General features: G+C 39.5%; 3 protein-coding genes across 5 annotated transcripts; 1 reads left to right on the forward strand and 2 right to left on the reverse strand.

Moving 5' to 3' along the window:
* Window positions 1-167: 167 nt before the first annotated feature.
* bicc2 (bicaudal C homolog 2) lies at window positions 168-15,717 on the forward strand. Its single transcript, XM_042493753.1, has 19 exons — window positions 168-438; window positions 2,446-2,492; window positions 2,848-2,917; window positions 3,059-3,138; window positions 3,383-3,544; window positions 4,615-4,668; window positions 4,912-5,127; window positions 5,231-5,482; window positions 5,661-5,792; window positions 6,074-6,263; window positions 7,603-7,730; window positions 7,832-8,037; window positions 8,945-9,050; window positions 9,574-9,613; window positions 12,198-12,361; window positions 13,382-13,601; window positions 14,574-14,740; window positions 14,996-15,095; window positions 15,204-15,717. Exons 1-19 carry the CDS (start codon window positions 168-170, stop codon window positions 15,332-15,334), a joined length of 2,736 nt encoding a protein of 911 aa, XP_042349687.1. The 3' UTR covers window positions 15,335-15,717.
* Window positions 15,718-21,487: 5,770 nt separating this feature from the next.
* On the reverse strand, window positions 21,488-154,359 carry spock1 (SPARC (osteonectin), cwcv and kazal like domains proteoglycan 1). 3 transcript variants are annotated; one of them, XM_042493319.1, is made up of 13 exons: window positions 154,249-154,359; window positions 153,527-153,664; window positions 90,240-90,248; window positions 86,944-86,989; window positions 70,434-70,514; window positions 54,536-54,650; window positions 51,544-51,676; window positions 46,693-46,813; window positions 28,734-28,853; window positions 28,097-28,318; window positions 27,043-27,105; window positions 25,731-25,868; window positions 21,488-22,870 (listed from the first exon to the last, which is right to left on the reverse strand). In XM_042493319.1, exons 2-13 carry the CDS (start codon window positions 153,659-153,661, stop codon window positions 22,674-22,676), a joined length of 1,380 nt encoding a protein of 459 aa, XP_042349253.1. In that variant the 5' UTR covers window positions 153,662-153,664; window positions 154,249-154,359; the 3' UTR covers window positions 21,488-22,673. The 3 variants fall into 3 exon arrangements, with proteins under 3 accessions (XP_042349253.1, XP_042349251.1, XP_042349252.1); XM_042493317.1 differs by having other exon boundaries at window positions 153,527-153,661; window positions 154,249-154,306; XM_042493318.1 differs by lacking the exon at window positions 90,240-90,248 and having other exon boundaries at window positions 153,527-153,661; window positions 154,249-154,306.
* A 39,586-nt stretch (window positions 154,360-193,945) lies between these two features.
* LOC121948481 lies at window positions 193,946-205,319 on the reverse strand. The gene is made up of 9 exons (XM_042493879.1): window positions 205,310-205,319; window positions 204,802-204,933; window positions 200,793-200,883; window positions 199,702-199,802; window positions 199,530-199,613; window positions 199,316-199,377; window positions 199,162-199,226; window positions 195,634-195,715; window positions 193,946-194,747 (listed from the first exon to the last, which is right to left on the reverse strand). Exons 2-9 carry the CDS (start codon window positions 204,922-204,924, stop codon window positions 193,946-193,948), a joined length of 1,410 nt encoding a protein of 469 aa, XP_042349813.1. The 5' UTR covers window positions 204,925-204,933; window positions 205,310-205,319.
* Between the last annotated feature and the right edge of the window lie 83,039 nt (window positions 205,320-288,358).

The raw sequence follows: 288,358 nt of genomic DNA on the forward strand, positions 1-288,358 counted from the left end.
AGATTTGTGTACTAAATTAAGTGAAGGGGGCGGGGGATTTAAAGAAAAGGCACAGGGGGTGTTTCTTGCCCCTCTGTCCCCCTTTTTTCTCTCTCCCTGCTGGTCTCCTTGGTCACACACACATGCACACATCCTCAAACAAACACTGACGAGGGCTCAGTCCTGCTATGGCCACCACCACCACCGAGGAGAGCTCTCCGGTCACGGCCACTACAGCACTACAGCAGCCTGACTTGGAAACTAGCATAGAACCCGGCTCAGCAGTAAAGCCTGAGTCCAGCAAGGCCCAAGTTGAGGAAAAGGAGGATGAGGAAGAGGAGGAAGGAGGTGGAAGCTCTATGCAGGGGCAGGAAAAAGCAAGAGGGCAAAGTTTGGACCCAGAGTGGGTGGAAGAGAGGTTCAGGATTGACAGGAAGAAGCTGGAGAACATGTTGTATGGTGAGTCAAATGTCATAATCTATATTTCATTCACAAAACAAAACAAAAAAACACAGTTAATTGTGATGTACAGTGAATTTTCAGCACTTAACTTTTATTTTGAAGTGCTTCATTCTATCAATGTGTTTTATTTCTTTGTGTGCTAAGCCGAAGTGTTATTTATATTTTGCAAAATCAAATTGATTATGTGGTAATTTATCTAATGTATGGACCTTAAACTAATGACTAAGGAAGAATCTGGACCTCTGTGCTGGACCAGTTGGGAACCACTGCTTTATACGATGTTTTTTTCCTAGTTTCATGGATGTTAAATGTCCATATCACTGTCAACACTATGCACCTGGACTTCACCGTTTTCCACCGGCACCGTTATCAGCTTCATTTCTCTTTATAAGCTGTGAGATTTTCTGTTTCTGATGTCTATCATTGCTTCCCTGTGTGCCCTTCCTGCTCACCTCTGTTATCTACCTGACCCTGTGTGCCTGTCAGGGCCTCCAGCTGGCTGTGTCCTTGTTGTCACCATCAGTTTAACTAAACTCCTGTTGCTGTATCACCGTGATTTATGACCCGCAATGACTTATGCATTCAGAAGTCTTTTTTGCTATTATCATTCCTGTCTGGGAGGCAGAGGTAACTGCCTGCGTTAGTTATCGCTGCTTGGCAGGTTTATGACAAATGCCTCCCCTGTGTTACTGGGGAAACTCTTTCAGTGTGTGCTGCAGTCAGATATTTGTCTGTTTGTCCTCATGCAGACTCTTGATGGGAGAGCTGGAGTGAATTCCGATTACTGTTGGCTGTGTGACTGTGTGTGCATGCGGGGCTTTTGCGGCTGTTTGAGCAACGTCAGTCAGGCAGTAAATAGTGTATCTCATCCCTGTAGGTGATAACTTGTCAGACTGCACTTGAGACTTCACTCTGATAGGCTGAGGAGCACTTTCTTTTTTTTTCTCTTTCTTGTTTTTTTCACACATTCCTTCTTGATCTTGCAGTTGTTATTTAATTTTTTGGTCAAGTGGGAGGTCTTTGCGTCAGCAGATGCCATTGATGTGATTAGCTGTCTCTAGGCTAATTTGTGGTCAACCACCCCCCTCCTCGCACACAACCACCACCTTCTCCCTCCACCCCACACTGTTCTCTTCCCATTCCTCAGCTCCGGCCAGCGTAACCCATAGTGATGAGGGCGTTCCTGCCCCCCCACTCTGTACCCTGTAAATGTCACCGTGGAGCGATGGCCTTTTAAAATTGTTTATGTTCCCGGCAACCTCTTGTTCCAGTCACTTGGCAAATTTCAGACAAGTCAACATTTGAATGTTGACTTTACACACATGCTTGATATTGAACACTTGTGCTGTAAACAGAGGAATGTTGTGCTGCTGACCAACACGACGTGATAAATTACACTGCTGGAATTTTGAAACGTGTTTATCTTTAAGCTTGTTCACAGAATATATATTTAGGCTGAGTCTGTTCTCCACTTTTGGAATGTATTTTAAGGGGAAAGTCCTTAAAATTACTTCCACAAAAGTGTTGCTCTGTAAAGAGCAAAAACTTCACACTTTGCACAGTAAAAGCATGTATCAAGCTTCCAGAGGATGTAGTGCAGGCTCCCTCAGTTATCTCTTTCAAAAATAGATTGTAAAAATTCTCGTCAGCAAAGTATCTATAAGACAATTTTAAAACTGATTTGTGACTATTTCCTTTGAACATGTTTGTTGTAATATTTGTTTGACCATTTAAACTCAATCTAATTTAATTTAATTTTCATTATTTCCATTTATTTATTTTCATTTTCTAGTTAATGGCTTTGGTTTGTGCCTGAAACTTGTACCTCATACTTTGTACAGCATGTTGTGTTTCCACCTGCTGAAGTTTTGCTTGCTTTGTTTTAGTTGATGAATCTGGTGAGGAGGACTTATATCCTGTAGCAGAACATTTTCATTAAATTTCATTTAATAAATCTGACTAAATATATATCTGTCTTATCTTTGCTTTCTGCGTGTCTTACAGCTCCAAAGCAGAGAGATGGAGAGACAGGAGAAGAATTTTTTGAGAGAGTAAGTTGAACTTCACACCTAAAAACATGTTATATAATAAACCAAAAGAAAATCTATCTGCTCTCCTCAGTGAAAGCCACCTATAATTATCAGCGCATAGAACCTCCCCGGTTAAATGTAGCTTACAAATCAGTGAAAGCATCCCTGTCACCATTTGAACATTTGTTCCATACTCTGCATCCAGTGATTGCTGGTTTTATGGAGGTGATAATTGCAGTCTTTGAAACGCAAAAAAGGCTTTGTATTCTGAGGTTGAAACAGATCTGCTGTGTGTCTGGATGTGCTTATGTGACATACAATGAGTGCTCCATCTCTTTCTTTTTCACACTTTCTCCTATTGTTTGTGCCTCCTCAGGTGATGAGAGAAACTGACACTCAGGTGAAATGGCCATCCAAGCTGAAGATTGGAGCCAAGTCAAAGAAAGGTGAAACCACACTACATCAGCGCTCTTTGTTTCATCTGCCTCCTGTTTTGCAGATTTTTCTATGTTTCCACAGATTTTTTTCCTGATTACTGTAACATACTCAGATATATACAAGATAAACTGACCTCTTATTTCATCTAGATCCACATGTGAAGGTGGAGGGGAAGAGAGCCAATGTTTTGGAAGCCAAAAAGAAGATACTAGAAGTCTTAGAAACCAGGGTGAGGGCTGTGGTGCTTGAGTCACACTAGTTTTAAACAATTATGTCAACAATATACAGATGATAAAGTGCTTTTACATGTTTTCAACTTTGCAATCACCTCCTTATTTAATAAGTTATTTGTACCTGAAGGAAGAAGACACTTTGCAGCTGCTGTGTGTATAAATACTGGATGTTTTTCATGTTGAATCAAAGAATTTAAAAGTCACATGTACAAATGATATGACTGTTTACATGAAATCCAGGTAAACAAGGTGACTCTAAAGATGGACGTGGCCTACACAGAGCACTCCCACGTTATTGGGAAAGGCGGTGGAAACATCAAAAAGGTGATGGAGGTTACATCTTGTCATATCCATTTCCCCGACTCCAACAGACACATCGGTACAGGAGAAAAAAGCAACCAGGTAAGAATCTGTCATGCTTGAGACACTAAAGCAGATATTTTAATGAGCCAAAAATGGCTGCTTTGACAGTAAAACTGAAAATAATTTATTTAAATATTAGGGCTGTGAAGAGGTGTTGTTGTGAGGGAAAAGTGGAACTGATTACCCAGGACTCCAATGGGAGCGGGGCCCGTGAAAAGCCTGGGATGAAACTTTGGTTTTGTTTGCAAAAGTGCCAAAATGAAATTACATTGACTAAATGAATCAGCTAAAAGATTAAACCTTGTCTAAAAAGAATAGAGGAATAGAGGATGCTCGCTGTGGCTCATCTCACCTCTTAAAGGCACAAAATGGTTTGATCTGCTCCTGCACTAAATGCAGCAAGAGCCGAGTGAATTAGTCCTCATGCTGCCGGAGCACCAATGTCTTTGCTGAAGAACGGGAAATTAGGTTTCCAGAAAAGAAAAGCAAGAAAGAAAGGAAGAGAAAGCAAGCAAGCTGCCTTTGTATTTTTTTTGTCAAGATGCCCACAGACACTACTTATGCATAGAGTCCAAAATTTGGTATACATGCCTGTGACTGTGTATCAGCAGCAATCTAGTGATATGATAAGTATCATGATACAGGGGTTACAATTCTAAATGTTACAATAAATTGCACACTGAAAGCAAGGTGATATATTGCGACTTTTTTAAATCTAATTTTAGGAAAACTCTCATAGTATAAGGCACACACCATAATATGCATAAAAAGGTTTACTTTTTTATACAGTCAGAACGGTAGGATCTGCAGTTGTGTTAATCACAGTCTCTGCAACAGCCAGCAAATATTGTTATTTTTTTGCAATATCAAAAAAGAAATTATAATTTGCCCTTATAGGTAAAACAATAGATAAATTAGTATAAGTGCTTGTAGGATTATTTAGGTAAACAAATTAAAAAAATAAAAAATGTAAACTATTAAAAATCAAAAGTCAAAAGTCATTTTAAGAAGCAACACAGTATCACAAAGCATTATATCGCAATACTCAAGTGTATTGATGTTTTCTCGTGCACCTTTTTAATATTCATTTGTTTTTCAACTTTTGGCAGGTCTCCATCGCTGGGCCCATAGAGGGAGTGGAGGAAGCAAGGAGGAGGATAAGAGTGAGTAGTCAATGTACAGTCAGAGCAGAAACTATTCAAGATAGATTTTTTTATTTGTCTCAAAACTCAATTTCTTCACTCCAGTCAAGATGCAGTGATCAATAATATGATTAATAGTTTTGCTGGCACAAAGAAGACAGGTATATTTGTCAAAAAGCTGCTGTCTGTCTCACATCTCTTTATTTTCCCCTCTTCTCCATCATGCTCTTTCCCTTGTTTTCTACCCAATCCTCCCTGTCCTAGGACCTGCAGCCACTGTCCTTGACCTTTGACCTCCCAGTCAGCCTGGTGCCCCAGGCTCTGCCAGATGCAGGCTCCCCTCTCATCCAGCAGGTAGTGCAGACTCTGGGGGTCAGTGTGAGCTTCAGGGCTATGCCACCACATCCTCAGGCACAACCCAACTTCTACGAAAGCTGCTGCACCGTCTGGGGCCTACAGGGCAACGCAGCTGCTGTCAAAGTTAGTGTCGAATATTTTCATCCAGTTCACCCTTTATACACATTATAATAGGTTCAAAATACTGTATAATATCATATCATATGTATATTTCGTCATCGGACAGAAGGCAACTTGCATCCTAATGGATCTACTGCTGGGGTCAGAGGTCACAGGCGGTATAGTGAGTAGCCAGATGGATGTCACCTCCCAGCAGCATCTCTTCCTGTTGGGGCAGAATGGAGCCCACTTCCTGAGCGTCATGCACCAGACCCAGACCCAGATCATCCTACCAGACCTCAGCGCTCCTCAGAGCCCTTCCTCACTGCTCATCCAGGGAAGCCCTGACGGAGTGTGTCTGGCTCGGCAGCAGCTCATGGTACAGCAACGCATTTTGTTTTTGTTTTGTAGGGACTTCTCAAAAGATTAAATCCTGAGAGGTAGCAAGTTGATGTGTTTGTTTTTTTTGTTTGCTTACATATGCCAAAATGTATTTTTTTAGTTTTGTGTATCTGTTGTTTTTTTTACAATCTTTGTGTCTCTATGTGCAAATCTAGGACTGTCTGCCTGTGTGTTTGATGTTTGACATGCGTGAAGATGGGGAGGCAGATCCTTGTAAGCTGGCTCAGATGATGCAAAACCTGGGAGTCTTCATTAGTGTCAAGCCCAAAGTAAAGCAGACCAGCAAGGTACAACTTTATCAGTGTAGCTTTGCTGCTCTGTCCTTGTTAGAATCCCCTGTTTTGTTGGCTACCACTCTCATCTTTTTGAATTCACTTTCAATCTAGGTCAACACTATACCTTGTGATGGCTTACATCATACACATTGGATTAAATAACAAACGTCTATTGAAATATTTCTTGAACATTCACTTTCATTTTGAATGCAAAACTACTCTCCCCTGTAGTGTGACATGCTGTGGTGTTTTGAATACTGATGTCAAATTCTGTATTGGTGTATGTTTATCAGTCAGTGGTCGTGAAAGGTCTGGAAAGAAACATCTCCTGTCTTTATGAGGCCCGCCGTCTGCTCCTTGGGTTGGATTCCTGTGAGACTGCCAAGGTAACTGGAATGACCCCTGACCCTGTGCTAGGCAGCAGTGGACTGACCCACTATTGGCTCAACATGTTGTTGCAGCAGCTTCGTCTCTCTGAGCAGGGTAAGCATGGACACATGTCTGTATCTGTCTGACCGCCCTCCACATTGGAACACCACTGAGTGTAGAATTTAAAAATTGACAAAATTTGCCAACTGTGGCAGACAGCAGTGTGTACTGCCACTCTGTCCCTCCCTCCCACAGATCAAGTCTGGGGACACTGAGATGAATGTGATGAAAGCATCCAATAGATTGCACCAATTTTCAAGCAAAAACATAAACAATCAGAATAATTTGAAATATGTTATACTGTCAGAATATGACTTCTATTGGTTTGGGATAAAAGGAAGAGGAAAATGCAAACACCTTTAAGTACACTTATGTGAACACTGAAAATGGAAACCAAAAATATGTAACAATAAGAGCAATTGTAACTCTTCTGTAAGGGTAGACAGAAACTAAAGGTGGAAACATGCACTGCTCAATTTTGGGATTTTGGGCTATTTTGCTTTCATGAAATGTCTTCTTTGATAAGATAGACTGGAAATAAAACAATGGATGTAGCTATCGCAATGTCACCCGCTGGTTTGTGGACTAGCATTTTGAGGCCTTAAGTTCAGCTATTTGGCTGTCACCATCTTGCTTTTTGGAGCCAGAAGTGACTTTATTTAGATGAGAAATTGGAGCCGTGGAGGGGGACCCGATTCATAGACTGTGTTTATGCCTCAAAGCCTTCATGCCCTAAATTATATGTAACGTTAAGCCTTCATAATTATAAATGTTGTACCAGGCTGTAAACATGTTTATTTCTGCTGTAAAGTTGGGCATTTTAACATAGGGGTCTTTGGGGACTGACTCGCTTCTGGTGCCAGCATCAAGTAGCCATCAGAGGATATGCAGTTTTTGGCTTCATTTTTCAGCCCTGGAGGTTCCCGCTTGTCTGAGGCTATTGGAAAGAAAACATCCCAAACCCACATTTCAGTGTTTACTCAGTTCAGATTTCTGCAATGGAAATTTTATGCAAAGCACTCATATTTAATTAGGTAAAACCTAATTTACATATTTTAACATTGAATTTCAGAAAACTTGTTATTTAAAAAAAAACCTAATACTAGTAATCAACTAAGGAAGTTTCATGGTGATATCTATTAGTTTTAGGTTATACCCTATACATCTATAAAGTCTAAATGAATGAAATTTTCAATTACATATCTCCACATATCTCTATACCACTCCAGTAGCGCATACATAAACCAAACTTGATAAGTTTTGTTATGGCATGTTACTTCTGGTTCACACCTAATGCTGCATTTGCAGTACTTTTACCCTTTTTTCCATTACCATTTTTGGCTGCCCTGAGTCAACTCTTTTACTCACTATCATGTCCCCTGTTGTTGATCAGGCTCTTTGGCAGCTCCATCTCCAGAGGTGGTGACTAAGCTTCGCCCCTCACCCCCACCAGGTCTCACCCCTCACGCTGATGAGGGAAGGACAGGACTGAAGGGAGCAGACAGCCGGCCACTAGAGAAGGTTTGCCATAGTTTATGGTGAAACTTTTATCAGCAAAAAAAACAATACTTAGTGATGGATACAAATCAACACCAAGCACTGAATTATTCTTTCTCGTTCAGATCTTAGAAAATGAGGACCAGTCTGGCCAATCAGAGGATGAGAGCTCTAAGGTCACGGAGGTGACATCATCTGAGGCATGTGATGCAGTGAGCAGCGTCAGCAGGGTGGCGTCAATGGGACGGAGGGGGAGTCTCCAGGGTCCTGAAATTACCAAGGTTTTCGTCCAGGGCAGACGCCATTCAACAGGGCAGGCACTGACATACAGGTGAGTATTCACTGAAAAATAAAACTTGTTTTTGTGGTTTATGAGGTCATTGTGTTGTCTTACATTACAAATCTAGTGTGTAAGATTTAGGGGTACATATTAACAGTAATGGAGAGTAAAATTCTTAACTATGTTTTCATGAGTACATAATCATCTGAAACTAAGAACTGTTGTATTTTCGTTAACGTTAGAATGAGCTGTTTATATCTACGTAAGGGAGCATTTCCTCTTGCATGGAGTCTGTCACATTGTTCTACAGTAGCCCAGAACAAAAAAAAACAAACCACTGGCTCTTGATAAGGCCATTCACATTTTTACGTTGGCTACCGTGGTTGTCCCACATGCCTGACACACAGGATAAGTTACAGTGGGATGCAATGTGCAACCTTGCCTCTAGATGGCACTAAATCATTAACACCTTAAATTTGTTGATGACTTACTGTGCTGTTAATTCAAGTATAATCCAAACAAAATCCAAAATCAAGCCATAGCCTAAAAATTAGTGATTGACCTTTTGGGGACCAAAGTTTTGCCCTCAGATGAAACATGGGTCCCCACAATGACTGTAAACAGATTTTTACCACACACACAAGTACACCTGCATGCTCCTGTTACCTAAACTGAATCAGAGAAAATAAACCATGTTGACCTGATCTATATTTTTCTTTTTTGATGTGTCTCTGTCCTTCCTTTTTCTTTGTTGTGCAGTTTTAATGGAACTGCTCTCCTTTGATAACATTCATAATGACGAAGCATCATGAACCTTTCTTTAAAACCCTCCCATAGTATTGCCACTTTTTCTCTCAGGAAATGACATGTTGATAACCTCTCAAATGTTGGACAGAGCCATCACAGCTTAACCTAACCTTGTCTTTCCATCTGTGCGTGTGTCTCCTGAATGTGCCAGATTGTTGAACGCAGAGACAGAGGGAAGCAGGAGTGAACGGAGGAACAGCCTGAGGAGAGATGTGGCATTGGCTCAGGATGTTGGCGCTGACTCATCCAAGGCTGAGGTGAGGAAAAACAGGAATTGCAGATCTCTCAAGGGATGATGCACTGCATCTATGGAAAAATTTATTTGGCTAAAACTAAATCTCAGTCGAAATACAATAAAGTCTTGAACCACTGAAAGATTTGGGACACTGAAGATGTTTAATGACTTGTGGAGGAGAAGTGTGCATGAGAGAAAGAGGAGAAATGATTTAATGCCATACACTTCTGTACATAAAATTGTAGATGACAAGTTAGACTGAAAACAGAAACATTGTATTTGTGATGTTATGTAACCTATTGATTTGCACATCCCTGACCCTGGTGCAATCTGATTTTGAGAATAGATTTCTGAGTTTGTTTGCTTCCTTTCTTATTTGTCATCTCTCACTCTCAAAGGTTACTGGCAGAGGATTAACAAGTTTACTGCCACAGCAGCAGGAAGTGTTAGCATCCCCCCTTCCTGCCTGTGCTCAGTAACCTGAGAAAATATAATTCAATTTCATGCATTATTTACCCACTCTATTTCCTGTTGGTACTTTGCAGGATTATGACTATGAGAGGAAGAAACTGCTGGCAACCAGAGGTTAGTGCTCCTAAATGTTTAATATTTCTTTCCTGCCTTGTGGTTTCAAGAGCTCTGCACAGGCTTCTGCAGCAACAATTAGGGCACTGCTAAACAAACATTTCTTTTCTTTTATTGATCTATAGTTGCTGTGTACTGCAGATAGATATATTAGAAAAGCTGGGCATACACAAATACTTCCTGTATATTGTTGTTTTGCTCATCAAACAGCTGCCTATACACCACCAAGCTGTTGTTTTTGGAGCTGAACCGGACGCAGATTGGAAAAGCACTTTAAACTCAGCTCCTCAAACAACACTAAATCAAGTGGACCATTTTGTTTGCTGTAAAAGCCCACAAGTTTTGGTCATATTGTTGAGAAAAGATGATTTAATGTCATATGATTATCCAGGATGAAGTATCCCATTTAGACTATTCAAGTATGTTATGGAGGCAAAGCATTAATATCGCGAGCAGAGGCAGGCTTTTGATAGAGGGGGCCTATTTCAGTGCTGCTCACTGCCAAGACAACTGATGAAGGGGGCCTGTTTATGGGCTGCACAGTGCCAAAGTTATAATAGAGTAGCACTGGCACTCCTACTTAATTCACATGGGGTAGATACACAGTGCAGACAACACACACATGCATGAAGTCACAATTGTGTTTGCGCACTCACACACACGCGCACACACACACACACACACACACACGGGAAACAGTACCTCATCCATCATGCAGAATGAGAGATACTGGGAAGATCTGCAGCCAAATGGTACTAAATTCCCTTAGTGTTGCTTTATGGGATTATGAATTAGCAGTTTGAATGGGCCATCTGCCTCGCAGTCATTAAGACACCCATATGCCAGTATATGAATGGGACATTTACTCACACAAACAGACACATAGCACACAAATGACAGCCCACCAGTTATAATCCTATTGATATCACACCCTTTGAGTACTGTTGTTCTTTTCATTTTTTTTTATCACACATTCACACATGGATCCTGTTCTGCTGCCAGAAGAGGCCCAGGGTCACTTGCTTGTCATTCGAAAGTGTGTATCTGTCTTAGTTTCAGCAGTATGAGTTCTGTTAAGTATGCCACATGCTGGCGAGGCACTATTTGTGATTTATTATTTAACACCTGAACCCAGCTTGTCCAATTCAGACTATCAGACTCAAATGTGGAAAACCTGCAATGCATTTTCATGATTGGCGGACTGAAGCTGTATGCATTGTTGTGTGCTACAAAAAGTATCAGTGGGAATTCGAATCTTTTTTGTGCACAGTGCAGCTTGTGAGGATAGCTTTCTGAAATCTTTCTCTTTTCTCCTTCCCTTTTGAAATTCAAGCAGGTTTTTCCTATAGTGTAAGACAGTCCACAAATATCAGTAAGAACATTGGTCAACATGAACAAATCTCTCCAAACCCAAGAGTGCTAAAGCTGAAATTTGTGATGTCATAAGTATAAAGGCTACAGATACTCTATAGATAATGACTCGGGAAAGATGTAGCTGACATTGAGAGCACCCAAGGGAATGTTCTAAGTAAATGGGTACACATTTTCTTTCAAAATCAAGAACACTACAAGAGAGCAAAGCTCTATTGGGTATAAAAGATGAAAATATCATTCTGTGAGTCCACAAAATCAGACTCTGATTTGTTATTTAGGGAGCAGCTTTTGGGCTATGGAAATACCATATTGAAATTCTTAATTTAGGTGGGATTCCTCTTAAAACTGCTATCCATAGTTCAGCGCGGTTAATGGATCAAATTGTTCCATTTAATGTGTTAGGTGTCACTAGTAGTGACAAATCCATATAATTATCACTTGACTTGGCCCCTTCTCGCAACACTTCAGAGCATTTTAGCATCTTTCAGCTTATTGTTTTGGTTTTAAGTGTCTTTTATTGGTGTTGTCTTAAGATGCAACAGGCAGCTGTTTTTAGCAAAAGGCTCTGAAAAAAACTATTATATGCTTTCTTCACAGCAACTTACTGCAGACAAAGTCAGCAACTAATGGTAAACTTAGTGGAATATTTAATAGCTAAAGAGCTGGATATTTTTGTTAGGAGTTGGGTGAAGCAAAACAGCTGGAAGACTCAAAAGAAAGGAAAAATTCAAAATAAGATCTCTTCTTTGTCCCACCAGATCAATATGAGATTGTGACTGTTTTCTTATATTTCTTTAATTCAGCTCCTGAGATATAGCCTTCCTCTTGTCTCAATCCCATCCTAACTCAAGATCTTAAAATGCTTTTTTCCCCTCTCTCGCTGCACTGATCTTTATTTGTCTGAAATTTTACTCTTGAGATGACAGTAAGATCCAATAGAAAACTTGACTGGCTCATAAATTAGCCTGCACAGTTTTAGAATTTTTGTCTCAGTGATCAAATTCAAGTCTCAACTTTGTGTATTTCATCACGACTCCAAAACAAATGCAAATATCTACCCAAATCTATGTAAATCAGCAAATACTAGCTAACACACAAGGTGATGAGCTTGTCTCAGCTGCTCTCAAGTGCCCTGGAAATTAGAAATTAGTAAAGGCAGGTTTTAAGTCTCTGTTTCCTTTTGTGTGTGTTTGTGTATGCGTTATGTAAGCTATGCAGAGGAAGCCTGTGGTCACAGAGGTCCAGACACCCACAGACACCTGGAGTGGCCTTGGCTTCTCCAAGTCCATGCCAGCTGAGGCCGTCAAGGAGCTACGCAACATCAGCCGACGCAGCTACAAACCCTACCTGAGCATCAGCAATAACCAACAACAGGTACAAATGAGCATCATGCTAACTTAAAGGGACAGTTCACCCCAAGATCAAACATACATATTTTTCCTCTTACCTGCAGTGCTATTTATCGGTCTGGATTTTTTTGGTGTGAGTTGAGGAGTGTTGGAGATATTAGCCATCTAAACCATCTAGATTTATAAATAGCACTTACAGGTAAGAGGAAAATATGTAATGCTGAGTTAGGTGTGAACTTTCCCTTTAATATTTGGTTTAACAAACAGATAAAAAATAGACCTCCAACTCATCCTAATTGTTAATTTTAGCTTGAGGCTAAACTTCTTCACTTTTGCTGAACTTGCTCAATACTTTTGAGCTAACCAAAGCAGTTTTTTGTTGCAGTGCAGTAAAACAAGCACCCCCTATTGTGGCCCACTAGCATAGTCTCATTTATTGGTATTGCTCTCCAGCAGTTGGAGCATTTATCTCACTGTGTGGTAAGCACTGCCAATTTGTATGCCCAATTACCTGGGGTCTGATACTATCGCCTCAGTCAACACAGCCACTCCTCAGCAACCTGTTCACCTGAGCGGTTTCGGCTCATCTCTCTGGCTCTTTAAAAGCCTCCTAAACAGCCGCTCTCTGACTGCTCTGTGGCCAGTGATGGAGAATCTGACTCACTTAGGTTAATAAGAGCAAGAGGCATTCCTCCAATGAGTTCAATTTTCTTCTGAGACCCAGGCAGCTGGGAGGAAGCATTGGTTATGCCTGCTGCATTGATAATTTCCAGTAAGAGAGTGCTACGATCAGGTCAGCCATTAGGGGCAAATGAGCCTTCTTATTAAATCTTTGGATCTAAGGATGTCTTATATCTTCTGAAACCCTCCCATGCAAGAGAATATGTGATCACTTGTAACCATTTGTCTTATGACCTCTAGCACTGACAAAGAGAAGAAAGATGAAAGAATGGGACAGAAGTACAAGGTGCTTCTGTGAAATGCTCACAGATGAAAGTAACAGTATTTAATATTTAATGTCGTTACAATTTCTGTTTCCTTATAGTCATGGGCAACTCAAATGGGAAAAGTGTGTAATGGGAGCGACTGTGAGAACTGGAGGGACAGACGTGGATCTACAACTTCATCCCTGCCTGGCTCTTCTTCTTCCTCCTCCTCCTCTTCTTCCTCCTCCCCCTCTTCCCCCCCATCTTCTTTCTCCTCATCCACCAGCTCCTTCCCTGCATTTGCATCCTCAGGGAATAAAAGCAGAAATGACAAACACTGTAAGTGATTTAATGCTTTTCCTTTTTTTTCTGTCAAATATATAATTTTACAGGGATGGGTGTTTATATTTAAAATGATCAAAGTTTCATATAATGAGAAAGCATATATAAACCTCAGGCTTCAGAACGTTCTAAATATTATTTCCAATGTTTTTCCTACTTTCACAACAAGCTGATGTCAGCTTGTAATTGAATTCTTTATACAGTCATCTGCTCCAGGCACGCCGCTGCAAATGTTTACATCACATACACTGCTACATGTAGCTACATGCTAACGCCAGGCAAAAATGTAGTCTTGAGCGCCAATGTATTTAATTTCTTCCTGATTTTGTGTCAGATTCCTATTGGAACAATGTCTGGTTGAGAAGATTTTGGTTTTGAAGCTTATACTGGTGATTTTCAATGGGAGAAAGTGCTGCTATTCTCTGTTACAGTCATTTCCCAGCTGCAATTACACTGCTACATGTAGTTGCATGCTAACGTCAAGAAAACATGTATATTGGCAGATGATGTGGTTAATTTCTACCTAATTTTAGATAACATTCCTGTTGGAACATGTTAGCTGTGTTTAGTAGCGTTAATTGATGTTTTTTGTCTGGATAACGTGCAGCTATTCTCTGTTACAGTCATACCCCTAGCTGCAATGGTAGTTGAGAGACACCAACATGCGGCAGATATACTAGAAATACAGAGCAGACTTGGCCTTTTTTGGAAGGTGGCCTTCAAGACACATGCACTTAAATGGAGTGCTTCAAACAGACGTTATTTCAGCAGAGTTATTTTCAGACAGTATGAGAAAGATTTATTTTTAACATTTAATTCCTGTAAACATTTTCTAATAGAAACCCCAAATACAAGTCTGAACATGAAAATGAGCATAATAGGTCTCTTTGAGCTTGACGAAACAAAGTAGGTCACTTTCTCTCTGCCACTTTTAACCTTCTCCTCTGAACTCTGACCTCTGATGTCTAGCGGAGAGCTTCCCGAGCAGCAGCAGCTACTTTGAAAGTGTGTGCTCATCAAGGAGGGCATCAACCTGTAGTCAGCGGAGCCCCTCCCCCCAAACAATAGATGACCTGCCCGAGCTGCTCAGCCAACTTGGCTTAATCAAATACATTGATGTGTTTGAACAACAAGAGGTAAACATATGTAGAGACTTGCTATGAATCATTTACCAAGACAAACTAAAAATGAAACTGTTATTAGTGTGTGAAGATATATTTTCATCATCACTCAAACATGCAACACACTGCTGGGCTGGCTGCGTAGGCGAACTTGCCGCAGAGCCTGAAACACACACAAACAAACAAGTACACGCACTCATGTCCCCCAGCCTAAAGCCTTATGCAGCATTAATGAGCACTATGATGCAACTGCTATCTGTACTCATCTAGATTGACTACCAGACATTCCTCACGCTGTCTGATGAAGACCTGAAGGAAGTGGGCATCTCCACCTTTGGAGCCAGACGCAAGATGTTATTGGCAATCTCAGGTGAGAATCTGATGCTTGGATTCAGATCTGCTTCTCCATGTGCTAACGCTGTTGGTGGTTCCCGCCCCCTCTTATGAAAATGATTAAGTTATTCATCTTCCCTTCCAGACCTGAACAAGAGCAAGAGGAGGCTCTCAGATACACCTGCAGTGAAGCCTGGCTACCTGGAGGGTGGTGCTAGTGGGCGACTACCACGAATCATGGATCTAGATGTTGCTGCTCAGAGTAATCGCTGGTAAGACGAGACGCCAACCAGCTCTTAGCTCCATCTGACCCATATGGAGCTATTCAGCCTCAAAAAAACATACAGTGATGCTGCTGCGAGCGTAGAGGTCAAATCTGCTCTTTATTCACCATAAACGGATAACCATGAAATTGCCTGAGGAGCAGCAAACATTATGTAAACATTTGACTCCAGTGCCTTTAATCTACAGCCATATCCCAAAGCTTTTTATACAAAATTGAGACAAGGAGGTCTTCACTTCCAACCTCTGATTCTACAAGAAACAAACTGTATGAAACAAAAACGAACGTCTGTGTCGATTCTTTGTGGTGTCTTTTATCATCATAAAGTGCCTTTCTTATGCAAATTTTAACTCCTATGCTTTGACTATGTGTTTAAGTCCATGTTAACCACTACATTTATGCAATTGTAAATAGGTATTTACAAAAATAAATGAGATTGTACAATGACAGTGATGATAAATAAAATGTTGCTGTCCTAGACTGTATTTTTTGGGGCGTGTTATACTTTCATTGGAGAGTTCACAGGAAATGAGGGGAGAAGAGAGAGAAAAATGGTGAATGAAATGCAAAAAAGGTCCACAGCCAGACTCATACCAGGGGCATTACAATTATATGGTCTGTGCCTTAAACCTCTAAGCCACCAGGACACCCCTCTGAGCAGTATTTTTGATTAAAAAGCTTATGTAACCAACTGTGGCGTGAACTTGCTCTCTACTCAAAGCCAGGCGCAGACCACCAGAGGGCACTGGTGTCACACAGTGTATTTATAAATTCAAGTCACACCTGTGTTTCATGAAAAATAATGACTTGTTTCAGGAAGAAACACAGTGACAACAGCATTAGAGTTCATAGTGGACAAGGTGGAGTAGCAGCAATCAGATATGGTAAAAAAATGAATTAGAAAACCCAAATAGGTAAATGCATTTATTTGTGTAAGGGTAATGTGACACTCGTTTTAATGTGGTTTGGTCTCGCCTGACTGCTTACCTGAAAGTTCCAATTTAATTTATCACTGTTGCCAGGAGTGAAGCCACTGGAACCGCTTATGAGTTGTTTCCGGTTTAATTTATTTAGCAGAGGGCTACACCCAGTAATTTAGTGCTATCAGAGGGACCTCACTGGCAGAGTATTAACAAGAGCAGTACGATCTCTCTCTAAATTAGCAAATTTGGAATAGTGTTGTTGGTTACCACATCAAAGCGAATGATCCAGGAAACCTCCACCGGGGGGCATGAGGGGGTCTGTTCTGTTCAGACGCTCACCAGGCTGACTGGTGCAGCAGCAGCCAAGCATGAAAGAGAGTGTGAGTGGAAGTGGTGGGCTGTGACAGATTAGTGAGAGATGATCCCTACTTATTACAATGTCTCTGCCAATTACATAGGCAGGCTTTAGACCAGTGATCCTCAAATCTGGTCCTCAGGCTCTGGAGCACTGCTGGATTTCTTTTCTGTCAGGTAGTTAATTGCACTCCCCTGTGGTTGAGGGTCTAAATCGGTCCTTGATCATACAGCTAGAACGAAACTACCTGGAAAAGCCAGCAGCACTCTGGACCCTGAGGACTACGAAGAGCCACTTTTTACCTGCTAAAGTGGCAATCTTGGAACGTGGCTGAGTTATACTGGGCAGGCATGCAAAATGAAACTGTGAGCAGACTCCTTTTGCAGGTCTAAACTTGGTAAAGTGGTCTAAACTAATCAATATTAAGGAGATACAATTGGTAAGTTAGTAAGTTAAAGCTTTGTGTTGTAGGAGATGGATTTGCAGTGAAGACTGTTTAAAAGCTGCAAGAATAAATGTAATTAATAATTAATATTAATTATGGATCAAATGACTCACACTAACAAACCAACAGTTTATTATCTCCACTCTCTGCACATTCCTTCAGCATGAAGAAGCGTTTCAATATCTTTTTGTTTGTTTGGGTTTTATGGTCCGCAACCTTGCTGTTTTGCTTCATCCTCAATGCTCTCACCAGTGTAGTTTTCAGCAATAGCTGCATACTACCCAGCCAGCACCAAACGATAGGCAGAAACAGTTTGTGACTTGTATAGGGCGGCACCGAGCAGTCAAAGAACCAGATTTCTTGGGTTGCCAGAAACACAACTTAAAAGAACTTATAATGCTTTTCTTTCTTCTGTCAACTTCTAAAGTGATGATATAGCTTAATGCTATATACTGCTTGTTTCCACCAATGCAATGGCACTCCCAAATTGTCAAATACTCAAATTTGGTCAGTGGCTCGTCATGTCAAAATATGGCATGCCAAGTACCCTCTCTGTGTCAGTTTTGAACGTTCAGGGACGGCGAATCATTAGGTGTTAGGGCTTAGTCTTCTTTTGGACCCCAAAGCAGACTCCAACACAGATGGGTAAATGATGATGGTGAGTTTATTTGGGAAGATAGCTGGGGGAATGTGGGAAGCTAGAGATGACAGGGGTAGGCAGGTCTGACAGGAAGATGAGAAGTTGGGATGGGCTGGGGCTGTGAAAAGCAGGAAGATGACTGGATGGGCTTGCTTGGCAAGATATGGTGGTTCAGATGGAGGTGGTGAGATGGTATGGAGGCAGAAGCTGGAGATCTACGGCAAAGGAGAAAATGGTCATAAACAGACTCCAAACCACAAGGAAAATACTACAAGCTACAGAGCGGCCGAGACATTAAGACCATTGAATCTGGGGAAACAATCTGGCATTGAGTGAGCGATGCCCCTGGGTTCTTATACTGCATGGTAATGAGATGATTGATGACAGGAGTGTAGGCTGAATCAGGAGCCAAGTGAGGGAAAGCCACGCCCACAACACACAGGCACACAGGGGAGGTGGAAACAAGGAAAGGAAACACAAAAGACAGGAAAGGACCACAAGGAAAACTGTCTGGAGCCATGGCATCAGGTTTAGGGCAACAAAAGCACATGGTTAGGTTTGCTAAAGAAACATCATGGTCTGGCTTTAAATAAGCCTGTTTGTTAGTATCAAAATTAATGTCACGTGACATACTTCACATCACATCCATCACTAGCATAGTATGCCACACACTTGCAAACTACATCATTAAAATGTCCTTATTGACTTTTGGAGATTGAGCAGCGAGCTCCAGGTGATAGTCTGCAGTTTGGTTGACCCATCCACCTTCACTCCCACCCGCTCTATGCAGACTTTCTCTCGCTCTTTATACTATAGTTTTTGCCAGAATGTCAACAAATGCCGCTCCCCAGGGCATGTCATACCGCCGCTAAAGAGTGCCGCTGTGGGTTGATATCTGACACCGTTGGGCATCTGACCAAGCACCAGTATTTGACAAGGTAGGGTTGACACCAGGAGCTGCCTCTGATTCACCCCAATGAAAGCAGGATAGAGAAAGGTGTACTGGAGAGGACTAGTGCAATGTGTTTTAATTTTTACTTACATATATATCAAAGCTCACATTGTTCTGGACCTCATCATGTGTGCGTTCTGAAAGTTAAAAATTGTTAGATACAATGATTTACCAGAGACTAAAATTAAAGGTAAAACTGCCTTCTAATAGCCCACTATTAACTCAGAGCAAGCAGCATCATCTCACATTAAAATGGCAAACTTCATCAAGCTGCTGCATTTTGTTCCAAAAAAGGACCACCAATTGCGTAAACCCCCCACTCGCAGCCAATCATCGGCCTCCATGGAGACCCCGGGCCGATGGGAGGATCCACCTGACAGGGAAGCCATCTGTGGATAATAAAAAAGCAGCCAATAGAGAAATGAAACAGAGGAACTAAGTGCCCTGAGGATAAAACACAACCACGCATCTCCCTTACTGAGATGAAGATGGAACTCTCTCCAGGAGAGTGAGTGGGAGAGCGGAAAGAAATAGAAACAATAATGAGTGTGTGTGTGTGTCTGTGTGTGTCTGTGTGTGTGTGTGTGTGTGTGTGTGTGAGAGAGAGAGAGAGAGAGAGAGGACACTGATGTTGTGGGTAAGAACTGCTGTACAATAGATGTGTGTTGCAGTGGCTGGTAATGTGGAAAAACAAACTGCCATCAAATTGTGAGTACTTTGGGATTTTGAATACATTAACCTTATTCCTAGCCTCATGTTACCTTTTTTGAATTATGGGAGCAACTTCCATTATTCCTTTAAATGAACTGACATCTGAGAGAGTTTGCAGAACATAATCATGACATATTCAGGCCCTCAAGAAAGTTGACCAGCTTTGCGTCCAATTTTTCCCAGTAGCCAACCGCAGTACTGCAGCAAAAAAATCCCCTGTGACCCAAAAGGCATTTCCCTCATAGAGATATATTGAAACTGTTGACAGGACACTGATTTAAAGTGATTTAAAATTCTGTGAGGCCATCACAATGTAAAGTGTATAAGCTATGTGGGAACTTGCGGCTGGGGCTGGCAAGCAAAATACAACTGTGTGTATTCAGATGCACGGATATCATGGAAGTAAATCTGGAAACTTTTTTGGCACATGCATCAGGCAAGCAAACCCACAGAACATCTTAGTGCTAGGTATCTAGTTATTGTCATACATCCACGGAAATATAAGGCTACAGGCCAACTTAGCAAAGCATAAATTTGGGAAACAGCTAGCCTGTCTAAATAAAGAAAATGTAATAATTTAGAGAGATTTAGAGGTTCAGGCTGATTTTGCGACCTTTGGACAGAGCCAGGCTCACCGTCTTCTCATTTCATGTCTTTGTGCTAATCTAATTGAATCAGATGGTGCAGGTGGCTTCAAATTTAATGAACAAACATGAGAATGGATCTTAAATTACTCCCAATAGGCAAGACATTCCAAAATGGTCCAACTTTTCCTTAGAGGCGGGATAGCCATTATTCTCACTTTTTCTTTTTGAAAAGGGAAAAGGAAAAGGAAAAACATCCTGAAACACACTGCTAGCAGTCAAACCTCAGTTCCTGCTCCTTCTGTATCACAGCATTATTGAACCCATCCTCCTGTACCGCGCCACCTGCTATTTCACCGTGCTCACCCTTAGCAATAGAAACAAGATCCTAAAAAATCACCAACATATCTCCTGAAATAATTGGACTCCCCACTCCCAACCTGCCAACCCTATTGACACTGCAACCACTTGTAGAGCACTGACCATAGCACACAAATCCTGCCAGCCCCTAAACCCACGTTTCACCCTCCTCCCTGCGGACTGCAGATACAGATACAGTACTCTGAAAAAAACTTTCTTTGGGAGGAGTTTTGAGCTCAGCCATCACTGCCTTAAATAGCTTGGGCACACTGTTACAGACTTGTGTTGTTTTGATGTTCTAGTTTGTCTATAATAATAATGAATAAAACAAAAATAATTTTAAAGGAATCTGAATCCAACTCTCAAAGAAGCAGCTGCTGAAAATCAAGCCTATTTTTCATGCAAGGTAAAGAGTAAGGTTGAAACAATACAGCAGACACTGCATGTGATGATGGATGGACAAATGAGACATTTTTTTCCTGCTTTTGTCATGTAGCCTGATGACAGAGGAAAATGCTGCACTAGCCAGGGTCCCAGAATTGGGCGATTATACAACCTCCACAGCTCCTGGCATAATTTGATGCACATAGTTAAGCCCATTGTCTATTGTATCTGACAGAGTGTGTTGTGAACTGCTGAATAGGCTATTTCAAGCTAGAAGATTTGGTCGTCCTTTTAGCCTCCGATTGTTGGTACAATGTGTTTTCAAAGTGCTGAGCGGGCTGTTTCAAGCCAGTGGGGTCAGCTGTCCCATTAACCAGTGATATTACAAAAACACTCATTAAGCTTTTATGTTCTTTTGGGCACTGCTGGCTATGTGATTCTCCTCTCTCAAAGGCAAGTGATAAGAGTATTTTCTGCTGCTACCATTTATGTCTGCTTCTAAGAGGAGAGGCTGCTTTCTCAAGGTTGGGAAAGGTCAGGATTGATGGAGGGCTTTGATTGTTCTACTGCAGAGAAACCTGAGCTTCGGAGAAAATAAAAACCAAAAAGCATGAGAAACTCATATAAATGTGTTTGTGGTTTCACAGTGAGGAAAGAGATGTGTTTTTATTTCATCATGATTTGGTGAAATAAGATGAAATGTGAGGTGTGTGCGGAGAATGGTACATTCAGAGAACAACAGACACATGGACACAGACCTGTAAGGTTCAAAAGACACCCAAAGTGCCACTTTACTTAAATTTTCAAAGTTACAAATAAAAATTCACTTAGTTGACATGGTGAGGATTTTCAATTTTAAATCACGAACATATCCAGTGTTGGGAGGCAGAACAGAGCCTCTTCTCTGCTCGCCTGACTTCATGTGTCCTCCCAGCTCAGGAGCAGCTTCTTCCTCTAGTGTCTATGCACAGGCAAACAGCCTCAGAAGCCCTACTGACCAACTACTAAAAGAATAGCTGGCTGAAACGCCGCAGATTTGGACTGTAGGCCTTGCAGTTCGCTTTTCTACAACTGCTATCGCTCTGCAATGCAACTTCCTACCTCCTGAGATTGGGAGAAGAACCAAAAAGACACTAGACAGCATCAACATAGCAACAAAGTATTGTAGCAGCCAAATAGGCATCACTTTCTGTTTGAGATGCATAGAGCTAGACCTGGCCAGGTAAATCTCTCTTTTACAGAAACACGATGAGAAACATGCAACAACAACGACAATACATCATTAATCTCATTGCTTCCTGGGCTTTCTGGGACATTCAAGATCAACAATTAAATAATTTACAATCCTCCATGAAATAACAGAGAGAGAGAGAGGGAGCATCTCAGAGCCTGGGAACGTGTTGTGGGAACATCTTTGAACACTGGAAGGAGCCCGACGGTGGAACACAGAACATGAGAATGAAATCGCTGATAGAAGCACAGGGAGGGTTTAATCCACAATCTGCCCTTCCTGGAGGAAACATATTTACATCCAGTACATCAGCTAATGTATCTGGGCTCACAGACTGACCAGAGGCTCTGACACGGACATACAGAGATAGGCGAGAGAGACAGAATAGGAGGAAGATAGAGGGAGTTATAGAGAAGTGAGTTCATGTTAGAAGAGGTTAAAGATTAGCGGCAGAAAGTGGACAGCTTGAGCAGAATTCTGACAGGGTCTTGACAGTTGTTGTTGAAATCTAATAGTTTTTCCGTCTGAGGAAAGAGCGAAACACTTGAAAAGGAACAGGTCAGATGAGGTTCACTGAAGAGAGAGATGTGGATAAGGGACAGGGATCACAAGAGCAAGTTCAGGAGCCAAAAGATGGGACTGCTGCCAAAGTAACTGGAGGAGGAGACATTGGAATGGCTTCAGATCTGTGCTGAGTTAACGGAGTTTCCTGGTCGGCTGATGGCAGAAAAAAAAAATGGAGCGGAGCTACCAAACGTAACCGATCTCGTCATCCTTATCATCTTCCTCGTCCTCGTCGTCCTCAATGGCTCCTCGGGGGTGAATCCGGCCCCGTCTCTTCTTCTGCCGGCTCCGCCCGCTCTGTGATGGCTCCTCCTCCTGGTCGTCGAGGAGAATGACTGCACCACCACTGCCAAAATCCCCCGATGTCTCCTGGTCCTCATCTGTAGGGAGGTGCAAAACACAAATGAGCGTGTTAGAAACACGGAAAGATCCATGTGTAACAGCGTGGGTTTAGTGGCTCATGGTCAACCTGCAGTGTTGTAGTACTCAAGATCAGCCTTGGTTTCGAGACCGGTCTTGTGAACACTTTTTGGTTTTGTCTCAGACTCAACAGTATTTTCAATCAGTCTTGTCTCAGTCTCAGACAAAGAATTTTATTTCAAGACCAGATAGAATCACGACTGCAGTGACATAACTACATTTCCTATGTGAAAAAGGAGGGAGATTAGATGGTTAACTTGATTTCAGATCTAGAGTGTTTGCTTATCCAGAGTGATGCATTTGTTTGCTCATAGAAAACAAAGGCACTGCTCTTGGTTTTGTCTCAGTCTTGATACACTCAGGTCTTGGTCATTACTTGGTCTTGGTTTAGGTGCCTCAACACTGCCCTCTTTGTAGGCAAATGCTATAGTGTTAGCAGTTCACGAGAAACATGCTCAAGGTTGTTATCTCAGTACTCTGCACAAACTAAATAAATTTATATTAATAGCTCCTGTTTGGCAAAAATTTGTGTTCTGATAAAGAATCCTACAGACTTTGACAATGCCCTGACTTTTTGTCTAGCACTGCCAAGAGACAGACAGTTGTGGCTTTCAATGAAATGTCACAAGAACAGTTGGATGGATTACCATGAAATTTGGCATGTGGGAACTTAACTTTTCATTAGGAAAAAAAGAAAATAAGTTAGAAAACGTAGTGATACTCCCTTCTGTCTCAGCTGTGCTTTGTGTTTAGTCCTAATAAACAAGTTAGCATGCCAACATACATATGCTTTTAGCATGGATGTATAAAGACAACAGGATACAGCATTCAAGGCTGGGCCTTATTTATTCCTATGACAGTTTTTCAATGGTGCAAATAATATTCGACTTTCCAGGTATAAAATTTTTATGATCTTCTAGCCCACAGAGCAGGCGCACTAAAGACTTTTGAAAAAGCTTATGGATTAACCGTCTGCTGACTTGAATGGGGATGAAATGTTTTCATCATATGGCTCTTCAAGACTTTCGTAATGTTATTGTGCTGAATGGATGAAATGCAGATAGTAAAACAAGTCTTTTTACAGGGGTTGTGGCAGCCAAAGAATGTGTCCACTGATTAACAGATGTCCCTTTCCCAATGTAAGTCCAAAGTAAAATGTATTTTGGGGCCCACTGGCATCAGGTAACCTACCTAGATGTTTTGATCCCACTGTTTGGCCACTACAAAAATTGGCTTCAAAGCTCATTGCACTTCCTGGGGAACTATTTTTTCATTGCGAGTCAACTACAGCTTGTATTTTCATATAGCCATGACTGGACAGTATATTCTGTTCTCCTATGTAGACAGTAAGTCAGCACAGGAGAGGAGAAAAGGAAGTAGACACAAGCCCTCCATCCATCATTCCTTCACTTCACACAACACAGTGCACAGTCAAGGGGATGCCTAACTAACCAGCCTCAGTGGTGTCTGGCTAAGCTTGGTTTGATAAAGTTACCAAGTAAACAATTTGTTGTTAAAATGTTTTTTGGCACTAATGTTGAACTCTCTGTAGCTACAGTGCGAAACAGGAGTCATTATCTCAGCTGCTGCCTCCAGCATTTTGTGAAATTGGGACCTTAAAATCCTTCTGAGTTCAGTTCAAAACAGCCTATTTACACCTGGGTACAAGTGTACTCTGGCTGAGTGGCACTCACAGTGTTAAAATCAGTTGGTTGTCCTTGTGTTTAGGCTATTGAGCAGAGAGCTGCTGCATTGCTACCTGTTTGTTTTATGCAAGGCCGAATGGGAGAACTCCAGTCTGCTCCAGCCTGAGGCCACTCAGCCAGAGTTAGATGAGCTTGTTAGACCGGAGACAAAGGACTGCTGCTGTCAGTGTGTGTGTGTGTGTGTGTGTGTGTGTGTGTGTGTGTGTGTGTGTGCACGCGTGTGCGGGCACCAGAGAGACACCTCATCAATATTGGAAGCTGCAATTACTGGCTTTGGACTAGACTGGCATTCGAGTGAGCTGTAATCTGTGACTGTGAGTTGGCTGTTTGATTGGTAATCAGTATATCTGCCTGGATTCTTTCTTCCTAATTATTATTCTTTTTTCCACAAAGAAATCCCTCAACCATTGATTTGCAGCAAAGTGCTTCTATTGGCTTTTTGACCATTCCTTTTGAATTTCCAACACTGGCTTATTAGTTATGACTTTGACATATATAAGCACTTAATTATGCACATTATTTGTCTAAACACATCTTCTTGGATGCCGACATCAGCCTGCAGTTTAAATGTTTATTCTCCTCTAAAAGGTGCAACTCAGTCACTGCTACAAATTCATGTATTATAACAAATCTTTTGACACTGCTCTCTGCTGACAACTGTGACGGATCTTCCTACTTGACTTGCAAGATGCTGGTGTTTTATCAAAGCTACACAAGCAGAATATCAGAAGCAGATAGAATCAGACATTTGACTGATAGTAAACCAGCCAGACTGGCTCCAGAGGCATGCCTAATGTTATCTATTTCCTAAATGATCACTGATGCGTAAATACTGGTAGAGATAAAGAGAGACCGGGAGAGATACTGAGCAAAAAAATAGAACAAAGTTGGAATTGTGGAGCTGTTCGTGTTTCAGTGGTAAGTTATGTTTTAAAGAGAAGCTCTCATATTACAAAGGAAGATAAAAGACAAACGCACAGCAGTCCACCTGCATCAGAGCATTACCTCTGAAAGGCAGCCAGACAGTTGGGAGCGAATTAGGGCAACACAACACAACCAAAGTCCTTTTTTAGCAATGAGTGAACATGTTAGTGTGTGCATGTTGTTGTCTTACCGCAGTTGGGGTTGCCTTGTTTTCTGGAGCCAGCAATCTCGTTGCCATATTTGTCCACACACCAACACTGGCCGGTGCTGCCGTGACACTGGGTTGGTTTGAAGTAGCCTTCGTCAGTACAACGGGGAATATAAGACCCTAAAGATGGAAAGGAAAAAAAGGATGGGGGAAAGGTTGGAGAAAGAAGGTAAACAGTGATATGAAAAAAGGGGAGAGGGTGGAAAACACCTAACTGACAGCAATAGAGGCGTAAATCTGATCCCACCTCAGCAGAGGTTGCATGTCTTGTAGTTGTGACCAAAGTTCTTGTGTATTCACAGAGGGAGATCAACAATCAATTACTGCTGTGAAGGTTGCAGGACAACAGGCATACATCCTCTTTAAAGGGAGGCAATCACTCTCAATAACACACACACGCACACACACGCACACGCACACACACACACACACACACACACACCCACACACACACACACACACACACACACACACACACACACACACACACACACACACACACACACACACACACACACACACACACCTCTAGTTCCGTTACCTTCATTTGACCCAGTCATTTTTCAAGCTGTTTTGTTGTGATCTGAAACACTGAACGATCTGCCCGGAGGGGACAGATGACATGTGTACAAAATATCAGGATGAGCTTCATAGAGAGTGTGTGTATGTGTGTGTCTGTACACTTGGAGTGTTTAATGCAACCGATTTATGTTCTCTGCTGGAAACTATTGTAAAAAGAGCTACAATTTTTCATGCAAGTGTGTGTGTTTGTTCCATAGATGCATTAAGATAACTGGATACATTGGAGACACTGTGCCATTCATTCTTATGAAAATTGCCTAACGAGAATGTATAAAGTTTGACTTCACCGGTGTAAAATAACTCAAATCTTTTGCATCATTTGGCCCATAGAGGAAGCGCATCAGAGACTTTCACTCTCAACCTACAGTTGGCCAAGTAGCCAACTGTAGGTTCAGCTCTCTGCTAACTTAAATGGAGATAAAATTATTTAATTATGCGGTTCAAAATGTTATCAGAAAGAATTGATCAAATTCCGATCTACTCATTTACACATCTGTTTCCCAATATCAGTGTGCAGAAAAAAGTCCTTGTGGGCCCAATGGCATCACGTTACATGCCCTGAAGTTGTAATTACACGATTTGGCCACTATGACAAATTGGCTTCAAAGACTGCCGTATTTCCTCAGGGCTTGGTTTGTTCGTATATATGTAGCCATCTTAGTTTCCTCAGAGAAGAGTCTGTGACTGACAGCTATCGATCATCCAGACTAACCTATGAGGGTCTTCCTTCGACTCTGATTCTGGATCCTGCTCTTCTCAGCTTGGCAGGGCAGTCCTGCAACCAAGCAACAAACAAAACAGTTTCATTAATACAGTTTGTTTTTCTACCAGCATAATTTGACTAAACAGCTCTTTCTCTGTCTCTACTCTTAACATCTCATTGATTTCTTATTTTGGTCACCCTTTCATTCCTCAATGCATCTACCTAAATTGCCTCGGTTCTCACATCGACTACTGATTTTCAGTGTCTGCCTGACTTAATTCTGTATCCTTCTCTATCCATTATGCTCTCGAAGGACCACGTTTTTAGTACAAATAGCACATTTTACAGACAATTGGTACTTGTAATTGTAATAATTATTTTGTTGGTTTTAGTGTTACATTTTTATTAAATTCCCATCAACTTTATTTCTTGTGTGAATTAGTCCTACGTTGTTTAACTATTCACATCTCATTGTTTCATTATGACTTTTTCAGTCATAATGAATTGCACTAGCAAACATTAAAGGTGCTAATCATCTTGAAAAATGTTTGATTGGTAAGCTATATCAAGAAAATAATTGGGGACATGATGGGTATACTAATTAAATAGAGGTGAAACTGAAAATCAATGTATCCAACATATCAAAGTTATTCTTCACTGAACAGAAAAATGGGATGTTGGGAATTATGCTAGCTCAGTGTTATACCAGTAAGTCATCTGCAAAACATGTTGAACCATCCCAACAAAAAGACACTGGACTAAAACCTTTCGTTGCTTGTCCTCCTGTTACATATTGTGTTGTAGAAAAAAACACTCCTGAGGCATGATTTGCTGCTTTTGAGGTGGTTTTGATTCATTTTAGTACCAAATAATTACCCCCTTAGTGTGACCTTTGGTTTTATGTTTTAAATTACGTTATTATTATGTGATAATTGGTATGCTGTACACCACATTTAGTACCACTTGTATTTTTAAACTGTATTTCCTCGCTGCTTTTGTCCTTCTTATTTAAACATTTAATTACCACAATCAGTTCTTTATTCCACCCTCTCTCCCTCCTCACCCTCAGGTTTCTGAAAGCAGTAGCACCACTCATTGTTCGACAGCTTGCCGTCCTTGAAGGAGTCACACGAGTTGAAGAGCGGCTTCATGCACAGCTCATACTTGTCCAGGTAGATGGCACTCAGCTCTGATTGGTCCAGCAGGAGGTCAAAGTTCATGTCAAGCTTGTTGAACATCCAGCCCAGTGAGTCCTTACAGATGGGCAAGATGCTGGTGTCAAAGTCTGGAGGAGAAAATAGACAGAGAGGGGAAAAAAAGGTAATGGAATTGTTGAAGTTGAACATTTTTGAAACAGCAGAACATGTCCAGGTCACTTAGATTTTCATCTTTTTCAAGTATCACACTGAGATCTGAGTGTGTGTGTGTGTATGCAGTGGCAGAGCTGACATGTGTTCAGACATGTTGACATTACAGAGAACAGAGCGGGGTCGCTGTCAACATCGCCGCCGGCCCTCATGAGGACTGAAAAGCATGGCTGTTGTGAAAAGGGCCGCGCACGCGCACGCACGCACACGCACACACACACACACACACACACACACACACACACACACACACACACAACACACACACACACACACACACACACACACACACACACACACACACAGGGACATATTGTAGGGGGATGTACTCACGTCCAGTGGCGGAGTCAAAGCTGTCAGAGGATTTGAGGTCTCTGTTGGCGTCGAGGTGGAGAACTCCGAACCAGTCCTTTAGTCTTGCAGCCAGACTGTGGAGCTCTGTGTCAGTGCAAGCTACACACACACACACACACACACACACACACACACACACACACACACAAACACAAAATAATGAGGAGAAGGGAAACTGTCAATCTACTGCTGTCATCAGAGGAAAAAAAACAATTCTTTTCTTGCTCCTTATCAAATTTTCATTTCATTTCTGCTGTGTACTTTCCCTTTTTCCTCATCCAGCTCTTCTCCTTGAGTAAACACAATGGAGTGATAACACATACGGAACAGCTGCTATCTCCTGACAGTTACCATAGGAACCCAATCTAACATAAACACACAAATACAGTACACATACTGAGTTTCCTTATCTGCTGTCATCTCTATCTGTTTACCAGTTAGTGTTCTTGTTCTGGTGATTGATTTTATCACTACATACTCTCAGTCACAGTGGACAAAGGTCTGTTAGAAATCCCTAAAGTCATCTTGCAGCGAGAGGCCACTTTATTGATGCATTTTATCCGCGCTGGAGATAAATCTGTTTGTGTTTTTATGCACGATCATAGTCTCGGGGCTGCGTAACTTAAAAGAAAGCGGATCGCATACCGTCAAGCATGTTGATGCTTCTCTCTGTGCTACTACCTAAAAAAAACACAAAGTGAACTATATGATACCCCTAATTAAAAGTATAAACCAGCCTCTGTCGCTGCCTAACAATTCCCTCATCCCGTCAGCCCCGTGGGACTGACAGGGTCTGCCTGCAATCCAAACAGACCTCTGCCTCCGCCTGTCTCCTTCTGCCTCTCTGTCTGTCAATCTTCATCTTCCTTTCTCTTTCTCTCCTGCGAATATTTTTCCCCTTTCTGTTTCTTTTGAGTGCTTGATAAATGTGCCTGAAGGACAAAAGCCATTCTCCACCTCGTGCCAAGCCTTCCAATCCAAAAGCTCTCCTGTTTTGCTGATAGAAATTGCAGAGGGAGATTGTTAAGATTCCCGTGGCACTCTGATTTCAGAATTGAGGCAGTTTGCTATGAAACATGCAAAGGGTTTGAGTGTTAAAAGAGACACTTTTAAATACAAATCACAGTGCATTTATCTTGAGAATGACTTCTAATTCTTGGATGTAGTGTAAAAAATCACAAAAGGAGAAAAAAAAACCCTCTGCAAGTACACTGGATTCTACAGACATAACAGCGAGAAAGACAATATCATCTAAAATCTCACTGTCTCATTCTCACTCCCAACTCATCAAAATCACTGCTTTGTCACTGAAGTTGGCATAGGACAAAGATGCAAAGAGGCACCTTTCGTGGAAATATGACACACACTGGGTGGTGGCAGTTTGTAATGTTGAAAGCAGCAACCTCAATACTAAGAGGTAGGATGTCCTTATTGGACGGGAGGGAGTGGAGGCTGATGGGTCAAATAAACCCTGGACTTTTACCTGGAAGTTTGCTGTTTGCTTTCCATGTAAATGTTGAGCGAAACTATGATGTTTTTCTCAAAATCCCTCCACGTGTTCGTTTCACAAGAAAATTTATTTCAAAAAGTTTATCTTGAAAAAGACTGTATGCATGTAATGAGCAGAAAGAGTACACATCCTATAAAAATGTAAGTGTACGCAATACATATAACAAGCGTAAATCGACAACATGTTCTCATCCCAAGTCATCACATACTGAGGCTTTGCAGTGGACTTCTGTGTCTACATATTTAGCTCTAGGTATCCTTCTGAGTCTACTATTTACGTTCTGGGATGCTGCTATCGTGATGTCAACACAATTACATGGTGGGATGACGCTGCATGTGGTTATGTTTAGGCAACAACAGCACATGGCAACCAGCGCTGCAACATCAGCAAACACACATACTGGCATGGATGGTTAGGATATGGGGAAGGAGATTCATGGTAGGATGTAGAAAAAAAACATGACATTCAGATGGGTAGCGAACACTGGACTCCTGCATAAAAGTCAAGGGTTTGTTGGACCTATCCAGCACCCCTCCAGCCCACTTCATAGGTGCCCTCTCTCTCTTAATATTACGTCATTACGGACAGTGTTGCAACCTGATGCCATCCTGCTGTTTCTTATGCATGTGACAGATTCTGTCTGGCTGCACTCTCAAATGATGTCACTTGTGCACGAATCATGCGGACATGGCAGGTGCCATCCAGCCATCTGCTGGCATATAATAACTTTGACTGGTTCTGTCCTGCCGCGTTCTCACCTGATGCCTTCCAGCAATGTTTCATGCAGACGCAAAAGGTGGCGTTTGGTGTTGTGATCTTATGCCAAAGGCATTGTCAAAACAACAGTATTTTATGAGTTCATAATGACAACGGGCTGAAAATGACATGTCATCCAGGAACACCGGCAACAGATGGAGGAAGGCGCTGATCGCATTGCATTTAGACTATGAAGGTCCACAGACAAAGTGGCAGTATTTGATGAGCTGGGATGAGAATGTCTTGTTCTCTTTCTCTCGCTCTCTTTCTCACACACACACACACACGCACGCACGCACGCACGCACGCACACACACACACACACACACACACACACACACACACACACACACACACACACACACACACACACACACACACACACCCCACACGCACACACACATTCTTGTGTTTTTATCTTTGTGTGGGCCCTCATTTACATAATGCATTTCCTAGCCTCCTTACCCTAACCTTAACCATCACAAATAAATGCCTAACCACAACCATTATCACAACTATCCTAACCTTTTTTTAATTAGGTGATGCAGGTACAAAACAAGTGAATAACATTACAGAGACAACATTATATATAGAAGAAAATACAGGTGTAAAAATAAAACAATTGACACAACAGACAAACAAAAAGGCTTATTGGCATATTGTTACAATGCATGTTGAGTGAGTTCAGTTTGTGTTTGTGTGTGTGTGTGTGTGTGTGTGTGTGTGTGCATGCACCTAATGCTAACCTGAACCCTAAAACCAAGTCTTAACCCTTGAACAGGCCTTTGAAGAAGACCTTTCGAAATTGTCCTCAGTTTGTTGTGTAAAACTGTGGAGTGTGTGTATGCACAAGTACACACACACACACACACACACACACACTTAATCTAATAGAGAGAACAGAGCAGATTGTTCCCTGTGTGAAGACCTGGGTCACACTTTGCTGTCAGTGGATTAAGACGTCTGAAGGTGCAAGTACGTCACACACATGAGCACACACATTCTACATTCTACAGAGCCAATGGGAGTTTTTTAAGGCTGAGAGAGGTTTCTGTTTTTGTCACGTCACGCTCCTCATTCTCTTTCCAAAACCATGTCCTGCATCTTAACATGAATGCAAACATGTGCATACACACACTGAAGGACACACACATTTTCAAGTAATAGCTTTGAAATGTGCTATTATTGCAGGTGCTATAAAACAGAGGACACCCCCAGGTAACAGACTGGAGCTGAGGAGAGGACTGATAACATTTATCTGGCTGGATATCCATGTGACATTACCTCTGGAATCCCAAGGTGGTCTGTGTTTGTGTGTGTGTGATATAACCCTTCAGGACCAGACGGATAACATTTGAAAGTGCTCTTTATTTCCATGGATTGGAACGGAGAAAGAGAGAGCAAAATACCAACAGCCACAACATTATCCGTCTTCGCCTCCTAATTAAAATTCTTCCTCTGGCAGAAGCAGACTTTGCAGCATATTGCTCTTGCTTTATCCCCCTGTTCATTCATATGGCCGCTCTCATCCCCGCACTAAGTTTTCCCCGTATTGTGTTCCTCTGTTCTCACTCACTGCCATTTGAATCACTCTCTGTCTTTGTGCTGTCTCTGTTGCCTTTGAGGACTTCTTGCTCATTTCCCTGTATTGCCTATTCATTTCCAATCTCTCTGTCTCCTCTATCTCTGTCAATTTTCCGAGATTCAATAGAAGCCACTTATCACACCTGGCTGTACCTAACTCAGTTTCTCTTAGACTTAGAGGACCACTTTGATATGCCTGGCTCTTCTATTTCTTTCTCTCACTCTCTCACTTAAATTGCTTTGAGTGCTTCATTTCCCATCTCTCCCCTCGCACATCCCCCTATAGAGTCCAAAGATTTAGTGTTTCTGTTTTTCTCTTTGATATCCGCTCCTTCAGTCCCTCTCCGCCTTCCTCCACTTTCTTTACTTTTGTCTCCACCGCTCTTTCCTTCTTTTCCTCTTGAGTCTCTTGGACTTTGCACCACGCCCCACAATGAGTCTCGATGGACCCCTCTTATCTCTCTCTCTCAGTGTGACCCAAATTGTTTCGGACGGGCCCGACATTGCTGCCTGCGTAGGGACTCCTTTTGTTGGGCAATGAGTTTGAAAGCTGCAGCTGAAAACATTCACACACTGAAGAACACAACACACAGAGATAAAATGGCCTGTAAACTATTTCTCTGTCTCTTTCCAAGCCACAACAGGGTCAGACACAACAAACATCAAAGCACGTCCACAGGCGGTTACAAAGATTACACTGTTACAGCAGAGCTGGATTTGATGTTGGACTCACAAGTGATGTTACTGCTGTCAGTAGAAACCCTGATCAAGTGTCTCAGAATCACTTTACAGAACAACACTTCAAAGATTGACTAGAAGAAAAAATGGGTCATGGCTGGAGCCAAGATTGTTTTTACTCCAAAGCCAGAAATTAGAGCCACATTTGCTCACGATTTTAATGCCGTTTGACTGATTTTCTACCTAAAGAAACAAAGGTATACTTCTCTCCCAAGTGATCCTTTGTATGTCACTTACTCACGTTACGCTGATGGACAGCTCTTGATTTACCAGTCCATCTATGTTCCAGCACTCAGGTATGGTCTCTTTGTAGTGACCGAAAGAATGAGATTGCGGATACAAGCGGCTGAAATGAGTTTTCTCCGCAGGGTGGCTGGGCTCAGCCTTAGAGATAGGGCGAGGAGCTCAGTCATCTGGAAGGAGCTTGGAGCAGAGCTGATGCTGCTTCATGTCAAAAGGGGCCAGCTGAGGTGGTTTGGGCATCTGATCAGGATGCCTCCTGCTAGAGGTGTTCCGGGCACGTCCAACTGGTAGGAGGCCCCGAGGCAGACCCAGAACACGTCTGAGGGATTACATATCTCGACTGGCCTGGGAACGCTTTGAGGTCCCCCAGGAGGAGCTGGAGAGCGTTGCTGCGGAGAGGGACATCTGGAGTGCTTTGTTTAGCCTGCTGCTCCCGTGACCCGGCCTCAGATAAGCAGACGACAATGGATGGATGGATGGACGGACGTCAAGCTGCATTCAGAGGAAAACTTTTTCTCGTATGCCTTTATGGTGAAGAAAGAATCCAAAAAGGCAACCATTCGTGTTGAACTGAATTTCATGGGGAGCAACACTTAGCGACAGCAAAACTATATCAGTTAGTCAGTTAACAAACTCTCACACAACTTGTGCAGTATAATCCAAGTCTCATTCATGCAGTCATATGCTCAAGACTTACAACCATCATGCATTTTCTGCAAAAACCTTACGATTTGAAAAATCTCTACATGAATATTGCAGGCACACTTCTTGTCTGTAGGTGAGACTGTTTTTGTGAAGGAGTTTTCATTGGTAAAAATTTTAGTGATGTGTTTGGTAAGTACTGAGCATATGACTTGATAAATGAGACATGTAATTTACTGCAGGAGTTATGTGAGAGTTTGTAAACATGTTTTTTCTATAGTTTTGCTGTTAAACATGGTCCCCTATGACTTCACATTACAATTTTTCTCAGTTTTTGGAATTTTTGTTCACCATGGAGGCAGGCAAGTAAAACAAAATTCTTTTTACAAATACAGTGTGACACGGCGTGAGTGACTGATATCATCTGGAGGATGAAGTATTCTTTTAAAGCACAAGTCCTGGCATATTCATATGCATATTAAACTACTTGACAGTTAGCTTTATTTTCAATTTGAAAGTCATGTTATTTTGGTCATGTTGTCCATGTTGGTTCCAGACAGGTTGTACAGAGTAAAGGAAACAGATATAAAGTGTATGCCTGCAGTGTACAGGCATAAGACTATCCAAATCTGCTTTTCAAGTACTCTACACTGCATCAGTGTTTCCCCGCCTGAGGGATGGTATTCTTGCAAAGAGTCATAAAATTAATCTTGAGTGTTGTGAGATGATGAGCATGAAAGCAGTAAAAGAAGAGTTGCTTTCATTGCTGTAATGCTGATAGTTTAAAATTTAATTCAAATAAAACAACCAAAAACCTGAGAAAATCCCTCTTTTTTAGACCTGCTACAACTAACAGTACATATTATGCAACATATGATATGGGGGGATTCATTAGATATTGCTTATTTTAAGGGCTAATATTGCGAAAAGCTTGGAAACAACGGCATTAAATGAACAATATGTGTGGCTGATTATGCAAAGCTTCTACCATTATTCACTTGACAAAACATGTTTCCATTATTAATTAACTTTTTGTACACATATCTCGCGTTATGCTCAATGAAGCAGATTTTAATTTTGTAAAATTTTTAATTAATTTGGCTATTGTTCAGTTCATAGTTATGATGCGATGCATTCTCAAAAAGCCCATTCTTTTTTTTTTTCATGCAATATTGCAAAACAGACTATTACCAAGCAGTGATATAACAAGGCTCTGGTGCAACCATTGAGTAAAATAAAGAGTAAACCTATTTTCTTCGCCATGGCAGCCACCTGTAACTATAACTCAGTCTTTTGTGTTACAGAAAAAGCTAAAGAAAAAAAAAAGTCAGACGAGGCAACAAGAGAGAGACAGATGATTAAAGAACTGGAGGATCTCTTAATTTAGAGTCTGTGATTTTTCTGTGTTTTAACAGCAACTATAACTGTTGAATTAACGCTTCACAAGATGGTGATTTAAAACTGGCAGTAGTGAAAACAGCCTTTGGCTGAGAAGTTGCCATTTTTAAGATCTCAAAAAAAAAAAAAAAAAAAATCCCTCCCCTTCAAATGTGAAAAGTGATGTATCCTTGAGCCAAACAGCTACTCTCTAATTGTGCCAGTGAAGATGTTCATATGTACGGAGAAAGATATATCGTGTTAAAGTAGCCAGATCTGATGGTATTGGCTCCACTTCCAACCATCATAGATTGGGAATTTTTACCAAAGATAAAGTGGTGGTAGACAGCCAGACACACTGGCTGCTTTCACTCAGGAGGAGAAGAAGAATCGATCAGAGCTGCAGGTCAAATATCAAACACTGAATCATGGCTGGGAATTACCTTCTTATCCATCTTCCTTCCTTCCTCCTTCACTCTCAACCAGCACTTCCTCCCTTCTACTTTCTTTCATGTCTGCAAACTCAGAACAGTAGAAACTGGCAGCCAAAGAAACCCACAAGCCATCAGTTTTGCACAGACTGACTGACGTACACATAAACTACCAGCTGAAGTAAAGCTAAACTGCAAGCCAGCACACAAGTTATAATGTCAAGTTTTCCTCTAACTTTTTGGCGAAAAAGAAACAAAATACAATACAATAAATTCTGTTGTATATGGTACGCTTCTACTAACAGACTTACAGAGACTAATCTGATAATTTCAGGCCACAGAGCTGTAATACAGGCTAGAGGAGGGCTTTTTTGTTGAGTTGATGAGAAAGGGTAATATGACATGGGCATGGGTGTATTACCAAACGGGCCTCTCAGGCCCAGCGGGCCAAGGGCTCTTAAGCCAGAGCCTTTGTGTAATGTTGTTGTTACCAACTGTGCATTTCTTGTCAAAGAGCTAAGTCATCTTGTCAGTAGCAGAGCCCAAAAAGTCCATAAAAACAAACAAGAAGAGAAAGCCTAAATATTCACTTTAGAAATGTTACAAGAAAGAAACTATCATGACACATTTTAAGAGAGTGTTACTGTCCCCATAGTTTATCTTAAGAACCTCAGATTGGCTAAGTATCCTATATGCAATATCAGCCCTTCAACTCTGCGGGGAGAAACAACAGCATACCTGCGATAATACAGTCTGCTCATAAGATGTAGTGGGTTTAAGCCTGTCATTGGCTGTCTATTTCAAACAGAATTCACCTCCCCATCTTCCTCTCCCTGCGTATGACTGTTTTTAGAATCTCCTTTGCTATGTGTCTTACATAGCCAGACCTTTCTCCACATTCAATTTTAACGCTGTGCACAAAACAACAACCTCCGACTATGCAACCTTCAACTTCTTTAAGTTTTATGTCACATTTTCTCTTACAGGGATTTAGCCATTTTAACACCATGGCTTGGCCCCCCATGTGCAAATGTTCCACTAAAACAGACTCCCTCCTGACACTATTTTGCTAAGGGTGCATACCGCACTTATTCCAAACCAAAACTATTGTGACTGGTTTAAAGAAATGTAAACAAGTCATGCTTTTTTATTTTTTTATTTTCCCCTGTAGTGCAGCATTATGATGGGTTCAGCCAGCACTCTCTCCAGTGAGACAGGTCTGGCTATGCGAGACAAGGGATAATGATATTCTTGGAAGGTGTGAGTCATAACAAACATAATGTGTATATCATGTGAAATATATACAAAGTCTGTGTGTTCAGATTTGACTGGGTTTTGACTCTGAGATGAGTGTCGTCCTTGATGCAAATTGCAGCAATCGTTCTCTACGGGTTTTAGAGAGCCTCCATGAGCTGACCGCTGCTGCAGCTCCTATAGCTGACTTGTTGGTAGGCGAGTGGAACTGCAAGCCAAGCTAAATGAACTAACTTTCACTTATTTCTCTTTCACCTCATGCAGTATCTTTGCCTCATGTCTGTCCCTCCACACCTCCCCTTCAACTTTGCAGTGCTTGCCTGGCAAGATGCGCCTCACAGATTAAAAACCTATGTTACAGGGCAAGGGAAAGCTGCTGTTGATTTGATTAATGATGAGCTATAAAGAGCTGAAGCTATGTATATTTGTATTACAACTAGAAGTTTTCTTGCTGAATCTTATGAAAATGTAACTTCTGTAATCTTTTTTTCATCATAGTGCTACTTAAAATCTATCTTATGTAATGAAAACACCCAGTTTAACGAGGCATAAAATCTCCAAACCAAAAATGCGACATATCAATTAATCATTTATTAATTGTCAAAACTGTTTGACAGACAGAAATTCAATTTACAATCAGTGTCCATTTTGATGATTGGAGATCCTCTTTGTTTCCTATAAGTTTGGCACAAATATGCAGCAGTCTAGCTCCATCATCAGATGGTGTGGTTGTGTGAGGAGGTGATTGAGTGCAACATTGCCAAATTACATACAGTGGCAGTTCCTCCAGGCCGGTTTAGGTCGTGAGATAAATGAGTCCTCCAGACTACCTGATACATAACTCCAAACATCAGGAAAAGTGAGACTTTGTATCCCGACATGAGCCTCCTTTATCATTTATATATGATTAACTGAGTTTGTCATATAAAAGAGAAGAAATGGCTCTTAATCCAGACAGAGGAAAAGCATGCGGTGATCACCTTGAGACATCAGGAGCATGGTCTGATCAGATCAAGATGAAAGGCAGATGGCAAGGGAGAGAGGAACGATAGGAAGCGGCGGAGAAAGGTGACACTTTTTTAACAAGGTAACAGAGGGAGAAAGAAATGGACTGAGACAGTCGGATAGGAGATATGAGGAAGATAGAAGGTCAGATTCATTAAAAAGATACAAGGGTATGTTTGATTTTCTTTGCCTCAAGCTATCAGCTCTCCAGAACAATCTCTCTGGCAGTGAGTTAAGGTTAGCTCAGATAATGATCAGTAATACACTGTCTGCACGGACAGCGAGACAGGTAGAGATAGAGGTGAGACATCAGCAAAGAAGAGAGTCAGAAACAGAAGTTTTAAACTTAGAAGTGAAACTATTTTTGGAAGTGAGCTCATTTTACTAAATATTTGCTTCCTCAACAATTTATGAAGGTTAAGCTCAGTTAGTGTTGATTATGAAGTAGTTATGCCCAACCACAGACAATTTCCAAACAATAATTAAAAAAAGGAATTTGTTTTTGCTTCCAAAACATAGTTATGACTAATGTCATTAACTAGAGCTCTGTTCAGTTTAAGTGTCCAGTAAGCCATGAAGGTATGACAGTGAGTCAACACACACAATACCAGGAGCCTAAAACTTAAACAGCTGATGCTTACCATACACTGAAGACTTTGGGAACACTATTAAAATCAATCACGTTCTTGCGGCTCACCGGAAACCCAGTCATGTTTACTGTCTACCTGGTTTGCTGCTTCTTGTTTTGTGGTGGAGAGAACGCAGCTATTGGTTGTAAACAATATTCTCGTGCTTGAACTTTACTATTAGCATGAGCCAAACACTTATAATAGACGAAGACTGACTCAAGACAGTTCCAACTGAGTTTTATGACCTCTGAGGTAAAACTCTCATGATATTATTTTGTATGTTATTCATCAATCATTCATGTATTTTTTTACACCAGTGTTTTTCCTATTGTCTCATGTCAAAATGTCTCCTTTGAAAAAAGCCTGTTACATGAGTCCACTCTAGTGGTGTCAGTCAAGATAGTCTTCAAAGTCTCAATAAGCCCTGTGCAGATGGCTAATGAGGCAACCTAAGCGGCAACAACTGTGCAAGTGAACAAGGGCTGTAAAGGAAAGTCTCCTGTCATTGTGACTTGGGCATTGTTCTGAAGAGGATAACTCCATTTCTATCTTTGCAGTCGTACCAGATAAACAGCTTACATTAGCATCTTTTTTTTTTATTGGTGTATCACTTATTTAGTGTTTGAAGCACTTTACAAACAAGTGAAACCAGATGAAGATGGACAGTGCAAACTTCTTTTAAAGTAGTTGAGTTGGCTGCTTTGGTGTTACTTACTTTTTTACATCATAGTCTAGATAAAGAACAGGATGCAGCACTGTGACGTCACCCTTTTTTTTTTCTTTTGGATTACCGCTTTGAAGTATGGCATTTTTGGCTGTCATCTTGGATTTTTGGAACAAGAAGGGACCATCTTTGGACAAGACAGTAAAGCTGTAGGGAAGCGAGGAGTGGATCTGACTGAGAACCTGAAGAAACTACACGCCCAACTTGTCAATGACAAGGTAACCACGCCCTAACGCACACCCTGCTTTATGGTCTGTTTTACTCTAAATGGGATCATATTTGCAGGCTGTATTAAGACCTGCAACTATTGATTTGGGCTGACCAAAATGCTTCAAAGCTTCAATGTTGCCATGGTAGTCAATGTCCAAATAAGTATTTAATGCTCCATTTTCTGCAACATTATGCCAAAATCCCAACTAGCCCATAAATTATGAAATGCTAATCCAGCATAATTCATTATACACCAAATTAATTATTGGTTATTTGCAGATAAACATTTTTAAACTTAATGATTGGCCTAGTTTTGTGAATATGACAGTTTTGTATTGGCAGACTTGTACTAAAAAGATGTTGAAAATGTTAAGCATGTTAAGTAGTTTTAAAATACAAAGATGACCTCCAAAAAGTTAAGTGCCAGATATAACAAACTGGCATACTGCAAATCTACAGCCAGCGTGGAAAATTACCTGAAAAGTTATAGCTTTTTTAGTTATATGCTGTCTGTCTATAGCTTATGTTGCTGCCTGTTTTACCCAAGACACTCCTGAAAAAGAGATTTTTAATCTTAAAACATTTTCCTCAATTAATTAAGAAAAAAAAACACATCTTGCAAGGCATACTTTTTGTGACCTGCACAGTAACAGAGAGCCCCTCCCCTGGAAGCTATGATTTCTCAATGAAGCTTAGATGCCCCAACTGGTTTTTGGGAGAGCCCTAGGAATATGTTTACTGAGGTAATAAATCAAGCGAGAAGTAGGGTAATTTTCTTATAGACACAATCAGACTACTTTTTACAACCAGTGATGTCAGCCTTTGCTGGCCATTGGAGAGAATGCAGGTTTAAGACACTTCTGCATTGGCTTCATTTTTCAGACCTGGAGGCTATATCCATTTTCTTTATACCGTCTATAATTTAGATGGCTTTTAAGACATTTTACTGGCGACTTGTTGACACCTTTGTTGAAACCATTTTCCACACTCAGCTGGTCATCATTATGGCCTAAATTATATGATGCGAATGTGCCATGGCTAAAAACATTGACTGTTGGTGGGAGAAAAGAGGCAAGCAGTTGTCTTCAGTGCCAAAGTTGTATGTTCAGCCATCCACCTGACATCCTCTCTGAGAGATTTTGCATCACCATAACAACGCCCTGGCCACACGAGGTAGCTTGTCAGAAAGCTGTAAACATGGTTTGTTTTGGGCGTTTGAACAAATGACCAATGCAGTTCTTTTTCCCTCAAGTCTCAAGAGGACATACTAAAAATGCTCCACAGACACTTCACACTAGTCAGCACTCCCTAAGCTATTGGCATGTGTTAGGAGAGGATAGGAAGTGTGGAGGCAGAAAAGAGGAGAGCACAATCTGTCCTCCTATGCGCTCTCTGTGGAGCTGCGAGACAGAATTGCCAGGAAAAATTTAATTTAGCGAGGGGATTTAGCCCATTCAGCCTCTAACAGTTCTCTCTGTTTTGTCAATGTCTTTGTTCAGCAGTGGCTGAGAGGAAATTATTGTTTAAAAAAAATCTCTTTGACCACAAACAGTACGGACTGAGGCCTTTACACATGATCACCAGTCGAATTGCTTTGTGTCAGCTCGAGGCATTGTTTTATGTGAGAGAGTGATGATGTTCGGCGTCACAGCGGTGCTCCCTCAGGGGTGAATGACAGATCAAATTAAATCTCTGTGTCAATGTGTTAACCTTCACTGACAAACAGGCAAACAGCAGCAATTGATTTTTCTGAGCAAATCAGGTTTATGTGATCATTAAGAAGGATCTTAATTAGTCATTAAAATAAAGATTAGATCAAATTTAGCAATTAACATATAAAATTAACGTGTCATTATGGCCCAGTCTTTGACATTTTTTTCTAATTTCTCTCAGCTCCAGACAGTTTCTTCCTTGTGACGTCGCAGCATCTATTTGTGCCAATTTGACCCAATTTGAATAGCAACGATAAGGTTTAAAATAAACATGCATCTCTCATGGTTCTCTGTGTGATGAATGAAAGGGCAGAAAAATGTGACAAAGAACTAAAACCCAACACTGCAAAATGATGGATTGGAGGCATGAGACAGAAAATAAATGAACAACAGACAGAGGTGGAGACACGTTCCCTACACACTCACTAACACTGTGAAAAATAAAGGTTATTAGTGTGGTTGAGGCAAAGGTGCTCCAAAGATGGGTTATTTGAAGCCTTCCACTCTTACCCGTCAAATAAAAAACAATATTCACCCCACACTCCAAATAAACAGCATTGCAGCACACACTTACTGTAGCATCTACAACTATCAATCAGAACGGAGGAAATGAGTGTGAGCGAGAGAGAAGAAGGGAAGACAGACATTCACCTAAATGTTGTCTGAATTCTTCCTCTCTTCCTCTTCTTCATTTCTTTTAAAAGCTCTTTTCAGGGTGCCTCATTGCTTTCTACTGTCAGTTGAATCTGAGGACGCTGCTTTCTTTGACACGGACCATATTACAGTACATACTCGCTAACTGTTCCAGTTGAGTTGACATTCATGGCAGAGACTGGTTATCTTCCTCCTAGTAGCAATAATAATGACAAAACTAATTTCTTCGGGAAATACACTATAAACAATGGACATAGCTACTGTGATGCCAGTATCAGAGATCAGAGATTCTTTTAATCATACAAAAATGATAAATATACATTTGAACTATTCTACATAAGAATAAAGCATGTTGTATGATTGGGCTTCGTCTAAAATCACTTCCTATTTATTATATAGTTCTTACATTTACCCTATGCCATTTTATTTGTGTATGAATTTGATGCGCAATATAATGCTGTCAAAAAAAGATCAATATTAATTTAAGTGTAAGTTATGTTTGGAAGTGTAGGCCATATTTGGAATATTTCACCACTTTACACAACTACTAATTGAGACACTGGTAGACCAGCAACTCCCATGTTCTGCGAAGTATAATTATTGTTTTTGTCAATGCAGTTTGAGGTAACAGCTTCAGTTCCCCATCTGCAAGGGTTGTCTGACAGCAAAGTAAAGTGGTTACATTTTTTAAATGGGTATAACACACACTCAGTCTTTTTTAAATGAACTTTTGTTATTGTAAACAAAACATGTCATAAAGTCTAATTATTTCTGTAGAACCTGCTGATTTTATGACTTGTCTGTTTTATTTTGCTGCCTCTCTGGAGCACTTTGCAAAATAAATCTCAAAAAGTGCTTTTTAAATGAAGTTATTATTAAATTAAGATTATTATTTTACTATTATTTTAGTATTTAACAGTTGTGTGACAACACATCTGTGGGGAAAAAATATGTTGGAATTGGTACTTTCCTGTTTTCTCTGACTAGAGTGAACTGTGAGGATCTGTTACATAAGTGAGTGGTGAGTCAATGAAGGTGGGACTGATTTCTAACACACACTTCACTTCACCCTGCAGTGAAGTCAAATCAGGTGTTTTCAATCAGGCTAACACTAACACACACACACACACACACACACACACACACACACACATTACACTGAATATTTCCTTTTTCATACTACTTCAGTACATACAGTAAATATAAATGAATTTCATCATCATTATGCTTTATCTGGGTGACATTTTATGAGGTTACTGGGAATGTCTCAAAACCAAACCAAAATATACTTTAAAATATGTCATAAAACTGTTTGATGAAAATGACCAATGTATATCATTAAACATCATTTTCTCTTATTGCAGCCATGTGCATTTACCAGTATACCCAATTGTGCTTTGGAACAGTTATTGTGACATTAAAGATAATACAACCCAAAAATGATAAACAGTTTGTATTTATTTGTAGGAGCCAGGATGTGTATTTAGCCTGTGTTGCTAATTATTTGTTTAAGCTGCAGACGTTTTTTGGTTAGTTTCACCTCCTGTATTCTTAATGAGCACATGGATGTGGTTTCACATTACTTTATCTGTTTACTTGTGTGGTGGCACTTAGGAAAAATGGAAATCCTCACTCTGAGTGCCGGACTGCTCTCTGGCTGTTTGTAAATTCAGAGCGCTGCTGGAATTTACCGTTCAGTCATTCAGAGCCTCACACTCTTGGGGCAGAAGGCCATGCTATGGGCACTCAGGGGAGTGGAATCAGCAGAGCGCCGAGTGGAGTAAGTGTGTGGTAAACCTAACTGTTTTAATTCATGTAGAAATAGAACGCTCTGTTTCTTTGAACAGCAGCGATCAAATTTTAGTGTAGAGCATCAGATAGGATTTAGGAACGAACCTCTAAGAAAGAGTGTAAGTTTTGCATCCGAAATTTTCCATTGACCTTCTTGTAACATTTGCTTTGTCTCATCACATCTTGTCTTGCTAAAGCTACTCCAGTTGTAAGTTGACTTCAGCATGGATTTGTTGGAATGCGTCACAGTTTAGAGCCTATTAGCCTCCTAGTGGGTCTTTTATTGATAGTTGCTGCTATATTATTTTCAAGACATAAAGTTAGTTTGCCATAGTCCAATCCATAATGACTCAGTATTACCCCTTTCCTACTAAATTAGCACATGCACGCTTTTTTTTTTATAAACACAGATGTTTCTGTTTTATATGTTTTTTACACTTGCTGCAACACGAATTAAAGTGACCAACCGCTGCAGCACACAGGTCTGCCTTTCTGTCAGCTGGGGTGTGTGTGTGTGTGTGTGTGTGTGTGTGTGTGCGGGGGGGGTTCAGAGGGGGGGGGGTTGTTCTGATCTTCAGATCTTCAAAAACAGTGGTTTTAGTGGTTTCTTCTCTTTATATATCTCTTACTTATTCAGTCCCCCTTTTTTTTAAAGTCGATGCTGACTAACTTGGATCCATGTTTAGCGCTGCTTAGGAGGAGATGGAGAGTAATTAGTGACAGCGCTGTCAGCTCGTCATTGCATCTTGCCAGTTAAGGAGCTTAAATTACTGCGCTCACCCGGGTTTTGTGTTTTCACTAATGCTGATTGTACACATTTTCATTGCATTAAAAAGCCAATGTTTGCGAGTGTTAGCTGTTTTTTTGTGCATTGGAAATGAGGCTTACATTTTCATGCTGTCCACACCATCTGACATTCTGAATCTTCAGTGTGAAAGCAACATAGCAACAAACCACTCCTGTGGTGTGAAAAATATAGCCACCCTGTCTGCTGTCAAAGTGGAGTGGAGTTTATGAACCTAGAAGAAGATGCAGGTGTTGTGTCAAGACAGATATTTACCAGTCTGGTATAAATGTGCAGAATATGCAGTTTGAACTTGTGGCTATCAGTAAATATAGGGGAGTGATCGTAGATACCGAACTGTTGCAATCTTTTGGCTGTTACCATAGGAACACAATCTGACATGCACATGCACGCACGTGCGCGCACACACACACACATACACACACAGTGTCTTCCTCACCTACTGCCATCTGTTTACCATTTTGTGTTGCTGATCTAATGAGAGATTCTATCATCTCTGCTACCTCTGAATGCACAAACATTTGGACCTGCTATCTCACTGATGGTCTGAGGACAGACTGTGCTGAAAACTTCTGTGACATTCATGAGAAGGAGATCAAGCCAGAGGGAAAGAGGGGAAACAGGAAAATAACGTAGGTCTAAATAGAAAACTTTGAGAAAAGAGTCAAAGTAGAAAGTAAAACTAAGTGTGGTACTGAACACTGACATTGTCCAAGATCTGAAAATAGATTATCTTTCTCTTCACACAAACTCATCCAGGCTGTTCACTCCCAGAGTCAAGCTCTCAGCAAACCAAACACATAATTATAGTTTCTGTATAGCAAAGATGGAGGGGAATTAATTAGGCAGCAGTCAAGTTGGTAAAACACTTCTCCGTTACAAAATCACTCTCTGTTCTCTCCATCACTCAGCCTAAAACTAATGAAGGAGAGTGTAAGATAAAGAGGGAGCCGTCATTAATTATCAGACACATTTCGTTTGTATGAAATGTGCCTGATGAACCTCGGGATTCCTCTAAATGCCTCCTAATCAAAGAGTGATTAGAAAGACCTGTGTGGGTAGAATATGTGTGTATTTGTGTATGATGAGTTTTAGCACATCCAAATATTCAATATCGCAACTAGATAGATAGATCGGTAGAAAGACTTTCAGCACACACGCACACACACACACACACACACACACACACACACACACACACACACACACACACACACACACACACACACACACACACACACACACACACTGCAGCCTAAGTAAAAACCATCCCAAAACTCCCCATCTGGGAGAGAGGACGCCTGTAACGATGACAATCCATTCTTTTCTGTGCTGCTTTCCTTTAGATTGTATTTCTGCTCTAGAATCTCTCCATTCATCTACTGAAATCCTATTTTCATGACAAACAATAAGATACACACACTCACTCCATCACTGCTCCCTGTAGCTGTCAGAAAACTGGTGGGGTAGGGGGTGTGTGGCTGATGGGATGGGAGGGGAAGAATATAACATGAGTAAGGGGAGAGGTGACAGGAGAGGAATGGAAACACCGTGAATCGCTGGAGAATTTGAGGGATTACCAGTGAAAGAGAGTGTGTGTGTGTGTGTGTGTGTGTGTGTGTGTATGAATGTGTGTGGTGTAGTCATGTTTTCTGAAACATCCACCTGAACCAAAAGTGCCTCACGACAGAGGAAATGGACATAGACATAAGAAAGACTAACTCCGTAGCAATCTAAATGAGAAGTCATTTGACTTAAATCCACAGATGTTGCTGTGTGTGTTGTCAAAAGGAAACGAAAGAGATAGCTGTTTGTTAAAAAACAAAAACAAAAAAAAACAGGTGCTTATCAGAGAGGAAGCTGCAGTACTCACCAGCCTTTTCGTTCTTATGTGATGGTTTGCTGAGATCCAGACCAGGCAAACAGGGACACAATCCATCACATTTAACTGAGATGGTTTTACCCGACAGGCAGTTCTGGAACTCCAATTTACACTGTAAGACAAAAATACAAAAACATAAGTAATGGAGGCGTTATTTCATATAATCAAAGACTGGGAACTCCACATAAGGATCCGTATACTTGTCACGGGGAATACTTGGTCAGTAAAAACTGTTGTATAACCTCTTCTGTGGCTCTGGAGGTGCTCTCTGAAGTCTAAGAAAACAATCCAGCTGCTGTCATCACTGTTATTTTGCCTTGGGCTTGGAGATGAATAAAATTGAGTGTGTGGAATACTTTACTAGAGTTGAAAAAAAAGGCAATATTTCGACCCTGCAAGGTACTCAAGATCAAAATCTGTTATCTTAAACCAGGCGAAACACGGCTACCTTTCTGCAGACTACAAATAGACATTAAAAGACCTAGGAAATGACCAGGCATTGTAGATCTAATTTCCTGGTTGTACTGAGTTTCATTATGGGAAGCCCCCTCACTGTCTGATATCGATGCTCAAGGCATCCTTTGGTGTCGTAAGCAGACCACAACTGTCTCATGGGAAAAACACATAACTTATGTTGTAAAATGGTCACAGTAATACTTAGGCAAAATAACTTCTTAGGTTTAAAAAAAACACGGTTTGGGTTAAAATAATTATATTTGTTTCGGCTGTTCTTAATGCTGTTTGTGCATTTTCCTTCAAAAAATATTGCACCAAAATGTGTACATATCCTCGGTAATCATGAGACAGTAATTTGTGCATTACCCACGTAATTTGGAAGGCTGCACCAATGTACCGATGGGAGTAAGAAGGAAGCAGTTCCATGTGGTCAAGTTAGGAGGCAGATTGGGGCAGTGGACTGGTCACAAAAGAAGACCAGTGTTGGGAACTGTGTAAACTTATAGTGAGCTCTGAGTCATTTTAAGGTATGGCATCACCATGATTCTTCTCCTAAACCTAATCACCGTAACTTTACCTTCATGAAATAACGTTATGTTAAGGATGTAACATAATCCATAGGTTATACAAACTGTTGTGTGTGCATTTTTCTTACAATATTATACGGACTGTTGTATGAGGATACGTTGATTTGTTAAGGGAATATGGTTAGACGCATCTATTAATGTTACATTAAAATAAGTCAACTTCAACTGTTGGTTTTACACAGGAAACAAACAGCGGTTTCCTGCGTGAAAGTCCTGTCTTTTCCTATCTTCCTCGCTCTTTATACTACATCAGTTGTCTAATATTGGCACACATGGGTTAACATTGAGAGATAGTTGAAAAAAGTGCTTCTCACGCAGATGCTAGAGGCAGTCTCCGTGTGTCCGTGTGAGACGACAAGGAGCATAAGTGTTGTTATGTGATGACCTCATCAGTTGGCCACAGGACTAAAGTCAGGATGATTTGAGGCTAATGCTGCATCAAGTATGACTGCTCATATTTAGATCTGCTATACTTCATGACAGTGCAGAACAGCTTTATATGAGATAAATTTACAGCACAGATAAGGAAGAATCATGAATTCTTGACACTTACTGTATTCTACAGGATGTGTCAGCATGTTATAACAGAGCCCCAAGTATGTGACTACAACCAAACTAAAAACTTTGAATTTCAAACTTTTTTGTGTCGAGCTGATTAGGGGAAAGATTTGCTGAGACAGGATTGGTCATTTATCTTCGATGAACAGATGTGTCCATTAGGCAGCCATGTAGACACACCATTAGACACAGAGATGCCCAGTGACATTCTATTATTCACTGCAGTACAAACCGAATGCAATGAAAAAAAGCAAGATGGACTACTTTGGAATGTAATTTAACAGCATAAATCTCATTTCAGGTAAGTGAGGGGTAAGAAATTGTTTGGACTAGTTGGGGGAAAAAAATCCAATTACAAGATCCTTCCAAGAGGAATAATGAAATCTGAAATGAGTTATGTAAATTCTGTTTGCGAAATGATGACGACAGGATTTGTCAGGGTGAGACCATGACTGTGCATAAACATCTGCACACGTATCATGCACAGATCATCACACACAGGCTTAGCCTCCTCCTGCCAGCAGTTTCATTTCCCATGTTGTAATTCAAATCCATCATTTCCTCCCTGTCACCTCTTTGGTAGCGCTGCTAATGTTGCTTAATGAAATTTGTTGACAAAAGAACAGCGCTCTGTCCTGTTCTCAACATATTGAATTTGCCGTCTGGGGAGAGAGACAGAGAGCGAGAGCGAGAGACACAAGGAAATGGATGACCTCCCCCAGTCACTGTCAGCACACTGAGAGGCCCCATGAATCTTTATGTTTGTCTCTCTCCAGGGGTTAATGTGGTTTTGATGAAACAGTGTTTTAACACCTGACTCAGTGGAGTAAAAATAGAGAAGAGGAGAGGAGAGGAGAGGAGAGGAGAGGAGAGGAGAGGAGAGGAGAGAGGAGGGATGATTTAAGAGGAGGGAAGTAATGGACTAAACTTAGTGGGCTGAAGCCTCTCAGGAGATAAGAGCACTGTCCTCTTAATAGGATATTGAGTGTGTGTGTGCGGTCACGATGAGGGAGGCATGTAATGTAATAATAAAACATGAATAAGCTTGAGACCAGCAGCTCACTGGTGAGCAGAGTTTAAGTTGGGCCACAGGGACCCATCACTCCACCAGCTAACTGAACCCCTCCAACTAAATTACCGCAGCGACCACAGGGACCGCCCAGCCCTCCCCTTCCTTTTGTTCTTCCTCTTGTTTCTTCTTCAATACTTCTCCTCAGCAAAGCCTCAGGCAGGTAGGTCATTAGGAAAGCCTTTGTCCTGACTTCTTCACACAAGGGGTTGAAACTCCCAATCGCTGTAGCAAAAACTACAGTTCAATTGTTCCCAAACTAGAGACCTTGGATTACCACAATCATGTGGGATGCAATAAAAACACACACACACACACACACACACACACACACACACACACTGCAGCCTACAAATTAAGGCTGCAGTCTGGAAGCATGGACAGTTATAAAGCGGCAGCCTGAAGTGTAAAAAGAGCAATGACGGATGCAAAAATGATCAAATAATTGTAATTAAATTTCAGTGCACAAAGCGTAGGAACTGATAGGATTACATTTCACTGGAATTGCACCTTACTTGATTTTATGTGTTGCCCCGTTGGCAGACAATGTTGGCATTGTAAACCACAGATATGTTACATTTGTACGCTCCACATGCATCACATCAACATTTCCAAAGTGACATAGGTCTTACTACATGCATGTGAGCTGACTTAGTTTTTGGAGGGTGGAGGGCATCATGGATGGCGTGACACTCAGGCAAGACAGCTGCCAAGCAGCAGACCAACAAGTGTCTCCCCAGTTTTTGGGGAGACACTGGCAGCATTTCCAGCTGTGATTATGTCACCCAACTGAGTTTTTTAACCCAAAACTTTTCCAAACCATAACCAAGTATTTTTTGTGCCTAAACATAACCACATGTTATCCAACATTGCTGAAATGCAAAGAAACATAAAGTTTCAACACTTCTGCTACATGATAACATACAGATGTTAAATATCTGTGGTTTGCATAAATGTACAATGCCATCTGATATTGGCTTGTCATGTGACAATAAATTGATTGTTATACTATACTTCTGATTTGAAACTTCTGAATTTGATCTGAAACAACCACTAAATGTCTGTCTTTTCTGCAGAGCTGAGCTGAAAAACACAGATGATATGTGGATGTACAAGAAGCCTCCCAGCATAGTAAACATGACCTCAGTTCAACTCCTTCGCTCAAAGGTTTGCTTTTTATTGATCCTGTCTCCTCTGACACAACTATGCTACAATTAATAAATGACACTGAGTAAGTGACAGCAATGCGCAGGTGTCCTGAAAGCTCATAGCTCGCTCTACTTTGCCAATATTGCTGTCACAATAACTTTGATTCAGCTCAAGAGATGTCGTATATTGTCCATTTGTTTGAGGTTCATGTGTATCGGATTGTGCTTCACCCCTTGCAACTAAAATAATATAAATGTAGATGTCAATAAGAATCAGCAGTGTGTTATACCAAGGACAGACCCACAATGCTTCACTTCTGTCTTTGTCAGTCACCTGATTTCTCTGCTCAACTCGGTCTGAACTTCATCTGCTCATTTCCTTCTTTCCTTTGTTTTCTCTTCCATAATGACATTGTGAGTTTGTGGCAATGCTTAATTTAATGTAGCACAGAATGAGATTATGGGCAGAGCTTATTGGCTGGAAATGGGCCTAGAGTTAGATGAGAGGATGGAGGTTGGAGAGGTTTTCCAAATTGTCCAGAGATGTTTTTTAGCTGCTAGAAAGACCTCTGATGGCTGACCCTGTTCTTGGTCATTTGCATAACTGACAATGAAATGTACTGCCAAATTCAACACAGTGGAGGTGGACAGGATTTAATACATAGATGGTAAAACGGGACAGCAGGGTGAGAAGAGGAGGCAGGAGAAAGACAGGGGAGCAGCGTGAAAAGGTGACAATATATGACTACAATTAAAATACCATTAAAAAGAAAAATTAAAAAATCGAAGTACACATAATTTCAAATATTTCTAACATATAATTCAGCAACTCTTCAAGTGCTGTTGCATGTTTTGAAGCAATCTTGTCCTTGCTTTTATGGTTGAAAACAAAATGAATTTTTGATAAATAATTCTAACTGAAAAAAAAGAGGAAAGGGAAAATGGCGGACTTAAAGTAAGAGAAAAGTAGACGGAGGACGATGAGTGTGATACTTAAAAAGAGATGAATGAAAAAACAACTCACCTTGGAGGAGTATGTGTGTCCATCAGATCCACACACAGGACTTGATTGGAGTCCTGAGCAGAGCCTACATTTCCCATGAGCACCAGCTTCAAGCCTGTGCTTGTGACCTGCACTGCCTTTCCTTGGTTTCACACTGAGAGAGAGAGAGAGAGCGAGAGGGTAAACAATCCTTCGGTTAAGATAAGTGTAGTCGGTGAAACAAAGACACCATCCCATGCATATAGTTTATACTGAAACATTAACATTACTCTCACAAATGTATGTATGAGAGACTGAAGTGCAGTAATAACTTTACAGGCAGGAAAATTATCCAAACTCGCAGAATCAGTTTTCTACTAAGCAGAAAGTTTTAAAAGTGTTTCTGGTTGTCAGGGTCAGCTGAAGCAGAGCGAATCCTGATTGGTCCATCGGGGCCTTTTCAATAACGAGCATAATTGCATTTGATCCAAATCTCGTAGCAATTTTCTATCTAAGTGCTCTCACGGACACCCCGGTGCCTCCTGATCCATTGAGCAGAGATGGAATTAGAGCCAGACAGACTCTTTACAGAGAAACTAATGTCACGACAACAAATGATGCAAAATGAACATCAGCTCCAGAAGTGACCAGGCGGAGGTTCCAAAGTCATTCAACCTCTTTCACAGCTATGCTCTAAAATCTAAAAACTCCCGCACACAGTCTCGCTTACAACTGGAATGTTTATTTACAACATTTCTATCTGCTCTATTCGCGAATTAAATACCTTGAGCAAACACATACATTTATATATGTATAAGAGTGGACTATTACTCTGGATTGACCAAGTGGAACCACTGTTACTGGTCATTTAAAAAAAAACAAGAAGGAATACAAAATGTTCTTTTAAGTCTTTTTTTCTGTAATATAAATGCTTTTTTCAATTAAAAAAAAAAGAAAAAGGTTTGAGTAAGCGCTTATCATTCAGTCTCTTGTGAGACATCAACGCTCTGTATAACTACAACACTTAAATCCCAGGCAGTGTGTCAGCCGCTTTCTTATTTCTTCAGAAGTGTCACACTCATGGGCCGAGTCATAATCATTGCCACGGCAGATTAGGCATGCACACTGCGTTTATAAATAAAACAGTGCTGGCAGATAAGTTGCGATGAAGGCACAATGAAAATTTTAGGTTGATGTCTGAGATGTTTCCCTTCATTTACCTCCCCATCAAATACCACACTTCTCCTCCTCTCCTCCTAAGTACTCTTTGCATAAATGCAGTGAAGTACACAGAAGTGTTCAAGTTATTAGATTGATTTGAAAGACAGGACTGGCTTGGCTGGGGAATTTGCGCATGCACGACAATTATTCACTGAGAAGGACAGCTACCGAGAGAAGAGTGGGCAAACGATTTATAGATAAATTAGCCTCACACAGAAACTAGGAAGTGATCTCTCTGTCTCTCTCAGTCATATACCACTGTACTTCAACCTCCTGCTGAGAGTTTCCATGTTACTCTAATCTTCAGAGGCTCTAATTTGACAGTACTACAGCCCCCTCACAGTAGGACAGGGGTGCACACCAATTAACACTGCAAGACTCCATAATATCTTTGAATTATAGCTTGCTGCTAATGTAGATGTCCAAGCCGGCAGCCAAACATTATCGCCCAATAGGGGATGTCAAGGAGTCTGTGCTGAGTTAAATTCAAGTAGAAGTATATGTTACGCTTGGGACTTTTGTTATGACAGCTTCTTATGAAATTAATTTTCTTCTGGATCTTAGTAAACGCAACAGTAATACCAAAGTGTGTCCAGGGCGTCTTTAGTTTTTGTTTTTCAATTTTGTTAGCAGTGAGTAACAATGATGAATCACCTCCTAGATAAAAATGCTGCAACGTAGTGCACATTAACTGCATTTCTCAACATCTGTTTACAAATATCTCGAAAGCAACAAAGTTTGGATTTTCCCTTGGAGAGGACACTTAATCCGTGTTATGCTAATTACTGCAACTAATTTAACCCGTAGATAATATAATATTATGGTCCAAAGCTTCAGTGAGTGATGCTGTTGGGGAAATGTAGATTTTAGGTGAATAATTTGACATATTAAGTGAATAATTTGACATATTAAGCAGAAAATGGGACTTGTAATTAATGCAATGCAAAGAAAGGCATTCAAACTATCTTAGGAGCTAATGACTTGAGGAAATCAATTACACCCAAGAAAGAGACAAAAAAAAACATTCAAATGTCTTTTGGGGGAAATGGTTGCTGAACTGAAAAATTGAAAAACCTTAAAAATGGCAACATGACAAGGTTGGAAACACAAACAAATTGGGTGCTGCCAGAGTCCAGAGAGCAAACAGATAGTTTGATTAAAATTAATTGATGTTAAGAATGAGTCTGTATGTCTGTCACTGAGGCAGACTGGATTCTTAGACAGTACTAACAGAAAAATACAAAATGCTACTTTATTGCACGCTGGGTGTAATTTGTCTAGCATGCCCTGAGGGTGTAGCATATTGAAGTTCAACTTTGCATAGTAATTTTGAGTTACAGGCATTTACTTCAATTTAATAATAATTCCATGTTTAAGGAGAGAGAAACTCTCGCATCAAAGCAACCACAGTTTGGTTTTTCTTTTGTAGATAACACTGATGCTGAATTGACCCTAATGTTGCATTTGAGGTCATCTTTAACCACTCAAATATATAATGAACATCATATTTTACATCATCTTGATACTTTATGACCTTTTCTAAGTTTGTGAGCTTGCTATTCGAGTGTTCCGAGAACTAAGCTGTAAAACATGGTGAGATACAATAAATTTTAGTATGCTTTTTATCTGTGTTTGTTGTTGATGATATCTTTTACACAGTGCTGCCACTTTGACATGTGGGCTATGGATCAATTACTAAGTCGTGTTGGTGGATGACAAGCTCTTCCTGCTGAGCCACAGTTACAACTCCAACAGGTAAGACTAATGATCACATAACCAGGAGTCAATAAAATGTCACATTACTGGCTCTTACCTGTGAGCTGGCTGCTTGTGATTGGTGCAAATGGCTGTCTGGTAGTCATGACTGACACAAATCTTGTGAGGAGGGCAGCGCACCTTCAGACAGGGGTCCTTGGTAGCATCTGGACCTATTGGGAGAGATCAGGGATAAACTTTGTCTCAGAGGTGCAAAAAAAGTTAGAGGAAACATGCAAAGCAGGAGAATCAGCACAATGTGGTGCTGAAGTTGAAAGTTGATGCAGCAAAACATCAAGCTGTTCTTTTGGTTTTCCAGCTGGCAGGTTGTTATGTTCTACTAACTGAAGCAGGAAGAAAAATAATGAGTTGGAGAAAAAGACGGAGAAGAAGAATGGTAAAAGGTATGAAGTAAACGTTGATTTTTCCGCGGTGTGAGCTGCTTAATGAGGACTATTTTCTCTGGGCACCGACCCCATCTTCTTCCAAATCAATCTCCACAGTGACATTATCGCTGTGGCAGCCAGGCACAGCTGGCTGGTGTCCAGGGTGACAAAAGATCAAAGCAGCTCATTGACTCTGAGCATTGTGTCATTTCACACTAGGCTAACAGCACAAACCCACTTTCATTTGACAGACAGAAGAAAAGACAAAAAACAGGAGGCAGAGGAGGTGAAAAAGACACAGTGGCAGTAAAATAGAGTGATGAGAGCTTTTCTCCAGCAGAGATCACACCACAACAATGTGAGTTTAAAGGTTTAATGAAAAGAGGAAGTATTGGATGTTGAGAATGGATGAATGAATGTGACAAGAGAGATGCATGTGGAGAAATAAGTCATCCATTTAGGTCAGTCAGGGATGGCTAGTTTAGTTGCCCGAGTCAATTTCGGGCCATCAAAAAGTGTCAACATAATTAAATGGAGCTGGGGTGAGCATAGTTTTTGTAAATGTAGAAGCGGCATGTCTGTGGTGACCAGTGCCGAGGGCTTTAATTATTTGCTTTAACCGGTCTGGCTGCTGTGGACCGGCTGCACCAGTGCCAAAGGAATGGCTGTAATAGTGTCCTGAAGGTTAACCAGACATTTTAGGGAGCTGGTGAAAATGCTTGAGAAACCAGAGTCAAGTGTTTATACTCTGTCTCAGTAAAAAAAAGACTGGGTCTTGAGGTTAGGCCTTGGCAGCATACCTGGAACCGATGTATTTAATCCAAGCAACCTCTGCTGTGTAAAAAAGAAGTCAACGTGGAAGTGCCAAAAACTGCAGTTTCTCAAACGGTCACTTGAGGCTGGATCAAAAGCGAGTAAATCCCCATGGGTACACATGTTGAAATGCCGAACTTTTCAGCAGAAACATGTTTACAGCATGGTACAGAATACAAGTTTTGGGGAGATACAGGGGCCATGTTGCTGTGTACGACTGAAGGAAAGGTAGAGGAAGGGATTGGGTGATAAAGGATGTGTGTGCATGGGGATTTTGTGAAGCCTGTGAGTGCAGGGATGAAAGAATGATGAAATAAGTTGAGAAAGGTCAGCTGTGCCTGCTCCAAAGAGGAATAAAGAGTGAGCAGGAAAAGGGGAAATACGACCACTGCTATGAGGTCAATGCTGGCTGTGACACTGAAGGGGGTGGAGGCACCGTGACGTCACAAAACATGATCCTGGACTGGTATGGCTCCGGTGCAAATGCCTGAAGCATATCAAGGCTCTGTGATTTTGGCGATGGGCCATGGTCCAATTGAGTTGGATTCAGATTGCGATTATGTGTCTAACTCATGCAATCAAGTGCAAAGTATTGTCAGTCACTGAGGCGACGAAGGCAGGTATCATGGGCTCATTAATGCTCAATGTTAGATATGTGTACCGAATATGGACGGAGCCTTCTGTCCTCATTATTAATTTCATCCATATTTGTACATTTTTTCCGAAAGCATAGGAATAGGAATAAAATGAAGCAATACCACCGCAGATTCTGGAGGCAGTTTAGCGTAGTTCAAGCGGGACACAACAAAAACACACATAAAAAAATGTGAAAGGAATTGTCAGTCTGAATGTTGCAATGTATTCAATGGCCTCAAAGACCACCGCTGCTTACAACACTAAACAGAGCGTTATTATGACCTCCGCCACCATTGCCTTGTTAGTTGTCAGTGACTTTTGATTCTCCTTCTAGTGCATGTAGTGGATGTGTCTATGTCAACATAAAGGATGCATGAAGCATGTGGGCAGTGATGTTTACAATGTTTGACACGGACCAATCTATTCACGTACGTAAAGGGAGTTTAAATGAGCTAGACTTGACAGGTGATCAGACATGTGAGGTGGGGCCCTGCTCCTGAACACTAACAAGTTAACTTTATTAGTACAAATGAAGTGAGAGACAAGACAGTATCAAGCAGTGGATTCTGGACTGGTGGACACGGTGACGCTGTACCAGATTTGTATTAAACAAAGATAAAAGCCCTTATAAGAAACAAAACCATCAACCATGAGCTGAGATCAAAGACAAAGTGGGTTTTAAACCACATACAGAGACCTCATCCCTCACCCTGGCGAACAAACTAAAAATGATTTCAAATCCAAAGTTAATTAAAACTGAGCACAGAGTGTTTAGATCAAAGTTGTGCGTTATGTACAAGTCATTAGCATGTGGCTTCTAACATCATAAAACAAGAGTGGCCTTGTCTCCATTAGGGGCCTAATGGGTTGTGTTTGAGGCACAGCTGGTGTCTGCTGTGAACATCAACTAGTTTCTGACCTGATCACACACTGCGCTGCAGTTCACATGCTGGTTTATCAGCGTTAAATCAGCCAGCGAGTCAGACACGATGGAGCATTTCTTTTCTCTGCTCTCAGTAACGCTGTAATATCAACAACCATCTATAAAAATGAATGTACACCCACACATATCAACTCTTAACATACATAATTCTGAACATATCTGGGGCTGTCAAAGCATATAGGAGAGCTTTCTTTATCTTTGGAAGTGAACACACACAATAAAGATGGTGAGGCTTCGATAGTCTCATGAGAAGAGATAGTACGCTGCGCGCATCTCTCATAACCGAGCAACACATTTGTTTCCTTACGATCTGTAAAACACATACACAGATACAAAAGCACATTACAAGCCCGTGTGCCCTCTCATATTCTCCAGAATGCAGAGAGATGAAATGTCCACCTCCCTTCTGATAGCTGTCTGATCTGCTGTGTTTCTATCGCCTGCTTATTTGGGCCTGTCCTCACCTCCATCTATCAGCGCTGGAGGAAACCCATCTTATTTCACTTCGCTGCAAAATGACTTTATCACCGCGAGGAAATGAGAGATGAAGGGAGAGAAGGATAGAAGGGATCGGGGAAAAAGGAGGCTCGTATCTGGTTAACAGGATTGGAGGACAATTTAGGATTAGTGCGTGACCTCCACTCACAGACAAATTGGAAATCAGACAGACACACACATACAAATGAGTAAATGAGTTTATGGTCGTACACACACAAGTACAGAAAGCATCACATGTGGATGATTATACAGATAACACTTTCTCATAAACAGTAAAAATGTTAATTTGGGGAGACAATGATGCTCTAAATGTGAAATCGTTTTTAGCTGACGTGATTCAAATATTCATGAGATCCATAGGCGGAGAGGAGAAAAGACGGAAGGAGAGGAGAAGCAAAAAGTGAATAAATGAGGAGAGGAGAAAGTGACAGGATGGAGAGGGTGAGGAGGAGCAGGCTGGGAGAAGCGAATGAAAGAGTGTAGGGAAAGAGAGAGTTTTATCCATCTATTTAAAGCTAGAGTGAGCAGCATTGGCAGTTAAACCAGCCAATCAATTGTAATGCAGGAGCACTGCAGCACACTCTCGCCACCTCTCTTTTACTTTGCTCAATACGAGTCTCTCATCTCCTTTTATTCCCCTCTTTTCTTTCTAATCTTAAGTATGACTTTATTCTCATTCGTGTGTCTGTGAATAAGTCAATATGCATGAGCAATATAACTTGACATGCCTTATTGCATATCCATTCATTCCAAAGTGCCAAGTAAAATTCATTTTCACACTCTGCATTTTTACCTCGAAAAGGTTATTGATTTATGTAAATGAACAAGGTTGTCTGCTGCTGATAAGACATTGCCAAATGTACAAGTGTAAAGGATTTGTGTGTGTGTGTGTGTTCGTGAAGTAAATATTATGATTCTTCATCAGACACTGCTTGATGAAGAAACTGTGGAGCTGCAGCGCTTTGAAATTGGTAGCTGATAAGGGAGGGAAAAAACAGGGCGAAGCAAGTCACGTGTGAATTCTCTGTAATGTTAGAGCTATGTTAGTGTGTGAGCGAGAGCAACAGTTCTGCACACACACACCCCTACCAATTTGTGGAGCCATTGTCCTTGGCCATATGTAAGGTTGACTGGTGACCCCTGGGTGCTGGGTTACCAGTCTGTAGTTGTGAGACAGATGGAAGAGTTGGCAGAGCTGTAGCTGAGGGTGGCGGGGGCACAAGACAACAGCAGATCATTAACAAATGACCGGTCCTCAGTTTGAATTCAAGTCGGGCGCTACACTTCTCTATGTGACACAGTTTGGTGCTGGTTGACTTTTTACCAACATTTGTTTGGATATTAGCATCATTTTGTGGTGAAATATCTTCATATTAATGTGTTTCAGTGAAAGAAACCACATAGAAAAAGTACCTTTGGGCAACTGACCTTAATCTATCAAGCCGCATAAACCTGGAACACTATACTGTACTCACATGCAGAACCAACGAGCAGAACATCTCTCAACTCTTTATACAAATCTTTAAAACAGTACTTACCAGACAATCAAAAGGATGACTATAATGTGGAGTAGTAGTTAGATTATTGTTTATTTTGTTTAGTTTTTACTTGACTGCAGATGAAAAATGGCAAAATATGGTTAAATCAGACACTTTTACAAGATAGATTCAAGTGCTGATGTTAAACAATGTGCATTGTCCCTTTTTAAACAAAATAAATAAATAGAAATAGACATAGGCCATTCCTACCAAACGCTTACAGCAGCAACGACTAGACTTGGATAACTAAATCCCCTAACACATCTTTATTCATTCAAGTTTGTGGCCACGTATCCTTCATTCAGGGTCTTAGGGGAACTGGAGTCTATCCCAGCTGGCCTTGTGTGAGTGTCAGGGTACACCCTGGACAGGCTGACAAACTATCACGAGACTGACACAAAGAGACAGACAACCATTTACACTCACTGTCACACCTATGGGCAATTTAAAGTCACCATTTAACCTAAACAGTATGTCATTGGACTATGAGGGGAAGCCAGAGAACCTGGAGTAAACCCATACGGGCATGGGGAGAACATGCAAACTCCAAACACAAGGGCCCCAGCCGGCTAGAAGCTTCAAGCCCAGAACTCTCTTGCTGTGAGGCAACAGTGCTAAACACTGCACCCCCATGCCGTCCACTTTTAATTCAACAATATTGAAACATGTACATACACAAGTACCAATAGAATCTGTAATAAGGGCAATCAAAGTGATTGCAGAGCCCAATTGTTAGAGAAAAGTGTTGGCATTATGTCTTTGCAAACCTTGGATATGTAAAACCTGTATATTAGTATGAAGCAGATATGTTGAGACTATGTTTCTTTATGTTTCAACAACACTGTGGTTAATTTCTGGTTTTGTTAAGGCACAAAAAACACTTCAAATAGCTGATTTTGGTGGTGCAATTATGGCTGACAGTGCTGCCAATGTGTCTCTAAAAAACAACCAGTTGTGTTGTTATTTGGCCATGGTCTGCAGCTTGGCAGACGTCTCACCGAGATGTCAAGCCATCCACTACCCACCATTACCAACACTTTGGAGATGTTCATATGATAAATATGAAATGAACATATTAAACGCGTTTGTGGTTTGCAGAAATGTATTATGCCAACATTTTCTTCAAGCGACTGGGCTGTGATTGCATAGTGTCAAACGTGAGTCTAATAATGGAACAATTTAACTTTATCACATTGAAAACTTATGCAACAGCTGATGCCAATCAGCTAATGCAAGCATGACACTTCAGTGCTCTGCTTGATCTACAGCTAGTAGAAGTGAAAGGATTAATACTGGAAAGGTAAAGTTGTAACCATCTGACAGCTGTCTCTTAGGACTGAAGTGCCCTTGTACTATGCAGAGTTGTTAGACTCTCATAATCAGATTCTCAAAATCTGTTGACATGGAGGCCTAGTGGCTGTTGTACATTTCACTGCTGTGCTGCAGCATGCTTTGAAAGTGCGGCTGTTGCTGCAAACCCAGCATCATCCCAGCTAGCATCTGGTCAGATCTGCTTTTATATACTGGGGGGAATCAATACACTATGGTTGGTAGCTCATGCTCAGTGAGCACAGCAAGTACATAAAAGAAAATACATTCCCAGCTGAAATCAAAACTTGTGTTGCATCTTATGAAAATATTTTGACAAAAAAGCCTCATCTGGCTACTCATAAAGATCACTTTCACAAAACTCATGTCCATACATATATTTATGTCTATACATATCATCCATAGGATCCAGAAGCTCTCAAAGGGATATGTGAAGGTATATGGTTTAAATAACTTTCTTACAAGTCTCAAGCTCTCCTCACCATGGAAGTTATGTTTCAGCAATCATAGCTTTGTTCCTCTGTGAGTGTAGGTGTGGCAGTGTTACAATAAACCCATCATTCTGCCCTCGCTCTGCCTTCCTGCCATTACGACAGTTACAGTCCTCTCTTGTGCACAATGTGCCTCCATTTCCCCAACTGTGGATGAAAAGGGTTCATATATTGACTTCCATCACCTCCCTCCATCCCTCTATCTCTCCAAGTCCACAGCTCGGAGCCCACAGGGAGCCAGAGGGCAAACACAGCCAGCCAGAGCAGAGCTAGAAACATACTGTTGGCGTAAGGGACCCATTCTTATTCAGCCTTCTGCTTCTGTATATAATAACGTTCTGTAAAAAATATGAAAATCAAGCTGTCAAACAATGGATATTTGATTTGGGAGTGAGAACTCTTCTTCATGACAGATTAACTGTTCACGCTTGACCTGTCAGCCTCATAAAATACCCATGTATAGTTTTTTTGGCTGGACCTCAGCGTTCAGGGTCAGCTCTACAAATGTGAAAGTCTATCAATGAGTGAGTGAGCAGTGAAGTTACACCATTGGTCAGAGTGAGTAATGATTTAAGTGTTGGTATTTACCCATTGGCTGTTGGGCTTTTGCAACCGATAGGCACTGACAGTCCTGTAATACTGAATTCCACATTTTCTGTAACTAGCGTTGAATTTCAGCATGGTGGAATTGGCAGACTAGCTAGCTGATGAGCCACCTCATGAGTAAAACGTAATGACTTAATGCTTCATCCATCGCTTTTGCCATGGTGTAGAAAAGCACGTTGCTATCGTCAGATTTTCTTGGGCTGTTTATTTTGTAACCACTGTGACATTAGAATAAAAGCTTGGTGGAATTAACAAGCTACCAAACCAACTAGCCAGTAAAAGGTTGAAATAACAGTTTTGGAGCATCCCCTCATCTTTTGGCTTTAAAAACAGCATTGATACACAAGCCTGAAATTTAGGAAAAATGCCATTGAATATTGCAGGTTAAAATGTTGGAATGAGTGCCGCTATCATCATGAGGAGAAAGTGGAAATAAGACATTGGAACATGTGCTGCCACCTTAGCTACAACCCATAACTAGACAGATAGTTGCGTTCCTCACAGACCAAACAGCTGTGTTTAAAGTTGCTAAGTCTAATAAAACATCTCTCTATTAGCATGCTATTGGTCTGACTGATATAGTACCACCGTGTTTGCCTGTTAATTTAACAAACTTGATAATACGATAGTGGAATAATGAGCAAGAATTTTAAGTAGATTCTGATTAAGAAAAAAATAATCTTCAAAACTTTAGAAATGCAGGTCCTCCCTCATTTGGAGTCATTCATTTCTAAAAAATAAAGTGTATATGTGCCCGCCCACTGCATAGGAGGTTGACCAATTTATCAGTTTGGCCATTTAATTAGTGTTCACTGGACATTTTTTTCTTTTTTTTCTTTTTTTTTTTTTTTTACAAACGGTTGATCTTTTTGGTGTCTTTTGGTCTCATTGGTATTTTTTTTTTCACAAATGTCGTGTTCTGTGTAACTTGGCCATATAGTGGCTGATGTCTGCGCAGCCTGCACCAGTCATGTCGGCACATACTGTCGACGTGACTGGTCATGGGTAGAGCTCTAGAGAAGCCACGTCAGTTCTGCTGTGTGTGAGTGTTTGTCTTCGTTTTAACATGCATTTACTTCCTTTTTTGGGCCAGACCACAACAGTCTGTGACTGAGTAAATGCTGCTTCTTCCTGTTTCAAATTAAGAACCCCTTAGCATTTTATACACAGTCCACATTAAAGGTTTTAAAGTTTTATAATCTTACAGCACCCACTTAGTCTAGTTTAACACGTAAGACTGCATTTCCAAAAATCTCATCCTTTCCACTAAAGATATAGTGAAGACTGTTGTATAACAGCAACACCAGTACCCTAAAAAATAATTATTATTAGTAATTGTTAAGTCATTATTCAGAGTAATGGTAGATAAGATGGACAGGCATTAAGTCACAATCCATACTTTTTAATTTCCTTTGTTTGGATGGATACTCTCAATGGGATTTCAAGGTGCAATATTTTCTGACAAACAAGGTCATGGTTTTGATTTATTCCTTCACATGGAAAAGGCAGAATCAGTATCCAGTAACTGAATCACAGTGAACTGCATTAGTGTGTCAGTGCTGCACATTGCACTATTATTCTTTAAGGCAAACTGCACATATGGCACTTTACTGTCCAAAAAAAAAAAATCCTTCTTTAAAAATCCCCTGGATGATCCAACCCTGAACAAAACTTCAAGCAATTTAATTGCTGCACAACTTCCAGGCTGATTCCTGGCAGAAAAGCACATTATACTCAAAGCTGCGAAATTTTATTACAATTAAAGCTGACAGAGAAATTGCCCTATTCATCCACTTTTGTCTCTTCAAGAATTGTTCCCCCTCTTTCTTTTACTGTTAATGTTCCTTAAGAGACAAGAAAAAGTGGCTGAAGAGGAGAAGGGTAAGATAAAACACTCTTCCTGTGTCCTCTAAGGCTGGACAGAGGCCAGAATTGAGTGCAGTGATTGGATAATAAAGATAGTCAGAGTCTAATAGAAGAGGCCACATCGCCAACAAGCCCTGTCAGAGAGTAGAGGGTGACCTCAAATTAATTGCTGCTGAGCTGGACATGGGTCAGCGGGGTGTTTTCGTAATCTGTGTGTATGGGTGTGTGCGCTTCTTTATCGGCACCGCGCTCCATTGCTCTCTATTGTTTGCTCTCCCCAGCCGCTGTTTCTAACAGCAAATAAACAAGTTTGAAATTAAATAAACAAGAGCTTCAACAACCATTCCCAGAGGACAGATTCCTGACTGTTATTAGAAAAATGAGCATCACTTTCAGGCTTTGATAAACTAATTAAAAAGGTGGTTCTTCTCCTTCACCTGGGGGGGCTACAGAGAAAAACAAGAGATGGAGTGAGAGAAAACAGAAAGACAAACAGATCAGCAGAAGATAAAACCTCCTTCTCTCCCTGCTTTGTGAACGCTCCTCAGGGTCTGACTGTTTGGCCTGTGAGAGCTACTGGAGCGATGGATGGCAGCGAGGAATGATGGAGGGATGAAAGCACAGGGAGGGCCTCGGGGAGGACGCAGTGATAGAACGGATTCACCATCCATAAAATTAATTATTGAAAACATGAGAAAATCATATTATTGTGGATGTAACTGGAATGGAGAAGATAAACAGACTGTGTCAGTTTGAATGTCAGAGAAGAAGCCACAGTGGCTTACGGGGAGAAAAATATCTGGCGAGAGAGAAACGCTATTGACTATCGCTTACAAACTGAATATTCATCACCGCCACACAACCACTGTGCACACACAACAGCGCGAGCACACTCACACTTTATTGTGAAAAGCCCTGATAGAGGATGTTTTGTGAAGCTATAGCTGGCAGCAAAGCATTTTTAAGGAACAGTGTGAAAGCAAATAATCAAACAGTCTTTGAAGACAGCTTCAAAGCAAAGGAGCAAAGATGCATTTAAGGACAACATGCGCACACAGGAGGACATTCACTGTAGGTGGAAGCTGCTAATTGTTATAGTTTAAATTAAGGTGTACATATAAACTGTTATGCTTGAAGTCTGTTTATCATTTTTATCATCATCGTGGAGAGCTGAGAGAGCAGAAATGAAACCGAAAATGCATTTAATTGGCTTGGTTGGAAGGATAATGCAAAAAACTCAGATAAAAAACAGAGATAATGGAGTCTAACTGTGTCCACACTTACAAAGACTTAACAAGAATGAGCCATGTAGTTAAACCAGTGTGTAAGGTCTTCACTGTGGCTAACAGATCATTGTATGTGGTATACGAGGGGTTTTATTTCAACATATGTTATCTATTGGGCAAACACTAACAGGCCTTCTTCTACAGGAATGCTCACTCAACTTTTGGCACATTTCATTGTTTGTATGGATAGCTTTAAGAGTCTATATTTGCACAAAACTGAAGGTGAGATTCACACCTCATTGGTGTAACAATGCTGCACCTTCTGTGTTTATTTGCCCCAAATAGTCAATGTACCAACTGTACAGAAGTTAGCTGTAAGCTAGCAAACAATGGACACACCGGCCGCATGTGTGGGAGTGTGTGTGTGTGTGTGTGTGTGTGTGTGTGTGTGTGTGTGTGTGTGTGTGTGTGTGTTTGCCACCCTCTGACTGAACCTCTTTCTGTTATCTTCACCGAGCCCCTCTCTTATATCCTGTATGCAGCTCAGTCGTCAGAGTAAATGGTGGCATTGTACATTTCTGCAAACTAAGATATGTTACATTTGTATTCAGTGTTATTATGTAGCAGACATGTTGAAACTTTTGAAAACTGTTGAAGCTTTACATTTCAACCATGTTATGGTTAACAGGTGACACAAAATCTCTTGGTCATGGTTAAAAAATGATAATGTTTTGGCTTGAAATACTGGTTTTGGGGTCACAATCATGCCATCAATGGCGCTAAACTGTGCTTTTGTTGTTTGTTGGTCTTGAACAGTGTCTGCAGCTTGGTAGGTGGCATGGCATCCTCAACCCCCTCTTTCCTCCAGTGCTTATGTACATGCAATCAGAGCTACTTTACTGAAGAAATGTTAACATGATATGTATGAAATGTACAAATGTTATGTATCTGAGGTTTAAAAAAACATACAATGGCAACATTTTTTTCAGGGAACTTGACTGTTGTTTGTTTATGCAGTAGCAGAAGGCAAATCTTTTACAAAAGTTGAGGCATTGTTCTTGCTGCCGGATTAAATGTGAGTCAAATCACTTTCTTTCCATTGACCTGATAGGCAAACCCTAAGATTCACTTTGCATTTTATCTGAAGACACAGTTAGAGTCTGAAGCCATGCGTAAGGTGCTGTGAGCTTGCACTTCTGCACAGCAGTGCTTTAAGCTGATTATTAGCATCATTGTTTACCATGTTCTCTTTGCTAGATTAGTGTTATAGCATGCTTACATTTTCTTATTGCATTAAGGACAAAGTAAAGCTGAGGCTGATGGGAATGTCATTGGTTCTGCAGGTGTTTGGTCAAAAACCAAAATACTGCACAAATGGAAATTTTGACGTGATGATGGAGCTCATTGCAAATTCAGATGATCACGCAAATCAGTTATCACAAATCATCCTCTAGAGACCATGACTGTCTGTACCAAACTGTACGCCAGTCTATCAAACAGATGATATATATGTCATAAAATAGAATAATAACAAAATTCTTCTTTTTTATGTTAGGATCCAGCTCACTGATGATGAGTTGTGGTATCCTTGGCGAGATGTTCATGGCAGGTTAGAAGTGAACAGCTTGCAGCTGTGCAGGAAGGGAAGTTTTTACTCGACTCATTCAAGATTTTATTTTGCACTTGTACAATGTCAAGTGGTCTCTTTTCTTTTGCTTTAAAAAAAAAAAAAAGATCCCAGAGGCTCTTAACTGACCATGTGTTGCTGCCAGACAAGGAGTTTCTGTCAGTTTGACCTTTAGTCAATTTCAGGAGAGGTCACAGTGAAAGACCACACGCTTGACTTACAGCCTGATTCTGTCTCATTGACACACCGTGATCTCTTCCTCTATTTCCTCTATCCACACATACACACACACACACACACACATGCACGCACTCGGAGGTGGATGACAGATCTGGCCTCTTGCCTCACCTTCAGTGTCAGGGATAATTAAATGTTTTTGCACTGTCCTAGACTGAGGCATTCATTAATCCGAAGCTGAAGGATGTGTGTGTGTGTGTGTGTGTGTGTGTGTGTGTGTGTGTGTGTGTGTGTGTGTGTGTGTGTGTGTGTGTGTGTGTGTGTGTGTGCGTGCGTGCGTGTGTGTGTGTGTTTGAGCACAAATGAGAAGAAGTATAAGAGCCCTGCATCTCCTCCACCTCTATCTACTCTCCTCTCCTTTTATTATCTACTCATATTCACTATTTTATTATAGTAACTGAAAGAAAGTAGAAACTTAACAAACACCAGTATCTGATGTGACATACCAAAGCTGTGTGTGTGTCCATTAGATCACCCTTTTACCTAAAGCATGTAGTACAGAGAGAAACAGGAGAAATACCAGACTGTACTCACTTTATCTCAATTTAAAAAACCTTTTCAATCTCCTCTTTCTTTATGTTTTCTAAAAGAGAAAGCCTGTGTGCTGATCTGAACACATTATCCCCCTGAGCGAGACAGCTACAATGCACAGTGAGTCAGACCACATCGGCACGGGAAGAATGGAGAGTGAAACTGCGTGTTATGTGATTCAAAATCTTTAGAGTTAGTGTTTTTGCTCATAAAGCACATGAACGGTCAACACCTGCATGAGCCACAGACATTTCTGGCTTTTACATTGCGCTGCCTGATGTTTGACGTGTCTTTTTCAAAACGACGCACTCAATCAAAAGCGTGTGCTTTAATTTAAATTAAAATTATAAATTGCAGCTTTTTACAATAGAGCGACATTTAAAACACAGCTCAAGACAAAGCAGTCATGTTTTTTACCAAGCGGTAGCATCCAAGGCTTAAAAATGAAGCAAACACGTGAAGTTCTTTCAACTGCCACTTGAGAGTGACGTAAGAAGTGAGTCAATCCCCACAGATTGACTGCCCAACTTTACATCAGAAATTAGCATGTTTACAGCGTGGTACAGAAATGGTTCAGGGCTCCATAGCTAATTTCCCTTTTCAACTTACCCAGTTACTTTTAATCAACATTTATCAAAAGTTATATTTAAGGGCAAGTTGAATGATGGGCTGTCTGCTGAAAGTGTCTTCAGCTTCTCAGTCACATCCAAACTCTCAAATATTATCAGTTTGGGCTGCAAAAAATTAAGATGTCAATGACCGTAATATCGAACTAAAAGCTTCAAAATGAGATTTTACAATCCAGTGGGTAACGTTTCAGTAGCTATGTCCATTATTTCTACAGTCTATGGTTATTATTGATCTAAACCTTTGCATAGAACAAACTGTAAGAGACTAACGTATATTCTGTATGTTTTATATGTGATGTACTGTTCGTACATTTTTCAAGCTGTTTGCTTTCAATCATTTGTATAGTACTGTCTGCTTTGTACTATATTTTATTCTTTTACATTTTCCTGCCCAGGGACCACTGATGCAATTTATAGCTAAATCTGGCTCAACAGTATTGTGCACGGCCTCTGTTAAATAAACCACTAATGCAAAGTAAACATCATTCCCTAAAAACTGAAAGAGATGTATTTATATAGTGTTGCAACTGTTTCATCAGAGCCGATAACAAGAACTGTAAATAACTAAAAATAACCAAACCTTCACAATAGACCCCAACAGCTGTGTTTGAATAGACTCAAGCACATAAAGATGCACTGGGAAAGCTGTGCTATTTATTCAAGCTGAATCTCACAGCAGCACAATATGGCTGCTGCTCATTTTGTAGATTTATCTAGGCTTTGATACTGTGGATTACTGTATGTTACCACGCAGCTTATCTCCCAATGAATTAAATCAAAACATGTGTAATTGGTTTTGTAATTACCTAACGAAGAGAACACAATGTGCACATCAGTTGCATTTCAATTTGCATTTGATTTAGCAATTGGTTCCCCATTTAGTTTTCCATTTGCCAACTCATCACATCATTTCAGCAGCCGCCTGGAGCTTTGTTGTGGCCTAAACCGGGTTTTATGGATGTGTCATGCCATCAAGTTCATGTAAGGGCACATAAGAGTATAGGAATTAATAATTTATTTTATTTATTAACCATTTGTGTATAATTGTATCTGGTTATTATATCAGTTCCTTTTATTAAAGTATCATAAAATTAAATAGCAGACATGGAAGGGACTGCTTCAGCAAAGAAGAAAATGAGTAAATAAATAAGAAGACAATTACTAAGGGAGCCCTTTATATCATTATAGGTCCCACACCACTTCTTTAACTTTTATATATGATTAATCATGCATGATAGATGGTAAATATGTGTCTTGGCGCCAATTAAATGTTTTATGTCTATGAATCTTCATTTTGTCAAGCTAAATGCTGATAAATATGCTGTACTGCAGATTTTAAAAAGTGATCCACGATTATTTATATTATTAAACGCCCAGTGTGTTAGGGGCATCTATTGGCAGAAATTTAATTAAATAGTCAGAAATATGTTTTTATCAGTTTATAATCATCTGAGAGTAATAATTGTTGTGTTTTCGATACCTTAGAATGAGACGTTTATATCTTAACAGGAAACGGGACCTTTTCTACGGAGTCTGCCATGTTGTTTCTACAGTAACCCAGAGTGGACAAACCAAACACTAGCTCTAGATAAGGTGCTTCATGTTTTCGCTTCAGCCGCTGAAGCTGTCCTGCAGAAATGGCACATGGGAGAAATTTCAGTTCTGCAACCTCAGTGTTAGATGGCATTAAATTTTAGATACTGAACCTTTAAGTCAGATCAAAATTATCAAGTAAAGAAAAAATCTGACACAAAGTAAATAAATTAAATAAATTTTCCATATGCTGCACAATAAAATTACATTTATTGGCTCTTTCTGGTTATTGACTATAAGCTACCTAACTGTAGCTATTTGATTTAGAGTTGGTAATCTCAAGCAAACAATATTACAGAGGAATTCACCCCACTACACCAACGCGAACATACATGAAGCTACAAGCACAAACACCAGATTATAGTATATCACAGCCCTCTTGCTAAATCTCAAATTACAGTTTCCGTGTTAGCTTGCACTAACAGACCGTGATGTTAGTACTGCAGCTAACCCTGGAAATAGCTCCATGTTACTGAGGGGGCTAGCTTTGATCATCCTGTGTGCATTCGCCATGCTCTATCTGGCTCAGACGACGAGCTGCGAGCTCGGTTATCTCTCCCCTCCATGCTGACATCTCTGCACACAACCTGAGACAGGGTGGAGAACTAATTGTGCTAAACACAGCTGTATAATACCAGCCGTTTTATGGCATGTGCAGCTGAGACAGCAGAGCAGATTAATTTAAACTCAGTGTAAGGAACATCAATGGCTGGCTATCAGAGCATTTATTTCACATTAAACCAGGTAATCTGTAATGATCTGACAGTGCAACTCACTATTATCAGACAAATAGATCAGGTCTGAGACCATTATAGCCCAACAACGTAGAGAGAATATTATAGTTAAATCAGAAAAGTCAATCAGCTGCAACAACAAAAACAAGATGGTTACAGACTTTTGGGTGCACGGTGGCTGAAGCTATTTCTTCCAGTCACAAGAAAATAAAATAAAATAAATCTCCCCATCCTGATGATGATGATGATGAAAATGATGTTGCCTGAACTCACCATCCTGTACTGTCTTCTTGGCTGTGCTTGAGTGAGCTTTAGTTCCTGGGTCTCCATATCTGCCAGGTTCTGCGTCTCGCTCTGAAGAAAAAAACATAAAATACTGAATATTTAGAATCATTTACACACAATAACAACAGTTAAACATTTCGTTAAAAATATGCCTATTTGCATTAGAAGAGAAGATTGAATGTTTATCTGTAAAATGAAAAAGTTTGTGAAAACAATGGATTTAAAACGTGGCACCGCCCATTAGCCAAAGCAAACTTTCTCACTTTACAGCTAAACGATACACAAAAATACATTTCTGAAAACATCTGAGGCGAAAAATAGGCAATGCAGCAACAGAATCTTGATTCATATTTAATGAGCGTTGCATATTTTGTACGCAGTTCACAAGCAGCGGTTGATACGATTGACAGCTGGGTTAGAGACTCCTCGACTCTGCTTGGTTATTTTCTTTCAGCAGCGTGGGATTCTTACCATGAGACCATGAGAAGGAAGGTGAAACAGTGAGCCTGGCTTTGTCCAAAGTTTAAAAAAGTCTTCATGAGCTCTATAATTAACATATTACATCTCTGTTGTCTAACCCGTAAACACTAACGTTAAAAAAACAAACAAAAAAAACACATAACTTCTCTGCTGGTTTCCTAGCTTGACTGCTTTTGGCTTCTATTGGCCAAGAAAAAGTGAAATCTTACAACTTTTTCTTAAACCTCAAGCTGTATTTCTGTTTTTGTACAGATTAAATGAAAGACGTAAAACATGTTGAACACCAACTGTTGGAGCTGCTGCTTTATATTTGAACTTTAGAGAGAGCTAGACTAGCTTTTTAAGCCTGCTTCCCGTTTTATTCTAAACTAAGCTAACCACCTCCCGGCTCCAGCTCTGTACTTGATGCACAGACATGTGGTGTGGTATCAATTTTCTCATCTAACTCAGGTCCCCAGATTCACAATCCAAAACAGGTATGTTCTGATATAATGCTTTTAATCTCCTGAAATACTTTCTGAAATCCTAAACCAGACACAAACAAGATTTTTCTCGTCTGAAAGGAATAATCATCACACCATCATTACCCAGCACGAAAACAAGTAGACTCAGCTGAGGGAAAGCAAAGCAATGCACCTATCCGTCTTGATACAAAACCACTAATCTGTCCTCCCTCTTACAAACACACGCACACCCACACACACACACACACACACACACACACTGCAGTACAGCATCCCATATGGAAGCAGGCCAGTGATGGCGGAGCCTCGAGGTGGGAGCTGAGCAGCCAAACGCTGAGTTACAGGAAGTTTGTCATGTCTGTCTGTAGGCTGTGACATTAACACCCTGAGATGATTAACTCCCAAAGTCATCCATCTCCTGTATTTATCAGCCAGCGAGGCTTTTGAGAAATGACTGAACATGGATTGTACATAATGACTGGGAAAAAGTAAAGAGATATGTGTGTGCGCAGAAGCAAAAGTTAACTTTGTTTTTTGTCAATACGCCCTCTATTCATTATTCTTCCACTCTTTCCTCTCGCTCCTCTTTGCCAGGCCTCTCTCCTCCTCATTATTGGATGACTTTCTTATCTCTGAGTTATCCTCTGTGCAGGCAATCTCTCTCAAGTGCTCTCTGTAGGCCTTGTGTCTGTATATCTTTGTATCTTCTCCCTCGGGACTCTCTGATGCCGCTGTCACTTTCACAAGCTGGCATTTAGCCTGAGGGCTTGTGCTATGATCGCGAGCAACAGCTGTCTGCTCACATCCTCTGAAGTTTATTTATCCTAATTTACGATGATCACTGGAGGTTCTGTTGTCTACGGGGCACAAAGGGCAGAAACAAAACACACAGTCAAACACACAGTCTTCCCTCTATGTGATCTACTGTTTGTGTATCTCCCCTTGAAAACAGCCTGTTCAGCAGCGTTCACACACTGCAGTCCATTGATTCACAGCTTCATTTCGCTTTGAGTTCGTTGTTGGTTTTGGCTCTGCCTTTCTAGACTGGAAGTGTAGGGCAGCAACAATTCACTCGACTCAGTGTGGCTCCGTCTGCCAGCATTTGCCCTTTCTTAATCACCATTTCTCTCAGCCACTAGTTTCTCTTTCTTCTTCTTCTGTGCCGTTTCTTCTTTTCCATCCTAAACAGAAAATTAACCGCTTTGCTGATATGATTGGTTTCATCTGTTCATTAAATTAACAATACCCTCAGCGTGACTGTGTGTATTTCCTTCCTCTGCGTCTCAGCAGGCTTCAGGTATCATTGATTACCACCCCTGAGTGTGTATGTGTGTGTGTGTGTGTGTGTGTGTGTGTGTGTGTGTGTGTGTGTGTGTGACTAGTTAATTTACTGCAAATCACTGTAGCATGTATGTGTGCGTCTCGGCTGATAGTCCCATTTATGTGTTAAGACGCAACACTGCGAGCACTCGCCCCTCTGAAAGTGCGAGATAAGAGCTGAGCCGAGGGTCATGGATATTGAGTCACTTTTTATGATGCGGCCAACAAGCCATTAAAATCAGAGCGGTAAACAATGTTTAAAGAACGCCTGGAGAGCGAGCTACAAACCCTTAGCACATTACAGTGAAATGAGATATTTGTTCTTGCTCCAGCTCACACTCCATTTAATACACAGACCTGAGGTGCTCGCTGTTGTTTGTTGTCCTATCTGTCTCTTTTCTTATCAGTTTCTCTCTTTCTAATTCTCTTAGCTCCTTCAGGCGTAGATCAAAGATGGTTATATGAGAATGTATTAAGAAGCAGTGACAGAGTTTGGGGAGATTAAAGATGGACTGATGAGGGATGGGAGCAGACAGACAGCATATCTTCAGAGAGACAGAGGCTTAGTGAGTTTGAGAAAATAGCTGATGAAATATATAACAACGGCGAACACTCTGCTGGGAAAACACAATGTCACGTCTAATCAGGCTGATTGGCAATTTGGAGGCTCCAGATTTTCGAGGCTTTGTTTGTGGCTGCTCCTGCCAAGCCAGAGTGCATCACAAATGGCTTCTGTCTCTGCTGCCAACACCGTTCCCATGGCAACCACTTATTCACTATGTAATCTAATTAGGCGAACGGACAGGAGTAGTTAACACCTGAAAATTGTGAACTTAACTTGTATTGTCTTTTCTCTGTCTTTGTCTGCATTGTGTCTTCCAGGCGTTGGATGCCAGTCTGACTCTCCTGTGCTCCTCTGGACGGGCTGTGATAATGGGGCCCCACCTGCCATTTGCAATCCTCCCGTTGACTCCCCCTTTGTGGGTAATGTATTGCAATCAGAGCCTCACAAATGTGTTGGGCATGCCCATACACCAGAACTGAGAATGAAATAATCAGAATACTGACTCTAACATTGGTCTTGCTGACAGTACAAGTGTTATCTGCTGCCAAGGACGCTTCCTCCCCTCTTGTCTCACTGTCTCTGTGCTCAAATTCAAAGGCCTTTTCAGGGCAGCTCTCCAACCATTACAGATGGGACCTAGCAGAAAGTAATGCAGATGCAGAAAACCAGCAATAAATAAAATTCAGAATTCGACTATTGAAGAAGACTTAGCTGACTTGGACCACACATGACTGGAACATTGTGCAGCGTTAAGCTTATCGCTATAAACTGAAATAACCCTGCATCAAGGAGTACAGACACTTCTCCAGTCAAACGAAACCTGCATTCGATCCTTTTTGTACCCAGATCTAGAGGAAAAAAACACTCTCTGTATGGATTTGCTCGCTGCCCATTGCCACAAACATTCTTTGATTTGATGCAAAGTGTGACTGGCCTACTACTGCATTAGCTGTAACCCATAAAGTCTGTGGCGTGGTGAAGCTGAGGGCGGTGTATTTGATGACATCTGCAGTTCAGCCTGCTGGGATGCCACCAAAATGTTCAAAAGTGCAGCTATGCTACACATTTGTGGCATCTTGTTTCATTTTATGACCCACTAAAGGTGAGTGGTGGTACATTTTTTCTGCAAAGATTCTGCCCTCTTCCTGTATTTTCTCATTTTCTTCTTATTTTCTGAGCTGGGAGCATTGATGGGTGTGTTAAAAAAAAAGACAGGGACGAGATGCCAGACTGAAAGCAGCAGGCATCAAACAGAGAAAGCCCTGAAAAACATACAGTGAGACAAAAGCCAAACGAGAGTCAATCTTCACTGACAAGCATTTTTACAAACAGTATGTGACAGCTGTACATAGTATAATGTTAAAGGTACAGGTATTGGTACTATCATAATTTACTAACGATACCCTGCCCTGACACCAGGTATTTCTGCGTAGCCTGACATCAACAGAAAATCACAAATGTGAGTTAATCTGGAATCTCTCAATTCATTTTTGATTTAATGGCTGTAGATGAGAATACCTCTGGAGGCAATTTGATAGACTGACAACCAATCAGAGCAGGGCCGGCTCTTGGCATAGGCGATATAGGCGGTCGCCTAGGGCACCATCTGCTGGAGGGGCGCCGCCACGCCGCCAGTCCCCCTTGGCCTCAAGGGAAAATAATAAAAAAATAATAATTTTCTATGCCCACTGGCGCCCTCACTTAGTGTTTTCTGTCTAGAAAAAAATATACATATTAACATTACAAATAAAATAAACAGTGACATGTTCCTAAATTATGTGTGAGCACGTAATGTGTCGTTATTGGGTGCGGAGGTGCAGGTTAGGGTTAGGGCGCCTAGGGCACCAAATTGGGTAGAGCCGGCCCTGAATCAGAGCAACAGAACATGTGACGTGCGCGCTGAGTCATGAACAAATGTATACAGGCTGCAACATGCAGAGATGAGCTCTGACGATGAAGCATCAGTATGTCAGGGATTGCAGATGATGCCATTACATTTTGAAATTCTTCAACAGGAAGTTCCACATCAGCTGTTGCAGCCTTCTTTGTTGTTTCTGAAAATGCCTAAGCAGCGTTGCTCTCTACTAAGCTAGGTTCTCAGGATAATATCTGCTTCCTTATAGATGGAGAAAGTCAAAAGTAAATGTCAGGTTGATATTTTAATGACTGGAAGGCAGCCGCTCTCACTCCAGATTGCTGTAGTCACAGGTGGGTGGAGAGCGGAATCAACAACCTGTGTGTGTGTGTGTGTGTGTGTGTGTGTGTGTGTGTGTGTGTTTATGAGCTCACTGTTTGTATCATTTGAACAAAAAAGAATAACGTGGGTGTATGTGCTCATATTTCTTTGCCTAGTTACACAAAAATATTGGATTTTGCCTCAACATTGAAACTAGTTTTAAAAGCTTCAAATACATTTCAAAACAGGTTCTCTGGTGGAAGTTTTCCACAAGCAGTTTACTGAAGTTTGACAGAGCAGGCAAGCTCATGAGTGAGTCAAGTTGTTTTGGATAGTTCAGACAAATCTACAAAAACAACTGGACAGAGAGGAACACAAAGTCTCTACATAGCAGAGACAATGACTGATTTTTTATTTTTTTTTTGGAAAGATAACATTATAAGAGTTTATTGCTGAATTTTATTTATGTGGAAAAAAACACACGTTAGGATGACTGAAGTAGCCATGCTCTGCTAAATATAAATGGGAGCTGACGTATTTTTGTGTGTGTAATCATTGTTTAATTTTGTTAAAATCACAATGGTCTAAAACTTTAATGGCAAGAGCTGTAGCCGTACTAATTTGTAGAATATGGATAGTAAAGCCGAGGAACATGCTGTTAAAAAATGGATTATTTCAGAAAGACTGGTGAAAGAAATGCTGCACAAAAGATCGCACTGAGTTACAGAAGCTTGTTAAATAGAGGCTGATGTTAGGACTTTGGCCCTCTATGGTAAAACCTTTATCACATCAGTCTTTGGTCCTGGGTCTTCTTTTGGAAGTGAGTTGGCTCAACATGTACATGAAGCCCTGATCTGAGTACAGCAGATGTCTATTTGAGACACTCACTACAGGACAAGCTGGGCTTTCTGGGACACAGCCCAATGTCACCCACACACACCTACCTGCTCACACAGCTATAGAGCATTCAGCATTCAGTGCGACATGTACAGAGGCCTAACAGGTTAACTATCCATGACAGGCAGAAAGACAGGTCAATGAGCAGTCACCATGGAAACCAGTTCATATGTTTAAGGATTCTTCAATCTGTCCTCATGCATGATGGAGACAAGAAGGGCTGTAACATTTAAATGTGGCGTGTAATTTATAAAACTCAGTTTAGTTTGATGATTTAATGTTTTCCTCTCCTCCAAAATCATGCTCTGCGCATTTTGACCAAAGGAGAAATGTTTGAAATACAAATTAATATTTGCATTTCTCATCTCACTTGGGAGCACTGTCTCAAGAAGTTTAATGAGCAGCCAAGATGAAGAAGAGGCAAACTTCACAGTGCTGCAGTATTATTACTGAAAGATCAATGTTGTTATAATTACTCTATATTATGCACTTATGTTGTCAAAAATATCAATTTATTGACAGATATCAATTCTGAATATTTGAAATTGTTTCTTTATTCATTTTCCTTAGTACTGATACGACTACTTTTTTCTCGCTCTTCTTTTCTCCAGCAGCGGGTGGACACACACTGCCGCAGTGCCTCCATAGTCCCGCCTCCTCTCTCTCAGTCACAGTGCTGTCTCGTCATGAACTCGTCCAATACCGTCGCATGGTCATTGATTTCGGCATCACACACCAAAGCACAAAGCCACCTTATGCAGAGGTATAATACGCCACTGTATGGCATCACTTTGATACTCGGTAGATAACAGAAATAGAGGAACGAGAACATCCCTGTGGGGCAGGTGGAAGGCGTGGTGGATGGGTCCATGGAGCCAAGCTGGGAACCCGTTGTTCATCTCTTGTATGAATGCTGAACCAAATCGTGATGTTTTTTCCTAAACCTAACCTAAAGCCGCAACATATTTTCTCAACCCATCCAAATACAAAAAACTTAAATTAAATACTTATATCACACATAAAACTTCCCATCTGACAAGCTCGAAACTTGAATGATGGCGACCACAGAGACTGTCAACTCTATAGATCTGAATGACCGTAATATGCGGAAAGGTCCCAAACTGAGTTGCTGTGACATGGTCGAATTGTACTTTCTGATGGAAGAAGAATGTGTGAGTGGAGCTAGAAGGGACAGCATGTTGGTGAGTGTTTCTACGAGAGATTTCCCGCAGGGCAAAAGAAGCTGATGAAAGAAACGAGAGAAGTGAAGAGAAGAGACTACAATTACACCAGGGAAATGTGTTAATAATAACCAAACCTCTTAAAATATTTATCAGTTATGTATGAAAATGACAACAAACAACTAATTCTCACAGGCTTTTCAGTGTGTGTGTGTGTGCGTGTGTGTCAGCGTGAGTGTGTGTGTGTGTGTTTACGTCACTGTGTTATGTTGATTCACAGTCGCCCATTGTTCATCATTATGTAATTTCCATCTGATGAACTCAATACGTCAGAAACAATAGAAAACTCTGGGGAAACAATGACGTGTGACGTGTAGGGGTGGTGAGAGATAGATGACCTGAAAATACGAAGAAGAAAAACTGATGAGAGAATTTAGAAAGAGTGAGGGTGATGTTGAAAGAATCGGCAGCGGGGAGAGAGAGAACTCTGAACGACTGCAGTGAGGGAGACACACATAAAGCAGGGTTGCAGGGCGAGCTGCATTGTTGCATGAATATATTTTGTGGGAAGCAGCACTTTATAGAAAATTCTGTCAGTTTAGTAAATTGCCTGCCAGCGAAAACTGACAGTAAAGCTCACCTCCACATGATGCTAAGTTTGTGACTTCTTCAGAATTCCAAAAAATTTGCATGTGAGGTTTTCTGTGCTCGATATGTGCTCAGAGTGATGCACCCAACCTGTTATATAAACAGTGGAGATATGGAGACAACAAAGAAAACTGAGTTGTTGCCATAAATGTTAACAAAACAAAATGTATTCACATATGTTGGCGTGAAAGCTTTTCTGCCCACACTGTACTATTTTAAAGCATTAAGAGACATCCTGCTGTGTTGGTATTTAAAATGCATTTACAGTATCACCTTCATCATACGCAGCTTTTTCTGCAGTATATGTGGCAGTGGAGCTTCTTTTAGAAAATCCATTTTAAGAACAACACAGGCTTCATAATCCCATTGTAATTATCAAACCTACTATCAAGTGCTAATTACAAAACTTCTATTTGATTAAAATACACATATACAACACACAAAGTTCATTATTCCACCCATGGAGGGATTACTTAATGGTCCTTAAGTGACACAAGCAAATCAACATGTAGTGGCCAGGAAGAGAAAAAATAACAACAAAGAGACACAAAAAAGACCACAGAGATGCAAAGGAACTGCAAATAGACGCAAGAACACTACAAAAATGGGCAAAATACGACAAACAGACTACAAAACAACCAAAATAGACATAATTACCTTAATAAGACACAAGAGTACATCAAAGAGACACAATATGACTTCAAAGAGACACAAACAACAACAAAAAGAAAACGATCACAAGGAGACACACACTCAATACACAAAGCAACCAAAAAAGACATAAAATTACCTCAAAGAGACACAAAGTGATACCAAACGAGGAAACACAAACCAATCAAAAAACACACAAAACTACCTTAGAGATTTAAAACAATCACAAAGAGATACCAGGTGACCACAGAGAGATACAAAACCACAAAACAACAAAGAGATGCAAAAACACCACAAAGTCTATGTGTTTTGCTCCTTTGCAGAAAAGGTGGTGGACTTCTGCAAATCTGTGCTCAAAAGCCACTTATGATTCACCAAAATCAGCTTCTACTCCGCAGAAACCCAGTGGAAAATAAGGCTCTAATGTTACACATTGTTTAGTCTCAGAAAAAGCAATTCGTACCAGCAAACACAGAGGCTGGGAAAATCATACGAGCTACAAACAAAAGACAGAAAACAGTCATTTGAAATCAGGCCTGCTGTCACCAAACAGATACGGGAAAACAGAGTCACACAGAAACCAACACTGCATTCAAAACTGAATCAACAGCACAATCCTGACATGCTGATATTATCAGTATACTGATGAGCTGGAGCATATGTTCATTTCAGCAAGGCTAAGCAGCCAACTGGCCCTACAGACTGTAGCTTGTTCTTAAGTTTTCTAAAATTCTGTAGGATTTGTGGGATTTAAATACATGTTTACCACAGCTCCACAATAAGCTACAAATCAACTGCTGGACCTCATTAAGCCACAAGACGTCTGGAAAACAGATTTACCACTGGTGGGTTTGATCGCTTGCTGTTCAGTATCACCAACAAGTAATTTGTGATGCCACTGATTTCATTCATTAGATGCTACAGAGGGAAGCATTAATCGCCAAGTGATTCATCAGGGGACTGGATTCTCCCCCATCAACCTTCCCGCTGCTGATTAGTCTCCAAGGGCGACCAGCGACTCATTAGTCAAACTGAGATCAGCAGGTGGTGACTGATGGCGCCATCATTTCTGCTGTATTGACCCCAAGTAAGAGCTGTGGTCACACCTGTCGTTTCAATATGATTTTTGTAGTCTGACAACAGATCTCAGATTTATTAACAAGTCGTTAAAATAAGCTGTTTGGTACTTGTGTCTAATACAACAAACAGGAGCACTCCATAAATTAGCACCCTGGACAGTTGCAAGGTTAGACATGTGGTTAAAATTTTAAAAATGTTAAAAGGTTAAGTTTGGTATGTTTGGTAATGTAAAGGCAACAAAACTAGATCTGTGTTTGAATTACAACAATTATGTTTGTCACATAAATAAGTTACATTTGGAAGTTGACTTATGTTATATGGGTGATGCAAGTTTACTTACAGGTGTATGATCATAAAGTAAAATAAGTCAACGTTGACTTTTGGTTTTACATGGGACATTTACAGCAGTCTCCTGGATCAAAGTCCTGTGTTTGTTTGAGCTATCCATCCACCGCAGTCTCCTTCCTATGCAGATTTTGTTGTATACTACATCACCTGACTAACTTTTTCCTCCCAATATAATTACTACAGCCACTAGAGTTTTCCTCCTTACAATAAACATAAATATGGGTCATAATAAGCTGCTTGTACAAACTACGGCAGGGGCTGGCAACTTTGTGCACGTGTGTCACCATGGACACAACATAGCTTAACCAATGGCAAACTACTAGTGAGTATGCTAAAGAGTTTTTGAAATGTTTAAGTTTAGGGTTTCCCCAAGATTCATTTATTTGTAGCAGCCCACCGTGACACACGTACTCTGGGCACAGACAGAACTGCAGAACATCAGGTACAGTGAAACTGAGACTTAATCATTACACTCTAAATGTTTTTGTTCACTTTCTCTGTAGCAGCTGCTCCTCTCAAACCATCCGACTGATCTGATCGGCACTGAAGGGATCGATTTATCATATGCCCACTCTGTGACCCAAACTCCTCAAATCGCTGCCAAGCAAAAACAAACAGCACTCTGGACAAAAAAAACTTGCAATTGCTTGCAAACATCCGAATTTAGAGAGGGGATACAGAATGGCACAAAGGGGCGGATTTACACACACATACACACACACACACACACACACACACACACACACACACACACACACACACACACACACACACACACACACACACACACACACACACACACACACACACACACCAAATTTGGCAGTCGCAGGATACTTTGATTTGACTGTAACTGCCTCAGACAACAACAGTTGAGGACATAGCCAAAGTTTTTATGGAGCATTTTGAGAAGTGAGAGATTGACATTATACCGATATGGCACATGGATTAACAAAGAAACAAAAAATTAAATATGGCATTTCATATCAAAAAGGTTGCCGACCCCTGACCAGTGGGATTGTTTTTCATAGGGAAGGACAGTGTCTGGGTTTTATGACATTACAACACAGCTTTGTTTAGAAAAGAGATTCAGGTGTCTCCCAAATCACCTATTTTAAAATACAGATGATTTGACGATATTTAAAAGTCTGTAATGCTGACACTTGCTGAAGTCAAAAGGTAAAAGCAAACACTTATGAGTGTGATGCCTATAGCACCAGCTGAAAATGGGACCCGCTTGAAGCAATTTAGACACATGAAAACAGCAAATGTTCCCAAAGCACGCCAGATTGTCTGATTGATTCCCATTATTTATTAACTAGTCTAATTGTTTTGCTGTCCATTACTCCCAGGTGTGCTGTTTGTGTGGGAGTAACTGCACTGTGCATAGCGGTGTTAGCAGCTCTGCAGCAGGGGAGCCCTCATATCGCAGCTGAAGTGTAATGCTGCAGCAGAACAAAGCAAAAAAAAAAAAAAAAAGATTGAGAAAAATACATTTTTATGCGATCCCATAAAAAGTGTAATTGGCACAAAGCTGCTCTATGCTTCAACTACATCAAATGTCTCTCTGGAGAAGTGCACAGATGTCACATTCTCAAGAGGACAAAGTCACCTCGCAATGTCCTGTCAAAATGTTGCAGTGACTCATGCTTTGAGTGTGCTGCGTGGTGCGGGCAGTGTGAGAGACGTTTCAGAGGAAAAGGTATTTCAGGAAGATTTTGAAACCTTTTTCTAAACGCTGAAAGAAGTGTATGAGATGGTTTTTATTGTTAGTTTCTAAAGACTGGGCTTTATTGTCTCCTGCCACAGTTACAGGAAAACTACGGTCAATTACATCATTTATTTTATTTTTGTAGCTCTGGCCATCAGTTCTATTGTACTCTCTAAAGTAATTACTGAAATCTCTTGCTAAAAAAAAAGTCCTTTTGGGCCAACAAAAGGAGTAGTCAGTCATGCACGCAGGTTGAAAACAAACCGCCAAAGCTATAGTTTAGGTTTGGGCACAAAAGTAACTCACTATGTGATGGTTAGGGGATTTTAGTCGCCATGCTTACAGTTATAACACAATCCTTGTGGTCTGCTTTAAAAAAAAAATCAACGTCAGTAGGAAACAGGAAACAAACTGTGGTCTCCTGAGTTTAAGTCTGACTCTGTGTCCTAACTGGATGCGAGTGTCGTGCTGCATCGCGATGCATCGCATGCTCTCTGTCCACACTGCATCCATTAAAATGGAGCTCTCCCACAACATGTAAACAAACCACTTACCTATCAGCTGTGCTCTCAGACACATAACCACTGGAAAGACGTGTGAGTGCTTACTTTCTTATTGTTCATATTCACATCAATAATATCCCTGGTAAATAACACATGCTCTTTAGAGGTTTGTATTGAAACGACTGATGCTGTTGTTTGTGTTGAAAGGACTGTCTCTAAAACCAATTTTGGAAACAGAAAATGAAGGTGACCTGCTAGAGTTGCAACAGTTGTTTTGTCTTGTGGTTTTATTATGTTACAGTTGCACTCACGTTTGGTTTGGCTTTTGACGACCTGTATGATGGTCCAACTGTTTGCTGTTTCACACTAAGCTCCATTTTTAACAATTACCTGATTTCAAAAATTAAGGCACTGCTATAATTTACCAGAACTGAATATTGGATGCTCTGAAAGTCTCCGTAACCCCTCCTCCCACACCTGTCCAACGGCAAAATTTAGGCGACTGTGTTTTTTCATCTTTGTAACTTTCCAACAATCCAACATTAACGCACACTTCACACAGGAATCAGCCTGCTGTGTGGAGGTGAGAAAGTATGAATTTCTGTCTCAAGCTCTTTTTTTTTCATTCTTTGCAGAACTATTTCTGTTACTTCTCACGCTTTCATGACGGCAACACTGAATTTTGTTTTCATCTCGCCTTCAATCGTGGCCATTTGGAAGAGCTATAAACAATTTTTCCTGTTCACTTCTATCATAACCTGACCTTTACTTTGGTGAGTAAATGTCACCTTTACCAGAGTTAAAAAAACACAACAAAACCAAAAACATTTCCTAAGTTGTAACAATCTGAAGTTTTCCTTTAAAAGACAAGATGTCACTACAGAGGAACAAAAAACTTGCAAGTGAATGGTGACCTCTTTTTGAGTGTGTGTCCAGTGAGTGTCATTTCCCAGTGGTAGGTTTCTGACACACTCTCCCTTTCAAAATTCCATACTTTTCCAAACTCAAAATTTTGAGACTTCTCTGTAAGTTTTTCAGATCATTTTGGACATCTGAGAACAAACAGCCAGCCCCGCTGTGGTCGTTCAGTCCACACTCCTATGTAGACAGATGGACGACGCTCCACTAGCCAGCGCCGCCCATAGTCATATTATTTTACATTAACAAAATGAATATTATTATGAATAAGAAACAAAATTAAGTAGTTTTATTAAAATTAAATCTTCACAGCATCTGTGCAGCCTTATTCATTCACTGTGAAACGATAACGTATGAATTTGTTACACAGGAGAGACAGTCTGTTTACATTTTAGATAACTACATGACTGTATAAATATTTAGCTATTTGTGATACAATCTTTCTATGCAAAGAAAATTTCAAAATAATGACCAGGTTTGAGTTCATTTATAAGGCACTAGAGGCAGGGAAGCTGCGTAGAAGCAGCTCTGCATTTGAGTGTGCGTTCAGTCACACGCCATAACTTCTTGCTTTGCTTTTGGTATCATCCAGCTCGCTTTGGCCTGCGCCTTCTCACACAATAGTGAATATCTTGGCTACGCTGACTCCAAACACCATGAAAAATACTGTGCTTGTATGAACACTTTATTTTTTAAAAAATTCTGAATTTTAGATTTCTGAAAATAGAATAAGGGCGATACTCTGGAAACATTTTTTCATACTTGTTTTCCATATTTCATCCAGATCTGTAAAGTACTAACACCAAATTCCATACTTTTCCATATTGTGTAAGAACCCTGATCTGATTATTATCTGTACCTTTCAAAAAGTTTTCTCTGGCCTAACTGAATGGAATATCTGTAAAGTAAGGCGTATACTTCAAAGATATAGTCAAGCTGCATACAACAAAAAATGTATCCTCATTAAGAAACAAAAAAGTTGTGTGTCATCCATACAGCAGCTCTAGAGTTACAGCTTTTTCTGTTAGTCCATAACTGTTTGAGCATCTAAATCAGGCCTCTGTGCTACAAATGGATTTTGGAAAAGAGGATTTCTCCTCAACATCTGACGTATTTAGTCCCTGGTTAAAAGAATGAAGCTCTGTTTACTTTTTGTCTTTAGTTCTCTCTCAGAAATTTGATGAACTGAGGCGAGGCTGTTCTCATTAGGCTGAGTATCCACGAGGAGCTGGCCCAGATAAACCTGCTCAGCAAGTCTTTCCCTGAAGAGTTACAGTTACTGTGCTACATATGCAAAACCAAGCCAGCACGGAACAGAACAAACTCGGTAGTAGAAAGATTTAAAGTCTGTTGTGCTGTTCAGAGAGTCGCAGTCCAATCAACCCCCCAAACTGTGTGTACATGTGTGTGAGTGTGTGAGACAATGTGGGTGTGAGCGAGGGTAAGCGAGTGTGTGCAATAATTGAGTTTAGTCGAGAGTTACTTGGGGTCTAAGAGCATTACACACTTGAGTGTGATTGATAAAGTGGACTTGGCGTTGTCGCCATAGTAAGTCCATAAGCAGCACATAAATGAAAAGTAGCCGCTTTTGGCCTCACGACAAACACACACACACACACACACACACACGCGCACACAGAGACCTATGTTTTAAGAGGTGACTTGATTTTTGGCAACAGCTTACTGAACAGCACAATGACTTCATGTGCAGTGCTCATAATTTACGTGCTGTAAACTGTATGATCAGAAGACTGCAGAGTGAAAGATGACTGATGTAAAGTAAAGAAAATAAATGTACCACACATGCAAGCTTCAGTATATTAACACTGGTGCAGTCTAATAGGTGCAAAGTTATTGGGTTTTTTTTGGCTGAACTTTACGTTTCTGCGTATTTTCTGAATTAACTTTCTGTTTTAAAACTCTGTACAATTGTTTATTTCAATTTAATACAATTATTTAATGAGATACAGTTTTCAGTGTGATTTTGTTTGTTTTAGAATATATTTTATACTACGTACATTCGATTTACTACCTCTAAAGCAGATGGAAAAACTTCTGCTAATACTATTATCAAGCAGATGGAAAATTTTAACTGAACCCTGAGGCATTTTGTCGGATAGTCTAGTTGGTTTGGGGTAGTGTGAAAACTCAGTTCACGAATTCTGGATCAAACAACAAAACACCGATCCACCTAAAATGTTTGGTCTCTGTTAGCTCCTGAGTGCACTAGAGTTCACTAGAGATCCAACCGAAATACGGGAAGTGAACCAAAAAAGATCATCACCGGTCTCTCTCTCGTCAGGGCCTTGTCTCATTCGAAGAATGAAAAGCTCGCTGTCTTGTCAGCAGCTCATAATGTTCTCCTTCTTCTGAAATATTTGATTGAAAGAAACAGCAAAGCCTGCTTAAATTTGGTTTTGCTTTGTTATTTCTGAGATCAAGAAGCGTCTGTAAATTTCACATGGGTATTCTGTCCAGTGGACGAGCAGCTGTTTCAATCACTTGGCAGTTGTTTATAATGTTTGATGTACTTGAAAAAGTGGGAAAAAAGTGAAAAAATGAAAAATGCAACAATAACCAATCAAGTGTGAAAGCGCCCTAAAATCCAGCCTTGTTTTCTGTTAAACATTATGTTTGAATCTTGCCTCAGTTGTTTGTTTGGGTTTTTTTTTTACAACTTTACTTATATTTAAAAAAAATAACCGTTTGACATGTGAATACATGTATATACATTTACACATTTACCCACCCACATCCTCCCATCTGGGTTTATACAAATAACCGAAAAAAAGGAAGAAAAAAGGCAATAGATTGCTCTAAATGGGCTGTGACTGCTTTAGCACTACTGTCGACTATGTAGGGTATTATTCTTTAAACTTGTCTTTTTAAAAAGGACAATAGAGGCAGTTTCCTTCTGCTTTGGAACATATTGTCACAAAAAAGGGAATCAAACTACCAAATAAAAACTTTTAGAGCCACATATTGGAAATCTCATTACAATGTATGATATTTGAAGGTAATGATGATGAATAGCCTTTATCTGATTTAGAAGTCTTCAAGGTCATTTCATGTTGTTTGAAACTGAATGGAAGTGAATGACCTGCCATGTTAAGCAAAACGAATTTAAAATACCTTTAGTGATGGCTTTAAAGGCAATTAACTTGAAAGGAACAGAAAATGTACGATCCTTTAAGGTCTTTGTCCTCTGGTAATGACAGTCACATTAGCTTCTATATGTGAAGTGTTTTTTCTTTCCTCTAGTAAAGAAAAGATCCTCTTGACTTAATTGAGGATAAGTGCCTTACAGGAAGCAACTAATTGTAGATTTGTTCTGACTCACCATACCTGCAGGTTGTCATCAACATCTGCCAGTACCTTACTTAGTCTGATTTACTCATTTAGATCAGGATACACCGTGTCTAATCACAGAAAACAACACTTCATAACCGACCAAACATTCATTGCGAGTATCGAGGCTGGATATCCTCACTCAGCCTCACACACACACAGTGCATTAATATAAACATTAGGACCACGCACGAACAGCAGGACTCACCTTGGTCCAGAGACTTGGCAGGAGCCCAGCTTTTGAAGTAGTCATCCTGAGCAGAAACACAACACAAGAAACTGGGTTAAGAAAAAATAACTCAAAGCCAAGTATATCATTGAATTATTTTGCAGACCAAAAAGAGAACAGCCCACATACTACACCAAAAATCCTGTCCTCATTCTTCTCTCCTTTTGTTCTTTCTTTTCATACTTGTGTTTTGTTAAAATAAATGATTGCAGCGGAGGAGAAATAGAAAGAGAGCTAAAAGCGTTCTTGTTCGGACATTTAAAAAAAAAGAGAAACCTGCAGTAGACACGCTGGAGAGTAAAGAACGTTACACGCTCCAGTAAATAATGGGTTTAACTAGGACACACACATTTAATGTCAAGGTCAAAATGGACTTTTGCTCAGAAAAAAAACAGTTCACAAAGAAGTGTTGTTGTTGTTAATAGGAAAAAAATGGCAGGAGGAGAGGTAATGTTACATTTTAGCTGCTGGGATGTTCCCAAAATCATGTTTGAAGGAGCACAAGTAGTCTATAGTCATGGAGGAAGCCTCTTCAACTGCAAATGCTAAAACAGCAAATAATTGCCTTGTCTCAGCTGAGAAGAGGTTTTGAATTTGTGAAGCCGAATACACTTTGATTCAATGGCTCTATTCAGAGTGGATTCCCTGCCCAGCTAGAGACATCTATTAGTGCGTAGAGCAATTAAAAATCCCATTATGAAAAGAACCACGGCTTGCACATTAGAGTTACATGCAAATCACACATATGAGTATAAGACAATAGTGATGAATAGCATGTTAATCAGCTTATAGGTTTGATACAGACTGTATTGTCAAAAATATTGATTTATCTATACATATCAGCTCTGAATATTTGGTGTTTCAATACTCATTTTCTGCTGTATCAACGCACCAGTACCACCTATGCTTTCTTACTCTCTCCCTCGCTGTTAATGTTTACTCCAGTCACTCTGCTGTGCTCTGATACTAACCAGAGCGCATTATTTTTCAAGGTATTATATTGATTTTTGAAATTCCAGTTTTGTGACAGAACCAATACAAAACCCAGGGTGGTACAGGTGGTATGTTTTCAACTTGCAGAGACGGAGCAGCCACTGGTGAGAATCGCAGTTGTGCATTTTATTAGACCTCACTGTTATATGACAGATTGATGCTCCGTCCCACCACCACCCTTTTACGCCTCCATAAAAATGCATTCAATCAATTGTGCTTGATCGAATTTCATAATCTTTGTTAAATAGATAAATAAATAACACCATGTGCACACGCACACACACACCCACACACACACACACACACAAACACACAGACAGTGGTGCTGCCTGCATGTAAAATAGTGCCCAGAGAGGCATATGTGTGTCAGCAGGGAGCGAGCCTGTGTCAGTGACACTATGAGAAGGAGGCAAAGAAAACCTGCTGGGCAGGATCTCTGCCTCCGTTATTATTGAATTAAAGAGTTGCCAGAGAGAGAAAGAGAGAAAGAGAGAGAGATAGAGAGACAGAGAGACTAAATTTATCAGTCTTAGGAAACGGTCCACATAAAACGGACAGTTGACCCACTCATCCAGCCCTTCTTCTATAATTGACAACTGTCCGCATTTAAGTCAATACAAAAGTTTGAAATGAGGAGATGAAACCTAATTAGCTTTTCCCTGAGGTCCTTACTTCACTCATGTCCTCACTTCCTTTTTTCTCTTATTTTAATGCCCCCCCCCCCCTCTCTATTGTCAAATTATCCTTTATGGCTGTGAAAGTGCAAAGTAAGATGTTACTGTGGCAAAAAGTCATTTCTGCAAAAGTTCTCACTGAGCGCTGCTCCATTTAGACAAATGTGAGACCATTACATTTTTATTTTATGCTTATACAGCGACAATGACTTCCCATGCTTTAAAAACTCCATTCTCTCTTGATTGCTTTATGTTCACTCCACTGTCAGCTGCAGAAAAAAATAAGATAACAGTTTGAAGCTGCAGAAAAAAAACACATCCATTAAAGTTATAGGATGCAGGAATTGCTGGCTACTGTTTGTTAACAGAATCACCAGCAAAGGTTAAAGCCAACCACAGATTCACTTTCACTGTGTAATAAGCTTTGTCCTCTTGCCAACTTGCTTTGCTATATTGGTGGTTTTTCGGTGCTGAGTCCACGATTTCTTAGCTTCCTGCGTGCTGCTTAGAGTCTGGCACGTGGTTGCCAAATTTTTATTAAGTCCCATCCTCATGCAAACTGTGTCCAGGAACATCCTGAACACATCAAAATAAAATTAAAATAAGAAAGTACAAGCAGAGAGCAGAGTCTCTGCAGATAAATACTGTGCTGCACACATCTAATGGGTCATAAGTGATGGGATTACTTTTGTTTGAGGCTTTACTTTTTTTTTTTAAGGAAAATTCTGCATAGCATACTTTTAAGGTAGGTAGTATATTAAGCCGTAACAGTTAATTAAATATTCAAGCCTATGTTCTGATCAGGGGATGTTTTTTATCCTTATCCTTATTTATGCTTCAAGGTAATGAATGCATATTTAGACTTATCAGGTAAGTAATCAAAAAGGCAAAAACATTAAATTGATGCTCCTAAAAAAAACACAATTACAGTGGAAATACTGAACTCAAGGCTTCAAAACAGCAGTCCACAAACCAGTGTGTGCGTTAGCCACATTCATTATTTATAAAGTATGTGGTTTTAACATTATGTCTTCATCAGGTAATATTCAACATGTGACCAAAAACTTCTGTAAAAAAGACTGATTCAACCCAGTTTTAAATCCCAGGTCCTTATTGTACTTAAATCATATTTTGGGAGCATCAAAACAAAGACTGCAGCAGCCATTTTCTCTTGTCTTAACACTTTACAGTGATTTTTTTTCTGACAGCAAATAAAAAATTGAAGACATAAAAAAACAAACAAACAAATTAGTCTTATGTGGTCACTATCCTTCAAGATAGGAGAATGGAGTTCATTATGCCCATGATTTTGAAATGAGATGATCAACAAACAATGAGGTTGTAATGTGCTAGTGTCTGCATACTTTTGGCCCTGTTTGCTTAAAAGTATGAAACCTACAAAACCACTACAGGAACATTTTAATATGCTGAACTGTACCACGCTATGGCTGACCAGCCGTCCAACCTGCTGTGCATTTAAATCAGCAACACCTCTCCAGCTCTGCAACAATGCCTTCAAGCAAGTGCCAGACAAACAGTACAACGGGAGGTACTGCAGTATGTTTCAGAATACTATTATCAAATCACAAACACAATGGATTTACTTACCTCCGCTTCCTTTAAATGATTGCAGAGGAGAGAGGCAGAGGAATAGAAGGGAGAGAGGAGAGAAAGAAAGAAAGGTCAGTGATAATGGCACCGTATGCTGTGTCTATCAGATCTATTACAACCCCGTCTTACTCGTTCTGAATACTGAGCTCAACTCCAGAGATTCATTTAATAGGAATCTGATTCCGAAGGTGGTAGAATACTAAAGGACTCACATATACACACAGTCATGCTGGCAGCCTTATGAGATAGTCTTATTTGATGTGGCATGTAATTTGAAACACATCGAGGGCAAATTGCGCAGGCTTCGAGTTGAGGTACGGCATAAAGGGGAAAAAGAGAGAAAGGTGAGGAAGAGTGAGGGAGAGGCAGGAGAGCTGTGCATAGGCAGAGGCGAGCCTTTTTATTGTGCTAAGATGTGATGGAGAGGAGAGGAGAGGGTTAAACATTTTTTTATGGAGGTCTTCCTTGTGTGAAAGAAGGTGTAGGATTGATGGTGATGTGTGTTGTGCCCTTACAAAGCTGAAACACAGAATATTTTAAAACTGAGATTTAATAGGAATCAAACTTTTTGGCAGGAGCTTACATTTTTTTTTACCAAATATCTCGATCATGACATTGTGAAATGTATAAATATTGGAGCTTTCATGGAATATTTACATTGAGACTTTTGATAAATAATCATCCGTAATGTGGATATAATGACTACGTGGATAGAACGGCTGGAACAGTAAGTTAAGAAAATTACATCAATTTACAGTAAAGCAGCCTTTAAACCTGGAAAAGACAACACTCTCATTTCTCAATTTCAATTTAATATCGACTTGTTGCCCGGTCCCGCTTTTTACAGAATGTTTTACTTTGAATGAATGGTTTCTGTGAAAACAGCATGTAAAGTAATACGAAAGAGAGACAGTCAGACAAGAGACACATAGGTAGAAAGTTAGCTTGAGCGATAGCCACTGCTCACTTAGGTTATGCTTCAACTACATCTACTCACTAAAACTGAATTAAAGTATTATTGATCTTTGAAGAATATGAATTTTCATGAACATCTTAGTAATTCATGTCTTTACTCCACGCCACTAAATGAGGCAGAATCTATGTCAATCATAATGGATGAATAACTCACCTGGAGTTAAGTCTCACAGTATTATTAACCTTTGACTCTACTTTAATTCATGCATTTTGGTTTGATTTAATACAGTGGTTCTCAAAGTGGGGAGCGCACCCCCCCGGGGCGGACAGACGGAGGGAGAAACAGGGTCGTGGACCTGTCACTGGTTAGTGAAAGCTCCCTCCGTGGCGAAAATGCAATGGGCTGGACTGACACAAAGAAACCAAAAAAGCGTACACATGTTGGTCTACTGATCCATCACTTAAAACAGGGCGTTATCATTTAACCCCCTGAGCCCAGCGTAGTCGACTAAAATGTGTTCCACTTATGTAAAGTGTCCTAACTCTGCGACCTTAAGTCGGATCGTCTTACTTTCTTCGGCAGTGTGAAGCTCCCGGCTGTGTCTTGCAGAGGGATGTCCGATGCATCGTAGCTCTTTTAGAAACCTCTCGATTCAGCCCTGGAAATTGGGTATTTTTACAGGACGTTGTTCAATAAATCCGTGATGATAGATCCGATATTGGGTGTCTTCCGTCCATATTTCATCCATATTTCGGTGATAAAAGTATAATAGCGTCGATGCCAAACGCCATATTGGTTTCCCATAGTTCCTTTGGAGAGAGGTCAGAGGTATGTTTTGGGCTTGTCCACCAATCGGAAGACTGTCCGACTCTTTGTATCCGCCTACAATGCTACACGTCATCTGAAGCATACTGCACTGTGATTGGTCCAGGGGCGACACTCTCCGGTGGGGCGCGATGTCACAGACGGAGGGAGAAACAGGGTCGTGGACGTGTCACTGGTTAATGAAAGCTCCCACTGTGGCAAAAATGCAAAGGGCTGGACTGACACAAACAAACCAAAAAAGCTTACACAGGTTCGTTCATTGATCCGTCAATTAAAACGGAGCGTTATCATTGAAACGGGAGTTGCACCTACGACTCTGACATGAAGGCACGTATCGCTCTGCAGTTACTGTCCTCAGCGGGTGCCGGTGCTGCCGTGAGCCCCTCCTCCGTCCCAAAGCACTCACATGCGAGTCCCACCGTAGGCTCGCGCCCTGCACGCGCCACAGTCCCAGCTGCAGTCAGAGGAGACCCACGCCACTCCGCGTCCACACTGAGAATGAATCGCGCGTGCGCAAAGCTTAAATTTGAATTCACAGACGCGCTAAAATAAATCACTGCGCTTAAATCCTTACCCTCACTGAGACGACTACACCTAACCAGCTTCGGGGGGCCGATTGCAAAAGTTTGAGAACCCCTGATTTAATACATAAAATCACATATTTAAATGTATGGAATTGTACATGTATGTATTGTTGGTTTGTATATACTGTAAATAATAGTAGACAGGTAGACAAGAGAAACAGAGGTTAAAGGTAGCTGATAATTTTTATAAACATTTTTCTTTCACATATTTGATTAAACTGTCTACATCCTGACAGAGGTATATGAGACAGATAATGTGTGAAGAAAATCGTGTTCTTCAGCCCCCTCATGGTATTTCAGTGTAGGCCTACTGTTTAGCTGTAAAATTATAAAGTTTGTGATTCTACCACTATTTTAAAAACAGTCCAAATGAAGCTCCGTCCACCAGCTGGAGCAAACATTCTAATTTTTCAGCTAAAATGTACCCTAAAATATATTTCTGAAAACATCAGAGGAGGAAAGTGTATTTGATCAGTGCTGCCTGGTTGACCGCAGTTCACGAGAAGTGATTGATGTGATTTACAGCTGCATTACCAACTCTGATTGGTTGTTGTTGATCAGCCAGAGTAGGGTCTAGCAGATTTCATTAATAGCTCTACAAGGAGGAGAACAGTTTTTTTTAGTAACATTTTCAGCTAAAGTGGCAAAAAAGGTAATTTTATAAGCTACCAACTATAGATTTAATCCTGAACTACTGACTAAGCAAATGTTAAAAATAAACCTTATGTCCTATTTTTCAGTTGTTGAGGTTTTTTTTTATATTTCATATGGACAAGAAGGGTGAGAGAACACATCTTGTTTGCAAATACTATCGTGTAAAACAGCCTATCTGAGGTCCTCTTTAGTATCATGTTCCAGCTAATGACTCTGTCTGTGCAACTATATCTGAACCAGCTCCTGTAGAATAAATACACTTGTTGTCTTGATGATTTCTGTTCCATCTGGACTATTTATGTCTTTTTTTTTTTTTTTTTGCTGAGTTCATTTTGACCTGCAGCTACAAACATGTTGTGTAAAGAAAAAGTGTTTCATCTGTTATCATCAGATAACAGCATTTACTGTGTCCTGCAGAGGACTGCAGCTGAGGTGCTGCCGCCTGAGATGTACTTTGCACTGTGTTTTACTCACTGGTGTTACTTCAGGTTCACAGCGGTTACTCCTAGCCCTCTTATTATTCAATATAAGTGTCAGGGATGACCTTTCCTTGCCCAAGACCCCCATTAATATTTTAGTGCTCTCATCTCAAAAGCATTAACTGGCTGTTTAGCTGGCTGCGACACTGCCCCAATGTCATTCAAACCCTTTAAAGTGATTAGAAGGAGATAAAACTGTCGTTATTATCATATCGTCTTTGTTGGAGGTGGTGCTGGAATTTCCAGCAATGAGTTTCACACAGTGAAAAGAGTCTTTCAACCGTGTCTATTTAAAGTTCCCAACACTCTGCAGGAGCTCATTGGCAAGCAAAAATTTGAACCATTTAATTAAGTTTTTTAACGGTTTAATTAAAATCTGTTTAAAATGTAGCACAACAGCTGTCAGTGAAAATGGGATTCCTTTATTATAAAACTGTACATGATGCACTTTATTTAGCAGTGCCACAATTTTAATTATGGTTAATTGAGTGCATGTCTGTGTTCCAACACCTTCATGTTGCAGTGGGTAAATTCTATTAGATGTTGCTGTTTAGTAGCAAGGCAATCGAGTTAAACTAGGCTGCAGTGTGCAGACAGTCTCCCCAGAGGAAGAGAAGGGTCAGACATGTCAATGAGGAAATGTAGAAGGAAAAGAGCAAAAAACAACTCGGTGAACACTAAAATGAGCATACATATGGTACACTTTGGAATATGGTTACTTGACTGTTTTGTGCTCATAGTTTACCTCAGTCAAAGTCGGACTTTTTGTCACAATTCCTGCTGCTTCTATATCACTCTGTTGTCTGCTCTGTTCTCCCCTGCCACTATACTAACTCAGCCCAGATCCAGCCACTCCCCCAAGCTCTGCAGTCACCTGACCCCTTTGTGGTTTTAATGTCGACCAGACTTTTCTGAGAATGTTTTCCTCTTGTTTTATTGAATCAGTGCTCACTTTTTCCTTTGTTTGTTGGTTTGGGTCACTGTCCCCTAAAAACAGGAACCGACTGCAGGGAATTGTTAAGGTGTGCAGTACGGTTGCTGAAGTGCCACTAAACAATCTTCTTCACCTTTATAAGGTGAGGTCTTTAAGGAAGGCCCAGTCAATCCTGGCCGACAAGAGCCATCCACTTTACAGTGAGTTTTCACTGCTTCCATCTGGCTGCAGATTTAGTAAGCCAAAACGCAGTAACTAATAGAGTGAAGAATTCATTTGTTCCTTCCATCATCAGTTTTTTTAAGTGATTAAATGTGATTTTAAATGTATTGTTTTATTGTATGTATTGTATGCACTTCTGCTGGCTGCACAAGAATTTGCCGCTTGGGGGACAAAAAAGATTTCTTGAACTTGATTTCATTTTATATCAAGACTAGGGATATCACAAAATTACACGTGCAAAAAAATTAGGAATAGAGATTAAGTTGATTTCAGCTCTTTAGTGTTTGTATTTGTCTACCTTTCGAAAACAAAAGAAAATTCACACACTTAAAATTCACTTCTGCAATGCCCTTTGATTATTTTATCAAGACATTTCTCATGATATACTGATACAAACACACATACATGGAATGTATGTATGTATGTTTTTGTCTGTATCCATAAGCTTTTAGCAAATGTGCACAAACATGGATAAAATGAACGCTCAGTAGGGACAAAAGGCTCCATCCGAGCCCTTAAGGTTACTAAATTTTTAGAATATGATGACAGAGTAAACACCAAACCTGCGTCAACAGAGACTACGAAGAAGTAAGATAATTTTATTATTGTGTAGACAAGGAAATTGGTACCTTTGGTCCTCCATGTTCAATGCGAACAATTCGATCAAATCTATGATAAGACTCAAAACAAGGAAACTAGCGTGAATTGCAGCAAGAGGTCAGTTTGTCAAAAGTGGGTTTTTAAAGCCATCTGAACAAACATTCGGAGATTTCATTTTACTTTTGAGGACATTTTCGAAAAATGATTCACTTCTGTGATGACCTCTTCACAGTCATTCTGTCTCCTGAGTCTCCAGCAGGTCTGCTCTTTTTTATTCCCTCTCTAGTTTAAAGTGATGGGCCGAAGATCTCATCTGATAGCAGATCCCAGAGGAAGTCCGTGACAGTAAAAGGTAGAGAAGGAACAGAATTGATTCACAGAGGAACCGGAGTGGGATTGGCTTCAGCCCGATTAGCCTCTCTCAGCAAAAGTAACCTTCACTGAGTGTGTGTGTGTGTGTGTGTGTTTGCACATATATATATTTGCGAGTTTGCACAAATACTCCCATTAACATTAAAATAGGCAAAGCCATGCCTGGAGTGCTGACTGAAGATGTCATAATCAGGGGATGAGGATGCAAATCTGGCCTCTCGCTGGAAACTAAACAGCCTTAAAAATTTACTGTGTACTTTATGCATTTTATTCATGGGTCTGGAACCTTGCCGAATTTCCTCCCTCATCTTTTTCCCCATAGTCTCTAATTCATTCCCCTCTCCTCCTCCTCCTCCTCCTCCTCCTCTCATTCCTTCCTTTCCACCAAGTCTCTGCTCTCCTCCTTAGGCTGCATCCTACTTATAGACAAACGCACGTCTGGGATCTGATCAGCATCATGTGAAGCTGATATATGAGCTTTGTGAACAGATAGCAGAACAGAGCAGGGAGTGGATTTTAAAGACACACTGCATTATATTACTGTTAGTCCCCAACAGAAGTGAGGAACGCTGAGTAGGAGCACTAGATGCTGTTTTGCATCAGTGACAATACTGAAGTGGAAGCATGCTCCCGTTTGGAAAAGTACACAAACAGAAAGAGAAATATGAGCCTGTTCTCACTACAAACTTTGTCCTAATTAGCTGGAAAAGAAACATCTGATTTGTGAAACACAACACTGTGCATGGCGTGAAGTGAACCAAGCCAGTCGTGTTCACAAAATTAATCAACAAACTTATAACAACCTTCACTAAAATTATTTGACCTAACCTAAGAAAATCTCTGAGCGTAGAACTGTCATATTTAAAAACATAATTTGTTTTTATTCTCTTGATTTATTCAACATGGTTTCAGCATTTTATTTCGACAGCTGGAATTTTTCTTTGTGACTGAGGGCATTACATGCCATTAACATTATGGCCTGCACTCATACCCACAGCAATGTGAGGTCATGTGGGTTGGCTTTAACTAACTAAATAATGTAAATATAAAGTAATCCATTAAAGCTGCCATCCCTGCTGACAGTCACACTGAACTCATGCACACCAACTGTAAATGTGAACAAACAACCGTTTGTTTATTTTTTTCCATACAGAGTGTGAGAGTTTAATTGAAGTTTGGTGGGACATTAAGGGTTACAGTACCATCCGCATAATAAAGTTTAAAAAAAAAAAAAATTTAGGCCTCAGAGGTAATGCGTGCTAACTACACCAACGATGGATCAGATATGTGAAACATTTCTTGCTGACAATAGATATCAAACAAAAGCATGACACCGTATTGTATTGTTCACTGTTAGCTGTAAATTTAGCACCTCTATGCAGAGGGGTAACATTATCTTGGGGCCTAACAGGGTTATGCCTCTCTTCGCAACAGTATGATACCTCGAAAGTCATCGTCAGTTGAGATTGCGTCTGGACGGAACTTGTGTCAGCATGGTACGCCGCTGGGCTGCGAGGTTGAAATGCTGCCTGTAATGACATAACATATGAAGCACGAAGCCCGGACTTTTATGTGGAAGTGTGATAAGTTTTTTTTTTCCTATATCTAACCATATGCCCTTTTCCCTAAACCCAACCATGCCCTTGTTGCCTAATCTTAACCATCAGTGCCAGCATGTGCTTTTATTAACGTTCTGGTATTGGTTGCCATTTGTCTAAACATATCCATGTGCAGCGTCATCCCACGTGCATTTGATGGCATTAGTGGCATCCTGTAACGCCGTCAACAGATGCAGAAAGATACCTGGAGTGTACTATGTAGACACCGGAGTCCACTGCAAAGCAGCAATATGTGACGACTTAGGATGAGAACGTGTTGGATATACACACCAACCGATATAAACAAAGAAACATACAGACAGTAACATGTACACAGCAGTGTCAGAGCGGCGAGAGGTGAGAGCTGCTACAGCAGAAAGAACAAATCTCCCGCTGAAGGGAGCTCTTCATCATTTAATAGTCCTGCATCTACGACCAGATGGGAGTAATGTGAAGTGTTGGTTTAGGGAGTGATCCGAGTCATTTAGAGGTCCCTTGCTGACCTGAATTGAAACGTGAGGATTTAATTGAGATGAATGAAGGTGAAAAAGATTTAATGGAGAGGATTATTTAAAATTTTCTCTTTTTTCCCCTTTTTTTTTTGGAGCAGCTGATAACAGAAAAGTCAGAGAGGTTTTGGAGAAATCTAATTAAAATATCTTAAAATCTTTAGCCACTTTAATCTTCAGCCATGAAGTAGACAGGGGAATGGGCTGAGCAAGAGAATAGAGGCATACATAAGGCAAAGGCAAGAAAAAGAAAGATTCAGTATTTTAAATGATTACATCACCTGAAAAATGACCTTTTGCATATTAATAATTCACCTTGTGTTACGCTGAATTCATAAAGAAAGTGTAGGACATTCTTTTCTTTAATTGAACTAAACAGGGACTGCAGTTCTCAACAGTAAGACTACAACAAAACATTTCCAAACTCTCGCCCAGTTCGAGTGGCATAATTCAAGTCTCATTTATCCAGTCGTATGCTCAGTACTTCCCAAACATGCATTTTTACCAAAACAGTGTAACTTAAAACACTTCCTCCTACAAATAGCATGCCCTGAGTGTGCATGAGCAGGTTTGAAATTACAGTGTTAAGGCAAATATGCATACGTTTTGGGAAGCACTGAGCATACAACTGGATAAAGGGGGCTCGGATTACACTGCATGAGTTGTGTGAGATCTTGTAAACAGATGTTTGATATTGTTTTTCTGTTGTGAAACAAAAAAAGAATATTTGCCTTTTTTGGATTCTGGGCCACTGTGGAGGCATGCAATAAAGACAGTTTTCTTCACAAATTCAATTTAAAACATGATGTGTCATTATATATACAAATAGTCATTTTGCAAGTGAAATATTCCTTTAAGAGCAAGAGGCAAAATAACAAGGAAACATTGAAAGAGTGTGTGTGTGTGTGTGTGTGTGTGTGTGTGTGTGTGTGTGCGTGTGTGTGAGTGTAAGAAGACAGATAGAGAGAGAGAGGAAGAACAGAGATGGTAGTTAGCTTTCCTGTTGGGAAGCTCCACTGGAGTCTATCCAGTATTCGTGTCTACAACCTCAAGATTGACAGGCAGCATCTCATTCACATGAACAGACAGGTAACACTGAATATTACATGCAGTGCTGAGGAGATGAAGCCACACGCTACCGCTCACATGCATATTGTACACACACACAAAAGTTTGCAGTGTTTGGGGATAGCTACACAAAGTCAAATTAATAGTTTATTGTAGTGTTCTCAAGACTTTCTTGCCTGCTCTCTGTCTCTCTCACTCACACACACACACACGCACACACAATTAGGCTGAAAACAAACTATCATATTATAACACTAAACTCTTTCCAGATTGTAATGTTTTAAAGGTTTGCTGAACCAATGACAACATTTGTATTCACAGCCAATCCAGTTTCTCTAAACTGAGACAAACGACTTCTTTTCTTCCAGCTTACTTCCCCCCCTTCTCCTCTTGGCTTTCTATTTTTATAGCCTCCCTCATTCATCAACTCTCTTCCTCTCTCCTCTACTCCTCTTTTTCACACTGCTGAAAACATCCCCCAACTGATCCACAATCTGAACAATGTGGCTAAAAGCTGATCATCAAAAACATGCTTCCTCTTCATTTCTGTCCTTTCTTTTCACATTAATGAGGGAAAAACCTTCACTGAGAAGCCTGTTATTCAGAATATCTTTGCCATCTTCACACTCTTTAGAGATTTATTCCTCATTTCTAATACCCTCTCCAAACTGGCTTCCTTTCCTTTCTCCCCAATTTCCTCTCAGTTTCAGGATATTGAACTTGGAAATCAATCGATTACAAGAGACGAGGAGTTGGTGGAAAGAGGAGAAGGAAAGAGATGGTTTAACAAAAAGTGTAGTGTGGTAGAGAGAGGGGGAATCAGGAAGAAAACTAAAGTTTGAAGAAACAAAGAAAAAGGATAAGACAAAGGAGGAGACTGATGGAGCTCTGAGAAACAGCAATCTTTGCACATTCCCTGGTGAGAGGAAATACAGAAGAAACAGAGTGAGAGACACATAGAGCACAAGTGACAGAAGGAATTGTTGTAGAGAGAAAGAGAGTAATTGTAGATGAATGACACTTTGGACTTAAGAAAATGACTGGTTGTCAAGGCATCCGCAGTTATATTTCCATTCAAATGTCATGTGATTTTTTTTTAAGCAACCTCTTGAAAAGATGCAAAAAATCAAATGAATGAAGAGAATTTCTATTTGCTGATGAAGAAAAGGCACTCTTAAAAGCAAATGGGGAATTGAAAAGTATTATATGAGCTACAGAATGTGCCTCAGATTATTTCTGTGGACTTATTTGACAACAAAATCATTTTTTGTCTAATAGCGACTGCAACCAACTGAGTGTCGTTTTGTTTTTTCTTTGCAAAACAAGTAGTGTTGCACTTACAGGGCATTTAAGAGAGAAGTTCAAACTCAGAAATTGCTGAGCGCTAACCCATACCTGACAAGTCCTTCGGCTGGCGTATACTGATACTTTACCCGGGGTTTCCCACATATTTATTTATTCATGGCAGCCTGCCACAATTAAAACATCTGCTGCCACAAATAGATTGTATATTCTTGATGCGGGACCATTTATTAGGTGCCCTGTTGAACTATATATGCCTCTTCATTTTGCCTTTTGGCATGCATTGAGCACTCTGGGCACAGATGGAGCAGCAGAACGTCAGGCACATTGAAAGTGAAATCTAACAGTTCATTCTACTGGGTCTAGCAGTTTGCAATCACTTGCAGAAAATGCTGTTCTCATCATCGATATGATCTGATCAGCTCTGAATGGATCGATTAAAGGAAGATATTACAGATGAGGGAGACATACCAGTATTGTTAGCATCAAAGGAGCTGGCAAAAGCATTAGGGTTCGCATCAGGTGAGGTAGAGCTGTTGACACCTTGCTGGGTTGTAACAGTCTTGTGCGTTTAAGTATTTCCAACCCAGCTGTTGTACATGGATTGAAAACACACTTCAATATAATTTACAATGATACAAATTCCATTCCACAAACTACAGATTCTGCAAACAGCAAATGTTTGCAAATTGTTTTTCAAAAATGACATTTTTTCCCCCCGACATGACTCAAACAATATTCGCTTCATTTCTGCCATTTATACTCTAATCACTTCAGCACAAGCTTGAAGGTTGAGTAAGTAAATGGATGAACAACTGACTGACTGACTGCCCGAAAGAGTGACAGAGTCAGTAAGTGAGAAGGAAATAAGGGAAAAAAGAAAATCTCAGCAACACATCCCAGTTAAACAGCGAGAGAACTGAGGAGAACGAGATCAAGGCAGCATGCTGAAGCAAACTGACAAGAAAGAAATAGAAAGTCTGAAACATTTTGTGATTCACACACACCTAGCTAAGTCTCATGTTTGTAACTGTTCCCAAGTCACTTCTGGCTGTCAGATCAGCGTTTCTTCACCATGTAAGCCTTCCAGCAGCTCGCAGGCATGTCGGGGTCAACCAAGATCCAAGGCTGGGGGAAAGTGAGGCTGTTGGACACAGTGCAGTAAATAATAGATAAGACAGCGTGTCACTAGATTAGCTTGACACAGCTACAGGTCTGCTGCCCCTGGCTATTTGATTAGCTGAGGAAACGGGTTGCAAAGAAACCTAATAGGAAGTTCTTTTTCCCGTCTTTTTGTCTACTTGACTGCAGGTCTGTCAGACTACAGTATACTGCGAGTGTGGGTCCTTGATCTGAGGTGAGCTCCACCAGCGAGTGTGCAGCCATAAGCCAGATGATGATGAATAGACTCTGCCGGCTGGCTAACAGTCTCAGCTCTCACACAGTGCTTTCCTGTGGCTGCCATGCTTCCATAACCTCTCCTTGGTGTGAAAAACAAAGCCGTAGCTGTCTCTTTTCTCCTGCTCCTGGAAAAAATACTCAACAGCTTGCTTTGAACATTTCAGTTTCCTTCTCACTCTCTCTCCTCTCGAGCTGACGGATGCAGTGACATTGGCACTGTGGAGCATCATGCATCTTTAGGATAGGGGCGGTCTTATTGACTAATGGCCAATTCATGGTTTTAGTGACCACATATCCATGAGGGTCCACTTTGGTCCATGTTGCATGAATGTCATTGTCTGCGAGGGTATCACTGACTCCTACTCGGACGTCCGTGTGCAGCCAAATTTTTGTGACCGCTTGGAATGAACTCATAACAAACACACCCCAGACCTTGTGGTGTAGTCCTCCTGTCCGCTGCTGGGGGTTGACACAGACTCAGTTGCACTATTAACAGAACCGTGGGATTGGAGCATCCATGTGACTGCAGCTGTTGATGGACATTCAATGTGGAAGATATGTTTGAGACTTAATTTTCCTGACATTAAAAAGGAAGTTTGAACTTAGACAAGTCGTCTAGTCTAAAAGTAAATCAAAATTTAGCAAAATGTTATCTATATGGTTAAACTTTGTCTCAAAAACATATCATATATCAGGCTGTAGGAGCCATTTTAAAATCATTCATCGTAATATACAATAATCGTTGTTTAAATGTAGCTGAATCAACACCAGCCCTTTGTGCTTATTGCACATTACCCTAGAAAACATGACAACAACTCACCAAATAAAAGTTTATTATTATTAACATTGATTATTATTAACAACTGATCTCCATTCAAACACACACACACTCACACACAAACAAGGCTTTTCAGGTTCTCCTGGTCAAACCAAACTAAGCCAAACCTTTTAGTCCTACTTTCTGCTTTAAATGTCCACTGACTGATGTGGACATGTATCAGTCATACAGACACACACACGATTCTATACATTGTGTCATATAGCACGTGTGTGTTTGCACTGGTGTGTGAAAGAGAGAGGGAGAGCTGTTGATAATCAGAGCTGCTGGTTAGTCTCGCATGCCGAGCTAAAGTTTTTCTCTGGGTATCTTAATAATAACCAAAAAGTGTTTCTGGTGCAGAATAGGGAGGGCAGCAATATGTAATGGACTAGTCAATAAATCATGCACATCCCTACATTAGAGTGAAACTTATGAACTGATAATAAGCCTCCTGCTTCTGCTGTTTTCTGCTTGTGTTGTCAACATGACATCTAAATTCCCAAAGCTGAATAATCTATGTGAAAGTGGTACAAAAAGAGAGATCTGAAAAGGAACAAAAGAAAAAGCAGGCGAGCATCTTTGTGTCGCTCTCTGCTTTTTAACTGATGGCTAGATCTTCAATTTGCTGCATTAGAGGGAACCTAGGCCGTTAAAAAAAATGATACACTTGCTGTAATTGAATCCATATATTTGCATTGATGAGCTGCAAGATGGCTCCAGAATGGAGATAAATGAAAACACAAATGAGTGAAGCACAAAAAATGAGGCCAAAAGATGCAAAAGTTCACAACAGACATAAAATATTCACATCGTATGGCAACTGTGTTTTTCTCTCTGTGTGTCCCTCTGCAAGAGAAGCGGTACCCTAAACAAATCTATCCAGTCTCACTGGGAAATTGTATGAAAAGTGGAGAAAATTATGCAAAAACAGTGTGAAAGGTACAGTGATAGCGGGCTTACAGTGAAATGTTTTGGGCAGCTCTTGTTCTGGTACAAGTTCACACACAGAATTTAAATGATTTAAATTCAGCCAGCTAACTTCCTGTATAAAACTATTCTATCTTTTTTTAATACCATCCTATCTGACAGAATCCCTCCGCTCCTGTCGGTATCCCACAGTGATAGTGCGGCCGTGGCGATGGGCCAAGTGTTAAGCCAATCATACACAGGCTCTCTTATCTGTCTGCTCCACCGGGGAAACAAGGGAAGAGCTCAGGAGGACGGAGAGATAAATGTCCTTTCTTTACTCCAAGTGCATTTCTCTGCTCTGTTTAATCCCCCTCCACTCTTCCCTCCACCTCAGTTCCCCTCGGTAAGTTTGTAAGTTTCCTCCGTCCTCAGCATGTTAGAGCCATCCAGAAAGAGTCCTGCGCTCGGCTTCTCTTCACTTCCCTTTTTCCCAAACTCTTCCACCGCTACCTTCATTCTTCTCTGACACTTTCTGTCTTTCTTCTTTTTTTTTGCACGTCTGCTAACAGAGTAAATGCCAGCAGAAAGTTCAAAGGGAGTCTGTGGAAAGGAACTCTCACATTTTACTGTGTGTGTGTGTCAATGTGTATTTGTGCTGATACATACTTGTCTCTACAGCTTTTCCAAAATAAATGCAAGCCAAAGGAATGCAGACAAATCATCCACAGCAGGTCCCACACAAGCTCTCACTCTTAACTTTCCACAAAGTGTTTTCTTGTTCACTGTGTGTGAACATTTGTCAGTTTTTCAGTTTGTTATGGAAAAAAAATATGATGTGGTTTTTATCAAGGTCATCCAAACTATATTTACAGTAAAGCTGAGCTCAGCTATAATCCAAACCAGTAAAGACATGCTCCGCTTTACTGGTCCATATACAACAGCAGTGATATACTGGTAGAGCTCATGTTTCCTGATGCCACAAAAACACCACATACATAGCAATTGTGGGTGTCAAGGGGACTGCGACCTTAAGATGTACTATGTAGGACTGAAAAAAAAACAAAAAACATGTGGACTCATACAGAGGTAACCCTCTCAATCAACACTTATGACCAACTAGAAGTGTGTGATGGTGGTGACTTTATGTGCAGAGACTCTGTCCTCTGCCTGTGTTTTCTTACTTTGTTCTTATTGTCTATATTCAGGATGTTCCTGCATGTCTTCCCCCAGAGCAAATAAAATGGTAGCAAACAGGTGCTAGACCACAAGCAGCAGGCCTCCAAGAGACACAGTGCCAAAAAAAAGAAAAGAAAAACTAAATGCAAATATAGTGATGCAATATGCCAAACAAGAGTAAATCTGAGGTTGGCTTTTACTTTCACTACTTTTGCTGGTTAGCATTTTTACAAATGATAACTGACAGTCCAACAGAATATATTTTTAATGATGGCTAAATATTTTTGATGCAGGTATAAGTGTTGCAACTAACAATCATTTTCTTCTACAATGAATCTGCCAAATTGATTAATTCATTAAAAAGTGAAAAATGCACATCATAATTTCCCAGAGCCCACGGTGAAGCTTAACAATTGGATATAAAGTAAACATAATCAAGATTAATAGTTATGGTTACTTACATTTTTCAAGGCAATCGACTTCTTGGATTAAGTGAAATCAATTTGTCTGATTTTGCAGTGCATCATCTGTCTGTGCACCTGTAATCTATAGATTTCCCTCCTCATTTTTGTGTCTTTGTCGTTGGAGTGGATTTCCTCTTCTATATTCTTTCCCCCCGTTTTCCAAGAGCATCCACCAAATTTCTGTCATCTACATTTGGTTATACAGAGCACCATCTCTTTTTCCAATTTGACTAATCATTGTGTGACAGTAGCGACTAGTATGGTAGTGACATGTACCATAAAATTTCTGTTTGTGAATTGCCTTTTACTGAGAAAATCTTTAGGATAATAACTGACCGATGACATGCCCAAAAGAACACAACAGAAAATGATGTACCTTACAAAATAAGCTTCATTTGCATCACTTTAAACCTTGTATGTTTTGCATTCATCGTGTATTCTGTTTAACTCTCCGAACTCTTGTTGGATTTCAAAGAGCATTTGCACTAATTTAAGTGTTCAAGGTGAATCAATACCTATATTTCACATCAGACACAGTTGAACTGCCAGGCAAGAGTTTTTGTGTGTTTAGGAAAGCAGTATTAAAATTATTCATTCTTTTGCAGCCAGAAAATGAAAAATATAGCTGTAAACTTTACTTAATTTCCATATTTATCACCTTAGGGTGCATTTTCTACAAGGAAACAACACTGCGTAGGGCAAAAGTCGAGATCTGACCCCCAGCAGGAGAGCATGACCATAACAGCAGACTTCTCTCGCATGCACACACATACACACACACACACACACACACACACACACACACACACACACACACACACACAGACTGGTAGACAGATAATGAGGAAATTTTTAGATGAACACAGCACTGCTGCTGCTTGAGTAAAGGAAAAAGGTTTTTAAGCAGGACAGCACTCTTGGACAAATATTGTTCTCCTTCACTGTTACACACACTGTCTTCCAAACAAAACAAGGAGGCAGCAGCCTGCATTATGTCTGATCAAAGTTAGTAATAAAAAGCACCAAGACTATCCACTGACACCACACAGACACTCACAGAGCAACCAGGAGCTAATTTCACACAACCTCACGGGAGTTAAAAAAGGCTTAGTCAGGAACAGAGTCAGTGAGGGAAACAAAGACAAGAGAGGGAAAGGTGCTGATGTAGGAAAATAAAGAGGAGAATGAACTGGAAAAGGATAAAAACCAGAGAGGAGGACGGTAGGAGATGAGCATAAAAAAGAGAGATGAAACAAACATGGCGTCTGATTTAACATGTAGGAGGGAACTGCAACTTCAGGTTAGCTGCAGCTGAGAGACATCTTTATTCAAGTACGTGCACTTTGTCAAACCAAAGCAGACAAACAACCAGATCCTTTTCACACTTTGAGATGAATAGTACAGATATTGTTCTTGACTGTGTTCAAGGCTCAATTATATTGTTTTGTTCACAATTTAGTTTGTGTTTATTATTATTGTTGTTGTTGTTGTTGTTGTTGTTGTTGTTGTTGCACTGCTGATGTGATTACTGCTCATCTGTCATATTTACAGACACATTTTGACATTGCCAAATGTAAAACAGAGATATTTGTGCTTTACAAATGGTCAGCAATTCTAAAGTGTTTGTCTTTGATAAGAGCAAATAACTAATTCTTCACTGATTAATTACAGCTGTCACTGGGAATTTAAAGTCAAGAGACAATACAATATTTAGTGGCTCATCAAAATGGCCTCAATGATGATGAACACACATTTTTGTTTTCAATTACTTGACGGAAAATTGAGTAATAATCTTGTTATTAAAACATTAAAAGCATAAAATTGAAAAAAAGACATAAATAATTCACTTTCATTACTGACCTTTACTGCTGAAGCGTAAAGGTAATCCCTTACACAAAACTCATTTCATTCGACCTGCTTAAGTTTATGTTTTTCGTGTTGTGAAGAGAAACAATATAGGAAAAATTAGCCCCAATAATTCCCATAGTGATAATTCCAAAATTATAAAGCTAATCAATCATCTGGCAATTAAATATGACCAGGACACATGAACCCAGATGGTGTTCCACCTTTTCCAGTCTGAGCGGTTAATCCTGTCTGATCCGTTTCCTGTTTCCCTGCGTCAGCAGTGGCAGTGTACAGAGCTGTGAATCATACCCTGTTTATTTGTTCTTTATTTACACAATTCCTGATTTAATGTTAAAATGCAAAACTGTAAAGAAAATCAGAATGCAATCATTTGCGTATATGTTTTAACCTGTATTTAACCCTTTGAAAGCTGGAGCAATGTCACTTTTCATGTGCTGCTATCAGACGCCTTTCACAAATATTTAACCTTTTGAAACCTGAGCAAAATGGTGCAATTTCTTTCAAGAACATGTGAAAAAAGGCAATAAGCAACTTGGGAAGAAATGTTCCGAAAATCTGCAAGAAATTAGTAAATTTAGAAAATTATTTTTAAAAATAGAAAAATGTCTAGGTGGAAAAAAAACAACAATGCAAGGGAAAAACTATATTTATAATGGCCATAATTACACTACTAGTACATCTACTTTTTTTTCATAAATATACACTAATTTGATGTTGTATTTATTTAGTTTCAAAGAGTGTCCCAACTTTTTTGGAATTGGGGTTGCGCTTAGAATGTAAATATGGTGCCAGAGGGCATCAAAATAGAGCTTGTTTATCAAAAACTGCCAGGGGAGGATCCCTCGTTGAGCCCTAAATGTCCTTAAATCCTAGAAACACTCCTGCATACACCTAACCTGAGCAGGGCTGCTGCAGAATTTACCTCTTGGTAAACATGAGGGAGGACAGCCCAAAGTTTAAAAACAGGCAATTCATTTATTATATATACACATAAATATTACTAATGTTTGTTTATTAACGAGCCCCTGGCCTCCTGTCATCTTGCAAAAGAGGGCCCCAGGCAAAGTATGTTTAGTATCCATGCCACACTGGCACCAGCATCACAACCTTTCAACCCATACTCAGCCCCGCCAACAGCGGGAGAAGATGGGACTTTCTGGACCAATTGAACTGAACTGAACGATTTCCCACATTGATCAGAGCACCACACAGCCAAACACAGTACCTTCTTCAGACACAGAGAGGAGAGAGACTGACAGAAGAACCACATACACACAAAAACTGCGGTGTTCTCCTTGTCGCCTCTATCAGTCTAACCTGCTATTATCTCAACCCCCCCCCCCCCCTGCTTCTCGACAAACAAACAACACCAGGTCCCTAACAAGCCCACATGGGGTTTGGCCCTTCCAACCGGCTCATCTTGGCACTGATTGGCTGAAGGATGTGCTCTCACTGTGCAGGGGTGGCACGATGATGTAGTGCAATTATTATATTCTTTATGGTTTTGTTTTTGTTCAGAATCTCAATGCTGCAATGTGATTGTAGTTATTGTATTGGGAATGGGCACCCTATTACTTTTACTCCAATCTGAGTAATGTCTGAAATGACACACAAAAAGGTCTTTCTTCTTTATTCTGAGCTAACAAAAACAAAAATCAAATTTAATGAGCCCTCCTGGGAGAGGCGCCCTCCCACTGCTTTCATTGGTCGATGGAAGCCTCATTTTACTTTTCAGAGGTGAGACCAGGATTTGCAACAGTTTCTGATAATATACAAACTCAATTTTCTTTTTTTTTTTTGTTCACTCTCTTTGTGATGATGCATGTGCAGTCAGAAAGCATTAAGAAAGTCATATTTTATTTTGGTTGCCCGCTTTCCCTATTCTCTATTTTGCTTTAGTAGGACAACTGCTTTCAGAGAGAATCAGAAAAAATTCAAAAAATTACAGGTGTCCCGGGTTGAACTAGTAAAACATTGCAGACACAAACAAAGGACTGGACCATTTTACCAGATTACCACTAGGTGTCCCGCATGGCTCAGCAGCTACTCACGAGTGTAATATAATGACACCGTGTCATTATATCAATATATCAATATAATCACGGTGACCCAACAGCAAACAAGTGTCCAGCTATAGCGTTGCATTGCATAACATCATCCAAGAAAAGATCTGCTTCAAACAGCGTACTAGTTTCTCACAGCCAGCTAGGACACCTCTTTCATCAGTCATCAGTTTTAGTTTTCGTGAGGGACTAACTCTGTCATGTCTCCTCTTATCACCCCCCAAAAAGTATGAACTTTCAAGTAAACAAACATAGCATGGGAGGCTCTTCCTCCTTCCCCCTCTTGATCTCTGTCATGTAGCAGTGCTAGGATCATGGCCTGTCAGACCTGACTGCGTCCGTTAATAAACAAACAATGTTATGTTAATCACAAATGCATTTCGCTCATTAATAATGCAATACCAGTTGGATTTGTTGCTGTGATGCTGCAAACAAAGGTTGCTGATGCAGGTAAATTTAAAAGTTACCTGCATCAGCAACAGAAAGTGCCATAATGACAAATGCCTATTCAGCTGGTTTGCATAAAATCAAACTGGTTTAAGCTTGTTCACCCATTTCTATCACTTGTATGTTAAAAACTGTGTTAAATCGCAAATCTCCATGTTTACGTTTGATTTCAAGCACTACAGCCATTTTTCGATTCATCCATTGTTGACTGAGTGTTTCAATGTATATTATATATGTAGTTTCATGTTATCCTCTGTGAACCTGAACATGAGGTGAAGATTTAAAAAAAAATACTGAACTATTTTCTAAGTTATTTTTATTTTGTTTTTTTAAACTCCTCTAGAGCTCATGAACACTATGTAACGGCGGCTTGCATGTTATCGTGCAAAGTAAAGCCTGACTGACCGTTCTCAGCTGGAGCCACCCCTGCCCGATTGGTTCAGGCTATGTTATTACTTGTAAAGTGGTTCCTCTATTAGCCTTTTAAAGTAAAAAAGTGTTACTTACAGAAGTATTTCACAGCTGGAAAGATCTTTTCATACAAATGGGCCCCCTATGCAGCAGAAAGACGCAAATACTAAAAATACAAAAAATGCTCCTGCTGGTGGGGGGCATAATGCCAACTTGTCAGTTTGACACAATGGTGGCCAGCATATATCAAACGGTCTCAGAAAGTGGTTGAACAACAGGCTAAAACATTTTTCTGAATACATCTGAGGCAAGAAAAATTTAACACAGTAACAGAATTTTGGTTTATATTTGATCAGTGCTGCTCAGTTTTACTGTTTGATCTCAGTTTTTTGGCCTCCATTTTCACCATGCAGAAAACAGTGTCCAGTTCTGCTGACAAACTCTCACTATTACAGCTAAACAGGGCACTAAAATGTGTTTCTGAAAACATTGTAGGTGAAAGATAGGCAGTGCAGTAAGAAAACCTTTGCCTGTATTTAAACAGCACTGATTCTAGACACTTTCTCAAACTGGCTGTTTAACAGCCAAACTTTGTGCTCCGATTTGAAAACCCATGTTGTAATTTTTACAACACTCGTAATGTTAATTATTCTGAATTTCTACAAGCGCCCTCAAACAGTGAAAGTGAACTCACTGGGGTAAGTAAAAGCTCTTCTTGCTCTCTGCTCTCAATTCTGAACCACAGTATCAGTCGAGTCACTCTGCTCCAGAGGAGGTGCTTTTACACGCACCATCAGCTTGAGTCTCTCCAGCTGCTCACTGGAAAAACCTTGTACGTCTAAACCTGGTAGCAACAGAGTTCAGTGGCTTATTCACCATTTTATATCTATGTAGATCAGTCGAGGCAGCCTTAATGCTTCCATTAAAATCCCTCTCTCTTGCTGGGTAATTACAAGATCAGCATAATTAGAATGAAAACATCAGACCAATGCTTAAAATACGGAGTAGATACTGACTAGATACTGAGGCTGGAAGCAATTCGTTCACTTAAAACAACAGTGGCTCCTCTGAGAAGCGCTCAGTGGATTTTTACAGTCATCTGTGCTTTAAGCTTTTACACAAAATCTCTCTGGATTTAGATGTTGCGATCCCAGCAAAGAACTCCTACGCCCCTCACACACTTTTCCTGTCATGCTGTTGATACAGTTATTCAGTCAGGGTGATGGAGGAGCTTAATAGTGTTTCCAGAAACCCTGCTGTAAATGTAGATTTGTTTTGGTTGGTGAAGCTCTCAGAGTCAGGAGTGTGAAGTTCAGAGAGCTGCTGCGAATAACTAACGAGATCTACATCATTCAACTAGACAGATGGTTTGACACACAGTATGAGGACTGAAACGTGCTGTGTGGGCTTGTCAGGTGGATTATCTGCAGAGTCTTTATCAAATAAGGTCTATGAAGAATGCAGGATTAGATGTAGTCTTTTTTCATCATTTTCATTTCTGCTGTTCAACAGTAAACTAAAAAAAAATGACTGGAGATACATTTCCGCTGCTGGTTGTTTTCCATTCAGTCATGATTTCCTTTTCCTTCTGAAAAGCGAGCTGAAGACAAAAAAACCCAATGCATCTATTCATCATGTCGTCTTCCCTTTCTTACATCCTTTGTTTCTTTCCATCTCTTCCCTAAAAGCTGTTAAATTAGATTTGAGCTTCTGCATGCAAAGGCAACAATCACAAAGCTAATAGTTTTTTTTCTCTTTGTTTTTCTCTATTATTCGCCTATTTTCCTCCACAAATTATTGTTTTGATTACAGGTTTTAACCTCTGCAAGTGTATGTGCATGTGTGTGCGTTTAAACCCTTTTCTTTCAGGAGGGCACTCAAAACAATTCACACCCATTTCACAAAGTGAGAAAGAGGAAAATGTTTTGTATGAGAGTTATTTTCTTGTTATTACTCTCTTTTGTCGTTTTCTTCTTTCTCCCCAGTGCCCTGTCTTTGTTTTTATATATAGGTATTTCTGCCTCTGCACTGAACAATAAGCATGACGGTAAATTTTCAGTGTTACCTGCATTGACTTATAGTAAAGCAAGCTATTAATGTATCCTAAACAGTTTGTATGATGTCCAACAAAGTGGTACCCCACAAATGTTATCATCATCATACTGAATGTGAAGTTATGTAGGTTAGGTTTAAGAAAATAAACACGGTGGCAATGTTTCCTAAAATAACTCTAAATGTTTACTTGGTTTCACACAGGACACAAACACCAGTCTCCTGGGGGAAATTCCTGTGTTTGTTTGACCCATCCATTACCACAACCTCCCTTCTTGTGTGAACTCTTGCTCTTTATACAGTTTCCTTCTTTCCTCCGTACTCTTTAATCAGTGCATTGCTCATGTGATTGCAACATATACTATTAGATGGGAAATGCATGAATTACTGGCTCGTGATTTCTTGGGTTATATTTGCATAGTAGTTCAATTCTTTTAGTAAACATACGAACAGTGCACAAGAACAACCTGAGACAATGTTTTTGTGAGAGGTACTAACAAATGAAATGTTACATTCATAAGCAATAAAATCCCTTGCTGCATTTGATACATTTGGGGCCTTTCCTGCTGCAGCCTTACTTGGTCTAGTACAGAACATGTCATGGCAAATGCTAGCCAGTTTTTTTAGCAAACTTAAGATAATGCCGCATCACAGATGTTGAACTGAGCTGTACCTGAAAAATGATCCTATAATTCTCTCATGCAGCTACCGCAGCTCAGCAAAAATTACAAAATTATTACGTATATAAGGGTTTTTTAAAGGTGAAGTGAAAAGTGAAAAGTTTTATTTGATAGATCCTCTACCATTGCCAGTAAACTGTAAACTGTTTTTTTGTTAGTTATTGTTTGTTTGTGTCACTTTCAGTGTCACAATTGTGCTGGAAAACAGGTGATTGTTACTTATTCAGTCTGTCTTCCAAACTTGGTTTGGAACATTGGAACAATGTTCAGGCGCTGCCTGCATGGAGATGAATGGAAATGGTGGCTCATCATGCTGGAAAGTGGCAAAAATCAGATACCGTGCTAAAGATAAAGAATGTTGATTGTAACCTTTCCTAACGAAGACAAAAGCCAGATGCTAGTGGGTGTTAGTTGTACTTTTTGTACAGTGGAAAATGACTTTAATGCAGTCTCTCTTAAAAGTGTGCATAATTTACAAGCATCATAAAAGAACACTAAAAAGATATGTGAATTTTCAAAATACTATTAAGCAAGGAAAGCCTGTTTCCACACTGAAAGAGATGTGCATGGTGGGAGTTGGGCTTTGAGCACATAAATTACAATAACAAAAACTGATTTTTCATTGCAGCTAAATGAATATAATAAACTTTCTCTGGGCAAAAAACAAAAACTTTAATTGGTCAGCCACATATATGTCTTGCATGCTCTGGCTCAACAGGAATCAGAAATAGCTGTTCTGGAAATAAAGGAGAGGAGGTGATGATGTTGGAGGAGTGCATGTTCTTTATGATACAATATGTACATTGCCAGGTTAAGTCTGCTGCTCTGTTTTCTTACAATTATGTGTCATTCATTTCCATTAATTTTATCTGTGTTTTTCTGTAATCCTGATGAGATGTCTACTCTGAATTTCTGTTCCCCCACACTCCCATACATCTGAGAGTTTTATGTAATATCTCTATTTTATGACTTTCTTTTATCTCAAAATTATATTTTATGCTAAATTTTCACTCCTCCACATCTACCCACCAACTAAATTGAAATCTGATTTTCAAAAAGCCTCCACTTTCTCCTGCATAGACACAGTATCTGGAACAGGTCTGGACCAGTTAATGCTCCTCCAGACTGCAAATTCAACACAGAATGAGTTGAGCGGATGAAAGATTGCGATTGTGACACGGCCACAGTCAATAAGCAGAGTAATCACAAACACAATCATCATCACCATCATCACAACAGTTATGATCACCATAATCGGCATCATAATCATAAAGCTGACAGGGATGCTAATCAAAATGCTGCTAGTAGAGTGGAAAAGTAATTGAAATGGATGTGAAGGTATTTATCTACATTTTAAAGCTGAGAGGATTTTTTTTTTGTTCTTGAATTCAAGAAAGAGACCGAAGAGAGGGAGCCTGTTTTACATTTTGTGTGCCTGTGAGACCGCATGTTTGCTGCTATGTTTATAACTATGTGATTATGATATGTGTGTCAATACAGCAGGGAGAGAGATGTAATCAGTAGGAAGAGAGGTCGTTGTGGATGTAGGATGTTGTTGTGACTGAAAGGTTTCTGAGAATAAATAATGAAGCGGAAATGGAAAAAAAACAAACATATTCAGTTTACAGTCAGAAGCCCTATTCCTACATGTAAAATTTCCACAGCAAATTACCAAACCATTCTCACATCAAAATGTGTGATGCCGTTGGTCTGCATCGCTAAACATATTACATTCACAATAATGGCTCTGAAATTGTGAGACGCCTTTACTTTTTTGGCCTATTCTTTTGGTCTGTGTCCCTGTCATGTGACTGTCAAGGTTCTTTTTGCACGAACATAAAAAAAACAAATATTGGCAATCTTTTTTTTATTTTAATTTTCAATATTTTGAGAGATTCAGCATTAAATGTCTTTTGATTTCAATGTGTGATTTCATTTTGCATTTTATTTTAATAATCTCAGTTCAGTGAATGTATATGATTTTTAGTTTTTCAGGTCCTGCCAGAAAATCTTTGAAATGATACTTTTCTATCATTGCTAGTGGTTGCTCCGGACATTTCAAATAATCTATCATCTTTCACTAAACACAGAGGTCATGTGGTAATATTAGCCCCGTGCATATCAGTATCTAGGTGATTTGGGGTGCTATTTTTCTGCAAAGCATTTTGTCTTCTCTGCACTTTTTATCTGCTTCTTTTTCCAGTTGAGAATGATGGAGGCTGCATTGACAATTATAAATGGAAGTTTTGACAGCATTTTGGGTGCAGTAGGCTCATCTCACTACACAGCATGAAGACCCATTTGTACAAAGGGCAAGCTCAAATCCATCAGAAGAGCATTAGATTGGATGTGTCAATTAATCTTCCCTAGAATGGTGTCAAGTTCATTGAAATAAGTATAACTAACGAAGGCAGAAATCTGAAAAGTCAACAAAAAAAAAAAAAGCCACATTTTGCCTGCCAAAATAAATGATGGAACAGGCTTATTGTAGCCTCCAACATCCAAAGATTCTCTTCTTTTTTCCCCAGAACATTTCATTTATTGATTGCTCTTGGCATGTTAGGAGAATTTGAACAAATATAACAAATAAATGCTCACAAATTAAGTTTCCTACCCAAACAAAGTCTGATCTTGTCGATTGATTTTAAGGGCTGTCACAATCAGGCAGTCCAGTCTTGACATCATATCCAAGGGACAAAGTCGGCAAATCATAATGAAATACAGACTGCGCTGCTAATATATGTGCGGAAAGGGCTATAGAAGACTTAGGAAAGCAGAAAATATTCAAATAAAAGAAGCTGAAACTGGATGCATTTTAGTCATTTGTGCAGAATTATTTCTGAGGGTCGATAATCAAAACTGTTGTTCAATGCAGTATTTGTAGATGCCTCACATAATGTCCAGGCTCGTGAAGATATGTGGGCAAAGTTCCATCCATCCACAATTCAATTTTGAATTCAGCCTGATGACATCTGGTCCATGAGGTGGATTTTCTGCTCACCTAGGTGACACTTCGAGTCAAGTTGGACGGCTTCCCGCCACCTGAAGCTCAACATGGACTGCCAAAACTGAGCTGTTCTTTTCCCATGTGAATCTTATCTTCTCCAAGACCTTTCCATCACCACTGACAACATGACAGCGAGTCCCGGCCAGACTGCCAAGTGCTTTGGTGTGATGTTGCACAACCTACAGTCGACATATCCAAGCTCTTAAATAATCTCAAATCTTGAGTACTGTAACTCCCGTCTAGATGGGCTGCCAAATCCTTCACTTCAACTGCAGTAATAAGTGAATGATACAGCCTGCTTCTTCTTTAGTCTCACGCTGGGTAAATTCAGGATCAGATCCTGCAGAAAACAGACTTCACAACAGAGGCTAAAGAGCACACACTGGCAGCTAATTTGCTTAACAAACTGAAGATACTGAATCCTGTAAGTGCTAAAAAAACAACAACCTAAAAGCATCTGAAAATGCTTGCCAAAATCCAAGTGTGAATTGTGAGAAAGATTTATGTAGGAATGAAAGGAAACTCATAATATCTCTGGAGTGCACTTGTTAAAAGTGTAGATAAGTCAATGAGCTCTTTTTTATCTCTCTGGCTGACAACACATAAAGCTCCATATGGCTGCAGGCTGACAACAACATGCACTCATGGGCTTCTTTTTCCTGACATATACCCACCATCACACTGATAAAGCAACAGAGAGCAACCTGCAGCTGAAACTAATCATGTTAATGCCTCGACTGTAGATCATCATAGGGCTTTAAGTTGAGAAATGCATCAAGGACAATCCAGTCTCAGGGCATTACTCTGAGCACATAGCATATTAAACAAATGTCTTTACTTCCCTCTTTTACTGTAGGTGCTCCTCAGATGATCATAATGCACAGTGTGATGTTACAGCCTTAGAGAGAGGGCAGAGATGTAAAGGATGATCATTGAGAATAAAAATTATCAGGCAGTTCTCATGCACTGTACATGTGTTATCCTAAAAAAAGTAATGCATCAAAATTTGTATGTATCCCAAATCATCATGAGCCAGTAAATTGTATATAAGCCACATATTTAGGAAGGCTGCGATAACATAACCAATGGACTGGCTAGAGAAAGAAGTGGTCCTCATAAGGAGGCAAACTGGGGTGGTGGATGGGTCACAAAACATAGGAGAGGTTGGTAACTGTGTGAATTTTGAGTCACTTTAAGTATTATAATAATAATAATAATAATAATAATAATAATAATAATAATGCAATTTATTTAATAGCCACTTTTCAAAACACCCCAGGGCACTTTACAGTGCATGAAATAAAAATGTTTAACTTCAGTGTAACTTCAGTCACTGTTGAGCAGATCAGCAGCTTTAAATATCTTGGACTTATGATAGACAATACACTCAGTTTCAGTCAACACATCACCAAACATCCAAAAAAAATCCTGGCAAAGACTCCATGATATCTGCAAACTCAGAAACTCAGAGCGCTGTCTGTTTCTCCTCCACCTCCTGTTGTTGCTTTACAAAACTATAACCCATCCTGCTGTACTGTTCTGTTTCCTCACTGTGTAAACCATCTCCAACAAAACAAACTTACCACCATCACTCCCACTGCCTCCAGAATCTTCTGCCTACCCGCACACAGTTGATCAAACGTAAACCTTAGAGTCATCACACGCCTCACACTCGCAATATCAAATGATACTGCACACCCCATAAACCAACATGTCATATTACTCCTATCGGGTCAGAGTTGCAGGACTCTTAAATGAAGAGATGCTTCTGCGGGAGTTTTGTTTCTCCTGCTGTAGCACTTCTAAACAATCTTTCTCACTGACACTGGAATCAATAAAGATAATTGAATGGATGTACTAAGGCTGTACCCAACTAAGAATTATGTCTAATCATCTAGCTGTTCAAAACAAATATCTGAGTGCTAGTTTCTTCTTTTCAATATAGAGTTCAAGAATTTGAACAGTTTGGTGGGACATTCAGGGAGACAGTAGGATCATCCCTTTTGCTTATCTCACATCCACGTTTCCTCAGCTCATATCTCTTCTTCGCGTCTTAGCTTCGCCGTCTTAGGATGCAAGGGAGAGATGAGAGGAGAGGGAAATGTCTTTAGACAAATGAGACGTCTTATCCTCTGGAGCATCACGTGACATAATGTCTGTTTCTGATGGCACCAGCAGCTGATCACAGCTGGATCAGCTGTCAGTCAGCTTTATTAACAGCTTTAGAAACTCCTAATGGAGTTTGTGTCTGAATGAGAATGTAATTAAGGACATTTTAAACTGTGTATATATATATATATATATATGTATATATGATAAAGATACAGTTATCTGTGGCAGCAGAGTTTTCTTTCTGTTTAACAAACACATGCACATTAACAACAACCTACGTTCTGTATTCATACTGTCCTGTGGACTATCCAGACTCACAGAATATGTTTATACGATTTATTCAGTATTTGCATGTGTCTGTATTGATATTATGATTCTAAACTCATGATTTAATAACCCAGAATATGATCATGGTGTCTTTGTAACACTGTAAATTATTTATTAGGCTAAATGTTTCAGGGAAAATTGAAATTCTATGACTCATCAAACCTGATGCTCAGAAATGATCAGCCTCACATGTGACTACAACGACTGAGACAACCTTCAGTTCAGTCTTGATGGATTTCAAGTGATCTTGGATGGAGGAGTCAAAGAGGGATATTGTGACAAACCCAGTGACGTTTATGTAACACAGTAAACAAGCCAGGTGCCCTCCGAGATAATTCCTGCTAACTATGCTAAGGATGGATTGGAAATGTGCAACATGTTGGCCAACACTTCATGAAACAAAACCCAGAGAATGTATTGTATTATGTTGCCATGAGCTGTAAAATTCACCACTACAGCTGAACAACGACAGGAAATGAGGGAGAGAGAGCGGTTCTGACATGCAGCAAAGGGCCACGGCTGGAATCAAACCCTGGCCACTGCAAGGATTCAACTTAAATGGGCACACTCTACCAGGTGAGCCAAAAGGACGCCCCTAAATTCATCACTTCTTACAATATCATGGAGCCTGACCGGGAACTGACTCTGGACAGCTTCCGCTCTCTCAGTCAGACTCATTTTGGGTCTGCAGCTACATCTAGGGACTGAGATGTCAACCCACAAATACACTGCAAACTGACTGACAAAAATAAAAAATAGAAAGACAAGAATGACTGTTTGACTTGAGAATCTCAGTCAACCGAGGGATTCAAATCTTTGACTTTCAGAGGGGCAGCCATCGAAAATTTACACGAACATTCTGTGTACTGTCTATTTCTGCGTACATTTCTGTATATGTAAATAGATGTTGCTATCTGCATATCCCTCTAGGACAATACATCTAAATCTAAATAATCCACAGTGATTTTGTGGTGAACTCTGACAGCAGCCAAAATACTGAGGGTGACCTAACCATAACACTGTGCTTGATTGCATCCTGTGTGACATTGAATACCGCTATGAGCCAGTCAGAGGGCAGACCCCAAGGAAGAGTAGAGGGAGAGGAGACGAGTGTAGAGTCTCATTAAGTTAATTCCCCTTGACATATCAGTTTCCCAGTACTGCTGTACCTGAGAATTAACAGTAAAAAAGCACAATTAAGTGAAGAAAAGAAAGAAAGAAACATTTGACACATCTCATTTTGAAAAGAAATAACTACATAAAATACAAACAAATTAAGAAAAACATTTCAATTTGACAACAGGCAGCGATGAGAAACCAATTAAAACTCCCTCTAATTCAGCTATCTTCATTTTCTACTCAGATTCATCTTTAGTTGTTTCCATTGCACACAAGACAGCTGTTCAGTTGTATTAACTGAACATTTCTCAGATCTACTAGGATTGATTTGTTTCACTGCTGTAGTGTGCCTTGTCAAAAACACAGCAACAGAAAACAAATCAAAGTGAGGCTCACATCAAGGATCACAAGAGGTCAGAGATCAAGGCAGGAGTTAAAAAATAGTGCCACCAATGAAACAGCACAGGAACAATGCCTGCAGGGGCTGAATGGGGAATCTGCTGTGTGATACTGTAATTTCAAGGCTCCTTTATTCACAGTAGGGTTTTCCCCCCCATTTTTCATCCATCTACTTTCACTGTTTTAAATTTAGAATTGAATTGAAGCAATACCCATTTCATTTGAAAATGAAGGACAACGAAGGACACAGACACACACACACACACACACACACACAAAGAGGCTCCAGTAAAAGAGCACGATTAAATCATTTTTTCATCAGGACCTCGGGCCCCCCAATGACACACAGTCCAATCTGCAATCCTCACAGCAAGCAGGCAAGCATACAGATGACAGAGAGGTCCTACAGGGAAGATAGTCCAAACACCTGTCTAATAAATATTCTATAGAATAAGGAAATACAGCAGAAAGGCGCAGTACTGTTGTACAGCTGTCAACATTGGTTGTGTTTCAGTTCACTTACACCACTTATTTCCAGAAATGCAATCACAAAGAATCTTTTTTTTCTCTTTAATGTATGTGATATGACTATTGTCACTCTCACTTTCATATACAGTTTTTTAGTACAGTACATGTAAATATACACAAATTCTCCACTAAATACATTTCAAATACAATTTTAATGCAGCTCAAGTTCTCGCTGAATTCTTTGTACTCAACAAGTCTGAATTCTTAGGTCTTTTTTTTTAAATGCTGTTGCCATTATGCAGCATTAAGACACTTTTCCATGCACAGTATGTGAACTGAGTACAAGTGGGTCAAACAGAATGTGTACCTTGATAATTAATTACACAGCACAAGGATATGTCAAAATAGGCACAAGACCTTGTTCACACTTCTTGTGCACAACACTGGTGAGCTCTCCTGTGCAGATTCAAGATTTAAGAGTGAAATATTTGTAGTATAGGAAGCTTCCTGAGGATCAAATCCTGTGTGTTGCTGTAATCACTTAATTAAACAAGATACACAGACAGTAATAATGAAACACAAGTTACTGTAATTGTAGCCTGGCTGCCTCCCGGAAAAGTTTTTCTGATGAGAGCCTGACCTGAACTCTCCTCCTGGCTCATTAGAAAACTGTCTGCTGCAATTAAAGAGGATGAGAGGAGCCGACGTGATTGGTCTTTATATTGAAGCTCACCCCGACTCCACCTTGTGATACTGTATTCCTCCTTCTAATAATGTGCTCTGCCAGAGCTGCACTGCTGCCTCTGGTCACCCACATTGGAAAAGTTAATTGGTCACACTTTTATATATATATATATATATATATATATATATATATTCTGTGCGTGTGTGTGTGTGTGTGTGTGTGTGTGATGACAATGCAGTAATAAGGCATGTGTGCTGGCTCCAAACACAAATCCAATACAGACTCTGCACCACAAAGCAGAATTGAACACATCGACAAGAGAACTGTGCATGTGTATGCCAGCGTGCCTGTGAGTGTGTGTGTGTGTTTTTGTGCAAATGTCTGCGTATGAGTGGGCTCTCACTTGTGTGTAAATGCGCATGTACATGTGGCTGTGAATAAGTGTGCACTCAGTAAGACATAACATCACAGCTGAAAGTTTGTTACCAGTCTGCTGACTCAAGACAAAATCACAGTGTGTGTGTGTGTGTGTGTGTGTGTGGGGGGGGGTGTGTGTGTGTGTGTGTGTGTGTGTGTGTGTGTTTTAGGCCAAGACATGCTAATGTTAGCAACTACACACCATCAAACAATTTTAGGTGATATTAAAGCAAAACTTATTGTATAATCTAAGGTGCAAATGTTAAAATTACATTCAAAGCTTAGGTAGGAAGTCGAATTTTGGCATCTATGGGAAAAGAATCCCATACGAACATTTGAGCATGTAATTCAAGAAGTTCGAGGAAAAACTCAGCTCTCTCTTCAGGCTTTAGAAAAATGGGTAACTTTGGCCAATAATGGGTCATTTTGGAGAAAGTATGTCCAGCACGTCACACCTTCCAGGTCAGTCACATGATGCCCACTGGCCCAAAAAGAGTCTTTCCCATTGACTTTTATTGGGAAAGAGACGTCTGTAAATCAGTGAATCATTTTTTGTGAGCGTCAAAACCCCTGCGAAAAAACTCACTTCACTACCTAGATGTAAGCATCCACTTCAATAACATTTGTAAAGTCTAAAAGAGCCACAAGACTACATTTTCACACTCAGCCACACTTGGTGGCCATAAGTCTATAGTGCGCATTCCTTATGGGCCAGTAGATCTGAATATTTTATACCTGCAAAAAGAGCTTTTTTTTGCATAATGTTCAAATGAGCGGCTCGTAGGAATGAACAAGGCCCTACCCTCATGGCTCTATCCAGACTTCCTATAATACATCCAGGGCATGTACCCGTGGTCATCTGTTGGGAGGGGATAGGACAGAAAGCAGAGCTGCAGGATACGTGTGTATTCTCAAATTTTGTCATTTTGCATATTTTTGTTATTTTCAAGATTTCTGCTTACCACAGCTTTAACTTGTTTCCCAACAAATTCTGTCAACAGCTGATGTCATCAGGGACAAAGTCAAAGAACATTTCAAAGGTTTCAGAAGAAGTGAACCCTCCCTGCCGCACTGAGATCTTTAAATCACAGACTCTAATTACTCTAGCTATCAGTAAGCCACATTCATCTCGGCTCTTTAAAGGCTGGTACACACTAGAGGATAATCGGGCCGAGTGTGGACCCAATCCGCCCCTTACGACAATCAGAGGGGCGTTCCTAATTCAGGGCTGGTTAGAACTGATTACCTCCCCAAATAAAAAGTGTGAAGGGTTATCTAAGTAATCTTAATGTTACAGACGGTGTCAGAGCCTCTCTGATCTAGATTTCGGAAATATCAAACATGTTTGAATCAAACGGATATGTTGCGTACATGTACAGCTCAAAAATAACTCCAACTCGCACTGCAAAATGTATAATCCATCTTCACTCCGTCTTCTCGGTTATGACTTGATCCAAACTTTTTTCTATGTTTCGTTTTTTCGTTACAAAACAAGATGCATGCAAGTGCAGCCAGCTGACGAAAGCGATCCTCCTCCGTATTGGTTTTTCTTCTGAAGTCATGTTTGATCACGTGAGATTCTGCGAGATTCCAAGTCTGTGGGATCGCCACTGTGGCATCTTAACTACAAACAGCGAGTGTGTTCTCACGATCTGGCCAAATCATCTAGTTTGTGCGTTCTGATGATCATAACATTGAAAATTCTGTCATTATGTCTGTGGTCTACCAAGTTTCAAAAATCGGTTAAGATTTGAAAATCCTCTAGTCTGTACCAGCCTTAAGACAAACCAACATACAGACTCTGGTGCTGCTGCATTTTCATTATGGAAGGAAATTAATTTTTTCGCACATTGAGAGTTAAAAGCATAGAAACTCTAATTTTGTGTCCAAACAAAACAAGCTGTACACCCAAACAAAATGTAAGATATAAATTCCCACAAGAGCGTGTGTTGAAAACATTTGCTATGTTTATGGTCTGTCATGATTTTTTATGCTCCTTTTTTCTTTTGTATTATATTGTTGTATCTATTTCTTTATATTTCACCTTTGTGGTTAAATCCAATCCTACAGTATATTACTTTAGATACTACAAAGATCCAATTTCCCCATGAGGATCAATAAAATTTCCTATTGTCTTATCTCATCTTGTGAAGTCAGCGTCATCTGCAGACTGAGTTCGGAGCCGCTGTCTACTTTACCATCAACCATTGGCACACACACCCATCCACCCACACACACACATAGACACGCCAAAATAGCTTGCCTGCAGACACACACAGACGTATTTGTACTGGAAGGTTTTGTCCTTTCCCCATCAGCAGGAAATCTGTTATTGCACTTCAAAACCATCAAGTACCATTGTATGACTCTCCTTTTCAGAGAAACAGAGAGAAAAAAGACCTGTGGGAAGTGTGTAAGGCATGGTAGGGATGATAATAGAGCAATTATATAAAAAAAGAGACTAATATAATAGAAAAGGCTATGACAGGCAGACATAAAAAGGGGGACGGATGAAAAAAAGCACAAAAAAATACAGGTACACAAGTGATAGAAAGGCTAGGAAATAGAAAGAGGGGGTGAAGGAGATAGAGGAAACAGGCTTTTCTTCGTAAAATTTGATTTGCTGACTCCAGTGTGGTATAATGATGCAGCACAAAGACACATAGGACAGACCACGGTCCACTCCCTTCTCTTCCTGCCCCTCTCACAGTTTAATTACCGTTCATTCCAAACACATGTGGCTGATGATTGGCAGTCTGTTTGAGGCTCCAGATCCGCACTGTGTTTGTTTGTCTCTCTGCAGCAGGACTCATTTCTAGCACTAATGACTTAGCTGGCTCTTCACAGATGATGCAAATAATGAAGCTGTCATTGTCCAAACTTAAAGAAAAGTCCTCTCACAGAAATCACAGACAATTCGCTTTTTAATCCTCGTCTTTCAACCTCCTTTCTGCGTCTTCCCTCCCGCCCTCATTACCCTGTTTTGATATCTCCTGGACCAATTTCTATCGTCGTCCCCGTCAGCTTTTCATTTGTCTGACGCACGCAATCTCTTGTCCCGCATCATCTTCTCCGTCTCCATCCCAACATTTCTCTCCACCCTGACCTCTCTGCTCACTTTCCATTCCCCTCGTTTACGGCGGGGCTGTTGACACTCTGCTTGAGAACAGAGATTAGCATTGTGTTTGTTTGTCTCTGCGATCGCCTGGATTCATTTCTCACACTAATGACCTGGCTGGTTATTAATGGATGATAGCAGTAATAGAGCTGTCACTTTCAAAACTGATACTCTTCTGTTTAGTTCTTCGCTCCTACTGTGTTTAACTGTTTCCTCAACTTCCATCTCTCCCACTCTTTGGCACGCTCTGAAGTACTGTATATTGTCACAACAGTATTTTGCTAATATCTGTTGATTGTGTTTGAGATACTCATACTTTGCTGCACATTTTCAGGCATACTTACAACATTAAACAGGCTGTTCATATGTTCTGTTAGTATGTATACTTGTAAAAAATAATGTACTGGAATTTGTATATAACACACATGATCATGAAGGCTGCAATCACATGACAAATATGCTGACAGGAGTAAAAAAAGCAAGTAGGGTAAAGAGCGAATGTCTGCATAAGAAGGCAGGTTGTGGTGGTGGATGGGTCAAACAAACACAGGACTTTTCCTCAGGAAACAAGAGTTTGTGTCCCATGTAAAACCAAATCCATGTGACAGCAAGTGAGTTATTTTAGGGTATGGCCTCATTTCATCCAGTTATTTATCTTAACATTAAGTGTATGACCTGACGAAGCCCAATCATGTTTCTTTTCCAAAACCTAACCAAGGAAACTTTAGTTTGGTAATCAACAAAACGTGATGTCAAGTATGTAACCTGATGATGCCTAACCATGTTTCTTTTCCTAAACCTAACCTAAATAATTACAGTTTAAGAGCGTAACTTTACATTATGTACTTAGCGAGATGATGCCAACTATGATTCTTTTCCTATACCTAGCCTAACCTGTAGGGATGCTGATCTATCGGGTGCTAATTTGTTAGATTTCATAAGAACCATTGCATGAAGATGGGTTGTGTTAGGGGTGTATGAAAAAATCACTACACTTGATTATTGCAATATTATGTTTTGTAATATTGTGTGGATTTCCTTAAACACTTGATTAATAGCTTACATGCAAAAAATCATGACGGTGATTCATTTTATGTTGTGTGTAAATCTTTGACCTCTTGATAACAGTGTAATCTCTTTTCCACGTTTTGACTCTTTCTACTCTAACATGACAACGTATTGCAAGCATAAAAAGCCGCACTGCTCGCATTAACAGTTTTACAGAATCTCAATATATTGTCTTACTTAAAGCATATATACATACAACTACAACAGAATACAAGCACCATAAACATCACCGTAACCATCGGTTTAAAAAGCACCTTAGTAAATGCACATGAGCTTTAAAGGGGTTTTATCAAAAGTTACTGGCTGTAATTGATGGTGGAAGCAGTAAAGGGGAGCAAATAAGTATTGACATGAGCAGCAGTATTGGAATTATGGTACTAATAGGTAGGCGCTGATAATAATGAGGTGCATTTGTTTGTGTTCCAGCTGTAAGCCACTGGTAGCCCAAACCTTTCTCAAAACTAAGCATAGTGCTATTTCAAAGCAGCTGGGTCATTTTTGCCTGAGCATACAGCATAATCAGAGGTAAACACCTCTGGTTGTCTCATTTCCATACATTTACATTGCTTTATTTTTTGTTTTGGCAAAAGTATTTTTTTTTCTTGACAACTTTGTTTTTGCACATACTCACTTACTGTTACTCTTACTTACTTGCTATCAAGTTTGTTTAATCTGGTTAAGCAAATAATAATTAAGATTGGAATGTGTTTTTATCATACTTCTGTGTCATGAATGCAGCAAAAGATGTGTACTATTGTGCAGCAAGACTGGATGAGAAGTATAATTTTATGCACCATCAGTCATCCATAGCCTTGGCAGCTTTCTGTTTCTTGGATAGCATCCATCCAGGATATAAAGATAAGGTTTTTACAGAGGCAAAATAAAGAGGCTCCTCTTGATAAATAAACTTTACAGCTTGCTGATTCATATTGTGTCAGTATTGTGCTGCTGGGAAATTGTTAAAATTAATGAAAAATAAACACCATCAATAAATAAACATTCCAAAGTGCTTTATTTATTTAGTATTTCATTTCACAACCTGTTCAAAACCTACAAGGTCTAACACCTTGAAGGAATACTTCATGTATGAAAGAAAACATTTGTCTCACAATGCATCCACAGTGAATAGTTGGAGAAAAGGGGTGGGGGGCATGTTTAAAGCAACAAAACTGTGTCAACAAAACATCCAATTACAAACTCTCACACAACTTGTGCAGTATACAGTCGTATGCTCAGTACTTCCCAAATGCATGCATTTTTTGTTGAAACTGTAAAACCGAAAACATTTTTGCATAGGAGTAGCAAGCCTGTGTAAGCACTGTTTATGCCGAAGTGTTTTAAATAATACGATTTTCTTGAAAATGCTTGTGTTTGGGAAGTACTGAGTTCATAAACAGATGTTTGAAATGGCTATACTATTGTTAAATGTGGTTGCCTTTTGCTCCAAATCATCAAGATTTCAATGTGGAGGCATGAAAGAATAACAATGCTTACTTCACAAATTTGAACTATCACAGGGTGAGTAATCTTTTTGTTTCTGTGTATTTTTGTGACTCCAATATTTTAGAATATTATAATCGCTTTCAGGGCGGACCTTTAAGAAGAAAATGAAAATGCACTTTCACCATTAACACAATCGGATTTTTGATAAATAATTTCCACACTTTCCCCCAGGGATCAATGAAGCATTTCTGATTCTGATGATCATCAGTAATGTGGATATAAATACTAATGACAACTAGGACAGTCTGCTGAGTTCAGATTACAATATCATTTTACCGTGAAGCAGCCTTTAAAACCAGGAAAAGACAACACTTAAGATATTACAATATCCAAAATCTAAGATAATTTTTAGGTCTTTTATCACAGTATTCTTGTCTCTGCTTTATTTTTAAATGTGTTCTGATTGTGTTCAGTGCCGCCACGACCTCATGTGATTCACCTGTGTCTTGTTTCACTCAGCTGTGGGTGGTTAGTAATCAGCCCCTGTGTACTTGAAGCCCCGAGTTTCCCACATTCAGTTGCCAGAATGGTGTGTTCATGCTTTCTACCCTTTTCCTCCAGTTTGATTCCCTGTTTTTAGCCTTTGCCTGGATAGATAGACTTTGTTTCTTGTGTGATTTCCCTGAATAGATTTTCTGCCTTAGCTGACTGCCTTCACATGTATGACCCCTAAACACTTTAGTAAAGATTTGGATCTGATAAAGTGTTCTTGGTGTTTGGTGCTTTTCTCTGCAACTGAGGATCAGTTTCATACTAAAATGTTACAATATCAACACACTGCTCTGCCCTAATATATCATAATGTATTATTTTAATGCAGTGGTTTATTCATTTACCCCACTCTATCCAAATTAACCTTCTTGTTATGTGCCATAAAATTTAGTAACACACTTAAAGGGAACCTAATATGCTTTTCCCTTTTCTTCATTGTTTTGTATAGCATTTTGGTGCTTGTAAAATGTCTCCTAAGTAATAAAGCCCAAAGTCCAAGCCAAAGAGAACCCTCTGTCCCCTCTGTAAGAAGACACTGCTATTAAGCTGCCTGAAACATCTCGTTTGAGTTTCAGTGTTTACTTCCATAACTTGGTGATATAACAATTTAACAAATAGAACAAAATGTGCATACAGAGAACCGGCTGACCAATCAGAGCAGACTGGGCTTCTCGAGAGGCGGGACATAAGCTCAGACAGACTGTGTCAGACAGAGGTTCTGCAGCAAAGGGCAGTATGAGACACTTAATGTGTTTTATGAACATTAAAGCATGTAAACCTATTCTAGTAGATCCCCAAAATACAAATTTGATCCTGAAAATGAGCATAATAACATTCTAGTCAGTGAGTTTTATATTATCATCACTGCATGTGTCACATTACATGTATCACTCAAATATTATAAAGAATGTTTGGTTTATATTCTAGTGTATCCTGCTGGCTTCTCACTCTGTGTCACGTCCTGTGTTTCTCCAAACAAGGGTTCAGATTTGTTTCCAGTTTGTTACACACTGGTCAGAGTTGAACAGGGTTTGGTTCCGGTTACATGCATACCAGTATTCCCCTATTATTGAGAGCATAACAGTATTCTGAATTTCATGTGGGTCATAAAAATTGCATATTCTGTTTAAATATTCAAAATTAGGCCTTTTTCAGAATTTAACATTTCCAATTAACGATAGGTGGAATATGTTGCTATTATTTGTGTTTGATTAGCATTATTTGGGCAAGTATACAGCCAGTTTGGATTATGCTGCTCATCTTGCATTTTTACTGCAGTTTGCAACGCACTTCTCGTCTGTTTAAGGTCAGCTCTGTGTGTTGGTATGGAATATGTTGTACTAAAACTCACTCACCAACAGTTTGCAAAGCTGTGGGGTAGAGATGCATGCATGCAAAAAATATATCCCACATTTCTGGTGAGAGAAAGAAAAACACCTGCTTTTAAACTTCATGAAAGACTTGGATATTAACCGGTTTTTAGTCACGTGCATCTGCTGCAGAACTGACCTTTTCAAGAAGGTGAGGGAACAAAAGAGGCGTTCCAAGAAGCGTGCCACCAGAAGGAAACTTTGAAAAATTGCTATTTGGATGCAAAAAGCAAAATGAGAAGCGGCACCAGCTGTTCTACTTTTCCATATTTTAATATGATAGGTGGCATATTAGGGCACCTTTATTGGAGTAAGCGCAGCTGTATGTGAATGGGAGTGTTAGTGGAATATTAATTTTCATTGGACATGGACATAGCTTAGTGAAAATATTGTCTTTTTCAGAATAAGGGCAAATACCTGACTTTTTTGTGCATGTCAATGTACTGACTGTCAGTGGGATATTCCACCCAAATCAGGATTGCCACACTCAGTGCAGTTGTAACAGGCAACACCAGTGGGGGATTTCATCATCACAACACAGAAGTGTTATCAGCTGATTGCACCAGTAAACGGCAGACTAACGAGAGGCCACATAGTTTTCAGTATCTGCAGAGAAATCAAATTGTACTGTGTGTGTGGAGACTCGAGGAGGACAGAGCGCTGAGCTACAAATTTCCGCTGACACACTCACGTCTGGAGGCCAGTACTGTAGCAACTAAGGTTAGACCTGCTAAAACACATACAAACACACTTATTTACTCAAAGTCGACAAAACATCTCGCCAGCGGCACAGATCTCTGTGTGTGCGTGGGCCTGTATGTATGTGTGGATGTGTGTGTGTGTGTAACCCAGGTTACAAGAAATTGCACAAATCCCTGCAGTCACAATTACACACTAACCAGAAAACATGCACACACAAACACACTCATTAAAATTCAGGCACTATGTTTAAGCCAACAACACAAGAAACAAACGGAAAATACAGACTTACCTGTTGTACCATCAGTGGAAAAAAAGGGATCAGGTCAGACATGAAAAGAAAATGGCAAAATAATATGTTAGGTTGCAAACTGACATTTTGCAGTGTAGGTGTTTATCTAGCACACACACAAAACACTAATACACACACGTGGTTGAGTTTTGTGCACAAGCAAATGTTAACAAAATCACTGCATGAATACAGAGAATCTGTTTTTCTACTCAATCACCATCTGGCACGAAGGTGTTAAGTATTTCATTGCTTTTCATTCTAACATCAAATACACACACACACACACACACACACACACACACACACACATAAATAAATCAATACAAATAAAAATACAAAGTTTCATAAAAGCTGTAATCATTTGTATGAGTGTGCTGAAGTTGTCAGTAATCAGACCACACCCTGCTGTATTTAACCAGAATTTTCTTTGCCCTTGTCAGAAACCTCAACATTCAGGAAAAAGTATATTCAGCACACATGAGCACACACTAAATACTGTGCCCACTCCTTCACAAAATGTTGACTTTTACTTTGACCTTTGCTGCAAAAGTACGAAATTAGGCCAGCCTTAAAATCTGAGTCAGGAATATCACAGTCAGGAAAGTCTGACCCTTTCAAATTTCCGCTGACACACTCACGTCTGGAGGCCAGTACTGTAGCAACTAAGGTTAGACCTGCTAAAACACATACAAACACACTTATTTACTCAAAGTCGACAAAACATCTCGCCAGCGGCACAGATCTCTGTGTGTGCGTGGGCCTGTATGTATGTGTGGATGTGTGTGTGTGTGTAACCCAGGTTACAAGAAAATTGCACAAATCCCTGCAGTCACAATTACACACTAACCAGAAAACATGCACACACAAACACACTCATTAAAATTCAGGCACTATGTTTAAGCCAACAACACAAGAAACAAACGGAAAATACAGACTTACCTGTTGTACCATCAGTGGAAAAAAAGGGATCAGGTCAGACATGAAAAGAAAATGGCAAAATAATATGTTAGGTTGCAAACTGACATTTTGCAGTGTAGGTGTTTATCTAGCACACACACAAAACACTAATACACACACGTGGTTGAGTTTTGTGCACAAGCAAATGTTAACAAAATCACTGCATGAATACAGAGAATCTGTTTTTCTACTCAATCACCATCTGGCACGAAGGTGTTAAGTATTTCATTGCTTTTCATTCTAACATCAAATACACACACACACACACACACACACACCCCCACATACATATATATATCTATATATTTATATATATAATGTTTCATAAAAGCTGTAATCATTTGTATGAGTGTGCTGAAGTTGTCAGTAATCAGACCACACCCTGCTGTATTTAACCAGAATTTTCTTTGCCCTTGTCAGAAACCTCAACATTCAGGAAAAAGTATATTCAGCACACATGAGCACACACTAAATACTGTGCCCACTCCTTCACAAAATGTTGACTTTTACTTTGACCTTTGCTGCAAAAGTACGAAATTAGGCCAGCCTTAAAATCTGAGTCAGGAATATCACAGTCAGGAAAGTCTGACCCTTTCTTGCTCCCTTGCTGAGTGTCCTTGTTAAACCAGGACAGGTGAGGAAGTGTAAGAAATGTGAATAAGACACACAAACACTCAAACACACACACAGCAGTCAGTTCAGGTACTGACTTTCAAACTTCAAGACACAAATATTGATTTGACAGTGCCCCAAAATGACATGTGCTTATGTTTAAGTGATTCAAGCCCTTTTGTGGCTGACTGCAGACACAGCGGAGGTCGACACACACCTAACCCTAACCCCCTAGCTGACGCCTGTTTTTTTATTGGTTTTTTTTCCTCAAAGTTTATGTCCTTTTTGTATCATTCTGTGTTCCCTCTTTAAATCTGGAGGTTTTTGCATGAGTTCTTTTTATCTTCAGTAACAGCCTACAGTGTTTGATTTGGGGGATGTACAATTGAGCCAGTTGATGGATGAGGGGAGCACCTGCTGAAGAGGGGAGTAAAAGCAAACATTTAGAGCACAATGAGTGGTTAAGTTTCACTTTCACTCCACTTTCACTCTGCCTCATGCTCCACTGCTCCATCTGTGCCCAGAGTATGCTTTGTGTTCCAAAAGTGTAGTGAAAAGTGTTTGTTGTTCATTTGGAGGAAGGTTACCGCGGGGTACATAAAAGCACGATACAACCTGACCTTATGAATGGGTTAGTGGTACGGTGGTATCATGAGGGGAAACCTAAGCCTCTAATTAATCTGTTGCACTGATCATGAATCCAGCTTTAGCTGGTGCCAAATATCAGATTAGCTTGATTTAAACAGATGAAACTTTAAAATGACAACTATCCATTTTGGAAGTGATAATCATCTAGCCTGGAGTCGCAAGACCAATTTGGAAATGTGACTTAGTCTGGAACATCTTGGTTCATTTTTGATGTTCAAGAGGCGTCATCAAGATACTTCTTAACACAACTGGACCAACAAATTAAACAAATTACAGTGTGTAGAGATGAGTTGTGATGGTGTAGCATTGATTTGTCTGTAAATAAGTGTTATGTGTCATTTTTCAGTTTTTGGAAAATAGTACTTCAAAAGAAAGTTCCAGCTTGTTTCCCAAGGACCTCAATGGCACTCCTCTACTCTTTACTCACGTAGTTTTATGCTCCCTGTTGTATCTGTGACGTGACCCAAACATTATGTTATCACATGGTATAGGTTATAGGTATAGGTTCTACAAGTGTTCAGTTATCGTATGTAGCCCTTCCCATATTGGATAAACATTTGTGATTGGACCCACTACCGGCCAGGTCAGGTGGAAATTAGTTTGAATGAGAGGGGGACCAGATACATCTGCCAGAGCAAAAAAATATGTACTTGCAGATTGGTCTGGTTCCCAGTCTACCAATCATCGTTATTCTGCCAGACTGGAGCAAACATTGAATATGCAACACTGGTCCAGTCACACCAGCTTTCAGCAGACCAGCGCAAGGCCTAACAAAACTTTTCTCCCTGGAGATCCTAAATTCATCATGGCAAGGCAATGCAGTTCCTGTGTCTTAGGAAGTGAGACAACTGAAGCTCTGCTGACAGAATTTCAGCTCTGGCAAATACCACACTGGGTGCCATATGGACACTCACAAATACAGGCATAAAAAAGTACATTCACTGGAAGTAAGCTGCAAAAAACTCTCACCCACTCTCTCTTTCTGAGAAGCCAGACAGAGAAAGTCAGAGTGGGATGGTATTGGCTGTTTTCATCTAAAGGTCAGAGCTCTCACCATGAAAAGTTGAAGCAATAAAGGTAAAAACTTGTACAAGTAAGGGGTCGTAAACATTTTTTTTTAAAATTGTGTGTGTGTATGTGTGTGTGTGTGTGTGTGTGTGTGTGTGTGTGTGTGTGTGCGTGTGTGTGTGTGTGCGCACGTGTGCACCGTTAATTACTTCTGTTCATAAATAAAAGCCCTATAAATACTGGATATTTGGGGCCACTTCCAATAGCTATATATAAAGTTTTAGACATTTTTGGCCAATATTTGCTTTTAACATAATCATTAAACACAAAAAAGATGTTTTGGCAAGGATCCCTCAGATTTTACATATGATAAGTGTACAAAGTGTACAGATCAGAGTACTTTAGTTAAATTAAATTAAAATTAAATTACAATAAAGAATAAATACTTTTTACTTTAATTACTTCTAAATCATAATTCATTTGTCAAGGTCTGAGCCCCTTTCTCAAATATACCAAGAATACTAAGTTTTTAGATATTGCTGCCAATTAAATTGTCCAGAGGCAAGGTGTGGCAATTTGTTTTGTGTTTGTTTTAATGAGTAGAGGTTCAACATTAATGTGCTTTTGAACAACCTCATTGTGTTGATGCCCACGTCTTTGTTCCTTGATCTCGCAAAACCTGATTAAAAAAATAAATGGGAAGGTTAAATAAATGAAAATGGCAGCATCCAAACTGAAGCCAAGTCTGTTAGTATTGGCAGGGATGGACCAGTTTTATCTGTAAGTTCCAGATAAAAGAAGCTCCCAGTATTGATCAGCTGCATCCAAGCCCACCTTATTAACCAACTCAAGTCAGTGGGAACATGCCAAAGGCTGGTGCATTCAAGGTTAGAAGTGCGCGCATGCACACACACACAAGCATACACACACACACACACACACACACACACACACACACACACACACACAAACCAAAAGCAGACAGAGAGAAGAGGGGAGGTTTAAAGAGATGGACGTTATTCCATGTGGACTACTGGGTGTGTGGCTCACTACAATGTGATTGAAGCTGCAGCTCAGAGGCTGACTCAGCTGAGTTTAATTAAAGCTGTCAAACAATCCTTGTGTCACTCTCCAACATGCATATGCATAAATATATTCATTTTCACACCCACACCCATCTCACTCTGTCTCTCTCCCATCAATTGAGGCCTGACATTCGCATAATCAATCTGTTTTTATTCATCCCGGAGACATGACTAGTCATTTGGCTTCACTATTCTTCCCATGTCTCTCCCCCGCCCACTGCTCCATCACTTGGACAGCCGTTGTCAACACATGCAACGTGCCTGCATCACCGTAACCGTACAGGAATCTGAGATGGAGAGAGCGAGTGGAGGGGTGAGGGAGTCAAGAAAATGAGGGAGGTGAGTCTACTGCTCTGGTTGTTATTAAGTGGGAGGGTTTCCAGTCATCAAGAAACATGACCTGCGTGGCCGTGACTGTCACTGAAGACACTGAGCGCCACACCTCAGTCATTTTTCCTGCAAAAAGTAAAGTGAACCACTTCAAAACTAGAACAAGGAGCTGTTCTAACACTCCGTCTGCCACGTGTCTACATGCTGCTCTGCCACATACATATAAAGCCTGGTGAACTCGTGTATGCCTAATGGGGCGACAGGCATCAGGTTCATTCTGTCTGTTCAAATGTCAATAAAGGAACAACTTATGTTGATTGTTAAACATGTCAGCTTTTTTTTCAACATTTTCTTGAAGCTGCACTCCCTCTCTACCAACAAAGCAGTTTAACTGAAATCAGACTTTTTTTGCCTCGTGACGAAGCAGCGCACTCAGTTTGATATCTTCCTGCTGAAGCGTTACATGCAAACACAATTTAAATACCTGCTGTTAATTTAATTTTGTTTTGGACGACAGCACATGGAGATTGACTTGGCAAGACTCTTCTGGTGTATTAATTGAACAAAACAAAAACCTGTATGCCAAGTACAGAATCAAGTATTTAACCCTCAAGAAAGCACTGAGAGATTGGATGCTAATGAAAGACAAGCCCGCGTGTAGTTTCATCAAACATTTGATTGTTTGTCTGTGTGTTTGTGAGTGCTGTGTTTTCTCATGGCATTATTGAGCATCATTTCGGTCAGCTCATTTAAATGACACGCTGGCATCTTGTAGCACAGAATCCCATGATGATGCATTAGAAACTCAGGCACAGACAATACATTACAGGACAGGGTGCATCTCATTTGTGAAGTTGCCAAGAGTTGTCGATTGTAATTATCAGTCAACAGCAGTGTTTGATTACTTTGCTTTAAAGTCCAAGTGAAACAGAAGTCAGAGCGCCTTTAGCTTCTGTACTATGACATATTTCTGATGAATATTTGAGAGGTGTACAGTACAAAAAGAATTGTAATCAAATCCTTTGCATTTACTAGAAAGTGGACGGGCTTAAAGTTCAGCAAAATTTGGAGGTACAGTGGACTGTTGACTACACACAACCCACTCACTTTGAGCACAAGTAATCTGAAACAACATGTATCGTTTTGCTGAAGTTTATGGGTGAAAAGACGTTTTTCCTTGTTTGTGAAACAGTTTGTGAACAGGTTTTGACATCAACATATCCTTGTGCAATGGTTCGTACGACATGCCACAAATTACCATGAATGATGGTGCGTCCTTAATGTAAAGTTACATGTTAAGTTACAGAGGTCACGTTTAGGCATGTAAAGTTACTGTGGTTAGGTTTAGGAAAATAAACATGGTGAGGACATACCTTAAAAGGACTTGAAATTAATCAAAGTTCACATGGTACCAAACACTGGTCTCCTGGGGAAAGTCCTTTGTTTGTTTTGTGACCCATCAACTGCTCCAACCTGCCTCCTACGTGGACTACTAGGGACAGCTTCCTTCCTAATTTCCATCAAGTACCAACAGCGCATTCATCACATGATTGCAACCTTCCAAAATGCGTGAATTAGACACAAATCACTTGCTCATCATTGCATGGGATATGTACAAATTTTGGTGCATTACTTTTCATAGGTAAAGGTATGAACAATGGATAAGAACAGACAGTTGAGTCTTCTTGTGGGTGGTGGATGCATTAGAGGTGTTAACAAATCAGCAGCAATGTGTAAATTAAACATGCCGTATTAAAAGACAGGACGCTTTTAAAACACAGCGGGGTGTTGAATGCACCAACAGTCTGTTAGTTATTAGGAACCACAAACAGTGAAGTGCAGTTTTATAAGACAGGTGCAGCTAAAGAATCTTAGTTGGATGAACTTAAATGCCCAGTGCAGGATGAGTCATACAAGATTGGAAACCTTCTTTCCTGGTTTTACCAGAAAAGAGACAAGAATTTTGATGTAAAAATATACTGATACAGATTTATTGACATATTTGGCAAATAACAAGAAGTAACACAGGGACCCAGGATTAAAAGTGGGACGTGTATTTTTATTTCACTGGGTCCTTTAAATTTGTATGATTTAATGGTCATATAATTTTTGGTATAGTCACATGAAAAAAAATAATTCTTGTTTTGCATCCAGAAACCTACACAAATACGGTGGAGATGAAACAGTTATCACAGGGAAATTCATAAGTCAACATCGCAGTCAAAACGAATCTGATCTGATCTGGAGAAAAATGTAGGATAGGAAGACAGACTGCTTCTGTAGCAGTGCAGAATGTGTTTTTGTCCAATTAGTAACTGTGATATTTAATTTTGATTTAAAGCAATGTTAAGCCTTGTTGAATAATGCTTCATGTGCAAACAGTGGCACAGATCCCTGTCTTATCTCATTAATCCTACTGTATACATTCATTTAACTTTTAGAATCAATGATGATTTTATTCAGTCAGGAACACCCTCCTTTATGACTGCTCCTCTGTAACCACATTTACACTATTAAAAATTGCAAATCACCAAAAGACTTTTAAATTAGTCTTTCTCCTTCAAACCTGCATATGTGTTCATAATCAAAAAGTCTAAATAGGATTCAAAGGATAAAAACACCATCTGGCTTAAAACTGGTTACACGTGTCTCTCTGGATTTGAAAGTCAGCCTGAAACAGGACATCCAGCCAGCTGTTACTCTGACAACACTATGGCATCTGAGTCTGACTGGAGACTGGTTGTGTAGTGCCAGCAAAAACGGGTGCGAAGTTGGCACTGATGGGCTGAAACTAACTTCAGTTCCACCACCATCGCCCAGATCAGCAGCAGCCCGTCTATCTGAGGGGTTAAAGTAGAACACTGTGTCCAATGCTGTTTTTATCCACTTGAACTTTATTTCTGACCCACAACATAGAGCAGAAACGACTGACTCACCCCACTCTGGCAACAGAAGCACATCAACGAAGCGATCAGCAATAAACTGGACTTTTCTCCATTAAGAGTGGCCGGCAACAGCATGTAGCTAAAAATGTACTGCTGGAAGCATAAATATATTAATTTCTAACTTTCCACCACAAGAGAAACATGCATTACACAAGAGGAATTCATGTAATTCGCATGTTTTTGATGTCTCTTTTTGGCATTTTGGTTTTAGCTATGCAAGGGGTATAAAGCTGGCAATATTAGTTGTCCAGTTGGTGACCACTTTGTTCCAGACTAAGAACCATCATAAACTTTGTTACAGTCATCTATGCCCCCCGTAGGATGATTTCCTATCATTTTGGTGACCATTCAACTTTTCTCTAGTGCCAAATTCAGGACAAAACTGTAATTTGTCCCATATTCTGACTGTAATGTCCAAATACTTGCAAAAGTAATGACAGTCCCATCAGCTGCCACTGTAGTGCATGTTTAGTGCTAATTAGCAACTGTTCGCATGCAAACATGGTAAACTAAGATGTGTTTGCATTTAGTGTAAAGCACCACTCTGCCGAAGGCCTTGTCCAAACGTGCACAAGTACTTTTTAAAACATAGCTTTTTCTATGTGTCTTGGCCTTTTGTCCACACACAAACCTCATTTAAGGTCACCAAAACGGACCTTTTGTGAAATTTCTTCCACGGTGAAGATGTTTTGAAACTCTGTTTTCAGTGGTAGAATGTAGACAGGGAAAACTGTGGTTTTGGCTGGTGACATCAGAGTGTGCACCATTATTTGCCAGGCGACTCAATTGAGGCAACATTTTGTTCAATTGCTGATGCGGCCAAAATAGTCCTGGCTCTAACTTTGCAAACAGGTTTTTTTTACATGTTTCCAAAGAAATGTACAGTCGCTCTTCCACTATAATGAGGAACTGAGGTCTCGAAATGGGCTATGCAGGTTAGTGCTCCAGGTATTTTTCCAGTAATAGCTTTTTTTCAGGCCTCTGATTGGTCAACATCTTTTTTTTCTGGTTAGGGTTATATTGCTGCCTGTGGGTTTGGAATGCTCTTGGCAGTGCTTCAGTTGTGTTTTTGCATTTTCATTTGGACAGAATTTTTTTTAAATAAACATTGCTTGTGCGGTTGCAATCTCGTTTTCACTAGGTAGGAAAAGCCCTGTTTTCAAAAATACCCATTTGTATATGGGCTAGCCTTAGACCAGCAGCAAAGAGAGCTGCTGGAGAGCCGATGGGAGAAGGGAAAAGATATATGGAAAGAGAGCGAGAGGGATGACATTGAACAGTTGGAATCAAACCAAGGTTGTTATACTATGATATGCATCTTGGATCACTATGCCATGAGAACCCCTAATATAAACAGCTTTTCACAGAAAGACAGAAGCTGTCAGTAAAGTTTCACTTAGTTTCCAAGAAGACTTAAGAGAAACTTACACTGTCTTACTACATTACCCAAAGGGCTATTGGTTTAACTGTCCACAAACGCATCCAGAGACTCTGTGACTTTACATGCAGTATTCATTCAGCCCCTCAGGGCTCGACTATTCGTTTCCATTACCCAAAATTCCCAGGAGTTAGTGTATCATAAACAAGAGTGCAGCAGGGAGTTATTTAGCTGCAGAAAACTACAAAATGATGCAGTGAGGAATATGGAAAGGCACTAAAAGCTACAAGAAAAGATCTGCCACATCTTTGTGTCAATCTCTCCCTCCCCTCCTCTCTCTCTCTCCCAGGAGCATCACACGAGCTGCAGTAGCAGACACCTCCTGAATTATTGAAGCAGACACGACATCTCTCAAACTCGCACACACATACACACTCACACACACACACAAACAGTAACTGTATCCCTGCCCTTGGGGAGAAAATTAGATAATGACCAATTCAATCTGACATGGTTTTAGAGACCATAAACCTCGGACGAAAAGAAAGTGAGGGAGGAAGAGGAGCGGGGCTGACACTGATAGAAAGGAGGGCAGGAGAGGTGTGAAAAAGAGAAACAGGCTGCCCATGATTGATTTCACACTGTGTCACTCGGGGTTGGAAAGGCTACTTTCAAATGTGTTCTGTGCAAGGATTGTGAATAAAATCCACTGCATTACATAATTGATTAGGCTGCCTGAGAAACACAATGCGGAGCCCGACAATTTATTCCAAAGAACGATATGTCATTTGAATGCTGCTTGTATGGTCAGTCATAACGATGGGCAAAGCGATGATTGTGTCCATCATCCCAATAACAACTACTGTGATTACAGGGAACAAGCAGAGACGGACACATACTATCAATCAGAGCATGAGTCTGCTTTATTTATCACAAAATAGATCCTAATTACATGATGGTAGAAAGAGGAAAATGTTGGTCAGAGTGTGGCAGCCACATATTGCAAGATATAACAGATGATTATTATGACTGAAAGATAAAAGGATACCACTGATAAATGTCACTCTGTGTCTCATGTTCACATCCAGATTAACCCTTACCTATAATTTTGTTTTTTATTGAGTTGGATGAGTTGATATGGAATTCGGCATGGACATTCATGCTCCCCAGAGGATGAACTGTAATGTATTTGATACATTGAAATTTCATCTCCTGCCATCATCAGGTCAAAATGATGTCCTCATACTAACAAAGCAGTTCTCACTCTAAACTCATCAAATACCGCCTCTTTGTCAGTGATGTCGGCAATCAGACACTGACGCAAAGAGCCACCTTTCGTGGCAGTATGATACACACCGAACAGCAGCAATTTGTAACGCTGCTGGCAACTACAGTGATATCATGAGCTGGTAACTCCTCACAGGATGCGTGGGAGGAGAGGTGGATGGGTCAAACAAACCTCTGACTTTTACTCAGGGGCCTACTGTTTGCTCATCGTGTTAATATTAAGCCAAACTATGATGGGGTTTTTCTAAAAGGTAAAAGTCTTAAAAGTATTTTACCAACAGTTTAAGCACATTTTGAGAAAGACTCTATGCATCTAATGAGCAGATACTGTACATTTTCATAAACTGACACACTGTCCCTTAACATCAACATAAGACGGGGGGGGGGGGGGGCACAGTGTGTCATATTTAGATGTCAAGGTCCACTGACGAAGCCCTGCTATTTAACAAGTTGGGATGAGAACATGTTGAACAAACTCTTTTAACTCTGGACAAAAAGAATTTTCATCATTGTAAGATACCAAAGACAATATACTGAGCTTTGAGAATTAAAGATTGTTTCCAAATTTGTGCCTCATTTATACAATGCAAAATGGTTTAACCTCTCCTTCACTGCATGACTGTGGGATCCTCATGAGATTCTCAATATGAGATAGTTCTCTACCATTTCACTGCACTGCATTTGAGTAACCAGCATTTTTATGTAAATGCCACAAATCAGTGAAACACCCTTTATGTGTGAAGAGCTGTCCAAGAAACAGATTTCAATGATGGCATTGCTTTGTCTTTTGTTTTCTTATTGTTTTGATTGAGAGACCCCTTGCAGCAGAAAATTAAATGTTGTATATTTCAATTTTTCATTGGTACAGTACATCATTATGGTAACATTTATGTTTTAAACTGTACATGGTTCCTTTCAAATTAAAAAAATAAATAAATAAATGGGCTCAATTCTTTGATTTATGACCAAAGTGGCAAATGTTTGCAGGTTAGCATGCTAAACCAAGATGGTGAACATGTGAAGCCCATGAACACTGTAGGCAGAACAGATGGACAGGCGGAGGATAGAAGGATGGGAGAAATGTGGAATCCATCATCAATAAAACGTGTGTGTGTGTTTCAGTCAGCTTTGTCCATTTTTCACAAAAAAAGGACATGGCACATTCTTATCAATCGTTTATATTCATTGCTGTGTAAATCATCAATTTCCATTTCAGATATCCACCGGGTTAAATATCAGGACGTTCTTTCAAAGCAAAGACCTCACACTCCTAACACAACAACACTATCCCTGTGTCATCAGGGACTTCCTATTTGGAGGAGTAACAAGCGGACAAATAAGGCTGCTATGGCTCATCTCCACTCAGACTCAACTTATAAAACAGATTACAAAAAGACAGTTCAAACACTGGCATATGGAGAGATGTAGAGGGAGCCAAACCCTGAGGAAGAAACATCTGATCATGCAGTAGTGCCACAGCACAATGGGGGTGACAGCTTCATTAATGGCAATGGCAACAGAGACACTCACACAAAGACGTACAAAACTATTCTGACATACAGAGTACACGTCTCTATTTTCACTGACACACAGACATGATGATCAAAACAAGCTATGCATGTTTTATGCATGAAACTACGCACAACTCTGTCTATACACAGGTTTTCACAAACACACACCTATCCAAAAACACATAAGCACAAACACACACATACACACACTGATCTCCTCCCCTTCCATCAAAACCGGCTTTCACAGATGTGAGTTAAAACCGTACAATATCACAGACATATGTTGATAGAAAGCTGGCTGCCTGTCATTAGTAAAATGTAGACTTTCTAACAACGACAGCAGACATCCATGAAAATGAAATATGGTGGAAATATAGCAAAGACAGCTTGAAGCCATATGGATGACTGGTGTATGCAGGGTAATGGCAGATTAAAACTGGAAATGCAATTTAGAGTGAATCTGTTTTAGTGCTGAAATCATTAGTCCAATAATCAATCAGGTGATTGACAGACAATTATTCCCATAATTTTTTAATTGAATTGTTCACATCAGCTTGAACAGCGAGAATATGGGGCTTCACTCAGTTTAAGATCATTGTTAACTGTCTATCTTTGGGTATGGGACTGAAGTCTTTTGGACTGAAGAATTTTTTATGTGTCACCCCTTTTTTATTTTTTGACATTCTATATAAATAAATGAGTAAACAATTTATTTTTTTAAAGTCAATATATTAATCAATGGTACTGGTTGTAGCCTCATTAAAATAATGCAAAAGATAGTGTGCATTGATTTTCGATCAATATCTCAGCCATAGAAATTGAATTAGAGTAAAATGGACATACCCATTCATATCAACATAGCAGGATGGTCAAAGCATCAGACATTTTTATGTGTATCATTGCAAGTTGCAGGTAAAAACAAAAAAAAAATATTAACTTGCATGAATGCGTTACATGAAAAGCGTGATCCCTTTACTTTTCATAAAGCGCCTGCCACAGATGAAAATTTTCTCTTACAATTTATCCTGAGGGGGACATGATTGTCTGTAGTAATCCATCAGGTTTCCCACAAATCCATTTATTTGTGGCAGTCCACAGATAAACGAAACATCTGCTGCCCCATATTGATTTTATATTTTGGGAACTGGAACATTCATTTTGAGTGCAGTTAAATATATATATATATAATGTTAAGTTATGCATTGAACCACACTCTCAGAGCACAGAGCGTACTCTGGGCACAGAGGGAGCAAAAGAACGCCAGGTGCAGTAAAAGTGAAACTTAGTAGTTAATTGCACTTGGTCCAAAAGTATGCATTCACCCACCTCTGCAGCAGCTGTTCCTCTCTTTCATTGATCTGATCAGCTCTGACCGCATTGACAGATCAATTATCCACCCGTTGACTCCTCAAACTGCTGCGTTCATTTTACAAACGTGCAAAAATGTCCGAATTTAGAGAGGGGGGACAGAAACACACACACACACACGATAAAAACAACAAGAACCTCTTATTCAAGTCTCAAATGGCCAAAATGTCAACCTCGAAGTGATGTGAGAAGAGGAATCAGAAAAAAGTCTCTTGGGACCATAAATGTCTGTACAAAAGTTCATGACAACCACAGCAGTTTAAGTGGTGGGGCAACAGACAGACCAACCGACCAAGCTATGCTAGGCATTCAGACCACTAGCATGGTAAATCATGCCAATGTGTTATTCCTCTTCATTGATTTAAAACATTGTCCACAGTGATCTTACACGTCCACAGATATTGAAGGTCTAACTACCTCAGTATAAACAGCATGGCAGAATTTCCAATGGTAAACAAATGTATTAAATCTCATGTTGCCATGCCACCTCCCTCTAAATGTAGGGTATTTAAGGTAATAATGCTGGTAGCTAAATATGAATATTATTGCAGTATGTGCAGTATAGGTGATCCAATACATCGCTTTTCTAGGATTTTCTTTGCTTCAGTGTAGTGGTAAAAATATCTTCTTTCTAACAGAATATTACTCAAACTAAGAGATCCAAACGCAGAAACAGTGTTGGAGTCTTTCCGTTTCTTTTTTGCGAATGGTCTGAGGATGGTTTCTCTGTCTTGGTAAATCTTTAGACATGAGCAGCAAATCAGACAGCATCTCTTCAAAAGAATCAACAGCTTAGCAGGAGAGCTTCATATCGGCGCCAAATAGACCGGCAGAAAGACAATCCCCACAGGGAGAGAGAGGAGGGAGTTTGGAGGGGCTGCCATGACAAAGCTGACTGAAACACACACACACGTTTTATTGATGATGGATTCCACATTTCTCCCATCCTTCTATCCTCCGCCTGTCCATCTGTTCTGCCCACAGTGTTCATGGGCTTCACATGAAAGCTCCTCCTCTTCCCCTCTTCTCCCGCTATTTCTCTGTTTTGTCCATTTCCTCTTTCTTATCATCAGCCAAAATTACACTGGCAATCCTTTTGCTCCCCTGCTTTGTCCGTCTCTCTGTGTTCTACCCTCCAACACACACACACACACACACACACACACACACAAAACCTGTTTATCCTGGTCACAGGAGAGAGTGACCTTTGTCTAGCTTGTGACCGAAATGTCCTCCAATATGTTCATGTGGCTCCATATGTGTGTGTGTCTTCCTGCCTCTTCACACTCTCATTGATTATATCAAGGCTCCAATCAGGGTAACCAGGGCCTGTAAATTTACTGATCGATCTCTCCAAGAGCCTCGGGGTGGATTGGAAGCTGCGTGTGTGTTTGGGTGAGCATTCATACACACGCAGAGACAGCGGTTGGAGAGAGATGTGAAAATTTTCCACAAGTCAGTTTAAAGGGGAACTACATGGCACAGAAAAAAAATCCTCCCTCAGTGCTGAGATTAAAATCAGCTTTTTCTCATTTGAAATCAATAGTTTAGGGTGAGAAGGAGAGCATGGAAAAAGGGAAAAGGGATGAAAAGAGGCAGAAAGCACAGAAGTGAAAAGGTTTATTTTTTGAAGGACACTGTTTCATCAGGAATTAGTCCAGTATAAAACGAGAGAGGGAAGAGCCGGGAGAGAGTGGAGGTGATAAACGACAGGAAGAGAAGGTGTAGAGGCAGCTTAAGAGGAGAAAGAGACATGGAGGACAGAGCAGAGGAGAGATAAGGAAGAATGACAGGTGTTCACCCAAGTCTTCACTTAATTGACGGGAATACTGTATGTCTGCAGGGGAGTGTTCACGCAGAGTTTGTGTGTGTATGGGAGAAGGTGAAGGTGACTCCAGGGTTCGTCTTGTCTAAGCTGCTTCTCTAAACCGCACCCCACCCCTCCCCCGCAGCTGCGCAACCAGCCAATCAGGACGCACACGCATACACACCAGGGTGCAAACATAGACACAACAGAAGAGATAATTTGGATGCAGTGGGAAGCTCCCAGGTGTGAATGTGTTCACGGTGAGTCAGAGTGGGGGCTGAAAAAAGAACGTGCAAGCTCAGCAGAACTCTCTCCTCCATAAATGGAAATGGGGAAAACATGTAATACAAGCTACCACACCGGTCAGCTTTGAAATGGAAATATTAGTGGCACAGACGCTGCCTCCATTGCAGCAAAACACATAGTAACTCAAAAATTGCTGTACACACACAAACATACACACAGGCACACACAGTCCCCGTGTTTTGATAAATAAAGACGGCGAGGGTCGGTGACTGGCAGCCCCGGAGAGACTGTCAACATGCAAGAGTGAATGATAAAAGATGACAAATATTTAATTGTCAGCATGAGATTGAGCAGAGACAGGCCTCATGCTCTGACACACACAGTAACAACACAACCCCACAAACACAAACAGATTTCCAACCTGCCGCCAGGTCTGCCTGCTAATGAATAGACAGTCTGGAGACGGAGTGCATTTACACAAATATATGAGGAAATATGCAGCACACATCCAATGTCCCTCGCAAATAAGATTTAGTGCGTTTCTGTAAATCTGACAGCATGCAAGCAGAGTGGAAGACAGGATTTTGGTAGAAAATGAGAGAGAGGAGGAATGGGAGGGAGGACAGGGACAAGAAAAGCCCCTTTTAGGAGAAACAAACAACAGGCTCAGAAGAGTGAAAACAACTTTTCCTCCTCTTGAGGATAAAAGTGGGTCTGCCTGAATGGCAATGACAGCTTTTCTGTCAGTGTTTGCAGAGAGAGATTCTGATAAGAGATGCAGGAGGAGAGGAGAGGAGAGGGGAGGAGAGGAGAGGAGAGATAAAAACCCCAGACATCAGTAATGCCGGGTATTTGGGGCAAAATTAAGACTATAATGAGTAGAAACCCGATAGATGGTATTCTATGCCAGAAATATGGGTTACTTTTTTTAAACAGTGTTACCAGTGAAAGGGAAAGTAACCCCAGATTGGCTTTTCACCTTGCTGTATTTGCATTTTTTCAGCAATATGTCTGCTTATTTTGTAGCTTGCTCTTGAATGTGTGCTGCTTGTGGTTTGGGAACTTTACCTTTATATAAAATCCCGAACTCACCTGCATGCTGAGCCGGGGAATATCTCTAACACAGCAAAAGAAAATAGAGGCAGAGGGCTGAGTCTCTGCAGAAATAATAAACCGCCATACACTTCTAGTTGATCATAAGTGATGACAAAGACGGATTACTTTATTACTTTTGTTTACTTTTTTGTTTGTTTGTTTGTTTTGGTTTTTCTGTTTTTGTATGTTTGTCTGTTTTAGAAGAATGAGAAAACAGTCTACAAATCTGACCAGGCATTTAATGCCAACTTTCGGTACACATTTTGGTTGGTACCAAAAGTAATAAGGAGCATTACCCAGCTCAAAATGAGATAAAATGTCAACTCAAAATTGTATCAGTTCCATTAGATATGGCTTTCCAATACAACTGTTTGACTATATGCTCCTATTCTTTGCACAAAGTTTGAGAGTTTGAACAGGGTTTGGAAGAATGTTCAGGGTGACATCAATGTTCATGTGTTAACCCTCTAAAGTTAGCCCTCTAAGCTTATGCAGGCTACACCGCTTATGGATTGGAAATTTGCAACATTTTTCTCAAACAAAAGCCAGAGACTGTATTGTATTAAGTCGCTGTGAGCTGTAAATTCAGCTCTTCTAAGCCAAAGGTAGAAGATGACGTCATCTCCAAACCTGATGGGGCAAAGCCTCTCTTCCTCTAGGCAGCTTCCTCCAACTCTGACTCACCCTGGGTCTGGGTCTGCAGCTGTCTATACCAGAGAGCAGTGTGAATGTAAGGAGGGCCCGCTCTGCAGTTAAATATGGGGGCCGGAATGTCTGCAGAAGTACACTGCACACTGCTTGACTCAGAAAAAAAGGGACTTCTCAACTTCAAAATCTCAGTCAACGGAGAGTTCTCTGACTCCTGATTTAAATCTTGTACTTTCAGGGGGAAGCCCTAAAAAAAAATAATTGTGTGGGCCAGTGTCTACAAACCTACTGACCTAAAACTCAGTTATTTGCTCAGACTTCTGTCATCAGCAGTCCTGATGATCAGTTATCTGCACACATTCTCAATTAAACTTATGCTGATGTTATACACCGACTCTCCGACACTAATGCTTATTGTACCTTTACCTCAGTACAAACTACCCAATAATGTCCTCGCACAGCATAAATCCACCAATAATACGCCTGCTAAGGCCAGAATAGAGAACTGGCTTGAACCAGCCAGCTCAGCAATACGCAGGCTATAATATGTATTAGCTGATAGACGTCACTACTGTATAAAAAGCAATTACACCAGCAGCTCCTTAACACTTTCCCCAACCTTTCAATAAACTTTCCAATAGTTAAGTGTTAAATTATCAGTGTTTCCTCTTTTCACGGCAGAGACCACCCTAAGATTGGGGTCAGCTGTTTCGATGCAAAAGGTGAATGAGGTGAAGTAATTAAGTGAATAATTTAGACATAGTGAAGGACTATAATTATCAGCTAAAATTGCACCTGTTACCATTAGAACACTTCAGAAAAGGTGTACTTAGGTTCACTCAACATACAAATATATGGAATGTAAATTTGTCTGAGAGTCACTGTAGGGAGAGCTAATACATTACCAGTACCATAAAGAGACAGTGTGAAAATCACTGTAGTTACACATTCATGCACAGCGTCAACCCCACACGCTGGTGCTACCAGATTTATATTGGTTAATAAGATCTTTTGTTTTACCGCTGCTGCTCCCACCACTATTCCAGCAGGACCCTAAAATACTCCCTCCCGTCCCCAGCAGAATACTTTGATGTAGCCAACAACACAAGGCAGCTGCAGGCTTACAACAAAGTTGACCCTGCTTGAAACAGAAAAAGCATCGTACTCAGCGCTGCATACAAATGTGTGTATATTCACTGCAGCTATACTTTATTTGCATAAAAGCTCATGAAAATTAAAGTGGTGATTGTAACCTAAGGAAAATGAAAATACTGTTGGCATAAATTACAAGAAGTGATTTGGCAAAAGAGCAAGACGGGTAGTTGAGCAAATTTAAAGATTAAGAAACTATTTAATTGGTCAAAACATTTAGATCCTCTAACAAGCTGAGCAAGCTCCAAACTGTCCGTAGAGCATACTGGAAATAAAGGCACTGCGCTAGAAAAATAAAATAAGATGCTTTTCTACAAGACAGCTCAACTAATCAGACGGTTAAACAATGGTGGCGTGTGTGTGAAGAATTAGATGAGCTCAGCCAGCAAGCCTGTCCCCAAACTTCAGTTTGCAGCCAATACAGTGTGTCAATTATTCCACAAATGTGTCCTTTTGTTTCTGCAAACAGCTGAATGTCTGCTTCAAGTATACAAGCAAATAACAAAGACGTTGGCTTTGTTTTGATTGATGTAAAAATGTTTTTGAACTGACAAAATATGATTATAATGAGGGATATTTTTTTAAATTTCTACTGCATGTCCTTCCTCAATAGAAGAGTAAAACCGTCCCTGTCTGCATCATATCTTCCAACAGTCCAGCTGTTAGGAATGTGCCTATAGGCAAAAGAATAAATCAAATGCTAGTTTCCTGATGTTTTCAAGATACGCCACCTGAACTTTGACTGTTTAACTATTGCACCAGCTCCCCTGCCGACAAATGGACGCTCATACATTATGCAGGAGCGAGCAAGTGGCTCATCAGGGATGCACAGTGAAACATGGCAGGCAGGGGGAGAGCAGCAGAGAGGAGGAGTCATGGGTGAGGGCAGAGGGGGAGGGAGGTGGAGGAGATAGAGAGGGCCATGGTTGAGGAAGCACAGGGTCATTCACAGCTCCAGAGACAGAGGAAGAAAATGAGTGAAAGAGAGAAGCGTGGAAAAAAATGTGGAGTTCATGACTCGATGGGAATTAAGAGGAGAGGGATGAGATTGACTGAGTGACAGAGAGACATGACAGATTGTGAAAAGCAGACACTGTGCTAAAATTCACATGTTCACGATGAAAAGGATTCAAATCTGGTGGCCAGTATGACATCAAATATACATAGTTTCATAGTTTTTATAATACAGCCCACTGATGCTTGAAAAGGGTAAAGAATTTCTGAAAAATCTGTCTGATATTCTTTTTTAGATGTATGTACATATTTCTAACAAAATTCCAATAAATCTTGCCATTAAAGATATAAGACAAAATAATGTAATGACACCAAAGGCAAGGTTAATACTAAACTAGCTCACCACTGTATTTGTCATTTCCAGTCATATTTTTTGTAAACGTGGGCCAATGGGCCCTCTCGAGATATGCTTTACCCATATCATCACATGCATGTTAACTGGGAGAGTCTTTGCCCCTTTTCACGCAGAGCTCATTTTTCAAACCGCTGGTAAGTCCTTTCTTGATGCTGCCCTTGCATTTTAACACAGAGTTCAAACAACTGCGGCATCATACCACTCCAGGGTGTGATTTTAGATAGCATGCCAGCATCACGGCAGCAATAGAGGCCTGATAGGTGTGATGTTTGACAACAGCATCTACCGATAAGCATTTAATGCTGCTTATTGATACGCGTTGCGCGTTTCAGCCCTTAGCTCTCTTCAGATTTACTTTTGTGATCTTTAAGTCGGTACCAAGAATGCTCTAAGGGATTTCTGAGTGAGCACGCCACTTCTTTTGTTTGTCAACTGCATCTGCCTCTCATGTGACATATAACATATGCATCAGCAGTGCTTTTTTAACAATAACAGTGGCATAACATGGCAGTAACAAGCATTTATACCTTTCCTGTGATCTTGTCCTTTCCTTAGAGCCTATGGAGCTCCTGAACTTCTCTGTTTTCCCAATTTTCTAACACGTTTGACTACTGTCCTTCTCTTTTGAGTTAGCCGCTAACTGCTGCTTTTTTAAAGTCCCGCAGTGGGTCACACGCATAATACATCATTAAAATGACACATCCAGCATCTATGGTCTATCCTGAAATTGTTGCAGGATTGTTACTACCTCTGCTGCTGGCTTGAGGGTGAGTCAACTCTATCCCCTATTCCACAATTGTACCATTCAAACAAAACAGCGCAGAAGCATAATGGTGCAATACTCCTACCTTAAACAGCAAGTGTAAAATGGGCTTTTCTCAATGGCAGGGGTTAAATAGGCACTTCTTTCTCACAGGGGGTTGTGGGCCTAGTGGTTTCTTCAGTGATGCTAGCCATGTCTTGGCTAGTAACGTTAGCTGTAACATTAGCCTCCTGGCTAAAGTGCCCCTCTTTCCCTCTGTAGCGGCTGGGCCCCAGAAAGCTTTCCCCTTTCTCCTCTTACAGAGAGCCCTGGTCGCATCTGTCACGGTGTTGGACTTTGGTCCTAAATTTTAAGAGTCCTAAAGTAGTCTGTCTTTGTCACCAAATCTCTAAATAAGATGCCATGGACTAGATTGTCAACTTTCAGCAGGTAAAAATCACTCTGTGTAAAAGAGGCCTTTGAACACATCATGATCACATCTACAGTATCTGAAGATGAGGCTTTTCTCAATCTTCAAATTTAGATGGTTATAGTTTTTGGTAGTTTGAAACTGACTTACACAGAACCACATTTTCCTAATCTTAGGTCTTGTTTGTGAAAATAAAGAGTTTGGCACCGGAAAGGGGAGGAAAGAAATGAATAAGAAAGAATGGAGGAGGAAAGAAGACACAGTGGGACAAAAGGCAGCCAATGTTGCAGAAGACAAATTACGACCAGCAGGTTTTTCCTATGTGATAGGGCAGACAATGCACACGCACACATAAACAGAACTGCAGGTTGGTAGCATTGCTTGAAATATTAAACATAAATGTCACAGCCTTTCCCTCCATCCATTGCTCCTCTTCTCCCCTCATTCCCCTCCCTCCTCTCCGCTCCAGTACATACCTCCGTCCTCCACTGACAGTTTCCTGTTAATGAGTTTCACTTGCACAGGAGACCACAGAGAGAAATAAAGAGTGGGCAGCAGGCTCACACACACGCACGCACCACACACACAAACACACACTCACACACATACACTGCAGGTAGTAGAGCCCTGCCTGAGTGTATACAGACATGACTAATACGGCTCTCACATCACCGATCCAGTGCTGTATGGGGAAGGCCAGCTCTAATAAGGCCAAAGTTAGCCCACTGTCTCCTGAAATCTCTGGAGAACATGTTAGCGGGCAGCAAAGGACAACAAGTTAGGAGTATGGTATCAAAATGGAAAGCCGGTGGTTACAGTGCTGTCACCATCAGCTCAATGACTGGTTAGACCGGAGAGTGTGTTAGTTTAGCATTACTGAGGCCAGAGCCGGGGCTGAGAGTAAGACTGTGGAAGTCAACATATTCCAAGAAGAACACAAGCTTGTTCTGAGTCTGTCCCAACACCAAGAGTAACTAAAGTCATTATGTTCATGACATGATGGATTCAGTGTATATACAATCAGCCCCTTTAATTCCCCGTTAAGTAGCTGTAAGGTTGTTTAAATAACACTGTCTGGCAGCGTCACGTATATTCTTTTCAAGCTCTTCAATGCAGCTGTAAAATGTTTACACAGAGTGAAGTATTCAAAGCCCTGACTGTATATTTGTATGGTTGCACTATTCCATCAAATGGAAATCAAATGGATGTACTGTGTATTTTTGTACAGAATTTCCCCTCATTCAGCTTGATATATTTGGTATATTTAAAAACAAGCCAATCCCCAGAGCAAATGATGACATTGTATGTTTCTGCAGATCACAGATATGTTAAATTTGATCATGTCATATGTGGTGGATATGTTGAAATGCAACTTTTAAGTTTTATGTTGTGACAACGCTGTGGTTAATGTGTGGTTAAGGTTTAGGCACAAAAAACACTTGGCTGGGGCAAGGAAAACATCACATTTAGCTTAAAATACCAAGTTCTACTGCCAAAAACATGACTGGAAATGTCCCAACATGTTGTTTAAAAATACCCGGTTTTGTCACTGTAAACACAGCTGGAAATGTCCCAACCTCTCCTTGAAGACTACCCAGTTTTTTCACCAAAAACACTGCTGGAAATGTCCCAAAATCTTGTAATGATTTTGTCACCAAGAAAAAGCTGAAAATGCCCCGACCTCTTGTTAAAAAATACTTGGTTTTCTCACCACAAACACAACTGGAGATGTCCCAACGTCTGGTGAAACAATTACCCGGTTTTGTCATCACAAACACTGCTGAAAATGTCCCAAAATATCATGTAAAAATACACGGTTTTGTCATTACAAGCAGTATTGCAAATGTCCCAACATCTTGGTAAAAAATATCCAGGTCTATTTCCACAAGCACAGCTGGAAATGTCCCACAACTCATTAAAAAATACCCAGTTTTGTTGTTTGTTGGTCTTGAACTGTGGTCTACAGCTGTCTGCTTCTCAAACAACCAGGGTGTCATGCCATCCACCAAAACCCCGATGAGAAACTCAGCTCATATACATGTAATCTGAACTACATCACTTAGAAAAAGTTTATGTGATACATAAGAAACATACAAATTTAACATATCTGTGGTTTGCAGAAACATAATATTCCAACATTTTATTCTGGTGGCTGGGCTGTTAAAAACGTGTGGGTTTGAACAATGTGGCTGCACATCATCTGGCTGAAGACTGTATGTGCTTTAGTTCTTATTTCACAATTATTAGACCTACATGTTGTTGCCACTGCAGAGAACCGTGCTTAGCTTCTCAAGTGACTTTCAGTAAATTTATATCAGCACCTACTGTATTCACTAAGTTTTACTTTAAGTCAAAGCTCAAGGCTGCTCTCCGGAGCATTTCAGGTGTTTTAACCATAGCAACCAGGGCTTTAAATCTTGACCTAGATCTCAGACAATCATGGTGGTTTATACAAGAGTAAGACACTTATGTATCAACACTGGATGAGTCTGTATTGACTGAGTTATTTGGCCTACCGTTGACTGAAGAGCTATCATGGCCACTTGTGAGAAAACAATATTATACCGTTTATGGCTGATATCCCTGAGGATAAAAGCCTCGATGATTCCCAATAATTAATTTACATCAGACACAGACCTCTACACATGGGTGGACTCAGTCGACTATAGACTTTAATATGCACCGTGGGTTGTTTTTCTGAAGAAAAATCACACAGGAAAGGCAGAAATACTAAACTAAATTCATTACTGCAGAGGTTGATCTACATGTTATGAAACAGCACTGTGATTCACAAACTCACTTCTTCTGAAATATGTGATCTTATCAGCTATAAAAGCCCAATATTTTGCTCTGACTACTTGAAAATGGAATGAAATTATGACATTCAATTAATATCAACACTGGCAAGTAAAAACAGTCAGTTCAGAGGGGGAAATCATTCAGTCAATCAAATCATAGCTGTGAAGTGTTTTTTTTTCTTCTTTTTTCAATCAGATGTAGAAGCTTGATGTTGTCTGCTTCTCTTTTAACCATGATCTGAACCTGCTGAGTTTCTACAAGGTGGATTATGCCTGCTGGCAAGTGCTCAAGTACTCACAGGGTGTATCAAGGGCGTAGTGTTCTCTCTCTCTCTCCCTCACACACACACACACACACACACACACACATGAATACAATGTAGCTAATTATGGTGCCCCCTTTTGCGCTAGATGTTGTGTCTCTTAGTTCAAACTCACATCTCGGAATCTGTTCCAGGATCTGTCCTTGTTGTACTGAGCCGCGGTGCTCAGCCATTTGTCGTTATTGTTACCGGAGACCGCCGTTTCTCTGCTCAGCAAGAGAGCCACGGCAGGTAGCAGAAAGAAGAACATCTTCTGAAAGCAAAGAGAAAGCGCGTGTGTGAGAGGGAGAAGAAGAAAAAAAAACAGACGGACATAAGACGGATAGATATATTCAGAGTAAGAAAACAGATGCAGAGGAAGAGGAGGATGCAGCAAAGTCTTTAGAAGAGCAGCATGAAGTGAGACAGAGCACTTTACAGAACACACAACTCTCACATTGTGACGCAGAATGGATCAGCATGTTTTTAAAAAAAAAGCCGCAAAACGAACCACTGTTTGTGACTGTAGAGCGCTCATTTGATCAAATTGCTGATCCTTCCCCTAATCGGATTATAAAACATTGGAGAGTTGTCACCGCGGCAGATGGGGGCACCGCGAAACGATTAGCACGCGAGCTTCCCCTCCGCCAATTTAAAAAGCAATTAGCGGCGTCAACACTATTGGCGCCCCCACGGAGCTTTGTCTTGGCTCGCATCTGCTTTCTCCTCCATCCAGCAGCAGCAGCAGCAGCAGCATAAAAGTCGACAACTACTCACTTTCATTTCCAGTTTATATTTCTTTGGAAATAAAAAAAAAAAAAAAAAAAAAACGACTGTCAATATTGGTGCTTCGCCTACCTGGAATAGTTCGTTGGTGTCCAATTTGAACGATTCCCGGGGGTAAATAAGTCCACGGCCCCGGGCACTCCGGTGGCACCCGACTGCTTGTAGGATTGACGGCAAAAAGGGAGCTGCGAGGACGAGCGGACCGGGAGCTTTCTCCTCCTCCTCGGTCACCAGACACCGCCTCCTCTCTCTGTCTCTCTTTCTCTCTCTCTTTCTCTCTCTCTCTCTCCAGTACGCACTCACCGTGTCATTGATTTTAAGCAGGGGGGGATTTTTTTATGGTCTCGCTAGAGCGCGAGCAGGATTTGGGCGCCGTGTCACACAGCTGTTCAGGGGTGTACACAAATTTCATTTTAGTCACGCGCCTCTGTTGTGGAATTCAAGCTCGTGTCCAGTATAGGAAATACAATTAAGACACACACAAACCATAAAATCAGCGCCTTGTCGGTGCTTGAAGCGGCTCTAGTTTCAGTCCCCACAGCGGATGGGTTGATCCGCTGAGGGCTGCGCGCCTTTTAGCACCATGGACAGAGGCAGGCCACATGAAACGCTGCTTTTTAAAATGAAAACACAATTCATAAATGGGACACATAACTAGGACGTTCATTTTTTTTGGGGGGGGGGGGGGGTATAACGATATATGTTTAAATATTTAATCTGTAGCGCTCTGCTCAGACTCTCTCTGGGTTTCTATCTTTTTGGCAGGACTCTTGTTTCTCATTTTCTCTCTCTCTCTTTGCATAATGTGTGTGTAAATGTGTGAGGAGTTCAGGGAGAACACTGTCTGCTGTTCACTAAAGCTTTGGTGCGACTGTTGTGTGGTGAGGAGGACCATGGATGGATTACAGGCACAAGCACATGGGCCCAAAGTGTAAGGTCCCCTGCTCCTTCACCTGCTATTTTTCACTGAATTTATATGTAAAGACCAGGAAAAGACTTTGAATGACAAATGCAAGGACACTGCCAAGAAATACACATTTAATTCAAAAGGTGCAAAACAACCACAAAGAGATGCAAAATGACCCCAAAGACACACAAAAGGATTACAGATACACACTTAATGCCACAAAAAAGATACAAAATAACCTCAGAGTCACAGAATGAATACAAAGACATACAAAACAACCAAAAAGAATAAAAAAATGTCCCAGAAAAGACACAAAATACCCTCAAAGAGACACAAAATGAATACAAAGAGATACAAAACATCTAAAAAAAGACACCAAATTACCCCAAACAATATAAAAAAATATTACAAAAGGACACAAAATGACTTCAAAAACATACAAAACAACCACATAGAGACATAAAATGCCCCAAAAGAGACAAAAACATTTACATTAGACAAAAAAGAGAGAGGGAGAGACACAGAACAACCACAATAAAATACAAAATTATGACAAAAAATGGCAAAAAGTCTGTGGGGTCACTCCTTTTTGTGCAGTTCAGTTCACACCTATTGACTTGTTTTAGCACAGGGGGAGCCGGGAGTTTTGGTCAAGCTCCTAATCTCCCTCAGTTTCTCATAAAAACCCCACTCTGGCTGACATCACAATTCTCCTTTGTATTGCTTGCACTTTTGGAAAGTATTACCGGTATTAATCTAGTTGGTAACAGTAGTCAAAAGAAAGATTGTAGTTTCTTTTTGCAATACTGTGTTCATCTCAACCTGCTGTGTTACAAAACTCATTGCCCTTGCAAGGAAAGGTTTTTTCTTTTTCCAACACTGCATGAAATTCATATATCTGTATTTTACCATGCTGTTTTAATGAGCCTGAATTGTTTGTCACCAAAAGTGCAGTGCTGTTTTTTCCTCCCGGGAAACTAAACCTTATAGGTTACAGGCCTAATGCAATTTCTCTTTTCATTTCCTCTTCCTGGTCCAGAATCAGAGCTCATTAAAAATGAAACAGGTTAAATAGAATGACGTTATACGCAGTAGTTTGCAAATGTGTCTGCTGCAGTGTGAAATTGTGAAGTCCAATCAAGTGACTTCCAAACCTTTTCTTATAAAATACTGCATATGTTCCATGTTTTGTCCACATTATGTAAAGTTTCAAGCATTAATTGGACAGAAAACGCTCATCACATGAACAAGCGTGCTGGCGGTTTGATGTTTGGTGACAAAGCAGGGTGCTCCAACAGGCCTGCAAGGTTTAATGAAGCAGTTAAACACTGCGGGTGGAGGAGCTGTTCTTGTCGCTGAAAGTTTTTCACCTTAGTTGCCAAGTTAAAAAACAACCAACATGTCAGAGACTCTGGTTTTTTTTTTCACTTGATTATACTACAGCTTCGAGTCATGATTATAATATAACCTTTGTACCAATAGATGCCACTAAATCCTACATTTAAGTACCCAAAGATTGGTATTTTAAAATTTAAACCTGATAAGTAAGACCCTTATAAATAAAAATATTATTTATAAGGCTGCGGATGGACAAGGCAGATCATTCAAACTAAGCATGCAAAGAGCAAATCACATAAATAATTAAAAGTAGTTATCCGTAATGTGTAATTTAGCAGTTGATCCAAAGTAAATTGTTCAGATGCATTAAATAAGTGGCCAGGTTTTGCAGATTTACATAAACCATCATTCGATGCCAGTCATTAAGAGTGTTTGGCAGAGGTGTATCTTATTAATAATGAGCAGTTATTAGGGTGTTGCCACAGTGCTGATATGTTTTCCTGGTCTGCAGCATCTCCTCTATTCAGTGTGAAAAGATGGAATCAAGTGTGTCAGGGCCACTGAACATAACATTTAATGTGGTTATCTGTGACTGCATATGCATGTATGGGATCAACAACAGCAGCGTGGTACATGTTACATTTGACTGATTATGAGTCACTGACTCTGTGTCCCGGTTATATACAACAGTCACATTCACATCATAAAGCTAATGGATAGAGGTTGAGGTCTGCATAATACAGGCTAATAATGAGACCTTCCTCTTTAAAAACACGTCTCTCACTGAGCCATCTTATACTGTGAAGCTCTGTGTGAGTGCTGAAATTGGAAAGTCCAATAAGCAGCTTATGAGCTGAATGATTATGAGACACTTGATTTTGACATTTAGAGGCTCTTACAAGACATTTATATGCAGTATATGTTAATAGTTATGTAGCCCGTGTTAAATGGGTACCCTGACATTTACAGTAAATCTGGGTAAAGTTGGGATACTCTGGAATGAGTATTTGTCCTTCAGCTGCTGCCAGGTGGCTTATTTACAAATCTCCTTTCACATTTTAGACTTTTAGCTCAAGAGAGACTCTAAAATATCTGTACACTTGTTCCAAAGGGCTGGTAATATGGAATAAGATGTCCTTAGGACATATTTAATTTTGTAGATGTTTTAAATTAGTACATTAGTTAACCTTTTAAAACCTGGATCAACATCAGTGTCCTTGTGCTGCATTCAAGTTCAAGTGGCTTTATTGTCATTATATTGGGGGTCAGACAACAACATAACAAATTTAAAGTAGCATTTCCTGAGGCATAAAATGTTTCAAATGTTTCAGAGCATTTATACCTGTGAAACCTGAGAGAATCAGTTTGATTTCTTGCAGAAACACGGGAAAAAACATAATGAGCAACTTGGGAAGACGTGTCCCACAAACTTTAGAAAAAAGACAGAAAAATAAAAAAAACATAAAAGGTAACAAGGAAATGATTTGAAATTATGTTATACTTCATCTCAGCCCATCCATTCCCCTAAATACACACTGTGCCTTTGACAAATACTGAAGTTCATGGTTTCACATATCCTCATCAGATGTAAGCATGGGATATTTTTTCATCATTTTGAGTAAAAAAGTAAATGACATGGACTGTATGTTCATTTTTTTCCATTGTTCAGTGTCATTGTGTTGTTATTGCAGTTTAGCCAGAGACTCACCACTGTCTGAGTTCAAAGGATCCAGTCCAGACCCACTCCTTCTGATTTCCTGTCCTTTCTTTCTCTAAATCCCAGCATCCACCCAGGGGGGACTTTAGAAGATGAAGGATAAGAACAGCTGTAGGGGATCCAATTTTGAATAATAAAGATCAAAATATATGAAACAAAGCAAAGAAGAGCTGTGGATCCAGCAGTAAATTTACTGTTGTACTTCCCCCACACTGCCAATACAGATGGAGATGAGAAAAAAGGGAGGGGAGGAGAGAAGAAAAACAAGAATGATGAAACACGATTAAAGTTGTGTGTGTGTATGTGCATGTGTGTGTTTGTGTGTGTGGGAGACAAGCAAGAAAGAAACAAGATGGGGGAAAGTGTGCGGGTGATGTTTGAAAGCGAGCAGTGGGGTGTGATAGACTGTTTCTTAATGAGCTATGTGTCTGTGACTTAACTTGTGCATGAGAACTTCAGTTCCACTTGAGCAGCTCCAGAGAAAAGCTCTGTCAGTCTGCCTGAGAAATGGACCATGATCATAAAGCATATCAGCCTCCTAGACGATATCTGCCGGGGCTGTCCCACTGTGCAAGGTGCAAAATGTTGCAAAACGTAGTATTTCCATCAGACAACAATTCGCATTTCTGCCGGGTGCTCTTGGGGGCATTCTTAAATCCAATCATACATCTGACGTTCCACATAGGATGAAAAGAGAAATTCATAGAGCATGAAACCCACCAGCAAATGGGATAAAGAGTATAAATGTCTCAGCATCCCGATAGATGCTCTTATACACCGGGTGCGTATCCTAATCAGTTCCCCATCAAGGACTTCGCTGACAGTAAACAGAGTATTTTGTTAACTTGCCCAATCTAAAAACAGGACTAATCTAGCATCCAAATAATAATGGGATAGACTTCAGCATGTAAACACATCTGAAATTTTTTTTTAAGAAACAACCCACCAACGGACTTTGATGTTTTCTTCCACCATTTGGGCACTACTGCATTTATATGTCATCTTTTTTAAAGCAAAGAGATGGGGAGCTTTTTTGTCATTTCCCTTGATACCTGCACGAAAAGCTGGTTTGGCGAGGTTTGGAAAAAGTTTTAAATGACCACAGCATTTCTTTGTTGAGCTGAAAAAGGACTTTTAGCCTAAAAAAATGAGAAGGGACAAAATTTAAGAAAAAAAAAAAAAGAAACCATATGATCAGGCCATAAATAAATTGATTGAAGAGGACTCTTTTATACTTAAAAAGTATATCAGATAGTTTTGATTTTTTCCCCCACTGAGACATTATTTGAGCATGTGACACCACAATGATCAATTACACATAAGAGCATAAAATTATTTTGAAGTATAAGTATAGTACAGTGGCATTTTAATACCAGTTAACTGAATTTTGTTTGGCCTCCAACTATAGGAGAGACATTTCTAGACATGCGCTGTATTGACTAGGCAGCTGTGGAGGAAGGTTCTAGTTTAAATACTACTTTTACTACTACTTCTACTAATAGTAATAGCAATAATAATAATTATAATAACTATTATTATTATTATTATTGTTGTTGTTGTCGTTGTTGTTGTTGTTGTATTACATTCCAACAAAAACAACAACAGCATTAATAATGTGTGTTTTATTTATAGCTGCCTTTTAAAACATCCAAGTATGCCTTACAAGACAAAAAAAAAATCTTGAAAAGTTGTGTTTTTAGACAGGATTTTCCATAATGAAGTCATAGTATTTGTAACTGGCATGCTTATTGCATGAAAATAGAAAAGCATTGCTGGTAGTCTGTGCATCTGTTGGTGCTTTAAAAAATTGTATAAATCGAGATTGTGCAGCCGTACTGTACGATTAAATGAAGCAGTTTAATGCTGAAAGCGGAGGAGCTGTCTGTGGTGCCAAGAGTTTTACTCTCCTCATTGCAACCCAAAAACAGTCATCTACTATCCAAAAACTGACTGAGCTTTGTCTGTCTTTTGTTTTATACTACTAAGAACAGTGGTGCGCTAATGTGAGAACCACATCAAAACCCACTAAACCCCACCCCAAGAAAACTGTTCATTTTGGTTTAGGGAATAAAATAAAGTACATATACAGTATGAATTTTAGAGCTGCTTGTAGGTAAGGCAAGGCCAGGCAGCTTTATCTGTGTAGCACATTTCACACAACAGAGCAATTCAAAGTGCTTTACAGAGCGATGAAATATAAAACATAATAAAAGATACAGACTTACAATAAAAGAGTAAACAGATGAGAAATAAAAGGTAAAATCAATTACTAAATGATTTTAAGAATATTTAAACAAAAATCATCATTAAAAATAGCACCAGCGCAGACACAAGGTGTTTTTTTTTTTTATTTAGACTAAGCTAAGCTAACTGGCTGCTGAAGGTAGCATCATACTATCCACTATAACAATATTAACCCTTAAACAACTTCTTCTCACATTGTGCTTCTCTGTCTCCCTCCTCTGCCATATGCCCACTTCCTTGACACCATTAATTGCAATTCCCTACCTGCCCACCAGATGCCCTCATACTTTTTTCCCAAACTATCACCTGTTCTCACTTCCCTCATCAGTCACTGATTACAAATACCAGCCTTAAACATGTGTTCCTTTTGCCAGTCCATCCCACATATCCTGTAGCTTTTACTTTGGTTTTCAAGCACCCTGAACCTGACTCTGGTTCTGTGCCTTACCTGGATTTAAAGCTACCTGTACCTGTGCCCAATAAACCAGTGAACTGCACCAGTCTGTTTGTTTCATCTGCATTTGGGTCCCTCCCTAGCTGCATGCACTCCCCACTGTGACACATCTTTGCAAGGAAGCAGGGAAGCAAATTTTCAAAAATGTCAAACTGTTCCCTCAAAATATACAAATTAGGACTGTGTTTGGCAGGACTGTGAGGACTAATGGTGGACTGCAGACAGCGGAACGCTTTCCATGGAGCTGCAGGCCCTAAAATCAGAGAGCGATTGACTGGCTGTCTGATTTCATCTTAAAAGTAGGACAAAGAACAATGATACCCTAAACCAGACGACCACATTCAAAATTTCTTCATTGTGAGTACTGCAGGGAAATCTAAAGAATATTTTTGCTCTCTAATCAAACAATTGAATTGCCTGAATAAATGTTGGCATTTCTGCAAACCCCAAATATATTGCATCTGCACTGCACATTAGCTTCACTTTCATGATGGGCTGTGTGGTTAAGTTTTGGCACAATAAACAATTGGTTACCATTAGGAAAACATCGTGTTTTAGTCTAAAATGCCCACTTCTTGTTGCTACAAAGACCAGGAGTTGTCCTATTGAGATTCAAAGTCTCTTTTTCAGGAAAGTCCCTGTAAAGGCAAAGCAGTGTGAAGAATTTCACTTAAAAGAACAAACAGACTTAAAACACAAAAGCAAAAGTTAAAACATCAAAAATTCACACACAAACAACAAACTTAAAACAAACAACAAACTAGCAGCATCCAGAAACTAGACGTATGCATTCAGTGCTCAAAAGTGTCCTTAATCCTGTTTTTAAAATTGCCTAGGCTCAACCTTGCCTAGAGTCAACTTTAAGGTGACTGTAGCTAACACCAAGATTTTGGAGCAAAAACTTCACAAAAGACAGTGCAGGTTGGAGGAACAACATACATAAGCAATGAACAATCATCCAGAAAATAACAAAATAGCCAAGACATTTAGAGCAGAACCACGTAATGGAGCACAACATGACTCTGAATTTTGGATTGTAGAACATAAGAAGATAATACAGAATACAAGCTTCTTGGAAAAATCTGTGGCCCAACATATTGAACAGAGTCTCGGACATTGATACACATACTGTACATAGAAAAAGAGAAGACACAGAATTAGAGACAAGCCAGAAGAGGGTGAAAAGCAAAAGAGAAAGGAGTCTGCATCAGTAAAAGTTTGCAGAATTTTCTTACAGTATGACATCATCTATTCCTCTATCAAGACAGACAGTGAGGCAGACAGTGATGTTACTGCCAAGGACAGGATGCTAATACTGAATAGATGGAGATATTTAAAAAAAGATGTTCAATGGCATAGAACAGACAACAGAAAAAATCATTTTAGGAGCTCTTACACCACCTCTTACCTGTACTCGGCTGCTAGTGTTGTGTTCAGGGTCTAACAATATTCCAAAAGAGCAGAGGACACAGAAGAGGAGAAAACAGTTTAGTGTTGTATACTAGCAATGACACTGGGAGGTTATCGTTTTACAGCAGCCCACTGTTCCAGAGGACACAACAGAAAGAGAGATGCACTGCAATGCAGCATAGCACCAAAAACTGCCGGGCCTCCCTCAAGGGTAGCAGTGAAGAGGCAACATGCAAGGTCGCTGAGGTTTCTTGACTCAGGCATTTAGGAGAGCCGCTCTCAGGAGGAGTTTCTCACCAGAGAAACAACAGCACCCCAGGGAGGGATGTTTGACACCATGTCAAAGCTATTATCTGCAATGAAGCACAGCAGCCCCCTCTTCACCTTCTTCACATATGAACAACTTTGAGAGCTTTTTTTCTCCCATCAGGAAGTTTATTTCTGTTAGTTGTTCTTTTTGATTTGACTTCATTAGATATGCTGTATTTGTACTCCTGAGAGTTTATGCTGTTATAACGTGGATCGCTTCACTGACTAGTTTTTGCTTCACAGACAATAAAACAACAAAAGGGGGAATAGTATGAGTAAAAATGAGCAAATCTGAGCTAATTCTGGGATTTTTAAAAGGACATTTGCACTTTATTTTCTGTCACCTTGAGTGAATGACAATGTACTTTTATTTAATGGTGTGAATATAGTCTGGATCTGTCAAAGGTTTATGTGATATAAGCCACTTGCGCACACTCAAAAGCGAAGCTAGACATATTTTCCTGATTTTTCTAAACACTAAACACTCTCTGAGTGATTTGTTTTCAGCCTTGACTAACCGTCACATTGAAGTCTGTCTTGATGTTTGTGTTTGTCAGACCAACAGAGAAGAAAAAAAACTTGAGCACAATGTTTTTCTGCAAAGTTCAAGAATACACCTGAATTGGATTTGGTGCTTATGAGGAAAATGTTCCAAAAGTCATAAATCAGTTCAAAAATGATATGGGTCAATGTTTCAACTCTAGCAGCTCTTTAGGTTGCTCTGTTAGGGCTTATGTATTTTCCCTTTATGTCCATTTCAAATGTTGTAAATGTCACTGCCCTCAAACTTCCATGCATCCTCTATGATAGCATGTAGCATGTATCCAAAAGATGGCATGGTTGGCCATTAAATACATAGAGACATGTGAACAGAGAATTCCTTTTTTTCTGTATGTTACTGATGTGTTTCTTTCCACTATTTTTTAAATGTCTTTGTCATCTCCTACGGTCATATCTTACTCAGAGCACACTACACTACCCCCACATTCTCTGATGGTACTGCTCCATTTTCATTCATATCTGTTACTTCTAAGAAAACATGCATATATAAATGAATGTGCAGTATAGTCAGAAGGTTATATTTGCATCTGTATGCAGTATCTAATGTTGAGCATAAATGAGTCCTTAGTCAGTTGGAAGGTTGTTGAGTCCACGAGAATTTCCCCACCTTGTCACAGTTTTTGCCCTAGGAGGCAAAGGAACATTTGGCATTGAGGCTGTGTGTGGGTGAAGATGTGTTGTGTTCATGCCAGTTGGCTAAAGGGATAGGAAGGGGGCCAGTATGAGTATCCAATCAAAAAAAGCACATAACTTCCAAATAGATTCACAGACTTGCACAAGATTTTTGGAAAAAATGGTCATAAGGGAAAAGGACAGATTGGCAAAAAGGGGCAAAATGTGGATGCATGCCCGTAAATGTTTCAGCTATTCTCTATTTGTGCTTGTAATTTTTTTTCTTTTTTTAATGAGGCAGCGTGAACTTCTAAGCACACAGAGTCATTTTCTTGTGATCCATAAATGAATGTTTGAACACACCCGCCATCATCCCAGCTTGGAGTGCTTCCTCGATCCATGTGGACAGAGAGTAAACCGAGTAACTCACCACAGCGGTGTGGTCACGGTTGCCTCAGAGTGGGAGGAAATAGATTACCCATACCAAGTTTTTTTTTCTTTTCAAGTAAAGTTGCAGCTGTGAAAGCTAATTAGACTCTAGATCTGCAGAGAAGAACAATAAAACCCACTGATACTTTACCTTTTATTATTTCTGAACTTTGCTGACAGGTTAAATTGTTATTTTTTGTGCGTAATGTTATATTATCTGGCATGTGTTGGCTCCATATCATAAAAAACAAGGGGGCATTGTTGTTTGATCTCACTGCCAATGAGCAAAACAAGAAGCAGAAGAAAGAAAGGGATTAATAACCAAAGGAAAGAAAGTGTAAGAGCAGACAGTATCCACATGGAGAGCAGGCTTATATAATCAAATTACTGCTCAAAAACAGCTCCTTTAAAGCTGTGTCATATTTGCAGACACTGTCAGTCTACATCAGTCTCTTTCACTGCTCAACAAATCACTGATTCCTTCAAATATTTGACACTGACCGGGTCTGACTGCCAATTAAGTTGACTTTTCTGTAATATATATGTCATCTCTTCATTTCCTTTTGTAAGGGTCAAAATAATCCCAGGGGAGCACTCTCCACCTCATAGCAATCTAAAAGATGAATTCTCAGCATGCCTGATCGAAAATTTATTAATATTCCACAAGGAAGCATTTAACATTCAGCTCGCAGTTTCAAGTGCAGCCTGACATACGGATTGATTAGACAAGACAAGTGAAATAAAATATTAATAAACTGGTATATGTGTCCACAGAATTACATCTGGAATGACTGTTTCTTAAACTATGAAATAGGCAATAACTAAGAGAACGTAAGTTATCTAAAAGATAGCGTGGGCGGAAATGATCCCTCTGAAAAACTAAGATTCTTCATCTTGAGTATGATAACTTAAACACAACATACAATAAAAATCCTGCACAGAGAAAAGTTGCACATTTGAAGACCTCACTTAAGAGATGGAATATTTTGCTGTTTATTTGCATTTTGCAGCAACAGCAAGAGAAGAAAAAAATTAGGCTGCAGTGGATTGTTCATGTTGTTAATCCACGCCTGTGCCCTGCTGCTCAAAACTGAACCACAAAAGAAACTCAGTCACCTCTGCTGCCACTCCAGGAGGCTGTAATTGTAAATAATTCTTACAGAACTGCTTTTGAGTTTTCACACCGCACACTTCTTTTTCAATGAGGAGACAGTCATAGAAAGAAAGGCTTGAAGAGTATTTAAATGAACTGACATTATGTGCATTACAGGAATAGTTAATATTTCATAGGTCCTTGACAGTCTGTCTGACATTTCCTGAATGCATTTGCCAGACATTTATTTCTTGAATTAAAGACAACCTCTAGTGGGCTCGCTGTTGAAGGTTTAAGTGTTGTCCAGTGTAGGTGCATACTTTAAAAGACCTATCAAACACTGAGGAGGGAAATCTGATTTTAAAACTTATGTATCTTTAATTTTCCTGGTGGTGGTGGACTGTTCCTTCAAATCTGTGTCAACAGACAATAAACTCACAAAGGGGCTATAATAAGCATTGCAATAGCTCCTCTGTACTCTCATCTTATTTGTGTAGAATGGAAATAATAATGTGGGTAAAGCCTCAAGGGTAACATAAATGAAAATGATATTCTAAAGAACAGCCTTGTATATTGTGGCTGTAATTCGACAGTCATGCCACTCCAAAAAGTCACCTTTTCATTAACTTTGGAAAGCAATTTTGGTTTAAGTGTGGTCACATTGCAGCCTAGGAAACCCCTCATCACATTAAAGATATACTATAGGATTCTCAAAAAAAAACAAAACAAAACATGAATTGGCTCATACAGATGTAATCCCTCTCAATCATCACTTAAGACCCACTACACTGTAAAATCTGATAGGTTGATTTTACTTAAAAAAGGAAAGTAAATATCTATATTAATTATGTTTACTTTGTAGATGATTGTTTGTAGTTTGTAGTTGACTTCAAATGTCACTGTGTTTACTTAATTTTGTAAGTTGTTCCAACTTAAAAATGACAAGTGAAATTACCTTCTTCTTTCTAAGTTTTAGCAACTTCAGTAAACCAAGGTAGCCTGACTAAACTTGATCGTCACAAAAGAGATTTCACCAGTGATGAAGTTTGACAAGTTCTGTTTTGTTAATACAAATATGTATCAGAAGTCTACAACCAGCAGAATACAGATATATAGCACAGTAAACTTGGTTTTACTGAAGTTGTTAAAACTTAAAGAGATTGATTAAATCTGTCTTTTTTTTTTAAGTTGCAACAACTTCACAAAATCAAGTAAGTATATTACATTTTTCCATAAACTTAACACTTACATATAAAGTAAACATAAATTAAGACTAAAAGTTATATTTTCTTCCATTTTTACAGGCAAATACGGTTCCTAAATGTTTTTAACTAGTAGCAACTTGTCAGATGTTACAGTTTAGAAGTGTATATGTGTGGCAGTGTATTTTTCTGCATTTTTTTTACGCTTTGCCCTCTGTCTGTATTTTCTTATTTTCCTCTTTCTTTTTTTTTTGTTTTTTGGACGTTTATGGTTAACCCGACAGCACTCAGGTCCTGTTGGGTGGATCATGTACCATACATAAGCAGCAGGCATCCAAGAGACACAATGCCAAAAAATGCAAATATAACAAAGTGAAAACTAGAGTGAATCTAGAGTTGGCTTTAATTTTTACTTTGGCTGGTGAGTGTATTTACACACAGTAAACGACAATCCTGCATAGTTTACCTTTAAGGAGTATGTATTTGTTCAACCAATCTGAAAACTAAAAACTGTCAAATTTGAATACATGACAATGGCGATACTCCGCAGGTGGTGTATCAGACCACTCTTCAAGTCCTTCTTTGGCCCAATGGATTGTTATAATTTTTCACTTATTCTCTAAAAATGTCCCCTCACTCACTCAATTTTTGTCTCACTTCCCACTTGAAACTGTTCTCAACTTTTTCAAGAGTCTGATTTTCCAGCCCGTCATCTTTCTCATTTTTTTCTTTCTCCCACAATCCAAAAATTGTTTTTACTGCAAGCTCCTTTTTTCTCCACTTCCCCAATTGCCCCTCTAGTTTATTCTCTACACTTTTTCATCCTCTGACTTTATATTACTCTTTCTGACCCGTCTTAGCTCTCTGTAGACTTTGCATCATGGCTCAGGATGAGTCTCAGAACACCCCTCTTATCTGTTTCTCTCGGTGTGACCCAGATTGTTTCGGACAGGCATGACATGGCTGCTTGTGCCAGAGGTCCTTTTGTTGGGCAATGATTCAGAAAGCTGGAGTTGAAAACATCCCTGCACAGACTGAGAGATACATTGATAGAAAGATACAACACAGAGAGACAACACAGCCAGTTAACTGTCTCCCTTTGAGCTCTGAAGCAGGCTCAGGCAGGTTTATACGTTAGATGTCAGTCACACAAACCACATCAAACCCTTATCAAGGGCAGTGGAGAGGTTTTGAGGGTTGCACAGTTAGAGTAGAACTTGGCAAAAACTGCTGCTGTCAGTATAGAAATAATCCTTACATTAAACTTAGATTATTTTAAAATCAGCACATAAGGGAACAAATGTGCAGAACCTGTTGGTTAATTCTTCAAAACCTGGAGTGACTTTTTTGTGCTGCTTTCAGATGCCTTTCACAAGTATTTAAACCTTTGAATCCTAAGCAAATTCTTTCAAAAGTAAGAGTGACTTGTTAGGAAATCCTTCACAAATTGGAAGAAATTCGTAGATTTCTAAAATTATTTTTAATAAGCTAGGAAAAAATGTCTAGGGACAAAAGATAAAAGCTAGATTTTTCAGGTAATTTCCTTGGTTTTTTTCTTGTGTTTTCTATTACTAATGTCTTAAATTTTGGGGTAATTTCCTTCTTTGTTACTCATTGCCTCTTTCCCATGTTTTTGAAAGAAATCGAGCAAAGTTGCCCAGGTTTCAAATGGTTAATATATCGGTATGAAGTGCAAAGAACAAGGAAGAAAGATTTAACCAGGTGAAGAGTAAAGTGTGGCAGGATCTGTTATGCACTATGAATATCCTGTGTGTAGATGTAGAGGCAGTGATAAACTCTACCTGCCGCACTAACAGAGATCTTCCATATTCTCTTATCACACACTGAGAAATAACTTTCTACACACGTACAAACACACACAGGGTGTGAAATCTAATCCCCACCTTCTGTTACCACAGCAGCCACCTGTGAAGATGCCTTCCTCTTGCCCTCATCTCTTTCTACAGAAAAACAAATGAATCATTGGTGAAGGGAGAAGAGAGAAAACGAGGGGAGAAAAAAGAAACAAACAAATGAAACACAGCCAGGGGTGCCAGGTTGGCAGCTTATCAGCATCTAGTAACTTCAAAACAACACATGAGGCTGGAAAAAGACACAAGCTGGAGAATACATATAATAGTAAAGCAACTGTAAAACGAGGACAAACAAGTGAGAGTGTTACTGTGAGTGTAGCTGTACAGCAGTTCATTGAAGGCAGCTATGCAAAGTCATGCATTTTCTCAAGCACTATGCACTAAAGTACCATTCTGACTTGTGCTTACATTTTGTAAAGTATGTTTTTCCATGTTTTTGCTACTTTTTAAAAACTTCTTTTCATTTCAGACAGAAATGTTGCACTTCAGCTAAAGCACTTAAATTCTCTCATGGCCTGCAGAGTCTTTCAGCACTGTGTCAAATGACGGAGACCATGCCCTCTTGTATTTTGCAGTACTTTCATGAGCTGCAGCCTTTGGGCAGTGGTGTGTAGCCCCCAACAGCACACAGGTGAAGTCAGGACTTACAAAAAGGTAGCAACTTAGGTGCCAGGCTATCAGCAGCACACATCCAAGAGAAAAGTACAAAAATTGTAAATTGTTTTTACAATTTTCACTTGCCCCTGCAATTTCATTGAAAAAAAGAAGCCTCTAAACATCACAACTTGCATCACAAAGCTGCTGTGAAATCAGGCATTTCAGGCTGCAACAATCCCAAAAATTACCCGAGAACTCCTGGAGGGACGGTTTAAAGGTATACTGTTTAGACTGTGTTTAGACTTTATCGATATAGATTTCAAAAACTGCCCCAAAATGCCAAGGCAATAAATCTGGGGTTGGCTTTTACTTTTACTTTACAAACATCACAACATTAAACAACATTTCCTGCACATTGTACCTCTAAGCAAAGGATCTGAATACTTCTACACGACTGATACAAGGTTTAACACTTGAATAATCTCCACTTTAATGTGGAGTACACTAATTCCCTTCCAAAGAGATTGAGAAATCTTTCACAGCAGGTCAATCTGATAGAAATCATTTAATTACTGCAAACCACAGTGGCTACAGCTCAAGTAAAAATGGGTATATTACCCTTTTAGTATAAGACATTATCAAAGAATATAATGGTGGATTCACAACTCAAATTGCAATAAAACAGCCCATAACTAAAGCAAACCTACAGTTTAAAGAAGAGCTACATTACAGCAATCATTGAGATGTGAAAGGCTAATGGAGCCAGATTGTAAATGGATGGTCACCAGCTCAAATCACCAGTCAATGCCTTTGAAATAAACTCTTGCAGTCTACAGTGGAGGTGTTTCTGTAACTTCAGTGAAATAAGGATTCCACCCATAAAGGCAATGGCAGTGAGAGTGGGTAATAAAAAGTAAGTAGCATGAAGGACCAAAAAATACAAGCTTCTGACAGGAAAGTTGCTGCTGCCCATAACAGGGTGTTAAGTGGAATGGGATCAGATTATAACTTCAGGGGACCGTGCTGCGGAAAGTTTTCAACAAGAAGTTTGTTTGTTCAAAATCACTGAACTGGTGGGAAAATCTGGACTGCAATTGTGAAAGTGAAAGTGAAAGGAATTATCCGTGCACATTGTTTTTGGCCTTGTCAATAGTTTCAGACACAGAAAGAGAGAATAGAGGCTCCCGAGCCAGCCAAGGCCACATATGAATACATGGTAAGCCAAAAAAAGTAGAGAGGGTGCATTGAACAAGTTAGTACAAAGAAGACTTGGATTGAGCTTGAATTCTAACTTCAAATACAATACAATGCAAAACATATTCTTCCTGAAGTCTTTTCTTCCTTTTGATTTGCTAGACTGAGCACAAAATTGCAACTTTGAATCTTAAGATAATTTATGTGGCCTCCCTGTATTGTCAAGTATGGGGGTGTGTTATTTGTTTGTTTGTCCCCACAAAGAACAGCTCAAGAGAAGTTATTGATTTGTGCCATAGGTTGAATATAAAACACTGGATTTAGTCAGTTGTTGAAGATTTACAAAACAGCAACAGCATTGCTAATAATGTCAACAGAGGTAGTGCACTTCTAATTACCTATTTAGGTTTATCACTACATGATGCATAGTTTTCAGACAGAGAAACAATTCAGCCAAATTAAAACTATCATAGCATTACAACTAAAGTTGGATTAACATGTTAATAATATTGTACATTATAGTTCCTAATAAAATATAACTAACTGACATGAAGTAAACCTAGGGCGTCTGGAGCCTCTGAGGGTCTTGGACCTGAAGGTATTTCCCGCTGTGCATGGTTGGTAATAAATCCAGCTTTGCTAACAACACTGTCACTCGGACAATTTCTGACAATTTCTATATCAGAAACTGCTGCAGAACTTCTAAGACAGACTTTGAAAATTGGAGTTATTATTTATGTGGGCTGATTATATTACATGTAAATGAATATGGCAAAAATATTTTAAATGTACTGTAGCCTATAATGTTTTGCTTTTAAGTATTACCAAAGACCTTTTGCATAAGCAACAGCAGACAATTTGGCCTATCGTAGTGAGAAAAAACAGGTATATTTAATACAGCTAATGGTAGCTGCATTCCATTTAGTTCCATATTTTCAGAATTGGGATTTGATGCATGGTCTGATAACATTTATAAAGTTTAGAGAAGCTGTACAATTCAATCATTTTTAATCCCCATTTAAGTTGACAGAGGGCTAATCTGAAAGCTAGCTGCTCTGCCAAGGGAAGTGAGCTGCTCTGTCATTGTAAGGCTTGAATGCGCTTGCTCTATGGGCCCCGTGATGCAGAGGATCAGAGTAATTTCATAACACTGAGATCAAGCTTTCTGGTGGTATGTGCCACTCAGCAATTCTCCAGCGCTGTATCCAGCTCTCTTTATACATCCATGGTTTTCATGTTGGCCTCCATGGTTCTCCTACAAACACACCTCCCTGCTAGACTCCAGTTAATCTTACACAGTAGACCTTTAATGTTTTCAAACTTATCCGTGCTTCTCCTGCAATGAGAAGTCAAAATGTTCGCTGTAAAAAAGATCCTTTGTCTGGCCTTTTGGAAGGCAGTGGATGCAGCTGTTGCCCTGGTAACCCTTGTTTTTGTAAGAAGACACTCACAGAGGTTCGGTAAGAACTGATGATCTCGATGGATTTTGCTGTTGTTAAGAGAACAGAGAAGTGTAATTGTCTCATTATTTTTCACGAAGCTGTGTGAAGTGTGTGTGTGTTCAATGCGTCCCAAGGACACAGTTTCCAACAGGCCTGATGGTTTTTATTACATAAACTGGGACGCTGTGTAGACTATCAAGGTAACAGCATCCCTTGCTTCATATTTTTCCCATAGCAAAGTGATTCCGGTAGAAGCCATCAGTGAGCCTCCTTTATCAAAATAAAATAATGACAGCTTGCTGTTGTTAATCAAATAGGACTGCGAACATGATGAGACACTATAAACAACATCTGATCTGGTAAGTGTAAGAGAAGTGCATGATAATAACTCCTCCATATAATTGTAGGGAAGACTGGGGACGGTTGCAACACTTGTTGCATTTCTCTCATTTACTTAGAGGCTATTTGGACGACACCAACCATATTCTTATATATTAAACTACAATTGTCTGTTACTTACCCATACCATTTAACCATGATTACATATGAAATAACGTTCATAATTTCCGTTTGAATGGGAGAAGTCAGATGTTGCAACTGACCCCAACCATGGGGATGGTTCCACAAACCTAGTAAGTGGAAATCGTTTTAAAAGCTCTGAGTTCATGTTATGTGTAACATATTTGCTGATATTTTCAGAAATGGTGGAGGCTTTAAAGTTTTATTTTTTGGTGGATGGTAAGTTGATGTATTGTGATTTTATTCAAATAGAGTTTTTCTTCCTAATTCTATAACATTGTTAAGGATAATGTTAATATTCCTAACAGTGTCATGCTTGTCCTCCGTCATTATGCCTTTGAACTAACTGCTTTTGGTTGTCTGCTTAATTAGCAAAGTAAGCTTCTTTGGCCTCTCGACACAGACGGCAGCAGCCAAACATATTGTGTAAGTGACTTCCCATTTTGTAATCACAGGCTCCTGAGTTCAATTTGAAGGTCGGTTAGGCTCCCATGGGGTGGTGATGGTGGTGGTAGTGAGGGGGCAACCTGATACAAATGCTGGCTCGCCTAGTGGTGCCACTAAAGGTTCTGTCAACAGTCTTGTCTCCCTGTATTATTATTGTCCATGGATGTTATATAGGACACTCACGCTGCATTCAGGAGTTGGACAACACTACAACATTCGCTGTACAAATAGACACATTGGCTTATGTGTCATATGAAATACCCACAGTTGTCAATTTATATTAAATTAAGCCGATTGCAGTTAAAATACCGTCATATATTCTTCAAAGGGAAATTATGAATGGGTAGTGTGTGTGAGAGAGAGATTGTTCAATAGTTCAAAATGTTTTTTTTTTTTTTTTTTAAATGAACTGATGTCACTAAGCTATTTAGAGTTTATGTCCCATTTTGACCAAGTAAACCAATAGCACATGTAAATAAGATAACATTACTTTTAAAAGAATTGAATCTTTATACTATAGGCTGCTACACTGGCATAAATACCAACATTATGTTCTACGCAAACAGGCAAAATCAAAATGTAAAAACAGTATCTACACTTAAGATAATGGTTTTCATATTACATTGTTGACTAATTAAGTAAAGATTAAGCAAAGAAAACGTTGCTTCCACCGGAAGTGTCTCGATACGATTTTATTTTGAATTTTTCCGTGCATGTATTTTGTACTTATTGTTTTTTATTTCCTGTTCTGACAGTGGAGGTGACTTGAGAGGGAAGCCTGCACCGGAACTGGCTTCACAGTGGAGACCTGCCAGACCTGCAGGCACCGTGGATGTATTATAGAGGACAGAGGGACAGACACACTCTCGTGGAGACGCAGCTGTCGATGACAGCATGTCTTCTGCCCCCAGTTTGTGCGCGTGAAACCCAAGATGGCGTCGCTCGGACACACACCTTTTTACGGCATGGAGAAAGGTAATTTTGACTAACTTCAATGGAAGTTCTGGAGGGACACGCCACCGGAGTTAACAAACTGCAGTGAATCGAAAAAAAACCGCTCTGCACCGTGTATTTCAGACGTACGTTACGTTGGAGGGAGGACAGCCTGGTTTTGACAGCAAACGCCAGCGACACAGTTTTCTGTTATCAGTGCTAAGCTAACGAAACGTAGCCACTGCCCCCCCCCAACAACAGCCTATGGAGGGACACTGACAACTTTGGAGGTCAATTTTCATCCATACTCTCGGAATAAAAAATGTCAAAGAGGACAAGAACAAGAAGTTAAGCACATGGTCGCACAGCTTGGAAGTACCTCTACAAACAGTGAGTAAAAGTCCTTTTGCATTTGCATGTTATTAGCCGTGTGCTTGTTATGTGTGGGCCGCCGTGCCACATGCTGTTCTGTGCTTAAAGTTGTGCCCCTGCAGCTGTGTGTTACTGCAGTGGTTATAGAGCTTGTTATGATGATCATATGTCAAACTGTGGCACTGTGGTGTCATTGACTGGGCGTGTAATGAAGCATATCAGTAGTGAAGTCTGCTACAGTTCCTGCCCTTTCCCTTTTCTTTACAGTTTATTAAACCCAAACACATACATTGATAACTAAACTAGGACCAGAACTAAACCATGTTCAGCACTTGATTATTTGGAGAGTTAGTCATGGAAAAGGCAAGCCAGGCGTGGTACTTCATAAATTCTGTAATAATTTCATGTCTTGTGGCATAACTATTAGCATGTAGTCTTTAGTCATCTTGCACGTTAAGGGAGGCATTTTTCTCCTTTGCTTGCTGTTTTGAGGACATGTCTTACATTAAATGTGACAGCTTGCTTTTTTCCTCTGCATGACTTGTCTTAAATCAGGGGTGTCCAAACTTTTTTGGGTGGACGCCAGATAAGATGAAGTTAAAATACCTGGGGGGCAGGTGCTTTTCGCAGTGTATGGGTTATGGTATGAAAAAAAACCCCAAACAAATAACACAAACACAGCTATTCAACCTTTAAATAATAAAAACAAGTACTCAGCTTTCCAGGACTTCTGAAAGCAGTGCCCCCTGGTCTTGTCTCAGCACTTCTTTGCTGTGTCCCTTTCTCCTACCTAGCAGGAAATATCTGGTGTTAAGTAATTTTTCGTTTTTTTGTTTACGGTCTGTATATGAAAACACATTAGTTCGTCTTGCGTAGTTCTTTCTAGGAGCTTGTCTACATGATTGTCCTGCTTTCATGGGGTGGATGAAAATATGCCACGTAATCTTACTTGATTAACCAATATTGTGTTAATTATAAATTATATTTTGAAAGACAAGCTAAGGGTTTCAAATTAGTCAGTGGGCCATAATTGGCCTCGGGCCGGACTTTGGACATGACTATCTTAAATTAATGAAGTGGAGTGTTATGCATCATACTGAATAGACTATGCTGGTATCAGAACCAGTTTTTTCTCAGTATAAGCCTTTACTGTGAGTGACAATATGCTATATTAAAATATTATTGTATTCAATCAACATTTGTGAGTATGTGGCAATGTGGCATAGCAGCCCGTGTCTATCAAGCCACTTACATGCTGTTTCAGCACTGTTGCACCACACTGTCCTTCATTGTTCAAGGTTTCTCTTGCCATCCATCCCTTCACTCTCCTTCTCTTGCTCCGTCCTTAACACAGCCTCATTATGATTTTTTATACTTTAATCGTCCGTTGGTTTTGGCCTCCAACTTCCTATCTCCCAAGCATTTGTATCTCCTTGAGATGTGTGTGTGGGTGTTTGTGTGTTTTGACAGGCATATTTCTGGAGCTCTCATTTGTGATGACTGTTAGAATTGCTTGGGTTTAAGACCTCCAGTTGAAGGACAGAAGAAATTTTTTTATTTCATTTTATTTATTTGGAACCCCTAGTAGCCACTACCAGAGTAGCAACTGGGTCCACACAAGTAAACCTTACATCATAATGTAAAACAAATATATAATAATAAAATTCCAAGGCAAAAAGGTACAAAAGCAACAAGAAAACGGAAAGTAGAGGGGAAAAACCATCATTATTTAACAATAAGTTGTTTTTTTTTTTTCAGTTGCACTGATTGTCAGTAATGTTTACAGAAAATGGGCTTGCATTACTTGACAGTAATGGCAACAGCAAATGTTATTGAACAAAAAAAAAGAAAAAAGAAAGAAAAAACCTTCGGGAAAACAGGAAAGAACCAGAGAGTATTCCAAGGCTGCATACCCCCACAAATAGTTTTACATAATATGTAATAATAGAACATTTTTGGAATAGCATCTGCACATAGTGCACAGAGAATCATAGGATGTGATGAACATTTTTTTAATCAAGCAAGGATAGTATTTCATTTAATTGACTTTCAGTGCAGTTTTATTTTAAAAATATGATCTATGTGATCACTGCCATTGCAAAATTCTGTCATTAAACAAAACTGTAGGGGAGGTTGTGACTTGTGCAAAGGGCAACATATGAAAGTGGATTGGCATGCCAGTCAGTCACACTTTGGCGAGTGCAAATGAAGCTCCAAAGCTGGAGGGCCTACCTGCAAGTTTCTTGTGAGCTACAGCAGCACTGGAAAGAGAGTATTAAAAATTAAAAAATTAACTAAATTAACTAGTAAATTAATTGCCAGCCAATCCATTTATAGTTTTGAGTAATTTTTTCAAGGCAAAAAAGTCAAAATATGCTGAGTTGTTCTTCTTAAATGTAAATATTTTCTGATTTCTATACTACTCTATGTCAGTAAACTAGATATCTTTGGGTTGTGGACAAAACATGACATTTGAGGACAACATCTTGGGTTTTGGGAAACACTGATCAACATTTTTTTCACCATTTTCTGACATTTTCTAAACCAAACAAGATTAATCCAGAGAATAATTGACAGGAAATAGACAGTAAAAATAAAAAATCATCATTAGCTGCAGCCCTCTAAACTATTCGCATTTATATTGGCATACAACAAAGGTAGACCTAATTATAACACTCCTCCTAATACACACATTTTACTTCTTCTTATCGTTTTTATTTCAGTATTATCTATATCATAGAACAGGAGTTCTATATCAGTTTTTTTGTGACCTGCTGTGTTTTGGGAAGTAGTTTGTTCATTTTCCTTATTTTTGTAAATATTTGGCAAAATGTTACCTTCGACCCTAGCAATACTATTTTGTCTGTCTTTGCAACTCTTACTACTGTCCATTCAAAATAAATGAAAAGAAGCGTATATTTATGTATTTGTTGTAGCAGCTGTAGCAAATTTGCACTGCACTGGGTTTCCTCAACCGCGGTATAAATCGTACTGTGACTTCTTCGTACCGCTACTCTTTAATCTTTATTAATGTTGTGATTGTGGTATGGATTTCAGCCACATTGCCCTGGGCTTATTGTAATGTGGTAGGTGTCATTTCTGGTATTTTAGTGATGATTGGCATTCCTTGCTTTTCAGGCCAGCAAGTTATCTTTGCATTTTCTCTTGTGCCACTAAGCGGGCAGAAGGAAGGCAAGGAAAACAGTGGAAATAGGAGGAGGGCAGAGGAGCCAGAAAATGAGATAGCTGGACAGGGCAATGATGGATATGAAAGTTGTTGACAGCACATAAATGGGTGAGAGATAGAGCGAAGAGAAGTGAGTGTAAAAGATGAGATGAGGGGAGGTTTGACTGACACCCCCCCACCCACACACCCACCACACACACACACACACACACACACACACACACACACAGACAAACTCAGTTCAGTAAGAAAATAGGTGTTGTCAGCAAGCATGAGGCAAAAATACTTCATCTGCATGATATTTGACAGGATCAACTCTGCCCCGAGAGATCCTGCATCCCTATGCATTATATAAAGTTTATTTACAATGACATGCAGTCAAACAGAGGCAGCAGTGAGGGGTAAAGAGGAGGGGAAAAGTTGTACAGTGAAAGTAAGAGTGATCATAATGGACATTGCTGGTCATTTTTAACTAGTCAAAGAAGACCGTTAAAGCATAAAATTGAAAAAGAACAAGAACACAGCCATAAAAAGGGAGGATGAGGGAAAGAGAATCAAAAATATTTATTAGCACATTAAAGACTCAGCTAAGGAAAGTGCTTTTGTATACAGTGATTTTTGACAGAGTGATCCAGATACAGAGATATCATGAGGTGATTTATTTGACACAAAAAGGAAACTCAGAGTAGACAGCCAACACTGGAAATCTGTGTAATGCTGTTGACAGAGTCCAAGATCTGGAAATGGATCTTGTTTCTCTTCACGCACACTCACTCCCTTAACTCCCACAGCTGAGCTCTCAGCATGCCAAACGCATAATTATAGTATCTATTGAACAAAGATGGGGAGGAATTAATTAGGCAGCAGTCAAGTTGGTAAAACACTTCTCCATTACAGAATCCCTCTCTGTTCCCTCCATTCCTCTGCCTAATAAAGGAGAGAATAAGATAAAAAGAAAGTTGCTGTTAATTGGCAGAGGTTTTTCTTTTCTTGAAATTCTTTAAATATGCCTGATGGATGTCAGGATTCATAGAAATGCTTTTTTATCAGAGAATGAATAGAAAAGACCAGTTACGGCAGAATACCTGTGTCTGTGTGTGTGTGTGTGTGTGTGTGTGTGTGTGTGTGTGTGTGTGTGTGTGTGTGTGTGTGTGTGTGTGTGTGTGTGTGTGTGTGTGTGTATAGAATCTGAGCCACATATGGTGTTTGATTACTAACTACAATATCATGACATGCTTCAGTTTTGTTGCTGTATTTATTATTCAATCCTTGTCTCCCTTAACGTAATAAATATTGCCACGTAATCAAAATAAATAAATAAATAAAATAAAATAAAAAATCCACTGGAAAATTCCCACACACCGGATTGTTGGGACTGCTGTGTACAACATTTCCTCAAATGTGAATTGCATTAGGAATTTTCGAAGTGTGTAGTGGTGTCGTAAAACATGCTGGTGGCAACACAAACTTGATTACACATTCGTGCTTGTAGTCAAGTTAAAGAGAGGACCAGTGAACACAAAGCAAATAATGCTAGCATTACTAGTTTATGTTGGGAGTAGTTGGTGGCCTCTAATTATGAGCCCTCCTCCACAAAAACTGTACAAAAGTAATGGACAGAACTAACGTGTTGTCCCACAGTGGTTTCGGCATTTTGGCTCTTGCCATCTTGTTTTTTTGGAGTCAGAAGAGACCATATTTGGATGAGAGCTAGGAGCTGTGGAGGAGCGAGGGATGGATTTGAATCCGAAACTGTGTTGATGCCTCGCAGACATTCAGGCGTTCACATGCTTAAAAATGAGCAACTTTAAGCCTTAATAAAATGTAAATGGGTGAGTTCTATAAAAATTCACCCTCCATAAAGTTGTCATGAATGGGGTAAATAGCTGTAGAGACCAAAACTGAGTTTTTTTGCCAGGCTGTAAACATGTTTATCTTTTGTTTTAAATTTAGGCATAATATCATTGGACTCTAAGGGGCCTGTATCACTTTCAGAGCCAGCCTAAAGTGGCCATTTAAGGCACATTGTTTTCAGACCCAGAGTTTTTTTGTTTGGTTGTACATTGCATAGGACTTTTTTTTTTTTTGTCCGCAATCCAGACATGTGGACTGTGTATCTGTATGCATCGAATCGTCGTAAAAGTGGAGATACACACCCCTATTAGATAGATTAGATGGATAGATAGTTGCATTAGCATTTTTGCCATCCCTGAAAATGTAGAGGACATCCTATCAAAACATAATACATATTCATGAACTCATGAGATAAAAATAAGAAAAGATGAACTAATATGAATATAGATATAACAACATGAATTGTTCATAATCCCCATGGGGAAATTTGGCTCATCATCTCTGCATCACGCAGCATCTCAGGGGAAGGCTGAAGAGAGCAGCGTTAATGTGGGAAACACACTCACTCTTTTATTCCCCTCTTGTCACTTCAGAAAAAAAACCCACAGGAGATCTGTTTAAATGTCTCACATATAGTGGGCTGTATACAAACAATCAGTTCTGCATCTACTAAACAAGATAATCCCTCTATATCGATGTGGAGGTAGCGATGTGTGCCTTTGACTGTAAATATCAGATTAAGGTTCATTCCTTTTGCGTCTCAGTGCACAGGTTTTTCGTTTCTTTTGTAGTCAATACAGGAATGCATTTTTGTTCTCTCCCCATTTCAACTCCCACACAACTCCAGCATCAAGCGCACACACACACAAATTCAAAATATATTAGGACCCATGCCAACACTTATCACAGGTACCACACAAGCGTGTGGTCATACGTGCACTCGCACACACATACAAAAGAACCGTCTATTACTCCCCCATGTGGGAGAGAGGAAACCGGTAACCATAACAATCCATTCTTTCCGTGTATACTTTCTTTTAGATTGTATTTCTCCTGCAGAATCTCTCCATCCATCTGCTGAAATCCTATTTTCATGACAAACAATAAGACACACACACTCTCTCAGTCACTGCTCCCTGTTGCTGCCAGTGAGTCAGACGATGGAGGAGCGGGGGAGGAGGGGTGACAAAAGGGATGGAAACCATTTGAATCGCAAGACAATTTGAGGGATTACCAGTGTGTGTATGGGTTTGTGTGTGGTTTTGTAGGTCTGCATGTAAACCTTTTTTCCTAGTGTTCAGACTTGGCCAAACATCAAATTTGAATCTGGTAAACACACAATGCAATGCCCACTAGATGTTTCCATGCAACTAAAATGTTGAGTGACAACATTCGGTGACAATGCAGAAATTTTGATTGTCGTAGCACAGTGAAAAGTAAAAAGATGTCAAGGTACTGACCTTCAACCTATCTCAGTGTTTTGTTTTGCGCTGGTTATTGCCCTTATTATTCATCCAGCTGAACTGACTCTGTCAGATTTAATAACACAGGTCATTGAATCAGAGCCTGTCACTGTCCAAAAACTAAAACACTGGTCTGTGAATTATCTAGATCCAAAATTCAGACCTCACTCACATGACACTAAATGTTTACTTTATGGCTAGTTTCAAATGACTAGTTGATTCAGGTCTGTTGGTAGCTGTCGGCAGATTGTTGCCTGTAATTTGTTCTCTCGGGATTCATTTTCCCTCAGTGGCTGTATTTAATCAGACAGTGAAGATACTCCTTTATACATTGTCCTGACTAATCATCAGACTGACTTCATTAGGTTGGGCACCATTCACATTTAAACAGTCACCACTATTATCATCTAGAATTCAGTATCAATACTACTTAGTACTTTTTTTTGGTACTTTACTCTCTCAGTTTGAACAAAAGTGTAATTTGAGTTGTAAAAAATCATCCCAAACTACTATTTCAACATCGTTATTTAGGCTACATTTACATTACAGGGCTAAAAGGGATAGCTCACCCCAAAATGAAAATTCAGTCATTATCTACTCACCCTCGTGCCAATGGAAAGCCGAGTGAAGTTTTATAGTCCACTGAACACAGCCAGGGTTCAGAGGGAAAAGGCGTCGCACTGATCTGCCAAACAATTAAAGCAAATGGTGACCAGGATTCAAACATTAGAAAAAAAAAACATAATAAAACCACAAAATGTCAATGACAAAAATACACAAGAATTACAAAGACACGCAGTGCAGAGAGAGACAGAAAACCCACTGGGCTTATTTGGAGCCTCCACATAAATAATGTAAAAATGTTAGTAGGTATTGAATTCTGGCCCTTCTAGTGTTAACATCAGTTTTTATTCATCTTCCCAGATCTAATAAACACAATAAACACAGAGCCTGTGGTTTTGACCCATTGTGGCTGGAAAAATTCACCTGGTTCAGACACAATGAGGAGGGAATGAAGAAGAACAGGAGGCTGAAATTTTCTGCCTCTGGCTGTGAACTGTGTTTATTAAAACTAACTTTAATGCAACTACCCTGTAATGGGGCCACATTACAGGGTAGTTGCAGGCTTAGTTTAGGGTAGTTTAAAGGCTTAGTTTGCACCGTGTGAACTATTTTTCTTTTTTCTTTTTAAAGGGATGGTTCAGATTTTTGGCACTGTAAATGAGTATATTTTTATATTTGTTATATTTAATTTAAAGACCCACTTAAACACACGTAAATAAAATATACTTACTGAAAGGATGCATTTTGCCATCTTTTTGAGTTGTTATAAACTGATTAGCTTTAAGTATCTGAAACTGTGGTTAATTGCATGAATTTAATATGTCATGCAAAAGATTAATCAGAAATTTTCGCAGTGGCACCTACAACCACTACCCTGTTTGGATCCAGGAAAATCCCTGGTTAGGGAGTTTCTTCGACAATACAATAGAAAAAAAAACATCTAGCCTTCTCTACCCTTTCAGCAGCAGTCTGTTAAATGGGTTGTACATTTCAGTTTTTTACACTCTGGTACCATTTAAGGACATGAGAATTTGGCAAATGTGATAGCAAATGATTCATTTACAAAAGCTGATATGTGAGTACAAGCAAAGCAATGCTAAAGTGGTTCATTTTTCACAAAGTGTTAATAACACTATCAGGACAGAAAATTTGCAAACCGCAGTCAGCTTTAACTACTTAAAATGGTACAGTAATTTAACAGTATTCCTCTCCTCTTGGGTACATGTGGGTAGGAAGAATTTCTGTGGGAAAAAATCCAATTATGAAATCCTTCCAAGAGAAATAATGAAAATTCAGATGGGTTATGTAAATTCTGCCTCTTAAGTGGCTAGGGACAAGTGTGAGACTGCGCACATGCACAAACGCACAGACATACACACATCAGTTATTTTGCCTCTCCAACACTTTCATTTTCAATATTCTAATCTGAATCCATCATTTCCTCCCTGTCACCTCTTTGATAGCGCTGCTAATGTTGCTTAATGAAATTTGTTGACAAAGGAACAGCGCTCTGTCCTGTTCTCAACATATTAAATTAGCTGTCTGGGGAAGGAGAAGGCGAGAAAGAAAGAGAGAAAGCGAGAGAGAGAGAACCCAGGAGATAGATGACCTCCCCCAGTCACTGTCAGCACACTGAGAACTTCTGCGAATCTCTTCGTCTCTCTCTCCCCATCCCTCCCTCCCTCCCTCCCTCTCTCTCTCTCTCCGGCTTAATATGGTTTCTGTACACTGCTCACTGACTTAATGCAGCATGAAAATAGAAGAGTGAAAAAGGGAGAGCAAGAGAAAGACAGTGTAAGAGGAGGTCAAGAAAAAGAATGGCACTGGGGATAGGCAGTAGATAAACAGTAAAAACAGTGCAGAGAAGGGGAGAGGAGAGTGAGCAAGGTAAGAAAAGAGAGAGAGAGAGACGAGTGGACAAGAGCGATAGAGTGCCTAATGAGAGCCAGTGTCAGAATGAAATATGAGGGCAGGACGTGAGAGATAGCAACCACGAGAGGGGGTGGGGGGGTGGGGAATGAGAGTGATGCGTAAACTTGGAGAGAAAGCACCAGTGAGAGATTGGGAGGAAATGGTTTGGAAAAACAGCCATGACGTGAAATAAAAAAGAATTGCTCAGGAAAAAAGCAGGAGGAGTGGAGAGGAGAAGAATGATGGCTAAAGAGGGGGGAGGCATTGGATTTGGTCTGTGAACTCTCTCGAGATTGGAGCACTTTCATATTAATAGGATCGGGAGTATAAAGGGTCAAGGTTGTGTGTGTACATGATTAAAAGTTATAGAATAAATCAAAGTGTGTCTTTGCCCTCTTCATATAGAAATGCTCACTAGTGAGCCCACTTGTGGTTTTAGACGGGGCAAGAGGGACTCGTTAGTGTACCAGTAAACTGAACTCAGCCTTTGGATATGCAGTGATGAGCACTGCTATTATTACTGGTTATCATTCACAACGCTGGAAGAATCTCTGACCCTACTGGTCCTATTTATTCTGTTTCTTCTTATTCTTTGTCCCAGTGTGTGAATGGTGTAAAAGTCACTGTGATCCAACTCCTACTCCTCGCGGTCTTTTAAACCACCGAGGTCCTTGACGGTTCAGTCTGCCTTTCCTTTCTGTCCTGGATGAGTTCATGGCAAGATATATGTGAGAGAGTTTGTTGGAGACATTTTTACTACCAGGCTGAGATTCCTTTGTCATTTTATCATAATAATAAAACTGGCAGAAGCGGAAGGGAAGTGTGCAGCAATGAGGGAGTGACAACAGGAGATAGGGAGAGGGAGTTTAGATAGTATAAGAGTTAGATGAGAGAGGAGCACCAGAGGTTAGGTGAGGTAAAGAGAAACTTAAGATTCATAGAAGTAGAAATAAGCAAAATCTACATGCAACAGAAAGGAAAACATAATCCATTGTATTAGGCCTAGTGCAGAATCACAAATGTATATGGAATCCTAAAAAAGTTTCACTCAAAATGTTATACTCATGAGATATATTTTATTTAAAAAACAAGCTGAAAAGCTATGACACTGGGAAATGGAGAGGAGACAAACTGGAACAGACATGAGAAACATGATAAGAGAAAGGGAAGTGAAAGGGAGCAAAAGACCACTTAACTTGGAGGCGAAAGTGTCGGCTAGAGCAGCCCCCATGAGGACTGATGGCGGCTGCTTTTCCCCCACACGCTTTTTCCCATGACAGTGAAATACATTCCTAGGCATATTAGATAAAGGGGTGCACCTCAAAAATTATTTCTAAAGAGATAAAGCCTGATTTCATGTTTTTCTAAATTCAATTGTTAATTCATTTTTTCAGTTTCATAAACTGTAATGAACCTCCAGTTGATGAATCCATCAAGCCACAGATACAGATTCAGCATATGATGGTATGGAGTGCAAACATAGAGGACGACAGCGCTACAAAGGTATAAACAACCATGAATGGATAACTGATCAGTTGAATCAATCACAGCTGATCAGATGAGATCAGAATGGATGAGAGGAGCAGCTGCTGCAGAGGCAAGAAAATGCAAACTTTTAGTTATACTGTATGACAAAAGAGAAACTGTCCAAAAGTTTCATCTGCCGTCTGGGTTCATCATGATTAAACTCAGACACATTTACTGTCATCGTCTTCATCATCAGTGAATGAGAGAGTCATCTTAAATGAAACAGCTTTGGCACTTTTCCTCCTCTGTTTTGGTGCCCACTCATATTCTTAGTAACAGAAGGAATTAGTATCAGGCCTGTGTGTGTCATATTAATACATGGATTGTGAATGGATGGATGGATGTTTGCACTCCATATATTTACTTCCCTTTCAGTAACGTGTTAAATACCATCATTCTGTGGAGCTGTCAAAACCGGCTGCCACTTTTTTCTCTGAAACTCCCCCCTTCCCTCACTGTCGAACGTATTTCTGAGTCACTCACAACTCGCAAGAGCTGCGTTACAGTTCAAGAGATTTGTCCCTCTGTAAATTGCAGGACTTCTGTTTCTGTAATGATAAACTCAGTGCTTCTCCACAAATCATCGCTGGGGTTTCCTGAGTAATTAAAGAATACAATAGAATTGTATTTTCTGTAAGTTTGCTGATACAAATGACTTTCAATATTACAGTGTCCATGAGCCTCAGTGGTCAGTGCTGTGGGAGACACTGTAGAAGCTGTGAAATAAGAGTTTGAGCATACTGTCTTATTGTTGCGATCAGGGACAGAATATGGCAACATTGTTGCTGACTTTAGACGTAGCTGAACTAGAACCTACTTAAGTGCATAAAACACAATTCATAGTTTCAGTCAGGGCCAGTAAATTTGACACATGAATTAAAACACATAAGATGTCATTTAAAACCTCCACGTAAAATAAAAATGTTTTTGTTTTTCATAAAACATGACCCTAACCCATTTTACGCATATTGTCAGTATGTTTAAAAGAAAATGCTCAACTTCTAACACAAAAGTGCTTGGTGTGAAAAAAACCCCAAAACCCAGAGCTAGAGAACATTGACTTTTTTTTGGTAGAAAAAGACCTCAAAATGGAAAGAATGAACTCAAAAAAGGCAAAGGGGTGAAAGATGCAGCTTCATAGGAAATAAATTTATAAGCACAGAGAAAGAGCTGTGGCTTTATTATCTTTAGAGCTGAACAAAAATTACCTTGTCACCTTGAACATTCAAAACTGTAAATATTTTTTAGTTTAAGGATGTTATGAAATATAATTATTTGAGAAATTATTCAACAGTGTAGCTTATATACAGTTTTAATCACTTAAAAAATGCTGATTAAAAGTGGAGCTCTGGAGGCTCTGACACAATTCTTAAAAATAAAACCAGTTTTACTCTTATATTTGATTCAAGTCTTTGGTATGCACTTAACATTTGTACACAATGCTTTATAAACACTGCATCATGTAAACATGTTTTTAAAGATTGTGTTCGCAAAGCACTTGGGTGTGAAATCTGTAAAACATTTGATTTGATGCGGCTCAAGCATTTTCACCGATCTGTTAAAATGTGACTAAAGTTTGTTTTCAGATTTGATTCGTTTAAAGTTGCTGTCGAGAATCATTATGTGAATCTTTATAACTCTTGATTTCTTAAGCCTCGCTGAGTGGTACAGGAATGTAAGTTTCCAAGTGAATAATTTGTTTGAAAGACAACTGATCAGAAAAGATAAGTCAGTTTGAATTCAAATTAAAAACAAGTCATTAAACTTTGAACTTTAATATGCAAAAGCGTAACAGTTAAAATGTTTGATCACTGTCAGGGGGAGTGGAGGGTAAGACAATTAAACACTCGTACTCCCTCCGAACCAAATTTCATTTTTAAATCATCACATTTTAAAGCTTCTTTAATTATTTAACAGTTAGTTATCAGTTACTTTTCAAAGTCCACAATACCACTCCTCTCAACAGCAAAAATTAAATCCACTGCACATCGTTTTCCCATTTTAGTTTTTACTTTTGAAGCTGGCAGGCCTTTTGCACCCATCATTTCCTTAAAAAGCAGCGGTGAGGATCAAATACCAGGAGTTTTGAATAAAACAAAATTGTGACTTGTGTGTTAATTGCCTTTAAATTTAGTCAGAGCACAGAAGGCAGCAAACTTCACGGAGAACAATGAGGGCAAAACAGCATAACCAAATATTCTGTGATCTAGCTCAGCTAAAAACCCATAATCCAGCAGCACATTAGAGCGTCGTTCACTACTGAGTCTGTTTGTAAGCGACAGCCTTCCGAAAACATTGCCTTTACTTTACCTTTTCAACTGACTTTTGCTGTGTAGATAATACACACTTGACTGTCTTACTCGACTGTATTGCTGACATGTGAACTAACCACAGACACTTGCCTTACTCATGGACTCACAGCAATGCTCCACTCAGAATCAGTACAGAATTAACAGCAGATATGGATATTGATGATATTGTTGGCATTAAAAAAAATATTTTGGCCTGGCGAGGGGGTTAAAATTCAAAGGAAAGACTGTTGAGGACAACTTCTGAGCACCAAAGTGACTGTACTTTAGATAACTGGATGAGAGTACAAACAACATACAAACATACCACTGAAGTTTTACGTCATCACTGAGAACAACAGCCTTAGAGAAAAAAACAATCTCAATGTTTTCCTTGTCTTACTGTCAGTCATTATGCGGACCACCAGCCTGAGTACTTTCATGAAAAAGTTTAAACCCCTTGTGTCCCGTGTATTTCCTCTCCGTGTAACTATTGAAACACTGAAAGATGGAGAAGTCATTGTTATCTCAATCTGCAGGAGGACTGTCTATTCTCATACACAAAGCAAACATGTAACTTAAGTTACTATTTTTAGATGAAGCCAGTTGTTCTTTGTATTTCCCAGCAGAATTCAGTTCTTCTGTCTATCAAACACAATGAAGAGAGCAGAAAAAAACTGTCAGAAAATGAGAAAAAAGGGGTGAGCATGAAAAGAAGAATAACAAAAGACATGTCAGTTTTCTCAAAGCGTGAACAACTTAATAAGAGCTATTCTTTCTGTGACAACACTGGCAGGCGTCCAAGGCGACAGAGTTCAAAGCAGCTTATTGACTCTGAGCATTGTGCCACTTCACAAAGGCTAAAAGCACAAACTCAGATGCAGGTGACATAGAAGAGGGGGTAAAACAAGCTTTAAGAGGAGGAGGAGAGAAAGGAAATGGCCGCAATAGAAAGAGAATTGAGCTTTAGTACAGATATAGGCAAGCAAACTTGACAAAGAAATGAAGGTGGAGGTCAAGCTGACACCACGCTGTCGACTCTAGTTCTGTGGTCATGGTAAACCCGTAAGGCTAAGTCAGATGTGTGTTAACTAAAAAAAAATCACAATGACCAAATGTATTACACTAAGTCAGAGTCAGACTGATAATATGAAACATTAATAGTTGAGTTTTTTTTTTTGTTTTTACAGATGCAGACTACCTTGAATTGCTGCAATACAATGGCAGGTTTAAAAACAAATTCAAAGTCAAATTTAATCCTGACTTTCATATACAGGTATCAAAGCCATCTGCTAAATTATTATTTTGTTGTTGGCCCTCCCCCTATAATTGTATGTAACTGAATCACACAGCTGGTGTTTGCCATGCTCACATATGAAATTTGCATCACAAGGCAGCTGTTCTGCATTGTTGGAAAAATACAGTTTAGGATTGAACTTTCATCAGTTTACCTCTGAAAACATTCCACCTATTGCGTCTGATAACCCAAACCAGGTGAAGTGCTTCTGCTGAAACTGTAAACTCTAGTATGACAGTTAAGCCTCCATTCACTGGTCACAGTTTAAGACCCATTGTGTTATGCTCCACGTTGTTATTATTTGACTATAGAGTTCAGGGAGACACAATCTCAGCAGATGCTGGCATTTGGTGCACTGTGGAGAATGCACACAACAGGTTCAGGCTTGCTTGTTTTAAGCATGAGCATTTAAAAGCAGTAACAATATACTAATTGCAGCTGAGTTCTGACCCCTGCCAGAGCAACCATATTACAGAGTTCACCCAGCTGGATGAACTCACACACCTCATTTATACCACACCACTCACTTATAGGGCATTTTCATATTAGGTACGATAGAGTCGTACAATGCCTGAGAACGGTTGCCCCCCTTTTCCACGCCCCCACAGCTTAGGTTTCACGTTAGTAATGTTGTCCCATTCCCCCAGTGAACTTGAGTCAACATCTAAGTGACATTTTTGTTGTGCTACAAACTAGTGTTGAAAAGGGCACTGCAGACAGACACTGGGGTGAAGGAGCCACTGCTGTTGGGCGCGGAGTTCTCTGCCTCATGCCGGAGCTCCGACCACAGGGCGAAGGCAGCAGTGAAGCTGGATCTGGGTCTGTTGCATGGGGCTGCTGGGTCAGGCATCACTTTTAAATTGAGACTGTTTCATGACTGATTAAAGACTCCTTGTAGTTGAGTTCAAAAGCAGTCGTCTTCTGTGTTTTGCTACAATTGGTGTTCACCCCTGATGTGCTCTGCATCGGCGTACACTGATGTACACGAGGGGTTGACTGGTATTGGTTTTTCAGGGCTGATACCAATACCAATTGTTAGTAATAAATGAGACCAATAACCGATATTTGGAACAGATCTACATTTACAATAAAGATGAAAATCACAATTTAGAATTTGAAATATAACAAACTCCAACTTTGTTTAAATGCCTTTAGCAAATGTCCAATCACGTCTGGAACTTTCAACATCATATACAGCAAGTTCCCAGCAACTTCTTTCATAAAATCAAGTGAAAATTGAAATAAAAAAATTAACAAATAAAAATAGCTCCCTGAGGTTTTACGAAGTTCCTCCCATGCTGACACTTTGTTTTGCACTTTTTAATTAAGTTTATCGGCAATCATTAAAATAAAACGCTGATACAGATAATCAGCAAAATGCCGAATATCAGCTCCAGTAATCCGCCAGGCCGAAAATCTGTTAACCCCTAGCGTACACACTTTTCAGGCAGACTCTGGGATGAGTATGATGTCAGGGTACGTTACACGATCTTCACACTAATCAATTGAGCCGGACGGTGGGGTCAAATACACTCGGATTCAGGCCCAGGTCCCTGATGTTAAAGCCCTCTTACAAAGTCATCATGTAAAAAAAAAAATTCTTGTTAGAGTCATATCCCATTGAAAGGATGACAGAAGACTGAAAAATAGGGGTCAAATTTCCTGTGTAGGCAGCATGTCGAAGGGGTTGAAACAGAAGACCTTGAACTGACTACTATAGACATCCTCTGAAGTCAGTCATGTGATGAAAATGGTTTTTAGACAGTGACTGGGCACCAATAAAGCTAAAAGATAAATTGCAGCCAAAACCCAAGGCTTCTGCCACAAAGGTGACTGGTGCCATGAATTTAAAACAGTACTCAGGACCCGAGAAAAAAACATGTCAAAATGTGCATATCTATTTCCTTTTTTGTCCAGTTCAGCTTGGTTTTCACTGGGATGTTGTGTCAGACAGTGAGTGCATCATTTTTTCCAGTGGATCTTTTTCTATTAACAAGCTTTGCCATTAATGTGCATGCATGCAGGCAGAAAGTCGCTATTTTTCAGAGTTGCCAAAAGGTGCATAAAAATGAATAGTTTGACAGCCACTAGTGTTGCACGGTATACTGATACTAGGAAAGTATTGCGATACCCAGCTGTTCAAAACGATACATTACCACCTTTTATTAATAACCATACTTTATGAATGATAGTGTTTTTATAAGAGTAGTGTCTGCTTCTGACAGTGAGGCTGTGTGTGTGTGTGTGGTAAAACTGATAATTAAACAGCTCAAATGTAGTGTAAATACCTATCCTTTGCCATTCCCTTTTGATGCCCTTCATTTCTGTCCCGTCAGGACTCTCATCCTATATATTATTTCATTACTGTTCCTGGTGTTTTAGGTTTTTTGCCATGGTATCGTTTCAGTATCGGTATCGAGATACTTTAGGCAGGTAATGTATTGAAGTCATAATTTTGGTGACAACACTAGCAGCCACACACTGTGATAAGACAGCAGCCATTGTCTTAATGTGAAACTAAAGAGCAGTTTTTGCAGTACAATATCTGTCAAAGGCAAACCACTCAGAAAGTTTCAAGCTCTGACGGCCGTCATCCATCATCACATGGAGACAATCCTGTTTTGAAATGTTTCTGTACTAAAACAGTGAGAACATCTTAAAAGTAGTGTCACTTATGTCCATATCTCAAACACCCTCATTATATGAAAGCCACCACTGAGCCTTTGACAGTGTTGGTTCAAAGATGACAAAACCATGTTTGCATGGAGATGTTTATGACGCAGATGAGTAAAAGCTCTCCAAAGGCTTCAGAAAAGACACTAAGATAAGCGCCAATTATAATTCATAGTCCATACGGAGCAGTACACACCACTCAAGCATAAGCTCTTCAACTCTGATTCACATGATTCTTCTATTCAGCTGCTGAGCTGAAATGATAAAGTAAATTTTCATTACTTCACAGCAATTTCACAGCTCCTTCTGTTCTCCATGGTGGTTGCCTTGACTACGCTATCACGGGGGGTTTAAATGAAGTAAGGTCCTCTGTTGTTGATAAATTAGAGGAGGGGTTGCCAAATAAAGAGTGGAGTGTGTTTGCGTTTTTGTGTGTGTGCCTGTGATGATTCTTCATCTGAGGCTGTGAAAAGACACATAATACTTTAGCTGATAAAGAGAGGAACAGAATGGAAAAAGTCAATGATGTGGGTTAAAAGAGTGTGTGTCTGATCATATGATGGCATGAACTGCAGCTGCCAAGGGAAGTCTTGAAATGTACACACACACACACACACACGCACACGAATGATTTGTCTGACCCCCGTCCTGCCATTATGGGGTTCATGAAGTGATTGACAGCCCTGGGATGCATTAATGGCTGAGGGATGCACACAGATAGAAGCCAGTTGGCAGATCTGTAAACTGCAGAATGCTTGATCGTTTTACTCAATAAACAAAATTTGTGATACTCTTTACGCCTTATATAAAGGAAAATACATGTGGAAACCTCTCAGAATAAGCACTGGGTCATTTGGTATAAATGCTTTATTTTGGTTATTTTGTCATACAGGTAAACTTTCTGCAGCTTACTGGCTTTGTTTCATCTTAAATAAAGTGTTTGTGCTTGGAAAAAAATATTTAAAGTCCAAAATTAAAATCACAGCTTGCCCGCAATTTACTATTCATTCTTCTTTATTGATAATAGTTTTAAAAGAAACAAATGTTAACCATATTTTTTTTCTTTGATTAAAAGTGAATTAACTGTTAACACTACTGTGTATGTACACATATGAGTAAAATTCTCTAACTCAGTGTTTTTGTGACTTTCTGCAGACTGATGTGGATGAAGATTAGGGCTGTTGCAATAACTGCAAAATGGCAATATTGTTACTCTTATTACTGTTGACAAGCCAACTGCAGGGGATGGCAAGTAATTAGCCGCTACCACAGTGTCTGTGTTCTTTCTATTTTTCATGGGAGCACCGTGTATTTACTGTGCTACTAATGTCATGGTGCTGTGCATCTATTCTGCACAGAGCTCCTCACGTTTGTCTTTTTTACTGGTCGCAGAGATTTGAAAAATATTCAACTTTGAGTAAAATGCTGCATCCAATCACAGTACAGAAGGGGTGGGATCAATTTTACAATGACAAACTATAATATTGCTGAATGACAACAAAACTGGTGGAGAAATCATTACTGAAACCACACGGACAAGTGTGTCGGGCCTCTGTTCCTGCGAGCTTTAAACTTCCCTTTATCTAGAACTAATAGGAACTGCTGCCAATTTCACTTCTGCATAGCAAGCAAACTCAACCAAAGTGTCTTAACTGAAAAAATCACTGCATCCCTTGTTATGCCTCATTGCCCTTCTGTGATCTGCAGGTGTTTGTCTTTAAGAGTGTTATGTAAAAAGCAACAGTATATATCAGAATACCCTAACAATTTTGTGTCAAGGTTGACTGGATTTTAAGCCTTTAACTTCCTGCCTGCAAAGTTAATTGCAAACTGTGCAAGGCATTGTGCTTGAGCTGCTCTTGTTGGTGCATCAGTTTGTTTGACGTTAGATGATTGTCCTTGTTGATTCTCTACAGCAACAACTAGTACGTTCTGTACGTTCATAGCAGATTTCTTTTGTTACATAAAGGCTTTTTTAAACTCAGTGTGGCTTAATCATAGGACTAAAATGACACACTGAGAGCTTTGGATAATTAAGAGTTTACATTTCACCTAACCTGCATGTCGTATGTAAGGAAACTCAAACATGCAAATTACATCCCAAAGGGTCCAGCTGGCGGACAGATTTTAACCCACAATTTTCCTGCTGTAAGGTGACAGTACTAAATGTGTAACTGTGCCTTCAGGATACCAAGATCTGAATAAATATTTTACACTTATGTTAGAGACACAGCCAACCACTTATAATTAAGTAGAGGAACTATTAAAAAAAGTTTAAAAAAAAACAATATCCATATAGGCATTAACAGTAATATTGATAACTGTATGTGGGTATTGATGATGAAACCTTGAATCCTTGATATAATTTGACTTTATTGTTCATCATTGTAAATATATATGTATGTATTATAAATGCATTCACATGGTATATTTTGAGTTTAATATAGGAGACATACAGCAACATGTCAAGATCCTCATGTTTATACAGAATTATCTGAAATTGAAAAAATAGCAAAATCACTTCTTTTTAGGCCAAAGACTCACAAGCATACATGTTTAAATGCAGTTAAAGACTATTTGTAAAATGTCAGTGTGATTAAATCATCTTTCAAATAATTGCATGAGTAACTGTCACATGCACTGTGAGACACTGTCCTTTTGATGCTAACACTAGAAGACATCAAAGTAAACAGTTCTCAAATCCTTCACACTGAGGTCTTGCAATTTAAAACATTACATTAATGTTCATTGTAATGAAGATGAGACAGAAGAAGTACACATAATGTGGTGCAGAATAACTGACAAACATTAAACTTTAAGCTTTTTGTTTTTGCTAGCATTATGAAACACCTTAAAAAGAAATACATTGTTTACCTTTACAATAAACATTCAACATTACTCCAATTAAGTGCAAAGCTCAAAACCATTACTAAACAGCATTAATCACCATATGGTAACTAATTTGACAAAGACGTTAGTAGTTAGACTAGATAGTCATAGTTATGATTACCTCAAAGGTGACTCAGCTAAAGTTGCCATTGTTAAAAGTATATTAAAGAATTATTCATTGATATTTACACTGATTCAGATTTTTTTAATGGATTTTTTTTTCTTAAAGAAGAGACTCCATCTGGAAATAATCTTTGAAGTTGAGTTTCCTTATTGATTTATTGTCACGGGTTACCAAGGGTCTGAGTATGAGACTACATGTTGGGTTTTAAAAGAAAGATGTGCATAATGTGTTTTGAAAGAAATCTCTGATTTTACTTTACCAGAACATTAAATGAGCTGATTTCATTAAATGTGACTTTTAAGTCACATTGATTTCATATTGTTCTTTTCCTTCTTGCTCTAATCCTCAAGTGAAGGGAGAACTGAGATCATGCTTCTCAGCTCATCCACAACTTTTTGCAAGTTGTGTGCAGCCCCTCTTATTGAATGGACAAATTTCATGGTATCAGATCTGACTGGAGTTTGGATGTTTTTGGAAGACTGGTTCTGTGCTCTGGCCTGTCTGATGTGACGTAGCTCTTTTGCATCCATGGCAATGAAGAAGACATCAATTGCCACAAATAGACCAGCGAACACACCTGTCGCTACCTCTGCAATACGTACAACCCTGGATGCCTGTGCTGCAATTTTGCCAATGTTCATCACTTGAAGTAGTCGAACCAGTTCAGCAACGCCACCCAGGCCCCTCCCCGCTCTGCAGCCAAACTTTAACAGGTTACTTTCATCTAACTTGCTGCCAGTTATGTTAGCTGAGTCACATCTGCTCCTCATGTTCTCTAAGATGGAGACTATCGCCTGGAGCCATGCCACAACCACATTAACTTTCTCTTCAAGCTTTTTAATGATGCTTCGAACAGCTTTGCGATCAGAGGACTGGTTGAACATATTGGTGATATTTGAGGCACCAGCAGTGAATCCACCAGCCACACTGACTCCCACTCCTACCCCAGTGACAATAAGAGAGGCTCCCAGAGTGAAGGGGGCCAGTATAAGGCCTACTATGGATGTAATGCCTCCCACCGCTCCAATCACTCCACCTGTCAGACTGCCAATGGTGGTGCCCTGATGCACACGCTCCAAACCTTCAGCCACTCCCATAGCTTGTCCACATCGTCTGGAGGTCCGCCACGGTTGTTTTGCACTAAAAAAACAGGTCATTGTCAGGAAAATTAGTTACCTAGACAGTTATTGACAGTTTTGAACTAAAGAGCAACTTGTTTGTGTGTGTACTGAAGGACCCCATAACATCACTGTTTTGTGTGGTCACAGGTGTAATAATGCACATTTCTTACCTCACTTAACTCAGTGATGCTGGGTGTGGTCAGATGTGAAACACTGCTGTTCAGTCTTGTGCTAAATTACTTTTTTAAGTTTTACTTAATCAATAAAGGCACAAATTAAATAATACAAAGTTTTGTGCCCATTCATTAACTTCTGTTTTGAAGACTTTGCTTTATCTGTAATAATACAAATAATGTAATAAATAGGGCTGCATCAATTGTCAATCAATCAAAATAATCGTGATTAGCATTTTTGCCAATATCGAGCAGCCCTAGGTTGAGTTGAGGGGCTGGTTGGTCTCAGCCCCGCACTCATGTTAACAGAACCCAATCAGAGCAGAGGAGAGAGAGATGGAGGCAGATATTAACATTCAGACCTCAGCTTTAAGTGGCATCTCAGCCAATCACACTGAGCCTAGCTGTTTTTGGCTAATTTTAGTTATCTAACTGCAGCTTTCTTTTATCACAAAAGTACAACAGCTAGCCATGTAATATTTATAATCTGTATACTCTATATTAGTGCAGCAAATATTAACAAGGTAAGCTAGGTGACAGTTTTTTTTAGCTTAGTTTTTTTTATTTTAGTTTGTTTTGTATCACGATTACAGGTGTTTGTACACATCTGCAGTGTTACATTTGCTTGCAAAGCTGTGCTTCTGTCAATAATCATTTTAGGGCTTAAAGAAGAAATTAGGGCTTGGTTTGATGTGATATGAGTACAGTATTGTGTTTGCAGAAATGTCGTACCTTTTCTGATAGACAACGTATAATAATAGGACTCTCAAGGATGTCACTGGCTGTTGGTCTTGATTGAGGATCTTTATTGAATATGCCATTCAATATGTCTGAAAGCTGTGATGAGAATTCATCTGGGAGTGATGGGTAATGACCACTGATGATCTTGGGGATGAGCTTGATTGATGACTCTGCTGAAAACTGAAGAATTATTGTTAGCAATACTCAATACTATGTTGTATACTGACATATATATACACACACACACACACACACACACACACATACACACACACAGTGTTGGGCACATTACTGAAATTCGTAATTAATTACAATTGATAGTTACTCCTATCAAAAAGTAATTAAATTGCTTTAAAATTACATAAATAAAATGATTAATAACAAAAAAAAAAATGTGATTCCTTTAACTATCTGTTTAATGCTTCAATTATATATGCACATGTTATTTAGTGTTGTTTTGGCACAGCTTGGACAACACTGTTAAATTCTTTATACACTGGCCCCATTGTCACTATGATGAAAGTAAGCAGTTGAACAGCAAAACAATATTTTTAAAAACTTTTCATAGGAATATTTATTGTAACCTTAGCATGCCCTCGAACCGAGCACCAGTAGGCCTACACTGTTTTGACAGTGTGAAATATTGCATAGCCTGACAGATTCACAGACACGCAACAGTAATTTCATACTTAACACTTAATTTAATACAGCGTGGTTTAACCTTTGTTTATCCCATTAACAGAAATTCAAATCAATTTAACTTTCTTCCTGCTTCTAATGGCCTGTCTGATGTGAAATAGCTCTTTTGCAAGTCCATGGCAATGAAAAAGACAACACATTTGCCACAAATAGACCAGCAAACACACCTGTCGCTACCTCTGCAGCATGTACAACCCTGGATGTCTGTGCTGCAATTTTGCCAATGTTCATCACTTGAAGTAGTCAAACCAGTTGGAGCAACTCCCCCAAGGCCCTCCCCGCTCTGCAGCCAAGCTTTAACAGGTTACTTTCATCTAACAGAAAAAGTGGTACAGAGTCAGTATATACTCATCAAAACCTCATGTTCTGTAAGCTGGAGACTATCTCCTGGAGCCATGCCACAAAAACATTAACTTTTCTCTAGAAGCTTTTTAATGATGCTTCGAGCTTGTCCACATCGGTCTGGAGGCCGCCACGGTTGTTTTATGAACTCCATTCATATCAGCTTCAATAATGGATGATTTAAAATAACAGTAAAATTCCTCTCATTTATGAAGTTGACAAGATCTGCCTTGCTAACAACATGATTCTCTAAATGTTTCAAAATAAAATGCCTTGTGTCAGCAACTGATGGGTTTGAATAACAAGTCCACAAGACATTGTCAGAGGGTATTTGTTTTGAAACGAAAGCAGGGAAGTTGAAAGTAAACAAACATCTTTGTATTTCCTCATCTCTGTGACAGAGAGAGACTTTTAAACTGCAGAAAAAGTGGTTACAATGCTGTGAGTCAGTATATGTATATATAAAGAGAGAGTGAGAGATATAGATCTAGATGGATAGATGGAGATAGTGATAGAGATTTCACTGTCTATTTCTACTGACAAACGTGTGGCACGCGTAAAAAATCAGTGAGCCACGTTTCTCTAGATTTGCCGCAGCTGACATGCAGCTGAGACATGCCTGGCCATCTTCAGTCGGGCAGTGTGGATGCTTCAACCTGATAACACAGATGCTGAAATAGAAAAACATGTTCGGCACTGCTCATGCACTGTTGGTGCAGTGCTGCTCTTGTGAAACAGGAGCCAGTTGTCTGCTTCTTTGACAGAGTAATGAGTAATGAGTAACAAGTAATGAATTTATTTGTATTTGAGTAATCGTAAATGCCGTTACTGAATAAAGCAAATCTGAAAGTAATAAACTACATAATAATTGATACTGCCAAAAGTAAAATACAGACTTAGTGATGGCGTTACTAGGTAACGTGTTACTCCCAATGCAGCGTGAGAAACCTGTGAGATTATGAGATTTTTGTATATTTATATTGATATATATATATATATATATATATATATATGGGTCTTAGACGACCCAAAATTGATATCAGAGAGAGAGAGAGAGAGATAGAGAGAGAGATCCCTTGAGAGAGAGAGATAGATAAATATACTTAAAATAGATGGAGACAGTGATAGAGATATGTAGATTCAAAATTACACAAAATTTGCTTTCTTTACTTTCTTCTTCACAGATACAGCTGATAGAAATTACAAAGAATACATAGTCACTTGTGGTGGTCTGTTTAATCTCAGTTATGTTTTCATCAATTACATTTTTGATGAAATGCAAACCTTTAGATTACTTACTGCTGGTTGTCGAGTACAGAGTTTATAGAGTATGCATCCCAATGACAAATGTCACTGTAAATGAAGCAAATTTAATAATAATAATAATAATAATATTAAATAAATAAATAATACTTTAGAATTCTTTTTCTGTTGTTGTTCAGGACGTTTGCACCTTCCCACTGATGCTAGTTTTATGTTGTTTGCGTCTAAAAACTGTGGATATTTTCACCTGCTTTTTCAACGTTTGGGGTCTCGCCATTAATGATTGACCCATTGGCTTTTAGACTATCAGTCTGTTGAAATTACCACAACTGTCTGCACACGTCCCGCTTACCATTAGTGCGTAACCACAACCCAAAGTGTATATTTATGCCTATGTGAAAGCAGAACTGATGGTGCTTCTGCTGCTGCTGTGCTGCTAATGCGCTGCTTTCACTCTACAGACCATGCAGACAATGTGTAATGATCACAAAGTACTGTTGTTAAAGTGGCCTCTTCTGTATTAAATTTTCATATCATGATTTGATATCGTGACCAAAATTATCACGATAATCGATACACTCTTTCGATAATTTTGGTTTAATATGGGCTGCAAAACAAAATTGTTGCTGCTAACTTTGGTTGAACTATTATAGTCTGAGAGTCAGACTCACCAATCAATTTAGCTTGTTAAAAAATCCACCTGCCAAGCATATTTTTAACCAGACAAAATTATAAATTGTCTTTTTTGTTTCACATATGCATTTGTTTTAGTAAATTTAATTGAGATCATTATTTTGATTTGATTTGATTTTTATTTATTGCGAACATGTAAAGAAAAAAATATGTCTGTATAGAGGCGTATTTTATTATTTATGGGCTGGTTTAATTGATTTGGTGAGTGGCAAAAAGAATTTCCTTTTGGTGCCTTGATCTGAAATGTCAGCGTTTTCACACCAGCCCAACCGTAGTGACAAGGCGGCTCTGTGGTATTTTTGGTACCATTTTTTAAAGTTTATCTGGCTCACACATTCAGTTTATGGCTTGAGGATTCTTGAGATTTTTTACACTGTGCACAGTCCTTTTTTGTAATAATAACCTAAACCAAGAGGATTACTTAATGTGTTCGGCCTTAAGGTGGTTAGGTAATCATTTTAGTAAAACATTTTTTTTTTTTTTTTTTTACCTTTTGGTGTCATAGGTCCCCTCTGTGAAGACTTCTGGTGGCAGAAAATTTATTTTTCAACTGATTTGAATTGTTGCTTGATTGAGTGCTTTCTGAACTGTGTGAAAAACAGCAAAAAAGTATCAATACAACAAAACAAGATATTAAAAAAGAAAGAAAAGAAATTAAAATAATGGGGCACAGTACTTGTCATGGATGGTTCCTAATCCGCCCAAACACACAGTTCCAATTTCTGTGAGGAATACATTCTATAAAAGAGGAAAGTTAATAAGTAATAAATGATTTAAAGTGTGTATTTTACTGCCCAAACCTGTGAAAAATATATGATGGTGAATTTAGAAATAGCACATCATCAATACATATGTTGTCTTAGTCAGTGTTGTTGAAATCTGTACTGTACCTCGAGTCTCAGGCGTCCGTGGAGGATGCCCTTTTCATGAATGGTTCGCAAAGCAACACAGATCTCGGCAATCCAGCTCAGTATCTAGGAAACAAATTATGGGCTCTATAACAACAGCAAAGATATTTTCACTGATGTAGGTTTGATATGTCTTTGTATCAGACTGCTGTACCTGTGACTCTTGTGGGGAGTCGCTCATCTTTCTGATCTTTGCAGCGAGGCTCCCGCCCTGACAGTAGTCCATTACTATATAGTAAGCGTTATGTTCTTCACCTATAGGACAAAAACAAGCGGAAACAAAACTGTAATTTACTTTTATTACACAGGTAAGAATAGGAATGTGACAGTGGGAAATGGCCAACTAAATCCTTCAAACTTGCCCTCTTTGCTTTCCACTCTAGCAAAAGCGATCCTTCTTCCAACCACTTCTGTCCGAAGTGAAAGGGTGTTTTTTTTAACAGCAGGGGACATTGTGAATGTCCAGAAATGAATTCATTGCATAGTTTGTGTTTTGCATTCATATCCTACCTCAGAAATAACAAGATATTTTTTAATTGTTTGAAATAATTAATAGAATATTTTTTCAGTCAGTTTTCTGTAATCTTTTTGTAATTAAAAAAAAATAAATAAATAAGGAGACAGTAAAGCTCCCACAAGTAGCATTTGAAGTCCTGTGTGTGATTTATCCTGGCTTTATATGAGTAGAAGAAAGTTAGCTGCCAGGCTAATTTATGCATTTTCTTGTTTGGTCTGTGAACCTTGTTTGTTCTAATTGAACCAAATTCTGAAATGTTACCTTTGTAAAATATTGGTGTTGTCCCTGGCTTCATATGAGTAAAGGACAACTCCGCTAAACAATTTGTCTACTTTTGTTTGTTACTGTCACTGTTCAGCACATGTATAATGTGTGTTTTAGGTGTGTTTTTAAAAAAGTCAAAATTTACAGCACTTCACAGAAACCCCAATGCTGACCAGCATTTTAGTGGTGTAAATGTAGAGTGACACAGACACATCACTGCACGAGGATAAATGCTCACATACTTATGGAAGCCAAATGTGTAGACGTGGACATAGTGTAGGCTCAAATCAATGCACAACTATAAATCTGCCTTTAAGGGCTTTATTCTGTAATACATTCATTTTGAAATTGTGTATAGTCCCATTACTTGCATCAGAAATCTTTTATATGCATACAATATTTGTTTATGGACATCACCTTAGGTAACAATTTCAGGCAGAAAACTTAAAAGCTTTAAAGCTTACCTTTGAAAGAGTTCTTGAGGCTCACGATGTGAGGATGGTTAATTGACATAAGGGTTTCAATTTCTGAGGTTAATGCTGAATTAGTGGATGTCTGTTAAACATAAAACAAAACACTTGCATTAGAATGGCCTGGCAGAGGTGGCTGCAGAGTGACCGCCAGGACACACGTTAAAGCTGTACGTCTGCGATTGTTGTCAACAAACTGGAGGACAGTTTATTAGCATCGCTGGCGTTTGCCAAAAGTAATAGATGTTTGTGTTTCACTCTCACTGTCAATTATAAAGTCAAAGAAACAGCATAGAAGTGACAGGGAAGGAATTATGAGCCATGTTCACCAACTGTTCTTAAGAATATTTTTTTTCTTAAAACATACTTGCACAGTTGGACAGAAAAATGGTGTTATCTTCTTTTCTTGTACTGCATTTCAAAGCTCTATCTGAATATAGGTGAGGGCATTTTTATATTTTGTATGGGGATGTCCTGATCAGGCCGCAACCCAAAAGATTAAATTGATGGTTTGTCATTTTTTTGCTTTATTTTTATTTTGTGTTGAACAAATAAATAAAAATAATTAATAATATGTTTTTTGCATTCTAGGTATTGGTAGACACTGATAATTAAATGACTTGGATAAGGATTGGAAGCAAAAAAAAGTGTTCAGGATTTATGTAAAAATGTCTTCTTAAAATAAAATAACATTTCAAAACATCATCGTCAGTTATACTTCAAAATTATGTATCTTCAATCATGACAGAGTATACACTAGTAGGCATTATGCCCAACAAAAAAAGGCCAGTCTTAACTGGTGTTAAGACTGGGCTTCCAAAATAAAGTGTTTCCAAAATAAAATTAATGCAAGAGCTGTTCCATTCAAATGAAAGGAATGTAGTGCAATCTACATTTAGCAAAATAAATAAAAGCAATGTAAAATACAAGTCACTTTTAGGGGGACTAACTCTGTAACTTTTGTCTGACAGAAATAATTATAACTAGAACATTCTTTATGAATCAGAACAGTCCAGCCTTAACTGGGCCTTAAGACATACCGCTGCCTGCTGATATGAGTGCTGTATTTTCATATTTATAAGCACATATTACACTCATTTATGAAGTTGTGCAAGCTCCTGCACAGCTGACAACCCCATTCTGTAAATGTTTCAAAATGAAATGCATTGTATCAATAACTCATGGCATTCTGTCCACAGAGACACAGTCAAAGGCCTTTTATTTTGAAAGGGAAGCAAGGAAGTTGAGGTTAAACAGACATCTTTGTATTTTCATATCTCTTTGACAGGGAGAGACTTTAAACTGCAGTAAAAAGGGAAACAGAAAAAGAGATGGAGAAAGATAAGAAGAAATAAAAAAGAAAGGGAGACTCAAAAAAGAAATAAAAGAAGAGGAGGGTAGTAGGAACTGATGGAAAACACCTTGGAGAGCAAGTTTCATCAGCCATGTCAAACTCATGGATTTGTTAGCACAGGCCTAACTAGCATTAACTTGAAGAATAAGTTTTCTAGAGGTGAAAAGAACGATGTTCCTGATGCTTCAGAGTCTGTGGCGATCCAAAACTTAAATATCTATAAACACAAATGTAGAGGCATATTTACAGAGTCTGTGGCAAACTTTAGAAAGTCCTAAATAAACATTGTTTTAAAGAACTACACTTTGGTTGCAAGTTGGGATGAGCAACACCCATATTTAGTGTTTTCCATTAAATGAGTATATTATTTCAGCGGCTATAAATATATATTTTTTAGACAAAAATCAAACAGTGGCAGTAATTCTTCACAGGTCAGAATTGTCTCTCATGACTGCTTTGTGTCTTACTATAGTAATTTTCTGTCACTATGTTCATCAGTTCTGGAGGAAGTACTGGTGGTTCAGATACTGTCATCCACAAAGCTTTACTTCTTGATGAAACTCATACTGCGCACTACTACTGCCACCAGACCCCTCTGCGGAGAGTGTGACTCAAACAAAGAAAGCATTACTAACACATAAGGTACAAGGTAGAATCAATGACATATGTTACTTTGCCCTGCAGTAAATCAATAAACAAGACATTTTCCAACACATTATCTCTCTTGCTTCATCCTTACGTTTAATTTTAATGCTAATTCTTGCAGGTAACTGGTCAGAGTATTTACATTGCTCATAGCCTGGGGTGATCTGAGGTCACTTATGAAAAGCCAAAAGTGAAACATGAGAACTGTGTTTTGTAACCAATTAACAGATGTGGATCAGAGACACATCTTGTACAAGAATAGGATGTTGTGAAATGGTTGTGGCAGTAACTGTCATTTACAAGATGTTCTAAGACACTATCAGGTACACACACACACACACACACACATACTCACACATGCACACACATGCTACTTCTTATTTTAATGTTGCAGTTCAATCATAAGAAAACTGAAGTGAAATATTTTTGTTTTTGTAATCAGTAACAAATGAATAACAGAGAAACACCCTTTGAGAGATCAGGATGTTGTGCAAACGATGTGTCAGTTATTTTCAGCCAGAAAAAAACATATTCCCACGGTTCTGTGACACAACATTGTTTTCAAAACACAACATGTTACAAGTTCACGTCATCTTATAATGCTTCACGTCTGTCTGCTTGACCAAGCGGGCGGATAGACAATGGACAGTACCAAAACAAACAAACATGGAGGAGCTGAAAAGACACACCGATGAGCCTTCTTAAAATGAGGAGGAGTCAAACAAAGAAAGCATTTGGCATTTGGTTTTTCTCTCTCTGTTCTACGTCTCTCTGCCTCTCACGGACACACACAAAAAAAGCACCAGAAAAATATCAACAACTCCAACCCGACACGAGCCAGGTCCTTCAATATGAAAGCACTTTTGGTTCTGCTTTTATTTTTTAATTATAACAGTATTTTATTTACCTTTACTATAACAGTACTTTCACTTTATACTTTACTTTGTTTAACATTAAAACAGTGGCTTATTACACTTTAATATAACAGCAGTTTTTGTAACTTTATTTTATCGCTAATTTATTTTTAACTGTAGTTCCTTTAATAATTTATATTTCAATCATTTAAAGTAGTTTAGTTTAGAGATTTACGTAACTTGCATCAGTGCATCCCAAGGAGGATGTAAAGCCTGTTTCACACAGCGCGTCGTGAGTGTGAGACATCAGCCTCACTGAGCAGCAGCGTGTTTCATGCCTGTGGTCACGTGGACGTGCTGCAGCTGACACGCAGCTGAGACAAGCCTAAAAAGGTGCTACTCACGTGAGCAATGTGCACGCTCTCCTTTGATAACATGATCCCCAAAAAACAAAAAACAACACTTTCGGTTTGATCTTAAAAGCTGTTAAAAACATACAAAAATAAAATCAAATAAAGCAATTAAGATAATTATTAAATGCTATTGTATTTTTTAAGTTTAGAATCATGTTCAACATATACTTTTTTATAATCTCATGGGGCACTGTGAGGACCTAAACATAAGATGTAGTCTTCACTCTTCTGAACAACCTTATCCTGTCTTAGGAAAGAGCAAAAAAAAGCAAAAAGCAAAAGAAATTTCTCAACAAAGAAGCCTTAAAAGAATGTATGATTATAGGTATATCGAATGCTATACAAAGTTCCAACAAATATCAGAAAAAGCAAATAATCTGCGCATAAGTCATAATAATTGCTAAAATCTGCAGTTAAGCATTTGGGTTATTTGCAGTTTATCAGTTGTTCTCCACTGTTATCGTTGAATTTAACATAATGTGAAATATCCCTTAAATATGTCTTCAGTTTACTTAATGATTGTAAAGAAGTCCTCCAAGGGAAAGGGTTGGAAACCACTATACACGGTCCAGCCAAATACGAGGTTTGAACCTAGTCTTGTTAATAGGGTTTTACTTATTTATGATTTATTGTTTTTTATTATTATTTCCCTAATCTCAGGGTTAAGGCATTCAGACTTTTCACCAATGCCACTCTCTGAAACACAGCCCTGGACATATGTTTGTTATTTTACTTACCCGACCCAACATGATCTTCTTTATGAGAAATGTGTCGTCTCCCTTTGTTGCAACAACAGAATTATCGGTTTCCCTTTGTAGATTGTAGCCATGCTTTTTCAAGATGCTCTGTCCTTGCCCCATCTTTATTCCCTGATGGCAGACAAATGATTAAATCAAAACTTGTATTGTCATGTCAAGACTTTTTAAAAACTTTTTTTGTCTTAATTCTCACACAAAATAGTTTTCCATTTTATGTTAAAGTACAGATCTCATTTAAATTTAACTTACAAAAGGTCTCTTGCTTTTTCTCTTTTTTAAATGGACCTACAACTCTCTTGTCAGTCTATGATTTACTCATTAACCTTCAATTACGAAAGGAACATCGGTTTACAAACCAAATTCTGCATTTACCTTTAAAATTGTTTTGATTTCTGTTGGATAACAACAGAACGATAGAAAAGAAAAGCCTTGTATTGTGATCACTAAAACTACACCATATTTTTTAACATAAAAGTACTTTACGTACCCAGCTGTGATGAAAGATGCTCAGCTCTAAGAACCAAAAGTGAACCTTACCTTTTTAAACTTATTCAGGTCTCTACCCACATCCTACTGTCACTTCCTCCTCATCCTCCTATCACAAGATGTTAATATCATAATGTATTTGCATTCATGTGTCAGCTGATGTTGCTCTGTACCAGCAAACAGACAAGAATTCACAACATTAAGCAATGAATAAAATGTGTTAAAAGCTGTCAATTTTTAAAACCAACAATTTGTTCTGATAATGTCTGTGTGAAAATTTACTTTTAAAACGTGTCATGTTCTGGCTGAAACATACTTTTTGGACACAACTGGAAACAGGATGTTTTTCTGGTGTTCATCTGTCATCTGTATTCTAAAACCAGTTCTTCTGTTTTTTTTTTTTTTTTTTTTCATTGGTCCCTCCCTGTTAACCTAAGTTCACCTCAGGCTATTAGCAGTGTAAATACTGTGACTAGTTATCTGGATAAAATAGTGTTAAAATTAAATGTGGAAATGAAAGCAAGAAAGTTGGCGTACTCAAAAATATCCTATTTATTGATTTAATGCAGGGCAAAAGAAAATCAGTACGTTTACATGATTTTAGAAAAAGTCAGACTGAATCTGGACTTTTAAATTACATGTTCACGCGCCTGAAGTTAGTTTAACTAAAACTCAGATAATGTGATTTGAATCCAAGGTACTACTGTCGTGCTGTCATGAAGACACCTTAGTCGGACTTTAGCTGGAAAAGGCGTTCTGCGTGTGCTCCTTATCACTGCTCCAGGGTCCCGAGGCGGGTAGGGATAGGGACTGTTCATTATAAATATATATATATATGTATATATATATATATATATATATATATATATATATATATATATATATATATATATATATATATATATATATATATATATATAACATATATATTTAAGCACTGAGGAGGGACTTGTACTTCCAATTGTGGCTTAGGTTAGGGACATACATCTTTAAATTGTAGTATTTTCTATTTCATTTTAAATAAACAAATCACAATCCAGCCACCCTCCTCCTCTGGCAAAAGTCCCACTACATGCCATGGAAGAAAGCTAAGCAATATACTGCTGTGGATGGGGCTGCAGCAAAACTGATTTTAGACACATTGAAAAAATAAATATCTGTTTAAGTGTACACCCATTAAAATATTTGCTCTGCTGCTTTACCTAACACAAAAGCTGATTGAGGCAGCAGTAGACTAACAGCTCTGCCGTTTCACTGTAGTCTGGTGTTTTTGATGCAATGGCTTCAAATCCCCGTCAGTAAGGGCTGTCTGTCTACAGCAAGGTCAATCAGTGGCAATATTCCAAATATAGAATACACTTGAACTGGTATTGATTTTTTTCGGAGTCTTTTTTAAGTGGCTTAAAACTAATCAAGGCAGAGTTTGCTCAGTACCATATGATTACATGCACATGATGCAGTGGTTTTCCATCCCGCAGTTATTGTACAAACCCCAAAACCAATGAATTTGGGATGTTGTGTAAAATGTAAATAAAAACAGAATAAATAAGCAGCTGAAATAAGCAGGGACGTCCCTGAAAAAGACGTTGCTTGGATGGCAGCATTTGTTGCTCCCAAACCTGTATGTAGCTTTCAGCATTAATGGTGCCCTCACAGATGTGCAAGTTACCCATGCCATGAGCACAAACACACCCCGATACGATCACAGATGCTGGCTTTTGAACTTTGCACTGTTAACAGTCTGGATGGTCCTTTTCCTCTTTGGCCCGTAGGACACAACGTCAATGATTTCCAAAGACAATTTGAAATGTTGACTCGTCAGACTACAGCATACCCTTCCACTTTGCATCAGTCCATCTCAGATGAGCTCGGGCCCAGAGAAGCCTGCTGCGTTTCTGGGTGTTGTAGATATATGGCTCTCGCTTTACATGGTAGAGTTTTAACTTGCACTTGGAGAAGTTGTGACGAACTGTGTTAACTGACAATGGTTTTCCGAAGTGTTCCTGAGCCCACGTGGTAATATCCTTTAGAGAATGATGTGGTTTTTTTTAATGCAGTGCCTCTTGAGGGGTCGAAGGTCACGGGCATTCAGTGTTGGTTTTTGGCCTTGCTGCTTACGTGCAGAGATTTCTCCAGATTCTCTGAATCTTTTGATGATGTTATGGACTGTAGATGATGAAATCCTTAAATTCCTTGCAATTGTACTTTGTTCATGCAGTTGTTCAAAAAGTGCTGAACCTCGGCCTATCCTTGCTCATGAACAACTGAGCCTATCGGGGATGCTCCTTTTATACCCAATCATGACACTCACCTGTTTCCAATGAATCTGTTCACCTGTGGACTGTTCCAATCAGGTGTTTTTTGAGCATTCCTCAATTTACCCAGTCTTTTGTTGCCCCTGTTCCAGCTTCTTTGGAGTGTTTTGCAGGCATCAAATTCAAAATTAGTGAATATTTGCAAAAAATAAATTATTTGCAAAGAATAAAGTTTATCAGTTCGAACTTTAATATCCTGTCTTTGTAGTGTATTCAATTGAATATAGGTTGAAAAGGATTTGCAAGAACTGGAGTTTGTAAATAAACATTATGATTTCATCTATATCATAGACTGTATGAATAATAAAGGTCCAATACCAGCGAGCTGAAAGGGGCAGCCGAATCAGAAGAGAGTGGAGACGATAGAAAATTTAGTGGGACATCATAGGAGTGAGTGGATTGATACCTATTGATAACACATTTTCGTTTTAAAGAGCGATCCTAGCGTCAGTTGGATCAAAAAAGGGATCAGAGTCTCTCCTCTGCAGTGTATCTATTTGTATTTCAAGAGTAAAACTGTCTATGCAAAGACCATGCTGGTGTCATGAACACATTTTGTACATGCACTTTTTTACTTCTCCACAGCTTTAGTGTTGTCTGCACTTACACATATGTGTCACACACACGCAGTGCTCTGCAGCACACACCCTGACTAATTTAATTCTACTTTAGACTGCGGTGATGGGTTATATACAACAAGTAGTCTCCACAAGACTTTTAGAACTTGCTTAAATATATGCTTTAGAGCACACCTGCATCAGCATTAAAAAGATTATCATTATCATTTCTGAATCAGAGCTCCAGGGTTTTTCAATAAAGATCCTCAACAGATATGAACATGGCAAACACATTACATATTCTATGCACTTTTTGTCATTAACACGGTTGAAGACAAATAAAGTCTAATTTCATACTTCATTACTTTCACTTTTAACAGTTTTGTTGAAAGCAGATTGATCAGTTTTTTGATTGATTTACATTTTTGTGTAAATCCTTCAGTCATAGTCACTAGAGATTCTTGGATCCTAAACTAAGGTCAAAGACATAAATACGATAGTTGTATATATTTGACTGGATTCTTTAAATGATGTAACAGACACATTGTTGGTCACTGCTGAGGGATTCTGTGTTAATCGGTGGCAGTCAGACAGAAAAGGATGGATTCTCACTGGCACTAAAGTAGGAATCATTTAAGTTGGAGTGGTTATTCTCAGAGGAACTGTGTGATAGAAACCCATTTCTCAATTCGCTAAATTCAGACCAGTGTGTGTGTTTGTGTGTGTGTGTTTTGTTTTGTGACGCTGCACAACAAATATTTGCATTAATATTACAACCAGGCAAAGCCATGTGTGGAAATGGGAAAGTCTCCAGGCCCATGAATAAAATGAATAAAGCAGGCAGTAAATCTTTAATGCTGTTTAGCCTCAACATGAGACTCTGACTGTGACATCATCAGTTTGCACTTCAAGCATGACTTTGCCAATTTTAATATTGATGCAAGTAATCAGGCGGTATTTGTGTTGGTGTGCACACATTTTTATACACAAAGCAGAGGACATGGGAGTGATTGAAAGACAAGCAGTTCACCTTTAACTTCAGTAATTATCAAAGGAGGTTTTTGCTTTCAACAGGAGGCAACTATAAGAATTGATATATGGATATATATGGTCTTTAACATTGTGTGATATACTGGCATAACTTATGTAAAATCCAACAATAAAAGGCCTCGACAGTCTTAAGATTAGTCGACACCATTGCCTTAGGGAGGACTTTCTTCTTTTTTAACTGTACATGCTCTCTCCTTTTGCGCACGTGTGTGCCGGCATTGGAGCGGAACTCCGCCAGTGCGATACAGAGAGCAGAGAATTGTTAACGCGCGACCATGTAAAGACAGAAATGACATGCCGTCGTGTAGATGAGGTAAATAATATAAGGATATTTTGTTAAATAAAAGGACAAGGTATAGACCTATAGGAACAGTATCCTTACAAGACTGCTGTTGTGATCTGGTGCTATAAAGAAAATAAAATTAACTTGACCTTTAAGGGAGGGGGGGGGGGGGGGGGGGTCCCTAATATAATGGTAGGGGAAACACTGAATAATCAGTTTGTGCAAGATGTAAAAAACAATGGAGTGGAATAGGGCTGCAACTAACCATTATTTTGACAATAGATTGATTGGTCGATTCATTTTTGATTGGTCGATTAATTGGATTAAAAAAAAAAAACAAAAAAAACCCCAGAAATAATAATAAAAAGTATTTTTTTCTCCCATCATTGACAACAGTGCATAAAGTGCAGTGCATAAACAGCTGGTTGCTTGAAGATCCCTGAGCTGTCAAAATAATATTAAATTATAAATAATTACAAAATCAAATATGAAACAGTTCAAATACTAAATGTTGACAGGTTTTACAGAATACCATTACGTTTCCTTAATTTAAAACTGACCTGATGTACCGGCTTCAAATTCCTGTCGGCAAGGGCTGTCTGACTACAGCACGGTAATTCGGTGGCAATATTCTAAATATAGTGTACATTTGAACTATTAGTGATTTTTAGGGGATCTTTTTTAAGTGGCTTAAAACTAATCAAGGCAGAGTTTGCTCAGGACCATATGATTAAATGTGCATCATGTGGAGGTTTTCTATCCCCGCGATAAAGTAATTTTATACATTGCACATGGAACAGGCCATAATGTATCGAGTATATTCAGTAGTAGCTCCTCTTGGGCACAAGCTCCTCCTCATTTTAAGTAGGTTGGTTGGTGTCATTGTCTTTTCAGCTCCTCCGTGTTTGCTTGTTTTGGCACTGTGCATTGAGAAAATGTTTTTTACTGAAGGTAAATTAAACTGCCACATCCTGTAAATGTCAGTCACTGCTACATCTGTTTTATAACTTTCTGTTCTTACACAAGATGTGTCTCTGATCCACATCTGTTATCGATTACAAAACACAGTTCTCATGTTTCACTTTTGGTTTTTCATAAGTGACCTCAGATCACCCCAGGCTATGAGCAGTGTAAATACCCTGACCAGTTATCTGGAAGAGTTATAAAACATATAAAACAACAGCATAAAAACATAAAAATGAGCAAGAGAGATAATGTGTTGGATAATAGTTAATTGATTTACTGCAGGGCAAAGTAACATATGTCATTGAATTTACCTTGTACCTTATGTGTTAGTAATGCTTTCTTTGTTTGAGTCACACTCTCTGCAGAGGGGTCTGGTGGCAGTAGTAGTGCGCAGTATGAGTTTCATCAAGAAGTAAAGCTTTGTGGATGACAGTATCTGAACCACCAGTACTTCCTTTAACACTGATGAACATAGAGCGTGACAGAAAAGTACTATAGTAAGACACAAAGCAGTCATGAGAGACAATTCTGACCTGTGAAGAATTCCTGTCACTGTTTGATTTTTGTCTAAAAATATATATATTTATAGCCGCTGAAATAATATACTCACTTAATGGAAAACACTAAATATGGGTGTTGCTCGTCCCAACTTGCAACCAAAGTGTAGTTCTTTAAAACAATGTTTATTTAGGACTTTCTAAAGTTTGCCACAGACTGTAAATATGCCTCTACTTTGTGTTTATAGATATTTAAGTTTTGGATCGCCACAGACTCTGAAGCATCAGGAACATCGTTCTTTTTTCACCTCTAGAAAACTTATTCTTCAAGTTAATGCTAGTTAGGCCTGTGCTAACAAATCCATGAGTTTGACATGGCTGATGAAACTCTTTTATTTCTTTTTTGTGTCTCCCTTTCTCTTTTATTTCTTCTCATCTTTCTCCATCTCTTTTTCTGTTTCCCTCTTTCCTCTCATTTCCTGTCCACTGCCTCCAAGGTCTGGGCTCATTTAACCTTTAAGGACATAGTTACATGGAGGGTCTGTATTGAATTTGAGCTAACGGCATTCAGACTTGTATTAACTCATTCCCATTTTAACTTGTATATCATTGACATTGGTTAAATTGAGATTTGTAAAGAGAGGGAACTCTGGGATGGGGAGATTGGAAGCCTTTGGTTGAGGATTATTGTGATATGAAAGAAAGATGATGAGAATGCAACTGTTGAAACTGATGTGCAGGATCTGCTAGAGAGAAAATGTGTCGCTGCTGGAGTTGGAACTGTAGGAACACTCATTGGAAGCCAAACTCATCTAAAATTTGATTAATCAAGCAGCACTAAATAGTGATCATCTGTTTGTTTTTTTCAATAAGATCCTCAACAGATATGAGCCTGGCAAACACATATAAAGTCCTTTCAAGGTTTTCTAATGAGGAAAATGTCCAATTCTATGCATTTTTTGTCATTAACATGATTGAAGACAAATAAAGTCTAATTTCATACTTCATTACTTTCACTTTTAACAGTTTTGTTGAAAGCAGATTGATCCATTTGTTAAATTTTTGTGTAAATCCTTAAATCAGTCACTAGAGATTCTGACTGATTGTCCTTTTTTGTTGACTTACCCGCTGTTGAACTCTCCTCCTCCTCACTTTCACTTTCCTTTTAGATGCTGCATCTGCCGTGCTTGGGAGCCATGTCGTGTCTGACACTTCCTTGTTTTGCATAAAGTGCTCCAAACTTTTGCCTCTTCAAAACACACAGTGAGTGAGGTAATAACGAACACAACAAATTGATAATTATAGTTGTTGCCAAAATATTTGATAATCGATTAGAATCGATTTTGTCAATTCGTTGTTGCGGCCCTAGAGGGGAGGAAGGATCAGATAAAACAGAAGAAACAGAAACAGATGCTGATGAGGAACGATCACAGAGCAGGGACTAAGAGTAAGACAATGAAAAGAGGAAAGCATGAGAAATCATGTGTGATGTTTAAGTGATAAGGGCAGTCAGTGTGGTTTATTTTGTGGGTTCAAATGTAGAAATGGAAGTAAAGAAGATGATGAGAAAGTTCAAGTGAATTCAGAATTTGTGGCAAAAGTCCTGGTTGTTTCTTTCCATTTGTCTTTTACTGACAAACAATTTATCTAGTCCCTGTGTTATATTGATGACATAATATTTGAGGGAGCACAAAACAAACTCACAGCACTAGTCACTCTGCAAGTCAATATTTGAGAGCGCGCAGGCTCGGATTTGTAAGAGCAGATTTGATTCACTCGTTTCAAAGTCTGCTCTCTCTTCTTCAGCTGTTTTGGCAACTGCTGAGCGCTTGAGATCCTGCAATGTTGTTTGCCAACCATTTTGATTAGCAAGCTGCAGTGGGACACCCCTGCATCTGATTATCAGGGTCAGAGTTTTTTCCTTCCTTTCAAACTTAGAGTCCACAGAACCTAAAAAGGAACTGTGCAGGAAACATGGCGAGATTGGTGAAAAAGTTTACAACCAAGGTTGCCATCTACAACAACTTTGTGTACTGGAAATTAGGTTCATGTAGTGCTAAAGTGTTTCACTTGGCTGAATCCTGAAGTACCGGATGACATTAACCAGGTGACTCTTTTTCTGTATGCCAGTCTGAAAGATCGGAGGACTCTGGTGAGAGCAGCGGAGGAAAGCTTGTGCTTTATGGTGAATAAGGTGTGACAGTGGGAATGTGAGGTACTGTCCCGTAGAGGTGGGCGATATGGCTGTAACATCACAATATTTCGGGGTATTTTTTTGTGATAATATTATTGACAATATGACAAAAATACTGAGAATGCTTGTGATTTAATAACAGTAGAAACCTTAATACCCCAAACTACAGGTTAATCATTCCACAACTAGAAACCATGGATTACTAGAATCAATCAAGAAATTTGGATGATTGTAAGTTCACCGCTTAAGAAGATGCAAAATAGGATTAAGGAGCTGACTGAGTTGCATTTAACAGGAGTTTGTATAACTTCATGTGACATGTAAATCATGGATTGATTGATGACGCTGAGGTGGTCGGGTTGATGGTTGGCGTACAAAGAGCAGGACTTTACACCAGAGTCTGGGTTTGCATTCATAGTCCCGTCTGTTTCTCCTCGTTCGGAAAATGCCCTTAAGCTGACCGAGGCAAGATCACTGTGACTCTGAGCGAGACATCACTACATCCCTCCACTTCTTCTCTCTGTCTGTTTCCTCACACTCTCGTCCTCTCTACTCGTACCTCTTCTCTGACACCACACTCTCATTCCTCGCTCAAGAAAATGAATAAAAAAAACCTTGAGTCAGCAACAAACCGCACAGTGTCAGTCAAAATAACTCGCTCCTTTCACACTTGTAAGACAAGCACCGCCTGTATTTCCTTTTTTTCCTGCCTTTTCCCTCTACTGCAGTACCTGTCTCTCCTTTAACTCACTGCCTCTCTTCTCAAAGTCTATCCTGTTTTGCAAAGTCTTTTTGGCAGCAATAGGATGGAAAGATCAGCATTTCTGCCGGTCTGCTTAAAACAAAACGTGCAATTTATTGTACATGAGATTAGTAGCGTGTAAAAGTTGAAGCAGCAAAAACAATGGAGAGAGGGAAAATGAGAAAGATGTGACAAAGTAAGTATGAACACAAAAGACACAAGAAAAACACAAAAGGCTGAAATATGCAGAAAACAAAAGTGAAGGACAAATGTTTCAAAACTCAAGTTTAAGTGGAGAGTTCTGCTTTATCAGTAATCCTGTAAACCAACAACTGGAGCTGGAGAGTTGGAGTCATTCTGCTGAGTCAGCACATGGTGCACTGTAGCTGAAAATGTTTGTAGCTTCTCTTAAAGTTTCAGATTTTTTAAAAGTGTGTGTGTATTATGGAGAACACTGTTTTAGGTACGAATGCAAACTCTAATTTCAAAATAATAAATAAATCAGTCTATAACTCATGTGTATTCAGCTGCTACTTCAAAGTTTGAAAGCAGGATGAAACAGTCTGTCAATGTAAAATTAAAAAATAGAAAAAAAAAGAAAAAAGACTAGCATGTTCTCAACTATAAAGCAAAACTGTGATTCTCTTAAACGTGCTCCATTAGTTATCGTTAGCTGTGTGATGTTAACAATAAGCCCTGTCACTGTGTGTTTGCAGCCAGGCTGACTCTCACCAACTTTTGCATTTTATGGAGCAATGGCTGCTACTTATACGGAGGTGTTTGTGGATGCGGATGTGACGGCATGAGTGGTGGGATTGGAAATGTGAGCTGCTTCATTGAAACAGATTTCATCTGAAATTTCAGAATGTCAAGAACTTCTTCTAACTACAGCTGTCAGTCTCACAACAAGACTCCTTAAATCAGACCGATATCTGACTGAGGATGACATAAAAATGGAACATTAGATTAGAAAACATCAGATTCCATGTGATATGTGCTGTACTTTGATATGTGTCACATCTAGATCTGATTTGATCCTTTTTGGTGCCGGGGGCCTGATATTAACTGTCCTAACTCCCTACTGGACCAGCAGACTTTCTGTTAAACTACAGAAATCCAAAATCAAACTAAAGCCTTCACTCTTTTGTGGTTGTTGTCTTCCCACAGAATGAATGTGTGAATGTGGACAACAAATCTGTTTGCCTCAACTGGGTTGTTGGCCGCAGCTCTTCTTTTTCAGTTCTCGTCTCACAGTTTTCTAACTGACAGACTTTTCTGTTTCCATCTCATCAGCGCTGCACAGGATATGGTTGTATAGAGCCCACATTATGAGCTGTTAATGGCCCACCTGTTTCTCTACTGCAGCTTTGTGGGTGTGTTAGTGTGTGCGAATCTACAGCTATTAATAACATAGAAGCTCGGAGTAGTGGAAGCTTGTGGTGGGAGAAACATGCCACACATCTTTCCTCCCAGAGCTGAATCTACTTTTCACTACACATCAATCTCTCCTCTCCTCTCCTCTCCTCTCCTCTCCTCTCCTCTCCTCTCCTCTCAGCTTCAGTGCTTGATATGCTGTTCATGGTCATAGAAGGGTTGATTACTTCTGTCCATATTGAAATGTAAATGGTTAATCACTGTGTGGTGTTGGTCTGGGATGGTGGCTAGCAATAAATAAAATAGTAATTGAATCCATACATTTGCATTGATTAGCTGTGTGGCGCTAATGAAAGTTTCAGAATGGAGATATAAATGAATGCATCATCAGTCCGTTTATAGAGAGGTGGAGAAGATAGTAGAGTTCCTTGACAAGGCCACATTTAGTCAGTTGATTTATTGCTTGGCTACAACAATGATCCCGAGTCCATTAATGATTATCATTTTAGTTTTGTTTTTTGCCTTTTTTTAAAAACCCAGAATTATCAAAAGGAGCAAATCAATTAAAACAACTTTTTCCATCCTAATTTTTGTCCCTACAAATCAAAGAGAAATCATGGAAAAGTGAGGGCAAATAAGCTGCTGATTACAAAGCAAGTAAGCAAATATACAATCGAAAAAAATTAAACCACAAAGTGCTTACACAGAAAATTGTGTTTTTCATATGATTTTTATGCATTTTTTGTTAATGCAATCCAGTTTTTGCCTTGCCTTATAGCAAACAGAATGGTCAACTTGTTGCACTCCTTTTGCATCTTGAGTCTGACATTACGTCCACTCTAACGCATTTCTTTGGGGGATGGGGATTTGAATTTTCCTAACCAAACACGAAAGACCAATGCATCTGCCTGAATCTAACCTGCACACTGATGCGTAGACACGCCAACATACTCGTTTCGTTGGTTCATTGTTGGATTGAAGAGTGGAGTGGAGCTTGACAACAATATTAGTCACACTCTTAGCGTTGATTGGCTAATCGAGTCCCCCTGCAACGTACATTGTTTTTTTTTTTAAACAAGAAACCACCGTTTCAGGTAGCGATGCCAGACAAATTGGTATCATAGAACCCAGAGCAGCGGGCAGATTCAGCGGTGTGGACCCAGTCAACTTTTCAGCTATTCTTTTAAGATTTTAGTTGTCAAGATAATACGCTTTGTATTCTGGATCGACAGACAGACAGACAGACATATAACAGAGACATATTATTTAAATATGTCCCTATGTCTCATATAAGACATATTATTTTAAAAAAAACAATAAAACTAAGATTTCTTATTTCCTCAGACAGCTTGCCCATACTTTTTCAAATGTGATTTTCTGTCTTCAAGTTATTTCTCTAAAGCTCTTTTGCCCTATCAGCTCATTAAAGCTGCTCTACAATCCTGCACTCTTTCTTGTCTCTGAATTTTTGGCCACAGAGAGCAAATGTCAGAGAGAGTGAGAGTTCAAAGCTAGTCTGGAGCATTTGTGTGTGTGCGTGTGTGTGCGTGTGTGTGTGTGTGTGTGTGTGTGTGTGTGTGTGTGTGTGTGTGTGTGTGTGTGTGTGTGTGTGTGTGTGTGTGTGTGTGCGCGAGCGTTTGCGCCTTTGTGCTAACTCATGTCTGCCTCTCAGGCTTTCCCAACCTAAATAAAGTGAGGGTTCATCAAGTAAAAAGTAAACATCTTTCTCATGCCAGAGATGTCACAGCATTAATTAATTAGTTAAGAGAAATTACCTAATTACATTGACTCTGACTTATAATTCTGGACAGTGATGTTTAACGAAATTTTCCTCTTATGATATCTTGGTAATCATGGTTACAGTTTTCATGAACTGAAATGGTGAATTTAAAATGTTCTTCATTTGCCTGACAATTAAATGTCAAAAAGTCTTATTTTGAAAGGCATGAACTCCCACACAGCAGAGTAGCTGCTGGGGGTGGTGTATTGATTGTGTTATGTCGAAAGGGTACAGGTATTGCTTTTTGAATGCATTTATTCATTTATTTTTGACTGGGGAAGCTGCAGTGGGTAAGTTACTATATTTACAGAACATTAAAATATGAATTCAGAAAGAATCCAAATATGTCGTTAACCTACCATTAGGAGCTACGGCATTGCATAATATATCATGTGTGCATTTCAACCTACAACCTCATGCAGGGGCTCTTTTCAAGGTGATACATTGCATTCATTAAAGTGATTCATTACATCTTTATATATCAGGTCTCTCCACAGCATCTCTTTTTCAGTAATCACACTGCAGCTTTAAAGATCCTGAAACATCAACATCTACATCTTATTTGAAATGACCTCTTCAGTGTCTGATCGATCAATGTGTTGATTCTAAGATATCAGTATTGGTTTGTGATTGTATAAATGCACATTTCCTACACATAGAGAAAAAGGAGAACATTAAAAGTAAGAAAAAGCTACGGGCCGTCCCCTCTCACTCCATTTACTTGTTTAATTTAACACACACACAAGCGCGGGCACACACAAAATTGTCACCCTTGCTGAGGCAGAAAGCACAGCCATTAATACTAAGAGGGACAGAGAAAGATTAGGCTTCTGTTAGGTCTGCAAATTGGACAACAGAAAATCAATTCAAGCACAAACAGAGGCTAATATACATTTCCCTATGAAACAAGGTCTCACTATGTGTGTGTGCATATTTGTTTGTGTGTGTATTTGTATGTGTGGAGGTCACTGTGGTCGAATATGAAGGTAAAAATATGAGGGAAAGGAAGGGGGAAGCTACTGTGAGAGTCACAGGGGTATACACTCAAGAAACCACTACTGATCCTCCCCCTTCCCTGTACACACACACACACGCACACATGCACACACACATGCACATGTGCACGCACGCACACACACACACACACACACACACACACACACACACACACACACACACCTATTTACATAACCAGGGATCCATAGAGTGATCAATTACTTAATCTGTACTGACTGACAGCCTTGATTGGAACCTTGATGTAATCAATAAGCGCCTGAGAAAGCAGAGGGGGGCACATGCACACCAGAGGACAGTTTCTGCGAAGGTTACTTTCCCATGTTACCACTGTAAGGTTTGATTTTTATCATGAAACATGCTGATTGACTAAATTTTGCATCAAGGTGGCAGACAAGCAAAAACACTGACACCAAGTTATGATTATTAAAAAGAATTCAACACAAAAGAAGAAAAATGCACTGGTAAATTTCAGGTTTAGTCTCCTCATCAGCAACAATTGTCAATCAGGATGACAAATTGTCCTCCATGACAGATGAAGGATGGAGTTCTATATGATTAATTACAGCCTAATGTTCATTGTGAATAGCATTAAGATTGTGTTGGTTTTCATTTATTTTCTAGGCAGGCTATTACAGTGACAATAATTGGTTTAACCATTTAGCCATTGTGTAATACAATACCTTACGACACAGTGGTAAAGTATCAGTTTAGAGTGACCTTTGGAATTGATTCGGATGTTGCTTATTGCCTTCCTCCCACGATTTTTAAAGAAATCAAGACAATTTGCCCAGGTTTCAGAGGGTTAAAGTTATGTATTTCTTCTGTGTTGAAACTATATATGGGACAGAGGATGGTAAAATATAACTGGAGAGTGTAAAAGTAAGTTTTATTGATCACAGAAAAACACCTCACTGTTTTCTCAAACAGGAGAGGGAATCAGGCAACTAAAGAACAGAGAGCCACTGGGTTCAGAGTAACATTTGAGCTAAGATGGTGTTTGACCTCCAAGTCTCAGCAGCTAATCCCTTCTGATCGTCATCCTCAACCAGCGCTGTCATAGATCATCGCAGCCTCATACTCAGGAGAGAAACCGCAGTATTTCCGCTCAGAAATGGAAGAAAAGGAAAGAGAGGATGACACATGCTTGGCCTTTGCTGTTTGCTTGTGTGCTGTGTCCCATTTCTTTCCTTCGCTGTCACCCTCCCCTCTTGTGATTGTGCGTTCGGTCTGCAGATAGCGTCTGATAGATTAGTGGTGATTCAGCTAGAAGAGGAACCAGCTGCAGATAGGTTGCCGTAAAAGAGCTGACTGGCTCACAGCAGCGTGCTGGACTTAGGCCCATAAAACCACAGACTGTTAGTTCTCTTACACGTGATCCAGATCGACTGCACCAGACATGACAAACACACACAAAATACACAATAGTCCACACACACTATACTTTTAGGTCACAGCTGAGCAAATCACAATCATTTAACTACAGACATGCACCAAGATAAAAGTAGAAAGAAAGGCGGAGCAGACCTCAGTTTGACCCAAAAATGTACTTTTCTACCATCCTCGCTATCTGTTGTCTTTCTTTGACCATTACTCTCACACCAAAGACATTCCAGTGACCCTTCTTAAGGAAGAGGCTCCAGCCAAACCCAAAGTAAAATCTCTCCTCTGATTGGCCGAGGAAAGCCTTATTTCACCTTTCAGAGTTGAGATGTGGATCTTCTTTATTGTTTCAATGCTTTGCCGGACATCCTGCGTTAGGTTTCCAAGGGCATTCAGATTTATTGTGTTTTAGGAGGAACAACAGCTTTATGTTTAACCTTTATACCAGCAGACATTTCAGCAAACAAGCTACTGGCCTCCAGCCACAGGCCAGCAGAAAAAAGTTAGATAAAAACGACCTTTCTGGGGAATTGATGGCGACCAAAACAGAGTGTAAGGGAGGCTGAATACTGCATGTATTTTATTTTTGGTGGCCAGAAACACAACATCAAATGAATGCTTATGATGCTACAGGCAGTTGTATTCAATGTTTGTATTTATCTATGGAGAGTAATGCACTGTAATCTCGTATGTCCACCTAATCGTGAGCCTGGAGGTTCATCATTTGATGATCATTTGACCTACAGTGTGTGCCGCAGGCTGTCAATAGCAAAAGGGGAAGTCGGGTGATGGAGTATGAAGATTAACAAAGTTAACATAGCGAGGCAGTCTATGGACGATCAACTGAGCACAGGATGTTAGGTCAGGAGACTTCTGTCCGTGACCCGTGTGAAACCAAATATCAACATATGTCATGTACATATGTCAAATCACATTGTCACGGTTGTTCGTTTGTATGTATATAATGCAACAATGCCCAACCATTACTCTTTCTAACCCGAACCCAAAGGCTCAGATGCACCAAAGTGACATCAAGATAAGATAAGAAAAACTGTTATTAATCCACAATGGAGAAATTCATTTGTCGCAGCAGCTTACAGCACCAACAGTAAAAGCCAATAAGAGTGTTTAAAAGTATCCATATATGCTAAAATAAAAAAAGATAACAATAACAAGTACTGCAATCGATTAATAAATAAATGAAGAACTAGTGGTGACAACGTTTGACTGTTCACATGGTCTGTGTCTTGGACACAAAAATGCACCTGAATGCACCATGAAGACCGTTCTGTGCCTGCACGAGAGGAAATAATTCTTTCAGAATTCAGAAGACCTTTTTTGCTAAAGAGGTTTTTAGGCAAAAAAAAACAAACTTAAAATGCATCATATAGCAAGTCGGTTTCGATCTCAGATCCTCTTTACTTAAGCGGTTTGTTTACTGTCCTCACTTCCATTTCTCTTCTCCTGCAATGAGCTGAACTGCCAATTAGAGTAATTTGTCTTCCCGATGTGCTCCACCGTCTGTTCATTGCTGAATTGGCCAAAAAAGCCAAAAATGGCAGACAAGAGTCGACAAGGGCCAACGGTGCAGGACACACCCCCAAAACTAGGGTTTTAAACGCTCACTGACATACGCAACATTGACTAATGGCTGACCACCTCTTGGTGTATCATGGCCTTAACTGGTAGGGATATTAATACACAAGATATTGTATGATCTGCTGTATGGGCAGAAATTTTCATGAGATATCATATTTACTGTCGTATGGAAATAAGTTGTGCTCTGCTTAATATGAAATCTGTTAAATGATAAATATCTTGCTGTATATTTGTATACGCCCGCTTGTTTATCTGCTTCAGTCAGTCATATGTTTGATTTGACCCTGTTGATCCCATTTAAAAGGAAGTTGATACATTTAAAAACACAGTTTCTCTGTGACCTTTTAGATACTGAGGCCTGAACTTTTATAGCAGCAGTGAATTTCTGAGGCGGACTCAGGGGAGCTTTACAGTCATGTTAAATCGGTGCTTGAAGCTTTTTGTACAATCTCTGGATTCAGATGTCGGGAATCCTCTACAGTGATTCAGTCGGGGTCACAGAGGAGCTTGATAACACTTCCCGAGGCCCTGCTGTAAATTCAGATTTGTTTTGGTTGCAGCTCTCTGAGCAAAAAGCCTCTCTGAGGGTTTCGCTTTGGAGGTTTAAAGAGGTGCTGGGAGTAATCAATAACATCAACAGTGCCCACTTAGATGGACAGCCTGTCAGTTAAAGATGGACATTGCACTATTTGACATGCCAAGTGGGTTATTTGCCATCTCCTCAGCCAGTGACTGTATTAAATTCTCTCACACTTTTGTGATTTCCTCCTCTGCCACAAAAACAAGGCCCATGAAAGCTTGACTAAAATGGACAAAAACCAAAGCAACTGAAGCGGCACAGCAGATCTCTCTTTCCAGCTCCAGGTTGATGACTTTTTCTCATCCATCTGGAAAGCCTCAGGAGGAGTATTTCTTTTTTCTTCTCTTCTCCTGTCATAACAGCAGTCATTGTATCAGGGCGACAGCCATTCTGCCGTTGTGACAGGCGTTGCAGGCAACAATGTAATGAGACGTGAAGGGGGAGCAGGAATCTTTGACACAAATGTTGTAATGCAAACAATATCAATCACAGTCAGCTTCCCACTTCTGTCTGTGTTTCTCTGAGTGTGGGGTCGTCGTATGTCTGTTACACAGACGCTGTGCAGGAGAACATCTCCCAGGAATAAATCCCAGAATGACTCTTCAGACACAGAGCAGAGCTGAAAAGAGAAAGGCACTGAGGGACAGAATGAAGAATAACAGATTTAAAAGTCCCTTGCCAGTCAAACAGTCTGTGTAAATTCAAACTGCTTTACAGTCATTCCTTCAGCTACAGTGGCAAACATATTACTGGAACTGACTGTGCATGTGTTTGTTACAAAACTACAGAAAAGTTATACAGTGAGTTATCAGATACAGCATTAGGGTAGAAACCTTGTGTGTTATGTTAGTTTTATAGGGACCTTCATGCCTTTTGAACTCCTCACCAGCTATAAAGGGTTATATGAGCGGTTATTCTCTTTGGTGAGTGGCCAAGCAAATATAAAACAGTGATGAAATGAAACTCAGACTGAGCCCCAGAGAAAAAGAGATGTACAGTTACAAATCACAGCTGCCATATTCCCAGCCGGAGAGAAGAGTATTCACAAAGGCACTGCCAGCAAAGAAACACATAGACACACAGACTGTGACAGTGAAACTTTTCATGTTTTAAAGTTTTGGCTTTTTGAAAGTTGGGAACAGCTCATTTATCTCCATACTTAAAAAAAAAAAAAAAAAAAAAGACTTCATATGGCCTGTCATCCAGACACGTACTCAACACTGGATGTAATCTTTGATAGAGATAGCATACATGGTTCCCACACATTTTCATGTACAAAATGTATAGGCTTTTTCATGACTTTTCAAGGACCCACATTAAAATTTAATGACCATTCACAACATGACACAAACAGAACTGTATGGTAAACTAAATGGCAATGATTTCCAATCTCAAAAAGTTGGCTATGTTTATTACATTACATGAAAGGTTATCCAGAAAAGAGTAGTGTGTCAATTAATTACATTACACACAACATAATTCCATCACTTATCCAAAACTTTACATGCTTTTCACTAATTCAATGACTTTTCCAGGTCTGGAAAATGAGATTGTTAGTTTGACTAACTAACTTTTTGAGTATTCCAGGTTTTTCCATTTTTTAACATGACCAAGGGAACTGTGTGAAAAGAAATTACCCAGTCTGCCCTCACCAAAACACCAACCCCAAAAACCCACCTGATAGGTCCATAGTACACAGCTTATTATGACCCATACCTTCTGTTTATTGTAAGGCCCTCTAGTGGCCGTAACGATTATTATGGCAGATATTTGCTTATTTTACTACAGGTGAATACATGAAGGAAGAAAATCATCTGTAATTGCATGTCAGTGCTCATTCATTTTGATTCATATGCAATTCAGAATGTCAACTCATATTGAATCTGAGCTGGAAATTGATTCTCCACTGAATCAACCAATTTCCAGTTAGCTATGAATCAGTACAGTGCAGTTAATTACAAATGATACATGTTATTTTGAACCATAGATTGCATATCTAGATACATATTTCTATTATGTGAGGGATAGATAAGCAACCATACAAATACAGTATATGGCGTTTTTGTACCATGTAGTGTTCAAATTAGTTTTTTAAATACTGGGCTTTTTTTTCTACGATGTCAGTATATGATGGATCTACTTTGCAATTGTGTCACATCACTTTATTAACTGGTGCACCACACAATCTGTCATGCTCATATACACAAACACACACATGTCATTGTTTCACTATTGTATCAGACACTTTTAAAGGACAGATGGAGGGATACTGAACTATCAATGAGGGGTCTCAGCTGTAACCTCCTGCCACCCTTTTCCCTCTTTGAGTCTCTGTTAACCATGGGAACTGGGTAAGAGGGCAGCGGAAAGTGATCCTGAGGGAATGAAAAAGGATTGGAGTGATGAAACATGGGTCTGAGTGGTGACTAAAGAAAGTGACCACATACGCAAGGGGGCTGGAAAGAGGTTTCTGTGTAGGCCAATGATCCTAACTTGTTGTGAAAGGACGAGGAACTCTGCAATCAATGAGGTACCTTGACTGGTTGATGTGGGGAGCTGGTTGTTATTGACTCGGGCATCTGATAATCATGCTCCTGAGAGCGACTGGTTACGACAGGGCTAGGGCTGACCTGGTACACAATAGAAAGGCTAGACTTCCCAAAGCACCAGGGATTTTATTATGAAATGGAATGAAACATATTGACTTTGATGTCATATGTAATAGTTGACTATTGTAGGAGGAGTACAGCTATATGGAGTATGTCCTCTATGTATAAAATTCCCACAAGCTTGTTGTAATTTAAGTTTACATATAGACTAAAGGGACTAACTAATGTTGGGTTTTAAAGAGTAATCCCAGTGTATCCTAATGAAGCATCAACATATGGACATCAGCAATGACTTTTTTATTGTAACAACCAACCATATGTGATTATTTTGTTATTTTGCATATCCAGAAATATTGTTGTAATTTTGATGTTGACAACAGAGACTGGCCACTGAATGGTGGATATTTATGGCATATTTACTTCCCATATAACTTTAATTTATTTCTGATTGGTCAAAACATTAATTTACATTTTGATAGGTGATTATGCAAATTTAAAATCTCTCTAACTACATTCTGAAGAGCAAGGGTTAAGTTACTTTGCCATTTTACAAATGTTTCCATTTTCTGGGAATGACTTGTTTAAAGGTAATTATGTATAGTACAATATAGCAGATCCATGCACCCTACTTTATATGGGGCATTTACTTTCAAATAGGAGCCATTCGTATTGCTTATAAAAACATGTACACACACATCTATGTCTCTGCAGAGATCTATATGTAAATGTACGGCACAGCTGCATTCAGCGAAGGGCATTGGTTTAATGAGCCTCTAGCAGCAGTCAGAAAGGCGTCTTTCAAAGAAAATCCATGTCTACAAGCAGTTGGCTGGGATGGCCTGCTGGCAGTGTGATGGGGCAAGTCAAGAAAAATCAAAGAACCACATCAATTTGAGTTTCAATGTGTTCCAAGTATTGATCAGCCATAACCCAGCTCACCTTAATGCTCATGGTCTAAGGGAAAGTCGCAGAGGGATACGCAAGTCAAGGCTGTCGTCTCAAGAAGATCGATCAAATCCAGCACCCATACAGATGCACAACTGAATTCACGAGTCATCGCACAAAACCAGCAATACATATGTTGTACCAACGCAATATCATCATCTAGTAAACCAGGAGTATCCCAGCCATGCATCTGCTATGTGTTCCAGATGACAAGATGAGTTGCTACCAAATGATATGTGATGGTTTTTTTAGTGTTAGAGACTACATTTATGTATGTAGCCTGAGGGGTTCATACATAGCATGTATCTGCGTAAGCACACAACATGACAGCAGCTACTGTTCTTTATGTTTAAAAGTCTCTGTGACATGGAAATGAGAACATCCTTAGCTCCTTATTTCCCAAGCGAAATCAAATATTGAAGCCATACACAGTTACGAGAAGGTCTTGGCGATATGGCCTGTAAATAATAAAGCACTATTGTTAGGCTATGGTGTAGTGCACAATATATATCTTGATACTTTGAAATGTCCTCTTAACAACTGTAAACTATAAAAATACAATATAAACCACAGTACCAATGAAGTTTAATGAAGTAGCTTTTGTTATATAATCAATTTAATAAAGAACATTTAACAAAATAAAGTTACATAAAGTACTGTTATAATTAAGTGCTTTTACAATAAAATTGGATTATTGTTATAATAAAGGTACTGTTCTTATAAAGTTAAATAAAGTACTGTTATAATAAAGTGAAAATAAGTACTGTTTAATTGAAACAAATCAATACGGAACTACCAGTGCTTTGTTGACATGCTGTTAATGGAAAGCTTTCAGTCAACAGTTATTGCAGCGCTGCTGGACGTGAAGATTTATTTAATATGAGCTGAAAACAAACTAACAGCTTTTTTATTTATTGTAGAGCTGAGACAATTTGGTATGTGTTTTTCTGTATACTGTGGGAAGGACACAAGCAGTTAGAGATGTATTTAGTATGAATGGTTTATGCCGTCTTGACATTGTCAACTACCTCTAAGCAAAGACGGGTGACAAAATGCAGTGAGAAAGGATGTGTCAGGCTAGTGCAGCAAGGCAGCAGTGATGTATTGACAGGTGTGAGTTCCCTGCTGATGCAGTGTAAAGTGAAAGAGCAACACTTATTTTTTGGTGCCAAATCTCCTGTGGTGACACAGCGCCAACATTTCTAATCTAATAAACCAACACTGCTACTTTGCATCACCTACAGTAATGTAATCACTGAACTGATGCAGTTGAGTTGCTTTTCTTGACTAAGGGCCCTGACACATTAAGCCTTTGGCCAGCTGTTGGTCAATATAGGTTTGCAATGAGTATCTGACACCCTAGTTTCTGCAGTGTATCCTGCACTGTCTGAACTTGTTGGCTGTTTTCTGGCCAGTACAGCATGTTGAATCAGTGACTGGGCTTTAAGATCCTTCCTGTCCTAGTGAAGCATAGGTCATCCACAATACTTCTCTAGTGCTCTCGATTTTGGGCCACTCTCTCCAATTCTATTCAGTTGCAGTTCTGTTCCTTTGCCGGAATGTCTATTGACCTCCTCTAGCTCTTTTTGGGTCTCTGTCATTTTCTCTTTCCTTGCGGGTTCCATGTTAGAGCTGGCTTGTGGGTTATGTCATTTTTTGGCTTCGGTATGGTGTGTCTGATTAAACCCCACTTTCTTTTCCTCATTTGAGTGTCTATTTTCTCTTGTTTTTTTTTCCTGGAGATTTTAATTTTTGATGGTGTTTGGCCAGTGTATCTTCCAGATCTTAGGCACTTGTTGACACAGATCTGGACTTTCTTGGTGAAGGATTTTGTTACTCTCCGTGTTTCTGAACCTAAGAGCAGAACTGATATAATGTTAGTGTTGACTCTCAGGAGTTTGGTGTTTGGCGTATTTCCTTTCAATTCCAGATGGGCCGTAGTGCAGCAAAAAAAAGAGCAATCTGTCTTCAACATCTGTTCTAACCCAAATCTGGAAGGCTAGAACAGCTGTTGACGACAGTACTCAATTTGTGTAAGTTGTTTAGAACTTCAAATACAACTTCTGTTCTTAGTATTTCTCAGTACTGGCTGTGTTAATCTTTTAGACTTTAAGAAAACACTTTAACTGTTAAAATGAATAACTGTTGTCCAACTGCAGCATAGGATATCAAAGTGCCAGTGTAAATTAAAACCAAAGAGAGGACATGTAGAGGAAAAACTGATTTCTTACATCTTACTCATATGATGATCTGCAGGCACAGCTGAAGAATGGAGAGTGTCCAGTTCAGTGACCTCAGCATCCAATCTCTGCTGATGAAGCAGTTCGGCTGGCTTAATCAGACTGTGACCTCCAGCGTGTACAGAGCTGGTTTGCAGTCCAGTTTATATTGTAAAGATGTTGGTCAGCACCTTCCAATCACAGGGCATGGCCCTCTGCTGCTGAGTTCACAGGTGGGGGTCAGAGGGAGCATGAGGTTGACAGGCGGATTGCTCCATTGTGCACAGAAATACAGAAATCGTACCACATCATACTGAAGGAGGAGCCCAAGAATTATTGGCTGAAATCCAGTCCAACCTTTGGTTATGAGTAGGCCTTGGTATCAGTACTCGATTCCTTTAAAGTATCGATCAAACTAACCCACTACCAAGTAGCATCAAAACTTCTCCTGTCAAAAGACACCTGCATTCAATTTTTTGTTGCCACATCTAGAAAAAAAAGACTATGTATGGTTTTGCTCACATCCAATCACCTCAAAATGTTTGTTAATTTTATGAAATGTGTGATTGGCCTACTTCTGCAGCAGCTAAAACCAATACGGTCTGTTGTGGGATGAAGTCAAGTGTGGTGTATTTGACATGTTTAGCAGTTAAGTGTGCCAAGATGCCACCAAAAGGTTTGAAAGAATCACCTAAATGCCACCCCATTCGTATGATGCATATCGAATAAGGTAGATGGAAAAAGGGTCTAAAATGAAGCACTCTATCAGTATGACTTTAAAAGTAGTGGTAATGTCATTTTTTGAATGATACCAGGCCCAAGTCATGAGTCATTTGGGTAGTGACCATAGACTGTATAAAAATGGATGTAGGTGGGACATCACTGATTGGTTTGCGTAATTGTTGCATATTGTTTTTTTGGAGCCGCAAGTGATCGTATCTGGACAAGAGGTTGGAGAAGTGAGAGCTGGATCTAACTCAAAGACTATAGTGACTCCTCATAGACAGCCTGTCACTCAAGAGGCCCTGCCCTTAAATATGTGTAACTCTGGGCCATGATTAAATGTAAACAGGAGTTATGAAAAACATTCACCCTTAGCACAATTGTCATAAATGTTGAAATTAGCCATAAAGACCAGAATCATTTTTATACCAAGCTGTTAACATGTTTATTTGTGCTGGGCATTTTAACATGGGGTCGATGGAGATTTTCAGAGCGAGCCTCAAGTGGCCATTCCATGCAGTTTTTGGCACTTTTGCATTGGCTTGATTTTTCAGCCTCGGAGGCTGCCGTTTGGTAGTGAGTGAAAGAATGAGATTGCAGATACAAGCAGCTGAAAGGAGTTTCACCCACATGGGCAGGGTGAGGGGGTCAAACACCAGAAGGAGCTCTGAGTAGAACTAATCCTCCATCAAATAAGAGTTGAAAGGAACCAGTTAAAGTTGGATGCCACCCTATGGAGGTATTTTGGGCATATCTAACGGGGAGGAGACCCTTCGGTTGACCCTTAGCATGCTGAGGAGATTATATATCCCATCTGGCCTGAAGTGCCCAAGGACTCCCCTGTGAAGAGCTGGATTATATGGCTGGGGAGGAAAAACATCTGGGCTACTTCGTTTGGCCTCCTGCCACTGCAACTTACACATGTATGACCAGAGGGATGGATGGATAAAGGACACTCAGATGAGCATTGTGTGTATATGAGATTTACCAGGGGATATAGAAAATCCCTGTTGAGCTTTAGGTACGGTTGGCATCTCCTCCCCACTTTTCTTTCCTCTACACCTCTTCAGCATCTCTTGTCAAAATCTGTTTGGAAACAGGAACAGAAAGCATGCTGTTGCCAATCAAACACCCCCACTTTGATCCTAAAGAGGTGGAAAAGTTGTTGTCTGTGTCTAAGCTCATTGTTTGTTTCTCCTCAAAGGCTTTTTACTCCTCGCCTGTCCCCCTCCAATTCTTCCCTCTTGCTCATTCCCTCCTTTTCTCTGAGTGCGCTGACAAGGAGTTCTGCTGTTTACTGCCTAAGCGCTGTCAAGGAAAGCAGGTGCCTTACTTGTGAGGTATATTTCCGCATCTACATCTCTGTCTGCGTGTAATAATGTTCTCTTTCTAAGCATCACATGCCTTGTTGCCTGCCTGTGTGGCACCCACCAGCTCTGCAGTTCTGTCTGCTCTCTGTATGTATAAAAGAGACAGAGAGCCTGTCTCAGCTGAGTCCCTCGACGAGGATTAGATATTGTCATCTTTTATCAGCACTCATTTCTTTGCCAAGCTCTGACAGTCTCTCAGGGGCTGCCACTTGCTATAACTTCTTTCTTTGTGTGTATGTGTGTGTGTGTGTGTGTGTGTGTGTGTATCCCGGTGTGGATTTTGCATATTTTTACACCCAGTCCTGCATTTTAGTGATTATATCCAAAAGCAGGTCTTGACACATCTTGAAGATAACCTTTCCCTCAAGTGGTCTCTCACTTGAAAGCTTATGGACTTAACAGCATGCATTTATTTCATATTGGTAGCAGTTTAGTCTGTCCCAGGGATACACTGAGAGTAACACAATATGACAGATATAAAGGAGGATAACCACCTCAAGAAGATGCACAATAAACATATGCATTTTAACATACACTCTTTCACCTTACGCATGTGCCTTTTTAAACTAGAAGCATAAAGCTGTTGAATATTGTGCTAACTATCCTATGGAAAGGAGATGTGAGGAATTTACATTTTTTTTGCTGCCAGGCTGTATTATAAGGAACAAATTGGAGCTGTTGAACAACAGGGAACGAATGTGTGCAGCAGGGATAATCTTATTCGCATTGGCATCACTGGGAGTATGCTCAGTCAGGATATGAAGAGAAGAGGAGACATTAAAGGTGCATTACTAATATGTTAGCTGTTAAGGGACTGTCTAATAGTCTAACAAGGACCACAGGGAAAGAAAATAATCCACACTCAGGCTTTCTCACACAATTATTTATGGCGGCCTGCCACAAATAAATACCCTGCATATGTGTCACTGTGTTTGCGTAATCATTCTGTGCTGCCTCTCTAAATTCGGACATTTTGCTGGTCCATGAAAACAGTGCAGGTGAAATTTGTTACGAGTTATTTTAAGCCCTCTAGCAATTTGATTGGTGGTGTGGATAACTGATCAGTAGGGATGGGTATCGTTAGGATTTTATCGATACCGATACTCATCAATACTCTTACTGCTCTCTATAATTTGATGCAGAAAATAAAGACATGACATGTAAAGCTATGAAAAAAAATTCAAGTTATTTTGTTTTTGCCACAAACTGGGCAACTCAATGATTTATGTGACTTCTCATGTGACACTGGCTATTCTGATTTACTGTGACAAACTATTTCCACAAGCTGACATGACCTCAGGTTTCTGCCCTGTCCTGTAGGACTTATCATGTAGCTTTTTATTTGACTGACCCTATTTCCACCAGCTGAGTAAACTACAAGGTTTCTCTACAAAATAACTTATCATGTGAATCTTCAGTTTCCCTGGAGTAAAAAAAAAAATATACACTACAGTCTTTGTTAACTGACATTTGTTATTAGGGCAGCTGAAACTTGATTCACGGCATACCTATCAGCAGTTATCTATCATGCCTGAACTATCTTCACTCCAGTAGTTATCTAGCAAATCTAAACCAACTTCACTCCACTGAAGTGAAGGGCTGTCTTTCACTGTAACCTTGGCCACGGCCTGTGACATTCTGCTGTTTCTTCCTGTGCAATCTCCCCTCATTTCATGGCTGGTAAATGTGTTGAACTTGGGTGTCTGACTTCCATCTACTCAGAGCCATCTCAGCCACTGGGCCTCGGGGGCCTGACCGTCAGACTAACGTAAGCATTAGCGGCTTTGCTAATGCTATCAAAGATGCTGCACTGATTCATATTTATGAAATGCTGCACTTGCATCTATGCTTTGCAACAAAGTGCATTTAGCTGCACAGTCATGACTTTCAGAAAAGTGAGCCACACTCTCGACCGCTTGGTCTTATCCAGCGTTCACCATACGTCATCGCCCGATGAAGGCAGCTTCCTCATGGTGAGGAACAGGTTGCCAGATATGTTAGAATCAGGTTAGAATAAATGAACGTTACACAATTTAAGTCATAATTACCAATAGTAGCATCGTCTGTCACAAAGCTTTTCAGTACTTAAATACTGACCCAATCACGTACTGGTACCTGTTAATACTGGCTCTCAGTACCCATACCTACTGATCAGTTGATCTGGTCAGAGCTGATAAGATAGGTGGATGACAGGAAAAACAGTGCAAAGTGAATAAATGCAAACTTTTAGACCCAACACTATGAAAAGTTACACTCGGAGCCCTGCGAGTGTGGTGCAATGAGTAACCGCACAGTGCAGCCTATATATTTCAATAGGGCTAGAAAATCTATTTGTGGCAGCAGATGATTTAGTTGTGGTGGTCTGCCAGAAAAAAAAGAATATGTGGGAAACCCTGCTTTGGCTATTGATTGCACCATAGTCTTGAAGTGTTGAGTGTATTCTGGGCACAGAGGGAGCAGCAAAAAGCCAGGTGCAGTGAAAATAAAACTTAACCGAAAACTTAAACTGGGTCTAAAAGTTCAGTTTTTGCAGTAGCTGCTCCTTTCATCAATCTATCTGGCCATCTCTGACTGGATTGACAGAACAATTATCCTTCTGAAACTGCTGCTGAGGGAGACCAGTAAAAAAGTCTGTCTCTCGTCTGTCCTCTCGTCTAGTTTCTGTGTCAGAGTGTTACGTGGATGGGTTACAGGCAGGTCTGACCGCATTGTCTTCTATGATTCTGCTGCAATTTCTGCCCATTTCAGTAATATTAAATGCAATATACAGTTATTTATTTATTGCACAATTGACCAATTTATTACTAAACATTTTCAAAGAATGAATAATGGCAGTAGACGAAGTTGCTTCATTGTACATAATGCACACGTCTCAACTTTTTGAGCTACAATTTGATAGTAGTTTCCCTAAGAGAAGATCATGTCCAGTTCTACTTTTAACAAGTAATTTCTAACTAAGGTAAACTACCCCACAAAGATGCATTAAAGTGTTCCATAATGCCATTTGAATACATTCTCTGTTTCTGTTCTTCGCAGTGAGGAATATTAATCTAAAAGGCTAATACAGCCTGATTCCCTGAATAATTTTCCATCATTACCCTGCATGCAGTACTGTAGTTCTGATAATGCACTATGCATCCTGACTGTATCTTTTTGCACACTGTATGTCATCTTCATGGTGACTGCTGTAGGTTATTATAGCAAAAATTGCATTATGCTAATAATGACAGACAGCCATTAATATATCTTTGAATGCACTTTATAGGATCACTGCTGTCATTTTGACTGGACTGATGTGAATTATATATTTTAATGAGTTCAGTCGTGTAATCAAACATCTATTCAAAATGCTGCACATGTCCAAAAGCAAATCGAAAGAAATCTCTCTGCAGCAGAGAGCAGAGCGAAACAGTTTTGTTGATTGATTTGATCAAAAATAAGATGTGTCACATGCTGTTCTGCACATGTTTGGGCGTGCATTCTAAAAAATATGCAGAGTATGTATGTGTTTTTGTGTGTGTTTCCCCGTTGGCTTCCCTCTGTGTCTCTCCATATGCCAGTCGGCTTTGTCTTATTTGATCTATGTTTTATAGCTTGTAAATCCAGTGCAGCATTATGACTGGAGATGAACCATAGCGACACAGATAAGTATTGCTACATGCATCATTTACAAGACCAACGGCACTGACCATACATACAGAATGTAAATGTGGACCCTGCCTAGCTGTTGTCCACTATTACAAGTAATATGTGGTCTCTCTCATCTGCATCCTCTGTCTGTATAAATCAGTCTCAGTCTTTCTTCCAAAAAGAAACTACATTATCTGTATGTTCCAAAAATGTATATATACTATAAGAGTGGTTCCCAAATTGTCTAGCCATGGGATCCAGATTTCTTCACAGTCATTAGTTCAAGGTCCAGACATAAGAAAAATTACCACTTATAAATTCTATTTTACAAAATGTCAATAGCACATAGGCTTATAACACAATGAAATAAGATGTAATGCAAGAGTAAAGCACCATTACCTAAAAATTACTAACTAAATAGCACTGCAACCAAAAAAGTGCATATTATTGCTTCCAGACCAGTGACAAAAACTCAATACGCAATAAAGTAATTCCCACACATCTCTTACTCATTTATTCATTCATTCATTGTCCATAACAGCTTGTCCTTGCAAGGGTCGCAGGGCGGCTGGAGCCAATACCTCTCTCATTCTACAGCAAAAATAAAATAAAAGCTTTGTGCCTGAAATTCACTGTACTTCTAAATTAAGGGTGTTTTTTTCACATCTTGACGTGTTTATGAGTCACTTGTGGTCCATTCAGACTGCATCTGTGACCCACTTTTGGACTGCGGCCCACAAGTTGGGAGCCATTGATGTAGGAATTTTTTTATGAACTGAGAGCTTTCCTTATCACACCCCTGCCTGTGCGTTTCTGCTGCTCAGTTACTCAGTCAGTGTTGGCCAGCTTAGGTTTCTTGATAGGGAGTACATTGTAATTATGCATATAGCTAAGTATTGTTGTAATATTGTTGTTTATTTTTATTTATTTTTTTTGCAAATTATTAAATTGAACCTTTTTTACCTACTTTTGTTATAAGTGTCCCATTATTATACTTTATCATTCTAATTTTCTCTTTATTCCCAAATGTAAATAATAATGGCAATTCATGGCAAAACCTGATTAATTTTGTGGCTGTCATCAACTATAAGAGAAGCAATTTGCAGTGGGTTGGAATCAGGATCCAAACTGACACACAGGAGGGCTCACATTCACAACAGATTCAAGCTTTACACTCCTTTCAGTCTCCAGGCTTCTTTGGCTTTTTTCTCCTACTCTATTGTCTTCCTTTTACATCTCTCTTGCTCTGCTCATCTCCTACTGTTGAGAATTGTTGCAAGTGGATCCAAGCACAGACGACAGACAAGATGCAAAAGAAGTCTAGCAGGTTTATTGTAACAGTGCTAAAGCAGGAGGTGACCACGGTGAGGGAATGGCTGTAGAACGGCAGGAAGGAGAGGGAGAATGGAGTGTGGCTGGATGGTGTGGTGGCAGAGAGAGCAGAGGGAATGAGTTTGCAAGCACGCAGGCAGGTACAGCAGGCAGGCAGTGTCTGCTGATGTGTGCACTCTCTCGAACCATGTCAGATTGAATAGCTCATTATCTGCCTTTATCTGCTGAGGGCAGGCATTTAAGTTGCCTGTGGTTATGTCAGTGTGTGTGCATGTGTGTGTATGTGTGTTTGTATGTGAAAGAGGCACTATATCTTTAATAATTCAGAGGATTTCTGTGTTGTTTTGTGTGTCTCTTGAGAGTCTCTTGTGAGACATGGGTGGCTGTGGTTTAGGAGGTATAGTGGGTTGTCTTTAATCACATGGGTTGACAGTCACTTCTCAGCTCCTCCTGTTCGCATGGTAAAGTCTTCTTTAACAAGACAGTAAACCCCAAGTTGCGTCCTTTGGGCAGGCTGGCGTGTTGCAGCTCCGCCACCGTCCGTGTATGAATGCTTGTGTGAATGGATGAATGAAAGGAAAATGGTAAAGCGTTTTACCCGGTGAGGTAGAAATGGGCTATTTAAATGCAGTCCATTTACTTTTTACATAAATAGAGGGAGAAGAAGCAAAAGAAGGCGAATGACGGAGGCTAGAGAAAGAGTGTTGGATGGAAAGATGCGTTGACAGAAAGAGATGTCTAATCTGATCAACACAGTCCTCAGTTTTTGTTGGCTACATTTCTTCCTGCTGCATTGTTGTAAGTAAGAGAGTTTAAGTGGGACTGAGACTGCAAAGAGATGTTTAAAGGAGGTATATATATATATATATATATGTACACATATTACAATGGCAAACAAATTATTAATAACTTGGCTACTCTACTCAAAACCAAATCTATCTCAGTGGAATTACCCAGCCAGTACATTTCAGCACCACGGACAGCTCCATGTTGTTTGCCTACTCTGACTGAAGAAACCTCCAGACATTTACCTAGAATCTAGTTAAACTGGATACATTGCATCTCTTTAATTCTCTGTATGGTTTTAATGTAGAAAATTATCCTGTGTTTAGTTTGACAATCAGACATAATTGAGAAACACATTTGAGAAAGTTATTATGTGATAAAACAAACTGACGAGGGCCGTAGTCAAATATGTAATCCAATTTCATCTCACATTGAGATCTTATTTGTATGGAACTGTGTGTGTGTTTCCTCTGCTATCCTCCTTGATGTATAGTTGCTAAACTCTACAGGATTTCTCTATAAACACTCCTTTTTTCTACTTTGTACTCTTTACCTGTGTAAGTTTGCCAGAGAACTCAGGCTGTAAACAATGTGCTTGTGTGTGCACATGTGTGTGTTGCTGACTCTGCAGACTGCGTCTGTGTCAGAGGTAAATTGCCCTAGCTCTTTTTGGTGTGGGAAGCAGCACACAGAAGATAAAATATTCAAAGCTGCTGTCCTGTGTGTGCACACGCACACGAACGGGCCTGTTTACAGCATGCATTGCTTTGTTTGTGGCAGAGAAGTAGCTTGAATCAACAGTATAAAGGCAGCTGTGATTATACTAGGCAAACATCAGTGCACGCACAGACACACACATACAAACACACACACACACACACACACACATACTCACAGTGGCCAGTCATTTCCCGGTTGTGCCTGACTTCTTCTTCTTTTCATCAGTGAGAGTCCAAGAGAGAAATCAGGGGTTTTGATTGGAGTTCTGTATCTTTCATCACATCCCCCTCTCCCAGTGACTCAAATGAGCCTCTAATTAAAGCTGTAAATCAAAATGCAATTCCTATGAGACTCTCCTCCTCTTCTCTCCTCTTCTCTTCTCTCTTCTCTTCTCTTCTCTCTCTTCTCTTTCTCTTCTTCTCTCTTCTCTCTTCTCTTCTCTTCTCTTTTCTTCTCTCTCTCTCTCTCTCTCTCCTCTCCTCTCCTCTCTCCTCTCCTCTCTCCTCTCTCCTCTCTCCTCTCCTCTCCTCTCCTCTCCTCTCCTCTCCTCTCCTCTCTCGCTTCAAGGACACACTGCAAAACTGCAACAATTCAACATGCTGTCCCCCATGAAAGGATTCAGGTCCCTCAAGGCCAATCAGTATCTAACATGTCACCTTGTTGTTTGACCTGTAATTCTAGTGCACTTGTGTGAATGTTTGTATCTATCAGAGCTGTCAGACAGCCTTATTGGGAAATGTTTCACTTCCCTTTATGGGCTAAAATAATATCCATCACCTTGTCATTTTTTTACCTGAGGTCACCAGTGGAGTCAGGCCATTTTTGTCAGCATCGTCTCTGTGTTCATTCTGTTATTGTTTGATCTGATGGCTGGATAAATCTTGTGCCTCAGAATTAAAGGTTTTGTCTGACCCGACATTTTTAGGCTTTTACTGTGTAGGAGCTAACTCCATGGTTTGTACAAATACCTGTTTCAGGGAACAAATATCGAAAGAAGCAGTAGCCGTAGTTATAGTATACCTCTAATAGGAGAACAAGATTAACTGCTGGATTCAACTGTGCGAAACTGCAGAGTGTTCAGGCTGCAATCAGTCCACTGGGGCTGATCATGGCCGAACTTTTGGCTTCAAAATGGGTGTCCATAATCCAGTGGGTGATGTCACAGTTGCTACATCCATTATGACCTTTACCAAATTATATGGCAATCCATCCAGCAGTTGGAGCAAGAATTCACTCTGAGCTTAACCTTGTTACGAAGAGCGGAGAGATGCCAAGCTGCATTCATTTATGTAGTTATTTAATTTTTTTTTTTACCACATTATGTTGAGCTACTTCAGGTACGTGAAGTATCACCTTCATACAGTGCTTAACGTCTGTTTTCAGTAAAGCTGGAATTCAGAATGCGCTGTATGTGTTTGGTATGTTTCCATCACATGAACAAGTACATCAGCAGAAATACCATCTACAAGCCTGACACACTCAAGGTTGCATCCAAGTGAGTGAGTTGGATTGTCTGTTTTGGTTTATTGATATCTTTCGATTTTCTGTTTCAAATTTTACTCTAGAGCCACACATGAGTACACTAGCAGGCTGAAACGTGGCTCCTACTAATGTTTAGGTTAAAATTTGGCTGACTTTTACTGTAGTTCTTTTTTCTCCCTTCTCCTTTTTAAAGTTAGTACTCATAGACTCTAGTCAATTTAATTTTGCCACTGTCATTTTTATGAGTTCAGTCACCAGGCAGCACAGCATACTAAAAGACTGTGAAGATACCTGTACAACTAGAAAGCTGAATTAGATACAGCTCAATGTCTAATCAAACCTTTGCTGCACAAAAGTGCACTGTAGCAAAGCAACATTTTTGAAAAAAGTCACAGTGAACGCAATTCATCATCATTATTCTCACAGTAACTTGTAAACTATCGTGGTCTCTGCGTATTTTATCAAGATTATTAGTCTCACATAGAAAATGAGCAAGCTGATACTGCAAATTACAGTGGAAATAACTTCCCTTCTTTTAGAGCGACAGACTTGAAGGATAAAGTATGTTGCATCCCTTTTGTGCTGTGGTTATGAATACACATATAACATTATATTTGAGGTATTGGACTGGATAAGAAGCTGTAAGATTAATTAGTTAGAGATGACTTTGAAAAAAAAAATCCACTCCCCACAAGTCTGTTATTTAAAGATAATAATTAAAAAAAAAACAAAAAACAGTTTCGAGATTTCCTGCTCACTAGAGGTGAGTGAAAAGGGAAAGAGAAATGAGAGGAGAGAAGGCATTAGGACAAGACAAAGACATTAACTCTTGACAGTTAAATCTCAATTTGCCATCATCCATTAGGATCCGCTAAATAATTAGTGGCAGAAATTATTCCTAATGCTGCGACTGAAAGAATTGGAAATAAATCCACGTACAGTAAATGAGATAAATAGTAGATAAGTTGAGAAAACAAGATGAAGACAAAGAGAAATAAATGGAGACAACGGGGGGGGGGGGGGGGATTAAGGTTACACGTTACACCGTAAATGTACACATGCAAAGAGTAATAATGTTTGACCTTACAGAGCAGTTTGAAGTAAGCAAAAGAAGAAAGAATTTCGGGAGTATTTCTAGTCAGACTGATTTAGTAGACAGTAGGGGTGCAAATAATGGTAAGTAGATGGTTAATCTGTCGACATGTACTTTGATTAACTGACTATTGATAGGAAAAATGAGAAAAGCAAAATAATATTTCCAGCATTTCCTTTTCCAAAAAACAACTGATTTCTCATCTTCTTACACAATTTTCTTTCAAACTACTTGCAAAAAAAAGGACATGTATGCTACATCAAGAAAAAGTACAGAGAAAAAAGGGCACTGCGAATGCAGCCATGCACTAAAAATGACAATGTAACTGATGTATAATTAATCGGATGTTGCCCAAGTGTCTGTTCTGAAGAAATAAAGGATTCACTTTCTCTGAGTAATGAAATACTCCAACTCAATAAAATTACATGTTTCAACAGTGTCTTTCCAAGACGTAATTTCAGCTAATTAGCATTAGCTAAATATCTTGTGTCTGGCAGATTTGTGTACATTTTGATGGACAAATGAATGATTACAGGTAGATTTATCTGAAATACCTTCTGTTTTCTGTCTGTTTTGTGATGTATCAGTGCCGGCTGTTAGATTTATCAAGTGTAAGCTATTAAATTATTCTTTTAGGGGCCTGGTGGGTCCATCAATCTGTTTCAAAATGGAGAAAAATGCACTAAACATATTTTTGATTGATATATTAATTTCATTGTTCAATAAAAAAACACATATCTGACAAATTTAAAGCTAAATTTCTGGAATTAGGTAGGAGAGACACTGGAATGTAATGTAATGTTATGGAGGGTTTTTTTTTAAAAATATTGTATGTCATAAGTCAGAGAAAATCCAAAATGAATCCTTTAGTTTTTCACAACAGAAAGAAACAAATAAGACATTGTAATATTCTATTATTCATCACATGAGCTACACAAGGCACGGCATTGACTGGCTTACTGCCTCCACCTGAGGACATCAAAACACAGCGTAGACCCAACCAATCAGTGATGAAATTCTCTGCCAACCACAGTATTTTTATAATGATTTTTAATTGTTTTAATCTATTATTTGTTGCAGCCCTACTAGATGTGTACAATTATATACACGATGATTTCCGTTGCCATCATGTCATACAGGTTTAATCCCAATAAATATCTGCCCGCAAATAAGCGTTTTTTTGTCAGTTTTGCACTCTGCCTGACTAACATCCTGTTAATGAACCTCAACGTCTGCTCATTGCTGTAATGTGTGCATGTTTTATTTTCTCAAGGCCAGAATTGATGAATTTGAAGATAAAATAAATAGTAGCAGAGAGATTTAAGTCAAGTCAGTAATGATTTGTGGTTAATTGCGAAGCTGACAGCAGCTGATCGTTGTTGCTCATACACATGCAGTATGTGCAAATCCTATTTAAACAGGAAGAAGGAAGGAGAGAGTGAGGAGTAGAAACAGCAGCTATAATGTATGAAAGACTTAATGAGAGTGATGGAATACAAGAAAAGAGAGGAGGAGAAGCAGTGCCTGTAGTTTGTCCTGCGTCCTCTTCAAATTGCATCATTGTGGAGTCTTTTGTTTCCCCTCTCCGCTTGCAACGCTCTCTTTCCCATTTCTTTCGCTTCTGTTTCATGGCCATGTTTTCTTTAAGGTATGTTTTTCTTTTTCTCATGTCATCACATTTTTCCATCTGTCCTCTTCCTCTCTCTTTCGCTGTCTCACCAACTGTCTTGTTTTATTTATAACTGTGACACAAAGAATAATGGAATTTCTTTGAATGACTGTGAAAAACCGTGAAACATTCATATTTGTTCCAAGTCAAAAACAGTATCACGTCGGTGTGAATGTGTGTGTCTCTACCAGCCTAAAAGGTGAAATTTAAATGTCTCTGCTGGAAGTGAAAAGTTCAGCTGAATTAATAAAAAAAAATAAGCATTAAATCCGCCTAGGCGCCTTTGTGATGGTGCATATTGAGTCAGTCATTTCATGCCCAACATAGAAAATGCCCATTTATAAATGAAGTACTAGTTTTGGCAGGTTGGTCAAGTTAAGACTCAAATTTTAGATGAAAATATGTATGTAGTGTTTGGTCAAGTAATGTCCTTAATGACCTAAGCTGTACATTGAACACATACAAACAAAACCCATTTTAAATAAGAGATTTTGAATAGCACAGCAGCTCAGTCCTGTTTTGAGAAACACACACACACACACACTCACACACACACACACACGAAATTATAAATTCAGTCCTGTCACTCATTTCTTTCTAGTGTCTGAGCGTGCATGCTTGGGTGTGTGTCCTCTGGGCTGGCAGACAGTGCAGTACCCTGATAAGCAGGGTAGAGCCTATTAGCAGTTTGGCCTGCAGCCTGAATGTCGCTGGTGATTTTCTGTGTCTGGTCAGAGACCACATCCACATTTATCAGAGAGCCAGTGGGATGCGTTTGCATCATGTGATTCTTTTTTTTTGTGTCATTTCTTTATTCATTAACCTCCACAGCCATAAACCTCATTTCTTGTCATTTCCTCTTCTGATTCAGTCTTTTCTCTCGCTCTCTCGCTGCGTGCTTATGTTTGCCTCCAGCATGCTGCAATCTGGACAAAACTTCTGTCATCTAGTGGAGAAATGCAGCTTTCATTGTTTTATCTACATTTTAACGAGAGCACCCCTGAGATTATGGCCTGTGTAGCTTTTTCGGCGTTTTATGTCGTCTTGCATTTTCCCTTCCCTTCTCCTCTCTGCCCCTCCTCTCTGCTGTTCAGTGACTGCTGTGAAGATACATGGTGTCATCCAACTAAATGAAAGGAGTCTCTCTGTACTTCGATTTTCTCAACAATCCTTCGTTCAATTGACTTCACACTTGGCGGTTGTATCACCGAGGACCCAAGAAACTGCGGTGTTGATTGCAAGCTTTTGATATCTAACAGCCATATTTATTAAGAGTGCACTACTACCGCCACGAGATCTTAATGAAATGAAAGACCACTGAATGGCACGCTGGGTACAAGCTGAACCCTGCTGTACGAGCTGACAGCAAGCAGCGTCTTACATTCAAAACTGAGCAGTTGCTGGTCCCAGTAAACTCACACCAACATCGAAACATGCGACTCTGTTGTTAAACAAGTCAATGACAGTGAGGTTACATTAGCTGTGAGGTGCTAATGTGTCCCACCCCTCACCCCGCCCTCTGTGGGAACAGTAAATATGCTTTGCACATTAAAAGCTCTCAGAACCTGTAAATTATAGCCAAGCTGCCTCACATATTTGTTAGATCTCTAAACCTGCCATGGAATCATTTTGAAAATTGCGCCTCATGATCTCCAGACCCCAAGTTTACATATTCAAACAGCTTATTTTGTTCAATAAAGACTCCTGAATCCAGAGTTACTTAGTGTGCTATCACATAATACAATAAAAACCAACAAATGTAGTGCATTTTCATCGTTTTTCTTTGACAAAATTGGTTGGGGATAATTTTTTTTAGTGTGCGGAAGAGGATTTTTTTCATCTACAGTAATATTCTTTACTTCATTTAATTGGCTGAGTCAGAGAGTATATCATCAGGGATAAAGACTGCAAAGTGAAGCAGATGGACTTCATATAACTGAGGCATTCAGAATATTATTCTCCTGTTGTCGACTCTATGACAGGTGGCCCTTATCAGTTTTTCTGCCAAAGACAACCCAAACCAGAACTGGTGTTTACTGAAAAGTAATTTGGCTTCTGTTGAATCCATTTGAGAAAAACATGCCATTCACTGAAGTTTGTCGTTCATTATCTATAAAATGCAGCCAGTATCTTACTGAACAGAGTTGTTGGTTTTGATTTAAGAAAATGGAACAAAAGAAATTAAATTACTCCAAGATCTGCATTCTGATTACCACTTGTGTCAGCTCTATAATTATGGTGATCATACCTGCTGTGATGATGATCGTTGTGTTTTTGATTACTCTGCCTATTGACCCAACGCCAATTTCTGATTCATTTTGTCAGCCAGCTCCCTCTGCACCAGACTCATTCTGTCCACAATTAACAACAGAGGAGAAAAGAATGAGCTTAACAAGACACCACACCTGTCCTCTCTCTCTCTCTCTCTCACTGTGTGTGTGTGTGTGTGTGTGTGTGTGTGCATGTTTACTATCGTTTAGCATTTTAGCATGCTAACATTCACTACAGTAATTAGTGTTAAACATTAAGTACAGCTGAGGCTGATGGGACTATTGTTAGTTTTGCAGGTATTTAGTCCTAAACCAAAGTGTTATTGAAATTTTAACCCGTTGGTGGCGCTAGAGTTAAAGTCAGGGAATCAGTAAAGTTATAGACACCGTCCTGTGGTAAACATATATGACCAGCTGCAGATGAAAGATAAGATTTTGAATGGCAGTTAGTCTTACAAGTAGAAAAAACATAATGACGCCCTGTCAGCAACAGAGACAATTCGCCTGCAAGAACGTGTCCAGAAGAGGCTTGAATACTTGTCGCTTTATAGAGGATTTGCTGATTGCAAAAGTGGTCCAGTCTCTGTGTGTCATGCTTTTGATCTCTGAGCAGATTTTAACAGTGCTGTTCAGACTGTTTCTGTCTGTCAGTGTGAGGCTGTGAAACCAGCTGATAAATGAAAAACACAGGAGGCTCTCAATAAAAGACTAAAGATAAAAGTTACAGTTTAAAATTGTGGACGCACGCAAGACAACGTTTGACAAACAGCACACACACAAACCACAATCTGCTCCCAGGTCGCAGAGACAGCGTGAGTGCCCCATTGTCCCAACGAGAAGTGATCGGAGACAGCGACGCCTGAAGCAAGTTCCCCATGTCTAGTCTACTCCGCAATTTAGCTGTTATTGCATTTACACAGAAAAGTCTGCTTTGCAGAGAAGATATATTGGAAATGGAGGCAACATTTTCAGTGCTTTCATTGCTCTCTCAGGATATTTACCCTTGACTTTGATCTGGAATACTGGCAGAGAAGTTATATAGCTCTCAGGCCATTCAGTCAACTGCAAGCACAGGGAGCTGATCTTCTGCACGCACTGTTCTTTAATCACTGATAACTAATTAATATTAATTTGATTAAAAATGATTAAATTAAACTGTAATTGTATTAAATAGTTAATACAATCAATATGGAATTTATGAATTTATTTCTGTTATAATTACTATTATCAATTAATTAAATTTTTAAAAAATGTAGTATATTATGTATTAATATTTTATGGCTATCAATAGTGGTCAGGTAGCAAACACACGCTAACTGGAGCCGGTCCACAGCCCAGTACCTGACCGCCTCTGGAATTATTCATAATAATAATAACTCACTTATGACTTAAGTTAGCTTGCTGCAAAAGGCACCACTCAGTGGTTGATGATGGGTTGTGTGTATTGTGGGTGTGATAGGGTTAAGGAAAGGGGCAGCACTGACAGAGCATAACAAGTTCAATGCAAACACCTCACAAGTAGCCTACAATGTTATAAGTTTATTTATTCATTTAGTCATTGTCCTTGCTGAGTCATATTGTTTCAGGTGGTCAGGTAGCAAACACACGCTAACTGGAGCCGGTCCACAGCCCAGTACCTGACCGCCTCTGGAGTGTTTAGTTTTTATCATACAAAAATGAATGTTTCCTAGTTCACTTGGTGTACGGTGGTTGATTTTGGTCTGTCAGTGACAGGTTACCTGGCAAAAATGTCATGGCTTGACATCCCATCTTAATTTACCAAGATTTATTGGTCTTTTAAAGACATGACAAAATGTCCTGCCCCAGGCATGTCTCTGTCACCTTGTGTGACGGTTGTGAGTGATGTAAGGGTTGTTAAAGTCATGCTGAAGATGAATTAATTTCAAATCAATGAATAAACAATTAAAATCATGTACAATTAAGGAAAATCTACTCCTAACAGAAGTAGAACCAATAAATCCTTTGATGAGCAACATTATATTTTAAAGGTTAAAACAGCTTTTATAAGCCATATGGCAGTAGGACACACAAGAATGGGCAATGAAGCTACACTTATGCTAAAACTAATGAAACCCTGTAAAATCCACCCACTGATTTACACTTCGCCATGATACACACTAAAACTGAATTGTCTGCCGCACAGTGTCGGCACATTGCACCACAACAAGCATCATTCAAAATGAAGACAAAATCTGTTTTTTTATAATAAGGCAATAAGAGGGAGAGGGAAGTGGTTATTTTCCCAGCAGCAAGCTCTCCCAGGCAATACATATTCAGCATTTTCCACACACCTCTCCTTAATGTGAAGAACAGGAGTGACTGGCCTTGTTTATTTATTATTGATCAGGGTAAAATACCAGAGGTGCTTTTTCTGCCTGCTCAATCAGAGCATGATAGATATGGCTATGGGGAACGTCAGTGTTTTTCTTTTCTGTTTGGAAAGCTTCTTATAATTATTAAAGTGCAACGAGACCTCAATTTGTTTTGGTGAAATTAATATTTGTTGGTGGTGTCTGTAAGTTTGCCTTGTCTTAACCCCGACTCTCTTTCTGTTTACCTTTCTGTCTTTTTATTTATCAGAGGGTTCTCCTATTTCCAGTAATCTGTACACATGACGGAGTTTACAAATACAAACATGTATTTCTGTATTAAGCGGATGATATGGGATTATATCTGATCGAGGAAAGACGGAAAAAAGAAAAGAAAAAAGGTGAATGTGTATTTCTTCAACATGAGATGATAAATTTTTCTTCTTGTATTTTTTATGTGCGTTTGTTATATAAATTGTTTTATGTTGCCATACAAAAGAAGTGCCAGAATGGGAGGTCACATCGCAAAAAACTCTACTGTTCAGCACCACTTATTTTACCATCACAGGGAAAGAAACTCATTTGTAGTCACTGCGTTTGGTTTGTACATGACAAAAGACATCAGTGTTGTTTTTTTTTTCTTTTTGAGCATCTGTTCAAACTACTTTTGTAATTATTGACTTTATTCTAACTCTCACCAGCTTTCATCTGTATAGAAAATGTTTGAAATTGTTGCATTTTAAGATATTAGTGACATAAACAGCAGCCTTTTTTATACTCTTCAGTCGGTTTCTATCACACAACACTGACTCAGTCTCTGGAATATAAAAAAAAAGGACAGTTACTAGATTTGTCAGTCAACAGAAAACAACTGGCCATTGATAACTGCTTAGTCATTTTTCATGCAAAGATATTGAACATTGTCTAATTTCAGCTTCTTTTATATGAGGACTTTCCTATTCTGTCATAGTAAATTGCACATGTTTAGGTTGTTTAATGCTAAAAAGACAAAACAATTAATAAACATCGTCGTGGGTAGGTGGTTTTTTTTTTCTATTATTCCTCTGCTTTTAAACGATCATAAGAGTGATAGATAAAATACTCCTCAGATTAATGTATATTGAAGGGGAACGCCACCTATTTTAACAACTCCTCTGGCTACTCTTAGTATCATCTATAACTTCTTTCCCAAGTCATTTTTTGTGGAGCAGCTACAGACTTTATACCCTATAACATCACAAATTTGAGCTACAGAACCCTTGGAACTATTCGGAGAGAGTTCCTGTTTACCAATATTTTTGGACTGTCTTCGACCACAGGAATAACATATACGAATTTTGAAATTGGGTGTAGTACCCCTTAAAAAACAATTGTTAATATAAGCCTTTTTTGCACCTCCTTAGAGGTGTTTATGCTTTGTTTTGGACCATGTCAGTCTCAGTTTTGCACGCAGGCTAACATAATAATACAAATAAAAGTGCTATTTACTATAAATTAAATCACTTATTTAATGGAGCTGTTAGTGATTGAGGTGCCTGTGGATTTCCTACCTGATAGCTTTTAACATGAGGTGTCAGTTTTTTAATTGCTGAGCCCACTGACTGTCTGTCTAAGTGTTGGTGTGTTTTGTTATTCATATCAGCTCCCTGGAACTCTAAAAAACCATCAGCAGCAGCCTTATAGCATGGAAATGTTATCAGTCTCCTCTGTCGCCCCGAGAGGATCATTGTAGGTACAGAGATAGAGGAGGAGGGTGCGAGGCGTGCAAGTCCTTCAGCTCATTTTTTAATAGGAGCAGCAGTGTGGCTTTAAGTCATTTTGGTTGTAAAATATTAGGTCTGTACTGGATGTATTTTCTAACATTCAAATCTTCTATTGAGATTTTCAAATGAAACTTTAAATGTCATATTTTCCTCACACAAATTCCTAAATGTAAATAAAGAGATTTATTGGATTAAATGAGCTACCCATGTCTAGACCGCGAGTGTATCAGTTGTGTATTTCACTCACACGTCTTGCAAAACCGATAAACTCTCAGTAGGCGGGTTTTCAATACAGATTTGCGCAAAACTTAAGCAATATTTTCGATAAAATTTCGATAAAACACATTTGCGAGATGACTGCATTTCCATTGAGTGATATTGAGCGACTTCTCTCGCAAAGTGATGCGACTTTCCGGTCATGATAACATTCCACGAAGCATGGCGATGGATGTCCAAAACACTGATAGGTTCATTTCTGTTGCAGCCGCTTAATAAAGCCAATCTAATATCGCCAGAATTTCTTTGTCTTTTAAATAAGATTTCAGTCTCTTCTTCCGTCCACACATACCGAGTCATGTTTTGTAGAGTGTCATTTAACTTTATTGTCATTTTTCTTCTTTGGATTTAAAAGCGGTCGGCATCCATAAAGTCACATTCCCGCCACCTGGTGTTGCACATCATATCAGCTTTAAAAGCGAGTAAAGTGTTTCCATTGCAGTTTTGCAAAATATGGCTTTTTTGAATCGCCTGAAATACCACCTCAAGCATGCTTTAAACTGTTGTATCAACTGCAACTAAATGCAACATTGTAAAATGGAAAGCAAGTATGAATACTGTGAGACTTCACTGACTCAGTGAAATATGTTGAACACACCGGTCCTTTCTGCTGTCCAAACAGCGGTTGATGGAGTTTAACTTTGATGATGTGTGGAGTGAAAAAGGCCTCTGTGGAGCCTGGTGTAAATGCAGAAACTGACTGCGGCTGACATTGTGATTCAAATCTGAGCAGAAAAAAAAATAGAATTAATTTTCACTTCCAGAGTCATCAAAAATTGCTGATGCAAAGTGACTTTTGGGCTGTACTGTACAATCATTTTGTAACAGGGGAGGACTTCCCTAATGTGATGTCAAAGTAATTTCTCCTACAGACCTGCATCACTGCAGAACAGCGTTCAGCAGACTAATGTCTGGCTGCTGATTAACTCCAGTGGGTGGGGGGGTTGTGTCGTATTCTCAAGAGGGCTCATTAGGTTCCTTGTAGTGTTGGTTGACAGAACTGAAATGCTGTGGGATTTAGATTTTATATGTTTTAGGGTGACTGTAGAGGGTCTGGGGAAACAGCATCGCTCCTTTGATATACAATGGCACAATTAAAAAAAATAATGAGAAACAAATAAACAGGGGTTGGGCAATAATTCAGTTTATGCACTGAATTTTAGTTTACCACTTGTAGACTGCATTGTTAAAAGTCTGTATTAGATTTTGAGCAGGCAAAGATGTTGGACAGCTATCCATGCCAGAGTGCAGCTAAAGCTAACATTTGCTGCCCAGTCAGAATGAAAATGTTGGCAATGTATATTTCTGCAAACCATGAATATGTCACATTTTTTTACGTTTCATACATACATGACATTTCTAAGATGGCGTAAGTATATGTGGACGGTGGACGGCATATCACTGAGGCGAGACGCTTGCCAAGCTGCAGACTAGACTAGTGTTTGAGACCAACGAACAACAAACCTGCTGTGACTCAGCAAGTCTTTGCTGTTTTTCCAGCAGTTTTTTAGGCACCAAATGGGGTGTTTTTAGTGAACCTTCACTGTTATCTCAAGCAGGGATAGTGGCATGAAAAGAGGTTGTTTTTCTACTCAGACATCACTGTTTTTCCAGCAATGATTTGCAAAACTGGGTATTTTAAGGCAAAACAAGAACTTTTCCTCACCACAACCAAGTGTTTTTTGTGCCTAAACCTAACCACACATTAACCACATCTTTGTGAAACATGTCAATGTTTCTCCTTCATAATAGCCCGCAAATGTAACATATCTGTGGTTTACAGAAGCGGTGCAATAGCAATATGTTTTCTGGTGATTTAGTTGAAATGTGTCTGACTGACTGACATTCAGTTTGGTGTATTGTGCTTATCAAGAAAGCCGTGTCATTGTTGTTCAGCGGCTAACCTTCAGAAGAACTCTGCTGCATTGTCTCTTTGCTACATTATAATTCTTTCTTTCTTGCTTCACTTCTTTCTTCCCTAACTTTGTCTTCAGGTAAGACTTTGTGCTTCTTCTAAGATGGTGTGAAATGAGATCACAGCTGTTGTGTGTCTGTGAGCTGAGCATGTGCATGCGTTGAGGAGGAATTAGTCTTTGAAAGCTTTACTCTTTGATCAGTGATAATGCAGAGCGCCGTGCTCCTGCTCCTGCTGTGTCGGTGTTGAGACAATATGCAGGCGGCAACAAACTGCATCGTCAATGTTTTCCAGCTGGAGAGGGAATCTAACCTAGCATACTTTTTCTAATGATGGAACTTGATACCTGAAGTTGAATTAAGTTCATATCAAAAAAGTCCAGCAAACTAGTTAAGTCAGTGTTTGAATGCACGTATTGATTCAAAGAAAAGCAAAACGCCTTGTTTAGGTGTTGTAATTAAAGGTCAAGTCCAAACAGCAAACTACTGGTCCTGCTTTGATGAAAACTTCAATGAAAAGATGATGCAACTTGTTAGTAGGTAGCCCAAGGCCCTGTATCATTTATGGAGGCAAACATGGTTCACATGGATTGTTTGTTGTTGTTTTTTGCCTTCAGTCTGTTCCTGTGCCGTGCGACTCCCTCTGTCCCCCCTGGGTTTACTCTGGACACGAAAGAGAGCAGAACCCTTGATTTGTTTGTTGCGGTCCTCAGTTTTAAAGCAAACAAGACACGCACTCACACACACATGCACACACACAGCGGCCCATTTTCCATGAAAAGGTACATTAACTAGTGTTTGTACTTTAATTGAATTTCTCTCGACTGCATAAAAAAAGCACCTTTTATTTTTTTCATTACTGCCTCTCACTGAGTCTCAGAAACTTTACAGAAGGATTAGCATATTAATTCAATTTGGTTCCACGCTTAAAAACATTAACTGTTATCTATAAACGTAACATGTGACCCAATGAAACACTTCATGTGACATCCACTGATGGAGACATAATTAAGATGTTTGACACTGGAAACTAAGTGTAGCATTGATTGTATGCCAGACATGGGCTACAAAACATGAAAAAACTTTTGAACTGTTAATGATAGAGACGATTTTTAAATGAAACCGTGAGATACTACGTTTTTCAGGGCAATTAAAATGATACTTTACAACAATCAAAGCCCATTTACAGGCGGATGATGTGATATGGAAACAGAAAAGTGCTGTCAGAGCCTTCAGGAACAGCACTTGGCTGTTTAGCCAGTGCAGCATAATGGCCCAACCAGGAAATTACAACTTCCAGGTCTCTGAAGCCAAGAGGCACAAATACTTTTCTCGTTGTGTTACATTGTGAAAGACGTATCTGTGAATCAGTGGATATATTTTTTGCCCTAAAAATTGTAAAAATAACTAATTGTTGAATCCAGTTATCATGTTATTAAAAACTAACAGTCATATGAGCCTGAGCCTGAGGACATTTATGTCTTCTTCTGTCTGTGTCTTATGTCTGTGTCTCATTGGCGTAACTCTCGGCCCGTTAGCACACCATCAACATTGTGATATATAGAGAAAACTGACTATTATGTTATCAAAATATTACATTTGCTGCAAATCTCCTCTGCCCAGTCATTGTTCTCTCCTCCTGTGTTTTCATTTATGTCCCTTCATTAGTACCCCCTCCCAGCCCATCAATGCAAATTTATGGATTCAATTACTGCTAATGTAGCTTCTTTATCAGCATAAGTTTCCCCTAATACAACCAACTGATGCGCAGGTCACTTTTTCGTCCGACGACGCAAAGAGTGAAATTACATGTTGATTTTTTGTCATTTTCTTTCTGTCTGAGTGTCTAGAGGGATGAGTGTCTGTGTATCTGCTAATGAACTATTGATTAGAATATGCATGTGCCTGTCAGCCATAAGAAGTGGAGCTGTTAGGGTGGATTATGAGTATATTTGAATATCTATTAATGAAGCATTGTGCCTGTTTTTCAAACCACATCCAGAGTGGTGTGGCTGTGCGTGCTGCTTCATCCTCTCAGCACCACATCTAATATTTAGCACCTACCTGTCTGTTCATGTGAATGAGACTCTGCCTGTCAATCCCGAAGCTGTAGACATGAATACGGGATTGAATCCAGATGAGCTCCGACTCTCATTAACTTCCTGTCTTCCTCTCTCTGCTTCTGCTCCTCCCATTTCAACTCCTCTTTTTTTCTGCCTCCTAACATCTCCTCGCCTCTGTTGGGCTGTGTTTCGTCTCTGCAGTGTGATCATTCTGTTTCCCCTTTTCTCTCGCTCCGAAGGCCTTCAGACTGTCTTCTTCTCCCATCACCTCCCTCATAATTTTTACACTTTTCCATTTTCTTGTTTTTCCAGCAGCTCTTCTTTCATGGCTGGGATGATTTTAACTTAAACATAATTTTATTCTCTGTTTTGCCTGGCTCTGCCACAACACAGATTCTGATTGGTCGATGGACTCAACTAAGGAATAATGGACATCTACCAACAACTATAACTGTTTTTAATATGGAAAAATGGATAAATACTCATACTTTATCATTGTGGGTTTACTTTACAAAGCTTCCAAAATTACACTGCATTTTAAGGCTGGATCATGTACCTTCTTAGAGGGATGTAATCGCAGCACAGCAGTTAGCTTTGAGCTAAAGAATTAAGTTCATTAGATGCAGCGTTCAGAGAAATTTCATGTTGACCACAGTTAACTTCAGCTGTGTCCAGTATGTCTGATTTTTCTCACCAGTCCTGTTCAACGCTTGACAGTGAGACAGACCCAGCCACGCATCTCAACTGGAAAAGCTCCACTTCAGTGATACAATAAAGCAGTTTATTTTCAGATAACTTCACATTAGACATGAGATTGATTTTTCACTTGTTTGATCGGACAAACACATGAGGCATCCCACGTGCCCGAACACAGAGTTTACTTGCCCTGAGCAAAAGGTTCCCAGCCCTGACAATTTTCGACATGAGATAGTCAAACGCAGCTGTAATAGTGAAATAACCATGTATTATCGTGACTTTTGTCACAGCCCGACAACAACATTCACAAGATATTTTTTATAATAATATCATCAAAAATATTTTGGCATGGGAAAGATCGGGGTTCACGTTAAAATAACTTATTTCATCAAATTTTAAAAATGCCCTTTTAAACCCTTTTAAATAACATCCTTGGTCATGTTGTGCACCTAACTAGCAACATGTGCCAAAGACAAAATAAATAAAAGTTCTATATGCATTCTTGTTTCCTCCTGTAAAACAAAATATGACGCGTAAGCTAGTACCAATTTCAAACGATAATATCATAATGTCTACCAATCAATCAATTTGCAACTTATCACCACAAAAAGCTAAGATAAAGTTAACTAGCTAGTTAGTAACAGCATGCTATGTCAGTGTGTCTTTATTTCCCCAAAGTATCATGGTCACTGGCTGGAATTCGCAGCCACTGGAGGGCTTTGTCACTTAAACGTAAAAACATGTCGTTTTGGGGCATTTGCTGAAACAAGGTTGATGCTGTTTGTCTAGTGAGAACAGCCTAAATTTTTCCTTCTTTCCCTCACTAAGCAGGCTTAAATGAACAGAAAATGTCTCCACACAAAGAAATGGGGGACACAAATTCATGAGAAACTTAATTGGTGGAAACTGTGAATAGGTTTATTCAAAGAAGGATCTTCAGGAAAGTTAGAATAGCTGCAAAACAATCCATTCAGATCGGCAGTGACACTAGATGGAGAAAGTCTGACTGTGAATTAATGAATTTTCGTCTCTCTGTCTCTGTTCCTGATTAGCTTTGAATGGTTCTGCACTGAATCTTATCAATTCTGTTCCATCATTTAAAAGGGAATAACCGGCCATAGCAGACTCGCATTACTCACAATTAACCTTACAATCTTGAGTTAAATCTTAAATCAAACCAAATATGAAATATTTGAAAAGTCTATTCCAGAGATGCTCTACCCTGATGTAAGGCACTGTGATGCAAGCCTGTGATGTACAATCCCAAAGTAACACTCTGACTTTGAGTCAGTCGGCATGTTATTATCGATGGAACTGGTCCAGTTTGCTTTTCATCATGACATTAAAGATGTGAGTCTGTTCTCTGTGTTTTATCTTTTGAAGTCTTCAAATTTTAACCGAGCCTGTCTGACTATCAGCTGACGGAGGCTGTTTGGATGTGATGTGGACGTTACTGGACTAATGGCTTCTGACTGGATGCTGTCCGGCTTTGATGGTCGGCAGAGAAACCAGCACATACACAAGCAAATGGATACATGCAAATGTCAAGGCCGATTTCAATGAGACTAAGTCTGATATAAGTTGTGGATTATTCAAGAATTTATTGGTATGACATATATTCTATCAGCATAGCTGTAGCTGCTACCAAACAGCTTACGCATCGGGTTTTTTCCCTCAATCTTGCGCTCCCACCTGTTCCTGTGTAAGGATTTCCGACCATCACTGAACCATCCACCATCCCACTCTGACAAGTTACTGCTAAAATTCAGATCACTGCCGCCTGCGACACTGTTAATCTATTGAAAATCCGTCTGCCCCATCTCACAGAAAATTTTATTTCTTTAATCCAACAAAATGCTAATACAGTTACTCAACTATTTAATAAGACACTTTTACAAGATGTGAACTGAAAATAAGTCTTATTAAATGTCTAAAAGTTAAAAGAAGCAGCTGCAGCTTGAGGAGGTGGTAACTAAAAGTGAATAAAAGCTTAATGAATGGGATTGCTATTTCTCTGATAGTTTATTTTTCCCTGTAGCAACAACCAGCTGCTGGGACTTCAGATTTCAGTGCAGTGGTTGTGTCGGTGACAAATCAAATTGGATTAGGTTTTGCAATTTCTAATGTTACTAAAATGAAAGCTAAATTCACATGACTGACTGCCTGGCTGTTCTCATCCACATACTGAGATAATAATGGTAATTAACCACTACCACCTGCATTAAAGTAAATGCAGCCATCACCTGTAACATCTGTTGTGGGTCCCTCTGATCTTACCTGCAAATGCAAATCAAATAATGAAGCAGCTTTAGATTGCGGCAGAAGGCCTTGTGATCACGTGAAATGGTGACTGTTCATGTGCATGTTCCCATGCTTATGTACAGTGCCCCGTTTACACTGCCTCATCAAGGTGGGAATGTCAAGCCGTTATTCGGCCTTGCTGCTCTTTATGAGAGGTGCAGTTATTGAATGGAGAGACAGGAGTTGTCTCGCCTTTGAGGCGTCTTCAGAGGTAGTAATACATACAGAACAACTTCTGTATGAAAGGGACGGCTGGCAGGACGAGATCATGGGCAGCATGGGTGTAACATTTGGATGACCTGTTATGTGTGTGACCCAGCTCTGGGAGATTTTAAAAGTGGCTGATAGTCGTTAGCAGCTAACTCAAAGAAACAGAACACCGGCCAAAAATGTCCGCAAGTTGTTAAAACAGTCATGTCCAGGAGCTCCTTACTCTCTGAGTAAAGGGCAAAATCAGCCTCCATATAACCAAACAGTAAATGATTGTTATTACCATGTTATTGCCATTGTTATTGTTTATAAAGTGCCAAAGCGTATTTTATATGTCACACCAGAGGCTGACGCTTTTGTGTTACATGCTGGTCACACCCTTTGTTTTGCCTCCACAACGCCAGCATGCTGTCTAAAATGACAAATTGCAGTGGCATGATGTTGCTTTTGTTTTGTTCGATGTAAATATGCAAATACAGCATAAATTAGGGACTTTGTTGCGGCCCTGTAGCACAGTCTCTGTGAGAAAAAAAACTCTTGAATTAGCTGTTAAAAGAAGTTCTTGCGTCTATTCTGTATTCAGAAGAAGTAGCTAGGCACCTTAATCAGATCTGATGTACATCACGTATGTCAGTGACCTTTCCCTCTTTCCCTCCAACAGTTCTCCGTCCTCAGAAATTATTTAAAGTAAGTGCAGTTAAGGGATTAATCCACTATTGTTATACTTTGGAGGTGTATATTGAAATTCACTGCAGGATCCTGTCAAACCTGATGTTTCTCATCGTGGGGATGTTGTCAGAAGGAATTGCAGCAGACCTGCCGAGCTGCTTGGTAAGGTTGGGTAGCTGGCCAGACATACAGTAATGCTATTATATTGCTTATCCCTTACAAACACATTATCTTGTGGGAGGAAGAAACCTTCTGTTGAAATATCTTTTGTGATTTACTTGAATGACATATAAGCATAGAGTACAATCACAGCAGCGCTGCCTTTAATTTAGTGAAGCCTCGTACAGCTCTGAGACATTATAAAAGACATTTCATGAGGCATACTGCTACAAGGCGTAAATATTTTTATGATAAGATCTGTCTAAATGCTCCCACAAAGGCCTATTTAATAAACGCCCGTGAATTAATTAATTAATTGTTTAGGAGATAATAGCTTTTCATCTGCCGTAAGAGATTCTAGTGTTAAGTAACATTGTTTTGGAATTTTGCCCCTCTGATTCACTCACTGATTACATTTCAAGTTTATTTATTAAAACTGATATACAGGATAACCCCTGTACCTCTGGTAGGCTGCTGGGTTGTGCTAGATTATCCGATAATTTTTAATAATGCCAATGTTATGGACTGTCATATGTCCTCTTTATCAGCTGTGTGCAACTCCCAGATGCTTTATGTAATTCAGAGGGTTTCTAAAGTAATTGGCTTTTACTTTTTTAAATGAAAATGTACTTACTGTAGTCAAATTTCAGTCTCAACTCTTATTGAATCAGACTATAATATTGTGATAATATTGCACTTCCCACTTTCATAAAGGTTAATTAAGTCTTAATTAAGTAAAATGAGATAGAGAGACGCTGAGTTACAGAGGGAGATGAAGATGCAATGAGGAGTAAGAGAAGTGCAGACTGAAGTTAGGACCTACGGGGATAATTTGGTCAGCCAGTTTGGTTTCCACAGTGAGTTGGGGTTTGTGTGTGTGTGTGTGTGTGTGTGTGTGTGTGTGTTTCTGAGAGAGAGAGAGAGAGAGAGAGGGAGTTTTGAGATTTTAAAACCCTATTATTCAAATAGTTCTACATTTACAGTAGTTTACAACATAGACAGCCACAGAGCAAAATAAAGACCAAAAAATAATAAGTTCATTTTATTATAGCAACACATCTGATCATTGCTAGTAATGTATTTTAAAGAGAAAAGCCCTCATAATCCTATACATTTTGAAAAGCATCCAAATCCTCCATTTCAGCATATTATTTATGTTCTCATGGCTTTTCTACTTAAATAAATTGCCAACTCAGCTTGACCAAAAAGGAAGTTCAGCAATCGCCCTTTTTTTCTTTGTTTTTTCACCATAAGAACAGAAAGAGAACAGAAAGAGGGAGAGCAACTTTTGTGTGTTTTTCTCTTGGCCCATTTTGTAAAAAGTTTCTGCTTAGTCAAGCTTGACGTCCAGGTCACTGTATCTTTCCCCTTACCTCTGTTTCTGTGGCTCTCTCTCAGTCGTTCTGTTGATCTTGTCTGATTTTTCCATTCCTGCTATATTTGCTCTCCTGAACACAGACAAGAGTGAGAGAGGAGAGCAGAAAAGAAGAGGAGAATTTACTGACTCCATTGTGGTCTGTTTTTTTTGGGTTTCTTTTGGTATAAAAACTAGTTAAGCACTGTTCTCATGAAATTTGGGCCAAACACAACCGCGAGCACATAACAGAGAAGGAGAAAGACAGGGTGGTAATAAGAAAAATACAATAAATTAAATGTCTGAAGAAGAAGGAAATGAACAGCAACAGAGACAGAAACCGACAGAGTATTGTTTGGATCTTTCTTTTTCAAATATGAAGGTAATTTTCGCTGATGTGAGTGTGTGTGTGTGTATACGACGCTAAATCAGCTCTCAGAAATTAATCTCAGTGGGCATAGCGTATTTTTTAATAAATCCTTAAATGATACTTAAAGGTCCAGTGATTGTGGGGGCACCTATTGGCCGAAATTGATTATAATAATTATAAATATGTTCTCATTAGTTAATAATCACCTTAAAATAAGATTAAGAAGTGTTTTCGTCACCTCAGAGTGAGCCATAAATATCAACAGTCATAGCAGGTCCTCAGAGTCTGCCTTGTGTTTTACAGCAGTCTAGAACGGACAAATCATCAACTAATGTTTGTGTTTTCCCACTTTTGCATTTTCGTGTGGGCCACCACAGTTCTGACATGCTTGGCACACAGAAGTTTCAGTTTTGCAATCTCACTGTGAGATGCCACTAAATCTGACACACTGTACCTTAAACAAAGTGGAAAACCATAAGGTGGAAAAGAAAGCATCTAAAATCAGTTATTTAAGCCAGAAGTATTTTGTTTCTGAAATAGATGTGAGATGAATGGTGATGTCTTATGAAAACAAAGAACAGAGAAACTGAATAGATCCTCAGGTTGTTACGCACCATTATTTCTTGACGTTTTCTCCTCTGATTATTTCCTTTCAAATTTACTTCTACCTAACAAATCTTTTCAGTTTGACAAGGACCCAGATCCTTAAGTAGCTGGTATTCATTTATACTGTAGAGAGTTTGATGGCATGTATCTCTTTCACCTTAAAATAATTTTCTCTAATTTGTTTTGCCAATTACATTTTGTTAGAAAATGTAATATCTCCTTGGATTGTGTCCTTGGCAACTTTTTTTTTCCAGTGAAGGAAGTTCTCGGAGTCACTAATGACTTTTTCAAGAATTAACCTTAGCCAAGTGCTGTGAGTGCTTAAACGTATCCAAAAAATGTTTAATCATGCTGTAGTTTCTATGAGTGGATTTTATGTTCCAACCCTGTGTCTCATAAATTATATTTATAGCCAACAACTGATTTGAAACAACAAAAACACTTTGAATGAATTGTAATGCTGGCTGGGGTCCATTTTATGTTAACACAATAAGAAATATTGTTAATGAATGCTTCTGGCAAGTAGCAAAAATATTGTTGCATTCATTTGTAACACATTTACTTTTGTTTTAAAAATAACAATCCTTGCAATACAATATTGGCTCATAGTGACTTCAGTATTGTTAAACTTTTTTCTTGTTTGGTTTCAGCACTGACAGCACAGTGCCTAACAGTTAATGTAAGGTTCGGATGAGAAAAAAGTTCAAGCAGCGTGCCTCCAAAAGTGATAAAAACTGAGTGCTGGACCAAGCAAAAACAGATGTGAAAGAACAAATAAAGTCTGCACACTAGTGCATGCTCCCATAAAAATGTATTTGATTACAAGGTAAGAGGAAGATTAGGGACTTGATTTGAATCTGATTTGGCTTTTCAATATGAATATTTGACTATTTATTCATTTTTGCACACAGAATATGTAATTTTGACTGGGGTTTAATGGGACGTTCAGGTCGACAGTTATGTTCATGTAATATTGTAAGCAAGCCAACTTAATCCTCCGAGCTAATGCAGGCTATTTATACTAACGATATATTGGAAATGTGCAACAGCATTTCCTACTGACAGCAGATATCAAACAAAAGCCTGAGATTGTATCGTATTAAGTTGCTGTGAGCTGTGAGTTCATCACTGATCAGCAGAAGGCAGAAAATAACACTATCCTGGAGCCTGACGGAGTAAAAACTCATACATGTCATTCAGACTCACCCTGGATGGATTATGAAGCAATGAGCACAGATATGCAAAAGACCTCATCACCTTTTTTATAGGTGCAAGACACAAACTTTGTGGGGTTTTGCCTTTCTTTCTTTTAGTTTTGTGTCTCCTCTGGTTGTTTTGCTTGCCTTTGTTGTTACTTTGGGGGCCTGTGCCCAGTTGGCCTGTTCAGTAATCATCTGTGGTCTGGGTCTGCCACTGCATATACTACTTATCACTCTGCAGTTAAATCTGGGGATCAGAACATCTCCAGAAATACAGTGCACACTAACTGACAAAAACAAAAATGACTGCTCAACTTGACTGATGATTCGAATCTTTGACTTTCAGGGCTTCAAAGATTGAAGTGCTTTTGATGCCTAAACACAGTCAGGACAGTGGATGCGAACCCCAACCTCTGGTGTAAAGGTCTTGCACTTTGTACACCCACAATCCACTTCGATCACCTCGTTATGAATCAGGCGAAGTATATTAATGTAGCGCTTCCTCTTCATTCAAATAAAAAATTGCATATAAACATGAGTATTGATATCTCCTGGGGTGAAAATGTTCAGTTTTAATTTTGCTTTTGTGTCACATAATCTACCATCATCATTTCTGCTTCACATCCACTGAGGTGAATTGGAACACAAGCTCATGTTTCTGTTTACAACATGAGGGATGTGTAAACTCACCATGTGTTGATACTAATTTCTTGATTGGTTAGACCTCTTGTGGCTGATTACTTGATTGTTGCTAAGAGAGTTAAGTGAACATCCCACACCTAAGTATCAAATGCATGCATGCGTGTGGGTGTTCTGGTTTGGTGTTAATCTGCAACAACTGCTTGCTATGGCAACGGTGAAAGGTCCTTTATGTTAATTACGAGCGTGTAATGGCTCCTCCAACTTCTCTTGACTTCCCTTTACACACCGTAAGGGGATGATTGCTTCATGATCACAGTGATTGCTGTTCTTTGCCTAAATAACCCACGTCGCTGCACCATTAGACAGAGAGAAAGAGGAAATTACTAGATTAAAGGTAGATTGCTTTATACCCTGCATGCATTGTGGTTAGAGTTATTGTTAATCAATTCTCAAGACTCAGTAAGATGCAAATGTTTATTTACAGTTTATTGAACACAATAAGCTTCACATTTTATTATTCTCCTGAGCACATGGCTTATCTCACTCATATATTTCTAATCGGGCTGGTCCATATGGCTAAATATGGTGTTATGATAAAAATGTTCATATCAGTCAATATTGATAATTATCGCAATATGTGTCAAATCATCATTTCTTTCAATATATATTAAACAATATAATTTCTCAATCAAAACAATAGCAAAGGACAGACTTTGTTGACCTCTTGAAGTGGCGTGGGATCATTCGGTATTTACGAAAATTTATCTGACGTGACTCAGGCAGAAATCATGTTCACGGACAAGTTCATGTATTGAAGGTTAGTAACATTTAGTTATGTCTTGTCATTCTAATAACACAGCAGCATGTCGGTCAAGTGATAAATTACTATTGGCATTAGATGAGTCAACCATTGGTTTTATTTTATTTATTTATATTGTATCCCCATTAGTTGTTACCATAGCAACAACTATTCTTCCTGGGATCCACACCCCGGTTACTATAGGTAACATCATGGGATTATCATCATATTAAAAATAACTATCATGTTGAATGTTGTTGTTATAATTTTACTGTGTGTATTAGCTTGATGGCTAGTCTTGTTTTCTTCTTTCTTTAATACTATTACTTTCTTCCACTGTTAATAAATAGCATTTATTAGGCATTACCCTCTCTATAGACGTATGGGTAGTTTTATTATATCGATCACTTATTAGATCTTCATCAAGGTCAATTATATTGAGATAATTACAGTTTAATTGCCCAGCCCTAACTTTGATTATTATCATATCAGGACTGCACTTTTGCTTCACGCTGTCGGTGTTAATTTTTGACTCTGTGTTCACTCTGCAGTGTGTGTGGGGATCCAGCCCCAGCAGTTTCAAACTACAACACCTCTTTAAATGGGGACCTGTTCCTCCAGCTCTCCTGTTTGTTTCATTAAAGAATCCGTCTCTGTCTTGTTTGCGTCGTTGCTTTAATTACTTTTCTTTCCCCACTAGTGTTTTGTTAATGTGAATAGTGTTGTTGGCATTGTACAGTATTCTTTTCAGGGAAGCTAATTTATTAAACAGGCAGTACCTTAGTTACACAAGCTTATCTGTTTAGTTTGCTTTGTAGCAGAGAGAGGACGCTGCATTAAGCCTGTGGCCACACTCATCTGTTTTTTCCTCATTATGGTCCACCTCTCTTTGTTCTTATTCATTGTCTATTCTTGACTCTCTTTGTCTGTGTGGATGCATTCTCTTTTTCCTGCTGAATTCCTGCAACATGTTTCAAATTTTCAGCCTTACATTCTTTCTTTTTCCTCCTCCACAAACTCTCTTTTGCTGCTCACACACAGTGTTATATGATTTCTGACTTACTGAGCTCATCAGACAAAAATTGAATGTTGATGGTTGTGCATCAGGAGTGGAGGGAGTGGATAAACATGCTATACTTATGCACTGTACACATAGACATAATTAAAGCCAGTGGGAATCATCTGTTATCAGTTTTCATACATTTATATTTTATTCAAGAGGTTTAGTTATTACTCTCACATTCGGTCCCTAATTGTTCTCCAGTGACGCAGTCCTCTTCCATCGGCTTTATTGTGCTGCCGTTAATATCAGCGTTTCCTTCTCATCTCTGCTGTCTTCACTTTAAAGCTCATGCTCAAAGTTGAGACTCATTTGAAATAGGCTGATCAAATGCACAGATATTTATTAAAATGATAAGACTGATCATTTGAAAAATTCTAGATTTGTTTTTTAAAGTCAGCTGCAAGTGGCCATTCAAGGAACTGCTATTTTTGTTAGCTCCGCATTAGGTTTGTTTTTCAGCCCAGAGGACTTGCTTGATGTAACTGCCTGCAGTCTAAATCTGTGTTTACACTACTCGTGATGCAGCATCAGGATGCAAGTCATTTTAAATGGAAGACATTTGCATGAAGCTACAAACTGATGCCCGACATTTGTTGCTGTGGGGGGACATGACTTGCCATGAACAAAAGTTGACCTGACCTCAGCTTTTTAGTGATCTAATGACGCCGTGGAGTGTCAGCCACTCATGTGTTTTTGTGTTTAGCTTTAGTTCTGAGTTATTTAGCTAAGTAAGCTTTTTACAGGATGTGGATTTGGGTAAATGGTTTACTTTTGGTGAAATTTTGAATGACACATTTAGAATAAAGTGAATTTGATGAAATATCAACATTTTAATCTTAGATTTGATAATCTTAGATGTTTGCTGATAGAAGTGTTTGTCACACATGATGAGTACAAGGATCTTCCTAAACTTGATTACCCAACGATGATTAATTTTTTTAGGAAAAAAAAATCTGTCTTTCAAACCTGCCAGCAGGTTGTGAGGTTCAGAGTGTCCCCTCCTGAGCCCCCTTCACCTGGTACTGAGTTCCTGTTCAAACTGAATCTCAAAACACTGATGCTGTGTAAGCTATCAAGGCCCCCCGTACCTCTTGGCTCTGGTCCAGGCCTGAGCACCTTTTTCTCTGCACTGGCAATTTTATTTTCTGCCCAGCTTCACCTCTTCTCTCTGCTAGCTTTACAATGATGGAACGGCCTTCCTAATCCTGTCCACACAGCTGAATTACTCTGTGTTATGTACACAAAACTCAGCATTTCAAGAACCAACACTGTAGGTCAGCCTCTCTTATCTTACTTATATCCTTTCTTTTATATTCCAATCCTCCTCCCTGGTCAGAGCTCAGTCTGTTGCTCTACTTTACTGTATTTCTTTGAGGTGCTTGTGAAGAAGGTAAAACTCTTTTTACTGTTGCTCTCAGTGTGCAAGAGCTGGATGAAAATCTTCTAAATATAAAGCATAAAAGGAGTAGCTCTCACTTAAAGCAAAAAAATAAATGGAGGTGTATGTATGTATGTGTGTGTGTGTGTGTGTGTGTGTGTGTGTGTGTCTCTCTGTGGAGAGAGATAAGGTGACAGGCAGCTCTGAGGTCAGTCTGGCCATATCTCGCAGACAGCCGTGCTTGCCCTGTGGGTGGTTTAACCAGACATCTGCTGAACTCCCATCAGATCCTGCAGGGCTTCACATGTCTGCCACAATCCCCCTCAGCTGACCCTGGATCAGCCAGCAAGGATTTACATAATGTATGATGGGGTAAGAGGTGTAGTTTTTGTGCCAGAGGCTGATATCAGATCAGAACTCAAAGGTTTGGAGATAATATTGTCTCAGTCACCAGGGGGCATGTCCTTTTAAACACTGATTGGAGATTGGGGCATGGGGACTTGATATGAGCAACAGTTTATCAAACAGACCTGAGTCTTAGTTTGAGGATTAAAGGTGAGGTTTTGCTTCTAGATCTACACTTTGGTATTCCAAACATTAAGTCTCACATGCCATATTTAATCTGTGTTTAAATTTCAAACTGAAATTAAACTTCAATTCATGGATCCTAGTAATAACTTTAACCACTCCACCAGGTTTAGTAGTTGATATTTGGTGATGTATATGATAATTTTTTTTGGCTCCTTAAACTGCTTTGTTATTTATATCTACCAACTTCCACAGAGTCAAGTCTATTTTCATGACCTGGGGTGCAAACTTGTCACCTTTTGGTGAAAATAGCTGTTTTGAATCCAAAAAAGGCTATTTGTGTGATTCGTGTAGATCCGATGATGTTTTGAAATGGAGGGTGTGCGGTGGTCTGCACCTGGAAAAAGTCATTGAGTGAATGGCTGATGAAAGCCTAAACTTTGTCACAAGCTCTCATCACTACAACACGTGAATTGATGGCCATGTTTGGTTTTGATGGCTGCGACTTCTGCATGTTATTTAATAGAATACCACGTATGACTGTCATGTAACTGTAACTTTACCTCGCTGGAGTTTTCTTTAAAGGATTATAGAATTTGGTCCAAAGTATATTGGTACTTGTCCAATTAATTACTTTCACTTAGCTGCTAGTGTAAGTGAGAGAGTTTAGCAGGCCTGCCAAACATGCAAAAATAAAAATATTATAAAGGTAAAAATACAATTTAACATACATGGAGGATGTAATTTCCCATAATATATGAATAAAGACTGACTATCTGTGTTTAGGTGGAGGACCTCTTAAAATACTTAAATTAACATTAAATTACATAGTTCTTTACAGGAAACTTTACAGGAAATTAAAGTTCTGCTTCGTCTAGAATGATCTAAAAAGTTGCTGTTACTCTTGAGCAGAAAGGCACTTGCAAAGGGTCCTTGGTAACAGATAACTATTGTCAGTATCAGTATTGTGAGACTTGGTGATTTCTTTGGTGCTTTTGTTCACAACATCATTGTGTTGTGCATTTGTCTTGTACTATCTGGTGAAGGCAGTCAAAGGAAGAATTACAAATAGCAGATATTGCCCCATTATCACAGCCAGACAAGAGGGGCACTGGAAAGTCAAACTGGCACAGAGACCCAACTAGAGGACACAATACAGAAATAAATTGTACAAATAGAGGGACGGGTGATAGAGAGGCAGATCTGAATTTGCAGGGTTATCGTCCATCAGCCAATGTTGAGCTAAACTTTTTGGAGATGATCAACTGAAATAGAGACATGGACACTGATTCTGTCTCTGTCAGGCTTTGCCAGGTTGGTTTTGATTGTCAGTGGTTGCTGCATCTGCAAAAAGGTAATAGTATGTTTCCAAATTTGAGCTACCAAAGCAAATCAAACTAAGTTGGATTAAATGGTACATAAAAGCCATAGTTTGATAGTCATAGTTTTTTATAGGAAAAAAATAAAAAATACCGGCCCGGCTTAGTTTCCTCCCACATTCCAAAGACATGGAGGTCAGGTTAATTGGTGACTGTAATTGCCTGTAGGTGTAAATGTTGCCGTGAATGATTATCTATGTGTCAGCCCTGTGATAGTCTGGCAACCTGTCCAGATTTTACTCCACCTCTCACCAAATTATAGCTGAGATAGGCTTCAGCCCCCCCGCAACCCTTAAGAGGTAATAAGCGGTTCTGGCCAGTGAATGAATATAAATATATGGACGCGTTTCTTTTCATTTATTTAGCACAAACAGCAGTGCTGTTGTCAAATCATGGTCAAAATCAATTTTGTGATCTATTTTCATTATAAAGCTGTGGAACACTTCTTTGTACAAACACTGAACAAACAACAGATCAGAAAGGATATAAAACTGAAAAGGAACTTTTGTGGTATGAAATAAAAAGATAAGATAAAGTTTCCAGTTAAAGGTTTCTGGGCAGAATTGGTGCTTGTGAGCTTTGTTTTGCTTTTGTTTTTTAAAAGCATCGTCAAACTTTATTATTATACCATTTACTGTGCATGCAGCTGGACGCACTGGACCATGATATCCATACCACGATGGTTCAACACAAATATACAAACTGTTACAGCCCTAGAAGTAAGTACAGAAACAGCTTTTAACTCAACTCCCATTACTCCCACTTTGCTCTGTCTGCTCCAGCTGGCTGCCTGAGGCTGGTACTGCGTGACAGGAAAGTAATAATTATTATCTTATTATTCTTTTTACTGTTATGCTCACCCTTTATTTATTATTGTTATTATTATGGTTATTATTGGTGTTTATTACATTTATTCTATTCTGCCCTTATTAAGAAAAATTAAAGAGATCAATCAAAAATCGTGTCAGGAAAAATAACGTCATTTTCTGCCTTTACAACAGCGTAGTATCCTCAGAGCTCATGACAACCTGCCAAATATGAGACAACTGGATGCTGCAGCAAAACATGTTCATCAATCAGCAAACAAAGAGAAACAATGATTGCTGCTGGTGATGGAGACAGAAAAGGAGTGCACACAAGAAAAACAGCTGTGGTTGAATTCATCGTCAGGAGGATTGATAATGCCCGATGTTACGATGCCCACGCACTAAAGCTGCTATGCCGTATTTTGAAACAGTCTGATAATGAAGTTGCCCATTTAATAACTTTATGTTCATTCAATTTGTAAACAAATTTCAATGAGATTGTAATCTGCATGATGAATGAGGAAAAAAGGGGAAAAAAATAGTTATAATAATCATCCACTTAGAGTGATCAATTTGACCTGCACAGAAGTGACGACTCTAAGCGGTTTCCACTGTTTCACATTTTGCACTCTGCCTGGGGAAATGTATTCAACCCTAAGGCATGCAGAGCTTTGCTTTCAGACTTGCCACTGGGTATGTGTGACCTGGCCAAGCAGAAAATACAGCATAACACATGCTTCCCTTTATATGTACTGAATTCTCTCGCCAACAAAGACGCCCTGCACATTTCACGAGAGTAGGACGTTTTGTTCAAGGCTTGTTTAACATTGTATCACTTCAACCTTAAAAAATAAAATAACAAGACCTTGAGTTTGTACTGAATCTCAGCCAGAGAGGCATCAAATACAACTTGCCCAAAGACTATCTTTAGACACAAACTACCTCTTTACCGTTTTTATCCACCAAGTTAAGATGTGGAAGTAACCATAAACATTGGCAATGTACAGGTAGATTTTTGGATTTTTGTTAAATCAGCAATGTGAAAATTTTGAAAGTTGGATTGTAAAGAGTCAGGAGCTTATTGCCAGAGTTGTTGCAACAGTGTTTTGGCAAAGGAAATGCAGTGACTCTGAAATGACTCAGCTTTGAGCGGCGTCGACCCTAATTTTTATGCTTAACCACAACCCTAGCATTAATTAGAGAACAATCTAACTTTTGGTGTAAGAAATGACAAAGTCCAATAACTGCAGCTCTTTGAAAACAGAGTCTAACAATGAAAAGTCAGAAAAACGGTAGTGAGTGCCTCAGGTCTGTATTAGAGGGGGTTCCATGTATTGCATTAAATGGAGTGAGATTCACAGCAAGAACAATTCTCATTTAATTTTAATATGCCAAGAGTTCATAGCTCGCTCTCTGTGTGCTCTCTACTCATTGTTTACCACTCTGATTTTAATGACTTGTTGGTCATATCATAAAAAGAGACTCAGAGTAAATACCTGCGACCTCAAGCTGAGTTTCCATCTTCCTGCTTCAAGAAGAAAAAATGCTTACAGCAATGGTTTATATCCTACAGTCTCACCTCAACAAAACACTGCGATGTGATGTGAAACCTGTTGAGACTAAAGAGATGAAAACTGCTACACATAAAAACACACACACAGACTGTCAAGGGGTGTTTTTGCTGCACTCATGCTTGTCATGTCAGCGGAAATGACCAGATTGCTGTTAAATATTGATAGCTGAGTAAGGAAGAAAGAGACGGACTGGAATTAAAACAAGTTCTCCACGTTAAAATGCAACTGTGTTTTTTGTAACTTTAGACAACACATGTATGAGAGCATTGTTGAAAAATATCAGTAATAATAATAATAATAATACATTGGACTAATATAGCGCTTTTCTGGATACTTAGAGACACTTTAAAGAGAAAACAACAACAAAATTTCGTCACTTGGGACTACTTACAACATAGAAGGTTGTTATTTTAGTCAGTTCAGTTACCTGAGCTGAGTTCATTATTGATTACTGGATGAATCTCCTTCATAGAACTACTCCATTTTGACCCAAGTATCATGGTATATACAGTATTACACTATCATTAATATTGGTTACAATGACCATTAGACGAAATAAAACAGAAAAGCTGATCTTAAGTCCCACCAGGATTTTGCACACTGTTTTTGGGATTGTGTTCATTGTTGTAAAAGCAACATCCTGAAATCCTGGAGGGACTAGATATGAACTTGAAATATTTTTAATAAGATTTATATGGTGAATTTATTATCATATATAAGCGGTAGTACATAGGATACAGTGAAACTGGTATACTACTATACAAGTAAATATTTCGTCATTATGTATTTATAATTTTATACTGTATTTTTCATCTATGCTGAATTGTTAGTTGTTTGCAGACAAATTGCACATTTTGTTATTTACAAGGACAACACACATTCACACACATCTCGATGAAGCAGATGAATAACTGTATACGCCTCTACGTGTTTGCATGTGTGCACTCAGTGTCTGTTGGATCTTGACATTTTTGCTCCCCAGGCAAAATGACGAGCAAAGAGAGAGAAGTGAAGATCACAGCAGCCTTCAGGCCAGACGTCGGCAAGTTAAGCGACACTGGGAGGAAGAAACACAAAATACCCAGACAGAGAGAGTGTGTGTGTGTAGAGGTATATACAGGCCTTGAGAAAGCCTTGTAGAAAGACAGATTACTTTAGGAGGGGATAACTCTAAGATAAGAAAGACACTTCATGATTAAAAAAAAGGATGTTGGTGAATTGACACAGTAAAAGAATGTCAGACATGGAGGGAAGTGTAGGAACAAGGAAAAAATAGAGGGCTCTCTCTGAAATGAAATGTATTTTCCTGGGTGGCTTAGCAACAAACCATGACCCTGTCACACCTCTGCAACACTATTTTGTTTCCCACTTTTCTCCACCTCACTTCGCCCCCCGTCTCAGTTTTTATGCTGCTACCAAGTCCTCGGGGGTGGAGCATAAAGAGCAAAAGCGATCCATCAGCACTTGCTAAAAAGCCTTGCTGGCTCATAAATAAAGGAGGTGGATGAATTAGGAAGTTAAATCACCTTGGGTTGTTAATGTCACAGCCTACAGACAGACATGAAATACTCCCTGTACCCCTGAGTGTTGGGCTGCTCTGCTCCCTCCTTCAGGCTGTACCAACACGTCACCATATGGTGGGGTGTCAAAGCATGAAGTGTGTGTGAAGAGGTTGATGAAGGTGCATGACCCCATACTTCGTATTTTGAGCATAAGTGTGCACATATTTATTTGTATCAATGATCAGCCAGTTTCAGCCCTTTATGTATTTTATTTTCTGGTCATTGCTACAATGGTTCCTTTAAGCTTAATTTAACTTTTATTTAATAAAGATCACGTTATTTGGAAATTGCAGCATATGTAGTTGACAAAGCAAAAGTCCCCAGTGTAATGTTTCTGAATCCATCACACAGATGTCCAGGGTTCTTGTGTTGTCCCCCCATACCACTGCCACCTTGACTGCTACAGCCTGTTGAGCTCTTATTATGTTAGTAGGCTGAGTTCTCAGGACAGCTGCTAATAAATCTGATAACGCAGCTCTCTTGGGCACATACAAGTCAGCAGTGTTGGAACTAGTGATGCACAGGTCGACCGACAACCCTCGGGTCTTGCAAGTTTCAGTATGCTTTATGGGAAATATCAAGGATTTGGGCGGGTAGTTCAAAACGAGGCAAATCAGCATCCCTAGTTAGTTGTTACCAACATATAGAAACATTGTGTACAATAGTCCACCTCCCACCTTTTCTTCCCCTCTCTTTGTCACTCTCTCATGCACATAGCATGGTGTTAAAGTCCATGTGTTTGTGTAGACTCTTGCACTTTATTCAGTCATGTAAAATTATTTTTATAAAGTTAATCTACTTCTGTGTTATTTTGTGGTCCTCAAGAACTGAACCATGGATTTTGTTACACATCCAAGGTCCATTTAGTAGCTCCTTCGGAGCTTTCAATTGTATTACATGATCTTCATCAGCAGATCATTCTCTGCTTAGTTGTCATTACTGAGTATTTAAAGGATTTTTTTACTTAAAAGTTGAGAACAAAAGTTCATTCTTACTTCAGAAACAGCAAGTGATCAAAAATAGAATAACAAATCTCACTATAAGGTCCATTTAATAGCTTCTCTGATGTTTGCAGTTGTATCACACAATCTTTTTAAGCAGATCAAAGATTGAGTTCTTTTCTTTTCTTTCTCAGCAAGTCCTAAAAGAGAGAAAAACTGTGCATGTACCCTACAACATCGACAATGTCATGACAGTTGGGTGAACTTCATCCTCTCAGACAGGTTGTGTAGTGCGATCAAAAGTGCATTTAATTTGTAATGACACTATTAAGTTGGTCCAAAGTCATATCATGATGATTTATTTTAAGTGTAAAAAAGTTGTCTTTGTCATGGACATATAGAGATAAGGTGATAGTGGATAACAGTATGCGGGTGTTTCAGCTGGACCAGGTAGAATAGTGGGTCAGTCGGCTTACTTGGGTGCCGACATTGTCTGCCGAACCCCAGGGCCTCGGCCTACTTACTGCTGTGTCATTGGTTTGCCGCTCTGGGTCATGCGTTCAAATGAAACAAAATGATGCCAACAGCAGGAATCAGAAACACCATCCTGCCTCATCCAACTATGCTCAAACTTTTCTCTTTCTTTAGCTTCACAGGCATTTTCAGTTCTCCTAATGCTCCCACCCACCCACACCAACCCAACCCACCTCATCCAGTCCAGCCAATGAATGAATGAACCGGAATTACATGTATCTGTACTAGCCTGTAATAGCCTACGTCTGTGTGGCTTTAGGGAGACGCTAAACATGCCAAGGATCCTAGAAAACCAGAAACTGTCATAAACAGATTAAATAAAACCCTCTTCCTTGTTTTCCTGGATAAAGCCTTGTTCAGGAAACAGGGCAGCTTTTCTCTCACACTATCTCGCCCATAATAGCATTGAGGAAATTCTGCCCCCCCCCACCTCCTGTTTTTTTCCCTATATTGATTTGTTCTTTTTCTGTAGTTTCTGCCAAAACTTCACTCCAAACCTGATTCATAACTTTCCTCCTGCTGTGACCGCTCAGGCATAAAAAACTGGACAAGACACATTCCATATTGATTTACTGAGGACACAGTTTTCTCATCATTACTGGATGCCTCAGTATTTAATGGTTGTGTGACAACAACAGTTACAGAGCTTGAAAACCAACTTGTTTCTTACGCACACAGTATAAAGTGATGCTTCAGCTTCAGTATACAGTAGCGTTTCTTGTAATTAGCGCTCCACATGTGTCGGAAGTGTGAAGAGATGTCAGTGTGGAGCAGAAAGATAACCAACCCGACAGCCTGTCATCTGAACCAGATAGAGCCATGGCGAATGCACACAGGAGGATCAAAGCTAGCCCCGTCAGTAACATGGAGCTATTTCCAGGGTTAGCTTCAATCCCAACATCATGGTCTGTTAGTGCTTACTAACATGAAAGCTGTAGCTTAGCACCGCTGCTATTAACACATTGTTAATGTGTGGGCAGTAGATTAAAGATCCTCCTCCGCAGAGCAGCATAAGGGTATTTCCAGTAGCTTGTATTATAAAGGCTAACATTGCCTCTGTTAACAGGCTTTAACACAGTGGGCAGAGATTTGAGCAGTCTGCTTATTGACCATCATCGAACTTACAGTAATGTCAAACCTGTCTCAGTAGACTCAACTGATGCCAGAAATATTGCACTTATCTGAACTAATAGAAGCAATAAAAAAAACACAAGAAGCAAATTCCTCATTGGTGTGTTTTGCGAAAACTTTTTGAAGTGAAACCTTGAAATCTGTGTTTTCTACAGGGTGCAATGAAGGAATATTTATCAAACTAATATATTTTAGTTCCAGCTGCTGTGCCACGAACAAAAAAACAAAAACAAAAAAAACAACATAGTTAGAAAACAAAAGTTGCCCTCCTCTGCATCCACCTTATTAAATTTGACCAAATGGTTCAGTGGTTCTCCCCATTTGTTTCCCTGCCATGCATTTGCTTCTCCGTGGTTATTATGATTCAGCAGATAGATGGGATACAAATGAGATGAATGCTGGCCACCTCTGGCATTACCTGCAGGCAGTGAGTGTTTGTGTGTGTGGCTGTGTGTGCGTCACATACCGGTGGGGAACCAGTGAAATGAAGTATCCTGCTGACTGCTCGTTTGTGTGTTGAATGTGTGAATATCAGTCTGAACACATGGACTTGGACTGTTAGCTGAGCTGCAGAGACACAGAGTACATAGACAGGCAGACTCTAATGCAAACTACATTAACGGAAAAATAATAGACAGGGTTGTTTTTTCTGCTATTCATTTACTGGAGCTTATATCTGAACACTGCAGCACAGCATAAAATGTAAAAGGAAAGAGTCCTTCCTATTAAAGCACAGCACAGCCTTCCAGCAAGAAACTCTAAATCTTACATTTGCTAGTTGTTCTGGGTTTTTGAATTGGAAAGTTAGATTCCCGAGGTCAGTCTGTTTCAAAAGACATGAGATGTAAAAGCTTAAAACAACTTCCCGGCCTCAGGTATGCTTCTTAGTGATAGCAGATGTCCACATTGTACCTGGGTGGAAACACACAGGGGGGTGAGTGTGACACATGGGGGAGGGAGGGAGGAAAAGGTCACTTATTTAATATTCACACCATCTTTTATACTTACTAGATAATGCAGTGTCTTTCCCAAAGCTGTAACTCAAGGGGGCAGCCGTGCTGTAGTAATTCCCTGTAATAGAATAAAGTAAGGCATTACTATTTATTTTATTTAGAGACAGAAGCAACGTTATGTTCTTTAGCCTCTTTTACTTCTTTATTGGCTCAAGGCCTCAGCACACTGAGTCTGTTTTTCTTTTTTCATCCGAAATTGGTGCACATCTAAAAATAAATACAACCTCAAGTGTCAATCACATTTGCACAGTGACTTCGAAACTTTACTCCGTCATTAAAGTTTTCAGAACAGGTTTGATTTTCTGCGTTTTTTGCATCCGTCAGAAGCTTTTAGAGAGACCAAGAAACACTGAAGAAAATGTGGCAGCAGCATACATACATCCACAACAAAACAGAGGAGCAGGGCGCGCAGTATCTTTTCATAACTCAGATGGCTAACTTTACACAGATAATGATATTCAGGTGGATGACAAGTGGATGAGGACTGAACACAGAGAAAGCAAACGTGTGGACACAGAGAGGGGAAGACAGCTCAGTCTCTGCATGAAATTGCAGTTACAGATGTAAAACACTGGGAGAGAGTAGCGATTACCTCCAGGGGAGAGAACTAAGGGAGCAAATGAGTCTCATATTGTGAATTTTTGCGACAAATAGAACAATAAAAGGCATCAGACTCAGTGTGCAGGGTTTCTGTGCGTTTTTTTTGTTTTATCGGATGATGGATTGTAACAACATATCTGAAGAGAAGCGCCTCAGTGTGCAAAAGGCCTTTAGTCTTGTCTCTTCATGTGCATGGTACTGTACCAAAGCTGGTTAAGTCAAAAATATTATACTAATGTCAGAATGAGAAAGAATGTCAAGTGTTTCTTCAAGTACATCTTGTTGTAGTTCGATTTCTGATAAATGGTGTTTTCTGCCTTTTCACAGTGGAGCTCATAACAAGCACTTAGCTGCTGAATCAAGCATCATAGTGTTGCTGATGCAAAGAAAGTCCATGTCTGCCATTCAGTTACGTCAAATAGAAACTTTTTACTTTTAAGATAAGTAAGATATCCCCCAAAGAAGAAATACATATTCTTCCCTTTACCTGTAATGCTAATTATCAGTCTAGATCGTTCAGGTGATACCTGCAGACTGTTGCAGATATTGGTCGTAGAGATGCCTTCTCTTGAGTATAATGGAGCTAGATGGCACTCTGCTTGTGGTGCTCAAAGTCTCTCTTCCATGAGTAAATGCACGCTTTCTTCTGCAGGGTGATACTGCTGGCGGGTGTAAGTCTGTAGAAAGAAAATGCTCCTGCATGAAACTGCTCACAACGAGGTCTGTGGATTATCTTGAGTAACTGGGTCATGACTTTGAGTTCATTGCAGTTCAGTTTTTCAGAAGTTATCTTTTTTGGTATTTGAGCACCACAAGCTGAGTGCCACCTAATTGTGGTATACTGGAGAGAAGGCAGACATCGCTACGGCCGATATTTCCAGCACTTTGCAGTTTACATCAAAACTATCTAGACTGATAAATAGCACTACAAGTAAGAGGAAATGTGTTTTTTAAATTTGGGGTTGAACTGCCCACTTGAACTAGACAGTTAAGAAAAGGATTTACCATTACAAACTGTTGGTTTATCTATTTAAAGCTGAAATGCCTTTTCAGCAGCAAAAATCTACATTTATTTATTGTGACTTTAACATTAACATGCACCTCTAAGCTGCTTAGAAGTGATATGTAGCAGGAGAGACCCTGTATATGAATCACTGACATCATACACTTCTGCTATTATCATACCATCTAAAAAAAACTGGTATAATTTCTATTAACTCTTTATGTTCAACCATTAGTTGCCGTATATGCTCATATGCTTGACATCTATTTGGTCCTTTTCATTATACAAGTACCAAGCTCTGTGCACTTAATCCCTATAAAGTAAAATTCTCAGCCACTAAGTACCTGCATTTGATACAGGTCTACGTTGTTGCTATTTTAAAACAAGTACACTTGAAAGTGTGACAAATCGCATTCACGAGTGTGGAGGAGCCAATGTGGTGCTTACATTAAACCTGAGCTGAAAAGGAACAAAAAGAGGAACTAAAGTTTTTTTTTGTTTGTTCGGGGTTTTTTTTTAGCTTTAACTTTGTGCCTCCCACTGTTTAGGACACTTTCAATGGTAATAGGGATATAATGCCTCAGTTTGTCTCCTTTAGTCTGTTACTGGTTACTTATATAGATTGACAGTTACATTCCTATGTGTTGAGGTGATACCCGGGTTTATACCGACTGCATTTGAGTAAGGGTGGCCATTGATAACCCCAGCATGCTTGTATTTAATTGGCACTGCCAGGAATTATTTACTCTGAGCTTGAGATGCCGTGGTGGCTCAGAGGAGCTGGTGGCTATTACTCTGATGGTCTAGTTATATTATATATTTAAAATAACTGTGTAGCTCAAATGTATTTGGATAGAATGAAGGATTTAATTAGTGCAAATAAAGTGGCTGCCTTGACTTCTAGCAGTCAAAACAGTCCATGCAGAGCTGACAATGCAGAAATCACTGTGGGCGAGTGTTGAGAAAACCTTTTTAAACAGTGTCACAGAGCTCCATTATTTATTTTCAGCTCTATTGACTGTAATTGGTCACAATCAGCAGTGGCATCCTGTAGCCTGGAGGCAGAGTGGCCTCAAATTCACTCTCCTGTGCCGTCATTAACACCAGAACACACTAGAGACTTGGAGTCTCGCTGTGACTCTAACAGGTAAATTTCAGAGACGATACCCGACTGGTCGCCCTTTGGCAGCTGTCCACTGGCCCTCTGGCAGCATGTCCGTCTGCAGCTTATTAGCATTTCACTTCAACAAGATTATTCACATTAAGGCTGGACCACTGAACAAAAGCAGAGCGGAGACAAGACTTACCCCAGATATCTACTGAATTTGGCTACATCATGGTCAGGATTTAAATATCTTTTGTAGCCACCTGACCAATACCAACAATTATTTTCCACATTAATCTTGAATTACTTCTCTCAGCTCGCCATCATAAGTGGATCACCACATGGGCAAAGAAAGGAAGTGTCCAGGGCCCAAGCAAATAGGAGTCCTGAATTGAGTCATGTTTATTGTGTATTGGTGTGTGTAGGTCTTAGTTTGGTTTCTTTGCCTTCTTGCTTTTCGTGGTTTTCTCAGGCAAGTAAAGGGCTGATCAGCGAGAGAGAGAGAGCGCACTTGAGCAAGAGCGTTGCAAGCCGCAAAGAGCTGTTTCTATAATGTGCCAACTGGAACTACACACTGTTTCATGTATATAAAAGGGAGGAAGGAATAATGAGACAGTTATTGTCAGTCATAACATAAGCAAGTTCCACATTTTTTTGAATGTTTTACCTGTTTAGATTGTGCAAGGACCATAATGCGCAACAGAAAGTTAACATTTCATCATTTACTTTTTTTTTGTGACGAACTCAGACAGGGTTATTGTATTATTAAACAATAAATAACGCAGTTTCAAAGTAATACGTGCTGTGTGGTTGTGGGTTGGCCTGTGCTATTGTGCAACCAAACTCTGTATACTTGGGGAGGGTACACACACTGCGTGTGTAGGTAGGGGTCAAAGGTGAGTTTGTGTCCAGGGTCCGTGGTCATGGTAATCCGTCTATGCTCGCCATCTTCTTTTTCTATCCATATTTACTGAATATTGTATATCAGAGGAAGGAAAACCAAATTTTCTTTTGCTTTTTTGTATGTACATACAAAAGTTTCAGGTTGGCCTTTCTGTATGGAGTTTGCATGTTCTCCTCATGTCAGCATGGGTTTCCTTCACGTTCTCTAACTTCCTCCCACAGTCAAAAGACATGTATGATAGAGTAATTGTTGACTGTTGAACTCCCCTTGGTGGTGAATGTGAGCATGAGTTGTTCTCCGTGGCTGTAGCTCATAGCCCTTTTTACACCAGCTTTCCTGGCTTTTACAGAACCACGAGGGCATCATGCCTTCCATGTGTGTGATTTTAGATAGTTTTCCAGCGTTTCCAGGAGCAAGGAGGAGTGACAGGTGTGACCTGTAACGCAACAGTGTCAACCTTTAGTGTGACATAAAACACACACATCAGGCAACGCTTTCTAAATAATTAGAATAATATTACAATGACATTTATCTACCGTACTGTAATATAGCCGTTGATTCTCACCCTTTGCTCAGAGGGTAAGGAGCTCCCTCACTTCATTGTCTCCCCCAAATTCCGAGTAGGGCTGTACCCAACTTAGAATATAAATATCCGACCATTCAATTTTTTCCCCATAAGAAGTTTTAACGGCCTCCGCTGGACGTTCAGGCGGCATGACAGTGGCATTCACGTAATATTGTTAACAAGCTAACTTTGCTAATGGCAGGTCAGAAGTGTGCAACTGCATTTTTGCAGACACTAGATCTCAAACAAAAGCCAGAGACTGTCGTAGTAAGTTGCTATGAGGTATACATTCAATACCTCTGAACAGAAGAGAGACGATGTTATTTCAGAGCCCAACAGTGCAGAGTCTCTCTTCCCATGTGCCACTGCATCGTGTCCACAGCTGTTTGTACCAAAGAGTAGCGTAAAAGTCAAGAGCGTTCACTCAAAATCTGGGGACCAAAATATAAGTAAAATTTTCGGCTGCTGTTTTCCCTGTTTGAGTTAGCTGCAAACTCCCCGTGCTGGGTGATAAACACAACACAAAAGTCAAACCCATCCTGTCTGTCTGGCTGTCCGTTTTACAAAGATGTCCATTACAACTCCACTCACTAAAAGGTTAGACAACTCTGTCTCTCCATTCTGCTTTTGCACTATTATTAGGACCGGCATGAAATTCCCATCTTGAACAGGCAGTGTTAAGGAGGCTTATGTGTCAGCTCTCTGATAGTCTGGCAGCTTGTCCGGGGTGTACCCTGCCTGCTGCGAGTGTCGGCTGGGATTGCTCCAGGCCCCCTAAGACACTGAATGGGATAAGCGGTTGCACATAATGGATTAATGGATTTTTAATTTTATGTCAATTTTCATTATTAACATGGGCATTTATATAGATGTATTAGTGTACTTTATGCTTCAAAGACACAATTAAAAAAGACCTGCTGACTAAATAATAATGAAAAGTTACATTTTGCAGGCAAATTACTTCTTTTGAATGTGAGTGTTTAAAATGTCGACTCTTAGGCACACATTGTGTCTCTGCACCACTTCACCACAGTTCATCGAAAGGATGAAAAGAAATCCTTGTCGCACGGCAGCGCTGGAGCTGTCTTAGAGGTGAGGGTATGTTTTTTTTAAGGGGAAAGGGAGTCTCCTCAGAGGAAACTGGGGACTTGAAGAAGACTTGAGAGGCCATTATAAACACGCCTTTGTTAAAACTTAAAAGTTGGAAAGAAGAAAGCGCAAAAGGAAAATCTCCCACACAGCAGGTCTGCTTGAAGGTCAACCACCGTGTCAAGTCTTTAAACTGCTACTTTGTGTTATTTCAGTAAAATTGGCTAAGTCAACTTCCAATTAGTGGAATGTCATCATGCAGATGTGCTGGCCCTGCAAGGTCCTCTGGCTAAATGTCACACTTACTGTCGTCAAAAGAGCCTCTGAGTGAGTGGATGTTTTGAATGCAGTCGTCGTAGATTTTGTCAGGCTGGAATGAATTTAGGGATTTGTACAGCTTGTCAATTGTTTGTGTGCTTATTTGTGTGAAATCTGTCCTGACTTCAAGACAGCAAGTCAGTCCGCAGTCCCACAATGGAGCCAAATCTGCTTGTTCTCCCTCTCTCTCTCTGAGCAGCTTATTATATAACTAATCTTCTGAGTTACATCCATAATATGCAGCGATATTTCATGCACATTAATTCTGTCCTTTTTCCCATCATCCCTTTACAGGCTTTGTCTGTCTTTATCCCTCTATCACTCCTCTTTTCTGTTTCCTCCTCTCTGTTATCCCACACTCCACTGCCACTCAATGGCCAAACCGAGTCACACCCTGGGGAATGATTTTTAAAGGCAAAACGAGAAGTGTGTTTTTCTTTCCACTCTGAAATTGTCTTGTTTTATACTTTGTTCTTGTGCCTTTAACTCCCTGAAGTGCGTGAGAGGAATACCTTTATTAGTGTATCAAAACCAAACCAAAATCTCATTTTAAAATAACAAAAAACCTCCCTTCTTATTTAATCTTCTCCAAAAACATCCTTTGATACGAAACAATTAAGGTTGATGAAAGAGCCAATCAGTGCAGACAATTACTGTCCTTTTAACAACAAGCATGCTGCACAAACAATAATAACAGGCTTTGCTTGGATATTGACTTAAATTCGTGTTCAAGGTCTCAAAGATGCTGGATCATTCAAAGGCTGCAAATATTCAGCTTTGCATGAGTGTACTGGAGTCACAATGCATTATGCCAACATCTAGAAAGCAATAACTTTTGTCGTGACATAGGGGTACACAGGTGCAAGTCCCCAGGCAGCCCTGTGCACAAGCATCATATTTTTGAAATCAACTGAAGAATTCATAAAAAGCCAGTAAAGCAAATAAGGCAGCATGGGAGAACGTGGGTACGCTGAGGATAGATCTGGCTGCAGCATGCTTGATTAGTTTAGGCGGGAAAGCTGAGTCAGTGGGGAGTTAAGAGGAAAAATAATGAGGGAGGATGGTTCACTCTCGTCCACACAAAGTCATGTGATTCTAGTTATAATCAGGTTAATAATTCATAATGTCCCAGACATGTTACTGTAAGATGAATGAATGGATACATGGACGGCTGATCTCATTATTTTTTTTTATATTGCAGACAAGACAATAACCGCTAATGCCGAAGAACAAAGTGAAAAACAACAAAGAAGAAAGAAATGTGAGGCAAACAATAAAAGAACATTAGAGCTACAACAAATTAAGGCTAAACTGTAATTTCAGGATCTTTCCCTCCTCAAATTACATGATGTGAGGAAGAGAGATGAAAGAAAAAGGTAACAAGAAGAAAGGAGAAAGAAGGGGAAAAATGATAAAAGTGCAGAGCCATGCTAGCAGCAGGGTGTACAATCTCAAACTCACAATATTAGACGGTATAAGGTTTTTTACCATCTCAGTTTTTGTTAGCAATCTAATATTAACGCTAAATACAAAGTGCAGCTAAGGTATGCAGGTTTTTGGCCATGAATCAAAGTCCTGGCCACAATAAAATCTTGATTTTTTCTTGTGGGAATCGCTTGCAGCTCACGGAAAAAATACACCAGACGCTGAAACAAGCACTGCTGTGAGCCTGCTGAAGAGGTCTCGGCCATGGTGCATCCAATGTGAACGGTCTAACTGCTCAACACAGGTGCCAAAAGCAAGCAGCCGGCGCTCTAATGGTGCGCTTTGTAGCCATTCGTGGCAGTGTGAACCCAGTGTCAGGCAGTATTGTGGTATAGTGGTTTTTTTTAGAAGGTATGATTTTTTTATACTGCTAAAAATTTAGATATTCCTCTTTTTTTTTTTTTTTTACATTGATACGGAGATGCTGTATCTAGGCAGTGTTTTGCAGTGCACAGCATGTGCCACCAGAGGTCAGTCTCCACTGGTAAAACAGGCAGCTGAGCTGTGAAAGATGGCAACTATGATTGGTGGGGATAACTGTACAGGACTTGTTAAAATGAAAAATGCCTCTGCTCCTGCTTGGGAGTACTGCCACTCATAACTTTATCTTAACATGACTTCTTCCAACTACAAAAGCGGTTTATTAGGGACATGATTTTATTTAACACGTCACCTCTGTTCAGCCTACTGATTTGTCAGTATTTGCTGCAGCAAGTGTCATTGGGTCCTCCAGCAAAAATTAGTGTTATTTACTATCTTTTTATTATTCCATAGGCCATACATATTTCAACCTAGACTTGTCTAAGTAAGCTAATTTCCTTTAGAAACAAGGCATTGTAGGCTTGTCAGTGACATACATGCTCCAGCGACTTCTGTCAGCAGTTGCTCAGCTTTTATGTTTTTTTAAAAAAAAATTTTTGACACAAATTCCATCATATACTGTAAACCTTTGTGAAATGTCCTTATGCACCTTATAGTGCAACACATTCGGAAACAATGGTTTGTAAAATATCATACGAATAAGTGCTCCAACTGGGTAAGGTTAGGTTTAGGGAAAGAATCACAGTTACAAGACATGATGATAAGTATGCACATAGCTAATTCAGAGTTGGCTTTTGGTTTTACACGGGACACAAACCTCTGTCTCTTTGGTCAAAGTCCTGTGTTTGTGTGACTCATCCATCCATCCTGACTGCTTCCCACTGCAGACCTGTTGCTCTATACACTACAGGACCTTTATTCCTCCTTTGCTCCAATTATAGGAAGGAGGACAGCCTGCAGTGCATAGGGTCATGTGATCACACCCTCCTGGCTCACGATTATGTGATTATATATGAGTTATTTTAGTGCATTACTTTTTGAAATAACTGTAAATGAGGAAAAACCTCTATGGTAATAATGTAAGAAAAGTCATGGAATAACCAAAGTCTGTGTGGTTTATCCTCTGTGGATCATCAATCTCTGTAAAAATTTTAGGACAGTCCATCCAATAATGATAAAGGATTGAGTGATGACTGATCCACAGAGCCACACTGCCACCAGGACTAAAAATGTACTGTGTGAGATGCCCTATTAATTTCTGCTTACACACATCTATGAAGTGTTTATTCTTAAGATCAGAAACCTGAGAAGATTTCGTGACTGAGAATGAGGTTGATTCCTCATGAACGTTATGTAAACATTGGCTGATCTGGTCAGAGTTCATTTTCACAACAAACAGGCACCAGCTGTGCTTTAAACCCATCCCATCAGTTCTCTAATGGACATTAGCATCTACACACGTCTCTTTCATCTTTATACTAATCATGATTAACTGGTGATTAACTAGCTTTGAAATTATCGTCAGCCTTTTTACAGTGTGAATGGTGTGCATGTGTGTGGGTTTATGGAGGAAATAAATGAACAATGGTTCAAAGTCAAAGCGTCTTTGATCTCTGTCAGCCAGGACTCCAGCCAGCTGGGTCTTTCAAATTAATGTCCTTATTAATCTCTTCATACTTCAGAAAACTTGATGTCTTAACTTTAATTATTCCTCCTCTACTTTTTCTTTCTTTTTCCACTTTTTGTCTCTAAGCAGGTTACTTTGTGCTTTCAATTCAGGCAGTTGAATTTGAGAATGTGCCAGAATACCATGAAAATGTCCTATATTTTTGCAACATGTCAAAATTGTTTGTTTGAAAGCAGTACAACAGAACCAAACTCTCCCCAATCAAATTGAGTACAAACAAATATATCAGCGTATTAACCTTGAGCATTTTCTACACATTAATTTATTTGTTGCAGACTGATGATCAACATCTGCTGCTACATATTGATTTTATATTTTTGGGCTGGACATCCATCAGGACTACTACTGGAACATACATACTGTTCGGTTATTTATTCCACAACACTCTCGGAGCACAGAGTGTACTCTGGGTGCAGATGGGGCAGCCAACAAGTTGTCATCTCAAATCGTCACATGCTGTCGCTTTGTCTGTGGACTTGCGTGTCTACATATAACGGGGTATCCTCCTGTGTTTGCTGTTTACGCTCCAGCACGTGGCTATGTTTAGGCAACAACAGCACATGGCAACCCATGCTGGGACATTAACACATGTACATGCTAGCATGGATGGTTAGGATTAGGCCACAAAGTTACAGATGTTTAGGATTAGGGGAAGTAGGCACATGGTAAGATGTAGAAAAAAAACATTCCACCTCCCCTCTCGCCCATCCTATAGGCACCCTCGTGCTCCTTGCATTACGTCATTACTGGCAGCATTTCAGCCTGATGCCATCCTGCCGTGTGTCATGCACAAGGTGCTGTCCGGCCAGGTGCTGGCTGGCCATCCGCCGCTTTCTCCCCTGTTGCTGTCCAGTGGCATTACGTAGGCACGCGAAAGGTGCCTTTTGGTATTGCGCACTTACACTAAAAGCATAGACAGAGTGGTGCTATTTTATGAGTGCAGAATGAGAACGGTTTGAAGCAGCAGAACGTCAGATGCAGTGAGTGGAGAAGTAAGCTGTCACTTGCCTTTGCAGCAGCTCCTCCTCTCTTCCATCAATCTGATCTGATCAGCTCTGGATCGACAGATCAATTATTCTCTCACCAGGTGGAAGGGAAGATTGCTCAACCCTTCTCCAGGGTGGTGTGACCTTATTCTCTGCTCCAGATCCATTATCTCCTCAGTATCTTTATATAACAAGTAGTTGTTTGCTTCTGTATCAATGCTCTTAATATTGTATATAGCGCCTTCAGTGTTTGGACAGACACCTTCAGTGTAATTGTTAATGATCGAAGGGGTTAATAACGGTAAAATTTAGTTAGGCTAAAGAAACAATAAAATGGACAGGTACAGTATATGAGCTGGCTGGAAAATTAGGTTTTGTCAGATTGCTCACAAGAAGACAGATTTTGAAAGTTTTTAGGTCAGGGTCAGTTTTTTGCCATGAGGGGAATTCACTCTATTTATGACTTTAGTAGAATAAGACAAAGAAAAAATAAAGTGCATTAAGAAAAGAAGAAAATAACAGCAATAAAGGGCAGAGGATGTATGCTTTTCTGATGTATGTCATTTTCTTTATCAGAAATCAGAATCCATAAAATTGTAACTTTATTCAGGAGTAAAAATAGCTGCCACCCACACGCTGTGCCCTGTGATTTCAAATATCACCAAACCTGCAATCAGCAGTAATAACCTGCCTCTCTCAGACTTTGTATAATCTGGCCCCAAAAGTACTGACAAAGACATTGACAAACACAGAAAAGAAGGAGAAATGAGAAAGAATGAGGAATGAAATGATGCAGGTGTATCTCTCTACACCCAAGCCTGTGCCTCTGTGCTCTCTCTCATTCCTCTTGGCAACAATAAATCAATTGTGCAATTAAGAAAGGAGTTATAGTTCATGCATGTTGATGCTCCTGGTCATGAAGCCTCAAATGTCACTGAGCAACAACAGCTCATCTGAATATAGAAGCAAACTGATACACCCTTTGTGCTCTTTTCTTCTTCTTAGTGCCAGTATTTGGCTAAAATGAATTATTCCTTTATGATCTTTCAGTCGTAATTCACTGTTTTGCCTTTGATTACTCTTAAGTGTAAATTTCAGTAGGTATATTTAAGAAATTAATGCGCTGGTTTATATTTGAATTAATTAAATTCCCCATTAGCTCTGACATTTATCTACCAAATTACAAGTGTTATAACTCTATCTTCTCAAGAGTATCACTCATTGAGGCTTTGAGCCATGCAGTTGTTTAATCTCATTTAATTTGACTGAGCTGTAATTAATACAACAATGATGTAGGGCCCTGTAGTGGTATCACTCACAGAATACTGTATATTTCAACTCAGGTCATAATGAAGTTATTTTCATACAGCAGCTGTTATTTAGCATTTGTTAGAAATTTGCAGTTACAGTAGGAAAATACTTGATATGGCCTCTTAAAAGAAGTATTTCACAGATATAAAGAAGACCTCACATGAGACTGGGCCGTGCAGTAGAAAGATGCAAATACTTTTGAAATTGGTGCCACATGGCCAGACAAAAAAGCTCAAGAGGTAGAAAACCCGCAGAATGTTTCTTCACCTGACGTTATGTAGAAGGTAGGTCAAAACTGAGAGCTGTTTATTTTCTTTATATGCATGCGGCCCCCTGTCCTCTGCTGCAACTTAGATAAAGCAGCTCCACACTAAACCTCTCAGCCACTATTACGTCTCCCTCTGTTAGTGTTCTGTCTTTTAAAATGAGGTTGGCTTCTCAGGGAGCACTTCACAGCGGCGTCCCCTGTGCTTCTCTCAGCTGTGACACAGAGACACTCCCTCATATAAGCAGGCTGTCATTGATATCCACTGCAAGGAAACCCAACACTTCAGCACACACAGTGCAGAACGCCCTTCTGCTCTTTTGCTGCAACACATCCTAAACTACAGGATGGGTTTTTTGCCAGTGACTCCCATAATTACATATATTACTGTTGGAAAATACCAGTGACAGGCGCATGTAGGGTTGGGTATCGTCCACATTGGAACCAATACCTGAAATTTGGTATTATAGATTGTAAAAATAGTGGAAATAGCCACTATGACGTCAGATTCGCTCTCAGGTACCAATTTTAGCAGCAATGAATTAAATGTGAAACAATACTCAGTATTACCGATATAATTCAGTTACAGGTTGCCATTTTAAATGTTGTTATGTTGTGAAACATACGCACTTATGCACTGAGCTACCTGGTTAGGGTTTGACAAAAGATTTTGGGTTCAGATAATTACAGTATTATCTCATCTAAGTGATGCATGCAAATAACCCAACATTACATATGTGAGATAATTTAAGTATATTAGGGACATGACATGAACAGCGGTCTTCTGGGTCAAAGTCTGGTGTTTGTTTGACTCGTCCATCCATCCCAATCTCTTACTTTGCAGACTTTATCGCTCCTTATACATGTCACCTGACTTCTTCCTTTGTTTCTGTCATAATTATGACGATCACAAGAGGCTATCGCTTAACAATAAATGCAAATACTGGTCATAATAAGCTCTTAGCATAAATAATCAATATAACTGATTTTTTTCTATGCTGGGTTTTCAAGATATAACATGAACAGGAAGGTAGAAAACAGAGTGATGTCTTACGCTTAGCTATAACATGTCTGATCTATCATAGCGATGATTGTAGCTTGGTTGGTGATGGAGGCATGTGACACGCTGGCTGGGATGTGAACGTGAAAGAGGTTGTATGAGTAGTGTATGAGGAGTCATGCACTACAATCTCCAACTGGTCACATGATGTGAGGACTCTTTTTCCAGTGGTGGTCGACCAGGAGGCATCAGGGCGATCTGTGAGAGCACTTCGGGAGAGTGCTGTTAGATTTTCAAATGTAATTACACCGACTGTTGAAAATACCTCAATGGGCCAATCAGGACGCTCTGCTCCAGCCAACCCAGACAGAGAGAGAAACTTTCCTATTAGTATGAAGTTTCTTCTTATCTTACAACTTATTACTGAGTACATGGCGCTTTAATATAAAAAGCCAACCTTTTGTAAGTGTCTAAAATATTATGGGATGACTGTCCCCATCTATTTTACTTTCTTTCTGATTCTGCCTCTTTTCTGCTCTGTCTTGGGTTTCATCTAAACCCATTCAAGTGTAAAACTGTTACTATAAAAAATCCGTTTCACATCCCAGTGTTCAAAATGTGTAAAAATTGACAACAGTGAAGCATCAAAACAAAACAAAAAACAATAGTTTCTTCAGTGGACCATTTATTAGTAAAAGATGTGTTTGGCTGTCTTTTATACATATACACATTTAAATAAGCTAATTTTGATGAAGTGATGAGTGTTTTTGCTGGTCACATGACATTAATAAGTCATCCACTTTGTGCCATTTACCAAACTATTATTACTAACTATTATTGGGCCATTTAAACTCTACTACCATGCTAGTATAAACCTCTTTCACTGAAACAAGTGCAAATACTGTCAAGGCTTGCTGGTACACTTAAATGTAATGGAGCCATCTTTTATTAGTAGCATGTCAACATGTCAACATGTCAGCTGTGAAAATGGTGTATTTTGGTACCCTGTAAATTGCTGTTTTATTTTCCCGCCAAATGATTTGTATGTCTTTAACATTAGGCTCTTTAGTTCAGGCTAGTTAAAATCTGTGATGATGTTGGATAATTTAACTGTTATTAAAATGTGCTTCTTTGATTCGGCAAGAATTGGAGCTCGCATACACTTGCAGGATAAAGTTGATCTTTCCTGTTTAGTAGGATTATGGGAGAAAAAGCAGAGATTGGAAAGATTTCTGTGTACTATATGCAATAAATTTTAGTTAAACTGTACTTTGAAGAACAGACTCTGGTAGACAGCATCTGCAGATTTGGATATTAATGTAAACAACAATTTGGACAATTTGCTCCGCAAGCACAGCATTGGTACTCTGAGAATGCATTTATATGGACATGTATAAGCCATTTATGAGGCTTATCCTGGTTTTGATCATATTCAGGATATGGTGTTCACATTAGCATGGAGAATTCGGGTCACACTCCTATTATATCATTGTTCTGCACACTGATGCCAGCCTGTCACTGTCACTGTGTATAGGAAAGGGACTGATAGACGAAGAAAGGCAGCCTCTGGATACCAAAAGACAAAACTTGCTTTCTTTATCTTTTTAGTAGTGAGATCCTGTCACTTGCACCATTTCTAGTACATCACATGGCTGAAGCACGGCCTGTGCAGTTAGTCGGCGACTCTCAATAACTAAGATAAAGTGTATAACTGCAACAGTATCCCATTTTCTTTGGGAGTGCTCCAGGTTGCAATATTTGGGTTTCTCTCACATAAGATAAGGGCTTATCCAGGTTCCAGAAAATGGGATTTAGTGTATACAAGCTCAAACGTTCAAATTAAACACTCCAAAAACCTAATCGTAAACAGGTTGTTCATGCCCATGTAAACACACTCTATTATACACACATCATAGGTGTAAGGTAAGATGTCCTTTTCAGTTTACAGTATATGCCTCGGAAAATCAAAGTCTCTCTTTGTACTTTACTCTGACTCGAGTATGTCGCCCTCTTATTCCCAATTCACATTTCTTGCATCGTAATGAAGGTCACATCTGTTTAACTTTTTATGTAAACTTCAATTAATATATCCTTTGTGACATCTCACCCCAAATAACTTTTCCTTCCCTTTCCACCTTTTGGTTCATGTCACATTGTCTCACCTCACGTATCTCCTCATCTTCTCTGTCTTCTGTCCTTCCTTCCTGTCTCGTGTGATCTATCCTGTCTTTCTTCTCTGTGCGGACATGAGTGCACAACTACCAGCTGGCAGTATTTCTTCTTTTATACAACATACATCCACTCAGATTCACGCACACACACACACATGCTCACATACACGAACACGTATACAAGATCCTATTAATATGACAATGCCCTCATCAGCGTAGCACATTACTCCTCGGCTCTCTTAAATCATCATCGCTCCTCGTCTCTCTCCTGTTCATCCTCCAGTTAAGTGGAGCGGCTCCAGATTGAACCCTTCAGCAACTGTCATCTCTCTCTCGCTCTGCCTTCAATTTTCTGTTCATGCCGCATTAAAACAGTGTATCAAAACCATATTAACAGAGAGATAGACCCACAGCTACTTCAGAAAACCATACATCATTTGGAGGGATTTGGGTAAAGTGATGAATCCCTCTGCTCAAACTTGGCTCACATGCTGCTGCCTATATGTTGTTATTACATATTTTGCTGTCCCTGTTGTTTTGCACGGCTCGTCCTTCATTAATAGTAAACAAAACTATTTCACACCGAACCTCTCCATCACTTGCCACTCATTTTCCCCAGTGACATAAATTGTTGTCGGAGCAGGGTTTCATTTAAGCCATATTAACCCCCAGAGAGAGAGACGGAGAGAGATGTGCCAGTGACTTGAAGAGGTCATTCATCTCCTGGGTTTTCTCTCGTTCTCGCTGTCCGTCCCCAGACAGATAATTCGATATGTTCAGAACAGGACAGAGAGCTGTTCTTTTGCATAATTTTATTAAGGAACATTAGCAGCCTTATCAGAGAGGTGACAGGAAGGAAATGGATTTGAATTAGAATGTGATAAAGAAAGGAATCAGCAGGAGAAAGGTGTGTGTGCGTGTGTGTGTGTGCGCACTTCATGGTGTCACACTAACAACACTTGTCCTCAGTCATTCAAAGGCAGAATTTACATAACCTACTTAAGTTCCCATTATTTCTCTTGGGGGGAACCTTGTGATTTGATTGTTGTGTTTTTTTCTTCAAACCAAACAATGTCTTATCCCGAGCTTATTTTAAAGAGGAGTGATGCTGTTATTGGGCCTTCTGAAGTATTTCATTTGCTTTAGCTCACTTCCCACGTACCAAGATGTTGTCTTGTTGTGTTTCTTCTACTAGAGAACCTCAGTAATGAGTTGTATAACCCAAATGTCAGTTAACGTTTCAGCGCTCCCAGTTCCCTTGTCTCAGAGTCAACAGTTTTTTTTGAATGATTTTTTTTTGAATAGATGTCTAAATAAGGTCTGTGGTTAGCACAAGCTGAAGAGACTTAATGTTTTGTTCTATAACGTAAAATACGTCAGTAAATAACCCACTCGTGAACTCTGAAACTTTGTGTCTTAAAAAAGGCTGTTGCTAATAAGTGGCTAAATGAGACTACAGAACGTCATCAAACCAAGCCATGCTAAACACGGCTTTACGGCCTCACTGTTGTGGCCACGTTAAAGGATGCGACCGTGGTGTTGTTTGTTTATAGCCTCACATTAGTTTTTTACTTCTGATACTTGCATTTAGGCCTCAGAAATCCTGAAAGTGATGTTCATTAGTGAAGATTATCTTGCTCAACAAAAGTATATCATAAATGTTTGTTTAGAGATAATTTTGTGCAATAATCCAAACGCTATATGTGTGCAGGGTTAAGTCTGTGTTTTTGCACCGCTTTAATCATGAGGGATCTTTTAAGAATCAAGCAGCAGAAAAATGTTGGAGCCTTATTGTTCA

This window comes from Plectropomus leopardus, chromosome 9, assembly GCF_008729295.1.
Source record: "Plectropomus leopardus isolate mb chromosome 9, YSFRI_Pleo_2.0, whole genome shotgun sequence".
Classification (NCBI taxonomy): Eukaryota; Metazoa; Chordata; class Actinopteri; order Perciformes; family Serranidae; genus Plectropomus; species Plectropomus leopardus.

What these genes read in the sequence shown, in the direction of transcription:
- spock1 (XM_042493319.1), bottom strand. Translation starts at nt 153,661, where the DNA reads ATGTTCTTCTTTCTGCTACCTGCCGTGGCTCTCTTGCTGAGCAGAGAA. An exon ending in CTTTGACTCCGCCACTGGAC is followed by an intron (nt 28,319 to 28,733) that starts GTGAGTACATCC and finishes TTTCTCCTCCAG; the next exon opens with ACTTTGACACCAGCATCTTG. An exon ending in TCGAAGGAAGACCCTCATAG is followed by an intron (nt 25,869 to 27,042) that starts GTTAGTCTGGAT and finishes TTCCATCTTTAG; the next exon opens with GGTCTTATATTCCCCGTTGT.
- LOC121948481 (XM_042493879.1), bottom strand. Translation starts at nt 204,924, where the DNA reads ATGGGGCAAGGACAGAGCATCTTGAAAAAGCATGGCTACAATCTACAA. An exon ending in TAAATTTTCTGCCACCAGAA is followed by an intron (nt 195,716 to 199,161) that starts GTCTTCACAGAG and finishes ATTGAATGGCAT; the next exon opens with ATTCAATAAAGATCCTCAAT. An exon ending in TACGTTGTCTATCAGAAAAG is followed by an intron (nt 194,748 to 195,633) that starts GTACGACATTTC and finishes CTGTTTTTTTAG; the next exon opens with TGCAAAACAACCGTGGCGGA.
- bicc2 (XM_042493753.1), top strand. Translation starts at nt 168, where the DNA reads ATGGCCACCACCACCACCGAGGAGAGCTCTCCGGTCACGGCCACTACA. An exon ending in CTGACTCATCCAAGGCTGAG is followed by an intron (nt 9,051 to 9,573) that starts GTGAGGAAAAAC and finishes GGTACTTTGCAG; the next exon opens with GATTATGACTATGAGAGGAA. An exon ending in AAGCAGAAATGACAAACACT is followed by an intron (nt 13,602 to 14,573) that starts GTAAGTGATTTA and finishes TCTGATGTCTAG; the next exon opens with CGGAGAGCTTCCCGAGCAGC.